This window comes from Melanerpes formicivorus, unplaced genomic scaffold, assembly GCF_026170545.1.
Source record: "Melanerpes formicivorus ecotype bairdi unplaced genomic scaffold, bMelFor1.0.p_v2 SCAF_20, whole genome shotgun sequence".
Taxonomy (NCBI): Eukaryota; Metazoa; Chordata; class Aves; order Piciformes; family Picidae; genus Melanerpes; species Melanerpes formicivorus.
In genome coordinates this window covers 9,123,394-9,340,560 of record NW_027142372.1, presented here as the reverse complement: position 1 = coordinate 9,340,560, position 217,167 = coordinate 9,123,394, and the positions used below count along the sequence as shown (strand labels likewise).

Genomic DNA, 217,167 nt, shown 5'->3' with positions numbered 1-217,167 from the left:
CCTGTTACCATTCATGGTGTCCCTGTGGCACTGCCCACCCTGTCCCCATTCCTAGGATCTCTGTCACTGAGATCTGAGGATGGGGCCCTTACACTGTGGCACCCAGAGGCCCATTTGTGCCAGGGCTGCCACATGTGCTGGGAGCGTGGCTGGGGGCTGTGGGACTCTGCAGGGCACCCTGGGGGGACCATTGCTCATGTGAGGATATCCCAGCAACCAAGATGATCCCAGTGCTGGGGTCGCCCCTCTCCCTCCAGCCAGTGCAGCCCCCTGTGGGTATTGCAGCATCACAGGCCCCACTCCTGCACCAGGAGCTGCTGAGCACCCACTGTACAAGGGGAGCAGAGCCGGGGACAGGGCTGCTGCCGCGTCACACCAGAGCCCTTGGGGACCCAGTCTGGAGCTGCCCTCACTGGGCATCCCCCAGCCCTGCTGGGCACAACCCCCAGTGCCCATTTCTCAGTTAATCTGTGCCATGCAGTGCTGGATGGCATGAGGAGCCCAGCACCCCCTTTCCCTGCCTGACTGGGGGTGCTGAGCTGTGTCTCCACCCCCAGTGAAGCCACCTGTGCCAGGCCCACAAGTGCCGTGCCGTGCCGTGCTGATTGCGTGCAAGGGCAGCAGGGAGTGCATTGTCCTCCCGCAGAGTGGCAGATTGCTCCTGCTCATTCTCACTGCCATCAGCCCACATCAGTGCCAGTGTCACAGGCATCCAGCAGGATGCTGCTGTACCAACTATGGCTTCCCAGGGCCTGCCACAAGTGGCAGAAGATGCTTTTTGGATGCTGTTGTCTGGGCACTGCAGCATCGGGAACAAGGAGGCAGCTGTGCCAGAGGAGGAGTTTGGGTTCCACTTTGGCCAGTGCTTCTGTGGCCAGACGCTACATGAGGTAACAGAGACACAGAGTGACCAAGGGGCTGGAGCTGTGACATGGGGAAGGCTGTGGGGTGGGCACATGCCACCTCTGCATCCGTGGGGACTCTGGATGCATCCAGCATCACCACAGCACCGTGCCATGCCAAGTCTGAATCCACCACACCGGGTTTCACACTTCCATACCAAATCACTGCTGGGCTCAGGCCACATGGGAGCCCCACCAGTGGTGTCAAGCATTCTGGTGTGTCCCTGCCCTGTCCCCATGGTCTGCAGGCTCACCAGTTTCACAGTATAGGCTGCTCCAGCACCTGCAGTTGAGAGCCTCCAGACAGCATCACCTTGATGGCGATGGGTCTCAGCCAAGGGGACCCATTTGGCTTGTGTGTGCCCAGGGCTGTGAGGGTCCAGGCTTTGTTCTGGTGTCACCTTGCGCCTGCCTCCCATCCCAGTAGGACACAGTGGCTCCTATTAGAGAGAGAGGAATGTAGAAGCACTGGATTTGAGTCTAAAGCTGAAGCTGCAGGTTATCTGGACTCAAAATGGGCGCTCCCAGGGCTGGTTGTCCCCTGTGCCATCAGTATGACACAGGGACATTGTGTGGAGGTGGCCCTGGTCCTGCCCTGAGACAATTCCCCTCAGCCATGGGGACAGAGTGACCAGGCAAGACCTAGGTGGCCCCAGGTGGCTCATAGCGGTCATGGCAGAGAAGCAGTGGCATGGCGAAGTGACATGTGCATGTCATGAGAGGGGCCCCAAGCAGGGGACACAATGAGACAGCGTTGCCCTGGGAGGTGACATGGGGAGGACCCCGAGGCAGCCCCAAGAGTGGAGTAGGATACCAGGAGGAGATGGAGTGGCACCGGGGGGGGGGGGGTTGGCACGGGAGGACCTGAGGTGCCCCAGCGCTGCCCTGTATGATGCTGCCGCTGGGTGATGGTGATGCTGGTGCCCGCGCAGTGCCGGTGTGGTGCCGGGTGATGCCAGTGCTGGTTCCGGTGCCACTCCAGTGCCAGTTGATGCCGGTGCCGGGTGATGATGCCGGGTGCTGCCGATGCCGCTCCTCGCTCCCGCAGTGCGGGGCTGGGGTCGGTGCCAGGTGCTGCCGATGCCGGGCGGATCCCCGCGGGCTGCGGTCGGTATCGGTGTCGGTGCCGGTGCCGGTGCCGGGGGTGGTGCTGATGTCGGGCGGGGCTCCCGCGGGCTGCGGGCGGTGCCGGCCCCTCCGCGGTATAAAGGGGCCGCACGGGCCGGGCCGGGCTCATAGCGGCGGCGGCAGCCGGGGCGAACGGCGGCACCGGCACCACCACCACCACGGTGAGTCCCGGTCCCTCCTTCTCGGCCCTGCCGGTACCGGCTCCGAGCGTCCACGCCCCCCGCAGAGCTGCGAGACCGGCTGCGGCGGCACCGGGAGCGCGGAGCCGGCACCGGCTGCACCGGGACTGGAAAGAACTGGGGGGAAACCGGGGGCCGCAGGGCCCGGGGGCCGGTGGGTCTGGAAGAGGGACTGCAGGCTGTCAGGGTGGTGCTGCCGGTGGCGGGGGGGGGTTCTCTAGGGCTGGATCTGCCTCCTGCCTGTACCCCCCAACCTCACAGCCGTGCCTCTCCGTGCAGCTCTGCAGTCCCCGCTGCCTGCACCGCTGGGTCCCGTCCCGCAGCCAGGTGGGGGTCCGGGCACTGTCACCCCTGCTGCTGGGGCTCGGGGTGCCTGTGTGCAGGCAAAGCCCTTCTTCCCAGGGGACACCCTGGGGCTGGGTGCACGATGTCCCTGTGCCCTTCCCTGTCCTCCATCTCGGCTGTCGCCTGGGAGCTGCCACGTTCCCACTGGGCTGTGGGAACTCCGGACCCTCCACACCGTGGTACCGGGAAGGTATCCCCCTACAAACTGATGACAGGGTGGCTATGGGGCAGCAGAGAAGAGGGTCCCCCTGCTTTCTTCTTTTTGAGAGTGAGGCAGGGGGTCCTGACACTACTTGGTGCCTCCCTAGATGCCAGTGAGCCTCTCCACGGCCCTGCGCGTGGTCGGGACCAGCCTCTTTGCCCTGGCAGTGCTGGGGGGCATCCTCGCTGCCTACGTCACCGGGTACCAGTTCATCCACACAGAGAAGCACTACCTCTCCTTCGGCCTCTACGGGGCCATCCTGGGGCTTCACCTCTTCATCCAGAGCCTCTTTGCCTTCTTGGAGCATCGGCGCATGAGGGACGAGGGGCGGCCGGTGCGGCCGGGGCGTTCCGTGGCCCTCTGCATTGCTGCCTACCAGGAGGATCCTGACTACCTGAAGAAGTGCCTCCTCTCTGTCAAGCGCATCGCCTTCCCCGACCTCAAAGTGGTGATGGTGGTGGATGGCAATGGCCCCGACGACACCTACATGCTGGACATCTTCCACGATGTGATGGGCTCGGAGCGCTCTGGCAGCTATATCTGGAGGAGCAACTTCCATGCATGGGGTGAAGGGGAGACAGAGGCCGGGCTGCGAGAAGGGCTGGCCTCTGTCCAGGAGCTGGTTCGTGGCACCACCTACTCCTGCATCCTCCAGAAGTGGGGCGGGAAGCGTGAAGTGATGTACACGGCGTTCCGGGCACTTGGAGACTCCGTGGACTACATCCAGGTGGATGCATGGTCTGGGTGGGCATGGGGGAGATGTGGGCAGTGAGCATCCTGCCTGTATGGAGGGTCTGTGGGTGGAGCAGAAGGAGCCCACAGCAGCACCCAGCTGCCTAGTGCTGGATTCAGCCCCATGCACCAACACAAAGCCCCTGTGACTGGGTTTGAAGTACCCAGAGGTGGAGCCCTGCCTGCACTGCTGCCCAGGAGGGCTGTGCATCACCTCAGCACATCCCCTGGCAAGGATGGTACTACTGTGTGTGGCACCATGCAGGGTGCCAGGACCCCATGTGTGCATGAGGGGGGAGTGGTGGTAGCAGCAGGGGCCAGAGTGGGCCCCACCATGGCGGGGGCTGGGTGGCCCAGGGCAGCAGTGGCTGGGCACCACGGGGCTCTCCCGCTCCCTGCCACCGCCTGCCGGTCTCTGGAGCTCTGCCTCGTCTCGCCGGCTGTGGCTCAGGCTTGCCCGGCTGCGGGCTGGGCTGTCTGCCGGGCGCGCGTGGGCGGCGGGAGCGGGGCTTGATGTTCCCTCTGCCCCCAGGTGTGTGACTCAGACACGGTGCTGGACCCCGCCTGCACCACCGAGATGCTCCGAATCCTGGAGGCTGACCCCCGCGTTGGTGGTGTTGGTGGAGATGTCCAGGTAACCCCATCTGTGAGGGAGGGCAGCTAGCGGGGTGGTGGAGTGGTGAGTGGCCTAAGGTTCAACAAGGGCAAGTGGTTACAACAACCCTATGAATTCCCCAGGTTTTGGGCAGTGGATGAAAACTGGCCAGCAGAAAAGGACCTGAGGGTGCTGGTCAACAGCAGCTGAAGATGAGCCAGCAGTGTGCCCAACCTCTTTGGCCACCAGCATCTTGGCTTGGATCACAGAATTGCAGAATATTAGGGGTTGGAAGGGACCTTTAGACATCATCTAGGCCAAACCCCTGCCAAACCAGGTGGCCAGCATGACCAGGGCAGAGATCATTCCCCTGTACTCGGCACTGGTGAGGCCACACCTTGGATCCTGGCTTCAGCTTGGGCCCCCTTACTCCAAGAAGGACATTGAGGTGCTGGAGCAGGACCAGAGGACAAGGAAACTGGCGAAGGGTCTGGAGAATACATCTTGTAAGGAGCAGCTGAGAGAACTGGGGCAGTTCAGCCTGGAAAAAAGGAAGCTGTAGGGAGATTCCTTCTGGCTCTCTACAAATCCCTGAAAGGAGGTTGGAGCTAGGTAGGGGTTGATCCCTTCCAAGGAACAAGCAACAGGACAAGAGGAAATGGCCTCGAGTTGCATAAGAGATGTTTAGTTTGGACAGGAGAAACATCGCCCCCGCCCCCTTGGTGGTTGTCCAGGCCTGGCCCAGGCTGCTCAGGGCAATGGTGGAGTCCCCATCCCTGGAGGAGTTTCAAAGCTCTGGAGATGTGGTGTTGAGGGACATGGTTTAGTGGTGACCTGGCAGTGCTGGGTTGATAGCTGGACTTGATGGTCTTGAAGGTCTTTTTCAACTCAATTCTCTGCCTGTCTCTCTGCAGATCCTGAACAAGTATGACTCCTGGATCTCCTTCCTGAGCAGCGTGCGTTACTGGATGGCCTTCAATGTGGAGCGTGCCTGCCAGTCCTACTTTGGCTGTGTGCAATGCATCAGTGGACCCCTGGGCATGTACCGCAACGCTCTGCTGCAGCAGTTCCTTGAGGACTGGTACCACCAGACCTTCCTGGGCAGCAAGTGCAGCTTTGGGGATGACCGGCACCTCACCAACCGTGTGCTGAGCCTGGGCTACCAAACCAAGTACACGGCTCGCTCCAAGTGCCTGACGGAGACGCCCACCCGCTACCTGCGCTGGCTCAACCAGCAGACCCGCTGGAGCAAGTCCTACTTCCGCGAATGGCTCTACAATGCCCTGTGGTTCCACAAGCATCACCTCTGGATGACCTATGAGTCGGTGGTCACCGGCTTCTTCCCCTTCTTCCTCATTGCCACCGTCATCCAGCTCTTCTACCGTGGCCGCATCTGGAACATCCTCCTCTTCCTCCTGACAGTGCAACTAGTTGGCATCATCAAAGCCACCTACGCCTGCTTCCTGCGAGGCAATGTTGAGATGATCTTTATGTCCCTCTATGCCCTTCTCTACATGTCCAGCCTCCTCCCTGCCAAGATCTTTGCCATCGCCACCATCAACAAGTCAGGCTGGGGCACCTCAGGGCGCCGGACCATCGTGGTCAACTTTGTGGGGCTGCTGCCAGTGTCAGTGTGGGTGGCAGTGCTGCTGGGCGGGCTGGCCTACACCGCCTACAGCCAGGACCTCTTCAGTGAGACTGAGGTGGCCTTCCTTGTCTCAGGGGCCATCCTCTATGCCTGCTACTGGGTGGCCCTGTTCACTCTCTACCTGGCCATTTTCGCTCGGCGCTGTGGCAAGCGGCAAGAGCAGTGTGGGTTGGCTTTTGCCGAGGTGTGACTGTGGGGAGCACCAGAGTGACCCTGTGTGCCATGGTGACTGCCAGTCCCCTTCCCTCCCCACCAGTGCTGGGCAGCGCTGAGCGCTGCCTCCGCAGCCTTTCTGCTCAAGTCCTGTTCTGTTTGTTGGTTTTGTTTCTTTTATCCTCATTTTTCTGTAAAAGGCAGGGAGAGGCCAGGCTGGGCTGGGCACAACTGCAGTGGTGCTGGCAGCGTCCCCTCTGTGCCGTACCAATGTGCTGTGTGGAGCACTGCTGGCTGTGCTTCCCCCACCCCACCTACATCCTTCCACCCTTTGGTGCTTTTTAGGGGGCCTTCAGTGCCCCCCCCCATCATGGTGCTATGGCAAAAGAGCCTCCACACAGCACCTGTGCCTGCACCGCTGGCTGGTGCTGCCCATCTCCGCCCCATGGTTCTTGTATGTGTGGGCATGTACCCACTGGGAGAACTCCCCCACCAACAGCTCCCCCCTCCTTTTAGAGGGGTCTGGCTGCCCCGGGAGGGCACCAACTCCCTTTAGCTTTGCCAAAGAGCCAAGGGAGGGGACCCTAACATGTGGAAATTGAGGCCAAATCATGGCTCCATCATCCCAACCCTGCTGAGATGCCATGTTTGGGGCTCAGTCATGTACAGGAGGGTGGGGAAAAATAGTTCCCACATTTCCCTTTCCTGGGAAGGTCACCCTGAGCCCTTTTTTTCTGTTTCAGGGCTTTAAATCTTTCTACACTTGAGCTTTTAGCTTTTGTTTAATTTAATACAAAGTTTTTTAGGAGACTTTTGTAGCTCTTTGATAATCATTGTAAATCTATTTATTTTTTAACCTGGGAGGGGGGTGTTGTGTTTTCATATTTTGAGAAGTCTGGTTTTTATATCCTGAGGGATTTGGCAAAATAAAGACTTGCACAGAGAAAAGGCCATGTGTGGAGAGGATGTGGGACAGCCCTGCATGGGCTCTGAAGAGGTTCCTGTGCAGTGGGATCCAATTTACCTGGAATGGCAGGTAAGGTGGTGCCCCAGAGCTCAGCAGCTCTTAAGTGAAGTCATTGTCATGAAGGGCCCATGAAGGGCTCTGGGTGTCTGGACACCCAGCATCTTAAGCTGGCCCCAGAGCCTTCTGTACAGGACAGGGATGAGGCCAGTGGCCAACCCTGGATCACCCCTACTCTCAGCAGCAGCACTCAGAGCTGCCTGTCAGCAGAGCTCATGCCTGCTGGCCTGAGTCCTCACACCCTCTTGGGCACGTTGGTGATGATGGGCTTGGGGCGGGTTTTGAAGAGGAGTTTGGTTTTGATGAGGGCAGTGACGCTGTAGTGGGTGTGTGGTTCTGTGGAGCTGGGCTTGGTGCCAGCCTCACCAGCTCCCTGCTTCACCAGGACGGCAAAAGGCTTCTCTAGCTGCACCACCTTCCCGTAGAGGATGTGGTGGCCCACGATGAGCACAGGAACACCCTGAGGAGAGCAACAAGAGGCTGGGGGTGAGGTGAGGGTTGTGCACCCTGGTTGCTGGGGCTGTTCCCAGTAAGAGTGGAGGGCTGCCTCACCTCATGGGTGTAATGCAGGTCTCCCAGCAGGCTCCCTGCCAGCCCACCACTCTGCCGAGGCTGAATCTCACCCTGCAGCTCCACCAGCACCCACTGTGCCAGGTCTCCAGCACCTGTGCTGCAGGTGAGAGAAGCAGCTTCACCCAGCTGCTCCAGCCCAGAGCTGTGGGTGGAGAGCTGGGCACTGCTGTGGGGCAGGATCTGCTTCCCCTCCCAATGCTGTGCAGCTCATCATAGCCTCACCTGGAAATGACAATCTGCACCATATTCCAGGGCCTCCAAAGGACCTGCAGAGACAGTCAGTACTGGGTGAGGACAGGGCAGCCTCTGCTGCAGAGGAAGCCCTCATGCCCAACCTCCCTTCTGACTCCTATATTCAGACCTCCCCCCGGAGGCAGACGCTCTGAGCCCAATTCTTCCCTCTGTGGACCTTCTGCCCCCTCTCCCCCCAGGCCCTGCAGCCCTTCCCATACCCAAACAGCACCCTGGGCCCTGCAGCTGGTTCCCGGGCCCCATAAACCATCCCGGCCAGACCTACCCTTAGGCTCCCCAGACCCCCAGAAACACCCCCGGGCTCTGCAGCCCTCCCCAGGCTCCACAGAGCACCATACTCAGCCAGCCCCTCTCCGAGCCCTGAAGACCCCCGGGCCGGTACGGCGGGGCGCTGGTGCCCTCCAGCGGTGCCGGCAGAGCGGGGCCGTGCCGGAGCAGCCTGCCCGGGGCCTCTCGGTGTGCTGGTCCCTCCCACCGCTCCCCCAGCCCCGGGTCGCTTCCGCCACCCCGTTCCAACACCCCGCACCGGGCCGAACGCCGCGCCCCGCGGCGCCCGAATCTCCCGCCAGGTCGCAATTCCGCCTCCGGTCACCGGGGAGGGGCACTTCCGCTTCCCGGTGCGCCGCGCGCACGTGGGGGCCGCGCGGGGCGGAGCGGCGCCGGAACCAGGAGGAACCGAGGCAGCGGGGCCGGTACGAGGCCCGGTGCGGCGGCGGGATGGGGGAGTTCGAGGTGCACCGGGTGCGGTTCTTCGGGCTGGTGCCGGCCGGGGTTCGCTGCCTGGCCTACGAGCCCCGAGGCGGCCGCCTGGCTCTGGCCCGCACCGACGGCGCCGTCGAGATCTACAACTTCGGTGCCAACTACTTCCAGGAGAAGGTGAGGGGCCCTTGGTGGCCGTACCGGGCTGCACCAGGTCGTGCAGCAAAGCAGCGGCCCACACGGAGCTGGACCGAACCAGACTGGAATATACCTGGCTATACCTAGTTGTGCCCGGCCACATGGGACCATACCGGGTTGTACTGAGCCGTATGAGGTTGGGCAGCAGGATAACGGGCCCCACGGAGCTGTACCGAGCCGTACGGCGTTGTGCCGAGCCATATCTGGTCGTACCCGGCTATATTGAGCCGTACTGGGTTGTACCCAGCCATGCTGCGTTGTACCTGGCCATACCGAGCCAGAGTGGGTTGCACCTAGCCGTACTGTCCGGCTGCACAGGTCATAGGGAGCTGTACTGGGGCGTGTTGGCCTATACTGAGCTGTGCCAAGCTGCCGTGCAGCAGGGTAACAGACATCCCTCGGCAGGTGATCCCCGGGCACGAGACCCGGGTGGTGGAAGTACTGTGCTGGGCGGCGGGAGACCGACTGTTCGGTGCGGGCCTGAGCGGGGACATCACTGAGTATGACCTGTCCCGGCTGTGCGTGGCACACTCTGTGGATGGCGGCGGGGGGCCCATCTGGAGCATGGCCGCCAATGGCAGTGGCACCCATCTGGCGGTAAGTGCAGCCAGGAATGGCAGTAACACCAGGGTGCTCTCGCAGACCCGGGGTGGTGGTGGAGGATGAGGGTCTACCTGTCCTGCTGGGACTGACCCCAGTACTCCTGCAGATTGGCTGTGAGGACGGCTCCATTAAGCTCTTCCAAGTTGTTCCTGATGGCATTCAGTTTGAGCGGAACCTGGACAAGCGGAAAGGTGAGTCTGGGAGGTCTTGGTGCTGCAGCAGCAGCATCCTTTTGTCCTTCCCAGCTGTCCTAGTCCTGATGACCATGTCCATGGGGTGACATCTGGGCTTTCCTTGCCTGTAGGACGCATCCTGTGCCTCTCCTGGAACCCATCAGGCTCTCACATAGCAGCTGGCTCCATTGACATCTTCCGTGTGTATGATGTCTCTTCAGGTAACTCGCACCCTGAGGGCTGAGCTTGGCCTCTCCCTGGCACCACTGGCATGTTCTGTACCTGTGAGGGGATCTCTTCACCACCCCCAACCCTCTTTCCCGCTCCCCAGGCTTAGTAGTGCAGACAATCATGGTGAACTACCGTGTGCAGAAGGTGAAGCGTGAATGCATTGTGTGGAGCATTGCCTGCCTCTCCAGTGGCACCGTCATCACCTCAGACTCCTTTGGAAGGGTGCAGTTCTGGGACTGGAAGCAAGGGATGCTGCAGGAGTCCCACACTGTCAGCACTTCAGCTGCCCTCTCACTGGCTGTGTCAGAGGTGGGCAAGTACCCCATGTGTCACTCAGCCCTGTCTGGGCTCCTCTCTGCTTGACTGGAGACACTCAGTAAGGGCTGGGTGTGAGGCTGCTGGTCCCTTTTGTTCTTCCTGCTCTGCAGCCACTAACCCTGTTTCCCACATCAGAATGAGGACAGCTTGATCGTGGGCACCTCCACTGGTGCCACCTATCAGTTCCAGCTGCTGCCGGTGAAGATGGACAGCCAAGAGAAGCGCTGGGTGCGGACGAAGCCCTTCCAGTATCACACCCATGACGTGCGAGCTGTGGCTCACAGCTCTACAGCTCTCATCTCTGGAGGTAGGACCAGCCTTGGTCACCGGGAGGGCCTGGGGCTCTCCTCCTGCTACTGGTTTGCCTGAGCTCTGCTTGGCTTCTAGGCCTGGATGCCCAGCTGGTTATCCGCCCCCTGATGGAGAAGATTAGCAAGAAGAGCTACGACGTAGCCCTCCGCAAATTCACCTTCCCACATGTGAGTGCTGCTCTAAAGCCGGGGCTGGTACCTGCTAAGGCTGACTCTTCCTGCAGGAGAAGGCTGGCCCTCCCTGCCTCACCAGGTCCCCTCCCTGGCCCTGGCATGTCTGGAGGCTCCTGCCATGGAGCAGGTAGAAGTTGGTGAGCTTGTCTTGCTGGTCCTACTGGGTCTCCATCTCTGTGCTCCCATCCCACGGGACCTGAGTCCTTTCTTTCCCCCACCCCAGTCTCTGACCCCCCCGGGGCATTTTGGCTTTGGCCCAGCCTTTCCCGACAGGCTGTGGGTTCATGTTAGTCTCCCCATTTCTGCCCACAGCGACGCCTTGTCTCCTGTGCCAGGAAAGCCCAGCTGCTTCTTTTCCAGTTCTCCCAGCACCTGGAGCTCTGGAGACTTGGCTCCACAGAGGAGACTGGTGAGTTGTAAGGCCCAGCTCTCCAGTCTGAGCCCCTTGGCAGAGCCAGCAGGATTTGGGGCATGAACTGTCCTGTTTGGGCAGAAGAGGGTTGGTTTAGGTTGACCCTATTCTTCCTCACAGCCCTGCACTGGTGATGGCCACAGCCCAGGCTGTGTTTTCCAGTATGGTGTGTGCCTGGGCACAGGCTGAGCTCATGCTTCCAGCAGAGTTCAGCCTCATAGGAGATTGGGGAAAGGCCTGGGCTCTTCCTTGGGCACTACCCTCAGGATTCTCAGCTGCTAAACAGGACATGTGCAGTTTCCCTACTGTCACTGACAGTTTCCTGGTGTCCTAGGAAAGGATGGTGAGGTCCTCCCCTTGAGCCGCATGCCTGAGCATCTCGTGCAGCTCAAGAGCAAGGTAGGGCTGGCTTAGGGGCCTGTCCTGGTGCCTACCCTGTCCCTCCAGCAGCTGAGCCTTGTGTGCCAGGCTGCTGGGGAATCTCCCAGGCCCTGCTCAGCCCCTTTGCCTTTCTAGGGTCCAGAGCACATCTACTGCAGCTGCGTCTCGCCCTGCGGCAGCTGGGTCGCCTACTCTACAGCCTCCCGCTTCCACCTCTGCCGAGTGCAGTGCGAGGGCAACAGCATCAGCGTTAAGAAGGTGAGGAAGGTGACTGGCCGCCCTGAGGAGGGGTGGTGGTGGGTTGCTTTGGGGTCCCAGAGGGCTGGCAGGGCCAGCATGGCTTACAGGTAGCAAGTGCTAGTGGCCACCTACCACTGCCACCCTGCTTTCTTCCCCCTTCAAGGTCCCCAAAGTGCCCAAGCTGCTGCTCCCAGCCTACCAGCTCCAGTTCTCCTCCGACTCTCGCAGGCTTTTCATCGCCTCCGCTCAAGGCTCTGTCCATGTCCTGCAGCTGTTGGAGCCAGGGGACTGCAAACATTTGCACACACTTCAGCCACCCTCAGGTTTGTGCTGGGAGGAAACCGGGAACACTGGGTTCCCTGGGCTCCATGTCCCCTCCCCAGTGTGGATGCAGGGCCAACCATGTCCCCACATTCCTGTCCTGGGGTGTATTGGTCCTTCTCCCTACCCAGCAGCCTCTGCTCTGTGCCACCCTCATGGCCTGACATGAGTGAGGAGGGAGGTGGGCTGGGGGCATATAGATCTGGATGTCTTCTGGGGTGGCTTTGGGAGTGCAAGCTCCTGTTCCAGCTGCTGAGGGTGTTCCTACAGGGTCCTCCGAGGCTGTTTACCTGCTGGCATTGAGCACAGATGGGCTCTGGCTGGCTGCAGTTGGCGGGGACTGGGCGATCCATGTCTACAACCTGAAGTTCTTCAAGGTAGGAGCAGGAATGACTCTGGCAGCCATCCATGTGATGGGAGGGCTTAATGTGTAGATCCCATTCCTAAAGCAAGACTGGGGGTGGGTATGAAGGACAGGGGGGATCAGAGGTGGCACCAGCTGCTCCATTAGCATCTTCCTGTCTCACAGTATCACTGCACAGTGCCCACGTACAACTGCGCTGTGACGGCCCTCGCCATCCATCCTCTCATCAACACCCTGGTTATTGCTTACTCGGACCAGCAGGTAGGAGCTCTCCCAGTCACAGCCTTTGCCATCCCAGTCCTTTCCCTGTGGCTCTTTTCTTGGCTTCAGGAGAGCCACATTCCAGGCAGATACAGGCCCCAGGTGTTCCTTTGCTATCCCTGGCAAGGACTCTTGCCAGAGCCTGTGTGCCAGCGGGGTGGTGATGCCAGGGAGTACCAGACCTCACAAGCTTCCTGATTTTCCTTCTTTCACATCTCCAGCTGTTTGAGTTCAGCATCCTCAAGAAGAAATACACATCCTGGAGCCGCATGGTGCAGCAGCGCGGACTGCACAAGTCCTGGCTGGAGAGAGATACGCCCATCACCCACATCACCTTCAACCCCAAGAAACCGTCACACATCCTGCTCCACGACCTCTACATGTTCTGTGTCCTCGACAAGTCCCTGGTGAGCTCCTGTGCCTCTGTGAGAGGGATGAGTTTGTCCCCAGGGCATCTCCCCTTCCTAGTCTGAGTGTCCCGGTTCTCACTGGGAGTGGTTGTAGTCTGGGCAGTGCCAATCAGTGTCATGCACTCTCTTCACAGCCCCTGCCAAAAAATAATACCCTCCTGATGAACCAGAACACTCTGAAGCAGCTTCCAGAGACTGCCCGGAAGCAGGAGCTCCACGCCTTCAAGATCTGCAAGAAGTTCCAGGTGGGTGATGCTATTGCTTGTGTGCTCCCCCTGCTTCTGTGCTTCTGGTGCCAGGTGCCCAAGTGACAGAGCAGAGCTTGGTCTTGGTCCCCATCACAATGCATCCACTTGCTGGGATCTCATGAGCTCCACTTGCCTGTCAGTTCCTGCAGCCCTGAGCAGTGGCCGTGGGTACAAGCAAACCAGAGCCAGCTGCAGGGCAGTTGGTAAGCCCTTGCCAAGCTGAAGCAGTGCAGGGGTGGCACCGTTTTCTCATCTCCTGCCCCTTCCCTGTCCCGCAGCCCCTGCTCTTTGCGGATCTGTTGGATGAGAAGTGCCTGGTGGTGGTGGAAAGGCCCATCATGGACTTCAAGACCCAGCTGCCCCTGCCCATCCAACAGAAGAAATTTGGTACCTGAGAGCAGAAGGAGCTGCTCCAGCTGCAGGAACTGTGTGTATGTGGATTTCCTCAGGAGCTGTAGGAATAAACCTGCCGTTCTGCATGGCTGTGGGCACAGGGCTTGTCCTTAGAGAATGGTTTGGCATGGAAGAGACCTTTAAGATCATCGAGTCAAACTGTTAACCTAGCACTGCCAGGTCAACACTAAACCAAGTCCCTCAACAGAACGTCTCCTCAGCTTTGAAACCCCTCTATGGATGGAGGCTCCACCACTGCCCTGGGCAGCATGGCCCAGGCCTTGACAACCCTTTTGAGGAAAAAGGTATTGCTCAAGTTCAGTCTAAACCTCCCTGGTGCAACTTGAGGCTCTTTCCTCTTGTTCCCTGGGAGAAGAGACCAACTCCCACGGGGCTCCAACCCCCTTTCACAGAACTGTGAGGAGCCAGAAGGTCTCCCCTCAGCTGCCTTTTCTCCAGGCTGAACCACCCCATTTCCCAAAGCCACTCTTCACAAGACATTTTCTTCAGACCCTTCGCCAGTTTTGCTGCCTTTTTCTGGACCCACTGCAGCGCCTTAATGTCCTTCCTGGAGTGAGGGGCCCAAAACTGAACCCAGTATTAAAGGTGTGGCTTCAAAGGTCCCTTTCAACCCAGTCTTTGATTCATCATCTCAGTGTCCTTGATGTCATAGGAGTGGGTTAGATTGGTGTTGACCTGAGCAAGAGGATGTGGCCACCTTGTAGGGCTCTCATGCCCTTCCAATGCTGAAGAGGAGGTGGCACCCTCTATCTTCCCTGGTGTGCCATCACCACAACCCAGTAGCTTGGTAGCTACTTCTCCAGTGATAGCAGTACTCCATTGTCGAGTTTCTGCTTGGTTGGACCAAGGTGGCCACCTCAGAGAAGCAGGATCAGGGAAAATTTGGGCTTTAGGGAGGGTTTTATGCAGTAAGTGGGGCTTCAAATGGCGAGCGCGGGCGTGAAATAAAGCGTCGGGCGCGGCTTCCTCGTCTCCATTCTGTGCGACCAATGGCAGCTGCGATTGGTCGCGCGGAAGGGAGAGGACGAGCCTCTTGGCCCTGCCTCTCCCACACTACACAGCCAATCGCAGTGCGCCATGCGGGCGGAGGGCGTGGATGCGTAATCACGCCCCCCTAAAAGGCCACGCCCCTTCTCCCCCGGTGCTGCGCGACGGTAGCGGCGGCAGCGGCATGGCCGTGTGGACCCGGGCTAGTAAAACGGGGCTGTTAGAACTTCTTTTAAGGGAACGTTGGGTACGGGTAGCGGCGGAATTAAACGGGGAATCTTTGAATTTAACGGCGGAACCGGGAGGAAATGAAACGGCGGCGGTTAACGGCGTAGTTAACGGCAATGCGGAGGCAACGGCAGCTCCCGGTTGTGTGAGGAGGGTGCGAGTAGTGAAAGCGGAAGCGGGAGGGCTTGGTATTAGTATTAAAGGAGGGAGGGAGAATCGTATGCCGGTGCTCATCTCTCGGATCTTCCCCGGTTTGGCGGCGGAACGGAGCGGGGCTCTCCGTTTGGGCGACGCTATTCTCGCCGTTAACGGTGTTGATCTCCGGGATGCCACCCACGATCAAGCTGTCCAGGCGTTGAAGCGAGCCGGGAGGGAGGTCATTCTCGAAGGTAACAGCTCACACCCCTTCTTCCTATATGCCCTGTACCAGCCCCCGATGCTCCCTTACTTTATCGGATGTCGCCTTGTCCCATTACTGGGTCCTACAACACTCCCTTGCCGCTGTCACCGGGTTTCTGGACCTCTCCTTGGGGTTCTTTTCCGGTTGCAGGACCCTCCTTCCCCTAGTCCACCTCCAATACCTCTAAGTCCCCCCCAAAACCCTCAACCCCGGTGCTGGGTCTCGGTGTGTCTCTCCTTGGCATGGGGATAGGGGTGTCCCCTTCCCGTTTGTGATCGGATAGGGACCCCTCTCAGCTGGGGACAGGGATGTGCCACCTCTGCTGACTGTGCCCCCTAGGACAGAGCTAGGGGACCTTGAGACAGAACTGGGGACTCTTGGCTACAGCATCTTCCCAGGACAGGGTGTCCCCCATCTTTGGAGGCAGAGCATCTGGGGTGGGTGCTTTTGCCCCCTGAGTCCCCAGGGCGTGGCCTTGGGCTCTGCCTTGTCCCCTTGAACTCAATGTCCCTGTGAGCTCTGCGTCTCCTTGAGCTCAGTGTCACCATGCACTCCGTGATCCCATGGGCTCTGTGACCCTGTGGGCTCTATGCTTATGCTGTAGCCAGCTCAGGGCCAGCCTGGTACAGCTACCAGCTCCTGCCCGACCTGTTCCTGACAGCCCAACAAGCTCAGACAGGACCTGCCTGGCCCGGCGGCATGTGGCACAGGGACTCATGCTATAGGGCATCCCATCCAAGGCATCCAGTAGGACACAAACCCCACGTGCCATGTATCGTGGTGGCCCATGCAGGCCCATGGTGCCACACACCTTTGGCATTGTGGCAAAGCTGTGTGTTTTCCAGTGTGTGAAGCTGCTCCATGGGTGGACGCTGGGCTTGAATGGTGGTGCAAGCCAGGCTGGGCTGACCCCAGTGATGAACACTGCTGCTCACCCACCTGCTTCTGGCACACTGTACCAGCATAATGAGAGGCAGGTAGGCTCCCTGGCACAGCCATACTTGGCATAGGGTGGCTTTGAGTGGCTCAGCCATGGCGGGGGGGCTGTGTTTGGTTCAGTGTCAGGGCCACCAGCACAGGCAGGACTCTGTGCCTCCTTCCCTTCACTCCCGCCTCGCACCGCCTGGTTGTTTGATCCTGTCCCACAGGAGCTCCAGCCCTGCAGTGTCTTTGTGCCTCGCTTCCGCCACGGGCACTGCAGCAGCCCCCCGCTTCCCTTACCAGTCAGGGCTACAGGGCTGCTCATGGCTGCCCTACAGTCTGACAGGACTGTCTGGTGGCTGGCATCTGTGGGCCCTGGAGAGGAGCTGGCAAAGACCTTGGCTGTGCCATCCTGCCTCGTCCCTCCTCGTCAGGCTCTGGAGGTGTGACCACCCTGGCATATGCTAGGACTTCACCTGGCTTGGTTGTAGAGCATGGGATCACCAACTTTGCTCCAGCACCCCAGTGGGTTGGTAGCACAGGACTGGGCTACATGGGCCCATACTGGGTACCTTCTTCCCAGGGTGTGTGCAGGCCCAAGGCACACTCTAGCATGCTGGGGGACTGGAGCCTTTCTGTTCCTGCGGGCAGAGCTTTCTGGCACACAGGGTCGCCAGGCACCGGTGAAGGGGAAGGCTGATTGCAAGAGTCGACCCATATAGCAGCATGGAGAAACTTTGGTGTTTCCTCTCTGAATGGTGGTGGCAGGAGAGGGCTCCGATGAACCGATGACACCTGGGTGGTGCAGAAGGTCTTAGCCCTGGCTGGTGCTAACCTGGTGCTGCCATGCAGCCAGAGCAGCTGCCTTCCTGCCTCAGGCCAAGCGAGGGTGCAGGCGTCAGCCGGGTTTCCTTTGTGGTGAGCGCATAGGCGGGGCGGCAGTGGCTGTGCTGGGGTGGCTCTGCACCGGCCACGGGCTCACTGGGACCAAAAGAGATGGTTGCAAGTGCCAGCACCCTGGTGCTAGTTTTGTGCCCACTGGCACAGGGAGCTTTGTGTTGCTGCACATGCTGTAGCTGTGACCCCTTGAAAGCAGGGAGCTGGCTCTGCTGCCATCCTCCCCAGCAGCTGTGATCTTGCATATCTGATGGGTGCTGTGGTGTGTGTCCCGTGGTGGCCAAGCTTGCACAGTGGCTACCTGGTAGTGCTAGCTGCCACTGACATCCATGAGCATGGCCAGCAGCACCCTGGCATGATGCTCAGGCTCCTGCACTGCTGGCTTCACAGCTCCACCTCATGTCTTCTGTGGCATCTGGGTTCACCCAACAGTCCTTCCTGCTCCAGGGGCTCTCAGTGAACCCAGCCTTTGGAAAGGTGGTAGCTGTTCCCCAATGGAGCTTGGCACTGGCACAGCAGGATTGTGGCACCGTGGGCTGGAGCCCTGCCATGGGCTGGCTGGCTGTTGCAGGTTCTCAGCTAGTGCTGGAGGCAGCTGGCAACATCTGGTAAACATCTGCCAAGTGTCCTGGTGGTGGGAGCTGCTGCTGCCCCCGGCGCTGCTGTGTCCTGCCCGTCCAGGCAGCAGGATTAGGGGTGCGCGGGCAGCGGTAATCCTGGGATCAGCGCGGCCGGAGGCTAATATTAACTCGTTTGATGCCCGCAGCAAGGACAAGCGCCTTGTGGCAGCACGTCCCCAGCCTGCCATGCTGCTCAGCTTGGCAAATCCGTTGAGAAGGTGGGTGGCTGGCACCTCCCTGCCTGCTCCCCATCCCCACTGGCACCTCCCTACCTGCACTTCAATCCCACCAGCATCTTCCTACCCATTCCCCATCCCCATTGGCATCTTCCAGCCCATGCCACGGGCAGATGTTATCTGGGGGATTTGCAGCAAGTGAGGCCTGGGCCAGGGCTGTGTATGGCAGCAGGACAGCCAGCAAAGAGCAGGACCTACACCCCACCACCGTCATTCCTGCTCATGAAAGAGCTGGTTGCTAGCTGGCCTGGCCCTGGTGGGATGTTGTGCCGGCTCTGTGGACACTTTCACGGCAGCAGGGAGCTTCACTTCATGGACTGCAGCTTATTTGCTTTTTTCGTGGCTGTTTTTAACTCCCTGCTGCCCCAGGGTGTGGACGTTGCTGTTCCCAGCACGTTCCTGCGTTTGGGGATCTCACGGCATGCATGCTGGCTGGGGAGCCACGTCTGGGCAGGGGTCCAGCACTGGCTGCAGGCTTGCTAACAGCTTTCCTGCCTGGCCAAGTGTCCCATCCCACCCTGGTGGCCTCATCCCAACTCTGGCAGCCAGCTCGGCTGACGCTCCTGGACATCTCGAGGGTGTCGGCTCTCCCCGAGGAGGGCAGCCGGGGCAGCTGTCGGCACCAATGAGCCCCCAGCCGCACCATGACCTCCCGCTCACCCCATCCAGCGCTGGGGTGGGCTCTGGGGTGCTGGAACCTCACCAGAGCTGCTCTTTGGCTGCGCTGCGTGGTGTTTGGGGAGGGACAGTCAAGGGGGAATAGGAGTTGGTGCCTCCTTCCTTCCTGTCTGGAGAAGAGCGTGGAGCCGGGATGTCCTGGCTGCGAACTCCTTCTTCTCCTCCTCCTTGTCCTGCTGTCACGGGCAGCATCGTGGAGTTGTCTTGCCATCAGCACCCGTGGTGCTGGAAACTTGGACGGTGGTGTCCTGGCAGTGCAGTGGCTGGGGCGGCTCAGGATGGGGCTGCAGCCTGACCTCCTGCCCGGCCCCATTGTGCTGGGCGTCTTCCCTTTCCGACACTGGCTGCCGGTAGAGGGGATGAGCCGCCAGTGCCTTTCTACTGCTCCCAGCATCTTCATCTCGGGCAGGGTGGGACCTTCAGGCTGTGCCCTGGTCCCCAAAGCTTCTGCACCCCTGGGGTGGGAGGGTGGGGTGCTCCATTCCTCTGCTTCTGATATGAGGCTGGGTGGTAAATTCAGCTCCCTGGGCATGAGCTGTGCTGGGGGAGGTCCTGCAGTCACCCAGGGCTGGCTGAGATCCCCCTCTGCAGGCAGAGCATTCCTTGGGTGCAAGACTCTTGCCCAGCTCTAATCTGTCCCTTCCATTCTGCCCCCAGTGAAGTTCATGCAGGAGGTGACCCCCTACATCAAGAAGCCCTCTCTGGTGTCAGATCTGCCATGGGAGGGAGCCACCCCACAGTCACCCAGCCTGAGTGGCAGCGAGGACTCAGGATCCCCCCAGCACCAGGTTCCCCGTGACCGCAAGGTGATCCCCCTGAAGATGTGCTTCGTCGCCCGGAATCTCAGCATGCCTGACCTGGAGAACAGGTGAGTGTGGGGGCTGCCCCTCCACCTGGTGATTAGAGTCAGAGAGATTTTTTGGTTAGAAAATGTCCAGCCATTAACCCATCACTGCCAGGTCACCAGTAAAACATGTGTCCTAATGTCGTGGCTCCTCGGCTTTAAAATCCATCCAGGAATGGGGACTCCACCACTGCCCTAGGCAGCCTGGGCCTGACAGGCCTGGGCAACCTTCATGGGGAAGAAATTGTTCTTCATGTCCAGCCTAAATCTCCCTTGGTGCAAGCTGATGTCATTTCCTCTTGCCCTATGGTTATTCCTTGGGAGAAAAGACCAGTCCCACCTGGGTCCAACCTCCTGTTAGGTAGTTGTAGAGAGACAGAAAGTCTGCCCTCAGCTTCCTTTTGTCCAGACTGAACAACCCCAGTTCCTTCAGCTACTCCTCACCAGATCTGTTCTTTAGACCCTACACCAGCTTCCTGCCCTTCTCTGGTCCCACTCCTGCACCTCAGTGTCCTTGGAGTGAGGGGCCCAAAACTGAGCCCAGCACTCAAGATGTGGCCTCACCAGTGCTCAGCAGTGGGGGACAATTCTTGCCCAGGTCCTGCTGGTCACTCTATTGCTGATCCAAGCCAGGATGTCAGTGGCCTTCTTGGCACACTGCTATATTTGTTGTCATGGGGATCCTGTTCCCTGTGGATCTGCCAGGACAAGTCTAGGGGCTGCCCCTTGCTGGCACTGTGATCTCTAATTTCCTTCACTGAGCCAGGAAAGGAAAATCCAGGGGGTTTGGCCAGGACCAGGCTGCACTGTGCCACCCTCAGGACAGCTGGCAGCCTCCCCCTGCCCATGGAAAGAGGAGTCTTGCAGATCCCCCCAGCTTTGCCAGCCAGCAGGCCTAGTGCCAGGCTTTACTGGTGGCTCCCTGGCACAGCCAGAGCCCCAAAGCAGTTTGCAGTGCTGGGCATGGGGCACACTGCCCCCATCCCAGGCAGCACCGCGTCCCTTGCAGGCTGATTGAGCTGCACTCGCCGGACAGCCGGAACACCCTGATCCTGCGCTGCAAGGACACAGCCACAGCACACTCCTGGTTCACAGCCCTGCATGCCAACATCACTGCCCTGCTGCCCCAGGTCCTGGCAGAGCTCAACGCTATGCTGGGCACCGGTGGTGCTGTGGCTGGTGGCAGGGAGGTCAAGCACATTGCCTGGTTGGCCGAGCAGGTACGTGCTGCTGATGCTGCTCTGGGGACAGATGCTGTCTGGTACCATCCCTGGGGATGGCAGTGCCACTGGCACTGTGGTTGCAGCTGCAGAGCCCTGCCATGAGCCGGGGCGTGGGGCTCAGCTACTCTCACTTTCCCAGCTCTCAAGAGAGAACTTCCCATGCTCTCAAACCTTTCTGCCACTGGGGTTTCCAGGCTGGAGGTGCTCCTCCCCCCCTCACTTTTCCACCAATCTACTGCCCAGGCACTGTGGCGAGCCCAGCCCCATCAGTGGGGTCCCAGGGTCTGCTCCCAGGTTGGCTTCCTGGTATGACCACCTTTGGTGGTACCTCACATAACTTTATGTGGATGCTGCCAACAGCCTGGCAATGTGGAGCTGCCAGCTTGGGGTCAGCCCAGGTGTGGGCACAGGGAGTGGGGTACCAAGGCAGTAGTGGATGGCTGCAGCTACCCGGTGCCCCTCGCCATGGCCTCATGTCTCCTGCAGGCACGCCTGGATGGAGGGCGGCAGCAGTGGCGCCCGGTGCTCATGGCGGTGACAGAGAAGGACCTGCTGCTGTACGATGGCATGCCCTGGACCAGGGATGCTTGGGCCTCCCCGTGTCACAGTTACCCGCTGGTGGCTACCAGGTGGGCTTGGTGGGCTGGAGCACAAGGTCCTCTTGGAAACATCCAGTTCCTTGTCTTGCTGAAGCAGGGACAGACCTTGAAACAGCGATGGGCACAGGGTAGCATGGTGCTGCCATCATACCCCTGACACCCTCCCCACAACCTCTGTCCATTCCTCCCCACCCCAGGCTGGTCCACTCGGGCTCAGGCCGCCGCTCACCCGCCCTGGGCTCGGAGCTCACCTTTGCCACCCGGACGGGCTCTCGCCAGGGCGTGGAGATGCATGTCTTTCGTGTGGAGACACACCGGGACCTCTCCTGCTGGACACGTGTCCTCGTCCAGGGCTGCCATGCTGCTGCCGAGTTGATCAAAGAGGTGACTGTGGGTGAGTGCTGTGGGGTCAAGAAGACCCTGGGAGCTTCCCTCTTGGGGTGAAGTGGGTCCCACGTGGACCCAGGGCATCTGGCGGGCACGGGGTGCGCAGCGAGGCTGAGCCATAACCATGCCTGCAGGCTGCACGCTGGGCGGGCAGGATGTGCAGCTCTCCATCCACTACGAGGGTGGCTTCACCATCTGCCGCGAGGAGCCGGGCGCCGGCGCTGGCACTGTCCTCTTCCGCTACCCCTACGAGAGGCTGAAGATGTCGGCAGATGATGGCATCCGGACTCTCTACCTGGATTTTGGGGGCTCTGAGGGGGAGCTGGTGAGGAGATGGGGTGGCTTATTCCTCCTGGGTGTCTCCTACTTCTCTCCCATCCCTGCATCCTCCTGGCTTGCTGGGTACTGCTGGTGGGGAGCCCCCAGCCCTGGTTTGCCCTGCAGGGTTTGGGTGCTGGCTGGGGGCTGACACTACTTTCCTTCTCCCCCTCAGGCTCTGGACCTGCACTCCTGCCCCAAGCCCATCGTCTTCGTCCTCCACACCTTCCTCTCTGCCAAAGTCACCCGCATGGGGCTGCTGGTGTAGGTGCCCTGCCCCACCTGTCTCCTCCCATCACAGTCCTGCTGGGGAAAGTGGAGGGGACCCTCCCCCAATCCCTCCTGCCCCACCAGTGCCTTACTGGGGCCGGAACTTGCCGCCCCAAAAGCCACCAGGGACACACCAGGGTGGCTTCCCAGGATGTGGGCGGTGAGCCTTTCCTGCTCTACACCAGCAATCCCAGCCCCCCGGTGTTGGGGGGACACAGACACCAGCTTTAATCCCTGTGGGCCTGAAGCCATCACTGATCTCACCACCTGTGCCTTGGATTGGGGTGAGCCCAGTGTCCCCCAAACACTGGGCAACTCCTGGTGCTTCATCCACCCACTTTCGGGGGACCCAGCACCCTCCCTGCCTTGGGGCATCTCCAAATGGGGTCACCTTGTCCCCACATGGGATGAGTGCGGGCCCTGGGGGCCTCCCATAGCTGTAGCACAGGGTCTCCTTGCCCCGGTCGGCGGGGGGATGCACACTCATCTTGGTGTGCTCACAGGCACAAAAAGGGCTGCCCTGAGCCTTGGGGTGCTTGTCCCTGTAGCACACCCTGGGGTGCAGGTGGGGGCTCAACTGGTTTCCCTACTCCTATTGCTGCCCTGGGGATACATCTGTGAGCCCCTAAACCTCCCAAAGCCACAAAACAAATGTTGTGTCTCTGCTGTCCTGGGCAGAGGGGCTGGGGTAACTTGGGAACTGCCCTACTCCAAGTTGTTCTGTCCCATGGCCCCCCCCCCCACCAGATGCCACATCTGTGCCCCCCATCCTGGGAGCTACCCTTGGGGGCTCACAGGCCCCTGCAGGTTTGGGACAGGATGTGTAGATTGATGCACTTTTGCTTTTTGTACTGCCCCCACTCCCAAGGGGTTGTGGCTTCCACACACCAGGGTGCTGGGGAGAGCCCTGGCCAAAGTGGGAGTGGGGAACCCCACCCCAGGCTCCTGGCTGAGGCCTCAGTTACCCCTCAGCCAAACTCCACTTGCACATTTTTCTGCTTCCCATGGGGCTGTGCTGGGTGGGGGGATGCCAGGGGGGTGCCAGCATACAAGCACTACAGGTCATGATCACCTCTTCCCCCAGCACCAGCCCTGCCCTGCCCCCCCCCCGCCCCCCCCCTATTTTTGTACTCTTTGTAAATCGCTATTTATACCAAATTGCTTTTCCTGGGGGCTCTGAGTCTCACTTGGGGGAAGCTGTGGGTGTCAGGGGGAGGGTGTGGTGATGTGTGGTGCTGTGTGTATGTCTGCTTGGCAGGGGGTGGGGGGCAATTAATTTCCAGTACAGCACATAGTTTCATAGTTTCATTCAGGGTTGGAAGGGACCACAAGGATCATCTAGTTCCAACCCCCCTGCCATGGGCAGGGACACCCCACACTAGAGCAGGCTGGCCAGAACCTTATCCAGCCTGGGCTTAAACACCCCCAGGGACGGGGCCTCGACCACCTCCCTGGACAACCCATTCCAGGGTCTCACCACTCTCATGGTGAAGAACCTCCTCCTCACATCCAGCCTGAATCTCCCCACCTCCAGCTTCATTCCACTCCCCCTAGTCCTATCACTCCCTGAGATCCTGAGAAGTCCTTCCCCAGCCTTCCTGTAGGCCCCCTTCAGATACTGGAAGGCCACAATGAGGTCACCTTGGAGCCTTCTCTTCTGCAGACTGAACAGCCCCAACTCCTTCAGTCTGTCCTCATAGGAGAGGTGCTCCAGCCCTCTGCTCATCCTCGTGGCCCTTCTCTGGACACCTTCCAGCACCTCCACATCCCTCTTGTAATAGGGGCTCCAGAACTGGACACAGTATTCCAGGTGGGGTCTCACCAGGGCTGAGTAGAGGGGGAGGATCACCTCCCTCGACCTGCTAGCCACACTTCTCCTGATGCAGCCCAGGATCTGATTGGCTTTGTGGGCTGCAAGTGCACACTGAGAGCTCATGTTGAGCTTTTTGTCCACCAGCACCCCCAAGTCTCTCTCCTCAGGGCTACTTGTGGTGAGGGTGGTTGAGGGGGGGTGTGTGTATGTGTGTGTGTGGGTTGGGTCAGATATCTGCAAGTAGCTGGGGCTGTGTGTCCATGGACACACACAGGAGGTTGTGTGAGACACAGGCTGTGGGTGTTCGCAAGGGGTGCACAGGGAGAGAGGTGTGTGCATGTGTGTGGGTGCTGGGAGTTCTGGGTCCACGGAAGGGTTTAGCTGGAGGAGACCTTCAAGACCAGCTATTAATCCAGCACTGCCAGGTTACCACTAAACCATGTGCCTCAGCACCACATCTCTATGGCTTTGAAAACCCTTCAGGGATGGGGACTCCACCACTGGGACAGCCTGGGCCAGACCTTGACAATGCTCAAAGGGAAGAAATTGTTCCTCATGTCCAACCTAAACCTCCCTTGGCACAACCTGAGGCCCTTTCCTCATCCTGTCACTGATTCCTTGGGAGAAGGACCCCTGCCTGGTTCCAGCCTCCTGTCAGGCAGTTGTAGAGAGCTAGAAGTTCTCCCCTTAATTTCCTTTTCTCTAGGCTGAACCATTCCAGGTCCCTCAGCTGCTCCTCACAAGACTTGTTCTCCAGACCCTTCACCAGCTTTCTTGCCCTTCTCTGGTCCCACTCCCGCACCTCAGTGTCCTTCTTGCAGTGGGGGGCCCAAAACCAAACCCAGGATTCAAGGTGTGGTCTTGCCATTACCCAGTACAGGGGAGCAATCCCTGCCCCGCTCCTGATTGTTGATCCAAGCCAGGATGCTGTTGGCCACCTGGGCATGTTCTGGCTCATCTTCTAAAGCAACAATTACCAGAGAATTAATGCCACCACCACCACCTCCCTTTCCTTTTCCCCCAGGTAGAGCCCTCTCTGGAACCTTCCTGCCCTCGTGGCTTGTATGTGTGTGTTCCCATGCATAGGTGCTGCCTGTGGGTGCACACAGGTAGGGCTCACACGTATGTCCTTGCACATCCCATATGTGGCAGAGGAAAACCTCAGGAAGTTCAACAAGGCCAAGTGAGGGTCCTGTACTTGGGGAGGTATAACCCTCTGCACCAGCACAGGCCAAGGTTGACCTGGAAAGGAGCTCTCTGGAGAAGAACCTGGAAGTGGTGGTGGGCAAGTTGCACATGAGCCAGCAATGTGCCCTTGGGACCAAGAAGGCTAAGGGTCTCCTGGGGTGCATGAAGAAAAGTGTGGCCATCACGTTGAGGGGGGTTCTCTCACTCTGCTCTGTCCTGCTCAGGCCCCACTTCTGCATGCACTTCTGGGCTCCTCAGTCCAAGAGAGAGAGGGAATCACTGGAGAGAGTTAAGTGGAGGCAGCAAAGATTCTGAAGGGACTGTGAGGAGGAAACAGCAAGAGACCTGGGACTGTTTAGCTTGGAGAAGAGGCTAACTCTTCTCAGTGATCAGCAAGAAAGATCTAAAGGGTAGTTGGGCAAAATGATGGGGCCAGACTCTTCTGAGTGGTGCCCAGCCACACGACAAGGGGCAGCAGGAACAAACCGGAACCTAGGAGGTTCCATGAGGAGAAAGTCCTCTGGTGTGAGGGTGCTGGAGCCCTGGAGCAGGCTGCCCAGAGAGGTTGTGGAGTCTCCTTCTCAGGAGAGATTCCAAACCCTGCTTTAAGAGGGGGGTTGGACGAGATCCCTTCCAGCCCCAGCACGCCGGGGTCGGTCCCCCGGTGCCCGTGACAGCCCGGGGGGGCGCGGCTCGGCGCGGGGGGAGGGAGGCGCGGCTTGCAGTGACCCCTCCCCTCCTGTGCCGGCGGGCGCCGGCAGGGGGCGCTGTGGTGCACAGCGCCGGGGCAGGAGGGGTCCGGTCCCACGGGCCCCGCCGCTGCCGCTGCCGCCGCCGCCGCCGCTGGGCCGGACCGGGCCGCGCTAAGGAGCGGCCACACCGGGCGATGAGATGACAACGTCCACCCTGCAGGTACGGCTGGATGGAGGCGCTGCCGCGGCCGGGCTGGGGCCTGTCGGGGCCTGTTTTCGCGTCGCTGGGAGGCCGCTTCGGGAGGCCTCACCCGGAGGTGTCGGGGAAAGGCCTCGCTCGGTGCCAGTCGGGGAAAGGCCTCAGCCGGTGCTGGTGCGGTGCCGGGCGGGGAACGTCTTCACCCGGTGCTTGTGCGGTGGCGGCCGGGGAAGGGCTTCGCTCGGTGCCGGTATAGTGATGGTCCGGAAATGGCCTCACCCCATACCGGTGTCCGTCAGGGAGAGGCCTTGCTCGGTGCCGGAGCGGTGCCGGTCGGTGAAAGGCTTGACTTACCCCGTGCTGATCGCTGTAAGGCCTCAGCCAGTGCCGGTGCCAGCGCCGAGCGGGGCACGGCCTCACCCGGTGCCTGTGCCGACGAGAGAATGGCTTCACTCTGCCCCGGTGCCCGGCCCCGTTAGGGCAGCCGCAGCCCGCTGCCGGTGGTGAGGAAGGAGCCTGGTTCTGCCGGGCACTGTGGAAGAGTCCCCGATGTGCGCAGACCAGGCCCAGCCGGGCTCCCTAGGCCGTGTTGAACTTAATCATCCTGCCTCGGCCCGGGTGCCGCCCCGCGGTGTCGCTCCCCGGCTCACGGTGCTGTGTCCTCCCCCGCCAGAAGGCCATCGACCTGGTCACCAAAGCCACCGAGGAGGACAAGGCCAAGAACTATGAGGAAGCGCTGCGGCTGTACCAGCATGCTGTCGAGTACTTCCTGCATGCCATCAAATGTGAGATGGGGCCAGTGTGGTCCCTGGTACATCCTCGGGGGCTCTGGAGGGGTTCAGAGCAGGCTGTGGGGCTGCTGGCTGTGGCATGGGGCCATGGGTGATGTTTGGGAGTTCTCTGCAGATGAGGCTCACAGTGAAAAGGCAAAGGAGAGCATTCGGGCCAAGTGTGTGCAGTACCTGGACCGGGCAGAGAAGCTGAAGGAGTACCTGCGCAGCAAGGACAAGCAGGGCAAGAAACCTGTCAAAGAGTCACAGAATGACAACAAGGGGTGCGTGGGGGGCGAGGGACCCCCTACCCACCAGTGGAGCTGGCAGGATGCTGGTCCTGTTCCTGACCTGTGTCCCCTCTCCCCAGGAGCGACAGTGATAGTGAGGGCGAGAACCCCGAGAAGAAGAAGCTGCAGGAGCAGCTGATGGGTGAGGGGCTGTGGAGGACACGGTGGCACCGGTGGTCTGTGTGGCCGGCAGTGGGGTTCCCCAATGGCCATGCAGGGACGGGAACATGCTGTGGGTTTGGGGTCCAGGGGTGTATTGCTGGAGTGTGGTAGCTCCCCACAACTGTTCTCTGCGCCAAGGGGCGGTGTGGGTGGGGGGTTTGGTGGGGTGGCGATGGGGGGAGGGAGGCTCTGTCTTTCCTGGCAGATGTTGGGAGTGTGGTGCCCATCACACAGGTGCCATCATGATGGAGAAGCCCAATGTGCGGTGGAGTGATGTGGCTGGGCTGGAGGGAGCCAAGGAAGCCCTGAAGGAAGCTGTGATCTTGCCCATCAAGTTTCCACACTTGTTTACTGGTGAGGGCTGTGGTGGCATCACGGCTGCCACTCACCCATGGAGAGAGTGTTGTGGGGTGCCAGCTGGGGCAGGCCAAGTGCTGGGAGGTGACCCCAACCACGATGCTGGCCTCTGTCGTAGGGAAGCGCACACCTTGGCGAGGGATCCTGCTCTTTGGGCCACCTGGCACTGGCAAGTCCTACTTGGCCAAGGCTGTGGCCACCGAGGCAAACAACTCCACCTTCTTCTCTGTGTCGTCCTCTGACCTGATGTCAAAATGGCTGGGAGAGAGCGAGAAGTAAGTGAGCAGCAGAGGTGGGTGGCTGCTGCAGAGTGGCTCCTGATGTTCCCACCAATTGGGCTGGCAGTACCAGGTCCATCAGCATTGGTAAACCTTATTAATGGGTTCCCACCCAGAGCAGAGCACAAACCTTCCTGAGGCTCTACAGCCTGGGGATGGCTCTTCTTCCAGGATGGCACTTGCCACCCTGGTGTCAGCACAGGGTCACCAGGGTGGGCAGGGGAAGGAGGAGCTGCTGGCACACAGGATGCATCATCTCTGGGCTCCTGGGGCCTCTGGGTGGTGGTGGTGGTGGTCCCTGACTCCATACCCTGCCCTTGTTTCCAGGCTGGTGAAGAATCTCTTTGAGCTGGCAAGGCAGCACAAACCTTCCATCATCTTCATCGATGAGGTGGACTCGCTGTGTGGCTCCCGCAATGAGAATGAGAGCGAGGCAGCAAGGCGCATCAAGACTGAGTTCCTGGTGCAGATGCAGGGTGAGGGAGGAAGCAGGATGGGGTGGGAGATGCTGCCAGACACCCGAGTCTCGCAGTTCCCCAGGGATTGCTCTGAGCCATCTATCATTGTCCCTGGGCAGGTGTGGGCAACAGCAGCGATGGGATCCTGGTGCTGGGTGCCACCAACATCCCCTGGGTGCTGGACTCAGCCATCAGGAGACGGTGAGCAGGACACGATGTGGGTAGGGAATCTGGCAGGGTTTTGCAGCTCAGGACTCACCCCCTGCCTGCCAACCCACAGGTTTGAGAAGCGCATCTACATCCCCCTGCCCGAAGAGGCTGCCCGTGCCCAGATGTTCAGGCTGCATCTGGGCAACACCCCCCACAGCCTGACCAATGATGATATCCAGGAGCTGGCCCGCAAGACTGATGGCTACTCAGGGGCCGACATCAGCATCATCGTGCGGGATGCTCTCATGCAGCCTGTCCGCAAGGTGCAGTCAGCCACGCACTTCAAAAAGGTGAGTGGGAGTCTGCTCCTGGCTGGGGCTCTGTCCCTGAGGCTGCTGGTGGTGCCGTGGCCACCACCTGCCTCTGCTGCAGGTCCGTGGTCCATCCCGCACCACCCCTGGTGCTTCTGTGGATGACCTCCTGACACCGTGCTCGCCCGGTGACCCTGGTGCCATTGAGATGACCTGGATGGACGTGCCCAGCGACAAGCTGATGGAGCCCACTGTCTGCAAGGTGAGTGTAGCTACCATGTCCCAGGGCCAGGCACCCATCATGCTACGTGCAGACAGCTCCCACCCCACCGTGGCACAGGGCTTGAGCTGCCCACCTGCTCTGTTGCAGTCGGACATGCTGCGCTCCCTGGCCACCACTCGCCCCACCGTCAACACTGAGGATCTGCTGAGGGTGAAGAAATTCACGGAGGATTTTGGGCAGGAAGGTTAAAGAGTGTGTGTGGGGGGCAGGCGTGAGGCTGGGGCAGCTGCATTGGCAGAGCCCCCCCCTTCACGTTCCCCTCCCTTTGCTGGCCGTGCCAAACAGGTTCATCTTGCGCTCACTCTCACCCCATCGCACTGCAGCACCCCGCGGCGGGGTCATGGGAGCACGGCCTGGGGGAGGAGGCTGACACTAAGGGATTGGGGGGCAGGGTGTGGGGGAGAGAGCGAACATGGTGTGGGTGGCTGGGTGCTTCCTCCCTCCCCCCCCAGGGTGCACCCCACTCTTCTTCCTGCTCCTTTTTTATTTTTTAAATTAATGCTGCTTTGGGTTCTGTCTTGTTTATATGAAAATTAAAACAATCCAAAAGCTTCAGCCAGCACCAGGTCCCCTCCATGAGGCTCTGATCATACCAGGTGGGCTCAGCCTGCATCCCTCAAGCCCCCTGGTAACACACTGCCTGAAGTGATGCTGTCCCAGGATGGGGTTTAGGACTCCCCATGCTCCAGGCACCCCAAACCAGGAAGTGTGGAGCAAGAAGGGTCAAGGGCTGCACCAAGTCCTCACAGTGCGTACTGGCTCCATGCTGCTGCTTTGCCAGCAGGGGAGTGTGCCCAGCACCGTGCTGGAAGAGTCTCCATGGCTCCCATCACAGCTGTTGCTCTGGTGAGACAGAGGCATGGGACAGCCAGTGGTCAGGTGTCAGTCCAGGAGCTGCATCCAGGAGACGTTGGTGAAGGTGTGGGTGTCCATGCGGTCGATGTAGAGGACCCCATCCAGATGGTCCATCTCATGCTGGATGATGCGGGCAGCCCAGCCTGTTGCCTCCCAGCTCACTGGCTCCCCGTGCTCGTCCACACCTGCAGCCCAGGACAGTGGCCGTTGGGGTGGGCCAGGGGTTAATGGGAGTGAGGAAGAGTAAAGGGGTCCCATGTAAGAATGAAGGGGTCCCAGGGAAGGGTTGGAGGGCAGGTGGCTGTCCCACCTGGGGCACGGGGTCCATACCAGATACGTGGACAGCCCAGTGTCGCGGGACATAGGCAGAGAAGCCTTTGAGGCTGGCACAGCCCTCGGGAGCGGTGACGAGACGGGCGTCGAGGACACGGAGCACAGGGTTGACGAGCAGGCGGAGTGGGAAGGGCTCGATGCAGTGTGCGCGGCGGAGCTCCGGCGGGTACTGGCAGCAGCGCTCGGCAGACAGCTCAGCGGCAAAGACCCGCAGCGGTACCCCCAGCTGCGGGGCACTCAGCCCCAGGCAGGGCAGCCGCCGCAGGCCCTTGGCCAGCGCTGCCGTCAACTGCCGCAGCTCAGGGCCACCCAGCTGTTCCGGTTCCACCGCCACGGCGGTGGCCCGCAGCACCGGGGTTCCCACCTGGCAGGGGGCGGCGAACGGCGGCGCGGGCGGCCCCAACACCCTCCGCCGCAGCGCCCGCCAGTACGAGCGCTCTCGCTCGCCCCAGCCCGCCGCGGACCCGCACCTGCGGACCAGGGATCCCCGCCGAACGCTCCCCGCCAGCCACCGCCCCGCCGCTAGCGCCGGTGCCATCATGGACGACTGACTGCGGGCGCGCTGCTACGGCGGCCTCGCGGGGCACAAGAGGGAAGAGCGGCACCTGGCGGCCGGGAGGACGCGCAGCACCCCGCGAAGGCAGGAAGCCGTTTTTGCGGGGATGCGCGGTGCAAGCAGCGTGCGGGCAGAGATAGGCAGGCAGGGGCTGGGGCCACTTCATCCCTAAGGGGCCGGGGTCCCGGGGTGACACGGCCCAGCCCCGCTACCCTGTGGCCGGTGGGATGTCTGGCAGTGGAGCCCTCTCTGGGATGTCCACCACAGGCAGGGGGGTCCCGGGCAAAGGCTCCTCTTCCCCCGGGGGGTGTGGGGGGCTCTCCTGGGCTGGCTCTTCCTCACTTAGTGCTGGCAGAAGGAAAGCCAATGGCTCCCTGAGGGCATCCACGTCGATTCGGCCCAGGTGGCCAAGGCGCTGCAGCTGGGTGGGAGGGATACCTGCCAGAGAGGGAGAGAGAGGCTCAATGCTGTGGCTCACAGGGATCAGGGAACCCCCCCCGAAGTGGGAACAGTGAGAGGGGTCTCACCCAGTGCCTGTGCAATCTGTGCTGGGGGGAAGAGAACCTGGAGGCAACGGTTCAGGTAGGGCAGGAGGTCTTCCAGGAAGGCTGTGCAGAACTGGGCAAAGAGCTCCTGCTCCCGGGCACTGAAAGCTGCTTCCTCTGCACGGTGGAAGATAAGGATGGTTTTGGTAACCTGGAGGAAAAGGCACTGTCATTAATTCCTCAGGAAGCCATTAATTCTGAAGATGGACATTAGGAAAAAGGAAAAGGGTGGTGGAACATCTCAAAACAGTTTGCCTAGAAAGGTGGCAGAGGCCCCATCCCTGGAGACATTCAAGGTCAGATTTGATGGGGCTCTGGGCAACCTAATGGAAGATGTGACCTGATCTAGTTGAAGATCTCCCTGCTGAGTGCAGCAGGATTGGACTAGATGACCTTGAGTGGAGTCCACATCCCTGGAGAGGTTTTAAAACCATGGAGATGAGGTGGCAAGGGACACAGTTTAGTGATGACCTGTCAGTGCTGGGTTAATAGCTGAACTCAACAATTTTAAAGGTCTTTTCCAACCAAAACAATTCTCCTAGTGTTTCCTATAAATACTCAGGGCAGGGTGAGCCTGTCCCTGTGCTATCCCAGGACCCAACACAGCCCTGTCCCCTGGTGCCTCACCTCGCCCAATGCGTCCTCTAGGCAGGTGGTGACATCCTGGGCCACGGCGATGGGGCAGCAGAGACGTAGGTCATTGAAAGCGACTAGGAGGCCATTGAGGAAGCAGGCAAGAGGTGGGAAGTCCAGCAGCACCATGGGTGGCTGCAGAGTTCCTGGCTGGGCCACCGGCACTGGCACCCCAGCACTGCCCCCCAGGACAGCCGGAGTGGAGATGAGTGTGTAGGAATTCATCTCCTCCCGGAACTTCTCCACTGCCTCCTCCACCGCCTTCTGGAAAGCAGCAGTGGCCACATGCTGGAAGAGGGGAGCCAGCTGCCCACGGAAATCAGCTCCCACCCTGCTGAAGGAGAGGCCGAAGTACATGCATTGCCCCAGCAGCGAGTCCAGGCGGCTGCCCACCCCACGCTGAAGATCCCGCTCCAGCGTCCGCAGGAACTCCGAAACCTTCTGCAGCACCCAGCCATGGAAGATGGCGCCCTCATTTAGTGTCTGCCCCTCAGAGGGCAGGAGTGGCTCCTCGTCAGAGAATATGGCACGATACTGGGTGACGATATCAAAGAGGTGGACACGGCAGGCCTCGATGGTCTTGGTGATGTGGAAGTAGGGGTCCTCGTCAGGGATGGAGGCCTGGATGGAGTGCAGCCAGGCATCTCGTGCCTGCAAGAACTTGATGCGCAGCTCGGCCTCCGTGAAGACGTCCATGCGGCGCAGGTAACCGATGACCCGCAGGCAGGCGGGCAGCTGGATGTTGGTGCGGAGCTGCTGGATCAGCTGGTTCAGCATCAGCTGGGTGGACTGGCGCACCTCCTCCACAATGCTCTGGGGCAAGAAAGAGACCTCAGACGTGGGTACTGTGAGTCAGCCGTGGGGCAGGGGCAGAGCGGGACCTACCTGGATGACAGGGATGCTGCTGTGCTTTCTCTCCAGCCGGCGCACGTAGGCAGCGAGCTCCAGCGCCTCCTCGTAGTAGCCGTTGCGGACGCAGGTGTCCATGAGCTGTGGGATCTCCAAGATCTCCAGGATCTCCGTGTGCCGGTTCAGCGTCAGGCTGTTCATGCGCCGGCTGCAGGCGATCTCCTCGGCGTCGCGCATGAAGTTGCTGTGGGATTCGGACGGGATGAGCGTGAGGGTGTGCTCCCTGACGTGGGTGGGCCCAGGGACCCTCCTACCTACTGACCTCCCCCTAGTGCTGTCCAGAGCTCCCTCTGACCCACACTGGCCTCCCTCCACTGCTGTCCTGGGCTACCTCCCAGTGCTGCCCCAGTCCCAGTCAGCCCTGATCCTTACTGTGCTCAGAACCAGGACCCCTATCACCCCAGCGCAGCCCTTATCGACCTCTCATACTACTGAGGCTGCTGCTGCGCACTGAGACCCCGTCTCAGCCTCATCCCATTCCCAGCCGTCGCTGCTCCCTTCCAGCCCCCCCCCCGCCCCGGGTCCCGTCCCCGCACCGGCAGGCATCCTGCAATGCAGGCAGGCGATCCAGCAGACTACCGAGCCGGCTCTCGATGCCGCCGAAGCCGCGGCCGGCACGGCCGGTGCACTCAGCGGACCGGATGAAGGCCCGGTAGTGCTCGAAGGCCAAGCGGCGCGTCTCCGCCCCGACCCGCGCCCGTTCCGCCGCCAACCGCGCCGGCTCCCGGCCCAGCTCCGCCAACCCCAGCGCCGCCAGCTCGGACACGTAAGCGGAGAGCTCCGGGCCGCCGGGCCCCACCGCCGCGGGGCCGCGCAGCCAGGCCAGCAGCCGGGCCTCCTCCGCCGCCGCCGCCATCGCGCCGCTCTGGCCGCCACGTCACTTCCGGCTCCGCAGCTTCCGGTTCCGCCGCAGTCCCGCGTGTGCGGCGTGCGGAGATGCGGCCGCTGACGGAGGCGGAGACGCGGGCGGTGTTCGAGAAGCTGGGGCGATAGTGAGGAACCGGCCACCGGGAGGGGACCGAGCACGGGGGCGCGGAAGGCATAGGCACCGGCCACAGGAGTGGGGAGAGGATAGGGAGCCAGAGTACGGAAGGAATGGAGCCGCTCTGTAGGGAGGGACCGGCCACGGGGTTAGCGGGAGTGATGGGGCCCGGCGGGGAGCTGGGCACAGGACTGGGGAGGGGATAGAACCGGCAGGGTGCTCTGAGGGTGAGGAAAGGGGCGTTGGAAGGGGAGTGTGGAAGGGATGAGGAGCGGGAAAACTGGGCCCCGGGAGGTGACCAAGACCAGGTGGGGCTCACGGTGCCTGTCTCCACAGCATCGGTGAGAACATCCAGCTGCTGGTGGACCGGCCCGATGGCACGTACTGCTTCCGCCTGCACCGTGACCGTGTCTACTACCTGAGGTGAGCATGAATGGGGACTTGGGACGGGAGTGCAGGGGGCTCTGGTGCCTGCCTGCTTGAGGGCCCTGAACCAGGAGCTGCTCCAGCTCTGCCCCTCTCTCAGTGAGAAGCTGCTGAAGGTGGCTGCGAGCATCCCACGGGAGAGCCTGGTGTCACTGGGCACCTGCTTCGGGAAGTTCACCAAGTCACAGAAGTTCCGGCTCAGTGTCACAGCCCTGGACTTTCTGGCACCCTATGCCAAGGTAGGACACTGTGTACCCTGCAGAGCCAACTCCCCTGTCCCACACTGGGCCTCTTCAGCCCCTCACTGCTTTGTCCTCTCTTGCAGTACAAAGTGTGGGTAAAGCCTGGCTCGGAGCAGTCCTTTCTCTATGGCAACCATGTCCTGAAGTCAGGCCTGGGCCGCATCACAGAGAACACAGCCCAGTACCAGGGTGTGGTGGTGTACTCTATGGCTGACGTCCCACTGGTGAGTGGTCAGTGCAGCCCCTCTGCTTTCTAGGGCTGGGATATGTGGAAAATTTCTCACCTTTCTTTCTTTCTCTCTCAGGGCTTTGGAGTGGCTGCCAAGTCCACACAGGAGTGCCGGAAGGTGGACCCCATGGCCATAGTTGTGTTCCACCAGGCTGATGTTGGAGAATATGTGCGGAATGAGGACACGCTGACCTAAGGGACCTCCAGCACGCTGAAGCCAGGAGTATTCCTGGGCAGAATGGACCTTGTCCTGCACCATCAGTGCAGCAGCATTACAGGGAACCACAGGGAGCCCACCTCAAACAGGGAGAAGAGGCTGGGAGCTGCCAGTAGGCACCCCCCTTTTCCTGGGGGGGCTGCTGCCAGTAGGAGGAGGTGCTAACTCTGTCCCCCTGTCACCAACATAAAGCCTGTTCCTTTTCTCAGAGCACCTGTTGTCTGGTTCGGGGTCTTGAAGGGGTCAACCCTTACCCCTGCTGTGGAGCTCTATTTGCCTAAGGCAGCTCTGCAGGGGAGAAGACACTGTTGTGTTTGGCTGGGGGGAGGCTCACAGCCCAGGGCTGAGATGTTGGGGCTGGTGGTTGGCTTCATGGAGGGAGGAATGGGGCAGGCAGGTGCCTGCAAGGCTGGAGATGCTTCACCCAGGCTTGCAAAGAATGGAGGGCAGGCAGCGAGCTGTGGTCACTCCCCAGCACATTTTATTTGGTGTCTGGTACAAGAAGCACTTTGGAGACTGTAAGGACAGGTAAGGGTGTAACAGACCCAGCACGCAGAGCTCAGGCAGTCGCATTGTGCTTTTCATCTCTGGGTGATTTCAGATGAGGCAGGAGCAGGGGGAGCTCTCCTTCCCCCTGGTAGCAGGACCCAGCCTTCCCAAGCAGCAGCTTGGTTACAGAGCGCTGTGGGCAGCGGTTCTGGGCACTGCTAGCACTTCTGCCCGCTGGAGGTGTGCCCATGGAAGAGGCGCTTCAAGAAGTAGAGCTGGAGCACCCCTGAGAGGACAATGACACAGCTCTGAGCCATTGACCACCAGTTGATGTAGTTGTAGTTGGACTCCAGGAGGAAGAAGTCAGCCCCTTTCCGCATCCGGCCGGAGTTGTAGAACCGCCACATATGGAAGATGTGGAGCTGCAGCTTGTGGATGCTGCCCTGGGAAAGGATGGAGAAGCTGGGGCTGGCAGAGTCACTCTCAGAACTGCCCCCTGGGCTCAGCATTCAGCTGCAGCTCAGCCATCAGTAAATGCCCTCCTGGTCCCCTGGGGAGGCCATGCCTGTCCCTGCACTGTGGGAGGACCCCGAGCCTCACCTCAATTGCCTCCAGGGTGTTGTTCAGCTTTTTCGGTTCTTCTGGCTGCTCCTTTTCCACATTGAAGCCTTGATAGTAGACACCAAAGCTGAGATACACCTGCACGAAGCCAAAGTGGTTTTCATGGTTGTCCAGGCACAGCTGGTAGAAGCCTGCAGAGAGAAATGGGAAATGTTTCTTGAGTAGAAGAGGCACTGCTGGGCAGACCTAGACCTAGACATCATCCTCCTTGTTGGAAGGAAGGTGTGATCAGACTGATCCATGCCCTCGGAAGGGCTGGTAGTCTGGGCAGGTTTGGAGCCTGCAGCAGGGCTGAGTAGGGATTGGGGTGGTGAGGACCTGTCTCCTTGGTGAGGAAGTTGATCTGTCCTCGCACGTGCTGGGAAACGCCAAGCTGGACACCATTGGGGTCAGTTGCTGTGACCAGCATGTTCCTGCTGTTGCCAATCCCTGTTGCCCGCTGGACCTGGAGGCAGAAAACACCCAACAAGTATTTGGGGCTTGAGTCTGCACCCAGGAAACAGATGGAGCCACAGGAACCCTCCTGTGCAGGGCAGGAACACACTGAGGACCTGAGGATTGGTTAGAGGTCTATGGGAAGCTGCCACCCACTTTGTTAGCGTGAGTTGAGGCCAAGAATAATCTCTAGCAAGCTCCAGCTTGAAATAGCCTACAACTTGCAGCCTGGGTAATGATCCTTGTGGTTTCCAGTGTTCACTCATGGTGCTGTGGGTGCTCACATTGACACCCCCCCCCCCCATCTCCCACTCTAGCTTCCTGCCACCTGGACTGGTTGCCCTGAAGCAGTGGGAGATGGAGTTGTGCCAAGCCCCAGCGCCATGCAGTGGGTCCTGTTGGGCTGCTCTGCTGAGTGCAGAGCTGAGGGAAGCCACCAGCACAGGGCACAGCCATGCCTCAGCTCTCCTTCAACCAGCTCAGTGTAAACAGGAGATAAAAAGGCTGCAGGTTCCCCTGGGGGAAGGGGACAGAACATGGGGACAAGTAGATAGGGCTGTGTCCAAGACCTTCAGTGCCTTCCAACTGCAACTTGGCAAAGGCCAGAGCTCTGCACAGCATCAGGACACCCTGGAGCCCTCTGTGAGCAGACTGGGTGCTTGGGCACCAAGTCTGGAGCTCTCAGCAGCACTTGATTATAAAATAGGGGGTTACTCAGACTGAAGGAAGGAAGTGTCTGGGGAGACCTTCATAACTCAAAGGTGTCAGAAAGCTGGGAACAGACTTTTTAGCAGGGTCTTTTGTGACAGAGCAAGGGGTGCTGGTTTTGAACTGAAAGAGATTTAGACTGAATAGACAGAAGGAGGGGTTTTCACACTGAGGGTGATGAGACACTGGCTGAGGTGCTCAGGGAGGTGGGAGACACTCCATCCCTGGAACCAGGTCAGGTTTGGGCTCTGAGCAACCTGTTCCAGTTGCAGATGTCCCTGCTGACTGCAGGGTGGGTGGATTAGAAGGCCTTGAAAAGTCCCTTCCCACCCAAACCATTCTATGATGCTTGAAAGTTCATGGTTTCTGAGCTGAAGCATCCAAATGACCACAACCTTCCCTGTCTCACCTAAGGACCTTTCCCACACAAGGCAAATCATCTCCTCCCCAGGGGCAGCAGGTCTAGAGTTCAGTCAACACATGGTCTTGATGGGGTATCCTTCCATGCATAAGCCTGGTTGGAGGACCAAGGCAACACAGATTTGAACACCCTCAGAGGCAGGTAGCACCAGCTGCAGAACCACACCACCATTGCCTAATGCCAGTAGCAGCTGCCCTGCACCGACAGCTTTCTGACACGTCCTACCACACTCACCTCATAGCTGAAGAAGAAGTTGCCAGTCTGGTGTGCAAACTGCCAGAAGCACTCCACGGCACCAGCAGCAACGATGATGGCAAAGTTGTAGTGATCTGCCCCACGGAAGAGGGGCTCCTGGCCCGACCCGCTCAGGGGCTCAGTTTTGGGACAGCCGGTGGGGCCCAGCAACACCAGAAGCACCACCAGCAGCAGCATCCTGCTTCCCAGCCTGCCGCATGCTGGGGCAGTGCAGGAACCTGAGGCGGTAGGGTAATCATTAACTACTTCCCAGTGGCACTGGGCTGGTGGCAGGAGGAGTGTGGCACAGGCTTGGCTCCTCAAGGTGATCTTGGAGCAGAACAGGAGGTGCTCTGGCTTGTCCACATTAGAGCTCACCTGGCCAAACCCCCTACAGAGACTGAGGGTACCACAAAACACCATGGGTCCAGTGGCACCTCCTGGCTGCACCAAGCCAGCCCCACTCCTCCTGATGGCCCATGTTCTGCCAGTATATGTCTTATGGACAAGCAAACCAAGCAGGAAAAGTTTTACTTCAAGGAGCTTCCAGTTTTGGGCTGTGACATGCTCCCTGCTCAGCCCTGGCAAAAAGCCTGGCCCAGAGAAGGGAAGAATATCATTCTGGGACCCATGCAGCATGGCTGTCTCCTTCCACCTGGGCACAGCCTCACACTGGTGTTACTACTCCAGGTTGTGACTCACATCAAACCCCTCCACCCCAGAACATTAGAGTCAGAGTGGTTTGGGTGGGAAGGGACCAATACTAGTCCAATCCTCTTGCAGTCAGCATGAACATCTGCAACTAAAGCAGATTGCTCAGAGCCCCAACCTGACCTGGAATGGTTCCAGGAATGGGGCATCTCCACCTCTCTCTGGGCAGCCTGAGACAGTGTCTCATCACCCTCATGAGGAACCAGCCTCTGCAGGGTGCTCCTGTCTACCCAGGAAAACGGTTTTACCAGCAGAAAGGGAGGGAAAAGTGCAGCCACAGCCAGGTGAGGCTCATTCCAACAGCTGAAGGCCAGAAGCACAGCAGGTGTTTCCAGATGGATTTCTCCCCAAGCCTGGCTCTGTGGGAACACAGCCAAGAGAGGCTGCTTGGAAAAAATGCCTCAACCCTTCAAATCCAAAAGAAATCTAGTCCACCTGCACAGCACCTTCTACCTTCAGGGCATCTTGTGTTCCACCTCCAACAGCTGCTGACAACACCCCAGCCCCAGGAGGCAAAGTGGAGAGCCCCACGCTCCGAGGTGGTGCCTGCCCCGAACTATCCCATTTCCACCCTTGTAGGTACAAGTTACAATTCCTGAAACCCAAGAAGTAGTGAATTTTATTTTGCAGGAGAGCGCTGGGACCGCAGCATCAGCCCCTGGGGGCAGGGAACACACAGTGGCCTGGAAGGTGGCAGAGGTTGCACACAGGAGGAGCGCACCGCCAGCAAGAAGCGCCGGAAGACACGACCAAAATCAATTAGCATTGGAACTTTCAAACATGGCAAGCAACCAACATTTAATACCAAAACAACAACAAAAAAAGATAATGTTTTTAAAGCCTCAAGGCTGGGAGGGAGAGATCTGCACTCACAGACCAGCCATTTACAGAGAAGAGAGAAATGTGGGAACAATCTCAGCAGATCCCTTTGTCTGCATCTCTTCGTTCCTCAGAAGCTCTGGGACTCCATCCTCCCTGCCTCCCTCCCACAGGGAACCGAGCATAAATGGATGAAATGAGGGACTCACAGTTCAGACTGTTAAAATACATACAAATATCCATGAACAGGGCCATTCTGCCCCCTGACAGCACACAAGCAGAAAAAAAACATCACTCTGGCAGCCCATCACCTTGGGGTTCATCCTACAAGAGCTGCAGTTGTCCAGTGGAAAAGAAAACTCCAAACCAGGTTGTTTCCAAGTGTGTACTATCAGGATGCATGGCTTCTGCCAGCTGCAGGAGACCTAAATCTTGCAGCTACAACTGAAGAGCCAAAGATCCTTGGTTCTTACCAGACACAATTTCTATCTGCTCCAGCAGTCTTGCATACCAGGAGCTGGAGGCGCTCACCATGCTGGCCCCAGTACGTGTCAGGGATGAGCACAGCAGCCTCCTCGCTGCCATCAAAAGGAAAACAAGGTGGTTTTGGCACTGAAGGTCCTGTGGCTCCCAGCTTCAGAGGATTCCCAGCTTTTTCATGGTCCGCCAACGATCCTTGATCATCACTGCTGTGCGGTTCTGGAAGGGGTACTTCTGGCAAATGACCTTCCATCGCCCCTCTCCATACTTCTTCACACCCTCTTTGATCCACTGGCTCTCCTGCACTGTCCATCTCTACAGGAGAGCAGAAAGCAGCATGCTGTGAGTAGGGAGCAGGGTTCCAGGGAGGTTCCAATCTGGCAGAGAAACCATGCTCTCACCCGTGCCCAGCCTCTCTGCTTCCCCTTATCTGTGCTGGTAACACCGAAGATGCAAAGTTGTCCTATCAGCAGCGCAGACAGCACTCAGTCATCACTGATAATGACATGCTCTCATTGCTCTGACTAGTATGAGAAGGTGCTGAGCTCCAGCACAAGCTCAGGAGTGATCCCAATGCAGCTCTGAACTTTTCCAGCATGTAAGTAGCTCAGAAAACTTAGCTCTGAACCAATCCAGCACAGGAGGAGCTCTATGAACACAGAGACCTGCACAACTGGGATCAAGCCTGGATACTGCAAGCCTCAGCCTTGGGAGGAAGGATCTCTTTCCAACACAGGCTCTGGTGCTTCATTTGAAGCACAACAGCAGCTTGCTCTGCTACAGTAAGCTGCAGCTGCTGGGGAAATGGTCCCAGCAGTGATCCTCACAATCGTACTTCACATTGTCTGGGCGTTTGCTCTCGTATATGGACACATCCTGATTTAAGACCTCACTGAAAGGACTTTAGGGCTCCACATTACCTGTTTTCTGGAACTGAACACTGAAGTGCTGTGGTCACTTGCGACTGATGCTGGAAAACAAGGCAAGAGGGTTACATCTTTCAACCCAGGAGAGACAGACCTCCTCAAGAAGCTGCTGCTGACACAGCCAGGGCATCCCATGACAGCCAGTAAACCCCAATTCCATTGCTTCAGGGGACAACTTCCCAGTAATGTCTGCTTTGCTTGAAACCAGCCAATACATCAAGAACAGAAGCATCCATCCTGGATGTGGCTGTGCTGTATATTGAGAGTGGAATCAGACATCCTTGTCCACTCTCATCAGCTAAGCTGCTATGCAGCTGCAGAGGGGACTGGGAAACTGATCTGGCTGAAAAGGTGAACTTCACCTTTCATGACTGAAGTGGAATGAAGAGTTGAATTTCCAGTGTTTACTGACTGTAAGCCAAGCATGATCAGTCTGAAACTGGAACAGGAGTTTTCTAGCACTTCAGGTAGAGCTATGAAGAACAAGTATCTTGGTGTTGGGGACAGCTACCGATTTTCCTGGGCTTTTAGGAGTTCTGGCTTCAGAATTCAGGCACAGAAAAGGTAGCAAAGCTCCAAAGCCAGAAGTAAAATTGATTAACCTGCAATAGGAACTCTGTTCTCACCTGCATCTGGGAAGAGTTCATCCTCCTCGCTCCAGCTATCTTTTTCTTCTTCACCACAGGAGCTGTTCCACCGTCCCTTGGAGACCCTGAAAGCAGGGAGGAGTTTACTCTGGCTGCTCACCAGGGAGAGTGTTGGATGGGAAGAAGGTGCAGAGAGACCTAGAGCACAGCAGGGAAGCCTGTGCTGAGCGTAGAGCATTAAAATGCATTCCTGAAGCAACATAACACCACTCCACCTGCTTCTCCCTGCCCTCTGGAGGGCCATTCATCCTCAGGAGCCCCTGTCTGAAGGTATAGCGTACAATAAATCCTTAAACAGTGCACATTGTAACCAGCATCTGCAGCAACAAAGGGCTGTTTTTGCACAATTAAGCATTTACAGCAGACAGAGCTGAGCTTCCCAGGCCTTTATGTACAGTACCAACCTGCCACAGCTCAGGGGAGCAGCCTCAAGTCTCCCCAGGCAGTGTTTTATTCTTGTTACTGCACTGCTGAGTTGCAATTAAATTGCAGGGCCTCCCTCCCCATGAGATCCAGCGCCTTGGTGCTGTCACGTGCTGCCAATCCTCAAGCACAAACTTGTGAGATTAAAGTAACTCTGCTAAGAAAATAAACCCCAGTGAAGATCACCCCTAGCCATCACAGGCAATGTAACAGAAGCTATTTTGACCACAGGAAGTAACTCTGCTCTCTGTTCTTACTCAGAGCTGCCTCTTTCTGGCACATCAACATTTGACAACCAGCTATTGACAGAGATGCACAGGATGGGGTTTTCAGATTAAGGTCATCAGCACCACTGCCACCTCAAGTCCTGACACATCAAGGCTTCAGACAAGACACCAACACAAGCAGTACAGACGACAAATCACCATCCAGGTGAACTGGAAACCAGCTTGCAGTGGCAGGGATGAAACTGGAGAACTGCTCAAGTCAGTGTCAATTTAGCAACTGAAATTCCCTCTAGAAATTCTCCACATGGAGGGAGTGGAGATCTCTATGTCATCTCTGACATCTGTTTAACCCTAAGCAAGACACTCCAGCAAGGTGTCTGAAAGATTTCACCATCAATTGTGTCAACAGCAGCTGCACCTCTCACCCTAGAGCTGCCCTCTGGTGCTCTGGAGAAGACAAACTCTCTCTTGAACAAACCAACCACACAGAGCACCAAGACCTTTATTGCTCACCCTTCAAAACCAAACCTTTTGCATTCCTGACCTCCTTCAGCCAGGATCTAAGGAAAATTGTGTTCTATTATCTTCTCACAGACATCAAGCTCTCCTCAATCCTTTGTTTCACTCCTGGGGATCCAAAACATGTTTACTGCCAGCTGCTACACAGCTTCACTCCACAAGAGCACCTCTAACATTTAAACTGGGAACTGTTACACCCTTGTCTGTCAGTACAGACTTGTGAGACTCAGTTTAAGAGTCTTACATCAGGGTTAATTTTGCAGCTCTGTTAAATCTACCTAGCTTTTTTCTCTGTGCAAAATTCTTACAGGAAGGATTAAAAAAACAACAAGCCACCAACCAAAGCAAAGGTACACCTGCCCCTTACTGCAATCAAGTAACTCATTACTGAAGAAACAGTCAGAAAGCTACAATTAGGAGTTTCTTAACCAACAAAAGACATTCAGGAGAAAGGAGATTAAGCCAGGTCAGTGTTGTGTTTCTCAAGGGCTGCAAAGGGGACTTTAATCAGCAACACAAGATGCACATACCAGTGATTCCAATCCTAACTGGGGTACCTCTGACTCACTCCCCATGGAGGGTGGAATCATTTTCTCCTCACTGTTAACAAAACAGCAAAGAGTAAGGACAACAGAGCCTTTCTCTTCCCAGTTCCACCTAAGGTAGTGGACAGGGATGGCCAATATACTCATCGTGAACCAAAGACAAGGTTTTTTGTTGTCCCTGCCACCAACATCAGCTACAAGACAAAAGATTGGGCACAGATTAGAAAACACCTTAAGAGATGGACATCACATACTTGATGCTCTGCGCAGGCACAGGCTGATCATGCAATTTCTGAACGGGTCTGGAAGCAGAGGATACAACTGGCTCCTGGGAAGAATCTGGGCTCGTGCTCAACTCGCTGCACTGGTTGTCTTGCTCCATGATAATTTTGCTTATGGTCAACAAGCATTTGCCCTTATGGGCTATTTTGGGAGGGTCTGAGATCTTAGAATGTTGATTCTCGTCTTCTTGCCATCTCTTGGTTCTGTGGGATACAGAAGGAGACAGTTGCTTGGGGAAAGAAAAGTCTGTTTCATCCAGTTCAGTGAAGAGTGTGTCCGAATCCGGCAAGTCAGACAGGACCTTGAAGGCTTCTCTGAGAGTAGAAATCCCAAACGTGGTGATGGCTCCAGAGGGCAGCCTACAAAACAAACACAACTGAGCAGGTCGTAAGGATCTCACCAAGCTGGTTCCACTTCAGTGAGGCTGGGCTTTTTCCCCATGATGTGTCCCTCAACAACTGATTCCAGGGTGAAAACATCTGCTGAATGGAAAGGGCACTCCCAACCCTCTGGTCCACCCTCCTTTCTGGTGGTGTACTGGGGAAACAGGTCTGGGAAGAACATGCCCATACTCCATGTGCCCATGATTTACAAAGGCTGAATCATATGGATACCAGACACTACTCCACCAAAGCAAGCTACTGCCCACCCTCCCTGGTATACAAAAGTGCTAGATCTGCAAGGGAAAAAAAATCCCAAGGAACAAAGCACTGTAATGTTGTTACTGTGATGCACACAGATGTCTTATCCCACTAGCCTTTGGGATTTGCTGAGGCTGGGATGGTGTTTGGGAAGCACAACTGCCTGGGCACAGCAAACTACCCCTTGGCAGAGCTGCTGCCATGCTTGACCCACAGTGCAAGGCCAGACCTCTCTGCCCACCTTTCCAAGTCTCCAGAGGACACTCTTGGGAGTTCTGGAGCTGCTGATACTGGTTTGTTAGGTATTTCCATAGGCGTTGAAGCATCTTCCAAGGTATTAACCACTGCCACTGAATCTTCAGGAGTTGCTGCAGGGTCAGCAGCTCCATCCATAGGCTCGGGAGCTGCTGCAGAGTCATGAGCACTTTCCACAGGCCCGGGAGCTGCTGCAGGACTACATGCCCTTTTGGCAGGGCTGGGAGCTCCCACCTGGTCCTTTGGGCTTTCTGCAGAATCTGGAGCTCCATCTGGGTCCTCATCCTCTGGTTTATTTGCAGATTCAGGAGTCCCTGAGGAGCATTTTTCTCCTTTGCTATGTTCTGAATTCCAATTTTTTTTCATTACCTTGACAGAGAAAAACACATAACTATTGTAACAATGATTCCTTGTACCACCTCCTGCCTTTATCCCCTCCCAAAGGCATTTTAAGCTGCTACAAGTGGTTTAACTGGCACTACCGTCCTATCAATTAAAACTCATTACACAGACTGAAGAAAGTGTCCAACTTCACAAACCTTTTAAGAGTAGACTCAATTTGAAGTATTTTTGATTCAGTTAGGTGCCTGAACTCTAACTCATTCCTCCACAGAAGGCAGATAAAAGCCCAATGAGTGTATTTCACTTGCTCATGGCACAGAAGTGTCAGTTGTTCCCAGATTTGCCCCTCACACCCCTCCCTGCTGCCCCTCAGAGGGGCAGAAAGCTGAGCAAGCAGGCCAGACACGCACCGTCAGGAGCAGCGGCTCTGAATCACCCATGTAGCTCTTCAGGTGATGAAACACACTCTGCTGGAAGTCCTTGTAGGAGAAGTTTTTGACCATTGGGTGAGAGAAGTTCTTCTCGCGGATGATACCCAGGAGCTCGGCCCTCTTTTTCTGGAAGAGAAGCAAGAGTGCTCGGAACAGGTACAAGGTACAAATGACAACTGCAGGAGCTGGGATTTGGGTGAGGATTAGGCTTGTCCCATTTGACATCCTCCAGGCACAACTACTTTACACTGATAGATGGGTGGGAAAAGGCCTGAGAAACAGGAGATCCACTGTTTCAGCAGCTGTGTTTGCTTCCAGCACCCAACACATGACACTGACTACAGAAATGGAAACCGGGACCCTTTCTGCCTTCAAAATAGAACAGAATTAAGGCTGGAAAAAACCTTCAAGATCATTAAGTCCAACCTATCACCATCTAATCAGCTAAACCATGGCTCCAAGTGCCTCATCCAGTCCCCTCTTAAACACCTCCAGTGGTGGTGACTCCACCACCTCCCTGGGCAGCCCATTCCAATGGCCAATCACTCTTTCTGTGAAGAACTTCTTCCTAACATCCAGCCTAAACCTCCCCTGGTGCAGTTTGAGACTGTGTCCTCTTGTTCTGTTGGTGGTTGCCTGGGAGAAGAGACCAACCCCCACCTGGCTACAACCTCCCTTCAGGGAGTTGTAGACAGCAATGAGGTCTCCCCTAAGCCTCCTCTTCTCCAGGCTAAGCAACTCCAGCTCCCTCAGCCTCTCCTCACAAACTCATGCTTTATGTGTGTGCTTAAGTTTGCCTTGAGGTAAAGGATGAATGTTGATGCCTGGAAGATCTATGAAGATGTGTGGAACAGAAGGAGCTCCTAAGTGATGCTTTGGAACACCCAACACTGAGGGTCCATCTTACAAGGAGGACTTAATTCCATTTCAGGACCCTTCCCCTTCCTTCTTGTTCACATCTCCCCAAGAGGCAGGCTTCTCAGGGAAATATCTGATGCCTGTGATGTGGGTCACAAGTGTCCACCCTGCCCCACTGGTACCCCGTAAGACCTATAAAACCACCCACAAGTCTTCCTGCTCCCCAAGACCCTACCAACCACATAGCCCTCAGCAACCTCTTTCAACTTAGCACAGACTCACCTGGTTTTTGGGTTCCTTCCCAATATGACTCTTGACAATTTTGGAAGCTTTCTCAAACTCTTTGTTTTTGATACAGACAATAACAGCCTAAGGAAGGAAAGAAAAGAGCAGTTTCTCTGCTGGCACTGAACTGACCACACTCTCTAGATCAGCTTTGGGAAAGGATATCTCATTAGGAAGCATAGCACCCAAGTAACAGCTTAACACCAACTTTCAGAGAGAAATGATGTCTACATAAAGCAATGAAGAAGCCACGTTTATAGCCAAGTCAGTATTAAGAGTGGTATTCTACACAAGGCAATTCCCACTGGCATTTACACCAGACCTTTCCAAGACAAAAGATAAGCACAGTATTTATTGAAAAGGTAAAAGTTCTTACAGCTTCCTTCACCATCTTCTCAATAGTTTCCATTGTCTTCTCAGCCACAGAGAACTCACTCTGGATGAGCTCCAAGACACCAATGGCGGATTCAAGCGGGGTGAGCTCTGACTCCTTATCGAAAGTGCAATCTACAAGAATCCACAGCAGCTAAGTTGCAAGGTGCTCACAGGCATGCCTCACATACAACCAGTTACTCATTACCTGAGTGTGGCTGCAAATTCTAGAACTACAGAGAATGAAGATGGGAAGAAATAGCAGGCTGCCAGCTGCAACAAAATCCCCCCATTGCCATAGAAATCTACAGAAGCATCTCCTGACTACCAATAACTGTGCTGGAGGGAGGACTGCAGAATCTAGGAGGCTGAGAAAAAGTCACAAGACTGATATGTTTACATAGCCCTAGAGCTTAGGTTCAAGCACACTGCTCTTGGCTAAAGACAACAACTTTTCACTTAATATGGCATCATGACAGAAAAAAATAGCTCCTCACTCTCGGGGAAAGCTCCTACAGCTTAACAGCTCCAGTCCACACCTCTGCTCTACACATAAACACAGCTCCAGGTTGCTGCAAGGACACAGCCACAGAGCAGAGCACACTTTGGTTGAGGGGAGTAGGCAAACACCGGGATTTTCCCAGGACCTTGTTGGGATGGCTGGGGACTCACCAAGATTCTCGCCTTCCTCAATTCGCGACAAGAGTTGCATTATACGCAGCATCTGGGCTACCGTGGCCTCCTTCGATACGGGCCGCACAAGCAGCGCTGTGGAACAAGGGGTAAGTTGCACCGATACAGCACGGCCCAGCCTCAGCTCTCCTCCCAACTCCCCTCACCCGGACCAGCCCCTTCCTAACCGTCTCTGTGCTCATCCTCCCACCCGCCAGACTGTTCTTGTCCCGTCTGCTCCTCTGCGGTCTCGCTACCCGTCCCGGCCAGCCCAACTGCCCGCCCCAGCTCGACCGCCGGCCCGGTCCGCGCGGCCCACCCTGCATGACGTCGCGGAGTTGGCGGAAGTCGCGGCGCCTGCCAGAGCGGTAGGCCACCATGGCCTGACAGAAGTAGAACTGCAGGACCAAGGCGTTCACCATCTCCTCGGAGACGCCGTCCGACGCCACCATGTTTCCCCGCCGAGCTAAGCGTTGCCTCCTCCCCACCATCCCGCCAGGAAGTGGCGCGGCACCCCAGCGGAAGTGACGTTGCCACTAAGCGCTCGCGCTTCCTCCCCAGCGCTGGTACCCGTACGACGCAGGGAAAGCCTGCAGCTCCCGGCGTGCACCGCGCTAACTCCGCCGCGCCTATAGCCCACAGCGTGCACCACAGCGGCGCTGGGCGGGCGCCCTCTGCTGAGAGGGAGGGGAGCAGGCAGGGCAGCGGTGCAGGCAGTGTCCCTTGCTGCTGGGGACTCACACGCTGCCCATCTCTGCCCTGTGGACATCTCGGTGGGCTCCTGAGTGGGAAGATGTGGGACAGGACGCACCACCATTACACTCAGAGCTCCGGGCCCACTGCCACTCTGCCAACACTCCATTCTATGGCATTCTGGTGCTGTCATGCTCCAAGTGGAACTGAGCAGCACATGGCTGTATGAGTTCTGAGATTGTGCTCCACCTGTCAAAAGCTAAACACGGAGTGAAAGATGGGAGAAGAGCACCTTCCTCATGCTCTTTTCCAACCCTGTTTTTCTTTATCCCAACATAAACTGCTGTATGTAAATGATGAGGGACATCCTGCACTGACATTTCACCAAGTTCCAGACTGTCTCTTAAAATTGTTCTGGTCCTCAAAATGCTCAGTACCATCTCCACCAGCACTGATAGACACTTGGAGCAGAGCCAGGCTGTATGCCAATGCACGAACTGTCCTTACTGTCACATTGCTTGGAAACTATGACAGAAACAGCCACAGAACCCATACCAGCTGCTATGATGGAGTGGGAAGAGGTAGCCCCAACATCTAGTTTGCGGCAAGACTTCATGGGCTGGGCACAATCTGTGTTTGTGGACATGACTGAAGCCTTCAAGAACTACACAGGAGCTGCTACTTTGTATTTTATTTGGAGTTTTTATACTTTATGCTCTTTTGGACAGCCATCATCACATCTGCGACCACCCATTTTTGGTGCTCCAGTCAGCTGCAAACCCCATTCCCATATCCTGGCACCACAAAATTAGGTCCCTCTTTCAACATTTTGGGGCAGAGATTTTTCAGACCTTGCAAAGGAATCAGAAACTTTGACTTTCATTGATCCCAGTCAGTGAGGGCTGAAAGGAGCCGGTGCCCCGAGGAGGTTGGTTTAGGCGAGGCCAAGATCCTCCAGATCACATCGTGGTTCTATGCCACTCCAGGACATGTCTGACTCAGATGTGGCCCAGAGAACATCACTGATACCACTCTGGAGACCATCTCACCTGAGCTGGGAAAGCACGTGAAAATTCCTCTGGCATTAGGTTATCCGGGATACTCCCTTCCCTCCGCCCTGGCCAGAGGAGAAGGAAACAGACAGGAGAAAACCCCATGTGTTGAATGGAAAACAGTAAAACTGGGAGGGATTTTTTTTATGGGCAAACAAAGGGAGATAAAAATAATCTGTGGAAGAAAGAAGAGTGGCTGCTCACTGTGGGAGCGGCAGGAGGGGACGGGTGCAGCCGTGTCACGCGGCCATGAAATACTCGGAAGGATGCTGAGGGAGATTCCTACGGCCACTTCCTGGGCTGAGAGGAGGTGGCAGAACAACAGGCTTTGGTGAAAATCCTTCTCTGCATGAGATATTCATGGGCAAAATAGTTTTGCTCTTTTTCTGTCATAATATGGAAAAGCAGGTGACAGAGCTGAGACTCCTGAACTTCACCATCCTTCCCTCCATTCAAGGATCCCACAATCAGCTGCCCTTGAACTACAGAACTCCATGTCATCTGAAAAGCTTCTGTACCTGTCTAAGATACAACAAGCTCCAAACAGACACACTAGCCCCTTTGGCAGATCCCATCAGCCTAGCCCAGCTTTTAGGCTACTGAACCATTTCATTTATTTCTGCCCAAAGACCAGTGAGTCCCTGAAGTCCTCTCCCAAGAACAGAATCCCATCCTGGTGGGAATTGGAAGTGACCTCTGGAAATCATCATGTCCAACCCTCCTGCTAAAGCAGGGTCACCCTCAGCAGGTTGCCCAGGATCACAGTGTCCAGGTGGGTGTGGAATGTCTCCAGAGAAGGAGACTCCACAACCTTGCTGGACATCCTGCTCCAAGGCTCTGGCACCCCCAAAGCCAAGACATTTCTCCTCATGTTTAAAGCAAGCTTTCTCTCCAAGATGCCTTGACAAAGCCATTCTGGGGCTACCCGCCTTCTCCAAACCAGGGTTTACTCTGGAAATGCAGCAGAGCTCACCAGGTTGCTCACCAGGTCCACCTCCTCAGCTGCCATGGCTTCCTCCTTGCACCCACCAGCACGTCCCCAATGAAGGCAGTGTCCTTTCAAACCTGCTAAGTAGATCATTTCCCATCCTGTTAGGTGGAACTGCTCCAGGTTCAACCAGATCGACAAGGTTTCCATACCTCCTGGGTTGGCTTGGCCAGCAGCAGCTGATGAAGCTGGAGCATGGTGACACTTATTGATGCCAGAGCATTGTAATCACCATGGCATAGCTAGGGGGCACTGAGAGGGTGCTTATCTCCCTCTGTGCTGCTGGAGCCAGGAGAGGACACAAGATGAAGGCCACAGCCTTGATTTCTCAAGGCTTCCTTCTAGCAGGGCTACACAGCCCAACTGTGCCAATGCTGTGTTAACAGTCCCCAACATGGGGAAATGGACCCAAAATGGTGATTTTCAGAGCACACACAGAAATAAGACTCATTGTTTTAATCTGCAGATCTCCCACAACAAATGAGGAAGAAATAGGGGTTATGGAAGCAGGCAGTGGACTTGGAGTGCAAGTGGCCTTGCTGTCCAGTATTGTCCAGTCCTTGCCTGATGTCAGCATCAATTTGCTCAGGAAAAGGTTTGATGTTTTGCGTGCCAAAAAGCAACCCTGGCAGGAAGGGCCAAATTACAGCCGTGTTTGTGCTTTTCAGTCCTAACTGGCTGATTTATGGATTCTGATGAAGTGATTAGAGATGAAAGAAAACATTCCAGGGAACAAGCCCTGCACGTTGCTGTGGTCTCGTGTCTTTCTGTGTGAGTTACAGTGGAAAAGAAAACAGGATGATGGCCAGGGGCAGCTGGTCACCATGCGCTCTGTTCCCTGCTGCAGAGCACTGGCTGTGAGCGCTGTGCTGCGCCCAACAGAGGACAACAGTACCCACCCTGCAGAGCCTGCTCTGCAAGCAGACACACCACAGCATTCTGACTTCTCTTTGGGCTTGATGGTGGTAAGGAAGAGCAGCAACTGAGGTCTGTTGCTCAGTAAATAAACAGAGAGCTTGTTTGTTACCATGCTCTTTATTTGTGTTGCTAATATGGCTACAAAGCCCGGTTGTGGACCAAGAAGCTACTGTGCTACCTGTAGCTGTAAAGCAGATCCTTATCCAAGGAATGATAGAAAGGCAGTGACAGCCACCAAAAAAAAGACAAGAATGAGACAGTGGAAAGAATAGAATATTAGAATAGAATAGAATTAACCAGGTTGGAAGAAACCTTTGAGATCATCGAGTTCAACCTGTCATCCAACACTGTCTAATCAATTAAACCAAAGGGGACAGGCTGAGAAAAATGATGGGATTACTTTGAAAAACAAAGGAATCTTCCAACTGTGAGAGCTGCAGAGAAGCACAAAGGTACTTCCTAAAAGAATTAATTGAACAGGTTATAGAAACTGGTGCTGAAACCAGCAGGTTATAGAAACTGTGAGGCAATCCGAGGCAGAGGGATGCACTTCACCCTGGACTTGAGACCAGCAGGAGTCTGCTGGGAAGGATCTAGAAAACAAGATGCAGTTTTTAATGCAGCCAAGGGATGGGGCCAGCAGAAATGTTATGAGATGTCTCAAAGCAAGAGGGCAGAGTGATCTTCAGAGCAGCTCTCTGTGAAATGAGACATGAGTGCACTTGCCAAGGCCAGGCAGAAGGGTGTTGTGGCAGCAGGGGTGCATGATGATGAAATGCCATGTTAGTGTACAGTACGTGGCCTGGCTAGGGGCAGTTTCCCTCTCAGCAAGGTTACACAAGGAGGGAGACACAAGGTTGTGTGCCACATCAAAGAAAAGATCTAGAAAGGATTCCCTGTCAGAGAGGATATTTGAGTCACACACGGAGTCAGGGAAACATCCCTAAAGACTGGAAAAGATACACAGAAAGGCACAAAAGAAGATTAAGCTCAAAGTTTAAGGTATGTTGAGAACAAGATATTGGTTAGGTGATTGTGAAGATTTTCAGAACAAGAGGCTAAGATTTTAGCACTATACAAACACCTGATCAATCACTGCATGGATTTGCCCAAATAGAGAAGACCTGAATTGGCATTTACAGGCAAAGTATCTGTGTTGGGGCAAAACAGCTGGAGAGGAAGAAGAGGCCAAAGATTTCCAGCATAGCCTGACCTGAGCAGCTGCTTTGCATAGCCCAGGCACATACAGACAGGGTTCTGGTTCGGAGACTTGGCTTGAAGCAGTCACTGCAGGCTTCAGTGGTGGTGCAGGAGTGTGCACTTAAAAGAGGACTTCAAGTGTGCACACACTGCCTTGGTGCAAAAAAACCCAAACTACCATAGATGAAAGCACCAAGAGCCAGATAAATGTTCCAGCTTTAGGGCTGTCTCACTACATGTCATAAAATAACAGTTTAATTTAGGAGGTAGCCATACAAAAGCCAACAATTCATCAGGACAATACAGCAAAAGCAATGTGTGCAACCACCAGGCTTTTGGAGGAGCAGAAATCCCAGTGTGCTGTGCCACCAGAGCACAAGAGTGCTGATGAGAGACAACAGGCTGGTTGAGAAGCACAAGGCAGTAAATTCACCTCAAAGGCACTTTTGACTACAGCTAAGAGAACCAAGCACCTCAAGGAACAACAGGAGGTAAAGGCACCACCAGAAGGTACCAAAGGATGTGAAACATTCAGTGAAGTTCAGCTCCTGCTGTGGAATATTCAGATATAAAGCTGTCTTACTCAGACAGAGATTACATTGACAGCAGATGGGTTTGAATCCCACACAAGTTAGATCTGCCTCGAATATCATCTCTCCTCACACTTGATCCTTTACCTAGTACTGTGGCTTTATGTCCTTAGTTCCTCCCTGATTGCAACTCAATCCCTGTTTCCATGCAGAACAAGGCCAGGATAAGCAGTAGAGACAAAGAGCCACCAACTGAGGGCTCAGCCATCTGCAAAGGCTGTGCTGTACAACAGGAACTGGATTACACTGTGGTTGCCAGGCACCACTGGAGCAATTCTTTCCTCTCTAGTAATGCAAGATTCCCTTCTTTCTTAGCAGAGAGTGACCCATGAACTTTGACATACAACCTGGGATCTTCAGGAAGCAAGTCTGTTTCTGTACTGGAGTGGATGTGGAAAGACAGTGCTGTTAGTTACCACAGTATCACCAAGGTTGGAAGAGACCTCAAAGATCATCGAGTCCAACCTGTTACCACAGACCTCATGACTAGACCTTGGCACCAAGCGCCACATCCAATCCCCTCTTGAACACCTCCAGGGATGGGGACTCCACCACCTCCCTGGGCAGCACATTCCAATGACGAATGACTCTCTCCATGGAGAACTTTCTCCTGACCTCGAGCCTAAGCCATGACATCCTTGAGCCGATCATTCACCTAAGCTGTTCTGTTAGATTTAGTTTGGATATTAAAAGAAAAGTCTTCACTGAAAGGGTTCTAAAACACTGGAACAGGCTGCCCAGGGTGGTGGTTGAATCCTCTTTCCTGGAGGTGTTTAAAACATGCAGAGATGTGGTGCTGAGGGACGTGGTTTAGCAAACTAATTTGGCAGACTTCGAGAATGGTTGGAGTCCATGATCTTAGAGGTCTTTTCCAACCAAAACAATTCCCTGATTCTATGATTAGGTATGTCTCATTCCCAAAGAGATCACAGAATCACAGAATGTTAAGGATTGGAAGAGACCTCTAGAGATCATCTAGTCAAACCCCCTTGCCAAACAAGATCACCCTGGGCAGGCTGCATAGGAATGCATCCCAGCTGGTGAAGGTACCAACCTTACCTGAGCTCTTGTTACAGTCCCAGCTGCAGCAAACTGCACAGACATTATCCTCCACCAATTCTTTAATCTTTACCTTTAATCTTTAGCCAGTGTTGGCAATATGTTAACACTTCTTACAACATCAGGCATTTCTGCCTCCTCAGCAGTTACATTAAAACAAACAGTCCAGTGTCCAGCATTCTACCTGCACTGAAAGTGCAAGGAAATAAATTCCACAGCTACAAATGTGAGTTCAGAAATGAAAAGCACCAGGTTTACAAGGTACTCAGGTTCCTGAGCTTCCAGTCTGTCCCTAAGCCTGTTCAAAGAGCAAGACAGAACTAAGCAAGTGTCCGACAGCAGGTCTGCAAGGGAACATTCTGCTTGAGAAACTGACACAAATACAGCTCTTGGAGATGTGCTGCACTTCTACAGGGTCACTGAATCCCAGCATGGTGGGGGTGGAAAGGACCTCAGAAGATCATCTAGTCCAACTGCCCTGCTAAAGCAGGGTCACCTACAGCAGGTTGCTCAGGATCACAATGACCAGTGGGGGTTGGAATCTCTCCAGAGTTGGAGACTCCACAACCTCTCTGGGCTGTCTGCTCCAGGGCTCCAGCACCCTCACAGTAGAGATCAAGTTAGAGAAACTCAGTTTAAAGATCTGTGAGATGACTGGCTATTTTACACCAAAAGAAGCAGAGAAAAAGCTATTTCCATTGGCACTGGAATGGAAAGCCCTTCAAAGGAGTCCTATCATTCAGCCAAAGGGGCTCCGACAAATGATTCTCCATAGAATGGTTTGTATTGGAAGGTACCTTTCAAGATCACCTAGTCCAGTTATGCTGCATTCAGCAGGGACATCTTCAACTACATCAGATTGCTCTGATCCCCAAAACAATGTGACCTAGAATGGTTTCAGGGATGAGGCCTCTACCACCACTCTGGGCAACCTGGGCCAGTGTCTCACCATCCTCAGTACGTAAAAAAAGTCTTTCTTCTATCCAGTCTGAATGTCCCTTATTAGTTTAAACCATCACCCCTTGTCCTATCACAACTGACCCTGGCAAAAACATTGTCCCCCATCTTTCTTATCAACCCCTTTAAGTACTGAAAGGCCACAAGGTCTCCCCGGAGCCTTCTCTTTGCCAAGGTGAACAATACCAACTCCCTCAGCCTGTTCTCACCACACAGTGGTTCTGGCCCACAGTTCTTGCCAGCATGCATCCCATGTGCTCTCCTGATGAAACAGCTGCTACCTGTGGGTTCTGTCCCCACACCCATGGAGGTAACCCTGAGATGGCCTGTTGCAACTAGACTCGAGGAGAGGTGCTGCAGCCCAGACCTGGGATAGTCCCTTACGGGAACAGGCGCTTCCCAAGAGTTGCCGGTTTCCTTTTATTCGCCCAACAAGTCGGAAGGGGAGAGTTACCAAAGGCTCGGGACGGATACTAGGCACTACGGCGGGGAGGCCGTTGATGGGCACTTCGCTCTCCGGCGGTCACAGTGGGGTGGCCGTCACCCTGGCTGCGCACAGCCGATTCCTGAGGGCAGATGGATTCAGAAGGAACCAGGTTCAAGGCAGAGACGTCCCAGAAGGGTCCCCCAGAGGAGCCGGAGAGGCGAGGACTATGCCAACACCTTCCCGCCCTGTCGCTGTGGCTGCTCCCTATTGGCCAACGCCCCTGCGGCGCGCCCTTCCATTGGCTGTCGCCGGCGCCAGCAGTCTCCTCGCCACTGGTGCTTCCCTCTCCTCATTGGCTGCGGGAGTGGGTCGGGAGCCGCCGCGGGCCGTTAGCAAAGAGGGCGTGCGTCCGCTATCGGTACGGTGGCTGTTGTGGGTCAAGCGTGTCATTGCGCGAAGTTGCTGGCGGCCAGCATGGAGCCCGGGGAGCGCAAGGAGGCCGGGGGCTCCGCGACGGCGGAGGAGGCGGCCGGTCCCGTTTTCACGCTGGAGGAGGTGGGGAAACGGAACTCTAGTCGTGAGGCCTGGCTGGTTATCCACGGGCGCGTCTACGATGTCACCCGCTTCCTGGAGGAGGTGAGGTCGGGCGGGGCGGGGGCCCGGCCCGTCCCCTCAGGGGCCGGCATGGGGAAGGACGGATCCCGGGGGGGCTGAGGGAAGCGGGGGAGAGCCTGGGGGAGGGTGTTTGGAGTGGAGAGAGAAGGGGAGGGCCTGAAGGTGCGGAGGAGATGTAAGGGAGGGCGGGAGAGGTGCCATGGGGTGCAGAGAGTTCAGGGCTAGGGGAGGCTGCAAGGGGAAGCGGGGTTGAGAAGGCCCCGGGGGGTGTGTGTGGGGGTGCTCTTGTGTTCCTCAGGCAGCTCTCTGCCCCCAGGCTGTGGGAATTTAGCGACCTAGCGTTGGCGGAAGGAGGGTCCCCGAGCCTTGAGGGAAGCCCCAGGAGACCCTCTGGTCTGGGAGATTTCCTGTGCTTATGACAGCTCCTGTCCGTGTGCAGAGACCCCGCAAAAAACCTGATGGCAGGTCGTGTTGGCAAGGGCCAGATGAGAGCAAGGGTTGTGCTTCTGCTGTTTTCTGAGGAAGTCTGCTCAGGCATGTCTTACGTGGGAGGCGCAGCTTTTCTTATGCCATGTAATGTAACTTCTGGTCATGTAGGGTAAAGTATCTGGCTGGATCAGTAGTTTAAATTTTACTTTTCCAGAGACATCATTTCTCAGTGATGACCTGTGACAGGACAAAGGGCAACAGGCACAAACTGGAACACAGGAAGTTCCATCTGAGCAGGAGGAAGCAGTTTCTTTGCTGTGAGGGTGCCAGAGCCCTGGAACAGGCTGCCCAGAGAGGTTGTGGAGTCTCTGACTCCATACCCACCTGCACATTGTGATCCTGGGCGACTCTGCTTAAGAAGGGGGTTGAACTATATGATCTCCAGAGATCCCTTCCAAACCACTGTGCTGGGATTCAGTGACAGCCCCAAACTTAACTGAGAAAGTGATTGTGATTGAGTAGATAAGCAGCTGCTGCACTACTGCCTTCCTGGAAGGGACTATGCAGGAGTGATCTGGAAATGATACAATCTCTGCTGCATAATCTCCAGTTTTCTTGGATGTGGGGACAAAACCTGCTTCTTGATGCTTTTGACTTCCATTTTTGAGAAGCTTGAGAACATTCTCATTAGTGTTTGGAGCTGAAAATAGAGTGGGAAGATACAGTAACAGAATTTCAGGGGGCTTTTATCCCAGCTTGAAGTAACACCAAACCCTTTTGTAGCATCTACAGGGTAGTGTATGAAAGTAATTCTGAATCAGCTGCACCAGGAGAGCAGTTCAGTGACGGTGTGCCTGTTGCTGCTTGTTGGTTTTGCTCATATAAATTAAACTCTCGTTTTCCTCCAGGCATGTGTGATGAAAGCATGTCTGCTCTGTAGTCATAACATCTACTGACAAAGCTCCCTTGGCAAGGTGTAGAGGCTTATCAGAGGCAGGAGGGAGTAGCAACCTGGCAGCTTTTTTTGCAGTGGCCTGACAGCTGAAGATGGTGGATTTCTGCATAGCTTTTGGTACTTATTTGTCATGTTGAACACAATCTGTTCTGTTCATTGGATCTGGCATTACAACACTCATTCAGAATCAAGAGCTGTGCTTTGAGTCTTCCCCCAACAGTTATTTTAAGAGAGCCTCTAAGGTATGTCAGTGAAAAAATTAGGCAGTGTCTTTTCCTACAGAGCTGGCCTTTGCTGTACCAGCGCTGCAGTGTGTAGAGCTCTTCCGTGGAAAATCTTGCTTTCCTGGGACCATGACCAGATCCCAGCTGCTTGCTCCTTTGCTCACCAGTGTCTGTGGTGTAACCAGCACTGTTCAGAGATTCCTCTGTGTTGGGTGCAGGATCTGAAAAGCTGCTTGCTGTGCAGACTTTGATACTTGGGGGAGACTCCAGGCACCCAGTACGCTGGAAGGAGAAGTGCGTGGTGCCTGCCAGAAGCACGGAAGTCTGGCAGTGTGGATCAGCAGTGGCATGAAGAGTTATCAGTTGATGCTCAGCTCTTTTGTTTTATGGGAGAGTCTGCAGCTCCGGTGGGGTGAGGGATCAGTTGCACATTTAGTCACATGCATCTAAATCAAGATGCAAACTGTGCCTTAGAGAGCTCAGTTGCTGGGGTGGGAAGGAGAAGACAATCATACTGAGTATGACTAATTCAGGAAGCTCTTATATGGACCTATAAGGAGAATTAAGGTACTCAGGCTTCTGTTCCAAGGTCAGTTCACAAATCCAGAAGCTTTTCAGAGATTTTCTGAGCAGCTGACTGCTTCCTTTTACATGTAGACCCCCTTCAAGTGTTTGAGCACTGGGTGAAATCTGTCATTTGTTGGAGCAGGTCCAGAGGAAGCCATGAAAATGATATGAGGGCTGGAACTGCTTTGCTGTGAGGACAGGCTGAGAGAGTTGGGGTTGTTCAGCCTGGAGAAGAGAAGGTTCCTGGCAGACCTGGCCTTTCAGTATTCAAAGGGGACAGACTTTTGAGCAGGATCTGTTGTAACAGAACAAAGGGTGATGTCTTAAACTAGAAGAGGGAGATTTAGACTGGATGGAAGGAAAGAGCTTTTAGCACTAAGGGTGGCAAGACACTGGCCTAGGTTGTCCAGGGAGGTGGGAGATGCCCGATGCCTGGAACCATAACAGGTCAGGTTGTCTGGGGCTCTGAGGAACATGCTCTAGTTGCAGATGTCCCTGCTGACTGCAGGGGATTGGATTAGATAAGCTTCAAAGGTCCCTTCTCACTCAAAACATTCCAGGATTCTATGATTCTTTGTGGTTCTAACAGTAGATTTGCTCTTTACAGGCAAGTACATAGCTAAGGTAGGTAGAGTCTGTGCTTAAGAGGAGCTGGTGGTTAAGAGCATTATCAATGAGGTGAAAGTGAAAAGAAGGGAATTATCAGATGGATGCTTACACCAAAGAGGCAATGTTTAGATTTTTATCTCCCTACTGCACCAGCAGTATGTAAACAGTGTCAAGTAATACCCCTCTTTGTCTGCATTTAATTCCTTCATACTGTGGTGGATCTGAAACCAGAACTCTGTGGGAGAGGAGAAGGAAGAATGTCAGAGGAGAATGGTTTTGCTCATGCTGATTAGCTCTGCAGAGATGTTGTTGGGGAAACCCGTTCCATGTCTTAAAATGAGGTCTGAAGGGTGTGTGGCTGACACAGCCCCCTTGTCCAGGTGGCTGCTTGTCCTTGTGTTCTGGCATTACTACTGCCCAGTAACACTCTTCTCTTTCCCAGCTTATTTCTCTCTGATACAGGGGGCTAGGGGTGAAACTTTCTGCATCCCTGCTCATCCTGATAAATGTCATTAATGCTGCTTCTGAGCTGGTCTGTAGTTTACAGCAGGTCTGTAGCAGCAGTTACAGGCAGATGTGTGCAGATGGGCACTGGGAGGTTATGAAAAGATGACTCAAGGCTCTGGGTTGTCTCTTGGAAGTCTTCACTGCCCACCTACGGTTCTGACCTGCTGCTGCCTTTCCCCCCCATCCTCTCTGAACGCTGCACAGATGGAGCATCTTCTGAGGCCTCCTGGATAAATACAGCCTTGCTGGCTGGACACAAAGGATGGACAATATCAGTTGCTAATTGGGGAGTGAGTCATCAAGGGCGAATGAATGTTCTTTCATCACCACCACAGAGCATCAGTGACATTTAAAGTGAGCTTGGAGTGAATATGAGGTTGTACAACTTCCAGCTTCTGCTGTTCTCTGGATCCAGGCTGGAATTTGAAGAATGTCACACTGAGTTGCAGCTTTTGGGAGCACCTGCTATAGCTGGGAGTATTGCAAAGCTTGAGGACAACTTGGGTTTTCTCCTTACCTCAGCCTCTGGGCTGTGGCCTCCCTTCTGCACTGCCTGAGCCAGGGATGGGAAGGGTGCCTTATGCTGGTGATGGCTGTTGTGCTTTCACTCCCAAATGATAAGATTCTCCCTGTAAAACTCTGCTCAGTGGTGTTGGTTGTATCCTTCCAGAACTGGTGCTTCAAGACTATTCACGTTGCTGTCCATGTGTACTGTCTGTGCTGAATGCTCCAGTGACCAGGAGGTTCCAGGTCTGTTACTTTTGTTGAGAGAAATTTCTGTGGACTGGCCCTTGGGACTACTTCTTTTTTTCTTCTTTTTTTTTTTCTTCTGTCTGTTTCTCTTCAGAAACAGGTATGTTTTCAGCCATTGTGTCTTCTGGAAGTGTAGATTTTTCCTTTTCCCCAGTTTTCCTGCAGGAGCTGTAGCTTTGAGGAGTTTTGTGTCAGAGTCAATGACTTCCTGTATAAATAGTCTGGGTTTACATTTCTTGGGGTGCAACAAGGTAAGAATTGTCTGGCTGCATCTGTGGTTGTCCAGACTAGCAGGTCCTTTCAGAAATATGATATATGTAAAGATGTTTTGCAGCCAAAAGCTTTTGACCTGGTGATTACAGTGAAGGACAGATGTGCATGAATAAATAAGTCTTTTTTGTACTTGTGGTTTTAGCAAGTGCATAGGAGGGGTTGAGAGACCTGGGGCTTTTTAGCTTGGAGAAGAGCAGACTGAGGGGATCTTCTCAATGCTCAGCAAGAGCTACAGGGTAGTTGTCAAGAGCATGGGGCCAGACTCTTCTCAGTGGTGCCCAGCGACAGGACAAAGGGCATGGGGCACAAATTGGAACCCAGGAGGTTCCATCTGACCATGAAGAGAAACTTCTTTGCTGTGAGGGCTCTGGTTCCCTTGAGCAGGCTGCCCAGAGATGTCATGGAGTCTCCTTTTCTGGAGAGATTCAAACCTCTCTGTGATCATGGGTGATTTGCTGTGGGTGACCCTGCTTGTGCAGGGGGGATTGGACTAGATGATCCTCAGAGGTCCCTTTCAACCCCCACCATGCTGGGATTCTGGGACTGTGTGACAGAAAGGCTTCAGACCCAAAGACGTGAAGAGGAGCGAGCTTTGCTGTTCTGCTTCTCTCTTGGGCTTCACCATTTTTGTCTCTTGTACATGCAAAGACTGGGTGCTGCTAAAAGCCAGTATCCACTGTATGGTCCCTGTTACTGCAGGTTTCTGTCTGCCCTTTTAGGGTGGATAATTAGGAAAGCAGGGCTGTCTTCTTAAAATTCAGCTCTGATATTTTTTCCATCTGACCTGAGATTTCTGGTGAGACATTTCTGAGGAGTTCTCCTAGCAGGCTGAAAGTGAACGGCCTGCTTTTCACCCCCTCGTTGCTGTGCACCTTTGCAAGCATGCTTCTAAAAGAGCTGAAAAGAGGACAGTGTGCATAGACATCATACAGCATCCCACCACTCCAGCTGGGTCTGAGAGTGTGACCTAGGGCATACAGAAATGATCTAAAGGGTACTCTTGCTTCAGCCTGTGTTTCCTTTGTCTCCCTTGTCTAACCAGAGACACTCATCCAGCTCTGTATGAGCTCAGTCACAGTTACCCCAGCAGACAATTTCTTCCCTTTCTTTGTCAGTTGTTTTCTGCCTGGATGGTCCTTCATCTGATTCCTTCTGAGACTGAGGGTTTGGTATGGGAGAAATAGCAGCAAGACCTGTAGCCAGGCATGGAGGGAATGAGCAGATTGGAGCCTCACTTGGTTTTATAGCTAAAGCAACCTAATAACTGCCTGCTAACCAAGCTGTGTCTTGGAACTGCAGACTTTGCCCTTCTGCTGCTGAGAAAGCTCCACATTGATTTTGTTACATACCTGGACAATAAAGGGATTTATTCAGAAGAAAGATCTCTGATATGAGGATTGCAGACTTTGCTGCAGGAGCTCACTGGAGTAAACAACTGGAGTGGTTTTGTGTCCGTACTGGGTATGTTTGGTATGAGGGGTGATAGCCAAGTGGGAGTAGTTCAAGTTTTGGCAGCAAACACAGGCAAGCTGAAGGAAGAGGAGTAATGACAACTGCTCTGTGTCTGTGGGGAGGAAAAGGATAGTGCAGAGAAAAACAGGTGGGTTAGTCCTTTGATCTGAAACTCTGAACAGCTCCAGTTCCAGGCCTGTAGCTGTTTGAGGCATTGCAGGCAGCAGTGAACAAGCCTCATCGTCTCAGCTCCTGCCTTTAGTGCCTGATGCTCTGGAAAACTGGGTCAGTCCCTGTGAGTGCACTCAGAGGCCTGACCACTTTATTGCCTTAACTGGATTAGCTGATAAACTGCACTATTTGTTCACACTCCTGCTGTAAAGAGATTGCACTTTGCCGGTTCTGTGGGTAGCGCTTTCCATTGCCAGGCTGTTCCTGGAATTGAGGTATTGACAGTGCTAGAGGACAACCCAACCCATCAAGGAAAACAGACCTGCACCAGGGTATTTCACTTCACACCGTGTGGTCTGTGACCATCTGCCACCAAGAGCAATGCCAGTGTCGCTGTGGAGTGTGCTGTGGATTTGGTACTAATGTTGTTGGAACTTCCAAATCCCTGGAATCAGTAGATCATGTCAAACAGCATAACGTTTTGTGGCACTTCTTTATTCTCTCCCCTGGTTGTTGAGTGCTTCTGGATCAAATTCAGTGTTGTTGGGACTACACTGGAGTTGTAGTTTCTTATGTCACTGGAAAACATGATGCGTTTCTCCTCTGTCTCCATTCCTCATGGCACAGCTATGTGCAGAGGGAGGCTGTCAGCCAAATATTGTTAGTTTTTGTAGCATCTGAAGAAGAGGAACTTTCCTTCCTCTGATGTTTGTGAAGGCAATGTAGTCTTGTGCTTCACTAGCAGCTGAGTTGCCTTGGGAAAGTTCTTGAGACAGTCATGCAGTGGAGTTCCACCTAGACACGAGGAGAATCTTTGCTCTGAGGGTGCTGGAGTCCTCTCTGAGCAGACTGCCCAGAGAGGTTCTGGAGTCTCCTCCTTTGGAGAGATTCCAAACCTGCCTGGACATTGTTACCCTGGGCAACCTGCTGTGGGTGACCCTGCTTTAGCAGGGGTTTTGGACTAGGTGGTCCCCAGTGGTCCCTTCCAACTTCTACCATGCTGGGATTTGGGGATTCTGTGAGAGGCTCTGCTGCAAGCCAGGAAGTGTGATCGATACAGTGAGGCCTATGAAAAGCTGTATCAAGATGTCCTATTTTTTTTGGTATGATTTTCTTGTTCAAGTCCATTACAGAATCACAGAGGGGGTGGCTTGGCTGTGGGGACAGAGCTATGCTCCCCTGTGTATGTTGGAGATCCACCTCTTTGGAAGGATTTTTATTACATGAAGTATTCTCCAGGCTGTGCAGCACTCATCATTCTCTGTGAATTCCTGAAGGAGAGGTCTGACAGTGGAATCTTTGGAAGGTTCTATGGATGATATTGGTTTGAGGCATCCATAATGAATGGAAGAGGTTGGAAGGAAGGCTGACAGCTCTCCTGGCACCATCATATAGCCCTTTCCTCACCTGAAGTTTTCTCTTGCAGCATCCAGGTGGGGAAGAGGTTTTGCTGGAACAAGCTGGTAGAGATGCCACAGAGAGCTTCGAAGATGTTGGGCATTCCACAGATGCCCGGGAAATGCTGAAGCAGTACTACATAGGGGAGGTCCACCCGGTAAGGCCTGGCTAGCTGTGACAGCCCCTTTCAAAGATGGGATGGGACTGGGGGAAAAGGTGAATCTCTTCTGTGTAACTCACTCCACACATACACCAAGACATGTCTTGTGAAATAAGTAAGTAGTTAAGCGTTGTAGGGAGTGTGTGTTGTCCAGGACTTCTGTTGAGGAAACAAAATGAAATCAGTCTTCCCTGTCCACCATTCAGAACAGACTTCTCACCACAATTGCATCTGGGCTTTTAGGGAAGCTAATCTAGTTGGTTCCCTCCTTAGCTGGTGGTACCACAACTTCCCTTTGTCTTGTAACCAGAATTGAGGAGGGTGAGAGATCACAGAGGGAGGCACAGCTTCCCTCAGCCACAAAGACTGTGCCTTTGGGTGCTGAAGGAAGGGCTTCTTTGAAAACCCAGTCCAGGTAATTGCCCCTGTGATGAGGGCAGTGCACAGAACAATTCCCTCATAAATCCTGCTGGTTTCTCTTGATGTCAGTGCTTATCTTCTCCTTTTTTTTTTCCCCCTTGACAGTGTGATCGTGAAAAGAAAGATTCCAAGGTAAGCTATCAGTGTGTTACTTTTCTATTTGAGATTAAGGCTTTGCCAAAGTTGTCACACACCACCTTTTCCCCTCTTTTATTTTCCTTTTTCTTTTCCTGTGGAGCTTGGGGCCTTATGTTTACACAAACTACAGTGATGAATAAATCTCCCAAGCAAATTGCACCTTTGTTTTTGTCCAAAACTCTGTAGTCATCTTGGTGTGAAATTGGAAGTGGGTTTTGTGCCCTCTCTCCCCTGACATCAGCAATGTTATTTCCACACCTTGAGCCACAGAGCGTTTTTTTCTGCATTGCTCGCTCTGTGCCTGACCACCAAACTGTTGGTGCTGTCACAGGAGACAGGCACAGCCACCACACAGTTGGCTGCAAAAAAAGAATTCTCTGTTCTCTGCCTTAGTAATCGCTGGTGTTGCTTAAAACTCAGGTACTCCTGGATGAGAACAGGACCCAGTGTAGCAAAAAGTGCCTTTGAAATGGCTGGGGAGAGGGAAATGGTAATAAATAGAATCCCCTCTGGGAGATAAACATGTGCCTCCAGCTGGCTGGTCCTCTTGCTGGGCTGGCAAGCTTGGCCCAGGCACAGCTCTGCCTTCAACAGCTCTTTCAGTAGGTGTTGTCTGAGGCAGGGCCACTCACAGAGCAGTGGGAAGCAAGAAGGAAACTCTCCACAGGGAGAGAGTGACTGCAGAGTGGTGGTTTGCTCTAGTCAGTCAGAGAAGGAATCATTCAGGCTGGGTGAAGCCTATGCTTCCTTATAACCCAGGACTGCACGATTATGCCTATATTCACCTTAAAATGTATTGTTTGGTTCAAGTCTGCTTCACAAACAGCCTAAAAAGTGTGTAGAAATCTGAGTTAGGAGGTAAATATATTTTTACCTCCTTAGTTAGGAGGTAAATATATTTTTTTCCCCCCAAATGTTTTCTGAGGAAGGTCCAGTGAGTTCCATACAGCCCAGGTCCTTCCCCAGTGAACAACATCTGCTTTAAAACATCTGCCCACATATCACTTAAAAATAGCAGGGAATAGAAATCAGCAGTGTAAAAATAAATAGGGGGGAACCACAAAAAAAAAAAAAAAGAGTAGTTGTCCCTGTAAACTCTTGTGAGGCTGCTCTGAGGTAGCTCCCCACAGATCAGTGTCAGTGTTTAGCATCCACTGCATGTATTCTGGCAGAGCACTGAGGCTCTCTATAAATTGAGATAATTCTGTTTAGGGTGGGCAGGAAAGGTGATTTCTGGCTGCTAGGTGTTGGTTTAAACTGGGGAGCAGCAACAAGCAGCAAGGAAGAGGCTGCAGCGCTGATGAAGCCTAGATGAGAGTTTTAGCTGACTGGAAAAAGGGTTGAAATAGAGTTTTATGAAAGAAATGTAGAAAATTGGAAATGGCTTATGTTGAACACTGTGGGCAGCATCAGAACAGCAAAGGGGGATGTGGGCAGGGGTTTGGGGAGGGGGGTGACAGTGATAGGACTATCGGGATCAGAGTGCTGGTTGTCATCCATCCTAGACCTTTTTTTGAGAGGGGTGCAAATTCTGGTGAGAAGCTGAGGACTGGATGGAAGGTGTTGGATCGATGGGGAGGATGTGGAGGCCATAAACATCTGCACTTGTGGCAGAGGGCATTTGGGGGAGGAAGGGGAGGGTTAGTTTTCCTCTCTGCTTGTAATCACGTGTTCAGTCTTGTCTTATCAGCATGTGTTGAATGTTCCTTTTTTCCCTGCTAACTCCCTCTTTCCTCCTTCAGAACCCAAGTATGACATCCTCAGGCCAAGCAAGGTACCGTATCTTTAAAATCAGAGCAAGACATTGTTTGTAGAACCACATATTAACTCTAATGGGCAGGAAAACCCCTGAGGATGTTACTGCACCATCCAGCAAGGCAGTGGTCCAAAGCAAGTTGCCATGCTCATGTCACACAACCACGGCCATGGGATTATTGGGGTGGTGACTGCAGGCTATGGGGTGATGCCACACAGCCATGGGCATTTTTTTGGTGGATCTCTACTGTAACCAGCCCTGTTCAGTTGACAATCCTTAAAACCAGAACAGGGCCCCTGGTCTTTCACAGCTGATGCAGAACTTCTTTGCTGAAGAGGCTGCTGAAGGTGAGCCTGTGGCCTCTGGTTTCTGAGCGAGGAAGATTTATTGTGGGGTAGCTGCGGCAGTTTCCATCCCTGAGTCAACTCAGCTGTTTGTACAGCACAAATTACAGTCTGACTTATTTAAGGAAGAAAAGTAAACCAACAACAAAAAACCCAAATTGGTTTCTGTATGTGCCAGGCTGGAAACTTCAGCAGTTCAGCTGCTATTTAGTAAGCCACCAAGCCAGGCTTGAAGGGGCCTCTGGCAGGGGCTGGGCAGAGCATGGGCAATGCTGGAGTTGCCCAGTCCTGCAAACCAGGCCCACAAGCTGATGGGAGACAGGTCCTGAGGGTTCCCTAGATGAGAACAGGCATGTAATGAGCAAGGAGCATCTTGGAAGAATCATTAACTTGAATTCTTTCTTCTGTTCTCTGTTGTGTGTATTTATGTTGGTTGGTTGCTTTATCTCCTGATAGTTTCTGGTCGACATGGCTAATCCCCATCTTCGGAGCTCTGGTCATAGGTTTAATGTATCGCTACTACATGCTGGATGGGAGAACCTCCTGAACTGACCTGCTGGGACCTCAGACAGCCTTGAAAGAGGGTGTGAGAGAGCACGTGCATGCAACACGCAGAGCTCTGCTTCCCTTAACCTTTTCTGCCTCGCTTATGGCTTTGAGTTTGTCAAGTGATGTTGATATCCATGGGACCAAGCTAACCTCAAACGCTCTCTGTGCTAACTTGGGGACCCACGAACTTGTCGTGCTTTCTTCTGGTGGTGGCAGGGCGAGGGCAGCTTCCTGACGTTCCCTTACCCTCGTGTGTGGCTCCCTTGCTGTGCGTGCTCCTGTACTCGCTCTCTCACGCTCCCTCTCGCTCTCTGAAGTAAACCACCGCCGACCTTTTTGTTCTTTCAATGCCTTTTTGTTGAGCCAGACGAGGGTGAAACGGCTGCTCGTGAGCCTGTGGATTTGCCTCAGTCCTTCACGTAGCAGAAATAAACTGCAAGTTCTCCACAGTCCTTTCCAGCAAAGATGGCCGGAGCTGTGGTTCCGCAGTAACCTCCCCAGTGCATGCAGGCAACACTAATTGGAGCAGCAGGAAATTGTTAGCTTGGCTACCTCTTTCTGTCTGTGTCCGTTTTTAACGGTTCAACAAATACAAGTATTTTAAAGGCAATTTTGTTCATTTTGTAAGATTTGTACTTGTCCCTTTAAAACAACAGTGTACATTTCATGAAACAATTTGTACCTCCAACCCTGGTTTGTTTGGGTGCTCTTGTGCTGCGGCAGTGCCAGAAATGGGAACCGATGTGTGTGGCTTCTCCAAATGCAGATTGTTCTTGCTCCCCGAGGTCTTGATCCAATACACATGTTGGAAACAAAACTCTTTGTTGTTTACTGTGTGTGCACCAGATGGGGGGGGGGGTGGGGGGGGGGAGGGGGTGTTGAACCAAATAAATCCAGTTTCTTCTTCCTGAATGAAAAGAAAGCTGGTTGGGATTGAGCCTGGGTGGCAGGTCAAGAGAGACAACTCTCCCCCTCTGCTCTGGTCAGACCCCTCCTGGAGTATTGTCTACTTCTGGAGACCGCAGCACAGGAAGGTGATGTAACTGTTAGAGCAGGCCTAGAAGAGGCCATGAAGATGATCTGAATGCTGGAGCCCTTCTGTGAGGACAAGCTGAGAGAGGGGGTGCTTGTTCTGCCTGGAGAAGAGATGGCTTAGGAGAGACCTTAGAGTAGCCTTCCAGTATTTGAAGGGGGCTCCAGGAGAGCTGGAGAGGGACTTTTTACGAAGGCATGGAGTGACAGGATGAGGAGTGTTGGTTTGAAACTAAAAGAAGGAGGTTCAGACTAGACAGAAGGAAGATTTTGTGCTGGGGGGGTTGTGAAACACTGGTGCTTTCTACGCTCAGTTACTTGGCACAGCCAAAATTCATTTGCTGTCATTAGATCTCATTCCTTTGCCATTTACTGTTGGGAAGGCTGCTTGTCCACTCCCATTTCACACAGAGCCTTTCTGCTGCTGCTGTTCTTTCCTCTTCACCTCCCTCAATTTCGGTCCTGGAGGGACCTTACGTCCTGTCCCAGGGCTTCTGAGAACTCTTCAGAGCCCTGTCCAATGCCTCGTGAAAACCCAAACAGCCTCTGCCAGACAGCTTTCTTGTGTGCCAGCTCCCTCAAAGGTTTTGAGGTGCTTGAGATGCATGTAGTGAAACCACATCGAAATCATCTTCTTGCTTCTCCATTAATTACAAGCTTGGAACAGCACTGGTTTCACACTGCCCATGGAAATCATTGATTTGCCATCCCTCAATGTATTTAAAAGCTGTTTAGATGTGGTGCTTAAGGATGTGATGTAGTAGTGGCCCAACCCAGATAATGGTTGGGCTTGATGATCTTAGAAGATGTTCCAACCATGGTGAGTCTGTGATTCTGGTGTGCCTAGGATGGGTATTGGTTTTACTGTTCTGTCATCTGTCCTACAGAGCTGGGGCTGGTTTGAAGGGCATGATGGAGGGAAGCTGGTATGAGCTTGCACCTCTCCCAGCATTGATCTCCCTTGCCTGGGGCTTCCTCCAGGGAGGTTCTGGGGTCCAACTTGTCTTACCTCATTCCTTTCTCCTTTTCTTCTGGCTGAGTGATGGGTTCCCCAGGTGTGAAACTTCAGACAACAAAGGAGGCACTAACAAGGCTTGTTTACCTGTCTTATTTGAGGATTAAAAAAGACAATTCCAAATCTTGTCCTTGCACTGAACTCCCAAGTTCTGCACACAATGCCAGCACTGTCTCAGCTCTCACCCCATGAGCAAACTCCCTGGGTGAAATTAAAGCTGGGTGTGAGTGCTTCACTTCCCTCAGGTGCTTTGGAGAAGGAGTTGGGTGAAGAACTGCAAACATGAGCTTCTGTGGTTAATGAACCCATGTTATGGCTGCCTTAGGAACGCCCACAGAACTATGCTGGTCTCTTGTGCCTCTCCGTGAACCCAAATTCCTTGAGAAAGCAGAATGTAGCTGTTAATTAGGTTGATGGTTTGTGGAGGATGAATGAGAGTTATCAGAGTGGTTCTTCTGTGTTGAAATGAGCTGATAGAAGGCACAGTGAAGGGACTGCAGGCAGAGCTCTGTGCTGCTACGGAGCTATGGCTGTTGCCCCAGGAGGACATATGGTGGAGGTGTTTGGACAGTGCTTGGGTCTGAGACCCTGGAAATGCTATTTCTGGTATCCAGTGACCATCTGCCCAGTTAAAGGTGCTGGGTTGTGGATCTGCCACATTCATTAGGTGTACAACAAGCAAATACATGATTCTGTCTTCCACCAGGCAGTTACTCTGTCCCTGTGTGGACACTGCCTGACTCCCAGCATGGGCAATTACCAGGTTGTGGAGCTCCAACATCAAGTCTGGATTCTGTTTTACAACCCAATGAGCTCCTGTCACCTGTGTTTGATGCACTGCATCTCTGCTGCACCTCAATGCAGACAAAACTTGAACACAGGACGTTCCATCTAAACACGAGGAGGACTTCTTTACGTTGAGGGTAGTGGCCCACTGGAACAGCTTGCCCAGTGAGGTGGTGGAGTCTCCATCTCTGGAGTCATTCAAAGCCAGCTTGGATGCCATCCTGTGCAACCTGCTCTAGGTGAACCTGCTCTGGCAGGGGGGGTTAGACTATATGATGTCTAGAGGTCCCTTCCAACCTCTTATCATTTTGTGGTTCTGTGAAAAGGATTTGGCAGTGGTATTCAGCAGCTGCTTGCTTTTTCCTGGAGCAATCCTCTCACTCCTCTGACGTCTGTGAGGGGAACACCAGGATTAGCAGTGCCTCAGCAGTGTGAAGTAAACTGAATCCTGCTCAGTATAGATGTGGTGAAGCTGGAGCAGAAATGTTTTGGTCATGACAACTATTCTGCTAAAAATGAATTTCTAAAGCTAAGAACATGATGAGCTGTGGCAGACACAGGGTTTGTCTTCCTGTCAGGAGAGGAAAATCGTGTAGTTGGCATGAGGTAAAGCTGAGGCTGTGCCAGAGATGATCTGCAGAGCATTGTAACTAAGCAATACCATTGTTCTTGCAGCATGTTGGGAGAGCAGCAGTGTGGGTTAAGCACTCTGCAAGCAATGTGACTTGGCTTTGGGGGACTCTACAGAATTCATTGTGATCTCAATGTGGAGGGTTACTGAACTGACAGTTATCAAGCATCATGCAATCCTCCTCCTCCTCCTCCTGGGCTATGGCTACAGCTTCTCTGTAATGAGCACTGCAACCACCTGATGTATTCACACTGCTCAGTGCTGACTTGTTTTTCTGGTTTTGAGGATGGCTTCTCTTGGTTCAGCTCATTCTGTGCAGTACATCCCACTCATGATGATGGGACTTTTCACAGAATCATGGAATCATTTATGCTGGGAAGGACCCTTATGTTCATTGAGTCCAACCATTAACCTAACACCAGCAAGTCCACCACTACACTGTGTCACTCGGGATCACATCTCCACAGCTTTTAAATCCCTCCAGCGATGGGGACTCCATAACTACCCTGGTCATCTTGTTCCCTGACAACCCTTCTGGGGAAGAAATTGTTCCTCATGTCCAACCCAAACCTCCCCTTGGAGTAACTTGAGGCCATTTCCTATTTTGCTTGTCCCTTAGGAGAAGAGATCAACTCCCACCTGGCTCCAGCCTCCTTTCAGAGAGTTGTATGGAGCCAGGTCACCCTTCAGCCTCCTTTTCTCCAGCCTGCATAACCTCAGTTCCTTCACCTGCTCCTCACAAAACTTGTGCTCTAGACCCTTCACCAGCTTCCTTGCCCTTCTCTGGACATGCTCCAGCACCTCAATGTCCTTGGAGCGAGAGACCCGAAACTGAACCCAGCATTTGAGGTGTGGCCTCACCAGCATTGAGTACAGGGGAACCATCCCTGCCCTGGTCCTGCTGGCCACACTACTGGTGACCCAAGCCACGATGCTGTTGGCCTTCTTGGGCACCTGGGCACACATGCCAGCAGTAAGCACTATGTGGCAATCCTGATGGCTCCCAGCCACTCCACGCCTCAGTCATGAGGGTGAAGTCAACACCGGTGTCACACACTTAGTGTTGTCTCTTCTCCAGGGACACCGCTAACAGAAATTACTATAGAACAAGTTTCCTGCCCTCCTCAGCAGCTCTAATGAGTCAGGAAGCAGTACTTGGGGAATAGGGGAACTGTTGACAGAGCCTAATTATTTTCTGACAGTCTTTCTAACACAGTTAGAAAATAAAACACCCACAGAGGCTTCAAAATTGCAAATGGGGTTGGCAATATTACGTATGAACCTGCTAATTTATCCCCTGATCCAGGTTTAGACTCCTTCCCCCTCACACCTGCTGCTCCCCAACTGCTTATGCAGGGAGAGGAACTTCATTATGAAAAGAGAAAAATTCCTTAATTACACAGAAGACTTAACTTTTCCAGGGAAGTTTCCTTTTCAGTGTTTGGTGGTTAATTTTTTAGGATTTTCATATCTTTTAGTTACATTTATCACATATAGTTGCAAAATCAGGACACTTGCAGAACACACTGTCACATCCACAGACATGCAAGTGATAACCAACTTATGGAGCTGCCATCTCAGCTCATCTCAGCTGTTTCTCCAGCCACACAATGCTGCTTCTCAGTTCATCCAGATAGATCCCTGACCAAAGCTGGGCAAAGTTCCCCCCGCATTTGCCAAGCAGCAGCCTCCAGCACACACGCCAGGGGGAAAATGTGTCAAAAAGAGGGACAAGGATCCCAGTCCAGGAGCCTGTCCCAGGCTTTGGGGATTGGCAGTTCCCAAAGGCAGAATCCCAAGTGGAACCCATCTTCTAACTCTGCTGTGATGACTGGAAAAAAAAACGAGATGGCTGCACATGCCCCCAGACACAATCTCTCCTACTCCCAAACAGGCACAGATTTCCTTTAACCTGTTATTTCAACTGCCACTGTTTGTGTAATGTCCACAGATGGATCCTGCTCACTTTTTCCACCACAGGCACCAGCTCTTTTCACTGGTATCCAGTGACAGGAAGAGGGGCAATGGGTACAAACTGGAACCCAGGAGGTTCTGTCTGAACAGGAAGAGAAACTTCTTTGCTGTGAGGGTGCCAGAGCCCTAGAACAGACTGCCCAGAGAGGCTCTGGACTCTCCTTTTCTGGAGAGATTCCAAACTTACCTGGACATTGTGATCACGGGCAACCTGCTCTGGGTGATCCTACTTTAGCAGGAGGGTTGGATGAGATTATCTCCCTGAGTCCCTTCCAAGCTACCATTCTGGGATTTGGGAATTGTGCAGTGCTGAAATCTGCAGGTGTTCATCCTGGCTTGAGCAATGCGACCTCATGAAACACCACAAATGTCAATGAAGTCAGGCAGAGGAGAGAAGCCAGCACAGCTCTGGAGGATTAAAGCAGCACGTCTGGGATGAAAGAGATACTTGACTTCAAATAAACCCGAATGCATTCCATGCAGTTGCCATTATTCTTCTGCAGGGCTGTGAAGCCAGGATACTGCGTGTGTGCCACACGCCACAGGCACCGTCTCAGCGCCCTGCTGGTGCGAGTGACATGGCAGAACAGAACCCAGCACCTGATGTACCAACCCAACAGTGCTGTGAGCACAGGAGTGCGGTTGAGTTGCTGGTGAAGACACTGGGCAGGAGACTTATCTCACAGTGACTGGCCAGTGATGGATGGTTTTCAGAGAAACCCTTCTCTGTCCTTTGGTCCTTGCTGGTGAGGTGCAGTTTCTGGACACTGCCAAGTGTTTCTGGGGAGCAGTTTTGCTGGGATTTGAAAGCAGACTGTCTTGGGAGCTGCAGGAGGGACAAGAGCCAACCTTTCAGTGACAGAGTCCCTGGAGGGAAACCAGACCCTCTGCCATGCCAGAGGCATGCATCAGCTGTTCACAGCTCCTTCCTCCTCCATTTTTCACAGCTTAAGCACTGCCCAGCACCTCCATTCACTCACACGCAAGCCCTGCCACACTCTGAGCTCCTTGCTGTTTCCACAGCAGATTCTTATCACCTTGACAAAGTCATTTTTAAACTGTGCAGGTGCCCTTTCTGCCCCCTTCTTACACCTCTCAAACTTCCTCAGCTCTTGAACTTTTCAGTATTCCAGGTTATGCAGACATGGAGGACTTGTTTCCGTAAGGTGTATGCCATCTTTGTTTTAACTAAAGCACATTGACACACTTTCCACTTTTCCATTTTGCTTAGAAATACCTACTTCTTTATTTGGAACAATATGAGGGGGAATTTGGAACACTGGCTCTCTGCATTGTGAGTTTTGATAGCAGAGCACTCACAGCAGCCAACCTCCAGCAGGCTAGAGGTGTGATGGATGATGCCCCAAAACCACTGCCAGCCCCTGACCTTGCCTCTTCCCACACCAGCTGAGGACGGCAGTGTCCAGCACTTGTCTACCCTGGCTATGACACAACCAGTTTATTTGGGGAAAGCCACCCTGGACTGAGACATACCCAGAAGCAAAACGTTTCTCCTCAGGCCTTTGGGCCTCCTTCACAGCCCTCAGCCATGGTCCCTGCAGCTGTCCCTTGCCTCACACCCTAGCCTGCAGCCATAGGAGCCGAAGGCCACCCAGTGCTGGCCCCTAAGCTATGACTGGGCTCCCCTCGGTGCAGGGGGCTCTCTACACACGGTTCTTCCCTCAGCATCGCAGGCTCCCTCATGGACTGTGCCCGGGCTCCCCCAAAGGCCGCAAGCTCGCTAAGGGGCCGTGCCTGGGCTCCCCTCAGTAGCCAAGGCTCTGCGAGAGGCCGTGGCCGGGCTTCTCTCAGCGAATTGGCTCCTTGAGGGGCTGTGGCTAGGCTCTCCTCACCGCCATAGGTCCCTCGAGGGGCCGTGCCCGGTGCCCCTTAGTGCCTAGGGGTCCCCTTAGCGTCGTGGGCTCCGTAAAGGACAGTGCCCATGCTCCCTGTGAGGCCGCCCGCCCCGTTCTAGACGCTTCCGCGCCCCCAGCCACCGCGGCGGCTCTTCCAGCCGGCTGCCCCTCCGCCCTCCGCCCCCCGGCTCCCGGCAGCGCAGGCGCGGTGCGGCGCTGGCAGTGCGGGCGGCGAGGCGCAGGCGCGCCGGGCGCTCCCGGTGGGCTGTTCCGTCGCCGCGGTTCCCCGCCCGCCGGGGCGCATGCGTGGGCCGGCGGCCCTGGGGTTCCTTGTGCGCGCCCCCTCCCCGGCAGCCGGCGCAGGCGCAGAGCGGTAACGGAGGGGGCGGTCGGGCGCGTTCTGTTGGCAGCAGCCGGTTCCTGTCAGCGGCGGCGGGTGGCAGTGCCCCGGTCCCGACGGCGAGCAGAGCTCCCCCGGTCTGGCCCGACCCGGCCCGATTCGCGGCCCCGACGTGAGGAGCGCCTCGCTCTCGCCCGCCGGTGTCTCCCCTCCCCAGCCCGGGGCGGCGGAGGCAGCAGCGCCCCCCTCCCGGCCCGGCCCCCCCCTCCTCCCGCCGCTCCCCTCGCCCCTGCCGGGCCGCGGAGCTGCGATGCCCTCGGACTTCATTTCTCTGCTCAGTGCCGACCTCGACCTCGAGTCCCCCAAGTCCCTCTACTCCAAGGGTGAGTGTGGCACCGGGCCGGGGAGGCGGAGCCCGGGGGGGGGGTGGGGGGGGTGGGGGTACTGTGCCCGCGCCGTTAACCGTTGCGGTTAACCCAGGCCCGTGCTTTGGGCCGCAACCCCCATCTCCTTCTCCGTCTCCTACTGGGGCTGGCGGAGAGATTCCCCCGTCCCGGCGCTCCCCCCTTCCCTTCCCCCCCAGCTCCGCCCCGCCGCCGTTCTGCGGGCCGCGGCGGGATGCTCGGCCGCCGTCGGGGCCCCGCGGAGCCGTGCTGGGGCTGAGCCCGTCTCCCCCGGCCACATTCCTGGCCCGGCTGCCGCGGCCTCAAGAATGTGTCCCGACAGGTTCCTGCGCTCGGGGCCCGGCGGCGGCCCCAGCGGGAGCGGCTCTACGGCGGGGGGCTGCGCGGCCGCAAGGCTCCTTCCTCCCGCCCTCCCTCCCTCTCACTCTGCTGGTACCGGGTCGGGGATGCTGCCCCGTTCGCCGCCCTGTTTATTTGCTGTTCGGCAGCGCATCTGCCGGGATGCGGCCGAGTCCCGGCGGGGCGGACGCTTCAGCCTGGAGCGGGGAGTACCGGAGCAGGGGTAACCCCGGCGGCCAGAGCTGCCTCGGAGCTGCTCGTTAAGTTACTTAGGAGTGGTTTGAGAGGAAGAAGTGGCCTCGGGGAGGACGTGAGCGTTCGGATTTGGGTTAGAAGCGCGCCAAGAGGCCGAAAAGTGGAGGGTTGGTGACGGTCCCGAGGAGTTCAGAACATCCCCAGGCGTTCACCCCGTACGTGGGGGTCTGGGGAGTACCGGGGGAAGGATGTCCAAACCGGGAGAGAACATGGGGAATGTTGAGAGTAAACGATCCCAACGCCCATCTTCGTAATACCTGAATTTTAGTCTTGACAAGTGCGTGGCGATAAGGAGATTTGTATATTAGGGAGGACGCTACCAACTACACAAGTTCTTAACTCGTTTTCTCTTACTTGGAGATCTTTACTACTAGCAGTTTGTTTGACATGTCTGCCCACAGTACAGCAGAGCAAGCAGTTTTAGGGGGTGTACGTCAAAGAAATGGGAAGTTTTTTTATCACCCCGAAAGAAGGTGATGAATTGGGGTTTGGTGTTGTTACAGAAGAGATTGGGTTTTGTTTTGTTTTGTTTTTCAGGATTTTTGGAAGTAATTGGAATCTGCTCTTTAATTCCAAGTTGTGTGGTGTTGGTGGTGAAGCCAAAAGAAATGAAAAGGCGTTAACAAGTCAAAGCAGCATCTATAAAGCTCTCAAACTGCTGAGTTTGTTTAGAGATCTCAAAGTTATTGCTAGGGTACAATAGTTTGTAAAGTTTCTTGAGGATGTCACTGCAGGGGTTTGAGTTTCTCCTGTTACCCAGCGTGGATGTGTTCCGATTGGACTCAGTCCCAGTGAGAGAGCAGGAGGAGGGAAAGAGTATTTTGAAACAGGGCAAGTCTAATTAAAAAATACAGGTGATAAAATTCTCATTTATGGTATTGGAAAGGTGAGAAGTGTTGAAGTCATGTGCAAAACATTTAAAATAAAAAGGTTCCACGTAAGTTGTGAAATCCCTTCAAGGACTCTGGATGCATTGAGCAGAACTTGTGAATTGGCCCATCTTACTGTGAATTCCCAAGCGTTTTATGTTTGCTGGAATGGCTGAGTGTGTCTTTCAGGTAGGAGAAGTCTCTCGCGCAGTCAAAGGTGTATTTTTGATCTGGTGTGTGTGTGGTGGGGTGTCAGAGCTGGAGAGGGTCAAGAGAAAGATGTTTGATGCTCAGGAGTGGCTTTAATGAGCTTCCAGATCCAAACAAGATGGTCTGTGATGGAGGAGTAGAAAGCAATGGATGGCTCTAAAGAGGTTAAACAAAGTTTGCTTTCCATATTTTGTCATCACAGAAGATCAAGGAGATGTTAAATTGAAACACAGTTTAATTTAAATTCAAATGTAGAACAAATGAATGTAGTCTTACAGAATGAATAATTGAGTGATCCTCTTTGTGAGGCATATTGGTAGGACTTTTAGCTGGGTTAGGAGGTGTTATTAGCTGTTATCTGATAATCAGAACAACTCCAGTGAGCTGCTTTTTTTTTTTCCTAGATAGATAGGGATAAACTTATCCTGTGGACAAATGCTCTGGATCAGCATCTGAGTACAACAGATGAGATAAAGGGAAAGCTCTGAACACAGGGAGAAAACCACAAGTATGCATTTGTGATGAGGGTGTGTTAGGAGCATGTAGTTTCTCATAACTGCTCTCCTTTTAGAAATGCAGCCACCCCGCAGTCTGGAATCCAGCTCACAGATTGAACTGGGGCCAGTAACTGTTCCTCTGAATCACATTCCTGCCTGTGCCTTGGGATGGCTGTGGTTGAGGGATACCGGTCCAGTAAGGCTGCTGGTGACAATCACTGGGGGGTTTTGGGAGTGCAGAGGCTGGAAGGGAAAGAAGCTGTAAGGCTGGGGTGGCTTGGGGAGGAACAGAGATCTTTCTAACATAGAAACTTCAGCTCATTGTAATGAATGTGGAAGATTTTTAGTGTCTTGGTTAAAAGGTGCTTTCCTGCTTTGAAAAGTGAGGCTGTGTTTGAAACCCCAGTGAATCAAGATGTAGCTTATGCAATTCTCCATGGTATGGCTTGTCCCATTCCCTGGACAGACCCAGTTATGACATCATCAGCCTGTGCCTGTGCTATGTGTTAAGGTTTTGGCTTGCATGGCCACTCTACTTAACGTTTTTGTTTTCATATTGCTATAACAATATTAAGGAAAACTTTGGAAAGCCTGCAGACCTTGGGTGAAGTGGCAAGGTGGGCAGAGGGAGAGTCATTAGCTTAAAATTTGATCTGATAATTCATTACAGTGATTTCTTTTCACTTATGCGTGCCTTAGGAAAGAGAATATTTTTCTTTGAGTACCTAAACACTTGGAGTTTTCACTCTGCAGTGTGGTTTCATGAGCAGTTCCAGTATGAACCCCAGTTATGGAGGTCAAGCCTTATTATTCTCTTTGTTGCTTCTTTGCTCATGTCAATGCTCTCGTGCCCATGCAGTGAACTGGGTTGGGGAGCTGATCATCATGAAACTAACTCAGCTTTTCCCTTACTCCTCCTCACCCTGTTCCCCACCAACAAAGAGGAAAAGGGGAAGTAAAATGTTGATTTTTTAATTTATTTATTTTAACCAGGTGAGTGTCCTGGTCATGTTTGCTGTGGGTCTCTGTCAATGGCTTATGCTGACTCAAGAGAAGGACATGTGGAGACTGGCCGTGGGCAAGGGTGGGACTATTTGTTTCGGCAGCAGTGCCAGTTTAAATTGGCTTAAAATGATAGTGAAACTGTGCTGAAGTTGCAGGCCTCTGGAGTATTACTGGTTATAGCTGTTAAAGGAAATGCAAGTGTTGGTTCCAGGGCCTGTTTCTGTAGCTCACCCCCATACCTCCTGAGGGACTGACTGGTGCTAAAGACTTAACACTTGGTATGTATAGAATCCCACAGTCCCAGCATGGAGGGGGTTGGAAGGGACCTCTCGGGATCACCTAGTCCAACCCCTTGCTAAAGCAGGTTGCCCAGTATCCCAGCGTCCTGGTGGCTTTGGAATTTCTCTGGAGGACACTCCACAACCTCTCCGGGCAGCCTACTCCAGGGATCCAGCAGCCTCAAATTCAAGATGTTTCTCCTCATGGAATCTCGTGGGTTCCAGTTCGTGCCTGTTGTCTCTTGTCCTGTGGCTGGGCACCACTGAGAAGAGTCTGTCCCCATCCTTTTGCCCCTGACCCTTTAGCTCTTGCTGAGCCATGACAAGAACCCCTTGCAGTCTTCTCTTCTCCAAGCTGAACGGCCCCCAGGTCTCTCAGCCTTTCCTCCTCACAGAAGTGCTCCAATCCCTTCAGCATCTTCATACTCTTTGCTGGACTCTCTCCAGTATATCCTTGTTTCTCTTCAACTGAGAAGCTCAGAACTGGACCTGGTATGCAGATGTGGCCTGATTAGGGCAGAGCTGAGGAGGAGGAAAACCTCCCTTTGCCTGCTGGCCATACTCTTCTTTATGCACCCTAGGAGACCATTACCATTGGCCTTTCCTGGCTGTGAGGACATGTTGCTGACCATAATCAATATTTTGAAAAGATGTATACTTTGTAGCTGTTGCTGAAAGGTTGTTTCTCTTACCAAGAAGATGATAGAGATGTAACTCAAACATAGTCATTTTTGAATGCTGAAAATGTCTGGAATGTCCTAGGTTTAATTCCCATCTTTACATAACATCCTGTCCTTTTTTCAAATAAAACAACCCAAATGTGCATACAAATTAGTAATGTGGTAGAAAAATCACTGGAGCATAAAACCTAAAACCTTGAGGCAAGTTGTTCTGTGGTTGAGAATCATACACAAGTCCCATATAACAGAGTTAGCTGTTCGTTGTCAACAGGCCGAGGTGAAAAACTGCAATTAAAGCTCTTCATCTGTGTCAGGTACTGAATATGAGCTGATTAAATGTGAGATTCATTTAGCTAATAATTAATTTTGAACAATTACATAGTGATGGACTAAGAAAGTTGTAGGTTGTTTTTTTTTTTTTGCTGCAGCGAGTAGGATCTGAACTTTGTATTCATCCTCCCCTAGATTGGCTGTGAGACATGGTGGAAGTTGGAAGCATCAAGAAAACTGTTGGTAGTCTTCTAAACCACTTTTTTTTTTGCCCTAAAAATGTCAGATAGTCACAATTCAGTTTCCCTCCATGCTTGAATGTTAAGTGACATTAATCTGCTTGTGTTTACTGAGAACACAGTCTCAGGCTGCGCCAGGGGAGGTTCAGGTTGGATGTTAGGAAGAAGTTCTATACAGAAAGAGTGATTGCCCATTGGAATGGGCTGCCCGGGGAGGTGGTGGAGTCACCATCATTGGAGGTGTTCAGGAGGAGGCTTGATGGGGTGCTTGGTGCCATGGGTTAGTTGTTTGGGTGGGTTGGATTGGTTGATGGGTTGGACGTGATGATCTTGAAGGTCTCTTCCAACCTGGTTTGGTTTATTCTAAATAAAGATTACAAACTGTTGGTACAACGCCTGGGTTTCTGTGATTGTTTTCTTCTCCCTAGTAGGACTTTTTTCCTTTCCAAGATCCAAGACACAACTCAAGTAAGACAGCGACTGAGTTATCAAAGAGGGATGAAACAGATGCTCTATAAAAATAGTAAAAGCCTACTTTTAGTTTTGAACTTTGGAACTTAAAAAGTGACTAGCGGTTTTTAGGGATAGCGATGGCTTTTAGCTGCTCTTTGTAAAACTCCTTTTTGTGGCTCAGAGAGGTGCTGAGCAGGACAAGCAGTGCCAAGTGTTACATGAGGGATAGGTTTGCCTGTTGCAGCTCTTCCAGCTGCCCCTGGGACATTCTGACTTAAGTGAGATGGATTCTACCAAAGTTGCTTGAATTCTGCGTCAGCTTTGTAAATGTCTGCTTTGATTCTTACTCATTTATTTGTTTTTAAAAACACAGCTATTAGACTATGACAGCATCTTGACCTGTCTCAGGAGTAATGCCACCAGCAGGACCAGGGCAGTGACTGTACCCCTGTGCTCAACACTGGCAAGGCCACACCTTGAGTGCTGGGTTCAGGTTTGGGCCTCTCATTCCGAGAAAGACATTGAGGTGCTGCAGCATGTCCGGAGAAGGGCAAACAAGCCAGTGAAAGGTCTAGAGCACAGGTCTTGTTGGCTGAGGGAACTGAGGTTGTTCAGCCTGGAGAAAAGCAGGCTGAGGGGTGACCTTCTGGCTCTCTGCGACTCCCTGTAAGGAGGTTAGAGCTTCTTTCCTCCTTCTGGGTTGGTTTCTCCTGAGGAACAAGTGTTAGGATGAGTGGAAACAGCCTCAAGTTGCACCACAGGAATTTTAGTTTGGATATTAGAAGAAACTTTTTCAGTGAAAGGGTTCTCCAACACTGAAACAGGCTCCCCTGGGAGGTGGTTGAATGCACATCCTTGGAGGTGTTTAAAAGCTGCAGAGATGTGGTGCTGAGGAACATGGTTTAGACCCCGACTTGGCAGAGTTAGAGAAGGGTTAGACTTGATGATCTTAAAAGTCTATCCCAACCAAACAATTCAATGATTCTGTGTTGCTGCAAGATGATGGTGTGTGATGCTGGAGGTAGTGGGGAGGATTCTGACTGCATGTCTTTTCACGCTGCAGTTTGGATATTCCATTGACAGAGCTGTGCAAACAGACCCTTTCCCCCACCGTCTGTTCTCACCCCTGTACTGTGCTCACGATTGTGCCAGCACAATTGGTTTGTTGTGCCTGTAAGATGAATGGGATTGGGAAACTAATCTAGAATGAGTATATTGTACTTCTGGTCGGATTTTCCTGCTTTGTGGTCTGCTTTACCGTGCAGCTGCACAAGTGGTGATGTCAAGATAGGAAAGGGGGCATCAGGGACTGGGATTAAATAGTGAAGCAGGTCACTGATGAGGTAGAACTGCTGAACTGCCTGTGCCACAGAAATAAATGCTCCTTATGTCCTGCCTTCTGCTTTGTTTGCTCTCCCTCTGCTCTTGTGCTGAGGCTGGGGCTGGTTCCTTTAGGTCTGGTGAGGGGATCCATTCCTGAAGTTTGAGAAGCGGAAGGTGTGGATGGAAGAGGGTGAGACCCTGCTCCTGCCTTAGCGGTTTCTTTGCTGTGTGTTTGTATTTGAGTGTGTGTGGTCTGGATCAAGAAGTAAGGGAAATAAAGAGCAATTAAGCAAGCTTGTTTTTAAGACCTGTTGGATTTTTAAATTGCCAGTTTCACTCCTTTTTGGATACTTTGTGTAGTTTAATGAACATCGTAGATTTAAAAAACATCTCTATCCGTGGACCAATTCTCATTTCATTGAAATCTAGATGTTCAAGGAAACCATCTTTGGAGAGAGACTGTATTTCAGTCCCTTGGAAGCATTTGAATGGAGGAGCTTGAATTGGGAGTTTATTGAAGGGGATCTCAAAATGAATATGGCTTTTCACTAGAAAATGGGCTGGTGCTTCATCAGCCAGAGATGCTCCAGGAGGATGGGTGCTCTTGAAGCCATGAGCATGTGGTTTCCTGCAATCAGGTGTCTTGGATTCAGACTTCTCCCACTTGCAAAGTTAAATTAGCACAATTTATTATGTTGTCTTTTAATGTAGCCATGTTGGGGGGGGTGTCTCAGGGGCCCACTGGTTGGACAAAATTGTCTAATTGTGCAGCTATTCCAATTATGGATTGCTTTAGCGGAAGGAGCTCTTGCCCAACACTTTCTTTCCACCCACCTAGGTATTTTTTTTTGGCTCATCTCATTCTCTGTTCATGCAAGGTTGCACCACTTGGCCTCCCTCCTCTTTTTTTTTTTTTTTGTTCTGGAAAGTTCTTTGTGCACTTTTGGCCACTTGCTTTACTAGAGATCTGAGAACCTTCAGGACATGAAAATATTACGAGTGAAGAGCACTTGTGCTTCAGTGAGTTCAGGATCTGTGTAGCTGCAACCCGTTACCGCTGCTCATAAGGGGAATGTGCAGGATGTTGCTCTTCAGTGTAGTCAAGAAGTACAATTTTTTTGTTATGTTCCCCAGATTGCAAGTTAATATTTTTCATTTTTTTTTTTTTTTTAAATAAAGGATCTGATACTTATAAGTAAGTTTTTAGCACCTCTTGGGATCTATTCACTAAAACTTTCATTGCCAGCGTGGAGCCCCGATCTGATTTTTGCCCCGGGACACAGATTACTGCCTTTTATGTGGAAATACACTCTTTCTGAGTTGGAGAAAACAAAGGAGGAGTAATGTGGTGTGCTGGTGTGGTGTGGTTTTTTTTTTCTTACATAAAAGGCAACGGCCTGAGCTCCAGCAGGAATGGCTGAGTGGGCAAAGTGCAGGTACTTGGAAGGAAGGTACCTGGTCGTATCTCTGCAGTTTATCACCTTTGTTATCTTCTCTGCATTTATGTAAAGAGTAAACCCATGAGGCTGAATATTCAGACAAGTTTGGGGTTCCTTATCGGCAAGTATAGCAATTATTTTAAGATCTGACTGAAGTGACTCTCAGGTCTAACTTTGAACTGTGGAGTAACAGTAGATTCTAATGGGCATGTAGTAGAATCTTAAGTGTCTGCTGTTTCTAAAAGCTTGTGGTGCTTCAGCACTGTTTGAAGTGTAAATTCTCGACATCAGTTACATTATTAACTGGAGTAGCGAGTGCTGTGTGCTGTGTATCACTTGCACCAGGCTAGGAGGAAGGTTTTTGCTGTTTATATAAATATTCTGTGAGGAATCATTTTCCCTTTGCCCTTGATTACTTGTCCCTCCAGCAATGGGAAAGGTTCTACAGTTGCTTTGTAAATGCTCAGAAGGAGTTTTGATTCGTCCTACTCTTACAAAGTTTATAAAATGAACTCAACGTGGCAAAGTGATGCAGAGTTCTGTTACTAAAAGCAGATCAGAGTTGTGGTGCAGTTAAAGCCATTTGGTGGACAAAGAGAATATGGACAGCAGCTCTATTAATGCCCAGGTGAGATAAAGCTTTGAGGAAGGAAGGAGATTTATAGGTGACAATATGTTTTCAAATGTTGGAGTTCCACTCCCCTTCAGAGTGGTGTTCTGACCCAGTTGTTCCAGTCTCTCACTGTCTAGAGGCCTGATTGCTTTCTTGGTATGGATTCACTTGGCAGAAGAACCTGTAAGTTTTGATAGTGGCACTGCAGGGTGATTGGAAGTAACAAGCTGCAGAGTTCAGTGGCTTGTTGACTATGACAGTTCTGTTTTCTTGTTCATAGGGCACCGTGACCTACTAACACGACTGTTCACTGCTGGTGGTCATGATGCTTTGTAAAGTGGGGCAGAAGATGTAAATACCAATCTGCCTCCCTTAAAATCACATCCCATTTTCCCCCAGTGATTGTTCTTGGAGGGAACTGATGGCAGCAGTGACTGCTCCTGAGCCATGGTCTGTGGCAGAGCTCTTGCCCAGCAGCACCACTCCTCTGTTTGGGTTGCCCAAGTCCCACTAAAAATGCATGCTTCACGCTTTGGGTATGTCTGCATTTGTGGTGTGAGGTTCCTTTGTATATATGAATGTACATGCTGAACTACTGGGGATATAGCAGGAGGATCTAGGATCTCACTCAGTTCTTCTTTTTTCACTCTTGGTTAGTTTTTGGATTCAGCAAGAAATTCCACAGCCCAATTGTACACTTGGAGAAGAAATATTTCTTGCCTTTCACTTCAGCTTACTTTCTCTTCAGTTTTAATGTTGGGAATGAGGAGATCTCCTGGCTTAAAATATTTGTATGTCTTTATTTCTTAGCAGGTGGCTTTAGGCTGGAGCATGCATTCATGTTAAATCAGACTGTCTGAGGAACTTGAAATTGCAGTTGGTAATAGTCTTGGTTATGTCTTGTAAGTAAATGCTGCAGACTCCAGGAATCTGATTTACATTAAACTTCTGAAAACACTTAGGTGTCCCAGTTGTACAAGGGATGGGAGACGAGTAGGACAAGTACTTCTGAAGGCAGTGCCAGTTTTCATCACACAGTCATTGAGGTTGGCAGGGACCTCCTGAGATCATCTAATCCAGTGCCCCAGCTCAGGGGCAGTTTGTGCAGTTTGCCTGGGACAGTGGCCAGTTGGGTTTTAACTGTCTTTAGGGATGGAGACTCCACAACCTAACTGAGCAACCTGTGCCAGTGTTTGGCTGCTTTCATGGTTAAGGTAATTAAGATGGAATTTCATGTGTTTTAACTGGTGCTCAGTGCCTCTTGTCTTGCCACTAGGCACTGGTGAGAAAAGTCTCTCATTTGCTTGTGTCTGGTGTTTCTGCACGTGGATGAGAATCTCCTGAAACTTCTCCAGGCTGAACAGTCCCAGCAATCTTGGCCTTTCCTTATCTAAATGATGCTGCAGGTCCTTCATCTTTGTGGTCCTAAACACATGTCACTGTGTGAGCTTTTACTACTGTTGGGACGTGTGAGTTCCCACATCAGAAATTCTCACCTCTGGTGTTACGTTGCAGTTGGTTTCTTACTTGGGCACTAACCAGGTTTTTCCTCTTGAATGTGGCCATTTATTTATCTCTACACTCAGATTTTGTATCCCATTGTGTTTTGCTGAGGATATCTACCAGATTCAAACCTCTTGGGACGTAGCTGCCATGTTGCTTCCTTAAGGAAGGAGTTTGCACTTGCTTATCCAGAGTCTGCTCCTTTTGAAGCCCCTGGTGTTCTGTCCTCCAGGCACACTCAGCATGGTCAGGGGTTTTTAATTCCTCTCTTCATTTGTTAGTGATAGAAAACTTCCATCATCTCTTGTCTGTAATATACTTGTGTGTGGTCAGTGCCCATCCTTAGTGTCTCTGTGTGCAGATTGCAGCAAGGAGTAAATCCTGTTTTACTTCAGGGTGCCTGAATTCTAGACAGGGCCATCTGCCTCGCCTTGAAACTTGACCCCCACCTGCACTGCAGTGGAGCTGCTCTTTAATCAGGTGGTGAAATCATTTGGTTTCTTATTTTGTAGCCTGAAAGGATTCAGTTTAAGCTTCAGTAATTCAGTTATTTGCTGCCACTGAAGTAAAAAAGGTGCTTTTGGAGGTGTGGTAGCAAGGGATTATATTGTTTAGACTAAATTTTAAGTGTGTCTTGCCATGCAGGTGTTTCAATACATGAACACAATAGCAAAATAATTTGTTTAATTTGAACCAAAGAATCTGCAGACTTCATTTTTACTGAATTCAGCTTGATTTTCTTGTTTTCCAACCACAGAAGTCCAGTAAGGAAAGACAACTTAAGGGAGCTGATGATATCTTGTAAGACTACCAGCATATGACATTCTGAGAAGCTGGTCACAGCAGGCTGTCACAGCTCAGTTTATTGGCAAGTGGGATAGTCTTAGAGAGGAGATGCTGGAATCCCCAAACCCTTGGACAGGTACTCGGTATCCATCTAGATACAGGCTTTATCTGCATGCTTGACAATCATCCCCATGAACTCTAACCCCTCAGTGGCCTTAATCTTCAGTTGTATCTATTGTCCTTGAATCAGTGTCAAGCTTTAGCACATACAGGGTGTTGCACAGTTTAGCTGCAGATACAGAACTGGAGAAGATTTGAATGAGAGGAATAGACAAGGAAAATCATGAATGGTGCAGCACAGAGAGGCTGTGCTTGCCTATTATTTTTTGACTGCAGAGGTAGAAGCCACCTAATGCAATGATCAGGCAGTGATTTGAAACAGAAAGCCAAGGTTTTTTCCTTCTCTTTCTTCTGTACACCATTTAATTGTGGAAACAATTGACACATGTTTTGAGTGGTAAAATGATAAATGATTCAAGAAGCTGTTAGATTAGTCAAGGATCTATTTAATTAGGGAAGCTTGTAAACTAGGGAGTTAGTCTGTAGGTGACTGTCAGGGTTTGGAAGGTGTTACAGGAGGAATCCTCTTCTAAACTCACTGGTTCTTGTAAACTTTTCTGTATAGTTTGCTGATGTCAGAGAAAAGATGTTGGCTGAACAATGTTTGGTTTAGTTGACCATCATTAAGTTTTACCAAACTTGGCAGCTCCAGAGCAGTTACAGCAGTGATTCTTTCCTTGCTGTCCTCTTTCTGATGCCACTGGGATTTTAGCACAGTGATACAGAAAGGAATCTTTGATACGCATTTTCTTATTAAGTGGTTGTTTGGGTTCCCACTTGTCTCCTGAGTCATGTGTGGATGTATTTGGAAAAGAACTCACCTCTTTATTTCTTTGAGGAATTGCTTCCTGTATTTATCAGACAGGTTTGCTGTGGTTGAGCATGCACCTCGTTAGTTGTACCTGCCTGTATCTGCAGTCTTGGGGAGGCTTGACGTGCATCGGCAGCACAGCTTGGGAGAAAGAGCAAAGGGTTTGTGGGTGTCGAGCCGGGGGTGGGACTGTAACACCTTGTGCTTGATAGAGGCTTGCTTTGAACAAATGCAGTCTGTAACACATGCTGCTTCTGTATCATTCATGCTCACCAAAAAGGATTTTTATTTACTTTCTTCGTTTTCCTTTTCCTCTTGTTTTCCAGTTTCTGGCTCGAGTGTGTTCAGAGTAGCTGCTGTTGGTACTAAACATGTTGGAAAGCTAAGCAGGCATCTGGGACTTGTGTGCCATGCTCTGAGATGCTTTAGAAACACAAAATCATCTTGGCTGGAAAAGAGCTTTGAGATGATGGCTAGTCTTGATGATCTTAGATGTCTTTATCAACCAAAACATTTTGATGGTTCTGTGATGTCCAACCATTCTCTAACTTTGCCAAGTTTGGTGTTAAAGCATGTCCCTCAGCATCACATCTCTGCCTCTTTTAAGCACCTCCAGGTACAGAAGTTCAATCACCTCACCAGGGAACTGTGACTTGTAACTGTTTGAGATGTCTGTGGAGTGCTCAGGCTGTCTCTCAATACTTGCAGTGTTTTTGAATGTCGTTTCACCTCCTAATCTGGGATTTTGCAATACCAGAAAGTGAAGTTGGTGAGACAGAAGGATCTGGTTCCATCACTTTCACACCACAAGCCTCTTTCACTTCCCTGATTAGCGAGTTTATTAATATTACAGATGGCAGGCTTTCAGCAGAGGTTCTTTGAGCTGTGCCAAGGAGCATTGTTTGCTAAACATTACTTCATGTTTGGTTTAAAAAAAATACATCATCAAACATAGTAGTTGGATTATAAGTGGAAACCAAAATGATGGTCAGAAGCATAAATATTTCTCAGTCTTGGGGATGATGAAAGGAAATGCCTTTTAATGGCAGTATCTGACTAGAGTGAGCAAAGGGAGGGAGGTGTGGGGATGGTTTGTGGGCTCAAGGCATTAGTGTGCTGGGAGTTAGGATGTGTCAGGTCTCATGAACATGGCCTTTACACCCAGGATTTGAATAAAACACTCACTCTGAGAGAAGGCTTCAGTGTGCTTCTGTTCTTTATGTCAGCCATCATGGTGTAAAAAAACCTCTTTTTTTGTTGCTGATGTCACATTTCTTGTTCTGCAGCAAGCGTAAGAGATGGCAAGAATGACCTGAAAAGGCCAAGAAAGGTGTTCTGAGACAATAGTAAATGGAGGGTCAGGTGGACTTGTGTGTGTCTGCATCACCTATAGAACTGGCCTGACTGGTGGAGAGTCTGATACCTCTGTGTTTGTGGTGAATATTGATTTCAAATGACAGCAGCATTTTAAAGTGGTTGACAAACAGCTGTTACTGAAGTTCTTTGCTCTTACAGTGTTTGGGTTTCCATGAGTGTTTAATCAATGGAGCCTGTGCAGTGACAGAATGGGAAGATGGGGAGGAAAACCAACTGTCCTTAACATGCAGTTTAGTCTGGAGTCACAAATAAAGAACGGCTGTTATTGTAATAGCTGTGTATAACAGTGTTATGGCAGAATGAGGCTGTTTGATTTCCTTAATTGAATTTTCATACCTGTCATACTTGGATTCTTTCCAAACCTAAGCTTAGCTCGCTTTCCTGCCTGCTGGAAGATTAGAACATGGCAGCATTGGATTGATTTCTTAATTCTTAAGGATTTGTCAGCAGATTTATTCCCCCCACCCCCTAAAAAAAAGTTTTTTCCTTCCATTCTGGGTTGTTTATGAGAGAAATGTGCATCTTTTACTTCTCATACATGGTAAAGCCTTTCAGATCCATTGGTGAAAGGTTTAGCTGTTTACAGAAGCAGTACCCTGTTGTGTTCGTGCATGTGTGTTCTGTCAGCCCTTGGCTGCTCTGCCCTGTCCCCTGTAATATTGCAGTGGTATCTTCAGAGTTCTGGAGTTTGTCTGGAGTTTCCAGCTGCACAGGACAGACTTTTCAGTAAGTCATTACTGGCCTAGTTCTTGAAGTGACAATTACTAAATAATGTTGTTCTCTCCTTCTGAGATGTGTAAAATTGGACGCAAACAAGATCCAGGATTTATACTGGCTGTCCACATGTATAAAAGTCCTCTCTGCACTGTGAATGGGGATGGCTGAAACACGGCCAGGAAAGCTTTATTTGATATCTGGATGAGTGCCACAAATAGAATTTGGCTAACACTTGCCTTTGTCAGTTGTTGAAATTCAACTTTAAAAGGATTAATTTCTCAACCCTACCCTGCTGTGCAAAACCCTGAATGTTGAGATTAGCAGCTTTTCTGAAGGTTAGTGAACTACTGGAGCAACCAAGTTTGGTTCAGTGAGGAACTGTAGACTTAGATGTACTGGTTGTACTAAATCTTAAAGGCCTTTTTCAACCAAAATAGTTCTATGAGTTGCTTCCAGGATCACCTTTAAATTTCAGCATTTTGGGGGCTAATACTTTAAGGAAACAACTTCTAACTTTCATTTTTGTTCCTAAGAAATAGTTTTACAGTTGTGATAAAGTGGTGATGACTTTGGTGTTTAAAGAAAGATCAGCAATGTATTATTGAAATAGAAGCATCTGCCTGTCAGCAGACTTCCCTTCTTCACTAGCACACAACAACTTGCATTTCAGTGTTGGAGCAACAGCATTTGCAGGCAGGGTTTGGATTTTACAGTCTCCAGTGCTACATCATCAGCTTGGAGTGCTCAGACCCTCTGCTGACTCTTTACAGTAAAGTTTCCTAGTGCAGGCAGACCCGAGGCAGCTGCCTCTCCCTCTGCGCTCAGGGATCGTGTTGATTTAGGGTTTGCTGCTTTTGTCTGAAGCCCGAGGGAACTGGAAGGAAGATTTTCAGTTTGGCTGTGTAAAACATCCTTGTATACACTGCAGTTCCTTTGAAAAGCTGCCACTGTTGCTGTAGCAGCGATATGGTTCTGCCAGTATTGACAATAACCGGAGCACTGGCGGGAAGACTGGCTTCCAGGCCTCACCGCACTGAACCGTCTACAGATATGGTGAACGTGGTCTGGGGGATAAGAAGGAGAGAGCAGCACCTGCAGTTTGTTGCTACTGACCCCTCTTTAGAGGTGCTGCTGAAATGAAGGCACCAGTACAGTGTCAGGAAGCATACCAAGTGTCTTGCTCATGTCTTTTCTTTTGAGAGCTGTCTGAAAAATGGTGGCCCAGGTAGTGCTGGGGAGCTTTCTCAGAAGAAGTTAATATCTAACTAACTTAGAAGTTCCATGGAAGCAGGAGGAAGAATTATTTCACTGTGAGGGTGATGGAACACTGGAACAGGCTGCCTGGGGGGGTTGTGGAGTCTCCCTCTCTAGAGGTATTCAAGACCCGCCTGGATGAGTTCCTGTGTGATCTGGTATAGGTGATCCTACTCTGGCAGCAGTGTTGGACTAGGTGATCTCTTGAGGTCCCTTAAAGCCTCTAACTTTCTGTGATTTTGTGATCTACAGGGACAGAGGGAAGCAGGCTCCACCTATCTTAGGTTACACTGTCAATCTTAACAGACTCCTATGTTGAGTCACATTCTTCCAAGGCCTACTTGAAGACATGAGAGTAAAACATCATTTTACTGAGTGTCACCTCCTGGATGGAGAAACTCGATTTCATCCTGCTGCTGGCTGGCTGGGAAGTGAGTTCCTATGGCTTGTAGGAGTGACTCAGTCTTGTGAGTTACTACAGCTCAGTTTCTGTGCTTGCAAAAATAGGAGTGATCAGACTGACAACTTTGTAAAATGCTGGAAGGTGTCAGCATCAAGACTAAGTAGTGTGTCCTTTCACTCACTTCACATAAGTGTAGGCTTCTTGCTTTTTGGCTTTTGCTGTGCAGTTATGCAACAAGTGTCTGTGATTTAGAGAGACTTGGCAGTGGTGGGTTGTACTTGATCATCATAAAGGTCTTTTTCAAGCTCAATGATTCTGTGATTCTTTGGAGAGGTGCTGCGTTATCTGTATTCACCTATGCTCCAGTAGGGTCCTCTTGCTCTGTGTGAAACTTAAACCTGTCTTCAGGCTGTTTGCCTCATTTTAACTCCTGCCAAACAAACCTGTATTAAGCCTACTGAAGTTGCAAAAATGTTAGGAAATACAGAATTCTGGCAGTCTGGCTCATAAATCCTCTTTCAACAGATACAGAACAGCATCTGGTTTGCTTTCTGTGTTGTCTGTTTTCTCCTTCTCCAAATCTTTTTTTTCTAACTACCAGACAAAATCTCTGCTGTACTTTGACAGAGCTGCCCTTGTTGTGGCAATTCTTACTTCTGCAAGTGAGTTTGGATCTCCTGATGTGCACTCAAAAAAGTCAACCAAACAAATGAAAAAAAAAAAAAGGGGGGGTGGGGGTGGGGCACAAATCCCCAAACCCTCAAGACAAACTCGCCACACTGGAATAGGAAGTACTTCAGTGGTCACAGATTCCTCTGGCCTGTGCCAGTCTGCTTCTGTTCTGGTTTTAAGCACTAGGCTCTTTCTTCTAGTTGCCTTTCTCAGACTCAAAGCTTCCTCTGTTGAGCTTCTTACTGACTCTGCCTTATCCTGCTTTGGCTTCCTGTCTGTGCTGTCCCTGTTCCACTGTCATCAATATGCCATCTCATGGAGCAGCCCTGCTCCAGCTACACCACTGGCTATCTGCACGTTCTGTCTCGTTTGCGTGAAGGCATAGCTGTGTATCCTCAGTGTAGCTGCACTCGGGTTTCATTTTTCTGACTCAGACACAAAAAAGCAATAGACTTTACATCTTTGCTGCAGTCCTCACTCCAGTGGGTCCTGATACTTCTCCCAGTTCAGCCTAGATGAAGCAAAAGCATTTGCTGTGCCATGTAATGTGGGATTTCTGTCCTGGTTTTGATGCCTTGTTAGACTTGAGGGTGGCCCAAGTTTCCTAAATGCATCCTCTGTTCTCTGCTGTAATAACCAAACTTGGTCAGTAAATGTTTTTCCTGGGATCTGCAGGAGAACTGCTTTGTCTCTGGTGGATGTATGAAGGGGTAGCTGTGGGGAGGGATGCGAACTTCGGGGGTCATCAGCTGGCTCTTACAGGTCCTTCCTGACAGACAAAATGGTTTGCATCAAAGTATTCCCACACCCAAGCTTTTGTATACAGAAAAATCTATGGGGGTCACATGGCACTAACATTCTGCAACAAAGCAAGGCTTTGATTAGATCTTGAATATCTAGAGCTGATGTAACACTCACCCTGTTCCCACCCCCCCATCATTCTTTAAAACCTCTTTGTGAGCTGAGCTATTGTGGTGGGATCGGTGGCATACAATAAACTCAACCACTAAACTATAGTGTTTATCACAGACACTGGACTTCTGAGTAGAACAGACCTTCAAGTTAAATAAACAAACCAACCATAAGGTCTCCTGGCAGAGTCAGAAGCCTGGATTTTTTCAGGTGTGGAACAGGTTTGGGGTTTAGCATCTCTTACCCATGAAAGTTCCTGAAAGATACTCAGTTGCATGAGTAGCGAGTTAGCTTTAGAAGGAGGAGCAACAGTCAGGCCCTTGGTTGATATATGGAACCTTGGTAGGTACAGGTTTAGCCCCGAGCTGTGTCTTAACATGAACTGATCAGCATCATTTGGACTTGATGGCCCTGAAGGATTCTGTGGTCACAGGATCTTCATACAGGTGTGTAGGGGGCACTCTGAACCTGAATTGATGTGCTTGACTGGGGATGTGGTCAACTACAGACACCATTATTATTATTTCCTTCCTAGTTTCTTTAATTTGCTGAGCATGTGTGCCCCTTCCCTCCCCTGCCTCCTGTGTAGCAGAGGTTGCCTGCAGGTTCATCTGTTTCTAATTGTTGTTAGTTCCATACAAACAGCTTCCTTTGCCTGTTTACTTGCTTGTGTTGGGTTTTCTTTTTTTTCTTTATCAGCTTAGAGTACATCATTAGAAGAGATTTCTGCTTGGATGCTGCCAGCTGATTAGAAGAGTACACCAAGGTTTTGTCTAATCTCTGGTGTGACTGTCATGTGCTGCAGCAAGGAAATGGCTTTGGAAGAAGCAGCCAAATCTGTACGGGTATTAAAGCATGTTGAGTAGACTGGTATCAGTGGGGATCACAGGGGCAGCCATTCAGTGCAGGCAGCTTATTAAAAGACAAGGATTAACTTTTTTTTTGTGGTCATGAGGTCATAGAATTGATAAGGGATTTCCAGGCTCTACCACCTACCCTTAAAGGTAAGCACTGCCAGTGGAAAACGCCCCATCTGCCTCCATAGGAAACAGTTACTGGTCCTCTTTACTCCCTGTTATTGATCACACTCTCCTGCATGATTGCTTTCTAAGCAGGAAGGCTGTCATTGCCTTCAAGCACAGGGATAAAAGGGATGCTGCTGGAGAAGCCCCCAACATCAGGGCAGGTGAAGCCGCAGGAGCAGATAACCGTGGTGGGACAGAAAGATGGGTGGGCTGGGGAAGAGCTGGGGCTGTGTTTATAGAATCATAGGATTGTTTAGGTTCAAAAAGACCTTTAAGATCAGTGAGTCTAAGCATTAAACACTATGAAGTCTGCTGCTAAACCATGTGCCTCAGCACCATATTGCCATGGTTTGAAACACCTCCATGAATGGGAACTCCACCGCTTCTCTGTGCAGCCTGTTCCAGGGCTTGGCAACCCTTTTGGGGATGAAATTATTCTTCATGTCCAACCTAATGTTCAGCAACCTGCTGAAGACTGGGCCTTGGGAACAATGTGGAGAAGTGACATTGAGGAGGGAGCTGCAGCCAAGTTAAGTGATGTCTGATGTCTTTGGTGTTAAGAGGAAAACTTACAAAAAAGGGATTTTCCACATCATGATCTGAAACTTATTTCAAGGCTGTTTGGTGCAGTGAGAGGATGGCTTCAGCTAAAGGCAGAAGCAAGGCTTCTTCCCTGGGTCCCTTTTTGTGTTCTTAACTGTGTCTCATCAAAAATAATCTGACAACATTTCCCTATCCTCTCAAGTCAAACTTACAAAGAAAAAAACAACCAATGAAACAAAAAACCCCAAACCAAAGGAAGAGTGACTTTCCCCTCTAGCAGTGTTGTAGATCCTTGTGGTATCTTGAGGATTTGGTGTTACTCATGTAGTTCTTTGAGAGAAATTGGTGGTGAGCCTTCCACTTGAGCCTGGGTGCTGGCTGTGTTCCTGCTGCCAGCCAGGTGTCCTGGAATGCTGCTTGTTTGGCTTACTGTGCTGGTTTTGGTGTGCTGCAACAAGTAAAGTAGTCCAATATCCTACTACTTGATTATTGCTCATTAATATTTCAATTCTGAATGTTTTGTGCATTTTCAAGCCGTTCATCAACAAAATCTTGTCCTCCCCACAGTTAAAAAGTGGTGATGGTGACCTCAGGTTTGGTGCTGTTCTACTCATTTTAGCCACGTGGAAGAGAATTTTCTGAACTGTCAGTGTAACTGGCAGGAAGATCAAAGTTAGAAGCAGCTGATCTGAGATGGGAGATTATAAGGGCAGGATAATCAAATAAAGGGCACTGGAAGAAATGGTAACACTTCAAATACTTTTTGTAAGTCTGTCTTGTCCCCATGTGTCCTCCATTTCAGCAGCAGAATTTGTGAAGCCTAGGCTCATCCAGTTAATCTAGGTGAGATGTCTTGAGGGGAGAGAGGAAATTTAGTAGGAGTTTATTGTAAATAGGGTGTCTAATAACTGCTTACATGAGGGCAGGAGAAGGTCTGTATGTGGAAAGGAGCATGTGTGACTCTTGGCTGATCCTCAGGATTTTGTTCTTTTGTTGTGTTTAGTTCATAATAACAGTGATCCTGGAACACATGCAGTTCTCTTCCTAAGTGGAGAAAGAAAACATGCTTATGGGAGATGCTGGGTATAAATGGAGCTACTTCTAGAAAAAAACAACAACATAATCTTGGGATCAACTAATACATGTCAAGAGGATTTGAAATCAGCCATTGCATAAAGGCAGGGAGGTCACTGTGCCCCTGTACTCTGCACTGGTTAGGCCACACCTTGAGTACTGTGTCCAGTTCTGGGCCCCTTAGTTTAAGAAGGACATTGAGACACTTGAACGTGTCCAGAGAAGGGCAACAAGGCTGGGGAGAGGCCTTGAGCACAGCCCTGTGAGGAGAGGCTGAGGGAGCTGGGGTTGTTTAGCCTGGAGAAGAGGAGGCTCAGGGGAGACCTCATTGCCCTCTACAACTACCTGGAGGGAGGCTGTAGCCAGGTGGGGGTTGGTCTCTTCTCCCAGGCAAGCAGCACCAGAACAAGAGGACACAGTCTCAAGCTGCACCAGGGGAGGTTTAGGCGCAAGGTGAGGAGAAAGTTCTTCACTAGGAGAGTCGTTTGTCACTGGAATGTGCTGCCCAGGGGGGTGGTGGAGTCACCATCCCTGGAGGTGTTCAAGAGGGGATTGGATGTGGCACTTGGTGCCATGGTCTAGTCATGAGATCTGTGGTGACAGGTTGGACTTGATGATCTTGGAGGTCTTTTCCAACCTTGGTGATTCTGTCACACTTGTGCTGTCAGCCAGATGAAACTTGACTCTGATTCAACACAGTGGCTCTGAGAACAGGAATTCTGTCTTCCTACTTTTCTTGCTAATTAGGTAGCAATACCCCATGATGCTGAATTTTCATTTTTGCTTTCCAAAGTACCTCTGTCTTTACATAAGACTGCTTTTTCTGGGTGTTTTCCACACGAACAAACATAAAATCATAGCAGAAAATTTCCTGTACTTGGTGTTCATGTGTAGAACAGGATGATGGAGGTGAGCTGATCAATAGAGGTGGGGGATTTAGCTGTTTAACTGCGATCCCAGGCAGGGAGGGGAGCTGTATCCTCTGGGGAGGAATTAGTTTCCGTGCAGCAACTCTAATCTTTCTGGAATTTGTCAGTTTTTGCTTTAATGCTATTTATAGTGCAGCATATATAAACATTGGCTTGTGTTTAGGTGAAAACACAAAGTTTCATTTGAAGTCTTGATTTGTGCAGAGCAGGTTTGTTTGCAGCAAGCTCTCTTAAAGGTGCCCAAACAATTTCAGAGCAGCGTTGACATGGAAGCTCCCTGCTCACTAAAGGTGTGGATTAGGCTGTGAAGGTACATCTGTTTTGAAGAAAAGTCATGAGGGCTTTTTTTTTCATTAAGGTTTGGATTTGACCTTGAACTTCTGCCATATATTCATAAAATCACGGAGTGGTTTGGGTTGGAAAGGACTTTTCAAGGTCATCTAGTCTACCCCCCCCTTGCAGTCAGCAGGGACATCTGCAACTAGAGCAGCTTGCTTAGTCCCAAACAACCTGACCTGGAATGGTTCCAGGGATGTGGCATTTCCCACCTCTGGCCAACCTGAACCAGTATCTCATCCACCCTCTGTCAAAAACATCTTCCTTCTGTCTAGTCTGCATCTCCCTATTTTAGTTTCAAACCATCACCCCTTGTCCTGTCTTAGCAGGCTCTGCTAAAGAGTCTGTTGCCAGCTTTCTGATCAGCCCCTTTAAGAACTGAAAGGCCAACAAAAGGTGTCCCTAGAGCCTTCTCTTCTCCAGGCTTAACAACCCAAACTCTCTCAGCCTGGCTGCACAGCCAGAGGGGTTTCAGCCCTCTTGTCATTGTTGTGGCTTCCTCTGTCCCTGCTCCAACAGGTCTATGTCTCTCCTTTGCTATTTTGATTCCTTTTCTTCCTTGTGTACTACCCAGTAGACCTCCCATGCTTCTCCTTGCTCCTGTCTGGGATGTTCTTACGTGGTATTTCTTACGCTGCTGGAAGCGGAGGGAAGTTCCTGGGAGCCACGAGAACAAAGAAGGAAATGGACCTGGAAGAACTGGGAGGCAGAGGAGGCAATGATGGTGGCCAGGGCTGTGCTGTCTGCTTTGACCCTTCATGGTGCTGTTTGTTCTCCACTTCAGCAAATTTTTGTTCTCTGGTCTGTACCTCATAGTGACTTCCCAAGCAGTGTTCCCTTCCTTCCAAATAAATTCCTCCATCGGTTCATACTTGCAGCTGTCAAGTTGATGGCAGCTTCTTTTCCAAGTGTAGGACATACCATCAGTTTTTAGGTGCGGTATCCAAGTGTTTCAAGATAAAAGCTGGGTGTGTTTGAAACCACGTTTCAGGTAGTTTGGTCTCTTATCAATGAAGGATGAGGTTAAAGCTTTGCTCTTAATGGTCTTGTGATCTTTGGGAATGGGCTTCAATTCTAATACTGGCATTTTCCTCCCTCTCTTTATCGCGTTGTTAGACTTAATCACAATGATTCTGATTGTGCTTGTTGTGGATTATTGCTAAAATTACGCATTTCCTGAGGGGGAAAATGTGCTGTGGGAGTTCTGGATCTGAGCATCCCTTTAAAGCAGCAAACTTGACAGAACTTTCGTCACATTTGAGAGTTAAAAATACATTTCTGAAACAAAACACAAGCAGCAACCCAAAGAGAAGAGCTCCCTCTTACCCAGATTTCGGAAATGGGGCTCTAATCAACACCAAATATTATCTGAGTCATGACAGGATTCTGGTCATGAGCCACTTCCTCCTCAGAGAGATTTCTTGAGAGACAACAGAAAGGAATGAAAATATGTGTGTGTATATGGGCAAAATATACATAAAATAGATACTTTTTTTTTTTTACTTTGTGTTATGTCTGTCTGCTGGAGAAGAAGAGGCTGAGGAGAGACCACTTGGCTCTCTACAACTCCTTGAAAGGAGATTGCGGGCAGATGGGGGATTGTTCTTTTCTCCCAAGGAACAAGTGATAAGACAAGAGAAAATAGCCTCAGCTGCCCCAGGGAAGGTTTAATTTGGATGCTAAGAAAAACTTCTTTCCTGAAAGAGTGGTGAGGCCTTGGAACAGACTGCCCTGGGAGATGGCAGTGTCACCATCCCTGGAGGTGTTCAAAAAATGGGTAGATATGACACTTTGGGACACGGGTTAGTGGGCATGGTGGTGTTGGGTTGATGGCTGGAGTTGATAATTTTAGAGGTCTTTTCCAGTCTTCATGATTCTGTTCCTCATTTTGGGGCCTGTCACTAAACATAAACTTGCATGGAGGCACTGGGACACCAAGCAGAGAAGTCTGTGTCTCACTGCTCTGTTTTTCTTTGGCTGGTGTTTGTGCTTTTCACTGGGACAAAGTCTGAGCCTTTCATTTTTCAGTCTCTTGAATTAAGATACTCATCTTGAAGCGAAATGGTAGTTCAGCAGAAAACAGAGCCACACACATCTTGTGGTTTCCAAACGCCACATTTTATTTGGAGAATATTTTGCTGTATTGATAGCTGTGCCTGCGGCCGAGCTCGGAGGAGCCGCTCCGCGTGGAAATAAGTGAACATTTGCTCTGAAATCTGCTGGGGATTTTGTGGTTGACAGAAGCTTTCTCAGAATGCAGCACGACAAATAACAAACGTCTGCAAAATATGCAGAGCTGCCTGCGCTTCGGTGCTGGGTGTGAGTTAGACTTACAGAACGGTAGGGCTTGGAAGGGCTCTCTCGAGACATTCCAGTCCACCCCCCCTGCTAAAACAGGATCACCCACAGCAGGTTGCCCGGGATCACAATGTTCAAGCAGGTTTGGAATCTCTCCAGCCTGTTCCAGGGCTCCAGCACCCTCACAGCAAAAAGTTTCTCCTCCTCTTCACATGGAACTTCCTGGGTTTGTTTCTGGCTGTTGCCCCTTGTCCTGTCACTTGGCACCACTGAAAAATGTCTGGCCCCATCCTCTTGCCCCTCACCCTTTAGCTGTTAGTAGTGAGAAGATCCCCTTTCAGGCTGCTCTTCTCCAGACTAAACAGCCCCAGGTCTCTCAGCCTTTCCTTCTCACATGCTTCTTTCTTCTCAGCCCCTTTGTAGCTTCTGTTGGACACTTTCCAGTAGTTCCAGGTTTCTTTTGAACTGGGAGGCCCAGCAAGCATTGACCTTTTCGTGCTACACTCCCTTTCTGAACTGGATAGGTGTGGCCCTGCCAGGGCAGAGTAGAGGGGAGGAGAACCTCTCTCCACCTACTGGCCACACTCTTCTTCATGCACCCCAGAAGACCATTGACCTTTGTGGCCAGAAGGGCACGTTGCTATCCCAGAATAACTTAACTGTCGACCAAGGTCCTTCTCCGTGGAGCTGCTTTCCAGCAGGTCAACCCTTAATTTGTACTGGTACACGGTGCTATTCCTCCCCAGGTGAAGGACTCCATACTTATCATTGTTGAAATTCATTCTTTCATGTAACTTCCCTGGGCAAGTTCTGGTTTCACAGCTTAGGACAGAGAGAGGGGAACCAAGACCGAAACCCTCAACAGTAAGCAGCATGTGTAGCATTGTTGATTCAGTTTATAGTTGATCATCTGACTTGGCAGTGCTGGGTTAATGGTTGGACTTGATGATCTTAAAAGATCTGTTCCAACCAAAACAGTGTTGTGATCTTTATGGCCATCCCTGTTTCACAGCAGAGAAGACACAAGCGTATCTTAGAGGTTCTGCTGCACAGCGTTTGCCACAGTTCCACCACAGAGCTTTTGGTATCACATGGGCTGGCACTAGCCATTTTCTGAGAGGAGAGTGCTTCCTCTGGAGCATCTGCAGGAGCTTATAGGAGAGTGTGAGGGGAGAAAAGTGTTGCAGATCAGTGGAAGTAAGGGGTCTTACATAGCAAGAACTGGCATTTGTGCTGTGGGATATGCAGATGATAGTACTAAATCAGGCTCGTTCTTTGGAAGTCAGTTGGGTGGTTTGAATTCTGAGAGCGGTTTTGTCTTTGGTTGTATATGCTGTCCGTACCTTCATGCTAAATGAGCGCAGTTTCTGTGGAGGTTCATCAGTTCTTCCTTTGTTTGAACGTGTTTGTCCCCTTTTGTTTTGGTCTCGAGAATGTGTATCTTCATGTTTTCATGGTTGGCTTGTTTTCTGAGCTAACTTGATTCCAAAATCCCCAAGTGCTACAGGCTGGGGTCAGAGTGGCTGGAGAGCAGCCAGGCAGAGAGGGACCTGGGGGTACTGGTTGATGGCAGGCTGAACATGAGCCTGCAGTGTGCCCAGGCAGCCAAGAGGGCCAGTGGCATCCTGGCCTGCATCAAGAACAGTGTGGCCAGCAGGAGCAGGGAGGTCATTCTGCCCCTGTATACTGCACTGGTTATGCCACACCTTGAGTCCTGTGTCCAGTTCTGGGCCCCTCAGTTTAGGAAGGAGGTTGACTTGCTGGAACGAGTCCAGAGAAGAGCAACAAAGTTGGTGAGGGGTTTGGAACACAAGCCCTATGAGGAGAGACTGAGGGAGCTGGGGTTGCTCAGCCTGGAGAAGAGGAGACTCAGGGGTGACCTTATCACTCTCTACAACTACCTGAAGGGAGGTTGTAGACAGGCGGATGATGGTCTCTTCTCCCAGGCACCCAGTACCAGAACAAGAGGACACAGTCTCAGGCTGCGCCAGGGGAGGTTCAGGTTGGATATTAGGGAGAAGTTCTACACAGAGAGAGTGATTGCCCATTGGAATGGGCTGCCCAAGGAGGTGGTGGAGTCGCCGTCATTGGAGGTGTTCAGGAGGAGACTTGATGGGGTACTTGGTGCCATGGGTTAGCTGTTTGGGTGGGTTGGATTGGTTGATGGGTTGGACACGATGATCTTGAAAGTCTCTTCCAACCTGGTTTGGTTTATTCTAATCTGCTCAAGGTAACTTCCAAAAGGTTCTGGAAGGGCCGGTTTATCGTTCATATCTTTTAGGCAAAAGCATTAATTCTTTATTCTTAGCTTAAATAAATTTTTGATGGCATGCTTTTTGTTCTACAGAATCTGTCTATGACCTTCTCCCAAAGGAGCTGCAGTTACCACCTTCCAGAGAAACATCCGTAGCATCCATGAGCCAAACAAGCGGTGGCGAGGCAGGTTCGCCGCCTCCAGCTGTAGTTGCTGCTGGTAAGCATTCTCCTTTATTTGGTTGCTTTGTTCAGGTTTGTAACCTTCTGGCCAACATGAACAGTGCTGGCAAAGTTCTGATCATAAAAACAAAAAAAGAGCTTGTGGAGATGTAACAGAGTTCATTCTAGGAGAATAAATTAAATTGGGTGGTCTCAATTTTCACACCTTACTGTGGTCATGGTGGTTGTATTTGGTGTGTATGTATCTTCATAAGAAAGAAGTTACTTGTTTTGCCATTCTGCTGTTACACAGCACAAGGCCTGTTAGCTCCTAGAATGGACTCTGTCTTCAGAGATAATAAATACCAATTTGGGACTAGGGCAGAACGCTGACTGACTGTCAAACAGCAAGTTCTAGCTAGGGTGAAAACTGGAATGGCAGATTACATTTTGGGCCATGAAGCTTTTACCATACTGTAAGTAGGAAGAAAGGTCACGTTTTCCTTTAAGAGGCCTCAGGAAGCTTAGTATTTAAACTTCATTCACACTCAACTCTCTATTTTTAATGTGTTACATTATACAATATATTATATTATACATGAGAGTATAATATATGTCAGGATGGCACTTTTATGAACTACTAAATTGGAATCAGTTGTTTTCCTAATTGACAGCTTATAAAAATTAAGCATGACCTTTTTATCTCCATCTTTATCTTACTCCCAGTCATGTTTTAGACTCTAAAGACTGTTATTGATTTGCCTTAAACATCCAAAAAGTGAGGATTAGAGGGGAAAGTTCTGATGTGAGGTTAGCTTTCAGTGCTGGTTTTCATCTGGAATTCTTCTCAGCATCTTAGTAAACATCTGTGCAACGAGGGGAAGAAAATGATCATTGTGCTCATGATCATCTTTATTCAGTAGACAAGTGCTGTTTTGCATAATTTGATCCCTATATTTCTTACAAGGTCATGTTCCCCTATCCTAGCTTACCTTAAATTATTGCTTGAGAAAAATGTATATATTTAAGGCGAGGATTCCACCTGCCTCATTCTTTTTTTCCTCTCTGAATTCAAATGCATTAAATGTTTGTGTGAGAATGTTTCCCAGATTTGCATGGTCCAGGACTCCTGATCAGAAACTGAAGTGATTGTAGACTTGTCAAGGAAACTTTACAGCACTGCTCACCATTCATGTTTTGCCAGACCTCTTCTGAGAGAACCTGTGGATTTAACTGTGCACAGTGGAACTTCACTCACTGAAAGAATTTGATGGCTTTATTTCTTATATTGGAAGGATTTGATATTTTTTCATATCACTTATTCAAAAGATTATTTGGGCATATATTTCTAAAACCATGATACTTTAATGATTGACTCAAATCAATTACAGCAGCAACCAAATCCTGCAGAAACATGTATCTTAAAAAACAGTGAACAAAAGAAATCTCTCAAACCCTGTTACACTCTAAATCCACAGACAGAAATGAACTGCTAATTAATTCTGTACCTAACGAAAGGGACTTAAAAACTTGAATGGAACTAAATGTCTGTTACCTGCAGGTATTTAGTGTCTGCTAACAGCCAGTCCAGTGCCTTCTTAAAAAACCTCAGAGTGGGTTAGCTGGGTTTGAGTTAAACTGCAGCATGACTTTCTTGAATGCCTTAAATGAAAAACCTCAAAGAACAATAGAGTTTTTTGTTCAGATTGAAAGAAGACCTACTCATTCAGTTCACAGCAGTTTTCAGAACTGGAGATCACATAGTTTCACACAGACTTTCAGCTGGTACTACTGCTGAAGAGCTTTTCTTGGATCAAGGACCTGCTCCAGGTTAGAGCTGTCCTGGATGGGCCAACTGCACTTTTGCACAAAGCTTTTGGTGATACAGGAGAGGAGTAATGTGGAGAAGAAGGAGCAGTCAGGAAAGGTGGAGCCAGCTTCTCTCAGTGCCTCTCAGTTTGTGCTGGCTTGAAGTGTTTACTGAGCTATGGCCTTGGAAACCTTCCATCAGTGTTGTGATAAGACAGTTAAAGGTTCTGGGTGCTGTTAAAATTGGGATCAGAAGTACTAAACACAAGCAACTGCAGTTCTCCGACTTGTTCATAGTTGCGTTTAACCACCCAGACAAAAGCTGCCAAAGAGAGCAAAGACTAGTTTTGTTTTCATTGCTTACCTCACTGTCCACTCCACTGAGGGCAAGAACAATTGAATCCTGGTCTTTTATAAACACCTAATTGTGGTGACCAGGATCATACAGCAGTGAGTTGTGCCCTGTCCACATGTGAGGAGAGCTGAGCCCCAGCCCAGCATGATGGAGCTGGTGCTCTTGCAGGGGAGGGGGTGGTGGTACCAGATAGTTTCAGTGTAATGTCTGAGTTGGGGTTTTGGTATTATTATTTTCCCCACTCCACCACATCCTTTAAAGAAAATACCTACATCTTAGAGAAGTGTTTACCTGCAAAGCAGGTCCATAGGCTGTGTTCCAAGAATAGATGCCGAGCAGCAGGCTGAAAAGAACAGTCCTTGCTCCTCCCTCTGGTGTTGGGTGGTAGGAGTTTTATATTTATATATATATATATAAAATCTGTATAATATGAAAGATAAATTGTATCCCAGGTGTGGACAGATGGTTGGCTATTTCTAGTAAGCCTGAGGCCAGACTTATTTTTCTCTTGAAAGCTGAGGACAAACTCTTGGGAAGAGAAGAAGGAACATCAGTGTCTACACAAGTTGTAGGAGAGGTACAAAGAGAGGTGAATTTACTCGTTGTGGATCTCAGTGGGTTGTTTTCTAGTCCTAGCACCACCTCCCACAAATGCTGCCATGTACTGGTGGAGCAGGTTTCCTCCTCTGAGCCATCTCGACCTCGGCACTTGTGAGCTGATGCCCACAGCACAAAGCAGTCCCCAGTGTTCTTGGTTGACTTCCAGAATCCTGGGAGCACTTTTGCTTTTCACTGAGGTTAGTTGTGTTTCTTCTGCCCACAGATTTCTCCACCTTCTCAGGAGAGAAGTCTTGCAGCTGTGTTCTTGCTGTGCCTGTACCATGTTTCTATATAAAACAGTGTGTCATGCTTTACTCTTCCATAGTTTTAGGGTTGCTACGCTGCTTTTTAGAAAGCTGCTACTGTAATTTCAAGGACTGTTACCCAGCATCATAGCAATAAGCAGTCTGGCTGGGCTGGGCTCTGATTTCTTAGCAGGGAAATAAGAGGAAAAACAGCCTGGGCTTTGTGCATGTCCATATGCTTACCCTGGAAAACATTTATTTTACATTTTATATTTTAAAAGACCAAGATTGATGATTCATTTGCATATCTCAAGTCCTCAGTAGCAGACAACAGGCACATTTAGGAGTAGGTAACACTACAGAAGACTGAGTGTGGAGGAAAGATGATTTTGGCAACTGGTGTTCCTGTAGCTGAAGTCTTTCCCTTGTTTGTGCCTCTCTCTTAATTTGTATGTCAGCTCTTACTTTCTCCAAACCCTCACTTACTTGAGAAGTGATAGGAAAGGATAGTTGAGTCTCTCTAGGGTTGTAGGGAACCTCCTTTACTCTTGGTTTTAAAAGGAAGGGCTAATTTAGAGTGCTGCTTGATGTTGATTGCAGGTAAGATTACTCTTGATAATGAGAGGATTACACTGCAGAGAATGATCTGAGGTGGTGAGAGCTTTTTACTACTCCTGTAACAGCTAACACAGTGTGTTCTCTGCTTCCCAAAACGCTGAGTAAGGCAGTGTCTGGCTGAAATTTGACTTAACACTTCTGGGGGAGGTTGTTCCATACAAATTGCATTCCAGGTGGGCAGTACATACTGCTGCAGAGAACTTCTGGGGTTTTTTGGAGGAACAGGATGGGCTGTTTTAAGCAGAATCGACCTTGCAGGGGCAGACTTCTGGTTCTTCCATTTGGAAATTTTTGTGATTTACAGAGAATTGTTAAAGAACATTAAAATGGAATGTTGCTGATTGGATTTTCATTAATTTGTTAGTAAATGTGTATCTCATATTCATTAATCCAGACAAAAGAGGTATCACCCACTCTCTGGCTGTCAAACAGGCAAGGATGGCTTACTAGAGCTCTAGGATTTTGAGCTGTAACTTTCACCTGAGCTGCTGTCTCCAGCTTCTAATTTTATTATTCTAGAAACTAGAAGGGAGGGAAGGCATCAGAGTTTGCCAATAGAAACTGTCCTCCATGCTTGCTATTTGAATCACAAGTGTCTTTGTTCAGGGGACAGGAAAAGGAGGACTTCTCCTGGTGCGGTACCATAAACACATTAAATATGAATCATCCTCTAGAATCTTGAAATGCAGGCGGGTGTCATGCAGAGAAATGTCATTGTAAGCTGTGCCTGGAGAATTCTTCTATGAAATAAATGTGCCTGAAGCTTTAATGATGCCTTCCATGCAATATTTTTAAGCTGCAGTTGCAAGCAGGGATGCTTCATTCTCTTTGATTGGTTTTTAGGGGTCGAACGGGTTTTTGGTGTCAATCGAGAGACGTAGAACACGTGCTTCAAATGCTTAAAATTCACACTGCTAACTGAAATCCTCTCTCAAAGGGGTCTTTCTAGTTGGTAGGTCAGCACCTTACTTTTGACCACTCACTTCAAACAAGTGTTGTATTTTCATCTTTTATCTCCAGTAAGAGAATTGCTCAAACCTTCTGTACCCCTGTGAAGAAAACATACAGAAACTTACTCCTCAGCTCATCTTCTGCTTGTTCTTACTGCAGCAAATATTGGAACGAGCTGCTTCAGCTGCTTGATGATCTCTTAAGCATCTCTTCATTTTCCACAGAGGCAAATACATATCTTTCCTTTTTTTTTTTTCCTCCCCCATTGCTCTCCAGGACAGTATTTCCTGCATCGTTTCCATTCTGGTAGTTTCCAGTTCTTATCTCAAATTGGATTCTCTGTGGAGTGATGCTCTTGCTGGAACAAGAGAACAAATTTTATGCCACTGAAATGTATTTACTGATCTCTTCCTGCTTTATGTTTGGATACAATTAATCTGTGATGTATTGAATGCTTCTGGCTCCCAAGCATCTATAATTTTATCCTGGGAAAGTACTTGATTAATGAAGAAGCTTTACCTTCTTCTGGGCATGTCAGCTTTGTGTTCTTTTTAATTAAAAGACAAACTACTTGTCCCAAACAGATAAAATTGGGGTTTTTTTGATCAGAATTGTTGAGATGTTTGCCATAAGCATTTTTGGCCATTATGAAAATAAGACTTCCCCTCCCCCCAAATTGTTACTGCAGTGCGATGGGTAAAAGTGCTTGTGTCATCTGTGGGTTAGAGACCAGGTGCTATGGGCTGTGGCTCACATCATAGAATCATGTGATGTTTTGGCTTGGAAAAGGACCTGAAAGATCATCTAGTTCCAAGCTCTTTCTAGACCAGGTTGCTCCAGTCCCCATCCAGTCTATCTTTGAACACTTCCAGGGTTACAGCCTCTACGACTTCTCTGAGCAACCTGATTCCACAGCCAAGATAAGGCTTTTATGTCACTCTCAAGCTAAAGTCTGCAGTGCAGCCTCGGAATGAAAATCTGGGATGAGTGTTTTGGTTTGGTTTTTGTTTTTCTTTGAGTGGCTAGAGTCAGGCTTCTTCACTTTTATTTTTTTAATGAAAATATTTTGTCCATTTATCATCCTTCCTGGTATCATTAGTCAGTTTTTCCTGTTGATACAGAAATAATTACCAGAGAATTCAAAAGGGATATCAACACTGCTACTAATACTGTTATCCTGGGCTTATAATTACATGCTGTAAACAAATTGCTAGAAACAAAGATTCTTCTTTGTAGTTGGTCTCCAATGCTTGTAAAAACTTCAATTTCTTTGTAGGCTTTTCCCTTCCTCTTCCCACCACCCTCCCAGTTGGAAGTGCCTTCCTGTAATTTCCAGGGAGGATGTCTTCCAGGGATTTCTGTCTGCAGCCTTCTTGCGGTGGTCCTGTGTCAAATAAGTCTTACAGAATTAATTTAAACCAGATCCTGCTGCTCCCTAAAATGGTATTTTTCTGCTGCTGTGGATCAGCTGCTCTGACTTGTTCACACTAACATGTATGTGGAAAAAGTTTAAAGCTCTGTTATATCAGCCTGGGAGGACCAAGATGAGGTGAGGTACATCTCAGGGCTGGTGGAGAGGTTCCTTTAGCCTCTGCTAGGTTGAAATCATCACTGGGAAATGCAAATGTAAATAAGTTATCTTATTGTTTCTGCTTTATGGGAACAAAAGCAGTGTGGTGCCTACAGATTCAGTTGAAAGGTTGAGCTGTGTGGAGTTGTACATGTTGAGTGCATACCTGCTGCTCTGAATGGAGCAGAGCTCCCTCATCAATACCTGTAAAGGCTTATTTCTATCTACTCCTTATCTCATTTTTCTAGATTAAGTTTTTTTTTCAGTCTTCCTAAATCTCATGCAGTCAGTAAAGATCATTTTCCAGAACTGCTCAAACACAAATTCTTTTATCATTTGAGAGGTTTTTCATGGCAAATTCTTGCATGAAGTGGCTGCTATTCTTGCATCAGAAAGGCTTGAGAATTCCCTGTTTCATGGTGAATAATGAAGAGCCAAGGCAGGGAAAGGCAGAAGAACAGTCTTATGACACTGTGGTTTGGGCACCTCCTTTTGGCAGCACTGAAGACTTCTGGAAGGCCAAGAGTTCTTAGGAAAAAAACCCAACTCTGTATCTGAAGAACAGAAGAGTCTGTTTCTTAAACTGAAGTGTTCTGTCTCAGGTCCATCAATTCTGACACCATCATATGGTCACTCTTCAGGTCAGCAGACTGAGGAGCAGACAGACTACTCAGCAGCCTCTGAGGAGGTGACAGGTAGAGCATGAGGAGCAGCTGAGGGTCCTAGAGCTCTGACTTGCCTGTTCACAGCTGTTTATTGCTCCAAGTGGGGAGGATCCCAGATGGAACTGGGGTGTGTGAGCCACTAACAAAAAGTTCTAGATACCTAAAGCGGAGTGTTAATTGGATAACAGATGTCATTTGTAACAAAAGCAGACTGACTGATGTATTTACCCAACGTATGCTACACTGCTTGGTTCAGCATGTCAATTTAAGGGGAATTTACGCTGTTGGGCTTGATGTAAATTAAATTAACCTACCTATCTTGAATCTGAGTGTATTTAATGACTGGTGAATTGGATTGCTTGATGATATTTGCTGGGATGCTAGTTTTTTTCTCTATTAATACACTTAACTTGCATTCTAGCTTCGCCATTCAGAGACAGGCATCGAGTGGTGGGTTGTGTGACAGTGTCTGTCAATAGTGAAGACAAATAGTGCCAGAGACACTTAACCCATCCAATCTCACCCAGGGTATAGGTCGGTCTTGTTTTCAGACTTCTTCATAAGTCTCTTTTCTTTCTTTCTTTTTTTAATTTTTAAAAAGTTTTTATTTTATTTTTTTTTTTTTTGGTACATTTTCTTTTCTTTCTTTTTCTTTAAGTTTTTTTGTTCTCTTTCTAAACAGTGGATTGATACTGATTTGAAACTAAACCTTTTTTTTTTTGTTGTTGTTGGTTTTGGTTTTTTTTTTTTGGGGAAAAGTTTTTTTTGACATGACCTCAGTAATACAAGAAGAAGAAAAGTAGAAACCCAAGTTTGGCATGTGGGGTGTCGAAAGCAGGTTTGCAGCCACTTTGTGCGTTCTGGGGTTTAACCTTTAAGGCCTTCAGCAACACCAGGTTTGATGCTGGAAATCTTGCCCACGCGCTGTCCTTCTGGTTTTGTTCTGCAGCTGTTCTTCTGTGTCCAGTGGTTCCGACGAACCAGTTAACACACAAAAGTCTTAGTAAGAACATGACATGCTAGACATACTAATTCATTAATTTATCTTGGATTAAGCTTACGCAGCACCCAAATCTCGCCCTGTGTGGTGAGTTCTCCTTTCTGACGCTCAAATTGTTCTCTGAACGTAGCACAGGGAATCTCATGGGATGCAGGCTAGGGGCTGACAAAAGTCTCCTCTCGTGGCTTTGTGATAGTCCTGGCTCTTCATGCAGGGGTGGCTAAGAACTTAGGAAAAAACCCAACAAAATATCTCAAATTTGTGTTTGCAGGCTTTAAGCTGCTTTCAAGTCTAGGAGATTACTTGCTTGGCACTCCAGCAAGAGTTAATTAAAAGAAAGTCGTCAGGATGCTGTTTGTTTCCTTTTGAGGCACTGGTGATCCTTGTATTTAAGGATCTCTGGAAATCATGAACAAGGATTTAAGGATGGGCTCCAGGTGTTGCCTAAAGACCAGATTCCCTCAATGCCACACAGTGATTTTTATTTTCTTTCTCCTGCCTTTCAAACCTTTTTTCACAGGCTGAATGCCTTGTTTGACCTCACAAGATAGTAGGATCTAGAAGTAAGTCATTGCCTTAATAGTTAATTAGGGAGATAATACATTTTCTTTGCACAATGTTTTATATATTGAACAGAAAAAGACTGCACTGCTCATGGAGATGCTCTTTGATCTGTGTTCCCCAAGGCTCTGATCTTAGCTTGATGATTTTTAGCAGTCTGCATTGTGTCATGTGCATATTGCAGCCCTTCTCCCACTGCCTGCTTTTTTCCCCCCCTTCTACAAAGAACTTGAATTATTCAGTTTCTTGGCTGTGACTGTAACTCTGTGCACTGCCTGATAGTGAGGGAAGGGTCTGTGAGCCCTTAGGCACCTTATTAGACTTTTTACCTGACTGCTATCATGGACTACTGGAATTCCTTGGAAAATTAGTCTTCCAGGAATACGTGGAACAATTTACTGTCTTTATTTACATCCTGAAGTCCAGCACTAACCAACCAGCTTGGTAATTCTTGGTTATTTTCTCCCTCTTGTTTAAACTTGACAGAATTGTAACTGGTGTGTCGGTTCTGACGTCCCAACACAGAACCAGGGCTTCCTTATGCTCAGCCATTTGATACCATTCTGCTTCCATTGGAGGAGAGGGAGGAAAAAAAAAAGCTTGTAAGACAGACAACAGATTCCAAATTACTTACTTCAACTACCTTACATCTTACAATGATGGCAATGAAGAGATTCAGGGGAGTTAATTTGGTGCCATGGTTTAGTTGGTGCCATGGTTTAGTCACGAGGTCTGTGGTGACAGGTTGGACTTGATGATCTTTGAGGTTTCTTCCAACCTTGGTGATTCTGTAATTTCAACAGTGATCAAAGTTGCTCCAGGGTGGAAGTAGTTTTCTGTTCTTTCTCATATTTTTTTTTTTATTAAGAAAAAGGAAAATGCCACCTTGTGATGCTGGTGCACATGTCATTTGTGACACTAAATGGCTGCATACTTGCCGTGACATGCACTTTGCTTGTCTTTCTGAAAACAGTTTTATTTTGTTAAAATACATTCAGTCTTACCTTTCAAACTGTGCATGGTCATTTATTCTCTGCCATTTGAGCACTGCTAAATTGCAAATGCAAGAGCCACCTGTAACACTTCCCATTGTCTCTACAGAAGGTAACCTCACATAAAAGAAATGCTTGAATTGGGAAAGGGGTGTGTGTGTGTGCATGTCCCCACTGCCAGGTGACAGCCCAGCACCCAGGTGCACCCTCACTGCACACCCACAGGGCACATTCTGCATGCTGGGGGAAAACTTATTCCTCACTACCAGGAAATGTGGAGTGCTCTCAGCTTTTAAAGCAATTCCACTCAAGTTTGAATTACTGAAAAATTCAGAATAATTTGTTTCTTTACCACCCTCCCAAAACTGCAGGGTATTCACCCAAGAGATCTCCTTGGGGTGCCAGATACAGGTGTGCTGTCACTACCTTCAGGAAAACAAAAATGGGAGCCATGTGAAACACTGAGAGGTTTATTCATTACTGTCTCCTCTTCTTTGGCTGACCCCACTGATTGATTGATTAGTTTAAGGGAGGATGAGCTGGCTAAATGACCTGCAGCCTCTGTCAGCAAACACGCATTCTATTCTGTTTCGTAGTATCTGCTTAACTTCAACATTGTTCCTAAAGCAATGACTAAATTTACTCCCAAAATAGATTTGAAACTTGTGTTAGGGTTTTAGCCAGTTTGTTTCATTGGCTGTGATACTTGCCATACTTTCTCATGTATTTCAAATACAATAGAGAAGATGCTGACCTGTCCATGCCCTTAAAACACTGGCATGGTTGTGGGTGGTGATGGCCGCCTCTTGGGAAGGCATAAGGCACAAAAGAGGTTTTCTGGCCATTACCATTTAGTTTGAGATCACTGAACCCCAGCATGGCAGGGATTGGAGAAGACCTCTGGAGATCTAGTCCAACCTCCCTGCTAAGGCAGGGTCGCCTGCAGCAGGTTGCCCAGGATCACAATGTGCAGGTGGGTTTGGAATCTCTCCAGAGTCAAGGGCTCCACAACCTCTCTGGGCAACTTACTCCGGGACTCCAATACCCTCACAGCAAGGAAGTTGTCTTACTACACAGAGGTGTCTCTGGCACAAGGAGGAGAGAATAACCAATTTACAATGGACAGGATTTCTTTCCTTTTTACATGTATAAATGTTGTCCTTCTCCTTGCATATACAGACAAAGCAACCATGTTCATACATCTACATGCTTTTTAACGTTTAGGGAAAAGTCCTGGAAACTGGAGGAGAATTTATTTTGCATAGCAATAATGATAGTAGCTTAAATATTGCAAGATGCTGCACCCTAACATCTTGAAATCATTGAATTGTTTTGGTTGGAAAAGACCTTTAAGGTCATAGAGTCTGACCATTCTTTAACTTTACTAAGTCTGGTGCTAAACCTTGTCCCTCAGCACCACATCTCTGCATCTTTTAAACATCTCCAGGGACAGGGATTCAACCACCTCCTTGGGCAGCCTATTTTGTTTCAGTGAAGAGAAATTTCTTCCAATCTCCAACCTAGATCTCCCCAGTGCAATTTGAAACTGATACTTAGGCCATTGCCAACTCTTTTAGCTTTACACTGCAAAGTATTTTGTTTAGTGATTTATTCATGTTATTTTTTCCTAGGAAAGTGAGGGAAAAGGACAATTGTTGCATTTCTGGCCAGGGCATGCATTGAACCATTTGATAACAGGGTATGGTCAGTGTCTGGCACTTCTGTCCCAATGGAGACCCATGGATTCAAATTTTTTTAGAGGTCTTTTAAATGACCTTTCTAAAGCATTTCCATAACATTGTTGCAAAAAAAAAAGGAATCTTTGATGTCAATCTATTAAAGAAAAAGTCTTCCAATTCTAGAGCCTTGCTCCCTGGTGCCATGTCCATCATTAACAGTCAGGCTGTCCTGCGCAGGCAGACATGAGGTGTGGATGCACTGTGGTGTACTGTGCATGATCCTCAGCTACATCCCTGGGAAGGAGAATAGATTTCAGCTGAAGGGAAATACTGCTGTTCAGAATTCAGATCTGCAGCATGACTGCTGTGTGCTCTGCTGATTCCCTTGGCCAACACTTGCATGCAGCACAGATGCTGAATTTCTATTTCTTTCTGAGTGTTCAGATGATGGAAACAAACTTTAATGTAACAAAACCAAGTAAACATCCCGAACAGCAACGCTCTTTCTCAACTCAAAGTGGCTGCAAACCAGCTCCTAAATATTGTCACTGGAATTAATATCTAGATTTAATAAGTTCTTGCCAATCCTGTAAATGTTTTTGGAAACAGCATTGCATTAATGCATGATATAGAAAGGATAAATTTGCCTTTAAATTGGAATGCAGTTCAAAGTGACTGAATTCTCCAATTTCAGCCACTGTATTTGCCAAAGAACAGACTGGGAAATGGAACTGGTATCATTCATCTGCTTGTGGTTCACCTGGAGGTTTGGGAAAGGGACTATCTATGAAGATGAGAAGCAGAATAGTTTATTGATCAGCTGTGGTGATCACGCAGGACTACAGTCTGAAGTGAGGCAGTTTTACTGTTACATTAATGTAGCTCAGACGAGCTGTAAGAAATGGTAATGGTTTAAAAATTGTTCTCAGTCAGTGCTGCCCCTGGTAATCAAATGCAGGCTGCTTTCTAGGTGGGTTTGCTAAGTTTTGCTGTTAGTTAAATATATAAATGATGACTGAACATTCTGTTACTTTTAAATAGCTTAAAACAGATAAAATAGTCCCACTATCTCTAAGCCTTTTAGATCAGAGAGACTAATGTAATATATTTGGTTTAAAAATCCAAACAAACATAAAGGGAAGCTGTCATGTTCCTTTTAGTAGCAGGTCTTACCTCTGTGACACCAGGAACGAGCTGAGCAAACAGATTGTGTAATTAATTACCTGTATGTATCATCTGTAATTTGTTTCCAAAATTAGCTTATTTGTGTGGTTCTGGTTGATGATGGAAGGTTTGATCAGCAGTGCAGAGGTACAGAAAATTACATCTTCCCCCCCTCCCCAGGAAGCTTAAATCTGACTATGAAATTTGGTTAGTTATTCCTCAGTGAGCTAGAGCTGATTTTAAACTGCAGACCTGGGCTTGTCCATTCCGCTTCCTCTGAAGCGTCCTGGCCTGTGTTTGCAGCTGATTAGTCTTGTTAGACTTCTTCAGTGGAAATGATGATGTTGTTCTCAGAACTCTGCAAGGGTTTGTTTGAATCACTTAACTGTCCTCTCGTGTTTCTAAACCAGATTGATCCCTGTGACCTCTGGAGGATTCACAATCACATGACTTAAAGCATCCTGCTTAGTAGTTTTTCAGAGGCCTGTCCCAAGCTGTCTCCCCATCCATTAGGGACTTGGCTAATAAAGCCCAAAATAAATGAGTCTTGGTTGACTTGAAAGGGCCAAATGACAGAAATTCCACATCCTCTCGGACCAGGGTGTCGCCAGTAGAGAGATCTCATCCCTGTTTTGAACCTTCAAACCGAACAGCTCTGTCTTAGCGACTGATACCAGTTCCATTTTGCCTAGCAGCTCAAGTTGATTTGATATTTTATTTCGCATTTATGATGGAATAATCAGCAGCTCTTTTTCTCATTTATTTTCTCATATTTTTATTCCAGGATTTGCCTCTGAAGCAGGGAGTGTCTGCATTAAAAATGACCTGTAGTTCTCTGCTTCATAGGTTAGAAACTTATTTTAATATTTTGTGGCTAAGCACAGTCCCGTCTCCTTCAAAACGATAACGTAAATTTCCAACCGTAAACGGTTTAATTGGCGCCGAATGTGGATTATAAGCACTTTGCACTGGGGCTTCCATTACTGTAGATGAAATGGCTTCTACACAACTAATTAGTCCAGCTGAGGCAATGAAAGCTCGATTTACTTGCAGCCATTTTTATGCCTTTAATGTTAAATTTAATAACAGCTGATTGCAGCAGGCAATAAATGAGTCTGATTGGACATTTCCAAAGCTCTGTACTGGCCAGGCTGTACTGCTTTAAGCAGCTACATTCTAAAACTTTACCAAATTCCAAACATTTGTTGGGGGAAAGCAATCGGTTCCTAAATCACTTTATTGCAATGGGACTGCTATAGCCAGCACACACAGCACCGTGTTATCTTGTATTTACTTGTGAATTATACACCGCAGATGCTTCTTCAGCTCCTTCCTCTTCCTCCATGGGCGGTGCTTGCAGCTCCTTTACCACCTCTTCCAGTCCTACCATTTACTCTACCTCAGTCACCGACAGCAAGGCTATGCAAGTGGAGAGCTGCTCCTCAGCCGTGGGGGTAAGTACCCGAGGGGTAAGTGACAAGCAGTTAACCAGTAACGCAGCCCAGCAGCAGTCAACGCCGAAGAGACACACAGTCCTGTACATCTCGCCACCACCCGAGGACTTGCTGGACAACAGTCGGATGTCCTGCCAGGATGAGGGCTGTGGATTGGAGTCAGAACAGAGCTGCAGTATGTGGATGGAGGATTCACCCTCCAACTTCAGTAACATGAGTACCAGTTCCTACAATGATAACACTGAGGTGCCACGTAAATCACGCAAACGAAACCCAAAGCAGAGGCCAGGGATCAAACGTCGAGATTGTGAAGAGTCCAACATGGATATATTTGATGCCGACAGTGCCAAAGCGCCTCACTATGTCCTTTCTCAGCTCAGCACGGACAGCAAAGGCAACTCAAAAGCAGGAAATGGGTTGGTATCTGTTTTTTTGTTGTTGTTGTTGTTTTCTTTTTTAAAAACAGTTCTATGGCCATGTGTAAAACCAAATGAATAAAGCTCCCCCCGCGCCCCAACAAGTGTCCTGCTCAGGTTCTCACCTAAATCTCTTCTCCACTGTTCCCTTTGGTGTCCTACTCCCCCGATAAGTTCTCATTAGGCTTTGTTAATCTTTATTTAGAAGCTAAAACTAAACTATACCCTGCACCAACTGGATGCAGCACTGATGAGCTCATCTCTGTTCTTGTTTTAGTGGAATTCCTAGCAGATTGCACAATTCCATTTAGAAAATGGCAGTGGGAAGCTTATTGTATTTGTGTGGCAATGCCAGCGACGAGCAGTGTGAGCAATATGGCATTGCCACAGTATTTGTACAGGAAGGCAGGAGAGGATGGGATGCACCCGAAATCCCAATGTTTTTGGCAGGACTTTAAGCGAGGATTTCAGTCTGTGCCCTTCACCTGCTTCAGTTTGGCTATTGATCGACTAGAGAGCCATGGGAGTAGAGGTTAATGGCTTGTTAGGACTTCTCCTCATTTCAATTAACAGATGCTTTACCTCTTTATCAAGTGTTTAAGATGACATGGTGAACCAGGCCTTGTTTTTCCTTGTGAATTCACTTCTGTATTGGATTGTTTTCAGAAATAAACCTCTAATCCTGTTCCTCTCCGTGCTTCTGGGTCGTGTGCATGCATGTGTCTGTGCGTGGGCACACCTAGGAGGTGGTCTCATCTCTCCCACCCCACACTCTTCAACAAAGGCATCTTGCTTAATGAGGGGAAAGTATGAGTTTACTACAAGTGTCTTCATTCATTTTATATTTTATTTTCTTGACTTGGGGCTTCTTTGGTACTTTAAAGATGGTCAAGTAGATAATTTGGCTTTTTATTTTGTGTTCTTCTGGGGGAGGGGAATGGGGGTGTATTTCATTTATTTTTACTGCTGTGTTTGTCCTTGCAGTAAGTACATTCCAATATTCATCACATTAATGGTGAATATTAAAACTGATGGGAAAAATGATGAACTTCTCCTATTACAAAGGGAAAGAGCCTGGAGTCTGTATTCCCAGGGTCATTGCAGTTCCATCCTTAAAATTTTACTGTCAGTAGGTGGTTCTGAGGAGCATTCCAGAATTTGGCAACTTGGGTGCTGGTCTGGTGCTGGCTCTGTGGCCTGCTCTTGTCTCAGGCCCCTGGGTCTTCTGCTCTCTCCTTACAGCAGCTCTTCTAAGCTTGGCTGTAGTTGTCCAGCATTTCACATTTTCACCAGCTGAATTTGATAATAAAGTAAAACCTTAGTATGTGGTAGAGCAGGAATTTAGCATGTGCAAAGCAGCTGCTTGGAGCTGGGAAAGTGCCTCCACTGAGCAGGCCGGGGGGGCCAGGTCTCCATTGCAGAGGGAAGAAGCTGTCAGAAGGCAAGAGCTGTGTCACTGTAAATGTGACCTTTGGACCTCAGAAAGAAGAGATTTAGTAAATTCTGGAAGAATCTAATTCTGAAATATCACAAGACTGACATCCCTTAAAATGTTTGGTGCTGACCAGTGACTGTTCACCAGTACTGTCAGCAGTGCTCTGAACACAGGGGTAGACCAGTACAATCTTTTCCTAACATTGTATACAGGCTGGAGTGCAAAACTCTTGCATAACAGAATTGTCCTTTTAAATAAAAGCTCTGGGATAAGAAATGGCCACAGTGCTAGAAAACTTAATTTTGCTGTTGGAATGTGGAGATGGAGCATTACAAATCTAGGTCACAGTAGTGACTTTTTTTCTTTTGACTTTCCAGCCTGATGGAGCTCAGCCAAAGGAGTTCATTTACTTCTGGCTTGAAGAAAAGAGCAAGGAAAGCAGCCTGGCTAATTTGTGGAGTGGAAAGAGCATTTGGTTCAAAAGAGACTTCTAGTCAGTTGTCTTTAAGAGCTAGGAAGGAAAAGAATATATTCCTGTGGAAAGTGTTGGAACTGGTGAAAGCCTATTTAGAAAGGGATGAATTGATGGTGATTTAGGGCAGAGTCAGATTTCCGACAGGCTTGGGCTCACTTTCCCTGTCAGGTCTCCACTGGGAACAGCCCCAATGCCAGCACAGGACCAGGCAAACCTCAGCTTTAATAGTTTTGTGGGGTTTGGCACTGAGGTTGCTGCTTTAGAAAAGAGATGCTAGCTTTGAGGAGACACTGTCTGGAAACAGCTAACCTAATAAAGAAATGTGTGCATGGAACAGTTTGCTGTTGGTATGTGCAATGAACTAAATGAAAATGGTAAATCTTTGCAATTGGAAATGCCACTGAAAAATTTTGCTGAGGGCTTTATAATGGCTTTCAAGTTCAGCTAATCTGATTTAAGTAAGGATTTCTTCAGGTTTCTAGAGGGAAGGCTTCCAAAATAAGTGTTGGGCAGCATCTCATTGCATAAATATGACAACGTATAAAGTATTACTGTGTTGATGATTGAGTTCTAAGAGTAAAGTGCTGACAGGAAAACAGTTGGGTTGGAGAGGCCAAAGTGTTAAAGTCACACTGCTCAAACTTCACTTTTTGAGTGTTAGAAGTTAATTTAATTTTTCTGGCTGCCTTTCATAGAATCAGAGAATCATAGAATGCACTGGCATGGAAGGAGCCTCTAGAGGTCATCTAATCCAACGCCCCTGCAGTAAGCAGTGACAGCCCCAACTAGATCAGGTTGCCCAGAGCCCCATGAAGCCTGACCTTGAATGTCTGCATGGATGGGGCCTCATACTACCTTCCTGGGCAACCTTTCCAGTGTTCCACCACTCTCATGGTACAGAGCTTCCTCCTATGTCCTGATGTCCAATCTTAAGTTTACCCTTCTCTTGTTTAAAATCGTTGCCCCCTTATTGCTTCCCTTCAAGATTCCACAGTATGCTGGTCTCCCATATTAATTTATGGAGCTGGAACTCCCAAGGTCAGAGTAAGCAGTCCCTGTACATTCTTTCCATAGAGCCTTCTCCCATAGTGAGGGTCCTAGCATGGCAGAATGGAGCTTCCTGGTGGGAAGCTAAGGGATGGTAGCTGGGCATCTTAAAATTCCCAGTGAGAAGAAGCAAAGATACTCACTGAGAGTTCATAAATGTATTCCTTGTAATTACTGGCCTGACAGGAAGATGAGAAAGTGATGATCTAACGAGCTTGAGTGTGATTAGCATTATTGCCTAACTTGCACAGGAGCAAAGAGCGTGGTGGTGTTAATGACAGCTCAGAGAGTATGTCAGAGGTGGTGTGCTGTGTCGGAGAAGAGTGTTGTCCCTTTTGTTTCTGTGAAAGAAGCTATGGTTCTATGTAGTGCTTTGGTGGTTTTAAACAGCCTGTTTGGCTAGATGCTGGCAGAGTAATCCTTGGACTCCTTGGTAGGAGGATGGTACTCCAGCACTTCTTTTATACTTGTTCTTAATGCAGATCCTGTCTCTCTGTTAATCCTGGTTTGAAGATGGGCATGGAGGACAGGACAGGACTGGGCTGTGCAGGGATGTGTGCTGGGTGTCCATCCCAGCTTGGCAGACAGTCCATAGTCAAATGGTTAACCATCATAAACAGAACAGGAATCATGGAATGGTTCCCGGACCTTTAAGGTCCCTTCCAAGCCTTCTGCCATGGGCAGGGACACTTTCCACTAGATAAAGCAAAATTCCTGCTAAGCAAGACCTTGCAACAGCTCAGCAGTGTCCCTTTTAACCCTTTGTTTCATGTATTAAAAGGTTTTGGAAGACTAAGTAGAAATAAGAGCATGAGAAATAGGATGTTGAGGAGTGTGAGATGTGGAACCAGAGGACAAAGTGCCCAACCTTCCCTGGGGCAGGATAAGGCCCATTCATAGGAGAAGGGCTGGATCAGGCTGTGCTGAGGCTGAGGAATGGCTTGGAGGTGTTTGTGTTCTGTGTGGCCTTGTGCTGTTCACTGCACAGCAGGAGCTGTAGGAGAGGTGCTGATGGTGTTTGTGGTATATTGGTAATTGGAAAAGAGCACTACAGGTTGCCCCAGGTTCAGGTTAGTGGAGGACACGTGCAGTGCAAAGCTCCCAGTGACAAGTTTTGAAGAACAAGCTGCTTCACCCTTCTGCCTAAGAAGAGCGAGTCCTGGATAAATCATTTGTGTATAGCACACTGGAATAGGATTTGGGTTTTGAGGCCTTCACACCCATTACAGCAAGCTGCTTTCTTCAGAGTCGTTAGCTGTTGGAAAAGACTTTTTGGTAGTAAAATAGAATATTGCATTTGCATAAATTCCTCAAGCTGTTTTCGTGGCTGTCCCCTTTGCCAGTGTTAAAGGAGTTTGTTAGTCTCAATTCCAGCTCATTATACCAACCTCCTCTGCCTGAGATCAGAGGCTGTTTTCCACCATGCTTTAACATCACTTGATGTACACTTTGGAGAGCTGCTTCCTTCAGGTTTTAATTATGGAACTGAACACAAGAGGCAGGAAACCTTCAAGTACTCACCTTGGTCTACACTGCAGATGTAAAATGGGTGCAGTTATGGCAGAACTTTTTACAGCAACTGATTTGGTTTTAGTGTAAATTGATCAATCTGTTTCTACAGAAATTAGTATTTGAGTTTGTTTGGCTGTGCAAGGTCAGAGGAAATGGGCATGAGGCTGTTTTCCTGCTTTAAGAAGTATCATTTAACCCTAAACCCATTCTCTGTGTGTGTACATTTGTGTAGTTGTTAAAGAAGCAGATAGTATTGGGCTGCATCATACAGTGTGAAGATGCTGGTTGTCAGCCTTACTGTGTTTGTTGACAGGTTAATGCTCATTGTTTTTCCCCTTCCTTATGTTTGCTCTCTGAACAGTGGTTCCTCTTTGTCCTGGCTGGAGGAGGCAGGAAAGCACCATTCCTTTTCATCCTGCAGGTTTCCTTCTCTGTCAGAGAATCCCAAAGTTTGCTCTCAACTGTCAATCTTCTATCCATTAATGTGCACTTTATCTTTTCAGCTTTCCTGTGATTTTGAGGGGTTTGATATTACTACTTTTTTTCTTTTTAATTGGGGAGCTGCTTATAACGTCCCTTTAACAGTCTGTTTTGGCTTCCCAGAGCATCAGAGAACCAGAAAGGAGCTGGAGGGAAGAAGACCCCAATGTTGTGTGGTCAGTATCCAACTAAGAGTGAGGGGAAGGAGCTGAAGATAGTGGTGCAGCCAGAAACCCAGCACAGGGCTCGGTACCTGACAGAGGGCAGCCGAGGCTCCGTCAAAGACCGGACCCAGCAAGGCTTTCCGACTGTAAAGGTATGCAGCTCAGCGTTGGGTGGCATGGGGACCTCTTTCCAAGGGGTGCTTTAGCAGGGTGGGAACTGTTTTGGTTCAGACAGGCCTAGAATCCTTGAGTTATAGAGGAAAGGGGGAGACTTTGCAGGCTCTGCTGTAGAGACTGTGCTCTGTCTCTTCCTGCCGGCAACAAAAAGTTACAGGAGGAAGATTGATGCCAAAGCAATACATCATCTGTGATCCATGCCCTGAGTATGCACTGTAGACTAAAATGATATGCTTTAATAGGGTGGTTCAGCTCAAATACAACTAGATTCCTGATTTTTAGAGGGAAAGGAGGAGACTTTGCAGTCTCTGCAGTAGAGACTCTGCTCTATCTCTTGCAGGTAGCAAACTCGTACTGCATTACAAAGTTACAGGAGGTAAAGAATCTTAATGGTGAAGCAATCATCACCTGTGATGGATGTCCTGTTAGTCTAAAATGAGATGAACTTTGTGATTAGAGACACTTGAGGTACACAAAACTAGGATAGTGAGACAGTGTAACTGATTGCTGTTGACAGTGGATCATTGTTAGTTTTATGTCCTTACCAGCAAGGCTTAAGTTTCATTAAAAGAAAAATTAAAAAGTAGGGTTAGTTTATTTGTTGTTTTATTTTTTAACAAGAAGTAGCTGAATCCAGTGTGTATATATTAAGTAGGGTCATAAGGACCTACCCGAGGTGTCCTTTCTGGGTCATACTGCTCAGGACAGAGTAGTGAAGTACATGTGGATTAGGAGAGAAGGAGAACAGGAAGAAAAGAAAGAGAACACAGTTGTCTTCACAAGTGCAGCCTGTTTCCTGTATAAACTGATGCCTGGAAGTGTTGAAGGTCACTTGCTCTGAGGTAGGGGTGAGTAGTATTGGGGACTCAAAGGTGCCTCAGCCCTTCTGGTCAAGGGGCAGGATCTGGACTGAGCAGATGCAGTCTGGAATCCAGGGCTTGGCTGCAGAGCCGGTTTCTCCAGCAAGCATTAAGCTGCTTTCTTGTCTTGCCTCATTTGGAGGGGAGAAAAGGACAACTGATGTAATTCACCTTCTCAAAGTGGGGAAAAATGTTGGTGAGCAGGCTTGCCAACCCCATGAGAAGGGCTTTGCTGTAAGCTTGTCAGAGGATGGGGACCGAATCCCAGGAAGGAAGGAGGAGCTACAAATGGAGGAGAAACACAAGGAGGAAGGCTACAAAGAGGCCTTTCATACTCCTGCTCAAAAGGAAGAACATTCAGAGGCTGCTCTCCAGTGACTGCACTGAGTCAGTGAATTTGCAGGTCTTATTTCTTCCCTTGTGCAGTCACAGGGCTGTGACTTGGCTGGAGTCACACAGACATGGGGCAGTGTCCGTGGCTGGGGTGCTGCTGTGGCTATGCAGCAGCTATTGAGGTAGAAGAGAGGACATCATGTAATGGTTGGACTTGATGATCTTAAAGGTCTTTTCCAACCAAAATGGTTCTGTATATGTCTGTTACCATGTATTGAATGGAGCTCCCTGACTGCACAGACCTCCAGCATGAAACTGGAGACGGACCTGTTGCGATCAGAAGGGGGAGGAAGCTCAGGGATAATGTTTTGGTGTCTGTTACAGACTGCTGGACTGAGGAGGTGATAGATGATGCTTTCTATGGGTAACTAACAGGAGTCTGCTGCTCACAGACTCACTCACTGTGACAGCTATCTGTCCATCTGCAATGATAGCTACACATTCCTGGTGGAAGCAAAACTTCAGGGCTGTGCTTGTGAAGTTTTCCTCATGCAAATTGTAGTGAGGCTTGCCAGGAGTAATGCTGTATGTGGATTGCACAGAGACAGATGTGCTGATGCCAGATACCATCACACAAGTTGCAGGGACCACAGTATGGGTGTAAGAGTGAACACAGAACTGAGTACAGGCCAGCATTGCCCACTGGACGGAAACAAGGCAGATAGAATCCTGGTTACGATGGGAGGAGTGTGGCCAGCAGGTTGACCCAATAGGCAACTCTTTTTCTTATCACACAGATCAGAAAGAGAAATTAGGAAAGAAAATGTTGCTTTTCTTAACTTAGGCCACTGCTGAGAAAGCAGCAAAGCAGTTCTCATCCCAAACTAATTTACTAGATCCACAAAGAAATACTTGCTTATGATACAGCCCTTAAAATATGTGCTGACTACTGCTGAGTATAGAAATGTACTTCTCTGTCAAGTCCTGCTCAACAGTGTTAGAAACATCTCCAACACTTCCCTCAGTCCTCCTGAGTAATGTGGAAATCCAGTAGTTTCATAAGAAAAGAATCCATTCATATAGTCCTGTTGCTATGGAGATGTAGTGCTCATTTATGTGAGTTTTCTTAATGGGCCTTTGTTCATCTGAATTTCCTTTTAATTCCTTTCCCAGTTACCCTTTAGCACCCATCACTGAAAATTCTGTTTGGAAGAGTCTCGTGTTACTGGATTCCTGGAAGCTCAAGCTTGCTTTACCAGTAGGCAAACTGGTTCATACCCTGCGTATCAAAGTCTGCCAGGGTTGGACAGACAAAGTGAGTCAGTGGAGCTTCAGGAAATCTGAGCTAGTGGAAAAAAAAATGTGTAAAGGACAAGAGGGTTTTTGTTTGGGTTGGTGTTTTTTGTTTTTTTGGTTCTTTTGGGGTGTTTTAAAGATGGGACAGAATAGTGTGAAAGTGTTGCTGGCTCAGTAGAGGTCTGGTGCTTGCTCTTCTCTTGCAGCGCCAGTGATGGGTTGTTTCCAGCAACACTGGGAACAGATTCACTTCAAATTCAGCTGCATAAGATGTTTCCTGTCGTAATTAAGAGGCATTGCTGGCCAACTTAAAAATTTCATTGACTCATAGAGTGGTTTGGGTTGGAAGGGACCTTTAAAGGTCATCCAGTCCAACCCCCCTGCAGGCAGCAGGGACGTCTTCAACTAGATGAAGTTGGCCAGATCCCCAAACAACCTGACCTGGAATGGTTCCAGGGATGGGGCATCTCCCACCTCTCTGGGCAGCCTGGGCCAGGGTCTCACCGCCCTCAGTGTCAAAAATGTCCTCCTTAGATCTAGTCTAATACTTGATTTGTGTTCCATGTTCCAGCTGGAAGGTCACAACGAGCCGGTGGTGCTGCAGGTATTTGTGGGCAACGACTCAGGCCGAGTGAAGCCACATGGGTTCTACCAGGCCTGCAGAGTTACTGGGAGGAACACTACTCCCTGTAAAGAGGTGGATATAGAGGGGACCACTGTCATTGAGGTCGGGCTGGACCCCAGCAACAATATGACACTCGCGTGAGTAGCTTCTGTTTGTTTACATATTTTCATTTACTGGCTTCTTGTTTCCAGAAACTGATCTTCCTTCTCCAGTGGGCTGGTTAAAAGTGTGAATGTCTTGGCACACAGCAGGCATTTAGTGAAGCTTCCTGTATAAGAAAAAAAGTTTGTTACCTTCTCAGTTTATTATACTTAAAGCTTAATCTGATCTTCTTTAAACTTTATCAGTTAGCTTTGTTGCATTAGTTTCATGTAATGTTTGATCAATAATGTTTATATTCAAGCATTATGTGAACTACACACTGGTCACTGGTCCTACTGGTTGTCTTGCCTTTTAACAAGGACAGAATTGCTGTTCAGAAGAAAGAATGGGAATGCTGGGATCTCCTGATCCCTTTAGACCCCACAAGACTGGGTGCTGTGAATAGCAAAGCTAAGCTCTGGCTTGACTCCTCTTGCTTTGCTTGTTCCATTTCTGTCACTTCCGCCAGACAGCCATTTGTCACAGCAGCCTCCTGCTCTGCTGTCTTCACAGAGAAGCTCTGGGCCAGCACAGGCAGCAGTTTGGGCACAGTTTACTGCAGCAGGTGTGAGACAGGTGATCTCATCTGTCTCTGTGGTCTGGATCTCCCTAGAAACTTCAGGTTCTCTAATAAGCTTTCTACTTTTATCTTAATATTCAGAAAGGGAGTGATCTTCTTTCAGTGTTTTCAGTAGAATGGATTTTTTAAATGGGGATATAGTTAAAAGCTGTCACCATTCACTTAGAAGTTTGTCTTGCTTCAAGAGAAGATGCTTTTCTTCAGTTCACAGTGTCCACTGAAGCAGCAGGATAATAGTTTGCCAGTAGACTGAATCAATCTGATTTTTTAACTGTCAAACATATTCCTGTGTTAAGTTTGGAAACTGCCTCTTGTTAATTCTACAATTGTCCTCAAGCATTGATGTAAAACCAGGTCAATATAGGGATGCTAGAAAGATGAACTTGGAATTATTTAGAGAGAATTTGTCTTGGCTGATATCTCAAAAACTATCTTGATGACTCAAAAGAACCCTTCCAGGATTTCAGTGATGCTTCAGCACCTCTGTTCACGGTAATGCCAGTGAGTCACACTAACCCCTCCTCTCCACTCTCAAGCTGTTGCTCCTTGGTCCTCATGCAGGAGGACATACCAGGTAGTCCCTGTGCTTTTTGGGTCTATGGGGCTGAGATCCTGGTGAAATTACAATATTCCACTTCTTTACACAGCAGCTTGGGTTTGGGGATTTTTTTTGTTGTTTATTTTCTTTTGTGGTTGTTGGGTTTTGCTTGAAATTATTTTGTGTCTGTCTGAAGTCAGCACCACGTCCCTCTCACTCTGGCCCTGTATACATTTCCCATGGGGCCACAGTTATGGTCTGACCTATCTATCAAATCCAGCTTCCACTGAGCATAAAAACTTAATGTCACTACAGTAAGTTTTCTTCTATTGCTGCTTTCAGTGAATGCAGAACATTTATAGTAATGATCTGATCAAGCCAGATGTGGCCCCAGGAATGGAAGAATGAAGATCTGTGTAAATCGAGCGCTTACAGATGACTTGGTTGGGTTGCACTTTCTGTTTCATTCATACTACTTTCCTATTCCTTGATTCATCACCCAAATTATGCAGGGTTGAATTGAAAAGCAGGCTCTCTAATGAGAAAGGTCATACGGAGATTGCATGGGAATAAGGAAAAAAACCCCAACAGTATTTCGGTAATTCTAGAGTTTTGACATTGTGGCTTATGTAACTAGTTGAAAGTTTATTTAAGAGGCTGAACTTACTAAAGTCCACTAAACTCTTCCCCCATCTTGTGTTGTTAGGGTTGATTGTGTGGGAATACTGAAGCTGAGAAACGCTGACGTTGAAGCTAGGATAGGGATTGCTGGCTCCAAGAAGAAAAGCACACGAGCTAGGCTGGTGTTCCGCGTTAACATCACTCGCAAAGATGGCTCAACTTTGACTCTTCAGACTCCTTCTTCCCCAATTTTGTGCAGTAAGTATCCAATTAAAAGGTTGGTGTTGGAGGATTCTGGCTTTGAGGGTGACTGCCATAAAATGCTTTGAGGAGAAAAAAAACAACCCTCCAGTGTTAATCTGTGCTTTTTTCAGCGTTGCTGTGGCTAAAATCACATGGATAGAGTTTTACTTGGCATGGGGTGTAAGTTCAATGACTGACCAGTAATTAGAAATAGTTGTAACTTCTATTGAATGAAATTTTGCCTTTTACAAGGTCTGAATTTTTTCTGTTGTCTGTTTGGTCATGATTGCTTTGAACTTATTCTGTGACTTTTTGGATACAGGTTTTAATCTCTTCTCATCTGTCAACTTTCATTGAGAGGAACAACTTGTAATAAGTTAGTAGCCATGGCTCTTTGCAGTTGTGGTGGTTTGATGGGCCAGGGGCTGAGTCTGTTCTGGTTCAGTGCAAGAATGAAACTTTTTATAGCTGTTTATTAAATGCTCTGTTTAGCACTGTACACAGATGGTTGCTCAGGCTGGTTAGGTTCTGCTGAGCAAGATTGGTGGAAGCTGTACATAGAGTCTGCTTGTGTCTATGGAGTCTGCAGTGACTTCCAGTTGTGGGGAGTTTTGTTCATCTGTTGTCAAAGAGCAGGGAAATGTGTTTAGTACAGCTGTTGATGGGATTCCTGAGATTTCTTGATGAAGGAGACAGAAGGGCTTTTTCTCCATGCATGGAGCACAGTGTGATTATGCAAGCTCCGGGGCACTTGTGTCCTGCTCTTCCCATTGTATAAAAACTTCCTGGGTTTTGGTGGTTTGTTTTCTTTTTTTCTGAATGCTGTCATTACCTATTGTGTCAGGGCTCCTATTCAGCTTGTCAGAAACTGCAGTTTTGTTGCCAGTAAAAGAGCAGATTGGAAGAGGAGATAATTAGAACCATGTGAGCTTCCACATCAGCTGCCCCTGTGCGCTTCAGTGCTATGGGCAATCCGCAGTTGTGGCATGGAGCCCATCTGCTTCCAGGGTTCTGCTTTCACACAGGATCCCTTTGCAAGACTCAGGGAGAGCAGGAACCTTGCAGAAACCCTTGAAAGGCTGATAACCAAAGATGTGTCCCTGCTGATGCAGGGGAGGACTCTCCTCCTCTCTTCAGCCATGTTCTATGCTTTAGATAATAATCTGGTGTTTGGGAAGCTCTTGCAGCAAGGTCAGACTGAGGTGTTCCCATCCCCCTGACACTTTTTGACTCTTTCTTTTCCCAGTGTATCTTAAACTGTTGGAGTTCTCAGGCTTATGCAGCTATGTGGCTGGAACATAAATAAATATATTTGCTAGAAATCCAGTTGTCTGGCAGCCCCACTCTAGTCACTACAGCCTTGTAGGAATTTTCAGATTTAAGAAGAAAATGTTTCCTGTACAGTCTCTAAAAGCTCTTTCTGTGTACATTTTGTTTGTATCACTAAGTTGCTGGAGTTGTTTAAAGCATAGCAGAAATGGGAAGGGAAATCATCTGCTGTTTTCTTAAACACAACAATCCCCAATTTGCTGTTGGAAGTAGAGTCTGAGATGTCTTAGAGACAGCCTATTTTAAGGCTGTTTAGCTGAAAAAGCTGGGTTTGATGCAATTCCTGCTTAGCTTGTTGGTAGGGCCAGTCCAGTACTGGATTTTGAGGGTCCCTTGTAGGTCTCTGGCCATGCTGTTGGTCGAATGCATCCATGTAATGTTAGTAGCTACATTTTGATACATGGGCAGTGAATAAAAAGCAGAATATGTGAGAGCAATGACATGCTAAGGGACTTTAGAAGAAAGAAAGAAGGACAAGAAAAGTTATCCTTTCATAAACAAAGTTCTAAAATATGTACAGTGGGAAGCAAATAGGTTTTGTTTTTAGTGAGCTGGGTTTCAGTCAGTGGATAAGAAAATCTTCTGAATTGTGTAACCAACCAGGAGATTGGCCAAGAATTCTACAGCATCTTCATTGCTGGAGGTCTGAAACACAAAAATCAAAATACTCTGGTTAGACTTCTGTCTTTGAGGAATGCTGTGGCTAAAACTGATCATAATGTGAAGGCTGAGATGGGAATTCTTGGAAGCTGTTTCCAGGATACTTTGCTTCTGCTCTCTTGACTTAGTCTGAAGTTATGGTGACTTGCCATAGACAATGCTGGTACATGGCACTGGCTGATCAATATGGCATAAAATGTTGTGGTTTGTTATGTTATTTGCTTATATAAATCACCTCCTTGAGCACATGTTGTTACAGAGGTGTGCTGTACCTTCTCATAATCACTCATCAGAGCCTGCTCATGCTGTGTTTTGTGACTTGCATTGCTGTCAAAGTTGCACTAATGCACCTGAAATCATAGGAGAGACATTAAGGAGATGCAGGCTCTTTAAGGTCTGTGTTTTAAATAAATATAAATAGGTTTTGTTAGCAAACCTAAATCCAGTTACTCTTTTCAGAAGTCTGTGTGCCTTGAGCATATTTAGTAGTTGCGTAATGGTTGCCTGGGAACCTGCTGCAACAGTTGTAGAAAAATCCTTTCTGAAAGGTCATTAAATAATTTGAAGTGTTACAGTATTTCTGTTCTTCTGTGTAGTAACCCCAGAGTATGCTGTTATTAAACAACAGAAGTGGGCCACATGAGTGCAAAGCACAAGTCCAAGCTTCTGCCACTAATACTTTATGGTGAATAGAAAAGGTGGTTGAGAAACCTTCATTAGAAGCTGGAATGATTTGATACCATGAAATGTGACAAACTCAAAGTACCTTATTTTAAATTATACTTCTGTTTAAATTGTCCTTAGTGCTTGTCTTCATTTAACAAACATGGTCTTAGTGGATTTATGCTTTAAGAAGCATTGAAATAGTTGCAGCAAAGACAGTTTGTAGTATATGTTATATAAACCATCATCTGAGGTTTCCGGGGATGTGTTTCTGGAAGCTGTGGTCTCTTTATATCTCAGGATATAAATTGCTATAACCTCCAACTACTGAGATGTCTCATACAAGGATTTGCATTAGCTCAAGTTTATTGGTCCAGAAAGTCTTAGAGTTACAGAGTGGTTTGGGTTGGAAGGGACCTTCAGGATCATCTCGTTCCAAGCCCATGCATGGGCAGGAATGTCTTCAACTAGACCAACCTGCTCAAGCTGTGTCAGTCTGAAAAGCACAGGTCAGATGGACATTGGTGCTTCTACCCTTCTGCACAGAAAAATAAGCTTCATCAAAAATGGTTTTGTGAACTCACAGGTAAATGTGAAGGTGTGCTGCAGCTGGAACCTGATGTGTACTGAGCGTGCCAGGAGATTACAGAACTAGATTTAGAATAGAATAGAACTGACCAGGTTGGAAAACACCTTTGAGATCATCAAGTCCAACCTGTCACCCAACACCATCTAATCAACTAAACCATGGCACCAAGTGCCTCATGCAGTGCTCTCTTGAACACCTCCAGTGATGGTGACTCCACCACCTCCCTGGGCAGCCCATTCCAATGGCCAATCACTCTTTCTGTGAAGAACTTCTTCCTAACATCCAGCCTAAACCTCCCCTGGTGCAGCTTGAGACTGTGTCCTCCTGTTCTGGTGCTGGTTGCCTGGGAGAAGAGACCAACCCCGACCTGGCTACAACCTCCCTTCAGTAGTTGTAGACAGTAATAAGGTCTCCTCTGAGCCTCCTCTTCTCCAGGTTAAGCAACCAAAGCTCCCTCAGCCTCTCCTCACAGGGCTGTGCTCCAAACCCCTCCCCAGCTTTGTTGCCCTTCTCTGGACACCTTCCAGCAAGTCAACATCTTTCCTAAACTGAGGGGCCCAAAACTGGACACAGGACTCAAGGTGTGGCTTTTTCTCCTGAAGAGTTCTTGAGCTTTGGCTCAAAGGCTCAAACACTGAAAGCTTTGTTTTGAAGATTTGGTAAATGCAGGATAAAAGGGAAAAGCTTCTTAGTGAATTGTTTACCTAAGTGTCATTTTTGTTTTTAACGAGGTCCTGACATTTAGTGAGGGAATAATCAAGGCAGTTATGTTATGAAAAGTTATGTCAGGAGTAGTACAGTAAAGGAAGAAGCTCAGGAATTGTTTTGTTCTTTATAATCCTGTGAGTAAAAGCTTTTTGTTTCGGATGTTGATATTTTCTTGCTTCCCAACAATTTGTTTTTTCCAATTGCAGCTCAACCAGCAGGAGTTCCAGAGATCCTAAAGAAAAGTCTGCACAGTTGTTCAGTGAAGGGTGAAGAGGAAGTTTTTTTGATTGGCAAGAACTTTCTAAAGGGAACAAAAGTGATTTTCCAAGAGAACGTTTCTGGTTAGTGTGAAAGCAATAATGGCTCGGGGTGCTGAAGGGAAGGTGTTTGGGTTTGTGTTGGTTGATAGAGTTTAGTGGCAGAAGCAGAGTCGAAGGCACTAAAATTGTTTTCTATGGATAGGAAATGACTTTTTCTTTTTAACTTTCATTTAGATGAGAATTCTTGGAAGGCAGAAGCTGAAATAGACATGGAGTTATTTCATCAGGTACTTCTATATTATTATTATTATTTATTATTATATAAAAACTGCTCCAGCTCTTTCCACTGAAGAATCCAATAAGCCTTTCCTTCTTCCTCTGCATTTCTTGAAGTAACATTCCTTTTCCTGAAGTAACATTCCTTTTCCTGAAGTAACATTCCTTTTCCTGAAGTAACATTCCTTTTCCTGAAGTAACATTCCTTTTCCTGAAGTAACATTCCTTTTCCTGAAGTAACATTCCTTTTCCTGAAGTACTCTACCAGCTTCACTGAAGAGCTTGCCATTGTTTTGGGTTTATACAAGTAAATGATTCAGTTTCTAACTGAGAGCTTAGATACCACAGCAGGAGTGTGGTATGTGGAGTAGGTGAGCAAGTCATTGCTCTTAATGTAACGTAATTAAATGTTATTAAAAGGCCTTTAAATTTTCCAGGAGCTTTCCTAAGGGCATGTTAGGAGACTTGTGTGTGGAGACAGATGGGTTTGAATGGGTTGTCCAGGGAGGTGGTCGAGGCCCCGTCCCTGGGGGTGTTTAAGAGCAGGCTGGATGAGGCTCTGTCCAGCCTGATCTAGTGTGGGATGTCCCTGCCCATGGCAGGGGGGTTGGAACTAGATGATCCTTGTGGTCCCTTCCAACCCTGAATGAAACTATGAAACTATTGTGTCCCCATCATGGTCTTTATTCCTGACTGAATTTCTGTTCCCCTTGGAAATGTTTTACAGAAGATTAGTCTATTGTTTTGGACACAAGCTGGTGCCTTTATGGACTGTGGGACTGAAATTAGAGGGAGTTCTTAGATGTAAATGATGTGCTCCCAGCTCTGAAGGCAGCATTCCGTGCCTGCACTGGCAGGAATCATGTCTCACCTCCAGTGGAGTAGAGGTGGATGGGGAGTAGACAGATCACTCATCACTATTCCAGTTGATGAGTGATTGCAGGGCCTGTTTTCTGATGTCTGCTTGGTGTTAAATCCGCTTAGGTGTAACATGAGACTCCATCCTCCATCTGTCCACCCTGAACCTGACTCAGCAGCACGCTGGCGGGTCCGAGTCCAGCGGAACTGATGGCAAACTGATCACAGTGCAGTCAGGCATGTTAGGGATAAGCTTATGTATAAAGGGCTGGACTTAATATATCTTTCCTTTCTGCACCTCCCAGTCGAGCTGTATGTTGCCAGTGAGCATTTCATGAGCAAGGTACTCAAATCTTTCTTCTAGCACAAGTTAGTAATCAGTTTGTTTCACTGAAAGTGTCAGTTGATCACATTTTCTCCAGTGCCTTTGTTTGTATTTAGCAGTCTGTTTCTCTCTTTGTATGGCTGTAAACACAGCTAAGGTCAAGAATAAATAATGATAAAAAATAAATAAAGCTTCTACTGTGAATTTAAAGATGATTTTTGCATTGCAGAATCACCTTATTGTGAAGGTGCCACCATATCATGACCAGCAAATAACCTCAGCTGTTTCTGTGGGAATTTACGTGGTGACCAACGCTGGAAGATCACACGATGTGCAACCATTTACCTACACTCCAGATACATGTATGTGAAGTGGGGAACTGGAGGAGGGAATGAGCAGTTTTACCTGCTGAGCTTCTCATTTCACAGCATTTAGTCCACCCAAACAGAAAGGTTAGGTAACGTGGATCTTTCCCAAAGCCTCTTGCTGGTGAGGTTTGCTCTGGTAAATGATGACATCTAAAGGCTTGGCTTTTCTCTTTCATGTGGCTCAGATTTCAGCTGCGTGGAGACAGCTGTTCTTACAAAGCAGCATCCATTTCTAGTGCAAGGTTCAAAATGAAGCTGAGCAGGAGTAAAAGTCAACATACTGTATGCAGCAACCCAAACACAACCAAAAAGCAGCAGCAAGCTTTATCTTAAGGAGAGCTGAAGTTTGACCATATCATGTATTTTTGTTTCTATCTTCCAACACACAGTGCAAAACTTTGTGGTTTTCAAAGGACCTTAATTACTTTAAGATTTAAGTAACTGTTTTGGTTTGCTTTGTTATTTTATTCTCTCTCTCTTTTTTTTCCCCCCCTCTTGTTTGCTGTTTTAACATAAGGAAGTTCTCAGTGTGTTTTGTCTCAACAGCTGGTACTCTGAATGTTAATGTGAAGAAGGAAATCTCCAGCCCAGCCCAACATTGTTCTTTTGAAGAGGCTATAAAAGGTATTAAATTGATTCTTATCATTGTTGTTAATAATTTAACTATAAATGCCTATCCAAATTTGGAGGAATGAATCAGACATCCTGTGAAGATAAGTCTGTGCTTATAAAATCTGGCTGTATTCTTACAGTTGGGTTTGTTTTCTGATTCTGAGTATTTTGCTTCATATCAGTGTTCCTGTAAGTATAAAGAAAAAAGGTAAAAGGTCCAGAGAAGGGCAAGGAAGCTGGTGAAGGGTCTAGAGCCCAAGTCTTGTGAGGAGCAGCTGAGGGAACTGGGGTTGCTCAGGCTACAGAAAAGGAGGCTGAGAGGAGACCTTCTGGCTCTCTAAGGCTTCCACAAAGGAGATTGGAGTGTGGGGGAGGTTGCTATCTTCTAAGTAACAAGAACATAAGGAAATAGCCTCAAGTTGCCCCAAGGGAGGTTTAGATTGGACATGAGGAACAATTTCTTCTCCCCAAAAGACCTGTCAAGCCATCGACCAGGCTGCCCTGGGCAGTGGTGGAGTCTCCATCCCTGGAGGGGTTTCAAAGCTGTGGAGATGTGGTGTTGAGGGATATGATGTAGTGGTGGCTTGGCAGTGCTGGCTTAAGGGTTCATCTTGATGATCTTCAAGATCTCTTCCAACCAAAACAATTCTATCATTCTGTAATGGTAACATCAACCAGAATAGAAGGAAATCTTTGGGGGGGAGAAAAAAAAACCCAACAAAGTAAATTCATTTTTCACCTCAGGCCCTGCAGTCTAATCTTTTAGTGTGCTTGTGAGTGAAGAAGAAGAAAGCAGCCTGAGATGGTGGTTAGTACAAAGGATTTCGAAACTGTGTCATGTTAATTTAAACCAAAATATACACATAAGTTTTAAGAGGGGAAGAACCAAATCCTGAGAAACACCATCATGCCAACTTGGTAGTTGTTTTTGTCTAGTGGTGCTATGAATCTGGTTTTGGTGGATGTCCCTTTAGTGAGGTTCTCTTTTCTTGACCCTTCTGCCGTGCATAGTTTGTCAACAGTTTTGTACCAAGGGAGCAAGTTTCAGGTTTGCCTGGGTTTTTTTTCCAAGTGTGAAGTGAATTGATCCTTCTGATACTGAAACACAGGTAGGGGAAGGAAATCTTTCTTAGTCGAGGGTGAAAACTCTGATGGTGTACAAAGGTTACTGGAAATTTCCAGAGCCTACTCTCGTGAAAGCAGGTTGGAAGGTAAGCAAATTAACAACGTGATCACAAGTTTGATAGGAATCTGTAGCTTCAGGTTAGAATCATGAAACTCATGTTTGAAGTTAATAGCTTGGTCTTGGCAGGGGATGTATTTACAAGTTGACTTTACAACTTGTTAGGGAGGATAATCAAGGAATGATGAGTTTTAACCTGCAGAGAATATTTGGGGAAGAAATGCGCAGAAATATTTAGGGCAATGAAACAGGGCGGTAAAAGGCTTGGGAAGACTTTGGTAGCAAGATGAAAAAGATGAGGGAAATAATAACTAATGTATCAGGGCACGCCTGACATCCAGCTAACAGTGTGGGGGCTTAACCATGGGAAGATACCACCTGCTTCAGGAGAACATCTGCTGTTCATGAGGACACCATGTGCTGTTTCTGCTGCTTCATGTCCTCTGTTTAGTTTGTGACACATCTTAATTTACTTTCTGGCATGAGTTTTCTGCTGGCCAGCTTCCTTTTTGATGGCTCATTCCTGTACCTGTTCTGTGCAGGAAGGTGATGGAGTCACCATCCCTGGAGATGTTAAAAAGTTATGCAGTCATGGCACTGTGGGACATGGTTTAGTGGGTGTGGTGTGTGGCCGTTTTAGGCTATACCTTTAAAGATTTTTCACAGATCTTGAACAGAAAGTAGTAAAATGTAAATAAATCACTGTTGGGTGTAAAAAGGAAAATAATGATAGTTCTAAACAATCCCATTGGAGAGATAAGGCACTTAAGCTAGTCATGTAAACAATTTCTCTCTTCTCTCACTTCTTTGTTCTGGGAGAGATTAACTTGCTTCTGCTTGACCTTGGCTGCATTGCTTTGGCTAAGTCTAGCAAAATGCCTCTCTGCTCTTTCTCTTGTGCCTTTTGTGTATAGGGGGCTAAGGAAGGGCAGGGAGGGAGAAGCTGTTAGCAGAAGGGTCCTTGTGCTGTTCATTAATTGTAAATCCCTGCAAATGTGTACATACTCAATGCATTTCATTGTAGAGTATAGTTTTGCTTGTAAGTGCAGCTTTCATTTGCTTCCACCTGAGCTGGTCTGGCAAATTTAATGTTGGGGGGGAATTTTCAACCCATCACATAGTGGTACTGGGTTGATGGTTGAACTTGATGATCTTAGAGGTTTTTTCCAGCCTTAATGGTTCTGTGATTCTGTGCTCTAAGTTGATCATGAACCAGAGGTCAGAGAGTTTTGCTTGCTTTCAGTGCTTTGTTTCTGCATATATCCCAGCTCATCTTTCCTCACTGTTCTGAAATGCTAAAGACCAGGTGAGGATGCAGTGGGATGCTCCTTCCTTCCTGTTTTCCTTTCACTGGGAGCAAAAAAAACTTGAATTCATGATTTCTTAAGTGGCATAGTTTCCAGCAACGCTGGCCAAATAGAGTGAACTGCTGTTAACAGGAACTGTAGTTACGGACTGAGCTCCAGGGTCTTTCTCCACAGGCAATTTTCATCTCTGTCTCAGCTATCTGAATATTCCTTAAGCTGATTTCTGTTGCAGCATCTGCATATGTTAGGAAAAAACCCAAAATATGGCTTCCTAAAGCCATTACAGCTCCAGCATTTTAAGAGCCCTCAGCTTTGACAGACTTCAGTGACAAGTTGCATTCCAAGACAACACATTTGTAAATCTAAGCTGCCCTGTAAAGCTGGAGGAATGTGTGTGTGTGTGTGGAGGGGTGGACAACCATGTGCTAGGTCTTTGCCTTCTAAACACTGAGTTAGTGCTGGAGAGCTGGTTTTAAGTGGTTGATGGGGGAGGTCAGTTTCCACCTTTGGGAGAAAAGGGAAAGTGTGTGTCTCTTGGAAAGGTGGTAACAAGTTTTAAATTAACTGAACTGGAAGTGTTTAGAACTAAAAGTTCTGAACCAAAATGTGTTACAGAAGCATAGTAAGGGACCAAGCCAAAGGGTATTTGTCTGCTTGGGAATCTTCCCCTTCATTATAAATCTCACTTCTTTTTTTTTCCCTTCATCCTTCCAACCCAATGTGTCACTGTGGATGAACATACCACTGGTAGGATCTAATCTATATGCCACTGAGAATGTTTTTTTAGCTACTTACATAATTTGTTTCTGATGAGCACAAGATGATTAAGCGCATAGGGAAGCTTATGCATTGTGACTATGGTATGGAAGAATCCAGAGTGCTGCTTTTAAACACCCTGTGTGACCTCATCTGTCCTGAAGCAGATGTATCTTGGAATGGTCTCACTCAAACTGTGTTCCCTGCCAGCAGCGCAGCCCAGCGCATCAGATCCTGGGGCTTGTCTTTCTGGAGCCACCCCAAACCTTGAGTTAAGAGGAGGAGGGAATGAATTTATTTGGCTGTTGGTATATTGATAACTGTTGCCATGCTGGGAATTGATTGATAAAGGCAGAAAATAACATTGCAGAAGAGCATTTGGTTCTACACAGAACAGAAACACAAGGCTTGTTCCTGAGGAGCTGGCATGTTCTTGATGGAAATCTGCAGAAATTTTGCTGCCATGTTAGTGTGAGGTTTAAATTTGTTGAAAGCCTGGAGATTTAGCCTAGAGTTGAGGAGAGAGCTCTTCCCTGAGAGAGTCATTCGCCATTGGAATGGGCTGCCCAGGGAGGTGGTGGAGTCACCATCCCTGGATGTGTTCAAGAGGGGATTGGACGTGGCATTTGGTGCCATGGTTTAGTCATGAGGTCTGTGGTGACAGGTTGGACTTGATCTTTGAGGTCTCTTCCAACCTTGGTGATTCTGTGATCTGTTGCTGTATGTTGAAGATAAATTCTTTAATTTACTTTGAAGTCCTTGTGGAAGTGTGGTTTGTACAGGCTTTGCCCTTGGTTTGGTTTAAGCTCAGTTTCAGCAGTGTATTAACTCAAGACAGTTAATTTCACTTACAGAAATGGTCTCTCTGCATGTTACCATCTTATATCAGTGTGAGGGCTCTTGTAGGGCTGAAAAGTGAAAGGGGAAGGTGGCCACTACCAGAAGCCCACTCTGTGTATAGCCAGTGTTAACATTTCATTGCCCTTCTGTTTCCCTTTGTGACTACAGCAGTGAAGGCCACGGGCTGTAACCTGGAGAAGGTGAACATTCTTCCTAGTGCCTTGATAACTCCACTCATGCCAAGCAGTATGATTAAGAGTGAAGACGTGGCTCCAATGGAAGTAAGTGCAGATAAAAGATCTCCCCCTGTCTTCAAGGTAAGTTTCACTGTGATCTGAAGACAGTAGCTTTAATAGTCTTGGTTGCAACTACCCATCAGTCTGTTCTACTCATCAGTTCTAATAGCAGAGTAACAAACAGGGGAAAATACCATGCCTGAGGCTGGTCTGGGCAAGATGATGGAGCATGATTGCTTTGAAAGCACCTTGTCCCCACGTTCAAACTGATTGGTGATGACACTGTGGTGAACATTTTTTGTCCTGTGAGACAGAACTAGTAAATTTCTGTTAGAATATTATTTTAATCACTCCCTAGCATTGTTTTCTGTAAGTTGTACCTTGACTCCTTCCTTGCAGTAGCATTTCCACTGCTAGTCATCTGGTTAGGTATGGACAGATTCAGAGCCACCAAATCTTCCACTGAGTCTTTCCTGAGCATAGTGGATTGGGGGAACTTTCATGAACACAACCTGAGCAAGTTTACACATAGCTTAATGCTCTTGCTCTTTTCAGGCTTCGAATGTTGGACCAACTCAGCCAACACTGGAAAACAGTATGTCTGGCATATCAACTTCTGCTTCCCATTTACCTTCTGAAAGTGAAAACCAGCAGCAAATCCAGCCGAAGGTGTACAACCCAGAGACGCTAACGACCATCCAAACGCAGGACATTTCCCAGCCAGGAAGCTTTTCAGCAGTCTCTACTCCAGGTCAGCTGCAGAACAGTGATGCCTTACTGCAGCAAGCTGCACAGTTCCAGACAAGAGATTCCCAAGCCAGGGAAGTCCTGCAGTCAGATGGCACAGTAGTGACTTTGTCACAGCTGACTGATGCGTCACAGCAGCAGCAGTCGACGCTCTCAGAACCAGCACAAGCCTTGCAGCAGCAGATTTCATCCAGTATTTTCTCCTCGGCCAGCGGTGTGAGTCAGTTGCAGAACACCATCCAGCAGCTGCAGGCTGGGAATTTTCCAACCAACACTGCTACGGGCAGCAACAGGAATGTCGACTTGGTGCAGCAGGTGTTGGAAGCTCAGCAGCAGTTGTCTTCTGTTTTGTTTTCCGGTTCAGACAGCAGTGAGGATGTTCAAGATCAGCTAAATGCAGATATCTTTCAGCAAGTTAGCCAGATCCAGAACAGTGTAAATCCTGGGATGTTTTCCTCCTCAGACACTGCTGTCCATTCCAGACCAGACAACCTTTTGCCTGGCCGAGCTGAAAACGTTCACTCGCAGCCCGAGAACACGTTGTCCAATCAGCAGCAGCAACAGCAGCAGCAGCAGGCGGCGATGGAGACTTCTGCAGCAATGGTGATAGGAATCCAGCAGAACATTTGCCAGGCTGCCACACAGATGCAGTCTGACCTGTTCTCCTCGACAACGTCGGGGAATGGAGCCCTCCAGCAGTCACCTGTTTACCAGCAGGCTTCTCACATCATGAGTGGGTTATCAACCAGCGAAGACATGCAGATGCAGTGTGAGTTGTTCTCATCATCTCCTGGGGTTTCTGGAAGTGAGACTACTCCTGCAGCTCAGCAGCAGGTCTCCAACAACGGACCTGCTATGTTTCAGGCATCAAATTCTGCAGATGGAGAAGAAGCTTCAGGACAGAGTAAGCAGATGCAAAGTACTGTATTTCAGACCATGGTTCAAATGCAGCACAGTGGAGAAAGTCAGTCTCAAGTTAATCTCTTTTCATCTACCAAAAACATGATGACTGCCCAGGCAAGTGGAACTCAGCAACAAGGAGGTGGGCTGTTCCAGCAAGGAGGAGAAATGATGTCCATTCAGTCAGGAAGCTTTATGCAGCAGTCTCCACATTCACAAGCTCAACTCTTTCACTCTCAGAATCCGATTGGCGATACTCAGAATATATCCCAGGAGACACAGGGCTCTCTTTTTCACAGTCCAAATTCCATTGTCCACAACCAGACCAGTACTAATTCTTCTGACCAACTGCAGCCTCCCATGTTCCATTCACAGAACACCATGGGAGTATTACAGAGCTCTTCAGTTCCTCAAGACCAGCAGTCTGCCAACATGTTCCTTTCCCAGAGCTCGATGAGCAACCCTGCAGCACAGGAAGAGCAGATGTCGTTCTTCACAAGCCCAAATTCCATTTCTCCTCTTCAGACAGCAACAAACACTGAACAGCAGACTTCATTCCAGCAGCAGACCCAGATGTCTCACATGCAGAGTTCTTTGCTTCCCCAGGAACAGCCCCAGACTCAGCCTGCTCAGCAGGGTTTGTTTCAATCCCAAGTGTCTTTAGGCTCCATCCAGCCCAGTTCAATTCCCCAGAACCAGCAAGGAGCGATCTTCCAGCCTCAGCACTCAATAGTTGCTATTCAGAGTAGTCCTCCCTCTCAAGAGCAGCAGCAGCAGCAGCAGCAGAACATGATGTTCAGTAATCAAAATGCGATGAGTACAATTGCTTCTCAAAAGCAGAACATGATTTTCAATCCAAATCAAAACCCAGTTACCAATCAGGAGCAGCAGGGTCAGTCCATTTTTCACCCACAGACCAACATGGCATCAATGAACCAGGAGCAGCAGCCCCTGCAATTCCAGAGTCAGACTACAGTATCTTCTCTCCAGAATCCTGGATCCAACCAGGCAGAAGCACAGCAGCCAGCCATCTTCCATAACTCACCCCAGATTCAGTTGGTCCAAGGGTCACCAAGTTCTCAAGAGCAACAAGTCACCCTCTTCATCTCTTCAGCTTCCATGTCTGCCCTGCAGAACAGCATGAGCCAGCAAGAGCTGCAGCAGTCTCCCATGTACTCTTCTCAGAACAGCATGGCAGGAATGCAGGGAACTGCTTCTCCTCCACAGCAGCAACCTTCTTTGTTTCACAACACAGCAGGAAGTGCCATCAACCAGCTGCAGAATTCTCCTGCCTCATCTCAGCAAACATCAGGAATATTCCTGTTTGGCATTCAAAACAGTAAGTGACAGATGCCCAATATCTGGGTTTATAAGTTAGGAGAGCTGCTCATTGGAGTCCACAAGAGATTGTTCAGTTTATATATATACACATATATATATATATAAAAAAAAAAGTTAAATTCTGGAATAAGTAAAGCAGGACTAAAATGTAGAAAACACAAACTTATCACCTTGCTCTGAATGTTGCTAATTTAGAGTCCTGGAATCTTTTTGGTTGGAAGATACCTCTAATATCATCAAGCCCAACCCTTAACCCAGTACTGTTGTTTTTTGGTTTTCTTCTAGCTGAGTGTTGGCCTCTGTGATGTTAACACATTTGGTTGTAATTTGGCCTTGAGCAGCCTGGTCTAGTAGGAGGTGTCCCTGCCCATGCTATTCGGTTTGGAATTAGCTGATCTTCAAGGTTCCTTCTAATCTGAACCATTCCATGATGATACAAGTCTGTCTATTCAGTACATACACCTTGAACCTCTGCTTATGCCCTAAAGGAGCAATGGGCAAAGGAGGTCATGTGAACAAAAGCACCTGTAAGGTTCTACAGAGTCTGTAGTCAGTATGGTTATATGTGAAGAGGTTTGCTCACTCACTGCCTGTATTCCCTTGCTCCAAGGAGGACATTGAGATGTTGGAGTAGGTACAGAGAAGGGCAAGGAAGCTGGTGGAGGGTCTAGAGCCCAAGTCTTGTGAGGAGCAGCTGAGGGAACTGGGGTTGTTCAGGCTGGAGGGAAGGAGGCTGAGGGGAGACCTTCTGGCTCTTTACAACTGCCTGAAGGGAGGTTGGTCTCTTCTCCCAAGGAACAAGTGACAAGGCAAGAGAAAATAGCCTAAAGTTGCTCCAGGGGAGGTTTAGATTGGATATTAGGAAAAACTCCTTTACTGTAAGAGTGGTGAGATGTTGGAACAGGCTGCCCAGGGAGGTGGTGGAGTCACTGTCCCTGCAGGTGTTCAGAAAATGAGTAAACCTAGGGACACAGTTTGCTGGGCATGGTGATGCTGGGTTGATAGTTGGACTTGATCTTAGAGGTTTTCAACCTTAATGATTCTGTGAACCTCATTTAAGTGGCCCTTTATTCTTCCCTTGCTGTTAATCAGACTGTGGCCAGCTGCTAACATCTGGACCAGCTACACTGCCAGATGAGTTGATGGCCATAAGTCAGCCAGGACAGCCTCAGAATGAAGGGCAAGCTGCAGTGCCAGCGCTCCTCTCCCAGCAGATCTCTGAGACTCCTCCACTACCCTCAGCTATGGCAACCAACCAGAACATGGAGAAGATAGATGACCTGCTTGTGTCACTGCAAAACCAGGGGAACAACATGGCTGGCTCCTTTTAATTCGTCAAGTAAGTAGTGGGTTTGGGTTCTGGGTTCCTTCCTGCCGCTTTCGTTTAACAAGTCTTTACTTTACAGCGTGCCACCATGCTTTCACAGGCCAGCTAAAGCAGCAGTAATGCTGAATTTACAATGACACCAGTGGCCAGAAGCCAGAACTATTAAAAACAGAAGTCAGAATTGGTATGAGTTGGTTGAGATGGGGTCTTGTTCAGTCGCTGTGTGTTTTGGCATCTGCTGTTAGGCTTTAGGACTTTATTAGGAGGGAGAGTTGATGACTGGCAGTTTGGCAGATAAAAGCCCCAGGAAATATGACTATAGTTGAAAGCTTGAGGCTTGTTGAATAACTAGCACCCCACATCTACTGTTCTGAGCTTGCCCCCTGCATATGATACTGTAATATGAAAAGAAGCTTTAGTAGAAGATGGTGGCTGTCGGGAGTGTGCCGCACACTGACTCTGTGTTAGGAAAGAGCTGCCACCATCAGCTGTTACTAGGAGACATCCTGCTTAGAGAAGGTGCCTTTTTCCCAGAGGCAAAGGAGGCTTTGACTACAAATGAGTACCAGGAGCCAGGCGGATTGTGTCATCTGCTGGTGCCCACTGTGTGTAACTTGGCTGTAGCTAACTGTGGGGCTGTCCTGAACCCCCTGGAAGTTTCACTCAAGTGATGCACTTCATTTCCTAATCTAAACTATTTTTACTTCACTTTCCAATCTAAATTGTTTTGACTTCATTTTCTAAACTTTTGTGTATGAAATAACTTAGACTGGAAGGAGAGTGATCTTGCTCTGTGACAGAGTGCTACACTCTGATGTTCACTCATGGTTTCATGTCTGCTTGTGAAAAACACTTTCGAGGTGAAGGAGCTACAGAAAAGTAAGAGGATGGTTTTTGTTGATTGTGCCTAACTTTTTTGCTTGCTTGGTTTGTTTTTCCTGCAGAAATTCCATGAAGAAAAAAAGTGATGATTTCCCAGATCCTCTCAGACCTTCCGACTCTGGATTAGGCTGTGTGGAACTGATTGCTTCTGTCAAAAAGTGGCCCTCTTCTCTAAAGAGCACACCCGTGGCCAATTGCAGCGTCTAGCACCTAAGGCTGTGACCATAGTACTGGGATTTGTAGTGCCAATAATGCTGAAGAGCTATGCTTTGTTTTACTGGGGCGTGGGATTGTCCTGTTACCAGATTCCTGTTCCTCACTAGCCAGTGGGGTGCTCTCTGAATTTAAAGCATATCTGGTCAGTTGTTATTGTTGGTAGAAGGTAATACATGTTACCACGTTTACTTTTTGCCCCTCCTCTTCCTTCTTCACTTCCCCCTCTTTGGGCTAGACAAGCTTGTGAAGCCAGAAACATCAGATGCCTGTGAGATGAGCCATGACCCATAGCTGTCAGCTCCAGTATGTGAAGGGAGTGTGCTTTTCAGTCAGGTGGGAGAGCCAATCCTGTGGTTTATTGCAGTAGGGGGCAATAAGAGATACTGCTAACGGTTAAAATATTGATAATGGTTATGAATCACCATCAAATCACTGGCTGCTGTGGGTGGCCAGAGCTGGCTGCTCCCCAGCTGAGATGTGATAACGGTTTCCACATCCCTTACATGTAACTGTGCAGAGTGAGGGGTTGTGGCTCTAGCAAAGTGAAGAAATGAAGAGGAACTTTCAGTGAAATTTTGCTCTTAAAAGCTCGTAACACCTTCCGCTTAAGAAGAGCATTCTACCTGGCTGAGGAAGAGTGTGTTCAGGCTCAGACTAGTAGGGGTTAGACCTCCAGAAAGCTGCATTAGCCATTCTCAAACCAGCCTTCTCCCTGTCATCCTCGCCATGGTTTCCCTTCTCTCTCCCTCAGTTTCATAGTGTGTTTTTAACAAAGACATGAGTATCCTACTGGCTTTACAGATCAGAAGCAGCTTTAGGAATCCACAGCACTGAATTGCTTAGTCAGTAGAAGCTTTGACATACATGGATTAAGGAGAGAGGAAGCAATTTCTCCCCCACCTTCTAAATGCAGGACTCTCCCTTCTCCAGCTGTTACTGATGTAAATCTGCAGCTTGACTTTACTCCAAGTAGGGGGGCAAATGACATCGTTTTGAAGCGTTCTTGAAGATTTCACTTCATCCTGAGCTGTTGCATCTTTGTAGCATACTGAGCTCATCGCAGTTTTGAAGTGATGATTTACTTTGGCACCAACAGTCCCCGAGTCTCGTTTCTCGATCTCGTCACGTCTCAATTAAAACCCACGATTGACTGATGTTACCGAATGTAAAACCAACCCACTCCAGCCCATGCAGCTGTATTGTGAGGCGTGTGGATTTTTCTTTTGGGTGCTCCAACTCTCCAGACAGTTCAGCGATATCTCACTACAGCCTCCTTCAGATGTTCGTTTCTCCTTCTCCCGCCCGTAGGAAGCTGTTGGGGCGGCTCGAGCCCGGCAGCTCCGCGTGTGGCTGTTCTGCCCTGGCAGAGTGTAGTTGGCATCGCGTCACTTGTCCTTTTTGTTATTTGAAATAACAAAGCCTAGTCTGTAAATGGTTTTTAAGTTACTCTTGTCTGTTTACCGTGTGTTTTCTCCCCCCAGACTCGTGTGTGTAGTTGAGCCGTGTAGAGTTTTCGTTTGAATGGATTCTCCTGTCTGTCTGTCGGTCTGTCTGTCACAACGTTCTCTTTCTGTCTCTCTCTTTGTCTCTCTCTCTCTCTTTCTCTTTCTCTCTCTCTCTCATTGAGAGGCATTGAATTACGTTTTCAGTAGTAAGGCTTCTTGCCGATATGAAGGGAACTTTTCAGAAAGAGACCTGCTCTGGGTCATTTAATTTTGAATACAGTTTTCAATCGTTCAAGTTTTGGATGGTTTATATCTAATGTGTGTTTCATTTTTTTGGAAAGCTATATTTTGTATTTAGGAAATGGTATACTATTTTGCTATTTGTACTGAGTGAGTACATTGGCATAAATATTAAAAAGGAAAAAACAAAAAAAAATTTATATATATACATATATATAAAAATATTCTTTTTTGCCACACGTTTTTGTGGTAAATTTGTGAGTTTGTCTGATGTTCTACCACAACGTGGCGTCTGATAACAGTGGGGTGGGGTGGGGTTTGTTATGTCTTTATTGAGTATTTAAGTACCTTTTTGGTTTTTTATTCTGCAACATGGATAACCTTGTTCATCTCTCGCCATTCCATCAGGCAGTTCGCTGTTCCAGCTGGCTTAGGAGAAGCTTCACTGTGCGCTTTGGTGTGTCTGTCACTCAGTAGCAGGACCTAGCGAGGAAGCCCTAGGCCTTTAGGGGGGGTGTGAAGCGGTGGGGTTTCGTCCAGAATGAGCCATTCAGCTCCTATCCACTGTCACTGTCTATTTAATATATTATTATTAGCGCCTCTGTGTTTTAACTCTTTAATTTATGATTATGCTGAAACCGTTGGAAATTTTCAATCATAGTAAAAAAGAATTCTCTGCTTCATCATGTCCAGAGCTGCTTTAACTCTCTACCATGCTTTTGGTTTTTTTTTTTATTTCCCCTCCTTTTTTTTTTTTTTTGGTTCCCCTTCTGTGATTTAATATTATTTTCTTTTCCTGCTAAGACAAAAGATTAACAAGCTCCTGTTTGTGGTTCATGACATGAGAACAGCAGTTGTGCAGCATTGACTCAATGCTCCGCCTGTGCTACGTAGAAGACTGAGAATTGTGGACCGAACCAGCTTCCAGACAGGGTGGAAGTCAATAGCCAGTTACTCAAAAATGAACTGGTGGTGTTTGCAGGATGGCAGTCCCAGGACAAGCTGTTGGGTGTCAGCTGGGGGCCTTCATACACAGAAGAAGTCATAGGAAGGATGAAGTCACTTGTGTGCTGCTTCAGTTTGTTCCCTTGTTCCCAAGGGGTGTAATCCTCACCTTGAAGTGCTGTCGGTCAGTGCCAAGTCACCAGGGACCAATTCTCCATTCCCAAGATGTGTGTGTCCAAAAGAGAATTTCATACCAGGACTGCTACAGCTCCAGGGGAAGGGTATGTTTGATTTGTGTGTGTATTTTAGGTCGCTTATGAAGAGAAGTGAAAAAAATAATGTGTAAAAACAAAAAAAAAGCAAAAAAAAAGAAGAAAATTAAAACAACAAAAAAAAAGCAAAAAAAAAAAAAAGGGCTGTGCTGTCACATTTTCCACTTCTGGGTAACACCTTCCTCGTGTTCAATTTCTCTTGTTCATTTTAGGTCAATGTTTAAATGTACAACACTTGGAACATGTGATTTGGTTACAAAAAGTATTTGTCTTTGAACGGAGAGATTGCTCAGCGGTTGATCAGTGCTTGAACGAGCTCCAAGCAGCTGTTAGTGAGGATCCAGAGAGGTTTGGTGAGCCAGTAAAGAGCTTAAAGACAGGCTGCAGGGTTTCATGGCAGAAAGACCCAGGAACGGCATGAGCCACAGCTGGATTTTACCAGAGGGCTAACCATCTCCTTTTGGTATTGGTCACTGGAGCTTACTCTGCTTGGTTTGGTTTTATTCCTCCGTTTATTCCTCCCCGTGCTCACACCAAGTTGTCCATCGGCAGATACTTCCCTGAAGAGACCAGGCAGTGGCATCACACTGAGTCCATTGTGGTTGAGAAAGTGAGAAGGTACTGAGATATCAGACTTCCTAAATGTAAAGTTACTGCAGGGGGATTGGACCAGGTGACCTTTCAATGTCCTTCCCAACCCAGTCTGTGATTTTGTGTTCCTGAAGGGGAAGTTACTGTCATCTCCACACAGCAGCAGTTAAGTGTAGAAGATATTGCCAGGTGAAAATGAAGAACACTGGAAAGAGCCTCCCCAGGGAGGTGGTTGAATCCTCATCCCTGGAGGTGTTTAAAAGACAGAGAGATGTGTTGCTGAGGGACATGGTTTACCACCTGACTTGGTAGAGTTAGGTAATGGTTGGATTTGATGATCTGAAAGGTCTTCTCCAAAGACCTCTAAACCATGGAGTTGTGTTCTGGGGTGGGGCTTCTGTGTCTTGTTTTTTCTGACACTTGAGCTTGCTCTGGAAAGATTCAGCTCTGACCCTCCATGTTCAGTGCAGGGGTGTGCTCTTCAGCTCTGCCTGCCTCTACAACACCCCATGTCCACTCTCTGTCCAGCATCCCCAGTGCAGGGGGGTTAGAACCCTCACCAGATTTAAAACCTAGGGAAACAATCCTGGCCACCTGTTGAGATTGTGCATAGGTGCTCTTGTTGGCTTATACACTGTCTGTACAGAGATATTTATAGGTATAGATTTCATGCAGATAACACCCAACACAGTTATTAGCTGAACCTCTCCTCTGGCAGGAAGTTAGTGGTGCTTTGTGCTTAATTAGCGATCTGTGCTCCCTTATTAATCACCTCTTGGCTGTCTGACCCTTCAGCAGTTACTCCAGCCACATGCTTTGCTGTTACTTTAACATAAAGGTAGTAGAAGGAGGAATTTCAGCCTTGCTGCTTCAAAGTGTGTGTTTAATCACCAATCATTTTATTTTAATCACAGGGTGGTTAATTCCTTGTAGTTTTTAGACCAAAGCATGGACAGTTGAGTGTTCATCACTTGGGCAGGTTTTTTTACTGGAAATGCTGAGTCTGGACAGCTCCAGCACTGGACATTCCCCAAATTCAGGTAAATTAAACTGCTGCTGTGATTTGGGGGTGGGTTCAGTAGATCTATGAAAAAAATTGCTTTACCTTAAGGATGGTGAGACACTGGCTCAGGTTGCCCAGGAAAGTGTAAGATGCCCCATACCTGGAACCATTCCAGATCAGGTTGGTTGTGGCTCTGAGCAACCTTCTCTAGTTGCAGATGTCCCTGCTGACTGCAGGGGGTGGGGACTGACCTGAGGAACTGTAAAGGTCCCTTCCCACCCAAACCATTCTGTGATTCTATGATTTGGGGTATTCTAAACAGAAAACTTGTCAGGACAGATTTCCTCTACCTGTTGTCTTTCCAGAGTCTTCAGAAGGAACACCAAACAAGCCAGGAGCTGGCATTTGCCATTGAAAAGAGTTTAAATCACTATTTGAACAGCAGAGAAGGTTTGATAAAAAGCAGAATCAAACCCAGTTGTTACTGGAGTAAGAAAGCTGCATGTGGTTTCCCCAGGGGTAGGTGTGTGTGGGCGTGTGTGTGTGTGTGTGTGCAGACCTACACATGGACCTGCACAGTCACAGAAGCTCAAACAGAGTTTTACTGTCAGCTCTGGACTCCTCATGGCTCTGTGTAGCAAATTGTTGGTCACTTTTCCAGTGTGATGAGAGGAGGGGTCGGTCCGAGGGGTTATGGACATTTATCTGAGCAGTGGAAGCAAGACCAGGAGGATGAGTTGCTTTGCATGCTCTGATCTGTAAGTGGAAGGTGAGGAGATACAGATTGCTGGTGACTTCTCATTAGGGCAGAATTTATTTTCAAGGTGGGTTTTATGTTGTGGAGGATGTAGCAGCTCTGTTACTGTAGAAGCTAAAAGGTAACAAGACCTGAGACATGTTGAGAGTTCTGTTTAAATTTGAAGTAGTCTTTTGGGGTAGCTTGTGAGCCCTTTGTGTTCTCCTCAGATTAGTCATGCCGCTTGCAGATACCAGTAGTGCCCTGAGCCCATGTGCCTGCTGTTGGCTGGAGGTTGAGCATGGGAGTCACTGCTGGAAATGTAATAGATGGTGTTTAGGTACAAGGGAAAGTGCCAGCAGCTTGGAAACACCTGTCAAAGTACTTGTAAAGCTGTAGTTGGGTGTGGGGCTCTGTGGGTTCCATGGAGGAGAGGCTTCTCCTCCCTCAGCCTGGGTAGGGGTGTAAATAGGTAATGCCTGTGTATTCCAGGGGTGTGTATATATATAAAAACCCATATATATAATATGTATATAGAGGACTCCTGTAGCTGTTCTGTGTACAGAGTAGACACAAACATAGAGTATGGACACAGTTACATTTTTATAAACATTACTTTTCCTCACTAGGAGGTTATTTACCAGGGTCTGTAGTCACTCTCTGGCAGTTGTACTCCCCTCTCAGTACTGTACCCGTGGTGCTGTTGGCAGTGTTGCTTGGGAGCTGCTGGAGGTCGTTGATGCTTGCAGGGTGGAAGCAGCCACTGACTTTGGTGGCTTTGTACCTTTTTATGGATAGTGGCAGATGTGGTATTAGCAGAATGACTGAACTGGTTCCTGTTGGGGAGCCTGCCTGTGGGATGGGCTCGGGAAGCACAGTGGCAGCAGCACCGTTGTTGGCATTGGCACATGCTCCCAGCCAGCTCCCCTCAAGGGATTCCTGGCTTCGGGACCTTCTCCGTTCTCGGTGTCCCAGAGCTCTGGCAATAGGGAATGGTGGGTGCTGTGTTGCTCTGGGGCTGACTGCAGGAGCTCTCTTCACATGGGGGTTATGAAATTGTCCCTGCAAAGGGAAGCAGCCTGGCTGCTGCTCAGCTGGGTTGGTTTGGATTGGGAAGGTGAAGCTTAATCTGCTACTCCTCTTCTCTCTACTCCCAGAAAGGCAGCTGCCCTTGTTTTTTAATACTCCTTTTTTTTTACCAGCTTTGTAGTGCAACAGTCACTGTCTATAAAAATCTCCTGGAAAGCTGGGGGAAGTTCTTGGTTTCTAGCCATGAGAAACCTGCCCCAACTTGCACTGATTGATTCCTTACAGGTCATGTGAGAAATGAAATCCTCTAAAGGAAATCCAGATTGCAACATCAGCAGGTGTAGTTTGCCCACCATGACTCTTCATGCCATATCTGGTGCAGTTTGACATGAGTGATGCATGGACATCCCTGTCCTGGTACAGGCTCTATCCAAGCTCCTCTGCCAGCTGAAAGCAAATCTTACTCCCTCTAACTGAGCCATCAGTGTGTGTGATCTTTGTTTCCAGAGATGGGTCATTCTTGCTGTTACACTTCATGAAATTGCCTCAAAGTGTTGGGACAGGGGTGAGGAACTTGAGGATTTCCCTGTCTGCTGTGGGTCATTCGCCAGCATCTGCAAGTGCTTGGTTTAGACACCACAACTTTCAACAACTTCCCCATCTGCCTTCCCTTCACACTGTAAAGAGAACAACAGCAGCCTACTGAAATGCACCAGCTGAGGATTTGCTCCAGGGTTCAGATCAACAAAGGGTCCTGGGTTCAGGTCATGTAAGTGGCCTTTACCCCTTTCTAGTCCTTGGAGCTGTCCCTGTGTTGAACTGGGGAAGGTCTGTCTCAAATCCCTTGTGCATCTCCCTGCATGTGGCTGTCCCAGCATGAGGATTAAGGTATTCAAGGAGGGGAAGCTCCTTTAGAAAGAGAATAGCAGTTGTGGGTGTAACGGTACTTGTGGGTGTTAGTGGAACTTTGGGGTGTTGCAGAAGGGGGACCACATTCCAGTGTCCTTAGCAGCCTGTGGGATTCCCAAAAGCTTTCTTTTCTGGACACCAATTGAAATGAGGTAATTTGAGATAACACCTGAGCTCATTAACAGTGAGTAAGCTCCAAACCCCCCAGAGCAGAGCTTTCTGCCTCTGTCCCGGCTCCATTGTTGAGACCTGCCTTTCTGCCATGGTTCCATGCGAGCACTGGTCATCTGCTGAGCTGCCTCTTCCCCTGTCCTGCAATGTGAAAGTAGCACCAGATACTCCTTTGTGCACTCTGTGTATATGGCTTTCGTAGTTGGGATCTCCAAAGCACTGATATCCAGTGTTTTCAGTTTGTTCTATGAGGGGATATTTTATTTGCATCTATGTTTTTAGCTCTCCTGTGATAACTTGTTGAATATTAAAAAACAAAAATATTTTGCTTCTATTGGGACATTTGTATACTCGCAACTATATTTCTGTAAACAGCTGCAGTCAAGAATAAAACAATGAAAGTTTTCATTTTGCAGTGTAAAGTCTTGTGGTGTTTCTTTCAGGGGAGAAAGTGCCCTTCTTCCATGCAGGATCAACCCCTCTGGGGTCCACAAGAAGTGCTGGGACGGCACGAGCCCCCGCTGCGCTTGCCTGATTGCTTCCTGCGCTTAACCGCTGCAGTTGCTTTGATTTTGTGGTGTGAAGTCCAAAGAAACCTTTGTGGTTATTACCCAAACTCCAGCCTGGAAATTAGGTGAGGGTGAGACCATGGCCCAGGTTTCAGAGACATGGGAGATGCCTCATCCCTGGCACCATTTCAGGTCAGGTTGGTTGAGGCTCTGAGCAAGCTCCTCTAGTTGCAGATGTCCCTGCTGACTGCAGGAGGCGCTCTAGATGAGCGTTAACGGTCCCTTCCCACCCAAATTAGTCTGATTCTGTTAATAACCCAGAACCCTCACTCATGCCATGGCACGAAACAAAACACTCTGAGAACCCCCTCCCCTCCCCATCTTCCTCTTGAAGCCCAGAGAAAGGCATATGCCACCCTGTAAGCTAGGCACAGCCAGCCATAGAAACAAGACAGACTGTGCTCTGGGGTTTGGTGTTTATTAGCAACACAGCTGTGGCCTGCAGCAAGGAAGGTGCTCTCTCACCTGGCTCCCCCCACTTCCAGCAGGAATCCTGGGGCAGAGCCCTTCCAAACCCAGCAACTGTCACCTCCAGTCACAGCTGTATTTCAGGCACCAGAGAAGCATAAAAGGAAAGACCTTTGACAAGGATGCTGGGAGAGGCCTCAACCTTCTGGAGCCATCAAGCAGCAACATGCAGCACCTGGGGGATGGTCCTTCAGCCCCATCCTGCCTTTCACCTCCTCTTCACAAACTTCTTTGTCACGGCATTGGGGTTGAGGCGTCTCCTGCCAGCGCCCAGTGCCGCGTCGCGGATCTGCAGGTTGGCGGCGCGGCTGTAGATGTCGTTCTCCACAAAGGGCGAGAGCCCGGCGATGTAGTCTGGGTCGAAGACATTGGTCTTCTGCCTGGCCTTGCGGGACAGCCGCTGCTGTGGGAAGGGCTGGTCTTCCACCAGGTGAGGGTTGTTGGCATGCTTCCCCCCTTTTGGGGCTGGCAGTGGGTACTGGCCAGAAGACAAGAGGTTGTTAAACTTGTTTCAGGGGTGACTTGCTCAAAGGCCCTTGAAGATGCCCATTGGCCACAGGTCAGGCTCCTGTCCCAGCTGCTGCCATCCAGCACAGCACCTACAGTTACTCACCCTGAGCCCTCGGGGGTTCAGCACCTTGGGGTTGCGGGAGAAATGCATGTGCAGGCTCCCATCCTCACTGACGCTCACTGCCACCTTCTTCAGTGTCTTGTTACCACAGTTGGGACAGAAAACCTTGGTCATGTCTGAAGTGGTCCTGCAAGATGGGGACAGAGGGGGGTTTACTGCTTCCTGGGCTGCAGAATCCAAACTTGGTTCCCTAGCAGGGTACAGCCCTGGCAGGCAGCACACACTGCACACACTCACTTGAAGCAGCCGTGGCAGCGGAGGATGTAGCTCCTGGCCTGCCGGATCAACATGCCGTTCACTGCCAGCACGTGGAGGCCCATCTGCAGCAGCACATTCTGCAAGGAGGGAGAAACCAGGATACCCTGAGCTGGGACCAGGCAGGAGCTTTACCTGGGGTTTGCCAGCCCAGGCAGCAAGAGGCCAATGGATGTGACACCAGCAGGCTCTGCAGAGGCCTCAGCAACGGAGGGAACTGGCTGGATTTTTAGATACAAGGAGCTGTCACAAATCTGATCTCATGCTGTCCAGGGGACTCAGCAGTGAGCTTCTCTGTGTCTGTACTGGTTAACCAGCCCTCATATTCACATCCCCTGAGCCCCCACTTTCTGCTCTCAAGGGTGGAGCTGTTCTGTGCAGGGCAGCACCAACCTGCATGGCGAAGTCAGTGGTGACGCAGCCGACCTGCACATCAACAGGAGCAGTGTTGCAGTGCCCTGTGTCCTGCTGGACCTGCTTGAGGTTGCTGGGCGTTATCCAGCCCTCGTTGTCGCTCTCCTCCTCATCTTCATCTTCCTCTTCCTCAGCACTGGCCCCATCCTCAGAGCTCTGATGCTCCTCAGTGGTCTCAGGACTGAGGGAGACAGCTTGAGCTCTCTGGTGGGAAGAAGACAGTGAGCTACACCACACAGAGCACTCCACTCAGAAACCAGCGTGGCCAAGGACAGCAAGGAGGCTTCAGGTCTTACCAGCAGCTCTTGCAGCTCCTCCTCGATGCTGGGCAGGGGGGCTCGCCAGTAGAGGAAGGAGCTGAACTCATCACTCTCAGGTGGGACTGTGCTCTTCTCAGGGCTGGGCTGACACTGGCCTTTCCCTGGGCGCTTGTGCTGTGGAATACACAGGACAGGGGGTCCCTCACCTACTACTGCCCGTGGGCTCAGCAGGGCTGCAGCCCTGTCCCCAGTGCCATACCTCAGGGAGCTGCATCACTGTCCCTTACCTTGGTGGGCAGGTGAAAGCCAGCGAGGTGCAGAGGGGCCTCGGGGTGCCGTGGGGTGGAGCTGAGCCGCACCTGGGGAAGCAGCATGGGGTGTCAGTGATGCACCTTGGGGACAGAGCCCCATCCCTGGCAGTGGGTCCTACCTTGTCCTGGGGCTCCCAGCGGAGGCAGCCAAGGCCATCAGTCTCAGCCTGCAGCTGGCAGGTGAGGGCAAGAACCTGCAGGTCCGCAGCTGAGAGGCTGGGGTAGTCCCCAGTCTTCTTGGAAAACTCAGTCACTGCCAGGAGAAAGGAAGTGAATCAGAACGGTTTGGGTTGGAAGAGTCGATTAACATCAAGTCCAATCATTAACCCAATGTTGCCCAGTCACCACTAAACCACATCCTTCAGCACAACATCTCTGTGGCTTTGAAACCCTTCCCAGAATAGGCATTCCACCACTGTTCTGGGCACCCTGGTCCAGGCCTTGGCAACCCCCAAGAGAAAGAAATTGTTCACGTCCAACCTAAGCCACTCCTAGTGCACCTTGAAGCCATTTCTTCTTCTCCTGTTGCTTATTCTTTAGGAGACCAGCCCTCACCTGGCTCCAACCTCCTTTCAAGAAGTTGGAGAGAGCCAGAAAGTCTTCCCTCAGCCTCTTTTTCTTCAAGCTAAACAACCCCAAGATTTCTGCTTCACCAGCTTCCTTGCCCTTCTCTAGACTCACTCCAGCGCCTCAATGGACTTCTCGGAGTGAGGGACGCAGAAGAGAAGGGTAAGGGAGGGAGCCGTCAGGCCGGGACAGGCCGGAGGGACTCGGGTCTCCCCGCCTACTCTGCAGGGTCCCCAGGTGCCAGTGCGGTACTCACCGAGGCGCAGCAGGTCGGGCCGCGGGCGGCGGAGGCGCAGCTCACAGGGTAGTGCGGCCAGGCGACGGCGCGTCGGCCTGTCGCGGATCTCGGCCAGGACCTCGGGCACGGTGTAGAGGTTCTCCGCGATGTCCTGTGGGCAGCGCCATCAGACGGGTCCGGTGTCCCCCCCGCCCCAGTTCCCCCCCCCCCCCCCCCAAATCCCATACCTGCAGTGGGGCGGCGCTGAGAAAGGCGCCGGTGTCGGCCACGACGTGCGGCACGCGCGCCATGCCCGCAAACCCCATGGCCCGCGCCGCGCCCCGTAGCTGCCACGCGAGGCTCGCCGGGAACTGTGGTCGTTCCGCGCGGGGTCGCTGGAGGGGCAGTTCCGCCACCCGCGCGACGGTTTCCGGGCGGCGCGTCAGGTGACCGGCTGGTGTCACATGACCGCGCGCGCTGGAGCCGGAAGCGGGAGCGGAGTTGTTGCCGGTAACTCGGGCGGCGGGACGGGACGGGACGGGGATTTCCGGTACGGCCTGCGCGGTCCGGCTGCCTGGGACCTGGCTGGGTGCCCCGGGTGTGGGGAGCTGTTTGGCTGCGGGTTCTGCTCGTACCGGGCCGGACCTCGCCTCACCGGGCCGGTACCGCCCCGAGGCTGTGGGGGCCCGTGTGGAGGTCTCATTTGACCACCACTTCCCCTTTGCGTTGCCTCTAGGGCGGCAGTCACGGCCCACAGAGCCTGACTGTGCCCGGAGTGCTCCGTCCCCTCTCGCTCTCGCCGGCGGCCGCAGCTATTGCTGTTCCCCCCGGCTCTGCACGAAGCAAACCGGCACCCGGCGTCGGGGCACGACCCGGCCCGATGCCGGTAACGGTGATGGATGGGTGTGCCGGGCTGTCGGGATTGCTGCTCTGGCGCTGCGGTCCCGCGGGTAAACGTCGCGTTAGCAGGGAGGCAGCAGGGCTGTCTGCGTCGCCGGGAGGCGAGGCTGGGCCGTCGGTACCGAGAAGCTGGGGAGGGGAGGCCTTGTCCTTCAAGAGTGGAGAACTTGCGCGGGTGCGGGGCCGCCCCGGGTCCACACCAGTTACAGGGCGACCAAACAGTGGATGGAGTGAAAAGTGGCTATGGGAGGGGAAAGCTGTGCCTGGGGGACAGCTCTGAACATGTAGTGTGGTTCTGGTAGTGGGGAGGTGTTTAACCTGTCCAGGGACATTAAAGCAAGTGACAGCCGAGTCGTGTGGGATCAGAAAAAGAGGATCTGGGGAAAGGAGTCAAGATTAAAAGAGAAAAGGATGCATACAGCTTAAATGGGATGGGTCTGTGCTGTCACCTTGGGTGCAAGGGTCCATTGAGGACACCCGTGACTGGTCCTTTCCTGTCATGGGATGCTCAGGTGGGTCTGTGAGCACGGAGCAGGCCTGTTGGGGGGGCTCCAGTCTGTGACTGGCTGTGTTGCAGTGGAGAGCAGCAGGGCTACAAGGGAGCAAGAGTGGGTGAGAATGACTCTGTAAAGGTAACATTCGGTGATTAATGAACCCCATCTTCTCTGGTGGAGCTGTCAGAGAGCAGCTGGGATGGTGAGGATCATGTCCCCATGATGGCAGCTGGAGAAGAGCAAGAGCAGCACCAGTGATTGAGGGAGAAGCAAGGATCCAGAATTCTACTGCTGTGTGTCTCACCACAGTAACTCCGAGGAGCAGGTCACTGATATTGGTGTAGGAGGTTCTGAAGGACAAGTTCACTGGTCAGTCCAGCCCAGGGGTTGCCCAAGGGCTGGTGCAGGAGGTGCTGCCTAAGGGACACTGCCTGGCCATTTTCTGTGGGCCTGCTTAATGGTGTTAATGAAACAAGTGGTGATGTGGAGCTGGGGAGTCATAACAAACACAAGGAGGAATAATATCCTAAGGGAAGGCCGGGGTGAACTGTGGGACAGGATAATTGGGATAGGAGTAACTGTCGTAACAGGAAGTGCGATTAGCCTGGTGGAAGCCCTCCCTGCGTAAGTCAGCTCTGCCACACTCGTGACTGGAGCGGGTGGGTGTGTGTCAGCGAGCCTCTGGTCACCATCCCATAGAGCTGACAGCAGCAGGTCTGGTACCAAGTGAGGTTTTCTGGGCAGAGGTGGGGATTGTGCTGGGTACTGGCCGGGGCTTGGCTGCTCCTGGAATGCTGTGAGGGATTTACCGTGCTGGGGGTGTGTGGGTGAGATCACACAGGACTGGCATGGAGAGTGGAGAGCCTGGCTCACATAAGGGGTTTTAAAAAGTAATGTGGCTTTGGGCTGGAGCTTGGGCTGATCTAATGAGAGTGTGGGGAGAGGGTAGGGAAAAGAGAGACATCTGTATGAGTATGGATGGAGCAGGGTCTGGGGCTGCTGGACATGCTCTTCTCCCCTCTTCACACTTCCCTCCCTCCAACTGGAGAGGGAGACATCAGCAGGCACTCCAGACTAGGACTGGGCAGCAGGGGTACCCTTGTCTTTGATGGTCTGGCAGAGGGATCAGGATCAGGTTTGACTCCATCTGAGCTCTCACTGATGTCCCAGGCAGGATTTGGGCTTCTCTTTGCTCCTGCTTAGGGGTAGGCAGCAGATGCCCCTGCATCTGTGTCTGGGGTTTGCACAGGCAGGGGTCCTTCAGTCGGTGACCCCCTGCAGCTGCCCGTGCTTGGCATGTCCTCTTCAGCTCTTTTGCTTGGGAATTGCAGAGAGGATGGCTGCTGCCTGCAGGCTTGGGAGGATGGTGCCAGTTGATAGCTGTTTCTGTGGTCTCAGATGGAGCACCTCGTGCTCCTGCATGATTTGTGACCTCATCCTTCTACTTTGTGGTCAGTGGTTTCAGCAGAGGCACCCAGCCACGTGTTCCACCAGCGTTCCTGGGTATTACAGCTTGCATCCTTCCTACCCTGGTGGGTGACTCCAAGGGAGAAATGCAGCAGAAGGGACAGGGGGAAGCTCTGTGCTTGTGGTGACAGAGATGCAGTGTGAGAGAATGGTCAACACCTGGAAAGTGGAGGCCTGGGCTTGTAGCCTGCTCTGCAGTGTGATCCTTCTCTACAGTCCCCATCCTCTCCACAGTGCATTAGAGTGGCTGGGACTGACCTTCTGTGGGATTTTGGTGCCAGGAAGAGGCCCAGACTGTTGGTGAAGGATATGGCTGTTTTCCCATACTGTGTCTGGACCTTCCTCTCTTCTGCCAGTGTCATTGCCTTATCCTTTCCAAGACGTCCCTTACTTGATGGCCATGCAGGCTGCTTGTGAGGTGCTGTTGTTGCTCGGCCACACAGAGCAGAGTATGAGGTAGCTGAAAACTTTGGAGAAGGCTCTGTCCTTGTGCTGGCTATGCTAGTAGTGACCTTTGGATCAAGGTGAGCTGCAGGCACACAAATAGTGTTCAGAGGGCTGAGCGCTGCTCAGCTACTCTCTTCAGGACATGATGGTGTCGTTGAATGGGGATTTCTCTGCCTGGGGTGCAATGTTGCTATTGCCTGCAGTATAGGGCTGGTTTATCAGGAGAGGGAGCCTGGTGTGTGCCTGTCCATTGCTGAGTTTCCCTACTGTATGGCCAGGCTGGTGTTGGGTCCAGAGGGACTGACCTCGGACCCCAGTGCCACCCTGGCTTCCCCTGTATGGTGGGAGTGGTGCTGAGCTGTCTCCTCTTTCTGCTTCCAGCTGGGGGTGATGCCATGGCTGCTGCCAGTTCCAGCAGGGCCAGGGCTGGGCTGCCCAGCGAGAAGTCCCAGCTCTCCGTGAAAGGTGGGTCCTGCTGCCTCACTGGGGTGGAATGGAGAAGGGGATTTTGGGTGTCTCTGGTTCAGGCATGTGCTCTGCCTGCGCTCTGGGCTTGGACGCCTTCTAGTGGGGAGAAGGGCTTGGGGATGACCGGTGCTGCCGTGTATCCTCTGGGCACCCAGGGAAGCAGAGTTGCCATCAGCTGGGGTCTGCAGCCATCAGGATGTGGCTCTGTGGCCCTGCCATGGAGACGGCCACGAGATGGCTCTCGTCCCCATGAGCTCCATTCCCTGGAGCTCCATCCTCTGGAGCTCTGTCCCTGGACCTGACCTGGGAGGTGGCCTTGCTTCCTTTGGTGGGTGCCTCTTCCCAGCAGCAACCACAAAGTCCACTTGCTTTACTTTACTTGTAAGCCTAGGCAGTGTTTGTGGGGACCATGATTCAGGTGTGGAGCTAAAGCGTGGGTGAAATGGGATGGGTGGTGGTCAAGGGGCTGGTGATGGAGTACTTGGATCTAGCCATTGCTGCTGTCAGGAGAATCTCTCCCTGCTACCCCTCTCCCCAGAGCAGTTTGACTCTGCAGTGAGTTGTGCCCCTCCCTGAGCTGGCAGGGATGGGGAGTGGGCATGTGTGGGGCAGGGGCCAGGGTCTCCCCTGCACCTGCCTGACCCCCCACCTGTCCCCCTTGCCCAGTCGTGTCTGTGAAGCCCAAGGTGCAGAGCCGCCCGTCGCGCATGAACTGCTACGTGGAGGTGGCAGGCGATGGGCTGCCCAGCGAGACCAAGAAGACTGGGAAGCAGATGGGGAGCTCTGAGCTGCTGTGGAACGAGATACTCATCCTGTAAGTCTGTGACCCCCGTGGTGTGGGGCTGGTGCTGAACCTGTGCTCTCCAGTGTACCCCAGTGTCCCCTGCTCACATGTCAGACGCCATTGTCCCCCAGATGAGGATGCTGCCAGGGGTAGGCCCCATGGCCTTGCCTACCTGCCTTTGTTCCCTGGCTTTGGTAGGCTGTGCACTGCCCTCTCCCCCAGATATGGAGCGGGGGTAAGGCCATGTTGATGCCCCTTTTCTCTGGTCTCTGCAGGAATGTCACAGCTCAGAGCCACTTGGACCTGAAGGTGTGGAGCTGCCATACCCTGTGGAATGAGCTGCTGGGCACTGCCTCTGTCAGCCTTGGCAGCCTCCTGAAGAGCGGCGGGAAACGTATGTATGAGCTGGACCCCACTGGGGTCCCTCAACCCTCATCCTGGCTGAGGTCCCTGTGGGTCCTGCCAACTCTCCTGCCCATAGGCTTGTGGTGGGAGGAGAGGTGGTGACCACGGCAGCTCCTCCGCTGTCCTCTGCCCCAGGAGGGAATAAGATGCCCTTGTGGGCCGCCTGTCAGGGCTGGGGTGTGACAGAAGCCATACCTCCATTAGCCAGGGTGCTGCAGCCTCCATGGAAACACAAACCCCTCAGCTATTTGTGGTCACCAGAGTGTGGCTTGTGACAGCAGCTGCTGCATAAAGGTGGCCATTCAGGGCTTGGGCTGGAAAAGACTCGCTCTGTCTTTTCCAAGCAAAGCTCCACCACTTGCAAGAGACAGAACTGGTGCTAAGCTGGTATTGAGTGGGGAGAGGGGCCTCCCGTGCCTCAGGCGGATATGGGGCTGGTTTAGACTCTTCCCTGTGCCAGGGACTGAGGTGAGCTCCTTCCGCTGGCACTGTCAGCTGCAGGCTACAAAACCACAGCAGTGTCCCTACTGTGGTCACCATGATGGGCCCACTGTCATACCTGTGGGTGGCACCTTGTCTTGCTGGGACAGTGGGGGCCATGCAGGGGGCTCTGCTGCTGCCATCATCATCTTGCAAAGCCCATGTGGACCTGAACCTCCCCCCCAGGTAACGGCAGGGCTGGCACTGCTAGTTGCTTGGGCTGTTGTTGTACAGCAGCCTACAGTGAGGGTCTCTGCCCCAGGGCATCCTCCCTTGCAGCTCTTTCTTCACAAGCACTGTGAACACCCTGCTCTGTGCGGTGCTCCCGGAGCCACTGCTGCTCCCGCCCTACCTGCCTGCTCCTGGGCTGGGGCACAATCGGCTCTTTCATTAGCAGCTGTCCCAGAGGGCTGTGTGGAAAATGAATGGAAAAGGCAACTGGCTGTTCTAGCTGCTCCGTTTACATCCAGCAGAAAAAACGTGTCAGATTTTTCCTTGACACCGTGGGCTGGGAGGGAGGATTCTTAAAGCTGCAGAGCCTGCCCTGCCCTGCCAGAAAGGTGTTGCCCAAGCCATGTCCTTTTGTCTGTCCATCTTGTCTAGCCTGGCATCTGCTCCCTCCTCAACAGGCTCGTTGCTTGGCCTTTGGGATTGGCTGCAGCTCTGAGGATGCGGCCAGTCCCATGGGAGTCTGCACCCCTGGGAGATCTCTCCCTTAAGGGAAGGGGAGCCCATTCCCTCTGCCAAGCTGGGGAAGGGACCAGGTCATGCATGGGCATGGAAGGGGCGTTTCATGCCATCCCCACTGGGACACTTCATGTCCTAATGCAGCCTGTGATGCTCTGCCTGGGGAAGGAAACAAAATGCTTGTGCCTGGAGCTGCTGGCAGGTTCCTGGCCATCCTCTTCCCATCCTGGGAATCCATCAGCAGGCATGTGCCTTCCCTGGGGCTGCTCTGCCTGGCAGCAGACCTACTTTGTACCTTACTGGGATGTGTTACGGTTTTGATGAAGTTTTCTGTGTGTTACTGATAACTGAGTATAGCTGTGGCCTTTAGTTTATATTCCTGTAGCTGTTCTGCTTGGTGTGGAAGAATTGTTCTGGTTGCTCTGCTTTTGGGCATGGGTGGTGTTCTCTCTGCCAGTGACGTCCATGGCAGTCCATTCAGGATTCCTGCCTGCCAGCAAGACACTGGAGCTCCCCCCGTTCTTTCTGTTGACCCTCCTGCCAAACACACCTCTCTTCAGGTGGAAGACTCTCAGCTCTGAGGCCTGGAGGCTGGAAAAATAGCTCAGTGACAAATCTGCTCAGGCCTGAGCTCCCAGGGAGGTGGGGAGAGCCTGCTGGAGCTGACAGCCGAGCTGTTGGATAGCAGCTCCTGCTCCAGGCAGGTCCAGCCTTGCTTTGAGCTCACAGTGCTCCCCACCACTTTGGCAGCCGCCTCTGGGGCCTCTCCTTTGGCAGGCAGTGCCCTCCCTCTTTTGGACGGGATTGGCCAGGGAGGAGGAGAGGTGGGTAAGAATGGGCTCAATCACAGAAAATGAGCTGGAGCCTTCCACAGAGCCGAGCTGCTCCCAGGGCTCCCATAAAACAGCTCATTTGCAATGGCACAGCCCCCTGCCCTGGCCCCCGAGCTGCTGCCTGCTGCAGAGGCACCTCTTTGTTCCTAGGCTCCAGGAGCTCCTTGCCTGCTCCTCCCCTGAGGCCCAAGGAATGTCCCTTCCACAGTCTGTGTGGAAGCCTATACTGAGCCTTGGCAGGTTCTGCTGGTCTCGCTGTGTGCTGAGTGCTGGGTGTCTGAGCTAGGCTGCAGCTCACACACAAAAGCTTTGGCTTGTGTTGCTCGCTGCTCCTCTTGCCAGTTACATCAACAGGCTCCTGTTTCGGGAGTGGCACCATGTGCCAGGGTTTCACAGGTCCTGCAGAGCCTTTTCATTCTCTGCTGCTGCTCCAGGCAGAGCTGCTGGAGCTGTGGCCTTGCTGGACCCTTTGGGAAGCCAGGAGCAAACCTCCCAAAACTTTGAAGCTGCAGAGGTGCAGCCCCATCATGGATGTGCTGTCAAAGGAGCCCTGCAAAAGCTCTTAGTGAGGAGCTGTGAAGACAGATACCAGCCTGGCTGAGGTGACTCTTCAGTGAGTTGGACAAGAGTCCTGTAAAACTGGTTGTCCAAGCAGGGGTCAGCCTTTGCCTATCCTGTGTCACCTTTAGGAGTCATGTCCCACGCATCCTACAGAGCTGATGGGACTATAACCACCAGTACTGTCTCCATGCTCTGGCCACCTCCAAGCTTTCTTTGGATGGCAGGTCATTCTTTGTGCCCAAGCCATCAGGCAGCCAGGGTCCACTGGTTCCAGTCCTGCTGTGCCCTGGCCAGGCTGTTTGGCAGCTGGCCAGCAGTGCTGGTCAGAGATTGTGGCCTTTTGGCTTTCTGTACCATCTTGTCTTCCCTCCCAGGGCTGTGATGATTCAAAGGAAAGTAGCAGAAGTCTGAGATCCTCCTTGCAGATAAATGGAGTAGGACACAGTTGTCTCTGAGCTGCTGGTGGCTGAAATTGGGTTAGCAGCACGGGCAAAGTTTCTCACTGCCTGGAGAGACTGAGGAGACTATCCCTTCTCCTAAACTCTGGGTTCCATCTTGGTTTAGGGATAGCTGTGGCAGGGTCTAACTTTCCCCCTGCTTCTTCCCAGAGGGACTGTAGCCACATCATGGAGTCGTTACCTGAGCTGCAGCCTTGCTCATCTTAAATTGCCAAACAGCAGGGAGGTGGGTGCCACTGGTGGTAACTTAGGAGCCCCAAGGAACTGGCACAGCTCAGAGCTCCCACTGGGATGAGAATGACCCCCCTGGCTTTTTCTGCCCTGCCTTTTCCTAGTGCCAGGGTGCTTTCAAGCAGGGTTCTGGCTCTGGGATTTGATTCTTCTGTGATTTGGAGGGCAAGAAGGTTGCTGGTGGGTAGCCTGAAGGATCTGCTGCTCTTCTCACTGCATAAGCAGCAGTCCCAGCTGCTCCATGGGGTGACAGTGGGAAGAGCTTTGATCATATGAAGCTGTTAGAGTGGAAACTGGCCTTTGCATCCAGCACAACTGGGCAAAGTTGGCCTGGGGAGCTGAGCGGGTGGGGAGCACCATCCAGCTGTCTCTATGGAAATCTTCCTGCTTGCCTGCATGAAGATGGAGCCACCCCCCACAGGGAAGAGGCAGAGCGACTCTTCCCCTCCCACGTGGCACCTCTCTGGTGCTTGTGCCTATGGGTGTCAGATGCATGGTTCCTGGAGGTCCCGGGGTGCTTGGGCTCAGCCCGGGGCCGTTATTGCGCTGGCTGCTACCAGCCTCCTTTCGTGGAACCGTAAATCCGCTTAATGGGCTGGGTGGGAATTCCAGCTCACCTCTGCTAAATGGGAGCTCTGATGCTGTGTGCGGGGCACTGGAAGTAGCTGAACTGAGACCTTATTCAGGACCAAATCACTCCCCGACCCCCTCCCAAAATAATAATAATCCCTCTGACATTCTGGCTGCCGGCGGGACACAGGCAGCCTTTGTGCTCGGCCCTTCAGGGGACCCTCTGTTGGTGCAACAGCAATGTCCCTTTGTGCGTCCCGTGTGCTGGACGGGGACAGTGAGTGGAAGGTTCTGCTCGTGTTTATTTTCTTTAAAAAAGCTGAAGGGGGTGGAGAGGGGGAGAAGGAAGCCGGCTGGGAGGTTCATGTTCACATCCTCCACTTGGAGACACCTTGTCTTTGCTCCGGCGCTGCCACCCCCTCAGCTGGGAGCCTGCACAATGAGGGCTTGTGTGGCTCCGGCGGGGAGAACGGGCGCTCGCAGAGGGGGATGAAGGGACCCCCAAAGTGAGCGGGCAGGGCTTCCACACAGCTTGGAGAGCGTGCACATTCCTATGGCTTGGAGCAGCTGGGGAGAAACAGAGCCTGGATGTGTCCTGGGTTTTGGCTGTGGTCAGTAGCATCTTCTCTCTCAGGCTCTTCAAATGGTCTGTGAGATCAGTCGCCTTTGGAAGCACACTGAGAGCAACTCCTTTAGACAGATGGGTAAAACCAGCCTTAGCAGAATCCTTTCTCAGATGGGTAATGAGTGACAGGCTGGGGCTCCAGCCTCTGTGTTATGCCCCTGTGAGCATGTGCTCCTACTGTGCCCAGAACTGTGCTGTGTTGGCACTAGAAACATGAGACTCTCTCACAAGATCCATGAGCACAGCCTATTCTACAGCCCTGTGGTCATTGCAGGCCCTGTGGCACTGGGATTTGGCTTGTCTGTTGAGTGTCATGTGGGCAGAGGCTGCTTGGAGGAAGGGGTGGAAAATCCCAGTGCAGGAAATTCCCCCTCACAGTGCTGGTTGGCTAAGAAGATGAATGGCTACCAGCCATGAGCCAGTGCACATGGTTCGAGTGCTGTGACCAGACCAGCCTTGTGCTGAACCCCTTCTTTATCCCCCTTTGAAGTTGTGTGAGGCCAGCAGGCTTCCAGTGAGGAGGAACAGCTCAGGCCAGGAAAGGAGGGCAGGAGCTGCTCCCTAGGCTGGCACAAGAGGTGCATGGCTACTTCTGGTCCTGTCAATGGCCAGACCAGTACTCAGCAGCACCGTGGTCCCTGCCCTTCAGCCCTGGTACTCTTCAAGAGCTGGGCTGGCAGCCAGGAGCTGTAGTTGCTGTTTGGGTGATGGTTGCACGTGCTGGGACCCTGATGTGTCTCACCCTGGATCTAGAGGTGGGATGAGGGTCCAGGGGGAGCCTGTTCCCATCCTCCTCCTGCTTGCAGGTACCACACCCCATCCCTGAGGTGGACCAGGACAAAGCATGTCTCTGAGAATGGTGTCATTGTGTCATGAGCAATCTCTGCATAATAAAAATATTGTTTGAGCAAATGAGTCAGGAAGTGTCTGGGCTGCTGTCCCAGGCTGGTGCAGACAAGGGTTTCTGGCCTGCTATGGTCGAGCTGGGTGTTTCAGTCCTCCTGGCTCAGCAGGCATTGTCACAATGGGGTGAGGGCTCTGTCTGCCCCTGGGCAATGAAGGGTCTCCAGTACCCATGAGAATACAGCCTTGGCTGTAGGAGGTTTCAGCATGGCTGGAGAGGGTTGTGGACAGGCATGATGGCAGCCTCTTCAACCTGTGTCTTGTTCTAGTTGTGCTGGGTGCTGGTGGCTTCCCAGTGGCACTGGAGAGACTCCTTGCTGCTGTGTCTCTGCAGTAGAATCACAAAATCTTTTAGGTTGGAAAAGACCTCTGAGATCATCAAGTCCAGTCATTAGTCCAGCACTGCCAGGTCAGCACTAAACCTTAGCACCACATCTCCATAGCTTTGAAATGCCTCCAGGGATGGGGACTTCACTACTGTTCTGGGCAGCCTGGTCCAGGCCTTGACAATACTCAAGGGGAAACAATTGTTCCTCATGTCCACCCTAAACCTCCCCTGGTGCAACCTCAGGCCATTTCCTTTTGCCCTGTTGCTTGTTCCTTGTGAGAAGACTGACCCCCGCCTGATTCCAATCTCCTTTCAGTTATTGATAGCCAGAAGGTCTCCCCTCAACCTCCTTTTCTCTGGGCTGAGCAACCCCAGTTCCCTCAGCTGCCCCTCACAAGACCTGTGCTCTAGACCCTTCGCCAGTCTGCCTTCTCTGGACATGCTGCAGTACCCCAATGTTCTTCTTGGAGTGTGGGTCCCAAAACTGAATGCAGCATTTGAGATGTGACACCACCAGGAGCTGTCAGGAGGAAGTGGGAGAGTGGTGGGTGTCTGTCCTGGGGTGCAAAGAGACAGAAAGCCACAGCTGTCAATGTGTGTTGGTGAAATGGGGCTGATGGTTGTTCCTGAAGCAGCTGCTGGATGCCCTGGCACACGGTAGCATGTACCTTGTTGGCTTCTATCCCCACTGCTGCAGCCCTTTGCTCCACGCCCAATGGGAGAGCAGTGAGCGATGTTCCTGGAGCTGTCACCTCTGAGCAAAGCCACGATGTCCAGCTGAGCTGCTGAGCTGCTGGAGCCAAACTGGCTCACGTAAGAGGGGAGTGGAGCTGGTTGCTGTCCAGAAGCCTCCCTGCCCATGCCACCCACTCCAGAAGCTTCTGTGAAGGCAGTCTGATGCCACAGGAGAGCATTTCTGTGTGTTTGGGGCCAGCACTTGGTTCTGGTTGTGTTCAGTGGAACTGTGTTTTGATTGGGCTTAAATTAACAAGGCAGGAATTATAGAAGTATAGTTACCTTTATTTTTCTGAAAACCCCACCCCAAAATTATGTACAGAACTGATTGAATTTGTTTGCAGGTTCTGTTTGGTTGCCAGTTCTACCAGGATGCTTATGGGCAACTTTAGTACAATTGAGAGAATTCAGAAAATGGAAAAGGCTAAGCCACAAAATAGCTTTAGCTTTACCCCACCTATAAAATCGGAGGCAAGCCAGGGCCTTAGGGAAAGCCAATGAGTCGGATTTTACTCCTGAGGACGGAGCAGGAATTTGGAGATAGTCCCTAGGTCTCTCTTCGGAGGCAGGCTCCGGAGCTGCAAGTTTATAGTCCCGTTTGTGGACAACGCGGCACAACTCCAAAGGGAAAGGGACCCGCCAAAATCAAAGTCTCCTTAGACACAGCTGCCACGAGGCAGAACTCCTGCAGCAGCACTGTCTGAGCAGTGCGAGAGGAGCCACACTGTCGGCGTGCTCCAGCCAGCAGCCGCAGCTTTTACGGCAGGCAGGGTCACTCCGCAGCGGGTAGGGAGCAGGGCCACAGGGTAGGCAGGTCCGGGGAGAAGCCAGGTCCCAGTGCTGAGCTCCAGCTCCACCGCGAATCCAGAGCGAGAGCAGAGGGAGTCCAAAATGAGCGCCAAAACTGATCCGAAAATGAGAGCCAACATGAGAGCCAAAGGGCTTTCTGGTCACTCTCTTCAAGAGCTCCCTAGACAGTGTCTCCAGCGCCAATATATCCTGGGCGCGAGGAGCCCAGCCAGTCAGAGTTCCGAGTCCCAGCGCGGGCTTCCCCCCACGGCTGGATGCCTGTGAGGGGCTTCAGCTGCCGGCGGGAAGAACAGAGCCTTTCTACCTGCCCCTCAGCGGGAGGGGAAGGCAGTTTCGGGCCTTTGTCTTCCCCCATCAAACCTCTGCTAGTGGAGATGGGGGAAAGGGGGGCTTGGAGCGCCCTGTAACAAACCCATACATGGGAGTGAGGATGGATGTGCCTGGAGTCTGCTGCTCTGCTCTCCTGGCTTTTCTAGGTGGCTTGGGGATGCCTCCAATTCTGAGAAGTGCTGCTTGCTCCTCTGCAGCAGCCCAGGGCTTCAGGCATTGATGGACATGTAGCTTTCAGCCTGCTCTCTGTCCCAGGCACCTGGCAGTGGCCACCAGGTGTGTTGTGTCCAGCCAGCCGAATCCCTCAGCTTTCCTGCCACCATCTCCCCTGCAAACCTAGCTCCTGGGTCTGTGACTGATGTTGCTCTCAGCTGTGTGGCAAACAGGGGTCCTGAAGCAGCCCCACCCCTGCGGAGGGAGCTCACTTTGCAAGCAGTGGCTGGTGAAGGAGGGTCTCTGTCGGCAGCTGGTGCTGGGGCTGGCCAGCTGTCCTGTGGTGATGCTGGTGGGTACATGTATGTGTGAGGCCAATGCCAGTGGTGCTTGCTGGGACAACTGGCCCTGAGGGAGAGGGCACCTTGTCCTTCGGGGCTGCAAGGAGGCCTGGGGATGACCAGGGGGCTGATGTCCCATGGGGGAGCTGATGGCAGATCCATTCTCCATCATGGCTGGCATCCCAGGTGGTGACTGCTTGCTCTTTTTCTCGATGTCCCCTCATCTCCCACAGTGGAGAACAGGCAGCTGACCCTGGACCTGCAGACAGAGAACAAAGGCAGCGTTGTCTCTGGCGGCGAGCTGACGATTTTCCTGGACGGCCCTGCTGTTGATCTGGGAAGCCTGCCCAATGGCAGCGCCGCCGCGGAGGGTGAGTGCCGCCCGGCTCCGCGCGTGGCAGGGAGAGCGGCGGGGCTGGGAGGCTGCCCCGAAACCTCTGAGCCGCTGTTGGTGGCCACCTCCTCTCCCAGGTAAAGCTCCAGCCCCTGTCTGTCCTGATCCCAGGACTGTGCACAGGCTTCTGTGGGAGTGAGTCTCGACAAGCTCGTGCCTTGCATCCTGCTGACGTGAGAGGAGTGGACTTGCTCTAGGTTCTCCTCCAGCTTCCCATCCGGCTCAGCCTCTTTCTTCACTGTCCTGCATGGGCTGAGAAACAGCTTCTGTATTTAATCTTAGAATCAGACTGGTCTGGGTGGGAAGGGACCTTTCATGGTCATCTAGTCCAATCCCCCTGCAGTCAGCAGGGACATTGAAACAGAGCAGGATGCTCAGACCCTCAAAGACCCTGACCTGCAATAGTTCTGGGGATGGGGCATCTCTCTGGACAGCCTGGGCCAGGGTCTCACCACTCTCAGCATAAAATTGTCTCCCTTCTATCCAGTCAGAATCTCTCTCTTTTAGCTCCAGCCCACCACCCCTTGTCCTGTCACAATAGGCTCTGCTGAAAGGTCTGTACCAAACTTTCTGATCACCCTCTCTGAGTACCAAAAGGATACAAGAAGGTCTCCCTGGATTCTTCTCTTCTTCAGGCTGAACAATCCTAACTGTCTCAGCCTGTCAGAGATGAACCACTCAGAAAAAGTCTGACCCATCAGGCCTTCCAGGGAAGCAAGCAGAGCTTGTGAAGATGCTGACTGGTATGTTGGGAGAATATATAAGGAAGAAATATTTTCTTCACATTCTCTTCACCCCTTCAGGGTCCCAGCTGCCTGGACGAGAGCCCAGCAGTGTGGTTGCAGCTATGGAGGGCAGACACCAGCCTCCCACTACAAACTGCTTTGGAAGCAGAGCAAGGTAAGGGTCCCATGCTGGCACCACCTGTCAGTCTGTTACTGAGTGGTTACTGTAGCTGTGGGGCAGATGTAAAGTGTCTGGATTATCATTGTGAGTGGACCTCACTCCAGATCTTCCAGGAGCAGGGGTGGCCAACATCCTGAAGGACAACAGAATTGGAAGGTGGCCACACACCTTTCTTAAATTATTGTTTCTCAAGGAAATATCAGGCCTGTGGTGGCTGAGAGAGTTTCTACCAGTTTCCCTACTGGCAGCTGAAGGAATGGTCCTTCTGGGAGATGCGGGGTAGGCTGTGACCAAGGCTGCAGGGGTCCTTTCAAAAGGGGAATATGGGGACCCCAGCTCTTGCCTTGAGCACAGCCCTGGCCAAGCAGGGAAGCACAGTGTCCCTCTAGGTGATGGTCACAGTGGACCTTCCGAAGGCCCAGGGAGAGCAGGAGAAGCAGAGCTGTGGGGAAGTAACAGCTGCTTCCAAAGGAAATGAGCTGCTTGGGCAGCAGCCCATCCTGCTCTTGGCATGCTGCCCACTCTGGGCTGGCGTGGCTGAGCGCTGCTCCTTTTGGAGCTGTGGTTATTGAGAGACGTGTCACACTGTCAACATGGAGCTGAATTTAACACCTATTTATGCTTCCAAAGTGTGGCAGTGGCCCAGCAGCCTGGACAGCTGCTCTGGTTAGAAGTGTGCCCATAGGGAGGGGGCCTGCAGCCTGCCCCATGAGAGGTTCTGCGTCTCACAGGTGTAGGAGTGCTCTCAGCAAAAAGCCCCACACCTCAAACTGTTCTTCTCCTCCTTCGTCTGCTGGTCACATACAAAGGGGAGAAAAGGTTTTGGCACTAGAAAGTGACCCTCTCCTTCCATACCCTGTGTTTGTCTCTCACCTGAGGGGACAGTAGGATGGGAAGTTGGGAGCAGGTTGCTGAACACAGTTTGTGCATCTTTGTTGTAGCTGCTCCTCTTGATTCCTGCTGTCCAAGTGTTAAAGCCTTCTAAGGGGTGAGGGATTGCCCAGTGTTCTGATCGGAGCTGAGCTTTGCAGCCTCTTAGCAGCTATCAGTAGGTGCTAGAAAGCCTGCAAAGAAAGTTCTAGTCTGGGGGGACTCAGCCTGGTGACTGCTCACTTGTCATCCCTGACTGCTTTCCCATCTCCTGAAAGTAGTTTCTGCTTTTGGTGTCATCTCAACCTGCAAGTGTGTGAGAGGGTGTGGTGAGGTCTGGCCAAGTACTTCTCCAGCAGACCTTTTGAGCCCTTCCTGGTGTGCTTGCAACCATTAAACATCCCATGGCTGCTCTGGTGTGGGAAACCTTCTGGCTAGTTTTCAATTCATCCCACACTCACCTGAGTTTAGGGTTCTTCCAGACATAACACCAGAGTTTGATGTAGGATTGCTGCATGCGGCAGAATGTTGCTGAACGTATCCACCGTGGAGGCTGCTGCCTTCTCCAAAGTGGAGTGCAGGTCCTTGGGAATGCTGTTTGATGTCTCCTCTGTTTATAGGCAGAGCTGTGTTTGTTTTCATGGGCTTGGTGATGGATGCTGGCAAACTCTCTCGCAGAAAGAAAAGAGTCATTCTTTGCTTCTCAGCTGTTTCTACACTGTCCCCTCAAGGGAAGCTGCTTGCTCAGGGCTTCTCTTTCTTCTGCTGGAGAAATCTCATCTTGGGATTTGCTGCTAACCTTGGCGATGGAGTGTGAAATTCCACAGCCCTCTGTGCCGAGAGAAAACAGAGCCCAGGGGTCCTGGCTGGGAGCTGGTGCCCTGGGTGCTGAGAGAGTTTCCACAATCACCATTTGTCCTGTGGCGGCCAAAAGGGCCTCTCTGACAGCAGGGAATAAAGTAGCCTGGTTTGCTGCTCACCCTTTGAGGAGGCTCTGGCTGGTGATCCATGTAGGATATGATGATTTAGGCACAGTGAGGAGAAACTGCTGTCATCTGTCACCAGCTCTGGCAGACTCAAGTGATGTCCTCCATGCACTGTGCTTTGTGTCCTCTGCTTGTGTGATGTCCAAACGGCACCACTCAGCTGGCGATAGACATCCTTGAGGGCAGGCAGGAGATGCTCTTCTGGGTCACTCACATGAATTCCCTCTATGAGACTCTTTGCTCTGCAAAGCCCAACGTGTAGCTACAGGATGTCCCCAGCCATGTAGCTTTGGTGTGACACAGCAGCAGCAAACGACCAGGGAAACTGGGATCAGCAGTCACAGCCCTGGCATGGCAGGGAAGAGATAGTGCTGCATGGTGAATGTTCTGGCAGACAGTCCAGAGGCTGCTCAGGGCCTTGGAGAACAAGGTATGTGTTGGGTCTTGAGTCAGGTGGAAGGCAAGTGGGTAACAGGAATAAACTGGGTTTGGGGTTTCAGAACCAGGCTTGGGAGGTTTGAGCCAGGCACTTCTTTGGCTATATGTCCCACTGCTGTGGGGTGAGAAAATATTCCTCCTGCTCCACCTCCAGGGAGGTGATCCACAGGTGGCTACTCTGCTCCCAGCACTGCTGGCATGAGGGCTGGGTGCTGGGGACGTGGCTGCCTCCTCCCCACTTTGCAAGAGCAGGAGGAATTTCTCAGCTCCATGTTTTTGGAGCTGGCTCCCAGCTGTGTGTTCTGCCCTCCCTCCTCTTTGGCCACAGTCATCTGTTGCTTGAGTGAGACTGAGGCTGATGCTGCCACCTCTACTGGTGTCCTGCCAGGACTTTCTGGCCACTGTAGCAGGAGGAGGTGGCTGTTCCTGGGTTTCGTGCCCAGGGCCCACGTCAGCCCTTGTGGCGTGGGGGTTCTGCCTTGGCAGGAGATGGGAAACTGAAGGGTTGATGTCACTCTGGCTCACGCCACTTTCCTCTTTGGCATCATCTGCTCCGTCTGCCTGTAGCCAGGGGTGTTGGGGCAGAGCCCTCGATGGGGCAGCCACCCAAGATCCCCAGTTGATGGGGAACAGTTGAGTCTTTCCAGCTGCCTGGTTGATGGATGTTGCACCGGCGTGGGTGTCCCTCCATCTCCTTCCCACTGTCGTGGCCAGGAGAGGCTGTTCCCATCTGTGCTCTGCCTTGTTTTCTCCCTGCTCCTATTTTAAGAGCAGTCTCCTGGCCCCACCACTCTCACGTGGCCTCGTGGGGTTTGTTTCCAGGCATCTATTAAAAGACAATGCCCAGATGGGAGCACTCGTAGGAGGGCCGGGCTGGGCGGCGCGCCGGCTAATTCAGGCCTGGTCACCCTGTGCGGCCGGCTGGCAGCCTGGAAACATCCTGTTTTGGTTTCTAAAAACTCTGGGCAGTTCTGAGCTCATCCATGCTGAGAAGGGCAGGGACCAGTTCAGTCTCGTGCCTCAGGGTTTGTTCTTGTTGGGGCCACCTCCTACTTGTGGTGCCACCTGTCCGATCCTTGCTGGTCAGGGCTCTGGGGGCGATGTGTGGGGAGGTGGGTCCTGGCCAGTTTTCAGGAGGCATGTGGCTCTGGTGTGCTCCACTGAGCCCTGTGATGGGCGAACTTCACCTCCTGACCAGAGCAAGAGGAGCCTGTTCTGCAGCTGCTCCAAGTCCCCAGATGCTGGTGGCCAAAGCAAACCCTCAGCACTTAGGGAAGTCTTGGGGGTATCTGGGGTTTCTAGGGTGAGTTCACCTTCTGAGGAGCCTCTCAAGGAGCCTCTGTGCAGGGCTGCCCTCCTCAGAGGGTCCATGGCTAGTCAAAGCAGCCTTGGTAGCTCCTACTCATGGGCTCCTCTGCGCATGGCTCTTACCTGATCTATTTTCAACATCCATCCTCTGCTTTCCCATGTCTCTTTCTGCTCCCGGCCCTTCCTCTGCCCACTGTGGTGAGCCTCTCCCCAAGGAGATAGGCTTTGGAGCAAGTGGGCGGAACTGAGGGCTTGCTGGATCTGGTGAGGGTGGCATGACTGATGCTGTGCCCTGTCGCTGCCAAGCTGCAGTCCCCTCCCAGCTCCAGCCCTGAGATGTGGGGACATTTCGTGGGTTTTGCCCTTTTAAGGGGAGAACTTGGCTGGGCCAAACCAACTTCTTAATCCCTGCGGTCCTCACCCTCTGTGGTCTCTCTGATCCTGGGTGGAGGTGGCTGGGCTCTGCTTCTGCTCCCCTAGGAAGGCAGCATCCCCCCTCCCGCCCTGCCCCATCCCCTTCCCACTTGCAGGAGTGACCAGGCTGCTTGATGTGAAAATTCAGCTGCTTCTTGAATGCCTTTGGGCTGTCTCAGGGGCCCAGAGCAGTCAGTGGGGGAGAGTTTGCTTTGGGAGTGCTGCGGCCACTCTGCCTACCAAAGATGGGCTGCCCTGGCTATGGGGACACAGTGGCAAGGGAGCTGCAGTGTGACAGGGAAGACCTCCCTGAGGGATGGAGCAGCTGTCTCTGAGCTGGTCACAACCTGTGCTGTGGTTTAAGCTCCTGTCTTTTCCATCTGCTTGTTTCTCCCTTTGCTGGTGACTCTGGCTGTCCCTGCAGCAGCCAGCACTGGCACCTTCTTCACCTTTGTGCAAGGCTTGTAGCCAGGCAGGGGGCACTGATAAGGGTTCCCACTGTGGGGCAGGAGTTGCTGCTGCTGTGGGATCTTTCCTGGGAGCTTTACTACAGGGATGGTTGGAGGAAACCACTGGGCATGGTGTTGGTTCTGCAAGCAGGATTCTTGCAGTGAGTGCCCAGGGCTATTTCTTAGCATGTGAAGTGGCCGTGGTGAGCACCCACAAACAAGAGCAAGGTCATTGTCAACCAGGTTACTCCTCCATGGGACTCTGCCACTTCCAGGACCTGTGGGCAGGGCTGGCAGGTCCAAGTTCAGCACGAAGTTCAGGGCACTGCCAGAGGAGCAGCGGCACGTGGCTGCATCCTGGTTGTCCTGAGGGAACTGACTGATAGCTGTGTGGGGGGAGAAGCAGCATAAGACGAAGCCAAAGCATCAGGAGCAGGGTGTTTCTTTATGAAGCCAGGGCTGCATCTCACCTCTCCTGCTTTGTTCCCTTGCAGGTCACACCGACACGCAGCTGGCGTGGCCAGACAGAGCTCAGGGAGTGGAGAGCAAAGTCCCAGCAGCAGGAGCCGGCACCGTCAGCAGGCCAAGAGCACGCAGCACACCAGCCTGGCCAATGGCATGGCCAACGGCACAGGTGAGACACTGCGTGTGGGAGGTGAGGGGGGACAGCTCAGGGCTGTCTCTCCTAGGGAAAAATGGATTTCTCCTAATGGATCTTGTACTGCTTGGGAATCTCTTCCCTGCAAATGGATCAATTTGTTTTGATTGCCCTTTTGATAAGCTGGGCAGCTCTGCAGAGCACCCCATCAGGATCTGTGGTGCCTCTCGTGAGTGACTTCTCTGGCTTGTGTCTGGAGTATCCCTGCTAAAAGTTACTGCATCCAGCTCCAGGATTTCAGCAGGATACCAGGACAGCAATGTTGCTGATTCCACAGGGAGGAGAAAATTATCACAGCTGCTTGGACTCTTTTTCAGTGTTCAGTTGACTTTTGCCCATCAGTCTTTGGTGAAAATGTTTTGAGCCCTTTGCCCACTGAGGTGGGAAAAGCAGCTGTCTGCAGAGCACCAGAGAAAGCACAAACCCACTTCTCAAAGTGGGCTGAGTCTTAATGCCAGAGGCTATTTTTTGGAAGGTTTCTTGTGTCTTCTCTTGGGTTTGTTCACCAAGCCATAAAGACCTTGTGGAGCAGGGACTGGAACCTGCTGAGCACCCAACTTCAAAGCCACCTATGGTTTATCTGTTTTCCTTCTATGGGTCTCATGCAGTTGGCTGAGCACTGCAACATCTCCTGCTGTCTTTTGCAGGCAGTGATGTCTGTCCTGCTGTTGTCAGAGAGCTGGGAGGAGAAGTAGAGGGCTTTGTTTTGGATGGAAGGAAATATTTTGTTCAGCCTCAAAGGAAGATGATTATTCCTTTTTGTTTGGTTGGTTTTTTGTTTCATTGGAAAAACCTGGAGCAAGGCAACTTTGGTTTTGCTAAAACCCGTCTCAGGAGGGAGATGGGGGAGCAGAAGGCTGACATGGAATGCTGCCTTTCACCTGTCACTCCTGGTCTGTGCCCTCCTCCCCAGGGCTGTAGCCTGTCTCTGCCATTAGCTGGAGAACTGTGTTGGGATCAAATGCTGTGTGGTGAGCCCTGGGTGCCCACCCAGCCCTTCCAGAGTCCCCCCAGTGCTGGGGACACTCCGCCAGGCTGTGGTCAGAAGTTTTGTTCCCGAGTACAGTTTGGCTTCTTGGCTTTGGTTTCTTTAGATTTCATTAGAACATGTTTTACTGGCCCGGGCCCAGTTTCCCCAGTGGCTTTCTGACAGCGCTGTCCTCATCACCAATGACCACTCGCCAACCTCTGTCTCTTTCCACAAGTCCTGTTGGTGATGCTTTCACACTTGAGGATCAGGAAATGAGTGTTTCAGATGGCTGGGATTAGTGCTGGACACCCTGTCTTGCGCTCTGTGGAGTGCCTCTAGAAACCATCTTTGTCCTCCTCAGTTTGGTACATTTCAGTGACCTTTCCATTGTTTTTGAGCAGACTGTTGCAAGAACACCCCCATGACGTTTGTCACTCACAGCTGTATTTTCATCCAACAATGAAAGGAGATCATTTTACAGCCTGTGTTGTCCACAGCCACATTGCTCAGCCCTGTGCTTCCCCCGCAGCTCTTCCTTATCAGGTGAACTTTGGATCAGCTTTTCCCTTGCTTTGTTCTGGACTGAGATCAAATTGATCACAGCACAGCTACCTAGGTCATTTTGCAGCTTCCCTTTGAAGACTGGCACAACATGGTTGAACTTTCTAAAAATCACCTTTCCCAGGGCTAGAAGTGAGTAGAAAAGCTTGCAGGAGTCTGGTGGAAGTTGTGGTGAACCTGCTGCCCTGGAAATCGTCATCATCCCTAGATGCTGCCTGAGGGGCTCCTTTTATTGCTGATGCTGAGCACCGGGATTCCTTCATGCTGAAGAATGCTGCCCTGCTACCCTCCAGCCATAAAGCAGAAGTGTCCCAAGCAGTCTGCCTCTTCTGCAGCATGTCTGTAGTTCTTCAGTCTTTTGTCTTGGGGGATTTATACTACTGTGAAGGTTTCTCTATGGTGCTTCTAAATCTCTGGACTTGCAGACAAGGTTTTCTGTGTTTCTCAGCTCTAACTTGTGGAGCTCATCTACATCCCTTACTTCTTTGTTACTTGTGGCTGGTTTGTTTTCAGTCCTTTTGCTTTGCCACTGAAGCCAGGATGCCTTGTAGTGACTGTTACCCTCTGCTGGGCTGCCAAGTCTCAAGTTTTTTATCAATCTGATAAATATTCATCAAACAATTTGCCTTTCCCCCCCGCTGTGTTTTTCTTCTCCTCAGTTTTATTTGTAACTTTCCTTTCTTCTGTCTCCTTTCCCATTCCCTTTTCCAAATGTTCAATGAAATCCAGCAATGTTTAGTTCTTACCAGGGCAGCTAGCTTGCTGAGCCTGGGTTCCCTCTTGGCCTCTTGGAGGGGAACAGTGCTGCACCAGCAGTTTCCCAGCTTCTGCACATTACCTGAATTTGTTACCTGAGTTCCCATCAGCCTCACAGTCTGTTTGTGAGAGGCAGACGAGATGCTGAGCGCAAATGCTCTTTGCTTTAGTCTCAGGATGAAGGAAGTGGTTCCCCAGAGATGTAACTGAGCGATGGAAATACTGCCTGTGCTGGGAGCACCCTGAGTCCTGTGCTTGGGTGGTGGTGGTGGCTGCCACCTACTACGTGCTCTGCTTCCAGCGCTGCATGGATGCCATAGATCACCCAGGCTGCTGTTACCATTTCTTGGTGCTGACAGCTCTGCTCTTTGCCTTTCCAGTGAATGGGGATGCAGCAGGTGCTGCAGACACTGAAGAGGAGAGGCCGGCAGTGGGAGCGAGCGTTCCGAGCCCGCCAACGTCGAGCACAGCTGACAGCTCCGTTGTTCCTGCCCTTCCTGCCCTGCCCAGCTCCAGAGAGACAGAAGAGGCAGCCCCCAGCTCCAGTGCCCCACGGGCCCGGGCAGCAGTGCTGGCCCTGGATGCTCTGCCCCCCGGGTAAGCTCTGCCTTCTGCTTGAGGCTTTTGTTCCCTGGAGAGAGGCAGCACAGCAGAGTTCCCCTGGTCCTCGGGGAACAGCTCCTGTTTACTTCTTGGCATGGCCATAGAAGGATGACTGGAGGGACACGAGCGAACTGGGGCACTGTTGGTGCTGGAAAGAGGAGGATGTGCGAGGGAGGGGGCTGTGCTGCAGCCAGGAGTCAGTGAAAATGTTGATGGAATCCCAGCAAGGTAGGGATTGGAAGGAATCTCTGGAGACCATCTAGTCCAACCTGCCTGCTAAAGCAGGGTCACCTAGAGCACGTTGCCTAGGGTCACAATGTTCAGGCGGGCCTGGAATGTCTCCAGAGAAGACGACCCCACAACCTCTATGGGCAGCCTGCTCCAGAGCTTCTGCACCCTGAGGTGATGGTGGTCAGCACAGCAGAGAGCAGAGGATTTGAGCGTGCCTGGCAGTGACCCTTGTGCCCCCGCTCAGCTGGCACAGCCTGTCCCCCCTCAGCTGAGCCATCTGGCTGGGGCTTGGCTATTGTGGATTCCTCCTGTGAGCTCTCCCTGCTCTGGATCTCTGGGGTAACAAACAATGAATCACATCTTTGTGGCAAGCATCCAAGTCTAGGGCATTGGCAGAGTCCTCTGCTCTCCTGGGGCTGCTGAGGGGACCAGTCTGAACAAAGTGCATGAGAGAGGGAGTAAGGATTTCCAGGGAGCTCCTGCTGAGCAGGAGGGCATGAGCATGCATCCAAGAGGCACTATGGAGGCACTGACCACTGCCAGGGAAGCTGGGCGGGACGCTCACATAGCTATGCCTGTTCTCCCTGGTGTGGATGCTCTACATCCTCCCCTTCCTCTGTGGGATGTACAAAGGGGCCAGGAGGAGAGCTGGGGCTGGCTGAGCAGTGCTGGTGGGAAGACTGGCTCTTGGTGGGGGTTATGGGCAGGGTCTGGGCTCAGCCCTCCTCTGCTGCAGCTGGGTCCTTCTCTTTTACTTTAGCCCCCTTTAGCTCTGGGCTCGAAAAGCCAAGCAGCACGAGAGGGGGTGGAGGTGGCTGTGGCTGTTTGGTGTGCAGGGAGCTGTTTGTTTTCTTTCGGCTGAGGCAATGCCTGGAAGGTCAGGGCCTCACCGTGTGTCAGTCACAGGTAATTAGGACTAACAGCTCAGTGTGCCTTTGTGCCCTCTCTGAGGGCTTCTGTTCTCCAGCCTGGGCGCTTCCTGTTTCCAGGCAGCTGGAAAAGTCCAGTGCTCTGAAAAAGGTCTTTATTCCAGCCAGAGCTTATGCCCTTTTCTGCTTCTACCAGGTAGACTGAAGGTCTCCTTTTCCCTACCTCTGCACAGCTCAAGGTGGAAACAGGCTGTTGTTTCTTTCCTAAGGTGGAGAGGGGCCCATGGGGATCACACAATTAGGGCTTCTGGAGGCTAAAGGAGGTTTCAAGTGCTGCTTTTTAAGACATGCCAGACTTGTATGGAATTCCACTTGGTCCAGCCAGGTGAAAGGGCAGCCCATGCCTATCTCCATGCAGTGCCCACACATCAGAAAATCATTTCATGTCACAGCAGGGAGGAAGATGAAGCTGTTATGCTTTGGGAAATGGCTGGAGAAGAGCATTGAAGGGGCAGTGAGCCACACAGGCTGAGCTTATGGAAATTCCATCTCTGTCCCTCCTTATCTTGGCCATGGGATCTGTAAGAAGGAAAGAGGGCAGCAACCCTCCTGCATGTGGTTGACTGAGCTACAGGCTTATGCTTGGTGGTCAGATGGAGACCACATACCAAGGTCTTCCCAGGTGAAGGGGAGTGGAGGATTGAGTCCATGGAGGTCTCCACAGTGTGAGCCCTGCCATGAGAGCTGCTAGGCCAGGTTCTGAGCTAACAGGCATTGAACAAAACCCTGGTCCTGGGATGGTATGAATGAGCTCCTGGGGATCTCTTGAGACCAGCAGATTTTTGGCTGGCTCACCACACCAGGGTGTTGCTCTGCCTTGTGGTTTGGGGCCCAGCTTGGGAGATGGGGATGCGGCTCCCTGGGCTTGGTGGAGGCAGCAGTGTCTCAGACAGAAGGGATGCAGACAAACCCAGGCTGCTTCAGCTCTGGCAACAGTGTGCTCCAGGGAGCAGTGCAAGATAGCCCCTTGCTTGCCTGGTTGCACGGGGATGGCTCTGCAGAGTGCTGAGGAGCCCAGGAGTGACTGCTCCTGCCTTGTTGCTTGCAGGAGCCATGTCCCCTGCAATGCTGAAGAGCCAGAAAACCATTGTGTCCCTTCTTTCTGCCTGAACCCTGCCTCATTCTTCGAGTGTCTCCTTTCACCTGTGGGAGCATGGAGAGCTCATATTGGGCTTCTCTTCAGCCTTTGCAGGGGTGGCAGCTCTTCTGAGCCGTGTGCTGGTGGGTGCAGTGAGCCCCAGCCTCCCTTCTCACAGTGTGCTGCCTGCAGATGGAATCCAGAGTAGCTGGGTTCAAGTGGGGATTCAGAGCTATTTATTCTGCTCAGATTGCTGCCTCTGAACATCTGCACCAGATGCGGTGGGCACAAAGGCATCTCTCGCACAACTGGGAGTCTGTTCTAGTGGCTGGAGGGTACTGGAAGGTGTTCTGAATAATTCCAGCCCTGACAGTGCCCAGAGCCTCCTTCACATCCTCCTGGCTCAGCTCCCTGTGAAGCCAGGGAGCGTGTATGGCACTGGAGCAGCCGGTTGCAGCAACTGATCTCAGCACTCAGGGCCTTTGCCCTGGGGTCCCAGCTCGCACATGGGGGGTTTCCAAGGGGACTGATGACAAAAAGGGGGAGGGCACAAGAGCTGCTGGTTCCTGCATCTGGTTCCTATCAGTGATGATCCTGCACTGGAGACAGAGGCTCACTAGCAGTGGGTACACACAGGGCTGTCTCTCCTGTACAAAGAGGTGCTTCATGCAGCCTGGCAGAGCCCCGGGGCTGTGGTTTCTTATGTAAAGAGGGCATTTTGTTTGGACTGCAGGGCTGCCTCAGCCCAGCCACTTCACACCATCCTCAGCTCTCTGTGTGCACTGCCATTGCAAGCCCTGAGAGCAGCTAGCTGGGGCTGTCACATCGTGTGCTTCGTGGCGCACGTGGGTGAGAGCTCACACCACCTACTGCGTGCTACACCACTGATCTGTACCATCGTCTGCACCACTGATCTTCCTTGCTGGTAGTGATGTTGTAGCTGGCATGAGAAAGAACACCAGCTGGATTTGGGGTCCCCAAAGGAAGAACCCACTGTTATGCATCTCCCTGAGCCATGTGTCTTGTGGGGACATGATGGGGTGAAAGGAAGCCTGTGGAGAGTTGGGCAGGGTGGTCTGAGCAAAGATGGGTTGTCCCTAGAGCTCCTTTCTCTGAGCTCATTGCTGTGTGTCATCAGCAGTAGCAGCTTTTCACAGCTTACTGTTCAGGGGTGGTGAGGGTGAGGCAGCCCTCAGCAAATTTACTTTTCACATCACCAGGGAACTGCTGAGCTGAGGAGCGTGTGAGTTTGTCACCTGTTTGTATAGGGCCTGAGATGGGGACAGAGGTCATCAATCAGTAGCTGCCACCAGCTGCAGCTCACCACAATCGTGTGTGGCTCTGTGCAGTCACAGGGGCACCCAGAGGAGTGTCTCAGATATTCAGAAACCCTTTGCCCTCAAATAGTCCTCATCATGGGCTTTCTGGTTTCTACATACAGCCTCAGAAAGGGTACCTTGAGAGCCTCTTGTCATGAAAGGACTTCCAAGACTTCAGAGCCACACTGATCAGAGAACCTGTTATTAGTGAGTCTGGAGGACCTGTCCCCTCCAATAACCACTGCTGGCACCACTGCTTCTGTGTGCACAAGACTGAGGTCTTATTCATGTGTGCAGTGCCACATGTCAGTGTAGATAGAACGGGTGGGGCATCTGCCTGGGGTTGTCCTTGCTGTAACCAAGAGGTGCTGTGGCCTCTAGATCCATCCGAAGGGGCTGTTACATACAACTAACCTCAGATGATGCTTAAAAGGTTTCCATGGGATGTGGACTTCAGCAAAGCCTCATGAGCAGAGTTGTGTGCCCTGGAGTTGTGTTTGTGAGTAACATTTCTCCACCTGAGCCTTGTGTCTGGCTTGTATCTGTTTGCTGAAGGTGATCTGAAGCTCCTGCAGTGCCAATCCAGGAAGGGGTTTCCCAACGCTCTGCCACAGCATGCAGCTCTCCAGCCAGCAGCACTTCCACACTCCTGTCATCTTCCACCTTCTGCTATCCATCTCATGGGGTGGACATGCTTGTGTCTTCAAGAAATCCCGGCTATGCTGATTTTCTCTCTAGAGAGTTCAGTCTTTCTCTAGCTGTCCTGGTGCCTTTAAGCTCACGAAGCTCTGAGTTCAGCACTGGTGAACAGGAAGCTTCAGGCGTTTCCGCTCTGACTGACAACACCCAGTGCTGCCCAGGGGTAACCCAGGAAAAGGCTGAGTGTGGGGTGGAGAGACAAAGACTTCCTGGTGCCAGGACAACACCAGGCAGTGCCGGCTCTGCTCTCACCACGTCATGCCTTTGGTTGGTGCTACGCTTGGCAGCCCCTTGCTGTCAATGGTCTATGGGCACAATAGGTCCTGCCTCAGACTCATTTCATCAGAGATAACCACTAGTGTCCATAGAGCTGTTCTAGGGATGAGAAGGATCCAGTGCTGCTGGTTGCTGGCAACATCTGCCAATGCCACCTGGTCTCTTCAGATGCATTATGTCTCCAGCCCTTGTGAGAAGCCCATAGGAGTGAAGGCAACAGCTCTAATTTGGGTCAGACAATCTCTCACCCAAATCCTGAGCTTGACGTTCACGTTCCCCTCCTGTTCTCAGGGAACGGGCTCGTCTCTGAGAGTACAACATCACCTTCTGCCCAGGGCAGAGGGCTTTTAGGCTGTTGGACTGTTGAGGTCCCCAGCTAATGGCACACTGCCAGGACTGAAGCTCTCCCTGTTTCTGCCTTCCCACCTACGTCAAGAGCTACATCAAGGCTGTGATGGTCTGTGGCTGTGGTCATTTGGTGGCCTCATCATCCCCTGGGGAGGTTTGAGGGCAAGCAGGGACCGTGCGATCCCAGGCGATGGGGCATTAGCACTTACAGCATCTTCTTCACATGGCTGCTTGCTTCTGCAAGCTCAGATTTGTTCCTTTGCTGTCACACAGAAGCTGGTATATTAATTTCCAAGAGCTTTTTGTGATGATTAATTGAGGCTGAAGATTGAATCGTGAGGGAGACCTGTGGGAGTAGGAGTGTGGCAGGAGAGCACTTTATCTGTCAGCAGCTGCTGGCTCACCACTCTCTGTAGCAGAGTAAGAGCTGACAGGGGAGCATGGTGCTCCACGTAGGCTTTCATGAATGAATGAATGAAGGCAAAGAATGGTTTTCAGTGTGGCCACATACAGCCAGGCCTCCCGGTCACTCCCGCTCCCCTGGGGGGCCACCTCCGACCCGAGGGCCTCATGGCCATGCCATGGTTTGAAGCAGTCTGTCAGCAGTGAGCAGGAGGGTTGCCAAGGAGAAAACAGCCCCAACCCAAGTTCAAAGGCTCCCCTTTAAAGATGTGTTAAGAGAAATCAAACAAAAATGAGATCAAAACCTCACAGGACATAAAACTGACCCTGTGTGAAATCTTACGCTGACCCTCCCACTTTCTGGAGGAAATTAGGAATTTCTGCTCCAAGTATTGCCTGTTTTCAGAAGCAGATTGCTGCAGCTTCTCTGATAGCCTTGACCTAGCAAGCCAAACAACTACTGTGCAGAACTGCAGCCATCCTTGATTTTCAGGAGAGGTCAGGATACCATAGCTAGGCAGTGGGAGGAGGCAGGCTGGCTGATCCACCAGATGTAGCTCTCTGGATGATCTTAGTAATAAGGTGATTATTAATTATTCACAGCTTGCTGATCTGGGGGTGGGGGGAGGGTGCTGGGCTGCACAGCTGCAGTCCCAGTCTGTGGGCACACATGCACAAGGTGTTCCTAGGGAAGATTAAATGTAGACAAAGGTGCCTGCAAAGTCTCTTGGTCCTACATGTAGCAAGGCTCCAGCTCTCACTACCCTGAGGGGTTGAGGCTGCTGGATCCATGCTGCTTGTTCCACAGGACAGGCACAGCTTCATCAGTCTCTGCTTTCCTCTTGTGTCCTCTTCTGAGGAATGCTGCTCTCGCCAGCTGCCCCTGGAGCGGTGTATGGTGGGGCAGACACCCAAGAAGCCCTGCAGCATGATGCAGTTGCTCTGGCTGGCATCACAGGGGGCAGCTTGCTTTGGTGGCTCCACCCCAGCCAAGGTTTGGTCTCTCCTTGCAAGTCCCAACTGTCTCATGAGATTTTGTCTTTGTTTTCTTGCAGGTGGGAACAGCGTGAGCTGCCTAATGGTAGAGTCTACTATGTAGACCATAATACTAAGACCACCACATGGGAGAGACCTCTTCCTCCAGGGTAAGGGGCTCTGGGAGCAGCCAGCATCTCAGATAGTCAGCTAACTTGTTGTAGTAGATATGCAGTCTGTGCAAAACTGGGGAAGGTGGCAGGAAGGTTTTTTCACTCCTAAAAAGCAGTAGGGTGAGAGGGCGAAGTGTTTGCTGGCCTGAAAGCACACCCTGTGTGCCCAGGAAGGTCTCATCAGTGTTTGTGAAAAGGAAAAGATGTCCAAATCTGTTGGGGTTTGACCTTGGGTAGAGGGTTATTTTTTAAAAAACTCCATGGAAATGACTGAAGACTTGGGCAGGGCAGCAGCACAACAACTTGTGGGCAGAGAACAGGGGTGGGACAGAGTGCCAGCAAAGGGACCAGGAGAAGGAAGAGGAGGGTAGGCTTCATATCTCCCGGAAAAAACAGATGCTTCTAGGTGAGGGTTGAGCTTCTGGTTGAGTAGAACAGGCATGCTCAGTGTGCCACAAACCTGGAGATGGACTCTGAGATTTCTCAGATGGGCTTCTTATGTTCTCAGTCATGTTGGGGTCTGCTTGTGCTCAGGAAGATGATGATGCTGAGCTCTGTGAGACCTGGAGGAAGCACTCTGCAAAGCTCATGTCCAGGAAGGCTGTGCTTTTGTTTGCAGGAGTAAACAGTCTGCAGGTCATAAAGGCTGTACACAGCTCTGGGGGCCATGTGCTTTCCAGAAGCTTGTTGAATTCTCACCTCTTTGTGCTCCTAAAAGCAGAGAACTGGAGACAGCCAAGCTGTTGTTGCTCTCTAGACTGAGTTTGTTCAGGGCTGGGCTGACTGACGTCCTTTAACCGCCAGAATTAATGTGTGAAAGTGAAACACAGCCCTGCCCTGTTCTCCTCTGTGGGAGCTTCCAGGTTTGTGTGGGCACACACTACCTGCAGCTTTAACTGCCTTCTTTTCAGCTGCTTTCTGATCCTACAGCAGCTTGAGATCTGCTTGCTGGTAAAAGAGGGAGGTGTAACCTGGAAAGGTAGGTGTGGGAGGACCCAGGTGTCCTTCCCTCTCGTGCAGGTCTTCAGCCTTTGCCAGAGGTCAGCTGTCTTGGAGGAATTCTTGTAGCAGCCTAGTCTGAACTCTTAGAGTGTCTTGGCAGCCCATCCAGGCTTCATCTGCTTTGCAGGGTGCTGCTTCAAGTCTTACTGATCTTTATTTTCTTTTGGTGGATCTTTGCCCAAAAGAGCCCCTTCAGCTGTGAAACTGCTGGTTGTGCTGGCACTGGGAGCAGAAGCCTCAAGTTAAAGGGTATCTCAGTCTTGTGAGAGGAGTCAGAGAGCACATGTCTGAAGTCAGCCTGTAGTCTCAGAGGGCAATGAAGAATCATGGTGTCCATAGCAGGACTTCTGAGCCTGACAGCTCTGGAGGACTGTGAGCTGCTTTTCTTGCTCACACTTCCAAACACAGCCATAAATCCTTTGCTGAGCCATTGCATGGGGAGCATGGGGGAAGCGTGCAGCTGGAGAAGTAGCTTATAACCCTGTGTTCCTCTCAGTCACGCTTTCAGCACATCCTGGGACAGCAGCTGGATGCTCTCAGCTGCTGTGGTGCATTCAGGGCAGCCCTCAGTTGAGGGCAATGAGAAGTTGGTCTGTGTACCACCATGGTCTGTACTTTCTGCTGTACCTCCTGACCTCTTCAAGGCTTCTTTCTGCTGCCTTCATCTCAGCACTTGTCCTGAGTTGTTGCACCAGCAGCGGGAAGCACCTGGTAGCAGGACCTGGTGAACTATCTGAGTAAAGACAGCCAGTGATCTTCCTCTGGTGTCTCCAGGTGGGAGAAACGTGTGGATCCTCGGGGCAGGTATTACTATGTGGATCACAACACCCGGACCACCACGTGGCAGCGTCCCACAGCCGAGTATGTCAGGAACTATGAGCAGTGGCAGTCCCAGCGAAACCAGCTCCAAGGAGCCATGCAGCAGTTCAGCCAAAGATTCCTGTACCAGGTGAGATCCAAGGTGGTGGTGATGGGGGTCTCACCTGGGCTGGCTTGGGAGACCTGGAATGTGGGTTCTGTCAACTTGGTTAGCTCAGCAGAGCAGTGCTGGGACTTGGGAGCCCACAAGCTCCTCTGCTGTGTGCGAAGAACCGTGTGGGAGTAACTTGCTTTTTATAACACAGCTTACATGACCTTGAAGGGTGGTGGGAGGTGTCCTCAGCAGCCCTGGTGTCCCTTTAGTGCCAGCGTGGCTGGACACATATTTTCTCCTGTGACTTCCACTAGCCAAGTTGATCTGTAAGGCTTGCAGAACTTGCTGTGTGCTTTTGGAGCTGAGCATATGCTGGGGAAGCTATGGGAACCTGTTCTGTAGTGGAAGGGGAGGCTCTTGGGGCTGAGCTCATCTCTCCCTGATTTCTGTCTTGGGCTGAGGACAGTGTGATTGGGTCATGGGTGGCAGCAGGAGACAGCAGCAGTAGTGGCAGGCTCAGGGTACAAGTGGTGATGTGGTGGGGGATGCAAGAACCAGGAACCAGAGAATGCAGGGAATGAGTGTGCTGAGCTTGGTGAGCTTCCTCCTGTTCCTGTTTTGGGCTCAGCAGCTGTGTTTCTTTGCTTGTGGAATGGTCTCTCAAGAGTTCCTGTGCAGAGACCATTTTTGTCCTGGCCTTGCCTTTGCTGCTGGAGCTGGGACTTGGCTTCTAGTGGAGCCGAGAACCCTCTGACAACCAGGATGGTGCTGATGGCTGTTGTGCTGCAGGGTAAGCAGTGCCAGGCTGGAGCATTTCCACCTCCTGGAGCAGTGATGTTCCTGTGTTCTCCATATCAGCTGGCCATGTCCCTTGCAGATGCCATGTTGTGGTGCAAAACATGGCTGGAGGGAGGTCTGGTGGGGCAGGTGTGGAGTGAAGCCATGTGGGCAGACCAGAGTAACCAACTTCCCATTGATGTTTACCTTCTCTTGGAGGGAGCCAGAAGGCTGGCATGTCCCATCAACACTTCTAGCACTGGTATGAGCTCTGTGCTCCAGTGAGAAGCTTGGGTGCTCTCTGGGAAGGGGATGAAGAATCCATCCTCTAGTGCCACTCTGTGAGATGCAGCCACTGGTGTGGGAAGAGGCTCTACCCTTTTCCTCCCCATCTCTCCAGAGCTCTTCCAAGCTTTGTGGCAGGAGCTGGACCCTCACCAGCTCTGCTGCCCTTGGCACATTCGTAGGACCACTGTGGGGGCAGGCACAGGAGGGGGCTCCACCAGAGGCTGAACAGTCTTCCAGGCCTGTCACTCGCTCCCATCCCTGCCAGCGCCAGCCTTGGAGCTGCTCCAGCGCAGTGCGACTTGCCCTGGCCAGGCTTCGGGGAGCGCAGAGGGAGGGACTCGTGCTCCAAATTTAGCCTGATGAAATGATTGTATTTTTTGTTTTGAGCTCTCTGCTGCCAGCAGCAATGGATCCTGATCTGCCTCCTTCCCTGCTTTCTGCTTTGCCTTGCCCTCCTGGCTCCATCACACACCTGCCGTCCTAGCTCGGAAGAGGACAGTGGGGAGGTGATGGGCAGTGCTGGGTGATGTAGAGCCCTCTCCATGAAGACCGTGGAGGGGCCAGGGTGCAGCCAGGGACTGCTCTGCCAGCAGTGTTTTGTGCTTCATCGCAGGTTCTGCTCACATTCAACATCCCCTGCACCGAGGGGTCTTGGTGGCACGAGAGGCCAGGCTATTCCCAGGGGCTGTGGAGAGCCTCAGGGCTGCCTGTGCCTCTGCCCTGGGCTCTCATGTGTCTGCCCTGTCAGTTTTATCACAGCAATGTGATCCCTCTGGAGATAATTTGCCTGCATCTCTAGGCAGGGAGGGAGGAGATCCCCAAGTCTGAGACACTCTGTGCCATGCTGCCCACTGCCAAGGCAGTGTCTCCTGCACCCAGTCCTGGCATCTGGGGCCAGGTACAAGAGGCAAAGCTCGGAGTGGCACTGACTGTGCTGGCCCTAGTGTGCCTCAGACGTCACCGGGGTGCTGGGTTGCCATGGGGCACCCCATGTGTTGGTGCTTGGCTTGAGAGTGTTGTGCACTCTGTGCACCCTGGTACCCCAAACTGGCACTCATGGGACAGGGGCTGCCTCCTGTTCCCTGGCAGGAGGGACAGGATGGAGCTGGTTGTGGGTGGCATTTCCTGAGCCCAGGATAACTGGGATCCCCAGCCCAGCACGGAGAACTGGGATTCTGGCCGGGCTGGGACTGGATGCCGGCCCCTCTCCAGTGGCTGGGCTTCAGGAGGTGCAGTGGAAATGCTGTTTGGGGAGCAGTGTTGTTCTTAATTAACTGTTTAAAGCGCCCTCAGGCCTCTTTCTGCCTTCAACCCTGACTGTCGGGGCTGTGCCTCCATTCCCCGGGATCTGGAGATGGGAGGGGGGAGGGAGGGGGCGTTCTAGGCGGAGCACTCAGGCTCACATGACAGCACCCCAGCCTGCTCCCCTAGTTTTGGGGCGTCCCCCAGTTCAGACTGGGCGAAGGCCACTGGCCCTGCCCACCCCGGAGAAGAAGAAGAAAGGTGCTTTGTGCCGTGGCCCCCAACCTGCCGGGGGGGGGTAGCGGGGCTCGGAGCCGCCCGTCTGTAGGGATGAATGTGGCCTCAGTGCGAGCATCCCGCACCCCTCGCCCTGCCCGGGGAGGAGGGGGCCGCCATCCCGCCAGGAAGCGCTGGGCGTGGACACGGCTTGTGGGAATGATTTCATTGGAAAGGCCTGCGATATTTTTTCCCCTCTTGTGTGTGGTTCTTGGAGGAGGCTGGAAGTGTATCTGGTGGGGACGGCCGGCAGGAGCCGAGCAGCCGCGCACATCTGGACCCTGCTGCGCCAGCCCGCTGCCCTCCGTGCAGCACAGCCCCTGCCCGCCACCCCCTTGGCTTGCCCCAGCTTCTGTTTAGTTTTTTTTTTCCCCTTTCTTTTTTTTCCCAGGCCCTTGAGTGTACAAGTTTTTGTTTTTTTTCCAGTTTTCTGGGAACTGCAGGCCAAGGGGAGGCAAGTAGGAGCGGGGGCTGCCCAGCTCACCTCTGCACTCCTCCCTGCCCAGACCTCCCTGCTTGGGTTTTTATTTTGTGCTTTTGCCCTCTCTGTTGTCTCTAGTCATCCGGAGCCCCATCCGACAATGATCCTCTTGGTCCCCTTCCTCCTGGCTGGGGTAAGTACTGCTCTGCCTCACCTGCCCACTCTGCGCCCCGATGGGGACAGCCCCAGTGGGGACACCCTGTCACCCAGACCAGAACCCTGCCTGCCCTGTGGGGAGGACAGTGCTGTCAGCAGCTCCTTCTCTCCCGTTCCTGGGCATTAGTAGGAACGGTGGCTGAGCTGCTGCTCCCCATGCTCTGCTGCGTGTGGGGCTGCATCTGCCTGTGATTAGCGTGATCTCTGATTCAAAATCCAGCTTTTTTTCCCCCCCTTTTCCTGGAGGGGTTCCCAGTCTCCCTCAGCTGCTGAATCAGAAATGCTTGTGGTTATTCTTTGGACGGGGGAGAAGTTTGGGATCTAACTTTTCACTTGTCCCCAGATCCCTCCTCTACCAAGCAGGATCCATCCTGCTACTGTGTGTGCCTCCCGGGATGCTCTGCTCAGATCTGGGAGCCAGGAGGCATGGGGCTGGCTGTCCTGCCCCCATGGCTCAAGCATCATGTGCCAGGAGCTTTAGAAAGGTCCCTGTGCCATTCCCAGGGCAGAGGTCCCCTTTCCCCATGGCAAGAGCATCCCTGGGGAGGGCAGACTGGGGTGCTCTTGGGTGCAGACAGGCTGTGCCAAGGAGGCTGGGAGCGGGCTTAAAACTGTGGGGAGCTGGACAGAGGGGGCTGGGCTACTACTGGGATCTCCAAGGACAGGGACTTGATGGTGAGAGTGTTCTGGAGCCTTTGCTCTTATCAGTGAGGAAAGGGGCCCCCTCCACAGTGTCAGCTGGGAAGACTTGGAGGAGGCACAGCTCTGTGTCAGGCTGAGCACCTTAAAGCAGGGATCTCCAGGATGGGTAGGGTCCCTGGGATGGATAGGGTCTCCAGAATGGATGGAGCTTCCTGGATGGGTGGTGTCCCAGGGATGGATGCAGCCCTTGTCATCTGGGGTCTGCCAGAGCCACGGCATGGGGGCTACTTCTTGCAGTTCAGGAGCAGGATGCAGTGAGGAGGGCTGAGGTGGCCAGGGAGGTGACAGGGGAGTGTGCGTGCAGGATGTCCCTGCTGACATGGAGTGGGGCTGTGCATGAGGGCAGTCACACAGCACGTGGAGGGAGGTGTGTGGCATGTGGGGCACTCATGTTGGTGGGGAGGCAGTGAGCATGTGTGGATGTGCACCAGCCACTGGTGAGACGCAGAGTGGCACTGGCAGGCAGGACAAGATGGGGTGGGTGCAGGCACCCAAGAGCTGGCAGGGTGGGGACCTGGGTGTAGGATCACCCCCCAGACCGAGACACATGGTGCCCAGCCATGGGTGGGAGGCTCTTGCTGTTAAGGTGTGCAAATAGCATCAGGAGTGTGTTCTGGGAAGAGGGTGTTTGTGGAAGTGTGTTGGTGCATGTGGGAAGTGCAAGAAGTGTGTGAGGCTATGGCGTAGATGGGGGTCAAGCAGTGATGCTGGTGTGACTGGTGTGGTTGTGAGGTGGGATGCATTGGAGGAAGCACTGGCAGATCCTCCTGGAGGGATGCCACACTTGTGGAGCCCTGCATGTCTGAGGAGGGTGTGTGTGCTGCCTGTCCAGTGAGGTGTATGGCCACTTGTGCCAGCCTGGCAGTGTATTGGTAGGGCCACACTTGGCTGTGGCACCTCCTGCATGCTGGCTTCGAGGGTACTGAAGACAGCCAACCTTCTCTGGAGATGCAGCAGGTTGTGCTTGTTGAAAAAATGCAGGATGTTTTTTATCTTGCCTTTTCCAGGTGAGCTGGGACAGTGCTGGTGGGGGGGTGGGTCAGGGGAACCTGACAAACTTCTGGTGAGCTGGGAAGGGGAGGGTTGTTCCCAGGACTGCACGTCCATGCAGACCAGGGCTCTCCAACTAACGCTTCCTCTCCCTTTTCTCCTAGAGAAGAGACAGGACAATGGGCGAGTCTATTACGTGAACCACAACACACGGACCACGCAGTGGGAAGACCCACGCACACAGGGGTAGGCAGCTGGTGGGGAGAGCAGGGAGGAGGCTTGTGGTTTCAGAAGGTCTTTGTGATGGGCTTTTGAGTGCTGAGAGCTGGCAGTGTGAGGTGGGTTGAAATTACCCCCTAACTGATTTGGAGAAAATCAGGGGGCAGAGCCCTCAGAGGGTCCTGTAAGCTGCAGCTCAGGAGAGCTCAAGGCACCAAGAGCTGCAGGCAGTGCTGGAACCCAGGAGGGTTGGATGCTGAAGCTCTTGGCATTGCGGGACAGTTCTCTGGCTTGTGGGACCTGGCGGTGGAGATGAGGGAGTGAGGGAGAAGACTGTAGGGCTGCCTGGGCAGGAAGTCTGTCATCTTCCTGCAGGGCTTTGCTTGGGCTTCTGAGAGCTCTGGGATGCAGTTCTCCAGAGGTCTGGTCCAGGTCCCCTCTGAGGCCACCTCTCCTGCAGACATCGTGAAGCTGTAACTGTGGCCAGTGCTGGCTGTGGCCAAGAGTACAGCGCAGGCAGGGCTTTTGTCTCGGGGTGCAGACAGGCACTTTCTCATCCCGAGACATGAAACCTTCCTTTTGCCTGGCATGGAGCTGCAAACTGAAGGTGGTCCCCAAGGGCAGCCATTTGGAGAACCACAGTTCAGGGCAAGAGATGCCCAAGGTGCCAGCCCAGTGACCCCTTTCTTGTTGGCAGGATGATCCAGGAGCCGCCACTGCCGCCCGGCTGGGAGATGAAGTACACGAACGAGGGCGTGCGCTATTTCGTGGACCACAACACTCGGACCACCACCTTCAAGGACCCACGTCCTGGATTTGAGTCTGGGTATGTGCTCTTGGACCAGGCTGCACACTGGGAGCTGGGACTGGAGCTGTGTGATTGCAGCCCTTGCCTTCCCATGACCACAATATGGAGTAGTGGTGTGGATCAGCTTTGTAGCAAAGACACTGAGCCCTTGGTTTAGGGCCTCACATTTGAGTGTGACAGAGGCGAGCTGCAGCCCAGAGGTCTTCCTTCTGTCTGGCAGATGATGAGAGTCCTGGGGCTGAGAAGCTCACATTGGTGGGACTGCTGAGCCAAGCCTTGTACTGCTTTTGCAGGAGCAAACAGGGTGGCTCCCCGGGGGCATACGACCGAAGCTTTCGCTGGAAGTACCACCAGTTCCGCTTCCTCTGCCATGTGAGTAGAGTGGTCGAAGGCTCCTCGCAGCTTGGGACGAGCTGAGCCCCCAGGCTGGGTGGGTGGTGGACAGGTGTGGGCAAGGAAAGCCACAGTGCCAGCCTGCACAAAGCCTCACGTCTCTGCCTTGCTCACAGTCGAACGCATTGCCCAGCCACGTGAAGATCAGCGTTTCCCGGCAGACGCTCTTTGAGGACTCCTTCCAGCAGGTGAGGAGGTGTCAGGGCCACAGAGCCTGGGGAGGTGCAGTGCCGTCCCCCGCACCAGCTTGTGGTGACTCTTCCCTTTGCCTCTGCCCAGATCATGAACATGAAGCCGTATGACTTGCGCCGTCGCCTGTACATCATCATGCGAGGAGAGGAGGGCCTGGACTATGGGGGCATTGCTAGGTGAGTGCTTGTGTGCCAGACCATGTGCTGGCCCCTGGGTGGGGCTATGAGTCCCTCAAGGGCAGCATGGGCCAAGGAGTCTGTCCGGCAGCAGCGTTCTGGGTTCCCAGCCCAGGTGTGCCACGTGTTTGGACAGCGGAGCCAGGAAGTGCTGAAACGGGAAACCGTGTTGAGTTCTGGGAATGGTGGAATGGCGAGGAGTGTTCCTGTCCCTGGCAGGGGAACCAGGCTGGGGCTTTCCTGCTGCCCCTGGTCCATGGAGTTGATGGGTTGAGTGGCTTCTGGCAGCCAACAGGCCTGGTGTTCCCTGGTCTGCCCTTGCTTGGTGTGTGCTGGGGCAGACACGGTGGGATGCAGTGGCTCTGAGCCTGCAGCCTCCAGTGCCTGCCCCAAAGATGGCATTACCACACAGCACAGGCTGTGTCTTGGCCAGATGGGGGTCCCAAGTCCCCACCAGCCCCCTCACCTGCTCAGGATGTCTTCCTTGTTCCTGGTGCTGGGCTAATGCTTCCCTCTGCCCGCTGCTCTTGCTCGCTCCTCCTGCGTGTGCTGCTGCCCCTGGCTGTGGTGCAGGGGCTCCTGCTCTTCACCTCTCTCTGTGTCCTGCCAGTGGTTTTACCCTATGGTAGGTTACGTCATGCTGTTCTACCACAGGGTAGAACCACGGACGGGATGCCGGGGCTGCCTCTGCATCTGAGGACTCTCGTCTGCCTGCACGGCCTGGGGAGCAAAGCCAGGATGGTCCCTGTCCCTGTGCTGCTGTGGGCTTGGGGTGGGCTCCTGGGGGAGCCTGTGTGGGCAGGCTCAGGGGGTGTGTGCACAGCTTGAGGTTGTGTGAGCAAGTGTGTGTATGTACAACAGCCTGAGTGGTACCTGCTGGGATCCCTGGTGCTCTGATTGGGGCTTCCAGCAAACAGAGGTGTTTCTTGGTGGTGTCGCCAGAAGCCCTGCACAAACAATGCACTGCACCCCTGGGGTGGAGGACGCCCTCACCAAGTCACACCAGGGCGCCATGCTGGCCCCAGGACCACAAGAAGATAGGTGCCTGGTTTGTGCTGTGGAGGCACACAGCTGTCTCCTCCATTGGGGCACAGCCTCCCTGGGCAGCCTGGCTCTTTGAGCCCCTCATCACTGCATTCCCCCTTCCTGTTGTCCCAGGGAGTGGTTCTTCCTCCTGTCCCATGAGGTGCTCAACCCCATGTACTGCCTCTTTGAGTATGCTGGCAAGAACAACTACTGCTTGCAGATCAACCCTGCCTCCTCCATCAACCCCGACCACCTCACCTACTTCCGCTTCATTGGCCGCTTTATTGCCATGGTAAGAGCCTGAGGTGATGGGGTGAGAGGGAATGGGGAGACCAGGGGAGACAGGACTCTTTTTTTGTGTCCCCACCATGGAGCTGGAGCCTTGAAGGAGACAGAGGTGGTCAGTGGGAAGAGGGGCAGCTCCGCATGTCATGGTTGTGTTCAGCTTGGCACTGTCACCCTCCTTAAAGCTTCATTTTGCTCAGGTGTGGGTCCATGGGAGGTGGGCCACCGAGGGTGGTACTGTGGGGTGATGCATTTTAAATCCAGGGGATGGCCATGGGGCCAGAGGGGACCTGCTTTCTCAGGGACTATGTGGTGGGGGTGGCTCCAGGTCCTTGGCTGCCACCCCAGGTGCTGTCGGGTCTGCAGCTCTGGGGCCTATTTTTAGCCCCAGCAGTGTGAGATTTTCCAGCTGCCCAAGCCCCAGCGTGGCTCCTCCCATCTGTCTCGCCTTCCCCACGGCCAACTTGCTGCAGGTCATCCAGCCCTGGACTGGCAGCAGGGGTGCCAGGGGCTCCCCGAGCCTGGGGAAGGGTCCCTGGTCCGTGGCCCTGCAAGATGTGTCTGGGGTGGTTGAATGCTGCTGGGATCCCCGTGCTGTCCTGCCTTGCCCTGTGCCTTGCAGGATACCAGTAACACCCCAGACTATTACTCACCGCTGGCCGTCCTAGACAAGCGTCTGCATTGTTTTTGGCTCCCTTTGCCTTGGGGCTCCTGGAAGCCAGGGATTCAGGGAAGCCACAGCACAGCTCTGTTTAAACAAGTGCTCTTAATAGAGCTGTGAGGGGAGAAGGAGACGGGGTGGAATTCATAGTGGGGAGGGGAGAGGGGCTGCCAGCACAACGCACTGGGCAGTGCTGCTGGGGGAAGCCAGCTCCTTCCCACTGTACTTCCCAGCCAGGACTGAGTGCCATAGCTCAGGGATCCCAGGAGAGATTCCCTCTTGCCCCATGGCTGCTGCTGTGCTGGAACATCATCTCACCCCCTGGGTCTATCCTGAGGTCCCATGTGACCCAGCATCACCTCCCTACCACAGGCTCTGTACCATGGGAAGTTCATTGATACTGGCTTCACGCTGCCCTTCTACAAGCGGATGCTGAACAAGCGGCCCACGCTGAAGGACCTGGAATCCATCGACCCCGAGTTTTACAACTCTATTGTCTGGACCAAGTGAGTGCCCCATGCTCCCTCCTGGCCGAGGCCTGTCCTGCTGCAGGGGGCACAGCTCTCCCTCTCTATGGCCCCTCGCTGCTGTGCATGTCCCCATCCCGTGTCCTCCTGCAGGGAGAACAGCCTGGAAGAGTGTGGCCTGGAGCTGTACTTCATCCAGGACATGGAGATCCTGGGCAAGGTGACCACCCACGAGCTGAAGGAGGGTGGTGAGAGCATCCGGGTGACAGAGGAGAACAAGGAGGAGTACATCATGTGAGTGTGGCCATCCTGAGGCCCCCATGGCTGCAGGGCAGTGGTTTGGGAACATGGGGCTTGGGATGTGGTTGCTTTCCGGGTCTACGTGGCCTGTGACAAATCTGAGCTGGCGTGGCTGGCTGAGCTGTGCTGTGGTCTGGCTTGCTGCTGGCTGGGCTGCTGCCAGAACTTTCAGGAAAGAGGAGAGGGGAGAGAGGGTGAGAATTCTCTCCCTGTCCTATGGCTGAGCTGGCTTGGGGGTGCCAGGAGCATCTTCTGCTGATGGTAGACTCTGGGTAGAGGACATGGTTTGTACCTCTTGATATTCTGATGGCTGTTGGCCTGTGATCAGGGCTCTCCTCTGCTCTCAGGTTTGAAAGAGGAGAGAGAAACCCCCTAGTGGGAATTGAGAGGAGCCCCTGCCCATGCACCTCTGCAGCTCTCAGGGACCTCCCCACCAGTGGAATGGGTGGTGGTGGCTTCCCCATGCTGGTTCAGTGGTGGTCACTGCCTGCTGACCACCATCTGCCGTTCCAGGCTGCTGACAGACTGGAGGTTCACACGGGGTGTGGAGGAGCAGACCAAGGCTTTCCTGGATGGTTTCAATGAGGTGGTGCCGCTGGAGTGGCTGCGGTACTTTGATGAGAAGGAGCTGGAGGTGAGCTGGTGCCTTTGCTGGTATAGGGAAGTGGAGATATTGGTGCTTCTGGGAATGGCACATGGTGAGAGCAGAGCACATGGGCTTGGCTTGCACCCTCTGCTCTGCTGATGGGGGTACCCTCCCAGTTGGTCAGGTCTCTGGGGTGGTAGCAAGAAAATGTTTTGGAGGTGAAGAATTCCTCCCAGACACCTCCAGTACCCTGTGCTGGAGCCTGCGCCCTGTGAAGCCTGGCACTGAAGGGGTCAGTGCTCCAAAGTGTGGGCACAGGGCCCCTTTTCTGTCCCGCTGCTGACTGTCCCCTGTCCCTAGCTGATGCTGTGCGGCATGCAGGAGATCGACATGAATGACTGGCAGAAGAATACCATCTACAGGCACTACACCAAGAACAGCAAACAGATCCAGTGGTTCTGGCAGGTCAGTCCCAGTGCCACCTGGGATCATCCCTTGCCCGTGGTCTGGGGTGGGCAGGGCTGGCACAGGGCAGGCAGCCTCACAGGGTGTCAGGAGGAATAAAATACAACGGTGAGCACACCTTCAGCAAACAGCATCTGGCTGTGGCTGGCAGAGTAATGGCCAACATGATTCTGCTCTGCTCTGAGCAGGGTGCTAGGAGAGGGTGATGCATCATAGACCTGTGTCAGTTAAGGCCACACTGCTCCATGCTGGCTAGGCCAGAAGGGTGTTGAAAATGTCTCTGAAGGAGGGCAAAGCTAAAACTGGGCAGAGTGGCCCTTTGGGATGGCTCACCCCTGAGGATGCAGGACTGGAGGTGAGGGTCGGAGGTTCCTCTCAAAGGTGGCTCTGGGAAGACCTGATTTTGAGGACAGGGGGTGGTGGATTTAAACCAGAAGGAGATTTAAACTGGGTGTACAGAAGAATTTCTTCACTGTGAAGGTGGTGAGACACTTACCTGGGTTACCCAGAGAGGTGGGAGTTGCCCCATCCCTGGAACCATTCCAGTCAGATTGTTCGGGACTCAGCAACCCACTGTAGTTGCAGATGTCCCTGCTGACTGCCCAGGGGTTGGACAAGGTGACCTTTAAAGGTCCCTTTCTACCCAAACCAGTTTGTGGTTCTCTGACCACTTCCCCCATTGTGCTGCACCACCATGGTCTGTGTCCAGGCCCAGCTGGCCAGAGGATGTGGGATGTTGGTGGCAGGAGCCATGCTGCAGGATTGTGCCCCCAGCTCAGCCAGGCTGTGGGCTTGGGGGTGCCGAGGATCCCACTCTCCTGCCACATTGTTACCATAGGTGGTTAAAGAGATGGACAACGAGAAGAGGATCCGGCTTCTGCAGTTCGTAACGGGGACCTGCCGCCTGCCCGTTGGGGGCTTTGCGGAGCTCATTGGTGCGTGTTCCACCTCCACCTGGCCATGGGGTCCTGGGGGGTGGGACCTGGCTGTCCATGTCTCCACTGCAGAGAACAAGGCAGCAGCCATGACTGAGCACTGTGACTGAATCCAATGGCAGGCTGTGCCCTGACAAATTCCTTAGCCATGAACTGTGTCACCAGTCGCTGTGCCAGTCTGGCTTCTCCTCTTGTGTTGAATGAGATTTGAGTTATGATTGAATTTTGAGCTTTGTGCCGTGAAACCCCTTCTCCAGACAGCCACACCATGGCATTATCCTGCTCTCATCCTTTAATTTGCTGCTTTTTGGGGCCTGTACCAGCCTTTCCCTTGCATTCCTGGAAGCTGTATCAAGCTAACCAGCTAACTTAGCTCACTTCTTTATTCTTGCTGGCATATTAACTTTTCTCCCAGCTCTCTGGAACCTCTCCAGCATTCATAATCTGTTAAAAAGCAACCTCAGTGACTCAGACTTCCTGAGCCAGGTTCTTTCAAACCGTTGGATGGACCTGCTCAGTCCTGTGGGTCTGTGGATAGATCCATTGTAGCACTTGGTATTTAACCACCCTGCTTAGACGCTGTGCTGTTACCTCTCATCTGTGAATCAGCTTTTCAGCCTCCTCCTTTCCTGTTGCTCACAAACCCTCCCTGCAAAGGGCTCAGAATGAGCAGTGAGCTGCTGCAGATTTATGCCCCACTGTGTCTCTGGGATCACAGGGGTTTGTGGTGTGCGATCTGCTGCCTGACGGTGTGTCAGAGGGTTGGCTTTTTGAGCTCCTGGTCATGTAATGAGCTTTGCTGTGCTCGTAATTAACAGGCAGCAATGGGCCCCAGAAATTCTGCATCGATAAAGTTGGCAAAGAGACGTGGCTGCCGCGGAGCCATACATGGTAAGTCATTTCTCCTCGGCCCTGCTAAGAGCATTTGGGGACAACTGTGAGCAGCCTGTGTGGGGCTGCACAGGGCCCCGGTGCCCTCCGTCCCCACCTCTTGCGTTCCCATGGGATGTTTCTGGCTGCGTGTCTTCCCGCAGCTGCCTTGGGGAGGAGAATGGGGATGCTGGTGCTACTCACAGCCTCTCCTGTCTCTCCAGCTTCAACCGCCTGGATCTCCCTCCCTACAAGAGCTATGAACAGCTGAAGGAGAAGCTGCTCTATGCGATTGAGGAGACGGAAGGATTTGGACAGGAGTGATGGAGCTTTGGTGCTTTCCCGGGATGGGGAGGGCCCTGGAGCGCTGCCGGCCGCCATGTCCTGCCCAGTGGTGCCCAGCGCCGAGCCCTCTCCGCAGGATGGTGCACGGGCAGCTGCGGACGCCGTTGCTCTTCTTCCCGTGCGAGATCTGCACCGACGCAGCCCTGGGGGGGAGTCCACGTGTCCCTCCCCAGACAAATCTGAGGTGTGGTGGGAGGTGGACGCAAGAGCCTGGTGAGGGGCACATGCTGGCATGGAGGGGACAGGGTGAAGCCCTGGGCCTTGGCAGGCAGCACACAGTGCACTGAGGCTGCCGGGCCCCTGCTCGCAGACATGCTGAGATGAGATCTGGTTTTGGCACAGGCTAGTTTTCCCCCTCCTCCTGTTTTCTGCTTTTTCATGGCGTTTTAGTATTTGCAGGCGAGGCAGGGAAGTGAAATGGCCCTCAAAGCAACTCTCAGGTGGTATTTGGGCCCTATCCTGCTCCCAGCAAAGCTAACAGAGAATCCCCAGTTGCTGCTGCTGCAGCTGATGCACCACATGAGGGCTGGCACGGCCCCTTCTCACACTAGACTTGTGGCTGGCTGGACCTGGGCTCTGGCTGATTGTGTCCATTGCGTGTTTCAATTTGCAGGCTTGTGGCCCTGTGCAGTTGTAATGAATAGTGAAGTGGTTTGGTGCTGGGAGATGGTGCTCTGCAGCAGCCTTGGGGGCTCTGGCCACAGTTGGGGCACATCTGGCCTTTGCCTGCTTGCTGGGTTCAACCCAGTCTCCCTGTGTTCCCTCTGACACCGGCCAGGCTGGTGGCAGGAGCTCCCGGAGCTGCAGGCGAGGGTGGGATCAGGCCTCTGCCCCTCACTTGGGTGCCACCTCTGCTGCTGCCCCCTCCCTACCTCCCTAGCGTGCACGGGGAGCCATACCTGTGCGAGCGTTGGTGTACAGAGCTGTCCATGCAGGGACTCTACCAGAGCTTCTGACTGGTGCCCGGATCGTTTTGTACTGCACCATCCTGCCTCAGCCACCCGACTTCTTGTGCAATAAATGATGAGCAGCTGCCGAGGTGCGTGTCCCTGGTCGGTGTGTGGCACTGGGGGCAGCCTGCTGCAGCCCTGGGTGTGCCTGCGTTTGAAGAGCTGGTGATGGGTGCCCAGACCTTATCCAGAGGGTCATAACTAACGCTAGTTATTTCCAAACACACTGCGCAGGAGGGTCAGGCTGGGTGCAGTGTGCCTGCTTCCGCTCAACCTATCATCACACTCAGCTAAAAATGTCTCCAGGGTCCTTTGCTGGAGCTGCCTCCCTGTGCCACCATGTGACACCTAGACTGGCACTGGTGGGACAAAGTCAGTACTGGTGGTGGTCAGTGAAAAACCCAACACGGCAGAACCAAACAAACACCGTTTGCATGACAGGGGGCAGACAGCATCCAGCCACTCTGCCATGGATTTGCTTTTCCACAGCTGCTTGGTTCTTTGTATGGAGTTTGGGTGTTTTCCAGGTGTTATTTCTTAAGAAGAAATAAGAGCTTGTGCTGTGGGACATCCCAGCCCAGTGTGGCCCAGCTGGTGCCTATCTAGTTCCAGAACTGTTTCTGTCTTTGTGGGCAGGCTACTGGCACTTCGCACTCTCCTGGCACTCGCAGCAGCTGATGGTCTGACCTAGGAAGTGGCAGAGGAATGAGTGGCATCTTGTGCCTGGGAGAGGCACGTCTCCCTCTGCTCCATCTCCATGCATCTGTCTTGCCCCTTTACCCAGGAGGCAGGGAGCACTGACCTGCACGCTCTATGCCTGTTGTCCCAGTGAGGAATGGTGAATAATGTCCCTAGCTGTCCCAGGATGCTGTGGACCCCAGCCCATTTAACCATGCCACTTAACCATGAATCTTGCAAAGAAAGAGATGCAGGCTGGCAGGGCTGCTCTGTGCAGAGCTGCCAGCCCAGTTGGGCAGCCAGGCTGGCTCCTTTGCTGGCAGGGTAGTGTGGAAGCTGTAACAGCAGCCATGTGTCACCTGTGCTGCACCGATGGGCGATGAGGTGCCTGGAGACTCTGTGAATAGCACCAGATCAAATACAGCTGTCTCTGGGGCATGAAAGTGCCTGATTTTAAGGAATTAGGCCTGAAACATGCAAATCCACATCCATACACTGCAAGCCTCATCTGGCAATGACCTGACACGTTAGAAAGGGAAGATTTCTTCACAGTGAGGCACCACCATGCACACCAAAGCAGTATCTCAACTTGTTTCCACCCCTGGAGCACTATAAGCCCAGGAGTGTGTTATCTGTTATTGTTTTTTCTTGTTTTTAGTGTCAAGTAACAAACCAGCCAACTCCAATCTTACCAGTGGCTGGCCAAAAAGGACAGCTCATAAATAAAGGACCCCAGCACAAGGTACATCTGGAAGACACCAGCCAGCAGCAAAGGGCTGCTTTGCTGGTCCCTTCATGGTCCTCAGCAACTCCTCCTCAGCTCAGAAACATCATGTGAGCAAATCAGGTCTCACACATAGTGAACACTCAAGAGTTGGGCAAGACAAGGGACTAGTTAAAGCTGACACAGTGTGTGGTGGAAATACTCAGCTGGTGGCCTAAAAGCCCTCAAATGTGCACAGGGAGAAGGCAGTGCTACACTGAAATAAACACAAATTTCTCCCTGGGTTTCCTCCTTCCCTGCCCCAGGGCTGAGACCCCAGCTGCCAGGTGCTGCTTGTTGGGACAGCCACCAGTGTGAGACGATCTGTCCAACCACGTTAGGATGGACACAAAAAGCAGACAGCACGGGAGGAAAAAGCACTGAGAATTTCAACCCAAGACAAGAACCCAGCACCATCCAAGCCATTTAGTTTACAAGATTTTTAATTTACAAATAAAAAAACTACATTTTACTTTTTCTCCTTTTTCTCCTCTTTCTTGACATCGCTCTTCTCCTTGTCTTTCTCCTTCTCATCTTTTCTCTCCTTTTTACTCTCTTCTTTTTCCTGTCCTTCTTTCTTCTCTGCATCCCTGTTGGCAATCTTGTTGTTGATGAGGTTGTGCAGGGCAACCACAGATCTGATAAGAGAAGCCAGATAAACGACCACCATCTGGTCGTTGGTCTTCAGATAAAAGGCCTTGACAAACTCTTGCAGGTTGACGTCTGGCAGCAGGTTGAAGACATCCTGAAGGTGGTAGATGATCTGGTGATTGATGGGGAGTTTGCCCATGGCTACTTTCTCTAGGTAGCTCCTGATGTCCAGAAGCTTGGAGTTCAGTCCCTTCAAGCCATGGACCTGGTTTGTGATCCGCTGCGACAGAGTGCCCACCGTTGTATCCTTGATGTCCCTGAAACACCCACCACAGGAAGAAGCAGCTTTAGAACAGTTGGACTTTGCATTCTCATTAGCACTGCTGAGATCTTTCCAGCTTAGAAAGAGCAGGATGGAGCACAGCTGAAGCGCTGTGAAGTGCACCACTCAGCTTGCTGTCATCTGCAAATGTGCTGAGGGTGTGCTCAGTCCCACTGGGTCACTGATGAAGAGACTAAACAGCACTAATAGCACTGCTCCCAGTGCTCTCTCAAGGGCAAGACCAAACTGGTGTACATTGCAAAAATGTACATCTAAACCAGCTCCTCACTGTATGCTCTCTTTGGTACAGTATTTGTAACACCAGCTGGAGCATAGGAGAGCAATAAACAGCAGCATTTCTGGCTGGTGAACAGGCATGTGGATTGTCTAAGGTGACTTCCTGACCAGAGCGCTCCAGACCCTTTGGCAATGCTCCCATCCCCTCCTGCCCTGTGAAGTGCAGTGACTGGAGAGGGCTCCACACACCTCCATTCCCTGCAGCTCTGCTAGAATGCCTGCATCACATCAGTGAGCTGTCACTGGCAGTGAAGGGAATATGCCAAGCCAGACTGTGAAGTGAACATGCTCTATGGATCTCAGCAGCATGTTTGACAAGCTCTGTGTTTCCTGCAGGCAGCTAGGGCGGGGAGCTGCCAGCCGGAGCCAGGCACGTCTCCCAGGAGCCACTTACCGTAGCAAGTGTTCCACACCGACCTCCTCGGCCTCCTCAGCTCCAATCTCACTGGTCACGTGCTCAAATGTCTTGGAGGTGGGAGTGCCATCCTTTGAGGGGCAAGGACAGAGGAGACAGAGTCAGAGAGTGCTGGTGGGAGGCACAAAGGTGCAGCCATCCACCCAGACAAGGGTCCCACATACCAACAGTGAGACAACCTGCACGACGTCACGATGTGAGATTAACCCATGCCTGTTTCCAGGGCCAGGAATGCAGCAATCTGCCCCACTGCAGGTTGTATGGGGCAAATTAGGGCAAACCAGAGAATCAAGGGACTGACAGAGAAGAACTAAAAAGGGAGAAGTCTGTAACTGAATCACAAAGCCTTTTGAAAACACACAATTCTAGCCAGAGTATGAGGAACTGTTAATGAAACCAGAAAATTAGTTATACACAGCCCCCAGGATACCAAGAGGAAAGGCTCTGGTTGGATTTTTCTTGATTTAATTAGTGTCACAAACAGTCCCAAGCTCAGAGTTGCCAGTAACAACTTCTTTTGCATACAATGAATCTGTTTTGCTGGGTCAGTCTCACTAAACATATTTTTTTTCCTGACACAACCTTACTACATTTTGTGACACTTTTTTTGCCATCCTGAGACTTGCTGGCAGTTGGAAGCACATACACAGAGCCAGGAAAAAATACTAATATGGAGCAATTGCATTAAAATGATCATTTTTACAGTGGTGATCAAGGAAGATGTTCACAAGATTCACAGACTCACTTTCCCAGAGTGAGTTTTAGCAGTGTGTTTTCAAAACCGGTACCTGGGCCGGTTTACAGCTGGAAATGGAGACCACTGGGATTACTCTGGATTCACAAAACTAAGAACAAATCCTGCAGGAACAAGATCTCAGTTCTGAGAGCAGCTTTTCCTCTGTAGTTGGGGGGGCGTCTCAGAATGGCAAGAGGATCAAACGTTGTTATATACACCCAGAACGTCATTAAAATGAAGCCATTAAAAGTGGAAAGCTAAAGCTTTGTTGTTTGTCTGCATGGTGTTGCAATCGATTAGTAAGCGTTGCTCAGGCCTTACCTACCTACTCAGCACTGGCAGGGCACAAATGAGTAAGCACAGAGCTACTCAGAACACCTCTGAAAACAGGCTGATGTGTAGAAGTGACACCTTATGAATGCCCCAGTCTGTGACTTTCCTCATGACCACAGACATGACAGAAACAGGGAAGCATTATCTAAGTCACATGGACAGCTGGAGCTGTGGAACTCCTTAGGTCAAGCATTGGTGGATGGAAGCTTTAGCTACTAATGTGCATAATACAACTGGGATTTAACCTCTGGTTTCGGCAGATTTTGGCTGCAAGTCACAAGCCCTCACTAGCAGTGAGTGCAACATCCCACAGCATCCCACATGTAACAGGCAACTAGGTGCCATGGGCTGTGCAACCTTCAGGGAATAAAGGAATCCCAACAGCCATTCCTAGCAAAAGGCAGAGTAACTTTTAATACTCACATCGTGAACTTCTTCAACTGAAATATAAGCTTCTGTGGGCAGCCCCAGGTCCTTTGGCTTCACATCAATAATCACCAACACCTTAAGCAAAAAGCAAACATTTCAGGACACTGGGTTTTGTTCAACGAAAAAGCCTTAAGTTGGTTCCTCCCTCCCCAGCAGTGGGAGGAAGAACGTCAGCTGCTCAGAGGAGTTAACTTCAGGCACTGGAAAAAGACAGCTGGAGCTGCCTCAAAAGACTTTGGTCTGAGTTACAACAGCTACCAGGTCTTTAACATGCTCTATCACACAGGTGAGGGGCAAGTGTTCCCAGCTGCCCCATCTAGGAAGAGAGAGGCAAAACCCACCCCCAAGTCAAAAAGGGCCAGACTTACAGAGTTAGGACAGTATCTCTTCATCAGCTCATTGATGGCGATGTCGTTCTTGTGCAGTTTAGGGCCTGTGTGGTACCAACCAACTATTCTTTCTCTAGCTGAGCAAAACCAGAAAAGATTCCAAGTCAGAACCACGTGGTGAGACAACGGCACAGAGATTTAGGCAGAGACTGAATCAGCAAATCAAGGGTGAAAATCTAAGGGGTGTAGGATATGAGTGTAAAGTAGGGGGAAAATGAACTACAGCAGGAAAGAAAATGCCAAGGCTGGTGACACAGAACACAACTACAAAGTCTAACTGTACATGTCACAGCTTACTAATCACATACATTAACTTTACTCCTAGGTTATTAACTAAACAGTTGGGCTGTTTCAGATCACTTACTAACTTTGCAGGTACCAGGATCTGAGAACTTGAATCTCAGACATGGAAAGTGCAAAATTTCTAGAAACACAAACTGTGTCATGAAGCTGACAACTAGTCCCAAGGCTAAGGATGTCCATAGGAATTGAGGTTCTGACTGAACCTTCAGCTCTGAACTCAAGCAGAGCAGCAAAGACACTTTAAAATGCAGTGAAGAGCCACTAAATGCCTACAAAATGTGAGTTTGTGAAGAGAGAGGAGAAAGCTCTGCAGTTCTTCACAACTAGGGGCACTTCTGAAATCTGAAACATTCTGAAGACACAAAGCTGTCAGGAGCCTTGGGGAAACTAGTGAGGCACAAATGAATGTGCTGAGGACACAAACTGCTTGCATGAATCAACCATGGAAAACCAGCAGTGAAAGTGAAGCTATACAAGGAATTAGCAGAGAGTGGCTTCTCAGGTGAGCAATTAACTCTCCAGCTTACTATAAATCCACCTCCCCATCCAGGCTCTGGAAAGTTTCCAGAAGCTTATCCCTGACTGCAGGGAGACCTCTCAACTTACCGTTGACCTTCTTAAACATTCCATACATGTTCTCCAGGTAGTCATGGTCTAGAAACCACACAGTATCATCCTTGTCATCCTCATCGAAAGGTACTGGGGATAAAAACATGAGTATTTAAGAATCCAACTTCCAGAATGAAAATGTTTATAGAAACAGGGGTTTAGGAAAGTGGATTTTACTCAGTTTCAACTCCTCTGCACCACTACACTGCACATGCTTACCTGCCATGCTGGACAACTTGCTCAGGCTGCCTCATAATTCCTAACTATTTAGGACTGAGGAATGAAATGCGAAGCATTCCAAGGGTTATCCTTTGTGGACAACATCAACCATCAGAAGGAAACCCTCCCACAGAAAAAAATGTGCAGAGACATTTGATATGACAAAGTGAGCATCTCAGCAGACTTTAGAGCTTCCAGACCAACAGCAGTCTGCTCATAGACAAACCTGTTTTCAGTGTGGAACATGTCATCAGTGCTTTTACAGACTAGCAGAACACCAAGAGCAACTTTAAATAAGGTCTATGGAACAAGCCACAAATTATTTTGTCAATTAGTATGTATATATGCACACAGGCTCAGTTCTGAGGCCCAATATCAGTCTCAGCCCTTTCATGTACCGATAAAATGAAAGACTCAGAGTTGAAAGGCTGTCAAAAGGACAAACAAAAAAAAATCTCTCTTCAGTTCAAGCAGAAAAAGGTTCTTCTAAAAACTGAGGAGGGAAGTAGTCCACACTTGGGAGAACTCAATATAAACTGTGAAACTCCAGATATGAAGGGAGATCATTTTGCTTTGTCACAGAGCAGCCTCCTGGGAAAGAAATGATCTAACTAACACAAATGGGTCAGCAGAAGCCATGCATTTAAGAACTTTTACTGTCACATGTAAGAGGAAACTATTTCAATACTATTAAGATATTTAAGGGAAGAACTAGTATTTAGTTAGGCAAAACATGAGAAAAAGAAGTAAAGCTGAAGCATACATTAAATCTTTAGAGCAGCAGATAGCAGCTACTTCTACAGGCTGTGCTGAGACAGTGATCACTCAGCTGAGGTCAGCAAGGCCAATGCAGCAAAATACTCATCAGGATCTTAAAAGAGACTTTACATGCAGCCCCCGACATATTCCACACTGCACAGTATAACAGGGGAGACTGGCTGAATTTTTGAGAGCATTTTTTGTTAGGATACAGGCTGATCTGTACATGGAGGGAACAGTCTGTGCTCTGGGAGGGTGGCTTAAAAATTCCCAAGGTGATTCATCTATCAAATAACGCAGTAGGTTTGAAGGGCAGGACACCCAAACTCACCTGCAAAACTGTTGGATACATCTAGTATTTTTTTCTGCCACGAGCCCAGCAGCACACCAACGACTCTCTTCTGATTTCCAACTTTTCCTATTCTGAATGGAAAAGACTGTCAGCTCCTACCACAAAAAGCCTGCTTCAGGAGAGAGGGGCAGAGCGGAGCAGCTTTTGCAAGCTGAGCAGGGTGCGTGCTGGAACAGAAGAGGAGGCTCTCCAATTGTTATATTACTGATCGTTACTTTCCATCCAGAAAATGGTGTTTTGGTGCCCTCGGAATCACACCCCGGCACGCAGCTATGCAGGAGTCTATGAATCTAGGAGGACTTCGTGGTCCGAGCAGCTCAGGGGAGGGCCATACCCTAAACCAAGCACTGCTGCAGCCTCTCCGCAGGACAATGGCTATGAGAAATGAGTAAGCTCTGAGCTGCTCCATTTGCTTTCACAACAGCAGGCCCGTCCGCCTGCAGAGACTTCAGTTTTCTATTTCTGACATTAAAACTCTTTGTCAGTTGGCGCAAGTAAGTTAAATTTGGCACAAACCACACTCGGTGTTTAGAGGGATGGGATTTACGTCCCGCTCAGCCCACTGCAGCCTTAGGAACAAACCCCACTTCTCCTTTACCCATGTTTTAAGGAACAGGACGTTGTTTCCCAATCCTCCAGGCCAGAGGAAGGGGCTGACGCCCCCTCGGCACCCGAGTGCACCCCGCCCTCTGACTTTCCTTCTCCCGAAAACACCGGCGGCAGCGCCGGGCCGGCTGCTCCGGTGGCTCCTACAGGCCGCCCTCCCGCAGCCACCCAGGGATCGCGGACCCCGGCCTCCCGCGACCGGCCCAGGCCTGGGTGCGCCACTCCCCTCCACGGCACAGGGTCCCCCCAAACCCGATTCACCCTACCGCGAGGTCTCCCTCCCCGCTCCCCTCGCAGCCCCGGGCCCCTCCCGGGCCCGGCCTGGCCCGTGACTCAGCGCCGCGGACGCCGTTCCCCGTCCAGACCCTACCTGTTGAAGTGATCGACGACGCTGAGCAGCACCAGCGGGTGTACGACCACCCGGTCCACCGCCAGCTCCGGCATGGCGCCCGCCCGGCCCCGCTCCGCAGCCAGCCCGGCCCGACCGCCCGCCGCCCGCACCAGGCCCGCTCCCCGCCGCGCGGTCCCGCTCCCAGCCTGCCCCGCGCCGGGGCGGGGCTAACCGCCGCCATCTTGGAGAGGTCAGGAGCTGCAAGACACCATCTTGGAGAGGTCACAGAAGACAGACGCGGCGCCGCCGCCGCCATCTTGGGAAGGTGCATGTCGGCTGTCGGCGGCGCGGCACCATCTTGGGGAAGTCGCGTAGCTCCGCCCGGAGGTGAGGCGGGCCAGCTGAGTAGGGAGGAGGCGAGCAGCCGGCGCGGGGGCCTCGCTCGGGGGTCTCTGGGGGTGCTGCTTCCGCTTCCCCACAGCACGTCCCGCCTGAGTGGGGGTGGCTGCGGGGCCGGTTCCTGTCAGCGGCGGGGCTGAGGAGGCCAGGCTGGAGGGAGGCGAAAAGTCCCGCCGAGCCTCGTCCACCTGCTGACTCAGTGACCTGCAAGAGCGTTTGCCCCCGAGTACCTCCAGGGACAGAGGTTTCCGGGGCCCGCCAGCCTTCCCCGGCTCCCGCTGCTGCTCTGGTGGAAGAGGAGTGTGGCATTTGCCTTTTGCCAGTTGTCAGGAACGGCTCCTAATCACCATGACCTTTCAAAGAGTGAGAGCAGCCTCTGAATGATGTTGTCACCTTGCCATTACCACTAGGCTGCAAGTTCAAAATGCAGAGGTCCTGTCTGCCCGTCCTGGTAGAGAGTGACAAGCGCTAGTGGCACATACAGGGCGGTATCCTGACCTCTCTGTGTCTGCAGCGTCAGGAATTCTTGCATCCTGAGCTAGAAGAGACTCCGTCACCTTGCCTCTCGTTCCAGAGCTTCAGGTAACTCCAGGGTTCTCAGTGCTGCAGTGATAAGCCTACATAAATAGGAAGAAATCTTTATTACTGTTAGTGTTTGATTTTAATTTTTTTTCCCCCTCAAGGAAAGTGTTAGGCTAACTCGTTTTGTAGGCAAGCCCGGCATCCCTTCAGCCTCATTTTGTAAACGTTTCTGCTCTCTGAAGTACAGCTTTCCTCGGTCGAAAGGAGAAAAAGACCCTGGAGGAAGCGCAGTGCTTAGGCTGATCTTTGTAGGAGGGATTTTGCATCTCAGAGTAGGACCTGGTAGACGCAGAGCTGATCTTTCCTACTTCACTTCTGGCAAGAAAATAGAACCTGAGGCTGTTACTGCTGAATCTAACGTGGGGTTAGTAGGAAAAACGTTGGCAAAATCCTCGAGGATCGTCTCGCTGTTTTTAAAGCATCAGAATATCCCTTATTTTCTACACTTTCCCCGCGTTACGTGGGGTTTTGTTTTTGTTTTTTGCATATGTCTCAGGCCTGACCAAATGACAGTGTCCTGAGTGACATCCGAAGTTTTGTGTGGCTGGTGAGCGCCTTTTAACGCTGCGGCTCAGCCAAAGCAGCGCCTTTTAACGCTGCGGCTCAGCCAAAGCAGCAGCCCAGGAGAAACTGCGAGAACCAGCGACCTCTCGTGGAGCTTCTCAGACATTACAGCCCTCGGTGTTGCCGTGGTTAAACCACCCCCCACCCCTCCCCCATTTCTGACCGATTTTTTGGAGTTCGGTGTTGTTTTTTTTTTCCCAGCAGAGGGAGATATCTGACCATGAAATTACAGCCAGTGTTCTTGTAGCTTGTTTTATCAATATACATATAAAACTCAATGTTCAAATTAACTAGTTCAATAAGTAATTTAGCTCATTGATTTTTGGGCATATCCTAAGTGCCATTACAAGCTACGGATATTTTAAATGCCATTGCCTAATAGAAGGAATGTTTTAAGCACCTTTTATTGATTTTATTACTGCTTTATTTTGCTGTCTTGGTTTAAAATCATTTTAACCACTCTGTAATCAAGAAGAAATATATCGTTGGTGAAATACAGTCAATTTCCTAAAAACCTTTGACATCGTTAAATAAGGAATTACAGTTGTTAAATCATGTCAGGCAATAACCAAGGGACAGAAAAGATATAAAATTTGGAGCAGTGGGGCAGCATACCGGTAAGCTGTGCTGACCTTTGGCATTCAGACTCCGTATGTGACAATCACACCTCAATTCTCTTCGTGGTTCTTACATCAGTCAGAAGAGATTTAGACTCTCAGCATGCCAGGAAGGTTGTGGAAGGATGAGGGAGTATGATCTAGAGACAATTAAGGGGCATTTTAATGACCTGCTGTGACTCTTTGTTAAAATTACTCTCTAACTTAGCACATTTGAAGTTTCATTTGCTGGATTGTATTGCTGGTAGTTTAGTGTATTGATGTTGTACACAAAAGGAGTAAATTGAGTCTGCTCAGGGGGATTTCAGTTACTTCCTTTCCCAGCTCTTTTGACTTGAGGAGATTATCAGTATTATTGAGCTAATCAGCTGGTAGATGCAGACTGGGAATACAGGCAATATGTTGCTTAATCAAAGAATTGAAAAGTAAGTAATGAATGTTGGTGCTCAATAAAAAACAGCTAATGAGTTGATTGCATTGATGCTTGCTGAAATTTAACTGTAGAGTGGCAAACATCAATACTTCTGTGGGATTTGGCTCAAGATTGCTGAGCTGAAACTCCAAAGTTTAGAGAGGTTCTGCAGTATGCCAGCACCTGAAATTGACCTGAGGTAGGCAGGGAGGGAGCTGCCTTTTGTCCTTTAAATGAAGCAATTCCGTCCTTAAATTGTTGGGCTTTTGTTTGTTTAAACCAAAACGAAACGGCAAAACCAAACCACTAAACACCCAAACGAAACAACCAAAGGAGACAAACCCAGCACCCTGAACTTGCTACTGCTGTTTTCAGATGGTTAACAATGGTTTCTGGATTGAAAATTTGAATACCTCATCATAAAGTAGTTGGAAAAAATTTCAAATTAGTGATTATAAATGTTAAACCAATCTTTAATCTTCCTTTACTAAGGACCTTGCTAACCTCAAGAGGGGTGTCAACAGCAAAGGGACATTGCTCTGTGTGGGGATGTGAGCATTTGCTGGACCTGACCTGCTGTCCTGTTCATGTAGGGCTAGGCAGGACTGCATAGGACAAGAAAGTTCATTTTCAGAAAGTGAATGTCATCTTGAATGGTGCCACCTGTAACTCTACTCTGAATTCACTTCTGTTGCCTTATTCTCTTCCTTTTGAGCTGTTAGGTGTTGTAAACTCTCCTCAAGTGCAAAGTTATACTTACTGGTGACACAGGAGGACATCTTTGTAGGCTTTTTTTGCTGGAATGAGTCCAGAGAAGGGCAACGAAGTTGGTGAGGGGCTTGGAACACAGCCCTGTGAGGAGAGGTTGAGGGAGCTGGGGTTGCTTAGCCTGGAGAAGAGGAGGCTCAGGGGTGACCTTATTACTCTCTACAACTACCTGAAGGGAGGTTGTTGACAGGCAGATATTGGTCTCTTCTCCCAGGCAGCCAGCACCAGAGCAAGAGGACACAGTCTCAGGCTGCACCAGGGGAGGTTTAGGTTGGATGTTAGGAAGAAGTTCTATACAGAGAGAGTGATTGCCCATTGGAATGGGCTGCCCAAGGAGGTGGTGGAGTCACCATCACTGGAGGTGTTCAGGAGGAGACTTGATGGGGTGCTTGGTGCCATGGGTTAGTTGTTTAGGCGGGTTGGATTGGTTGATGGGTTGGACGCGATGATCTTGAAGGTCTCTTCCAACCTGGTTTATTCTATTCTATTCTTTTCTGAACCAGAATCTGCCACTGACAACTGCTGTGAAGCAGCAGGAGGAAAACTGTTGGTACTCACATTGAGTGGTTTCTACATCTTTTATTCTTCTCTGACCTCTTTTCCAGCCTTGGGAAATCACGCTTCTGCTTCGGAAATCTCCCTTCCATCAGGAATTGCTATTTGTCTTTAAACTGTGAAGTAAATAGATGCTTCAGAAACCTGGGTTTTATTTCTGTGAAATATCCCAGGTCACATTTGGGCCTGGCTTCTCACTGGACTGGTGACACAATCTCTGGGCAGCTATGAGGCAAAGCTTCTGATTTACCTAATGCTGCCCTATAAAACCACAATGACACAGCCATGGGACTCTTTCAGTGGCCTCATCTCTTGCTCTTGCCTTCACCTTTGTCTGTCAATACTGGGGGAGTGATGGGAATTGTTAAGGGGGGGAAAAACAAATGGACCTGATTCTGTTGGTAGAATCACAGAAGAGCCTGATGGCAGGGAAGGCATTAATTCCTTGAATACATTCAATTTGTATTTCTAGGTGCTCTTTCCAATGAGGAGAGTTAGAAACATTACAGTAGTTTAAATGGAAACACCAGCATGGCACAGCAGCAACTGCAGTTCATCGTGGCCATGCACTGAGCCTTGCATGGCTGTATGATGGGTTACACCCTTCAGACTCCAGCCTGCTTTGTGTGTAGCTCTTCCTGTGTCTTTTCCTACCCTGTCTGCCAAGGAGCTGCTGTCGGCTGCCTGGTTGTCTCTCTTTGGGAAGAAGGGTTTGATTATCCATGTCACAGGATCTTTCCCAGATAAAGTGGGTGCTTCTCTGCCTACCTAAAGGGCAGAGTGCATGGAGGAAGGTGGCATGAGCAAGCATATGGTGGGCTGTGGGCAGACTGGAGTGCAGGAGGCTAAATCATGCAGAAGGCAGTAATGTTGCAGCCTGATTTGCTTTCCCTTTGTACCTTTCCGATGTCTTATGTTGATAAGTGACATACTTGACACTTGGGACTGCAAGAGATCTGCACGTCTGGGAAATGCTGCTGCCTGATCATTTGGATCCTAACCTAACATGACCCTTATTGATGTGCTCCTCATATGCTTGTCTTGGTGTTCAGGGAAAAATTCTACTTTAATTTTCCTAAATTGGGCTGGGGGCACTGGGCAGTTAAAGAGACAATGCCCACCAACATCTCTTCATTGAGGTACCTTCTAAAATGTGTCTGAAATCCAGTCAAGAGAAGCTTGGCTTTCTTCAGACCTGTTGACAGCTTGTCACACAATACCTTTGTGCTCCCAGTTTGAACAGGAAATACATTTATTTCCCTATAAATATGCTTAGCTTTGTCCAAATCACTGTAGTTTCCTGTTAAGATTTCTTTGGCCAGGGTGTGCCACAAACTGTTTGAGAAGGAATGATGCTGCCTGGAACTGAACAAGGATAACACCAGCTGTGGAAGCAAACCAGAAAGCTACCCACAAAGTTAATCCCCTTTTGTTTTGGTTAAACCACAATTCAGTGAAATGCTGATGCTGTGCACTTAGTGCATAATGCCATGAAGACTGTCCTTATCCAAGCTGCAATTTGCTTCTGAAGACCTCCAAATAACCATTTCCCCCCCCCATGTCTGTTCTAAAATGTAATCTCCAAAGCAAACTTTAACATCTGTGATTATAAATGGATCAGTTCACTTTGGGATGTTGTCTTTAAATATTGGTGCAGTAGTCATTTATTTCTCTTGTTTCCCCATAAGGCAATTACTGCTTGGCCAACAGCTACATCTACCAGTAGAACTCGTGCTGCTGGCTGTAACTTGGGCCATCTGTGCCTATCACTGTAGCTTCTGGCAAGGGATTTAAACCCTTTTGTCCATAGGTGTGGGTTAGCTGGGGACTCAGATAATCCTGTGCCCACAGTGGAATTTCGACTGCTGCCTCTTGCACATAGAATCACCACTTGCTTGAGGTAAAAACAGTTTCATAGTATCATAGTATCAGTCAGGGTTAGAAGGGACCACAGGGATCATCTAGTTCCAACCCCCCTGCCATGGGCAGGGATACCCCACACTAGATCAGCCTGGCCAGAGCCTCGTCCAGCCTGGTCTTAAACACCTCCCTGGACAACCCATTCCAGGGCTTCACCACTCTCATGGTGAAGAACTTCCTCCTCACATCCAGCCTGAATCTCCCCACCTCCAGCTTCATTCCATTCCCCCTAGTCCTATCACTACCTGCTATCCTGAGCAGTCCCTCCCCAGCCTTCTTGTAGGCCCCCTTCAGATACTGGAAGGCCCCAATGAGGTCACCTGGGAGCCTTCTCTTCTCCAGACTGAACAGCCCCAACTCCTTCAGTCTGTCTTCATAGGAGAGGTGCTCCAGCCCTCTGATCATCCTTGTGGCCCTTCTCTGGACATGTTCCAGCACCTCCATATCCCTCTTGTAATAGGGGCACCAGAACTGGATGCAGTACTCCAGGTTGGGGTCTCAGCAGAGCTGAGCAGAGGGGGAGAATCACCTCCCTTGACCTGCTGGCCACACTTCTCCTGATGCCACCCAGGATCTGATTGGCTTTGCGGGCTGCAAGTACACACTCAGAGCTCCTGTTGAGCTTCTCATCCACCAGCATCCCCAAGTCTCTCTCCTCAGGGCTGCTTTCCAGCCAGTCACTGCCCAGTTTGTTGAGGTATTGTCAACACCTAATGTGAATTCTGGGACAACCTTTCCTCTTTCGTGCTGTACACATCTGATGCCGCTGCCCTGCCCAGACCTCACAGGATATAGAACCGCCAGCAAGATTTTAGTAACGAAATCACTGACTCTAGTTTTTGTATTTCAGAATGATGTGGTGGTTTTATTCTGGTTCCTTGCTATGCAGTGTGGTGGGGTTTTTTGTTTGTTTGGGGTGTTTTTTTTTAAACACAATGGAAACAAACAGTTAAAAGAAAGCACAACAGGTTCCAGTCGTAGTCATTTCTCCACACCTTGAGGACTAGCAAATTCTTTAATATTAGATTTTATTTCTACGAAGCAAAACTTCAAAACCACTCAAAAGCTTTCTTATTAACTGCTGTCAGTCCTTTGATTTACAAGGGCAATAAAGATCTAGAGGGGGCACATTTATCATGGAGTTCAGCACACCAGGAGCCATTTTCTCAAGCGGTAAAGCCAAGTGATAAAATGAGTTCTTTTGTTCTATAACCAAGACACATTCCCTCTTTTTAAAAATGTGTGCTGGACTCTTTGGCTTGTAGCTTGGCTGTGTTCCTGTAAAACATTTATAAATAATGAGAAATGGCTAACATGCAGATGCTGCTGATGCATCTGGAAAAGCAGACTGTCTGAGAGGCAGAAACTCACTCTCAGCTTTTCTTTAGTCTCTTTTCTCCCGTGCTAATTCCTGTTTGACTTTTTAGTGGCACTTTTAAAACTAGAGGTGTGTTCTGCTCTTTGTTTTTTTTGGTGGGTTTTTTGTTTCTTTGGTGGGGTTTTTTTTGTTTAATTATTATTTTATTTTATCATCCACCTCCATGCAAAGGTTGGACACAATCGTGAAGGTCTCTTCCAACCTGGTTTCTTATTCTGTTACTCAAAGCTAAAAGAATTCTGCTCAGGAAGTAATTAAAGTACCCTATGTGAAATAAAAAGTCATGTTCATAGGGCATGGTGCCATTCTGCAAGCTTTAGTTGCTTCAGCTGTTTCTAAACATGTATTTGAGTGGCTTAGAGTGCTGTCCTTCAGTGTTGGGGAGAAGTTTCTCTTCTTGTCTAGGCCAAAATGTTGATGGCTTGAATGGGCACTTCATTAACAGACATAGCTTGTGTGGAAGGGACTGCCTGGGGGAGCAAATGTACTTGCACCTGAGCAGGGGGCTCAGAACTGACTAGAAATGGAATGTTTCAGAAAGTGAATTGGGATTCAGAAGCACTGCTGCCACCTGCAGCTTCCTCCTGGGAGAAACGTGCTGCTGCTTTCTCCAGTCAGCTGCTGCAAGTTCAGTGAGCTCCAGTGATGCTGCACAGGCACCACTGGAATAGAACAGACTTGTACAAAGCACATCCCAATATAACTTTGGCTATAATAATTGCTAATTGTAAATGTAAAACTGGGTGAAGCTGCTCTGGATCTTTTGGCTTCCCTTGTGCTGCTGTCACAGCATATAGAGGAGTGAGGCTGGAGAAGGTCAGCGCTGTTCAGCATCCTTCATGTTGAACTCTGCACCATGCTCTGGTGCCCGTGTGACTGCAGCAGCACTTGTTTGTTCCCGAGTCAGGCACGTGGTGATGGATGGGCTTGGGAGGCATTGTGGACAATAGATGTTTCTTTGGGTTTATTCTTGGTTTCTTTCATAGACAGACCTGTAAGAAGAGCTGTGCTGTAAGCTGTGTGCTCATAGACCATGTAGCTCTCAGCTGTGGTGTTTATGAGCAAAACCACTGACCAAAGGGACCAAAGGTAGCTCTGCCTGCTGCTCTTTCCTGGCCTGTGCTCAGCAGGAGGATTGTAGAGAAGTATTAGAGCAGGACAAATGTGTAGGGCTATTGTCAGAGTAAGAGTTGTGGAGCAACACAGGTCTTGCCAAACCTGTTTATTGCTCTTAGTAAACACTCTTCAACTGTACAGAGGGAGTGTGGGACAAACAGTTTTTCACTCACTAAATTCTACATTAAATAGTTAGGAAGTAGTACTGGTACTGTTACCACCCCAGGCCATATGCCCATGAAAGCATATGACTGAGAAATTAAAGATGATGTTTCTCTGTGGCTGACTCGTGGTTGTTGCCCAGTTTTACAACAGCCAGAGCTGCCCACCACTGCTGCTGCACTAACTTGTGGAGCACTGAGGATTTCGCTCACCTACCCTGGCAGTCAGCTGGAGCATAGGGCTTTGGCAGGTCACTTTGCTCCAGTTGCATGTTGGCACTTGAAATTTAGCAAGAAGAGATAGTCTGGTGGCCCACCTTTTTGTATGGCTCTGTGTGTTACTTCTGATGCTTCTATTGCAAGACCTTCAGTCTCTGATATTTAAGGTCAGAAATTGTAAGTGTGTAGGGTTTTGGGGTTTTTTTTTGTTAAACCATGGGGCCTCTTATAGTGTAGTGTCTTGAAAGATTCTAAAGCTTTGAGGGGGGATAAAAAAAAAGGAAATACTTTATTTTATGAAGCAGTTTTGGGGGCAGTTTTTCTGAAATGAATGCTTTTATGTTGGATAGTTTAAAGACCATCTGTTAACTGAAACCAACCGTAAGTGAAGTTGCAGTTATGGTTCCTATTAGTCTTGTATCTTTCCTATTAGTCATGTATGAAAGAATACAGAGACATCCAGCAGAACTCCAAACACAAATTGAAACAGCAGATGTTGAAACTATTGGCTTGTTGCTTTTCTTTTACAGGAGCGAGTAGTTATTAATGGATCACAAAAACACTGCGAGCTTACTTTTGAGAGCTCTTACCTAGCATCGCAGCTGAAGATGTATTTCTGAGTATTGTGTCTCACAGCTGAAGGTTGGAGTGTTTCACTTGGAGACGCTGAAGAAGGCTTTAAAAAAAAATAGCTCATGAATGTTATGTCTGGAAGCATACAATGAAAGATAAAACACAAGATGTGAAATAGTTGTGCACTTCTGGTCTCTGGAGGCTCATTTATTATGTTGTCATGGTAAGCCAGGATAAAAAAAATAATAAAATAAGAAGGCTGTTCCGGGGGTAGTTGTGACTTATTGGTAGTTGCCTTTTACAAGAGTTCCATGCTGACTTAAGTAAAGATCTTTGAGAAAAGAAACAAACTTTATTTTTCAAATAAATTCAGCTGAGCGCTCCCAGCCTTCCCTGGCGGCGCGCTGAATGGCTCTTAGTCTCCACTGCTGTTTAACAACAATGTCTTTCCATGGAATTTCAGAAAGGCAGGAGGAAAATGAAGGGTGGAATCGAGGGCTGAAGCAGAATTAAACCAGCCCATCCTGAAGCTTTCATTACTCCTGTGAGGAAGAAGAATAATTAACATGTGCTGTCTGTGCTGGTCCGTAGGATTTGGCTGACAAATTCTTGATGGCTTCTGGATGTGAAGCAGCAGATCCTCTCTTGCCTGAATAAATTCTCCTTAACACTATTTCTTTCAGACCTTCCCTATTTTCCATCCTTAATCTGCAGTCAGACACCAGGAATGTGTGCAATTTGGTCTGCGGAAAACTTCGTTTGTCATGGACAGGGTAATTTGTTTTTTGCTTGCTTCTATCATGAGGGAAGATGATGTGTGGCACTTGGTATATGATGGGATTAAAATAGCTGGAAATTAACAGCCATGTCTGGGCTGTCTGTAAGATTGCTCAAATAGATTGTCCCAGAAAGGTTGTGAAAAGCTGCTAAGCAGCATTTAGCTGCTTCCATGTTCCCTGTCTTCAGGTTCAGGAGGACATCAGGATATTAAACCTGTTCCACAGGAGAACTGGCCTGTAGTCAGGGCAGCAGAATGACACAGACTGCTCAGGATCTATGAGGTTTCTGTGTGCAGTTTGGGACCTGAGGTATCTCCTCGGGATCCTGAATTTAAGAGACAGGACAAAGGTCCATCAGGTGTCACAGTAATCATTGTGAGGGCACAGAATTACTGCTGGAGAGCACAAACCACTTCATTGCCCTCAGGGGCACAGCTATTGACAACACCTGAAGTGCTGACTACCAAACATTGGAGGGCATCTTCAAGAAAGTCCAGTTCTGAGAAACCTCAGTCCCTAGTCTCATGGAGGCTACAGGCTTGATGTTAGAGGACACTAGGCTTAGACTCTGAGAGCAGTGAAGCAGCAGTTGATAGAAGGTGGGCATTGATGGGAGGACTTTCTGGTTTAGTCTAGATACCTGAAGAGTTACCCAGATTTGGCATGGTTTTGTGTCAACAGCTTTTTGCATAACCACAGTGTACCACCCACTGGTGTGCTTTATATGGCTTCCTTTCATGGGAGCAGCAATCCCTGTGAAAGATGCTGGGACCAGCAGTAACTGGAGAAATCCCCTTTTGTACTTTGTCACCAACATGCTTACTCCTCTCTTACACAAACACTGCTCTTTCTAATAGGATACTTCCCCACTTCTACTGGTCCTGATACCCCATTTATCACTATTTGAGAGTAATGCAGTAACACCTTCCAGCAGACAGAAGTGGTTTTGCACCATTTCTCTGTAAGGCAGATATGGAAAAATATGGAAAACAATAAACCAAACCTCTTATGGCAACTATTTTCTTTCAGAGAACATGTATTTTAGGATAGCATTTACAAAGGCTTTATTGGTGCTGCATTTCAGCCTTCCAAAACTGTTTCCATAACTAACAGGAGCTTAAAATGTATTTACTTTGTGTCAAGGCTTTAATATTGGGCAATTACAAATCCTGTGTAGCTTAGGTCTGCTTTTATAGCCTAAATTTAGTGCTGTTCTCAGTGCTGTTAATTATGTTGTAACAAAACATAGGGATGTCACATTTGTTTTCTGTACCTTCTCCTGAGAGATGAGTTTCTCCTGTTGCTACAAGTGGTGCCATGAAAGCAGCTTGTGTTTAAGCACTGCTGGGTGCTGCAAAGAGAACCTGCAGCCTGCAGCAGGTACCTGGCTGATCTGCCCCTTGCTCTCTGGTCTGCTGACATCTTCCTCTGGAACAGTCCCTTCATCTGCCTGTCTTCTCCACTTCTGCCCAAATTGGACTGCATACAGCCAGCTCAGCCAGTGAGTGGGGAGACCAACCTAAACCAGGTCTTGGAGGAGAGATGCTTCTCCTTTTCTCTGCCTTCCTGGTCAGAGATCTCCAACTGACTGACTCGGTGTGATGGAAGGGGCTTTTGAAATGCACATGTGTTACTAAACATGTCCCTGCTCCCCTTCCAAGTGTCTCAAATCCTCTTGTTCTCAGAGGAGTAACAGAACAATCCCTGTTGGATGCAGTGAATGATTTCTTCAGCTGTGCTATCCCTCCCCATGTCAGGCTGTAGGTAGCTCTGTGGTGTGATGTCCTTTGCTGTGTTTTCATGTGTTGATTAAACATCAACATACATCTAGAGACATGTTACTAAACCAGTAGGTTAATGTAAATAATTTCTTTTTCTCTTCCTTTTTTTTTTTTTCACTTGAATCTGGCCAAATACTGATTGAAACTATTACCATATGATCATGAAGAAAATGGGGTAATCATGTCTTGATTTGTTTTTAAAGTCTTAATTATCATTATAGTGGCTTTTAAAAGTGCATCTTGTTTGCACATATACAAAAGATGTTCCAAGCTTAAAAGTGCATCTTGTTTGTACAGATACAAAAAATGTTCCAAGCATGTAGCATCTAAAGAATTTCTTCATGTTTAGTGGCTTTGGTGTTACCCTGTGTAGTGGTTCTTTTTCCCTCTCTTTGTGGGGGAGGGAGAGCTAGGCCGTCTCTCTCAACCCACTACACCCTGTTGGTGTTAATAGTGCTGACTGGGTGTTGGGAAGGGTGAAGTATGGGGAGCTCCAAAGGTGAATGTGACTGGGCATGTGGCTGTCAGTCTGTAGGGTTTAAAGGGTGCTAATACTGCAACAGGACAGACCTCTATAGTACTTTCAGGAGAGATGGATGCTGTAACCCCAAGAGATCCCACACCTCTTTGGAATCAAAATCGTAACAATAGAGAGATCAAAACCTTTTGTTTAATCCTGCTTTGAATATCTATTGTTACTTTTCATTTGTTTCCTTCTTTTCAG

General features: G+C 50.7%; 14 protein-coding genes and 1 long non-coding RNA gene across 25 annotated transcripts; 9 read left to right on the top strand and 6 right to left on the bottom strand.

Moving 5' to 3' along the window:
- The first annotated feature begins 2,156 nt into the window (after window positions 1-2,156).
- HAS3 (hyaluronan synthase 3) lies at window positions 2,157-6,708 on the top strand. The gene is made up of 4 exons (XM_068150713.1): window positions 2,157-2,191; window positions 2,863-3,483; window positions 4,021-4,122; window positions 4,998-6,708. Exons 2-4 carry the CDS (start codon window positions 2,863-2,865, stop codon window positions 5,919-5,921), a joined length of 1,647 nt encoding a protein of 548 aa, XP_068006814.1. The 5' UTR covers window positions 2,157-2,191; the 3' UTR covers window positions 5,922-6,708.
- On the bottom strand, window positions 6,682-8,334 carry CHTF8 (chromosome transmission fidelity factor 8). Its single transcript, XM_068150714.1, has 4 exons — window positions 8,260-8,334; window positions 7,704-7,747; window positions 7,461-7,578; window positions 6,682-7,368 (listed from the first exon to the last, which is right to left on the bottom strand). Exons 2-4 carry the CDS (start codon window positions 7,724-7,726, stop codon window positions 7,144-7,146), a joined length of 366 nt encoding a protein of 121 aa, XP_068006815.1. The 5' UTR covers window positions 7,727-7,747; window positions 8,260-8,334; the 3' UTR covers window positions 6,682-7,143.
- Window positions 8,335-8,371: 37 nt separating this feature from the next.
- UTP4 (UTP4 small subunit processome component) lies at window positions 8,372-14,101 on the top strand. Its single transcript, XM_068150711.1, has 16 exons — window positions 8,372-8,609; window positions 9,036-9,227; window positions 9,340-9,424; window positions 9,538-9,627; window positions 9,738-9,946; window positions 10,091-10,262; window positions 10,343-10,434; window positions 10,753-10,849; window positions 11,187-11,251; window positions 11,369-11,491; window positions 11,637-11,796; window positions 12,065-12,171; window positions 12,324-12,419; window positions 12,641-12,826; window positions 12,964-13,074; window positions 13,356-14,101. The coding sequence occupies exons 1-16, from the start codon at window positions 8,451-8,453 to the stop codon at window positions 13,470-13,472; spliced, it is 2,061 nt and encodes a 686-aa protein (XP_068006812.1). The 5' UTR covers window positions 8,372-8,450; the 3' UTR covers window positions 13,473-14,101.
- A 513-nt stretch (window positions 14,102-14,614) lies between these two features.
- On the top strand, window positions 14,615-23,257 carry SNTB2 (syntrophin beta 2). Its single transcript, XM_068150712.1, has 7 exons — window positions 14,615-15,095; window positions 19,116-19,326; window positions 20,312-20,522; window positions 21,012-21,154; window positions 21,322-21,518; window positions 21,646-21,836; window positions 22,005-23,257. Exons 1-7 carry the CDS (start codon window positions 14,663-14,665, stop codon window positions 22,095-22,097), a joined length of 1,479 nt encoding a protein of 492 aa, XP_068006813.1. The 5' UTR covers window positions 14,615-14,662; the 3' UTR covers window positions 22,098-23,257.
- A 2,611-nt stretch (window positions 23,258-25,868) lies between these two features.
- On the top strand, window positions 25,869-29,605 carry VPS4A (vacuolar protein sorting 4 homolog A). Its single transcript, XM_068150710.1, has 11 exons — window positions 25,869-26,012; window positions 26,665-26,776; window positions 26,898-27,045; window positions 27,132-27,193; window positions 27,448-27,567; window positions 27,689-27,845; window positions 28,176-28,324; window positions 28,426-28,507; window positions 28,587-28,806; window positions 28,889-29,029; window positions 29,138-29,605. Exons 1-11 carry the CDS (start codon window positions 25,992-25,994, stop codon window positions 29,237-29,239), a joined length of 1,314 nt encoding a protein of 437 aa, XP_068006811.1. The 5' UTR covers window positions 25,869-25,991; the 3' UTR covers window positions 29,240-29,605.
- On the bottom strand, window positions 29,517-33,743 carry COG8 (component of oligomeric golgi complex 8). 2 transcript variants are annotated; one of them, XM_068150709.1, is made up of 5 exons: window positions 33,418-33,743; window positions 32,858-33,065; window positions 31,967-32,785; window positions 31,322-31,490; window positions 29,517-30,090 (listed from the first exon to the last, which is right to left on the bottom strand). In XM_068150709.1, exons 1-5 carry the CDS (start codon window positions 33,735-33,737, stop codon window positions 29,933-29,935), a joined length of 1,674 nt encoding a protein of 557 aa, XP_068006810.1. In that variant the 5' UTR covers window positions 33,738-33,743; the 3' UTR covers window positions 29,517-29,932. The 2 variants fall into 2 exon arrangements, with proteins under 2 accessions (XP_068006810.1, XP_068006809.1); XM_068150708.1 differs by lacking the exon at window positions 29,517-30,090 and adding an exon at window positions 30,778-31,232.
- A 39-nt stretch (window positions 33,744-33,782) lies between these two features.
- NIP7 (nucleolar pre-rRNA processing protein NIP7) lies at window positions 33,783-35,187 on the top strand. Its single transcript, XM_068150705.1, has 5 exons — window positions 33,783-33,873; window positions 34,200-34,286; window positions 34,390-34,528; window positions 34,615-34,755; window positions 34,837-35,187. The coding sequence occupies exons 1-5, from the start codon at window positions 33,818-33,820 to the stop codon at window positions 34,954-34,956; spliced, it is 543 nt and encodes a 180-aa protein (XP_068006806.1). The 5' UTR covers window positions 33,783-33,817; the 3' UTR covers window positions 34,957-35,187.
- Window positions 35,188-35,443: 256 nt separating this feature from the next.
- Window positions 35,444-39,094, bottom strand: TMED6 (transmembrane p24 trafficking protein 6). Of its 2 annotated transcripts, none has more exons than XM_068150703.1 (4): window positions 37,886-39,094; window positions 36,406-36,532; window positions 36,067-36,218; window positions 35,444-35,909 (listed from the first exon to the last, which is right to left on the bottom strand). In XM_068150703.1, the coding sequence occupies exons 1-4, from the start codon at window positions 38,522-38,524 to the stop codon at window positions 35,685-35,687; spliced, it is 1,143 nt and encodes a 380-aa protein (XP_068006804.1). In that variant the 5' UTR covers window positions 38,525-39,094; the 3' UTR covers window positions 35,444-35,684. The 2 variants fall into 2 exon arrangements, with proteins under 2 accessions (XP_068006804.1, XP_068006805.1); XM_068150704.1 differs by having other exon boundaries at window positions 35,732-35,904.
- Window positions 39,095-39,365: 271 nt separating this feature from the next.
- TERF2 (telomeric repeat binding factor 2) lies at window positions 39,366-47,824 on the bottom strand. Of its 2 annotated transcripts, none has more exons than XM_068150701.1 (10): window positions 47,640-47,824; window positions 47,321-47,416; window positions 46,653-46,783; window positions 46,274-46,360; window positions 45,113-45,259; window positions 44,347-44,729; window positions 43,437-43,823; window positions 41,448-41,533; window positions 40,816-40,865; window positions 39,366-40,210 (listed from the first exon to the last, which is right to left on the bottom strand). In XM_068150701.1, the coding sequence occupies exons 1-10, from the start codon at window positions 47,809-47,811 to the stop codon at window positions 40,052-40,054; spliced, it is 1,698 nt and encodes a 565-aa protein (XP_068006802.1). In that variant the 5' UTR covers window positions 47,812-47,824; the 3' UTR covers window positions 39,366-40,051. The 2 variants fall into 2 exon arrangements, with proteins under 2 accessions (XP_068006802.1, XP_068006803.1); XM_068150702.1 differs by having other exon boundaries at window positions 43,437-43,667.
- Window positions 47,825-55,591: 7,767 nt separating this feature from the next.
- Window positions 55,592-67,341, top strand: CYB5B (cytochrome b5 type B). The gene is made up of 5 exons (XM_068150700.1): window positions 55,592-55,840; window positions 63,186-63,314; window positions 63,843-63,869; window positions 65,618-65,649; window positions 66,432-67,341. Exons 1-5 carry the CDS (start codon window positions 55,679-55,681, stop codon window positions 66,520-66,522), a joined length of 441 nt encoding a protein of 146 aa, XP_068006801.1. The 5' UTR covers window positions 55,592-55,678; the 3' UTR covers window positions 66,523-67,341.
- A 6,845-nt stretch (window positions 67,342-74,186) lies between these two features.
- Window positions 74,187-148,959, top strand: NFAT5 (nuclear factor of activated T cells 5). 5 transcript variants are annotated; one of them, XM_068150689.1, is made up of 14 exons: window positions 74,187-74,541; window positions 100,140-100,265; window positions 113,731-114,286; window positions 119,359-119,551; window positions 122,637-122,827; window positions 124,656-124,828; window positions 128,969-129,103; window positions 129,257-129,309; window positions 130,711-130,843; window positions 131,396-131,473; window positions 135,716-135,828; window positions 136,339-138,769; window positions 139,864-140,110; window positions 141,043-148,959. In XM_068150689.1, the coding sequence occupies exons 1-13, from the start codon at window positions 74,469-74,471 to the stop codon at window positions 140,100-140,102; spliced, it is 4,494 nt and encodes a 1,497-aa protein (XP_068006790.1). In that variant the 5' UTR covers window positions 74,187-74,468; the 3' UTR covers window positions 140,103-140,110; window positions 141,043-148,959. The 5 variants fall into 5 exon arrangements, with proteins under 5 accessions (XP_068006790.1, XP_068006789.1, XP_068006793.1 ...); XM_068150688.1 differs by having other exon boundaries at window positions 135,716-135,864; XM_068150691.1 differs by lacking the exon at window positions 74,187-74,541 and adding an exon at window positions 113,201-113,262 and having other exon boundaries at window positions 100,179-100,265; window positions 113,731-113,870; window positions 135,716-135,864.
- A 544-nt stretch (window positions 148,960-149,503) lies between these two features.
- On the bottom strand, window positions 149,504-152,652 carry NOB1 (NIN1 (RPN12) binding protein 1 homolog). Its single transcript, XM_068150698.1, has 9 exons — window positions 152,478-152,652; window positions 152,269-152,401; window positions 151,565-151,698; window positions 151,422-151,493; window positions 151,171-151,308; window positions 150,854-151,078; window positions 150,443-150,540; window positions 150,188-150,332; window positions 149,504-150,052 (listed from the first exon to the last, which is right to left on the bottom strand). Exons 1-9 carry the CDS (start codon window positions 152,553-152,555, stop codon window positions 149,783-149,785), a joined length of 1,293 nt encoding a protein of 430 aa, XP_068006799.1. The 5' UTR covers window positions 152,556-152,652; the 3' UTR covers window positions 149,504-149,782.
- Window positions 152,653-152,693: 41 nt separating this feature from the next.
- WWP2 (WW domain containing E3 ubiquitin protein ligase 2) lies at window positions 152,694-196,573 on the top strand. 4 transcript variants are annotated; one of them, XM_068150693.1, is made up of 24 exons: window positions 152,694-152,739; window positions 155,919-156,002; window positions 156,672-156,819; window positions 157,065-157,183; window positions 165,473-165,610; window positions 166,437-166,533; window positions 171,499-171,638; window positions 174,330-174,546; window positions 180,890-180,979; window positions 182,759-182,933; window positions 186,040-186,094; window positions 187,974-188,055; window positions 188,726-188,854; window positions 189,130-189,208; window positions 189,346-189,417; window positions 189,509-189,597; window positions 190,756-190,915; window positions 191,942-192,075; window positions 192,190-192,330; window positions 192,850-192,970; window positions 193,283-193,387; window positions 194,226-194,322; window positions 195,141-195,213; window positions 195,417-196,573. In XM_068150693.1, exons 1-24 carry the CDS (start codon window positions 152,694-152,696, stop codon window positions 195,514-195,516), a joined length of 2,691 nt encoding a protein of 896 aa, XP_068006794.1. In that variant the 3' UTR covers window positions 195,517-196,573. The 4 variants fall into 4 exon arrangements, with proteins under 4 accessions (XP_068006794.1, XP_068006795.1, XP_068006797.1 ...); XM_068150694.1 differs by having other exon boundaries at window positions 152,718-152,779; XM_068150696.1 differs by lacking the exons at window positions 152,694-152,739; window positions 155,919-156,002; window positions 156,672-156,819; ... (2 more) ...; window positions 166,437-166,533; window positions 171,499-171,638 and adding an exon at window positions 173,246-173,325.
- Window positions 196,574-198,355: 1,782 nt separating this feature from the next.
- PSMD7 (proteasome 26S subunit, non-ATPase 7) lies at window positions 198,356-204,794 on the bottom strand. The gene is made up of 7 exons (XM_068150699.1): window positions 204,659-204,794; window positions 203,662-203,753; window positions 202,350-202,442; window positions 201,420-201,517; window positions 201,046-201,126; window positions 199,533-199,624; window positions 198,356-198,836 (listed from the first exon to the last, which is right to left on the bottom strand). Exons 1-7 carry the CDS (start codon window positions 204,730-204,732, stop codon window positions 198,398-198,400), a joined length of 969 nt encoding a protein of 322 aa, XP_068006800.1. The 5' UTR covers window positions 204,733-204,794; the 3' UTR covers window positions 198,356-198,397.
- A 242-nt stretch (window positions 204,795-205,036) lies between these two features.
- LOC137447290 (uncharacterized) lies at window positions 205,037-214,536 on the top strand. The gene is made up of 3 exons (XR_010988843.1): window positions 205,037-205,600; window positions 213,841-214,106; window positions 214,347-214,536. It is a non-coding gene; the product is annotated as an uncharacterized lncRNA (long non-coding RNA).
- Window positions 214,537-217,167: the final 2,631 nt, after the last annotated feature.

Excerpts from the sequence above, each read along its gene's own strand:
- SNTB2 (XM_068150712.1), top strand. The coding sequence starts at position 14,663 with ATGGCCGTGTGGACCCGGGCTAGTAAAACGGGGCTGTTAGAACTTCTT. Across the intron at positions 21,519-21,645 it reads GATCAAAGAGGTGACTGTGG|GCTGCACGCTGGGCGGGCAG; the intron begins GTGAGTGCTGTG and ends CCATGCCTGCAG. Across the intron at positions 21,837-22,004 it reads GGGGCTCTGAGGGGGAGCTG|GCTCTGGACCTGCACTCCTG; the intron begins GTGAGGAGATGG and ends TCTCCCCCTCAG.
- TERF2 (XM_068150701.1), bottom strand. The coding sequence starts at position 47,811 with ATGGTGGGGAGGAGGCAACGCTTAGCTCGGCGGGGAAACATGGTGGCG. Across the intron at positions 46,784-47,320 it reads TGAGGAAGGCGAGAATCTTG|ATTGCACTTTCGATAAGGAG; the intron begins GTGAGTCCCCAG and ends GGATTCTTGTAG. Across the intron at positions 41,534-43,436 it reads GTGCCTGCGCAGAGCATCAA|GGTCTCCAAGGGACGGTGGA; the intron begins GTATGTGATGTC and ends CCCTGCTTTCAG.
- UTP4 (XM_068150711.1), top strand. The coding sequence starts at position 8,451 with ATGGGGGAGTTCGAGGTGCACCGGGTGCGGTTCTTCGGGCTGGTGCCG. Across the intron at positions 8,610-9,035 it reads CCAACTACTTCCAGGAGAAG|GTGATCCCCGGGCACGAGAC; the intron begins GTGAGGGGCCCT and ends ATCCCTCGGCAG. Across the intron at positions 12,172-12,323 it reads ACAACCTGAAGTTCTTCAAG|TATCACTGCACAGTGCCCAC; the intron begins GTAGGAGCAGGA and ends CCTGTCTCACAG.
- NOB1 (XM_068150698.1), bottom strand. The coding sequence starts at position 152,555 with ATGGGGTTTGCGGGCATGGCGCGCGTGCCGCACGTCGTGGCCGACACC. Across the intron at positions 151,494-151,564 it reads GCTGGGAGCCCCAGGACAAG|GTGCGGCTCAGCTCCACCCC; the intron begins GTAGGACCCACT and ends CTGCTTCCCCAG. Across the intron at positions 150,333-150,442 it reads CGCTGCCACGGCTGCTTCAA|GACCACTTCAGACATGACCA; the intron begins GTGAGTGTGTGC and ends CCCATCTTGCAG.
- CYB5B (XM_068150700.1), top strand. The coding sequence starts at position 55,679 with ATGGAGCCCGGGGAGCGCAAGGAGGCCGGGGGCTCCGCGACGGCGGAG. Across the intron at positions 55,841-63,185 it reads TCACCCGCTTCCTGGAGGAG|CATCCAGGTGGGGAAGAGGT; the intron begins GTGAGGTCGGGC and ends TTTCTCTTGCAG. Across the intron at positions 63,870-65,617 it reads GTGAAAAGAAAGATTCCAAG|AACCCAAGTATGACATCCTC; the intron begins GTAAGCTATCAG and ends TTCCTCCTTCAG.
- COG8 (XM_068150708.1), bottom strand. The coding sequence starts at position 33,737 with ATGGCGGCGGCGGCGGAGGAGGCCCGGCTGCTGGCCTGGCTGCGCGGC. Across the intron at positions 32,786-32,857 it reads GCAGCATCCCTGTCATCCAG|AGCATTGTGGAGGAGGTGCG; the intron begins GTAGGTCCCGCT and ends TTCTTGCCCCAG. Across the intron at positions 31,233-31,321 it reads ACAGATTGCACAGGCACTGG|GTATCCCTCCCACCCAGCTG; the intron begins GTGAGACCCCTC and ends CCTCTCTGGCAG.
- CHTF8 (XM_068150714.1), bottom strand. The coding sequence starts at position 7,726 with ATGGTGCAGATTGTCATTTCCAG. Across the intron at positions 7,579-7,703 it reads GTGCAGATTGTCATTTCCAG|CACAGGTGCTGGAGACCTGG; the intron begins GTGAGGCTATGA and ends TCTCACCTGCAG. Across the intron at positions 7,369-7,460 it reads ACCTGCATTACACCCATGAG|GGTGTTCCTGTGCTCATCGT; the intron begins GTGAGGCAGCCC and ends TGCTCTCCTCAG.
- NFAT5 (XM_068150688.1), top strand. The coding sequence starts at position 74,469 with ATGCCCTCGGACTTCATTTCTCTGCTCAGTGCCGACCTCGACCTCGAG. Across the intron at positions 129,310-130,710 it reads ACATGGAGTTATTTCATCAG|AATCACCTTATTGTGAAGGT; the intron begins GTACTTCTATAT and ends TTTGCATTGCAG. Across the intron at positions 131,474-135,715 it reads TTTTGAAGAGGCTATAAAAG|CAGTGAAGGCCACGGGCTGT; the intron begins GTATTAAATTGA and ends TTGTGACTACAG.
- HAS3 (XM_068150713.1), top strand. The coding sequence starts at position 2,863 with ATGCCAGTGAGCCTCTCCACGGCCCTGCGCGTGGTCGGGACCAGCCTC. Across the intron at positions 3,484-4,020 it reads ACTCCGTGGACTACATCCAG|GTGTGTGACTCAGACACGGT; the intron begins GTGGATGCATGG and ends CTCTGCCCCCAG. Across the intron at positions 4,123-4,997 it reads GTGTTGGTGGAGATGTCCAG|ATCCTGAACAAGTATGACTC; the intron begins GTAACCCCATCT and ends GTCTCTCTGCAG.
- VPS4A (XM_068150710.1), top strand. The coding sequence starts at position 25,992 with ATGACAACGTCCACCCTGCAG. Across the intron at positions 26,777-26,897 it reads CTTCCTGCATGCCATCAAAT|ATGAGGCTCACAGTGAAAAG; the intron begins GTGAGATGGGGC and ends AGTTCTCTGCAG. Across the intron at positions 27,846-28,175 it reads TGGCTGGGAGAGAGCGAGAA|GCTGGTGAAGAATCTCTTTG; the intron begins GTAAGTGAGCAG and ends CCTTGTTTCCAG.
- PSMD7 (XM_068150699.1), bottom strand. The coding sequence starts at position 204,732 with ATGCCGGAGCTGGCGGTGGACCGGGTGGTCGTACACCCGCTGGTGCTG. Across the intron at positions 203,754-204,658 it reads GTCGTCGATCACTTCAACAG|AATAGGAAAAGTTGGAAATC; the intron begins GTAGGGTCTGGA and ends TTTTCCATTCAG. Across the intron at positions 199,625-201,045 it reads CAGTTGAAGAAGTTCACGAT|GATGGCACTCCCACCTCCAA; the intron begins GTGAGTATTAAA and ends TGCCCCTCAAAG.
- NIP7 (XM_068150705.1), top strand. The coding sequence starts at position 33,818 with ATGCGGCCGCTGACGGAGGCGGAGACGCGGGCGGTGTTCGAGAAGCTG. Across the intron at positions 34,287-34,389 it reads GACCGTGTCTACTACCTGAG|TGAGAAGCTGCTGAAGGTGG; the intron begins GTGAGCATGAAT and ends CCCCTCTCTCAG. Across the intron at positions 34,756-34,836 it reads CTATGGCTGACGTCCCACTG|GGCTTTGGAGTGGCTGCCAA; the intron begins GTGAGTGGTCAG and ends TTTCTCTCTCAG.
- TMED6 (XM_068150703.1), bottom strand. The coding sequence starts at position 38,524 with ATGCTGCATGGGTCCCAGAATGATATTCTTCCCTTCTCTGGGCCAGGC. Across the intron at positions 36,219-36,405 it reads CTTCCTCACCAAGGAGACAG|GCTTCTACCAGCTGTGCCTG; the intron begins GTCCTCACCACC and ends TTCTCTCTGCAG. Across the intron at positions 35,910-36,066 it reads ACACCCTGGAGGCAATTGAG|GGCAGCATCCACAAGCTGCA; the intron begins GTGAGGCTCGGG and ends ATCCTTTCCCAG.
- WWP2 (XM_068150693.1), top strand. The coding sequence starts at position 152,694 with ATGACCGCGCGCGCTGGAGCCGGAAGCGGGAGCGGAGTTGTTGCCG. Across the intron at positions 189,598-190,755 it reads GACTATGGGGGCATTGCTAG|GGAGTGGTTCTTCCTCCTGT; the intron begins GTGAGTGCTTGT and ends CTGTTGTCCCAG. Across the intron at positions 192,331-192,849 it reads AACAAGGAGGAGTACATCAT|GCTGCTGACAGACTGGAGGT; the intron begins GTGAGTGTGGCC and ends CTGCCGTTCCAG.